The sequence below is a fragment of the Stegodyphus dumicola genome, chromosome 2, assembly GCF_044657685.1.
Source record: "Stegodyphus dumicola isolate Sdum_Otavi_A_Nest chromosome 2, ASM4465768v1".
In the NCBI taxonomy this organism is placed as follows: Eukaryota; Metazoa; Arthropoda; class Arachnida; order Araneae; family Eresidae; genus Stegodyphus; species Stegodyphus dumicola.
The window spans coordinates 90,439,881-90,690,879 of NC_140769.1; the positions used below are offsets into that span (position 1 = coordinate 90,439,881).

Consider the following 250,999-nt stretch of genomic DNA (forward strand, 5'->3'; position numbering starts at 1 on the left):
CTTGAAAGCTCTTTCCCCCATAAAAGCAATTTGTGTTTCCTGTCTGTTGATTTGAGAACTGCCTTCGGGGACCTTGAGAATACGATGCCCCTTTAGATTTTTCCGCTATTCTTCGGTTTTGGAACTTGACCGCCAACTCGAAGAGTTCCTGCAATGTGCTTGGATTTCGGATTTCCAAGTAATCTTGGACAGCAGGTAGCAATCTTGGTAAAATTATTTCAATTATCTCTGTGTCGGGTTTCTTTCCATACAGCATGTTTGTCAGATTAACTTTTCGCAGAATAAAGTCCGTCAAATCTTCCATATTACGTTGATAAAAACTATACAATTCGACTTCTAGCTTTGCTCGGTCTTTCACCATGGGGAAGGCCTTTAATAATGATATTTTAAAATTTTCAAAGGTATATGTTTGGCCTCCGAATTCTCCTAATAAAAATTTCCCTATACTCTTCCACCATAGTGAGGCCTGTCCTCTTAGTGCAGACGTGGCAATGGCAACTTTTTGTCTTTCAGGCACAGAATATAACTGGAAGTGATTTTCGAGGCCACCGAATTTTTTCCGTCGAAATTGACGTTTGGCTTGATAGATGCTCTCATCGTTTGGACCAGGTACTCAAACCCTTCTAACTGGATCGCCATTTCTTGCTGTTGGAGTTGTACAGGAGCTTCTCTCCAGTTTTCGGCCATCTGAGTTCGTAAGATGTTCGGGCGCCAATGTAGTGTTGTGATGACCCTAACTTGTCAGCAACTGTGGTAGTGACTGCTATGAACTGTAAAGTTACACAAACACGTAAGAAGGGTTTTAAAGCCCTTTTTATTCCACTTTAGAAATAACAGCTGCGTTCACTTGACGCTCACAAACTACGCTGACCTGGCGGTTTAACAAAAACAGAAATGTGAAACTAAGAATTAATGACAGGATGAGTAAATAACTAGATCACTACCTACGAGGCTCTGAAATCGTAACTAACTTAGCCGCGTTCTAAAATACAGCTGAGATTCAACGAGCTTACTTATTAAGCAGTTGAAAAATTCAGCGAACTGCCGAGATAGGCACACAGGCCGAAACGCGCGGTTCTTAAATTTCTACCTAGCAACCTTCACGTTCACGATTCAAGAAGCACACATACAATCTCGTTTCCCTTCTATTTAAACTCAACTTACTTCTGCTAAAATTTGAATATACTGCGCGTTCTACTACAATTTACATACTCTGGCATTGGCAATCCTAGGAGAAAGTAAAGGTTTGACAGGAAAGATAGCTTAAACTTAAAATAAATGTCAGTTAAAATAAATATAAACCCTACAAGTGAATTGTACCAGTTATTAAAACGGGAAACAACGTCGCAGTCTTCTCTCATATTTATATTTCATACAGCTTCAGTATTTTCAAAGATTTTAGAATTTATACAAATAAAAAAAGATTTTTTTTATTAAATTTATTGCGGGAATTATATCAGAATGTTGCAAATTATTGCGTGTCTTTTAAATAAAATAGTATATGCTCCAATTTACGTTAAATCTATTAATATAAGGGCTTAATAAATTTCAAGACTTCCCCCCCCCTTTTGATGATATTTTTGATGCTGGATTATATTCCGGATAGCTACTAGAAAAATACTAACTTCTTCTTTTGTGAATGATTCAACGTAAAATAAATCATACACATGATTTTGATCTTTTGGGGGGTGTTATATTGACATAATATTATTTACATTTTTAACTTAAAAGGATAATCATTTAAAGAACAATATCCGATTACAGCCGATTCCAAAATCTACCGAAAATCGAGTTCAAGTTCTACAAAAAAGTGCTAGTTCTACGGTTTTCGTCTGGTTTCTCTCTGTTGCCAATACTCTCGAATAAAAAACTATTTCCCTCTTTTTTCTTTTTTTTTTCTTTCTTTTACCGGAGTAGTTGCTAACAAATTTAAATTCATATTATCGAACATTTTAATTTATCATTTTTACAAATTACCTTGTTGCTACGTAACGACACAATCCCTTAGGTACTATTAAGTAGACAATTTTCATTATTTTCTAAAAATTTTAAACTTTACATTAATAAAATAAATAATAAATATTTTTATTGCAGATCAACATCATACACAGCTTTCATATCACTGTTTCTTAAATTCTTAAATCACGTCATATTCTATAGTCTTACTAGAATTCTATACATTCTCTATCTACAAATAAAAAAAAATCTAATTTCTCGCAATGAAAGAAAATAAACAATACAAATTTGGAACACTAAGCAATGCTTCACACACACACATATTATCAATGAACTTATATTATCAAGTGCAATTGCGATAGCAAATACTACGTATTAAAATAGAAAAAGTATAATTTATTTATAGAGTCAAATTTTGCTACTATTGAGTAGATCGTCGGATTATCGATATTTTTCGGAAAGCATTAACAACATATCAAAACCAAACAATTAAAAATACAATAAAAAAAAGATGTCTAAAGTATAACTTGCAATTAAAACAACAATGCAAATTTAAAATACACAAACGACACATTAAACATTGCATATAAAATACGTTACATTACAGCTCGGCATCACACATTATCTCGTTTTCCCTTGTACACAACGGTCCGTATTCGCTCGAAAAACACAAAGAATTGCACAAACTCGGTGTCCAAGTACACATCCATCTATTTTCACCTTAAAAATATCAGAGAATTGCACAACCTTGGCATTGCGCAATACATTGGCTTTGCCCATGCACACATCGATCTATTTTCACCTTAAAAATATCAGAGAATTGCACAACCTTGGCATTGCGCAATACATTGGCTTTGCCCATGCACACATCGATCTATTTTCACTTAAAACAACATCTGAGAATTGCACAAACTAGGAACCGCGCACAACCTTGGCATTGCGCACTACATTGGCTTTCCCATGTACACATCGATCTATTTTCACTTAAAAAAACATCCGAGAATTGTACAAACTAGGCACCGCGCACAACCTCGGCATTGCGCACTACATTGGCTTTGCCCACGTACACATCGATTTATTTTCACTTAAAAAACATCCGAGAATTGCACAAACTAGGCACCGCGCACAACCTCGGCATTGCGCACTACATTGGCTTTGCCCATGTACATATCGATCTATTTTCACTTAAAAAACATCCGAGAATTGCACAAACTATGCACCGCGCACAACCTCGGCATTGCGCACTACATTGTCTTTGCCCATGTATATAGCGATCTCTTTTCACTTAAAAATCAGACACTGAATAAACTCTGCATTGATCATATACTAAAAAATCTGCTTTCACTTAAAAGAAATCGGAGAATTGCAGAAACTCGCACATAAGCAACTCCACTGATTCGCGTTGTAAAAAAAAAATGTTTCTAAAAAAATTGAGCGTACTACAGGCGAACCAAGATCCTAGCCTAATTGATTTCTCAGCCCTACATTTCTTGCATCTCCAAATACTACCATTCGATGACTTTTTCGAACTAACTAACCATCATGGTATCTTACATTTTTCACTACAAACGTTATTCTTCAATAATCGACAATCCATCAAAAATCCTCTAAAAAGTTCATACTCTCTTGTTAATTCATACATAAAATATCTGTTTCCAAAATTTTACGCTTGTTTGAAAACTCCCACCTTAAATTTTCCTTTATAATTTCCTGATACTTAATTACAACATCACTAACAGAAGTTTTAGAGCAAGCAATAGCTAAACGCAAAGCTATGCGTCTTCATCTTCATTCCCTGAAAGCCCTAATGCTAAGTAGTCAGAATCATACTTCCCCACACATTTTCTTCGTTTCGGTCTCCTTGAATTTGAGTCTGAATGTTGTTTTCTGCAGTGAACGTCTTCTCTTCCCAAATCACTTATCCATAATCCAGATGTTATAAATAGACTACAAAACAATAAAAAATAAACACTACGAATAACATAAATCATAACGAATCGCTTAGAAATTAATGCTTACATAAACTGAATTGAATGGTCATAGAGAAAAGGAGTTTTTGATTCGTTGAGCTGCATCTGAGGTATTGCAAGGAAGCGTAAGTTGCAGATTAGAGCAACAGTTCACCCGACAGATGTAGCGTATGAAAAAGACAGTTTTTTATATACTTCATTCGCCCGTTCAAAATGATACCTGTTTTCGTTCTTCATTTTTTGTCGTTCGAAACGAGTCGCTTATTTGCGTATTGCATTATTTCTTTTTGTCGTGTTGCTACCGCGCATGTTGCTACAGCGACTTGATGAGAGTTTTTAAAGCCAACACTTTTGCTAATTTTGGAAATATATTATGGAATGGTTCATAGGCATTCAAAGTCTTTCAGCAACTCTGGTTTGCAATAGTGTTTTGCACTAACTTTGGATAATCTTGCCCAGAATTCTCATTAATGGGCAGCTCTGAACAAATCAGAACTGGGTGTCCTTTCGAACACGTGTGAAAGGACACCAGAACCATCTACACTGCTGAGCCAATTTAAGACATCTTAAACTACATTCTTTTTCACGTATACGTGCTGCTTTTTCCGAAAGTGGAAGTGACGGAGCATTCTTCATTTTTAACTGTTACGCAACTTTTAATAAAAATGCGCTTTAATTCCTTTTTTTTCGAATTGACTTACTGCATTAGAGAATTTAGATTCCCTCAGCTACTAAAATTATCTCTCGAAGTTTTTATCCCAAAACCTTGCTTAGCTAATAGTGACATTCCCCCGTTCTCCACTTCTCTTTTTAAAAATTCTGTTAATATTTGACAAACGAGATTCTGCTGTTGAGTCACAAGCAATCTCGTCATTCAATAGAGAACTTTTCTATGTCTTTAAAATACACTTTTTTGTAAAAAAATCGAAGCAACAAGAAGGATTTTCGCGATCGTGACGAAATTTGGTATGCAAAAACATCTTGATCGAACATGCAAATGATCAAAGTTTCAAGGCAAATCAACAGGAATTGCGATCATAGCGCGCATTTCTAGTGCGCAACCCACAAAGTATAAAACCAGTAACAGAGGCGAAAAATTGATCTTTTTTCGTTACTGTCATTGTAATTCTGTAAAGAAGCAACTAAAGATGCCATTACGACGGTTTCGAAGACCTTACAGACAAATAAACGACTTCGAACGTGATCGCATTGTAAGTTTGCGTGAAGTAAGCTTCCCCCTGCTGCGTACAGACACTGCTATGCAAAGATATTGGCAGCAATGGTTGCTACAAGGAAATTGCCGACGAAATGAAGGCTCTGGAAGGCCAAGGAGTACAAATACGAGGCAAGATAGGATGATTGTTCGCCAGGCCATGTCTATACCTCCCGTGCTACCGTCCACCATCTCACGGTGCTTTTTCTGAGGCGGGGTTACCCTCACAGAGGTCTTTAAGCGGTTTGCCTTTGACCCCACAACATCGGCGGAGTCGTGTGGAGTGGTGTCGTAGCCAATCATCATGGCTTTCACTTTCAAATGCTTCAATCAAATTCAAATCAATTTTCAATCAAATTCAAATTCAATTTCAAATCAATTCACTTTCACTTTCAAATGCTAAAGTGCGAGTGGGAAGACATTTCCACAAAAGTCCCGATTCGTCGGCATTGTAAATTTGTTCAAAAGATAGCTCTTCTTTTAAAACAAATCGTATAGTGTTCAGCGATGAATCGTATAGTGTTCAGCGATGAATCGTATAGTGTTCAGCGATGAATCCCACTTCACTCTTGAAGGAGATGACCACCATGTTCATGTCTGGAGAGGACGGGGCCAGCAGTGCCAATCTGCCTTTGCTTTACAAAGGCATACAGCTCTAACCCCTGATGTGATGGTGTGGGGCACTATTTCTTATGACAGCAGGTCTCTTTAATCAGCCTCCGTACATCTTCAACAGCTCAACGATATGTTGATACTATCCAGCAGCTGGTTGCATTACCCTTCATGGCACGTCATCCTGGCGCCATTTTCCAACAAGATAATGCCAGGTCACATACCGCTCGCATATCTCTGGACTGTTTCCGTGCGGTTGATACTCTTCCTTAGCCAGCAAGGTTACCAGACCTTTCACCAATCGAGCATGTCTCGGACATGGTAGGCCGCCAGATTTGGGTACCACAAAATATCGCAGATCTGGAGCGACAATTGATGAATGCCTGGCAGAATGTGTCGCAGGATGACATTATGAGCCTCTACCACTCCTTGCCTCGACGAATTAAAGCATGCATTGCCGCCAGGGGCCGTTCGACCAACTACTAATTTGAACACTCAATGGATGATTGCGAGCCGTGAACTATGACCTTGAATTTTTAATCATTTTATTCACACCTCGGGTTTTCAGGCTGAGTCCTTCGCTTTAAAGTAGGCAGCTCTCTGGGCATGCAACACCAATTTTCCATCCATCAGCTTCTACACGAACAGCATGAGCGTCCTACAGGCACTGAACAAGAACGGCACACAAGCCTTCCACATCTTTTCATTAAAAGAAATGCTTATTACCCTGTCTTCTTCCAGGCAAGTGTCTCTATGCTGAGTACGTAGTCATCAAGATACCCAAGGTAACGAAAGGGACGACTCTTTAGCTAAAGAAGCCACAAGTCACCCTTTTATCGACTGAGAGATACCACTTTTAAATTAGTAATCATTAGTCACTGCCAAACACAAGATCTGCGCTTTCATGTCCATCTGGCAAGCTCGTTGTTACGACTCAGTCACCGGTCCGCACACGTACTCCATCTTTCCCGTGGCTTCCACCAAAAGGCTCAAAACAGATTTCTATCTACAACAAGTTTTCACAAATCACGGAAGATTTAACGCGTACTTCATCAGGTTCTGACATCAAAACGTAAAATGCGCCTGCTGTGCTTCAGCTTCTTCAGCAGACGTTTCACATTACATCCACGACTGTCCACTCACTTCTCCCATCAGAGTATTCCCCCTCAGCTCCAGGGATCACATAGCCTCAAAGACCTTCTTCAGGATTACTACGGATAGCGGGGCGTCAGAACTATCATAGAATATGTCTATTCTAAGAATAACCTAATCATAGCAGATAACCAGATCTAGGCACCTGACGAAATGTAAAGGCAGCAAGCCTCTGCTCATGTATATATGTAAATATCTCTAAACTAACTAACCCTTTTTGCTAATTTTATACTAACATTCCCAAAAAATTGTAAGTTGGAGCACCCAACAAAAATAATAACTAATATTAAATCTGTTTATCAATAATAAGGTTGAAAAGATAAACAAACAAAAAAAAAGGTTGCTGGTGCAACGATCAGAATAACATGACTGACCTGTAGTGCCCATTGAGAGGTGAAGCAAACGGAATAATAATAAAAAAAATGAATAAATAATCATTTTATTATCTGTGTATGACCTATACACATATTCAATTTCTTCAAAAACAACCACTTTCTTCATGGTGCTTCGAATTTTTTTCAAAACAGTGTATGTTCTGCAAGGCTGGATTCCATCACAGGATAACGTCTAGCAGTATAAACTTCTGGGTTTAATCCCATGGACTCGAGAGCTCTAAGATAAGCCTCAATTTTATCAAAAAGTTGAAATAATGATAATATACATTTACGGTTAGCCCGTGCATTTGAAAGTATTAACTTTAGCTATTCTTTAACTTATACTAGTAAATCTTTTTTCCGAAGCGTTTCTCTAACGCCAAAACTACTGTTTAAACATTTTGCTGATAACTTTCAATAAATTCTTTTTGCACCTGACTGCATACTTTATACGAGATACTGAAACTTGTATAACTATCATGAAAATTCCCTCTTCGTGTATCTTCTTAATCTGAGAACAGAAGCTAAACCAATTAATTAATGAAATATCCATCTAATTTTTTAATTCGATCTTAGGAAGTTTATAATTTTTAACCTTTATCACTCCCACCCCTCAAAAATGCTACCTGAATCATTTTCATTCTGAACGATGCCTGCTTATTTTTCACTTTACACGCATAATATAGTAATAGTTGTTATAAAATTCTTCATCGCCGTTCATTTTGGCAGCTAACTCTTCATCTCCGAAGTTATAATTTAATAATTCATCTACTATTTTTTGATGAATTTCTAATACCTATTCAGTTTTTCCAAATTTTGTCTGCTTCCGTTTCATGAATTTGTTATTTTAAAACCTTCACAGTCTCGTAAAAGAAGATCTTACAGTAATTTTTATTAAATTTGGCAGTTGGCGCAACTCTGCTTCTGGCTTATAGCAATTGGACTTGAACCGAAATGAGTATCTCTGCTCTGACAGCTACAGAATAAGCATATTTTCTAGTGTAGCAGAAGAAATGTAGTGAACAATTTTCACTTTTGCTCTCCACAATCTTAGGAAAAATATATCTTCAAAATAAGCTCTTCAGAAAATTACTTTTAGTATTTGAATCAACTTTTTCATCCCAAGTTATCTTAATCTCCCATGTTCCTTGAAGTAATAACGTAGAGAACTGGAACTTTAGAATAACTGGACAAATTACACCTTTGGCACTTTAATTTATCTCTAGAGCAAAAATTAAGATCAATTATATAAATAAATACAGTACACTCCCGATTATCCACGGAATTGGGTGGCGCGGCCGCCGTGGATAAGAAAAATCGCGGATAATCCGAAAAAAGCTAAAAACCGGTATAGCAAAAGAGAAAACAGTCATTCCAACTTTGAAAAATCGTTTTATATACAATAAAACGTAAAATAAACAGCAGGAAATGTTTAACTAACGCTTAATATTTAAGTATATCACTCAAAACTAGAGTTGCCGTGGGCGTGTCTACATCTTCATTCTCTTCTTCACAACTCAAAGGGGTTTTGTTGTTGTTGGCTTCAACATTAGGCATGAAATTTCTCCATGATTTTATGAGGGTTGACGGTTTCACTGAGTCCCATGCAGCTGCAATATCGTAGATGCTGTCCAAGATTGTGCAGTGTTTCCAAAACTCTTTCAGATCATAACCTTCTTAAGTTTTGGTCATTAGCAGCTTGGTTCGGTATATTCTCTTCATTGTTGCAATGACTCCTTGGTCCATGGATTGGATTAGCGCAGTAACGTTTGGGTGGAGAAACTTTTCAAAAATTTGTCCATCAGAAGACTTTAGCACGCTTGCTGCTGGGTGAGAAGGTGCGTTGTCGATCAATAGCACAGCTTTCTCGATTTAAGATGTTTACGCACTTGAAGAACAAAGATTTTTTTGAACCATTCTTGAAAATTGTTTCGGTTCTCCATCCTTTTTTTTTTGGTTAAAGTAATCAACGGGCAAATTTTCTATCCTTGTGGCCTTGGAAGATCTCGGTTTTTTTTACATTCCAATGACAACAAGTCTGAGTTTATGTCCACCGGTAGCGTTATTGCAAGATATGATAGTGATCCTTTCCTTGCTGCTTTTATGACCCCCCGCTTCACTTTCACTTTCAAATGCTAAAGTGCGAGTGGGAAGACATTTCCACAAAAGTCCCGATTCGTCGGCATTGTAAATTTGTTCAAAAGATAGCTCTTCTTTTAAAACAAATTCTTCAAATTCATGGTGGAAATCGTCGGCTGCTTGTTGGTCACCGCTAAGTTTCTCCCCATGAAGTCCAATTTCTCGAATTCCATGTCGCTGCTTAAAACGAGTCAACCAGCCAGAAGACGCATCAAAATTTCTTTTCAGGCTTAACAACTCAAAAAAGATTTTTGCTATTGCAGGACCATTTACAGGAGTACCCTCTTTTCGAACTTGAGCTGACCACTCTGTCAATGCCGTGTCTAGCTCATCAAAGGTAGAACATTTCATAGTTTTTGCGTTTTCATTGCGGAAGCACTGTCCGACATTGATGCAAAGTTCACCAGTTTGTCTTTTTGCTTTAGAATGTCACGCACTGTTGTTTCCGCGATTCCGTAATCCAATTCCATCTGCTGCCTTGTAGCGCTGCTTGCTACTTTGGAAATTAATTCTAGTTTTTGCGCAATCGTCAACACAACCTTCTTTCGTTTTCCTGACATTTTAAATCGGTAACGAAAAACACAAAACCAAAAAGCACAAGCACTGAACACAATAAAAGATAAGAAATTAACTCTGACCGGCTCGCAAACACTATTAGGCTTAAACTAACAATGGCGAGTGGGAGGAAGTGGACGTGTCAGTAAGATTAAGACGAGAGAGGGCAGTTGAGCGGGCAGTGCAAGGGTGAGTAAGGAATCAATTACTCATCAGAGGGGAAGGTTCCCAGAAGGCCTGGGATATTTTTGCCATAAATAAGCACGATGTTAGCAAATTTAACGTTTCGCTCAGTTTTGTGAACATTTTTATTTTCTTTGCTTTACGCTTGTAACAAAAAAAAAAAAAATCTTTGTGCGGCAGGTGCGGATAATCGGGAGTCTACTGTAAATAAATCAGATAAATCCATTAATTTCTATCAGCCATAAAATTAAAAATTAAAAATTAACAATTTAGTAACAAGAGAAGTTAACAAACACATTATCGGAAAGATTTGATAGAAGCACACAATGTTAAGCTGGACGATCCAGGTTGGTCACAGACTACAGTCAGTTCCCAGAACACAAATCAGTAAAATGGGAGCAGTGTTGAAGTCAGTCCCGCGTACTGGTCTACAAGGTTGCGGTAATAGCCATTCCTCACCAAATGGCAAAGTAGTTCCAATGAGAATATTCCTTATTGCCGCACTAGCAATATATTGCCACTACACACTCACGAAAGTGACGTTTCGTTGAGGAAACCAAACAGGTCGTCCAGAGTACACATTGGACGACCTGTTTGTCTGTTGTCCGCAAAGCTGTTAGTTTGTTGTCACTCTGAGGAGAAGCTGGAAACCTCATCGGTTTGTTGGCACTCTGAGAGAATTAGAACTATCCAGGGAGAAAATCTGATTTTAACCTGTCGATTTGATGAAACTTTGAATCTATAGATTTTGACAGTTTTTCCGCTGCCTTTTATATCCAAATCGAAAGTTCTTTCTCATCTGAATAAATCTAACTTCCATTGTACAGAGTTTGAAATTTTCACGTACCATCATGTCGAAGAGACACATGAGAGCTCACACTCAAAAATAGATAGATAAAAAACACTCTCTGCCCAAGACAGGAAGTTGGGATATGTTACAAATACAAAATAAAATTTTAAATCATGTTCTAGTTGCTTGGGTGATATGCCAACCTGTGTCGGATCGAAAAGTTGACTCGGTAAGCGCAGACTCCCTCCGTTCGGCAGTTGTAGCTTTGAAGAAGTAGCGGAATCCTAGTAGAAATATGGGCAAAGTTGCAAACAATAGGTCCGTGTTATCGGCCTCTAAAGCTGCTGTGGAATTTCTCGATAAGTCCTTTCGCCTGTGAATGATCAGGCGAAGCTCTAATACACTTGATGCCTAGTAACTGTGAAAAGTCACAAAAGATAGTACTCTCGAACATGGTTTGTTGTGATGCAGACTGGACAACCAAATAAAGCTATCCAGTAGTTATAGACTGCTTGCGCTACTTTCTATGCATTTCTACCTGGTAATGGGACTGCTTCTGACTATTGAGTGTTTCTATCCTTCATTGTCAAAAGTAATAATTTGAGATGATAATAGAGGTTTGATAAGGTCTAGGGATTCATAATTGGTTCTATATTATTTGTCTGAAAATTTTCCTACTGGGAATTATTCTAGACAGGTACTCTGACATGGGATGCAGTTTCTAGCCCGATTTGTGCAATCTTTACGTATGAAGGGCCAAATAAATCGAGATCGGATTGATTCTCAGTTGTTGATGCTACATTTCTTTACCTTATCATTAATTTAGTACTAAATCCGACATTGTGATCCATCATTGCCTTTGTACAATCAGTATTTTATTTCATTTGATGAGAATAACTTATCCAAAATATTAAATATTTCACCTGATATGTTTACTAGTTGGTTCTAGTCTGCAAAGGAGGAACTCATCTTGATAGGTTTGAAGATATTCTCTGAATTTGTCGATGCCAATTTCGTGGTAGCTTTATTAAAATTATATAAATATGCGAATCTTTTAAACCAAATTATTTTCTAGCCTTAGGATGAGGGGAAAATACATATTATCAATATTTCCATCACTTGAAGTGCAAAAATCATCCCTGGGTCTACCCATGGTTAACTCAGATTTTGACGTACATAGCTCCTGAATACCTTTTGTTCTCTCAGCTACCTCTTTGTTGCCTCCTCGGACTTGATCCCTTATTTTAATCCGAGATTTAGCTGAGTATTTGCAAACAATCAAAAAATGTATCTATACGTCTAATACTGATATTCCAAGCTTTCATTCGTTATCTCCTTGTTTAACATTATGCAAACAGGACTAAATTCTTTTATTAGTTACGTAATAATAGAATGTTTTCCTATAAAAACTATATCATGAAGAACCATAGAATACCCACTTTGTGATTAAAAATGTTTTTCTAGTTCTTGATTATGTGAAATTGCAACATTTTTCTGCGTAATAATAAAATGTTTGGCAGTATGACGAAAAAATTTAAATATAATACTTTTGTGATAAATATTTATTATCATTATGCCCCCAAAAGTGCCCGATCTGACCTGAAAATTAAAATAAAAGATTTAGCTCTTCTTTATTCGCCCTATTTATGAACAGCGTTTTGTTGTGGTTAAATTATAAAGACAAAGTGTTTTACAGTAGTTAAAAAGTTGCAGTTTAAAACCTGCAAACATTTTAACCATTATTAATTTAAACGTGCTATTACAGTGTAAAATATATTAAATATATATTAAAAGATACATCTTGCACCTGACCTATCCAGTAGAAATAGCCAACTTATTCAAATAAAAAAATATAAATCAGATTGAAGATCATTTTATAAAATATTTGACTTGGAATTCTCATGCAACAAGTAACAGATACAGATAGAATTGGGCGGACACCAGAACTAAGCTAGGCAGTTCAGCCCTAATTTTAAAGAAGAACATCCCGAGAAACGGAATCGAGTGTCTCCCACTCCTCTTTCACTATCACAAAACCTCTCGACAGTACTTTCTTCTCTCAGACGTTTTAAGTGTACGCCCCATGGTGAACAGGGAGCATGCATTTAAAAACATTTTTTTTTCGGAATTCGAACCTGGGCCCAACGACACAGTAGCCAACATTTTTAGCTACAGTACAGATCGAGGCGGTCGCAACCATAGAGCTGTAATGTACTAGAGAGAGAAACGGCAACTCTGAGGGGGAACAAGAATGTGAACCACGTGACATATGGAACATTTCCCCGATCATATTTCCCGCGAATTTTCTTTACCATAACAGTTCTATGGAGAATTTGTGAGAAGCAAGTGTTTTGTGTGTACGCGCATTGTTTTGGACTTCAAAAATGGTACTTTCGTGCTCCGCATATGGATGTTATTCCAGATACGAGTAACATTTCACAGGTGAGCTTTTTCTAATGTTTTAAAACCTATTTTTTTATAAAATGTAGAGGTTTTTTTTATCCACTCTACTTGCCGTTTTCTTATTATAATAGATTTTCTAATTTTATATAATATATGCATACTTGAAATAACATTTAAATAAAAGTATCTTAATATATATGTATGTTTTTAATAACTGTGTTCTGAAAAAAAATGTTAAACTTTTAATAATATGATGTAATTTTAATTAGTATTCTGCTTTGGTGACATTTTTTATACGCCAACAGACTTTGCTTTAAATGCATTTGTTTATATATTCTTTGTATGCGTTTACTTATGCGGACATGTACGAAGTAGTAATGTATGTATTTAATACTTGGTAATGTCGATGTAATACACTGTGTAAGAACTGCATAAAATTATGATTATTTTTTTTTTGTACAGAATGTACATACTCCTTTTCTAGGCTTCACTTGTAGCTTTATTGCTTCTGATTTTTTGGAGTCTATGTAATGTATTAATTATTTATTATTATTACTTAATTATTTTTATGCATTTACTGTGTTATAAAGAAAGTTATATGTAATTATGATTAGATGTCATTAGATGTTATTTATTTGAAAAGTGCAAGTTTGTTTAGTTATATTCAGTATAATATATGCATTGTGATTGAAATAAAATTCTTTAAACTTATAGTTAACTTGCAGTTAATTACAAAAAAAAGTTTTTCTTGTATAACATTTATATTTTACGATACTAAATTCGTCAAGAACCCTTCTGCATTTGAATCTATCACTGAAATTTTTGTATTTGTAATTTCAGATTATTACAGATTATTATTAATTTAGTTTGTTCTCTCCGGTTTTTTTATTTTATTTTTAATTTTGTAGATGCCGACGGACATTATATTACAAAATATTATTCTACATCATGAAAATTATCCTGTTAAATTTTAAAATAAAATGTCCAATTTTAGGGAAATTATTAATTTTGGTTGGTGTTAATCGATTGAACCTCTTCTGCAAATTCAACGGCAGCTTCTGCGAAACGACATCTTTCTAAGTTCGCCTTTCGAACTGAGAGAAAAACAAGGGAAAAAAATCGCCAGCCGTGGCTATAATACGCCAAAGTCTGGGTTCAGTTCCATTCCATGCCCAAACTCCTGCAGCTCATTCCTGTGCCGCTTTTTCACCCCGTTTTGAATGGCGATGCTCGGTCTAGTATATAACAGGTCTATGGTCGCCACAGTCATCTGTTATGCTAGACGTAGCGAAAGCATTCTACCGCGTCTGGTATGAGGGGCTAATCTAGAAGCTGATTAACTTAAAGTTCAGTAGGGAACTTATACAAATCATTCACTCTTTCCTTTCAAACAGGACCTTCTATGTACAGATAGGTAAAGATAGCTCCAGAAATAAGCACGTGAAGGCCGGCGCCCCACAAGGATCTATTCTTGGTTCCGTATTATATTTATTTTATGTAGCAGACTTGCCTGCGGATCACTTAGATCATAATTGCTTCATGGGGTGCTATGCTGACGACACAGCTTTCGCTGTCAAGTCTGCATCACCAAATTTTGCTATAACCAAGCTGCAAAGACTCATGCCAAAACTCGAGCTTTGGTGCTCTAAGTGGAGGATCGCAATAAATGCAGACAAATCATATCTTATTTTCTTCAAGAAAATGAAAATGAACACTCCTCTGACTACTCAACTCAAACTCTTTGATACTGTAGTGCCAATTGTAAAAAGTGCCACTTACCTAGGACTCAAATACAGCTCCAATTTTCAGTGGAAGGAGCACATCAATCACATCAGAGGCAAGACAGTGGGAGTTATTCAAAGTCTCACTCCACTTCTTTCTTCGACATCGAAACTTGACTTAAAACGCAAAAGGCACATTTACATCTCTGTTATTCAGCCCATCTTTGCCTACGCATCTCCCGCCTGGGCCTCAGTTCATAAGAAAGAATTAAATAAACTGCAAGTGACACAGAATAAGCTTTTACGAATGATCACCAACGCTCATTACTATATTTCAATTCAAACGCTGCATAGAGATTTAAAATTAGATACGGTTGAAGAGTTTCTGCATAAATTTTTTCAAGAAGGCTCAGGACTGTAGTCACATGAATGATTTAAATGTAGCCAATTATGTTATTCTCAAGGAGGATTCAATGTGCAGACCACTTGCGGCTCACCTGGCTCGGGACTTAAATTTTCCTACTTAATGCGCTGCACTGATTGTACATAGGTTTTGTATTCTGCATTACATATGTATATTATCTTAATTTGTACATAGAATTTTATTGTATTTTAATGTACCAAATGTATCGTAATTTGTATATAACTTGCATCTTTTGTTCCTAGTTTTCCTCCTTGTATTGCATATAACATGTTTTGTATCACTTGTCTGATGTGTTTCTGTTATTTTTGCAACAACACAAACATACAGCACAGTATCCTCACAGCTCCTGAATCTGTGCTTCGCGTTGCTCTTCCTTCTCGAAGACGTTGCGACACATGGTTGCCCCTGTTACCACCTTAGACCTTCATCAAATTGTCAAGAAACTGTAATGTCAAGTGCCCACTGGGCATTATTAGTCATAAGCCGGACAAATGGCGCTTCGCGCGATATTTCGGTAATATCTGTGCAGACCCAGACCAGACAGACAGCCATCTGTCGCACAATGGCCTTTTGTACTATTTAAGACTTGAGGAAGGGGACCGTGTTATGAGATCCAAATCACTTGTTTTGATATATTTCGTATTATAAACAGCACAAATATATCACCACTCTTTAGCAAACGACTCTTTATCTACTAGACGAGATGAAAAACTGAATCCGGCAAATTCCCGTTCAGAAAGTAATTTATAGTTTTACCATTTTGATATTACTCTTTGTTTCTTATTCTTTAATTCCATCAATTTTGATTTACAGTGAAATACGTTTAACGCGAAAACGCTTAAGACGAAATATCGGTTAACACGAAATAATACAACGGTTCCGACAAAACTACTATGTATTTTCATGCATTTTGTTTCTCTTAACAGGAAACAAAAATCGCTTAACACGAAAAATTTCCTTTCTGGGAATGAACAAAATACGGAAAACACTGGCCTCGCAGGTGAGATCTAAGAGGGGTGTGGAATAAAAGAGAGGTTTTTTCACATGTTTCGTAGAAAGGAGGCTAACTTGGTTTTGAAATACCCTTGGAATAGCCTATAACAGGAGCCAGTTTTGTTTATCTAGCTATTTTCACTTTCCATCCCTACAAATGCCACACAAGCTTTTCATCTCTCATCAGTTGGCTTTGGAATTCGGTGACGAGTACATCGCAGTGTGAGTAAAAATCTGTGAGTTTAGTTCGTATGTTGTACTCTGCATGTCTCTGTCTCTTCATATGTTGAACTCTGCATGGAATTCAGTGACTCCAAAGACGACTGAAAATTGTTCTCGTCATGCACGATTCTCAAAAGTATCAGATTCTTTGGCGCCAAAAGAAATAGAGAAGAAGAATGTTGAAACTGAGGCGACACTTAATGAAAAGTGTTTGAAAAGGTTTGCAGTATTGGACTGTCCTACTGTATTATTCGAAGAATTCGTTGTAGTACATGATGATAATGTGTTGTACAACCCCAATTATGGCAGACAAAGACATTTTGAAGTTTGTTCAAAACTCAGAAAATGTCATTAATGCAGATTCCGACGACGAAAATGAAATGAGTAATGCAGCTCCTTTTCCCACGTCATCCAAAATGAGGAACATCATGAAAAGTATACGCAGTTATTTACAAGTACGTTCCAATAGTGAAATGAATAACAAAGTGAACGATATTGATCAATTTGTTAACAATTTGATGCTAAAAATGACAATGTAAAGAAAAATTTCAGATTATTTTCCAAAAACTCAATAAAATTTTTGTTTTGAATTTCATTAGGTTCTTGTGAATGTCTTTTTCACTGATTTTTAATAAATACATGCATATGTAAATAAAATGCACTCTAATAAACTTAATTTTGTTGAATATATGGCTTTTTTTTTTCAATATCCTTTAACACGGAGAAAAAATATATATATATATATATATATATATTTCAGTCCCCTCTTTCGCGTTAAACGATTTTAACTGTATTTTATTTTCTTGGAACAGTAGCGGATATTCTGGACTTCTTTCCTGTAAAAAGCTCTGCAGAGCCCTAACCTCTGCTTTTATGTATATCTATGAATACATTACGAACAAAATGGTCTTTATAAAATTAATTATTTCCAAATTTAAAAATGCAAATTCTAAATGAATCATAACAATTGCATACACACTCCTTTAAATTACTATAACACGCATATGTATTTAAATGTTATTAAATACAAAATCAGAAAGTCAAAAGAAATGCAAGCAGACAACTGAAAATGAAATTTTTCTTTATTACATAATGTATTTTTAAAAAATATGCGAAAACATCATTGTTATTTCTTTTTTAAATACTTGCCAGTATATTTACTGAAAGTAAAGCTATGAAAAACACCTACGAGCAGTAAAAAAGTGGTCCCTATGGTATTGAATGGTGAAATATCATATTATTTTACTCCTTCTGTAATTGTCTAATTTTTACTGATATGCATTATATCTATTAATAATTGAGGTGTGAAAAATAGTTAGAAAGTGACTGTTCATTGAACAGTTAGAAATAGTAGGTGATAATGTGAATGTTCTAAGCTCAGGTTTCATGTGACTAAAAAACTGATATTAAATTTATTGCTATGCTGAAACTATTTTATGCTGCTTTTTGCAAGCATTTTATCGCTGATGCTGTACTCCCTCACCAGATCCCTTGAAGCCAGTAAGTCCTTACATATTATCTTAGCCTATCCAACCAATTTACAGTGACAATGAAATGTTAAAGATATGTTGTTAAATACAATAACAGTTAGAAGTCAACCTAATGTATTTTAATCCTACATTGTGAATAGACCTGGAATATTCTCTAATTTGTTCCACATTCGCTAAATGATTAGCTTCTGCAAACCACAGCAAGATACAAAACATTCTGCTGCTATTATATTAATCACAGCAGAAGTGTCGTAACACTTGATAGCAGATATTAGAAAATCTCAAATTGGAGGAGAAACATGCCAATTTAAAATTATACAGAAAATGAACTTCAGTTAGCAAGCATAGTTTTAATTTTATTCAAAACCTACGCCAAATTCAGATTGCTTTTTTGCCTAATTTTAAATTTACAGCTGACTTGTGTTCTTATCGTGTGGTCGAATTCTGTAAGGTCATATTATTTGTCGAGCACCATACGAAATATTAACAACTGAAAACATTCGCAGCTAAAACAGTCTTATAATATTAAGTGCCTAGAAGAATTATATAATTGTGCTTTCGAGAATTGCAATGTAGTGCATAAAAGAATAACAAAATAATAAATTTCAGTCATATTTTTAGTCCCTTGAGACATAAGTTCAGTCTTTGAATGTTCATATTATATACCGTCCAATGTATTATCAATAACTGAAAGAGTATGAAACCAATAAACAGCTATATGACGCACAAGGTATGGTAACAATCACATTTTAAATATGTTATGAATAGATTTTCAAAGATTTTGTCTTTTTGTCAATACGCATGCTTTTATTTAATCCAATACTAAGTATCTTCTCGGTATGACTTATTACGAACTATTTCCGAGATTGCTTTATAACTTATCAACATTTTATGTTTTAGCCGAGAAATAATCTTTTTCATCAGAAATGAAGCCGGTATATCAACAACTGCTTAAGTCTAAATTCTACCAACGTTTAATTTGGTTTACATTTTCTTCTTTACAGCTGAATAAATCATCACCTCATTACGACTTTATCACAAATTAGCATTTCATTATGACTCTATTACTAATACTAAGTTTTTACATCCAAACATTTTGACTGAAGTAATATTTTATTCATTTGCAAATCTGTATAAATCAGAATATACTAATTATTTCTGCTTCATGTCTAGTAGATGCGATGGCGCACGCTAGTATTCCAATGCGTTTTTAAATTGACATAGTTGGACTAATCACATCTGTCTTCTTTTTATTCTAAAGACTAAAATGGAGGAAGACTTGATGGAGATGCCTTCATCTTCGTATCGCTTAAGTTCATTTGAATTTCGTTTATTTGGCACACTATTTTAAAACAGTATATTCTTTGATGCATAGGCTGGCTAATGAAACATACAGATAATTTTACATTTTCATCATAAAACCAGATAGATCTGAAGTAAAATACTGCCTTTTTCAATATAATTAAAATATGTTTTATTTTATAAATTGTACTTGAAAACAAACCAGTGACCAGTGAGCTCATTTATAACAGTTTAATCAATTCGAGTGCTTTTATCCCAAAATATTGATGTTTGAAAGAATCTGATAACGATTGGTGAATATCAAGCTATGACAATATCTACAAGATAAAAACTAATTTGTCGTGCATGTAGTAATAGATTTCCTGGCTTCTGCCATGTGACCAATCTATGCAGGGCTCAATATTTGAAACCTGTATATCTTGGCAAGTAGCAACCAAAATAAACTTCCAATGAGGCATAAACACAAACCAGCCCACTCAGCTGAAGGAGGCCATCCAACTGTAAAATTCCTGCACTTCATATATTCTTCAGGTAAATTGAGGTCCAGGATGGTACTCGTGTAAAAACCATCAGGCTTTATTCGCTTGAAATGCATGAATGCGAGGGTGAATATTCCAAACACAGCTGAAAAGGGAAATAGAAATTAATTTCAAACGATTTAAGTCATAAGAAAACAACATTTCATTATTATTATTTTAGTGAAAAGTTTTCTACAAGAAGCATACTATTGGTCAAAGGGAAATAGCAAAACATTGTTATTTCACTCCGGATTCTATTTCCAGCGAAAGAACTTGGCTGCCTAGCGTTTACGTGACTTTTCTTGAACCTATACACAAGTTAGTTCCCAGTAAAGCCCTTTGAGAAGTTACAGGTGAAAAGGTTCCAGACGAAACACCGCATGATGGAAACATCATGAGGGAAAAGAAAGCAAGGAGAAAGCAACGTGGTTCTAAAAAATCGCAGTTTCAAATAAAGCGCTACAAGAACTTTTTCATGTACTATACATCTTAATGATTTAAAAGTACTGATTTGATTATCTTTAAGGAATAATACAGTCTTTGAATTTCGGCGAAACTTAACATTTAATACTTGTATCTATTATGCTCGCCATATGAAAGGAATTGTGCAATTTCAAATCTAAGCCTTAGAATTTGAATATTGTCTGTGATTGCGGGAAGTGCTACTTTTGATGATGGAAATATTTTTTTTGTTAAAATAAATGGCATGAATTTGGATAAAACTGATAAGAAAAAATATGATAAGTTAGTAACTGCTACATATTATTAAATGGATGAAATGGATTACAGACAATATTATATGTTATTTAATTTTTAGAAGATTTTAAATTTATGTTAAAAAGTGTTCTCATATGAAAACCTTGAGATCGAAACCGTCGCAGAGAAAATGAAGGGGGTGCAAACACTTCGCAGTTTTAAAATATCGTCGTACACCGTATCATGGTAAAAAAAAAAAAAAAAAAAAAAAAAAAAAAAAAAAAAAAAAACACCACCTCTTATAAATGAATTTTCGTATAATAATTTGTGAGCATAAGGAATGTGTTGTTTATAAGGAATGTGATGACACTAATAACTAACACATTTTTACTGAAAAGCAAGAAACAAACTTAAACATTCAAAATCTGGAAATCAGAAAAATTAATGCTATATATATCAGTTAAAATTTTTTTAAACTTAATTGATGACTATTATATGCTATTATTTAATTAACTCCGTCCGTAAAGATATAGTAGTTTACATAAAAACATATAGTATAAAAAATGATTAGGAATTGAATAATACAGTAAGACCCCGCTTAACGCGGGGGATACGTTCCATCAATGTAGAGCGAAATGCAAAACAGTGCTAAACGAGGCTATCTTAACATGTAAATAATGGGGTTAGAGGAAGATGATAGAAATTTGGTTAGGTATTAAATTTAATAATTTTTTTTGATAAAAATAAAACCAAACATTTATTTCTTACAAAAATAAAAACAATATAAACGAATATACTTATAAAAACAAATAAAATTCGCAGTCAGATCATTCAGTGTATTCTGTGTTTCCAATTTTCTGCCTTTTTGTCAAGAAGGCATTACGATAGATTGGCTTAATGGCATATTGCGTTCAACTTCGTCGTCAATCCATATAGACAGTCGTTTTTCCATTTCCTCTATAATGTTATTTCTAGAAGGGGTAATTCTAGTTAAAGATCTTGACGTAGTTGCAGTTGCCGATGACAGTATTTTTCTTTATTCTTAAGAATTCTCCTTATTGTTGAAGTTGCCAAATTCAACGCAGCACTAATTTGAGATTGACGTTCACCAGAATCTAATCTTCTAATCACTTGCATTTTAGTTTCCAGTGAAATGCTTTTTCTGGTTGCTTTCTTTTCTTGTTTTTTATTATCACCCATGATAAAAACTAAAGATCATAATATTTGTCACTTTATTAATCGTTATAGTATAAATTCTTGTTTTTTATTATCACCCCTGATAAAAACTAAAGATCATAATATTTGTCACTGTATTAATCGTTATAGTATTATATAAATTTTTACTTATAATAATGTTAACAAATGTTTCAAATGATAAAAATGCGTCCGTACAGCACCGCACCAAACAAGAAACACAACTACACTGTTTCGGATATGTTATTTGGAAACCTAGCGCTGCGCACAATTTCGGGGCAATCCCCGGGTTGAAATAAAAGAGTGCTAAACCGAAACAACGCCAAACGAAACAGCGTTAAGCGGGGTCTTACTGGACATAAATTTAAAATTCTATTTATGCACGTAGTATTAATTTTTACTAAATTTCCAGGTTTTGAATGCTTAAATGCGTTTCTTGTTTTATCATTATATATTTATTAGTTATTATAAAAATATGAAATATAAAAATTAAAAATATTCCTTATTTCTTCTTGTGCCCCCAAGTCATTACACAAAAATTCATTAAAAATTTTTATTCCCAGAAAGCGTATGTCTGCGCTGTTATCACTATACGATGATTTGTAGGTGCTTTAATTTTTAAAACGATATATTCTGCGATAGTGTTTTAAATTTTAAAAGTTTTTGAACTTCTTTTTTTATTTATCACCATGTTTTATACCACAATGTTTTCGCCTTGCTATGTTTTTTCCTAATATGTTTTATACGACAGCATTTTGTCCTTGCGTTGCTTTCTGTTCGGCGTTTTTGCCCGCTGTGTTTTTGTTGCGAGGCTTTCGGCAGACACTTCTTAAGGCAGATCAGATAACAAGCAATATATACCGGTTATCATTAATTAAGGAAAAATCACAAAAATGACGATTAGTCAAAGAGTTACATGTAGAATTGAATGAAACTGACCCACAATATACAATTTTAATAATTACTTTTAAGTACAATATCTAAAACAGACTTCATTATTACACCATCACAGAAATACACATATGCAAATACGAAAAGCATTTTTCGAATTTCAAGCCAACCTGTTCAACGGGATTGGAATTCACGTCGAACTAGTAATCTTCAGAGATTTTACTGCTCGACCGTTTGTGAGTGCTACCGATTAAAAAAACAATGTACCTGTCTTATTTTTTGTTCTACATCTACAATTTCAGTTAATGATTAAAGATATTTTTATTTCCCATATATTTGAAGATTTGTGTATATCGTTAATGGCAAGAAACCCTAGAGTCTCCAACTGAAACTGGAACGAGTTTTCCACTTTCTGCGCTCTGGAATATGCCATTATTTATTAATGCTATTTTACAACCAATCTATATGCTGGAAAACCTGACGTGTTTTTTCTTCACACAAATAATTGTATCAAACTACCTAAAAAAATAACTTTCGGAGAAAATTTAATCATTTATGGAAACCCTGCATATTTGTCATAAAACATGAATTTTATATTCTCAGTATTAGGTTCCTTTACCTCAAAAGTTTCACCTGTCTACAAATAGTGCAAAGGAAGCACCGAAACAGAAATGAATTCGTTTACTAAGGGTGACCCTTTCACTAGGAAATACGCTCTTCAGTATTCTTCTTGCAACTTCTGATCTTTGCTCTTTTTAGTTTTATTTTTGAATGGATTCAGCTACTGAAATACGATGTCCCGATTTTTTTTAATAAAACTTTGAATTGTTCCAGAAAGCTTCTTTTCTGATAGTTACCCAAAGTGCTGGCGCAATTGAAGAAGACCTGACAGAGGAATTTAATTTAATTTTCTTAAAAATGAATTCTCTGTCTCTCTCATTTAGCTTCGAGGATTTCTCAGAAGGATTCTTATATTTTTTTCAAATGCAGTCTTTTTTAACTTATTTACAATATACTGAACAGTTATACAAATTTATATCTGCCATATCATGTATAGATTTTCCATTTTTTTGAACAGTTTTATAAGGAGATTTCTGATGTCAGTTGGTGCTCCGCTTGTTTCGATGCCCATTTTTATAAAAATGGTAAAGCAACTGGTAAAACAAGTATAAGTTGATAGTAAGTTAAACCAGTTGTTGTTATGGTTAAAAAGTTACATACCAAAAAAAAAAATTTTTTTTTAACTATATGAATATTTTTCTTGTATAATTTTAGACACTTCTGGTGTTTTAAGGAACATTGTTATATTAATTTATAACATTAACGAAAAATCTGTCTAGTTTTAAGCGTTTGATTTTTAATATGGTTTTGACATTGTACATTACAAGCAAATTTAAGTTAATTAACGCGAAAGAAATTGACTTAAAAGTTTCATGCATAGTGTATGGTTGCTTTTTTCTGGAATATATGCCAGTTTTTGAAGGGATCCAACACAAGTTAAAAGGCTGTTGATCAATATTTCGGATTTCTAGACAGAAAAATTATGCTGTAAAAAGTTTTAATGACACTTTTGACTCAGGATTACATCTCTCAGGATCGTTTGAATTAATGCACAGTAATGTTGTTCATAGTTTTGAGCTGCATCTATCACCAGCTGCGTAAATCGTGTTTTCCAAGAAACTGCGTGTTCGAGTTGAGAAAGAAAATTACGGAATCTAAATAAGAAACGATTCTTCAAAAAAGATAAATATTGAAAGTTTACTAATTTATAAACAGCACTAAACATAACACAGACACAAAATCATTGTTATACTTGTAATTTTACAAAAAAAGGGAGGGGGATTGATAATGTTTAATATCATATATTGTAATTTCTTGACGAACGTACAGCACTTCACGAGGTCTTTACGTTTCTCCCGCATTTCTATATGAAATCCTTTTGCTCTTTGAACACATTACAACATCCAAATAAAAATAATGCAGAGAAAAGCACTATCTTCTTTAGTTTTGCTTCCGTTCATAGAAATGTTTTGTGAATTTAGACATTTCATTTTATTACAACTATCAAATTCAAAATAAATTATTTAATTAAATGCCAAATATTTAACCATCTTAGGTTATTTATTAAAGCATTTTCTCAAGGGAAGAAGACCGTATTACATTACACATGAGGGAAAACTGTCAAAATTTTATGCAGCCAGTTCATTTAATCGCTGAAAACAGAATCTAACGTAAATTGCAAGCGTTTGGCAGCTTTAACTTTTCGGCCACCGCTGTACGCAAACACTTTTAAAATTTTGCTTTTGTTTTATCCGATCTGACTAGGTTTCTTTAGAAAAGTTCGTTTCCTTGTTTTTTTAATAGGCTTCATACTTTTCATGAATTCCGATTATCTAATTGTGTTTGTCAAACATGTTCTTAATACACATAAAGCATATTACTCACTGATTGCATACAGGCTCTTACCTGCTAAAATGTACATGACACCAGTGACCATGATGGTGCTTATCTGCTTTTTAAATAGCCCGAGAATGCCAAGTGGACCAGAGAATGCGAGGAGAATCAGGCATACAATAGCACACGACATTGCTAAATTACGCATTCCTATAAAGAAACGAAAGCAAAGCCATTCATTAAACAGATGTAAAAAAATATCGTGAAGTTTTGAAGAACAAAGTTTTCAGAACACATTTTACCCAAGAATTATCGGAACGCACTAAAGTATACTCATGGAAAATGAAATCTCAGCACTAAAAAGGAGTTGTGTTAGATAAACAAAATGCGTTTTTGCGTAAAATGTCTACATCTGAAAGATGACGCCTATTCGTATTTTGCTCTAGACGAATAAACGTGGTACCGGTAATGTCATTATGAAAATGCAATCACGTTTGCTTTAAATACGGATTGCAAACCTCGTATGCTTTATTTATCTTCCAGATTAGGCATGGTGAGCAAGATTTGAACCAAGAATGCCTTTAAGGAAGTGAAGAAAGTAGTATTTGCAGCTTACTGTGTTTGAATAAGGCCGTATAATAGGGCTACGAGAGGGTGGGTTTTTCTTTTCGTGACACTGCAGGAAGATTAGACAAAGATCTATTAACTGTGCAAGCATGTTGGAAGCAATAGTCATGAAAAGTGCTAGTGTGTCACTGAGATATTTTCCGGCATCGGAGGTAAACCAAATATAATTGTGCCATTTCCAGAAAACATTTTGAACTTACAAGGCCGCATTTATTGTTTAAAAACTAATATACAAACAAGGCAGATTATTTTTACAAAGCAGGTGCATTTTTTTACAGGCGATACTAAAGCCATACCATGACAAGAGAATGATGCAAGGATATTATGTTTAATCACACATTAATAATAAATATTGTGTATTAGGTTATATTCCAAATGTGTTGTTAGAATCCTTACAGTGATAGCTGACGTGTTGTCACTCTACATTTGTATACGTAAATTCATTGAGAGCTGTTTCTTTTCTCCCAGTACTGCGAAATTTCCTCAATTGGCTGTAATACCACTTTGTTGCGCAGTTATTTTGTGAATTCATTGTTCATGCGATCTAGACATTACTTGCTGGTTTTTTGAAGTGCCAGGTGCTGGTGTATGGGAAATGGAAATAGAAGTGATCTACATCTTCTTATCAGCTGCAGTCATAAAATGGAGACTTTTTGAGTCGGAAATGATACAGGTAAATGCAAAGTTTTACCTTTGCTAAAACACGATATGTCTTTCCTCTCACTTCTGCCTTTATCCATCTCTTCTAACATTCCTGCAGTAAATTATTTAAGGTATCTGTTTATTGTGCAATCTTGGTTTGCTTGCTGGTTATTCAAGTAGATCTGTGCTGTTTACAACGTCTTTAGCAAGCAAGTCAGCTGCCTTATTTTCAGAGTTCCCTTGATGAGCAGAGACCCGTCTTATGATAGGTCTTTGTGAGGCAGGTAGTACTACAAGATATCCGTTATTTAGAATATCAGTCGGCGTCTGCTATTTTGCGACACTATTGCTTCTAAGCGACAAGCAGAATCACTGGAAATTGTCGATTTTTGTCGCTGTGAGATTGGGACGTAACTTATTGCCCCACGTTTTCGCGAGTAGCTCTGCCTGAAATACAAAGCCGTTTTGTTCTAGCATCCTTTTTGCAGGCATAAGTGAACGTTTCGTTGTCAATGCGAGAGAAGACCCATCCTGTTCCAAACTCCATTTTCGAACTTCCGTGAATAACTGTATTTCATTTGTAATCAGTAGACTTTCCTCAATGTACACAATATCTATCAAAGCGAAATCTGCCGGCTCATATGACTTTTGTACTATTTGTATTTCGCAGTCCAGCTGATGATAGGTGCGCTCTCAGAGTACAAATGTTCGGCTCACTATGATGACTCTGGCAATCGTTGCCTCTCTTTCCACTGCCAGGATTCCGGTTAGTTGGTGCAGGGCTTGAGTTGACAACGTTCTATATGCTCTACATATGGGTAGAAGCTGCAATCTTTGCACAAAAAGGAGTGTACGACTGATGTGAGATGTGAGTTCTCCATACCAAAGAGCCTCTCCATACCCCATTACTTTTTCTATGGTGTTGTTGTTTCTATGAATGTTTCATGCTGCTATTCAAGGTCGTGATTTTTTATTTAAGTCTGCTTAAACCTATGAGCCAGGATAACATGTTGTCAGTTGTGATTCAGAGGTAAAGTAACTCTGAAACGCATTTGGCCGAGATCCCTTGAAACTGACATTTGAATGTTTTCGAAGTTGATCTAATCAGGGCAGCTTTTGCTTCTCTGGGCTGAGATTTGCAGTTTGTGTTTTCTGATCCATTGTGAAAATATATAGAGGCAGTGTTAAGCTCTTATTTCTTTTTCTTCCTGCTACTAAGATTATATAGTCATCAGCCTACGCAATAGAACGTGCATATGCAAGATCTTGAAAATAATGGAAAGCAGTATTGACTACTATATTCTAGGTATACGAAGGTTGGTATTCATATATGAGGGTCGGTTCCAGGCAAGAGCCCTGAGGACACCCCATGTTTATATCATTTGTGAAGATTCCATAATCTGATAATATTCCTGTATAAGTATTGAATTCTTCTATGTTGTAGGTAAGATCGCAGGAAGGTGATTATTGCAGGAACAGACCCTCCTTTTTAGAATGACAATTACATCAGTCCATCAGAGGGATATGAAGGCTCTCTTGGTGTCTATTGCAGTTGCCAAGGTATGTAGATATCATCCCTTGTTTTGCCATATTGTTGTCGTGAGATCTCCAACTGCATGTACTATTGAGCTACCCGTTCGAAAACCATACTGTTTGTCACTAGTAACTTTGTTTTGTTCATGAAATAATGGATTATGATCAGTCTGATTCTTTCCAGAATTATGTTTATTGATAATAGCAGATATATAGGTCTGTATGATAAGGAATCTAAAAGTTTTCTAGACTTCAGGAAGAACGTAAGTTCCACGAATATCCTTGTTCTGGGAAAGTACTGTAGTCTCCCAAAAGTTGAAAGGAGACTCATGAGAAGTTCCAGTGTTTTTTGTGGATGACAAGTAAGACTATGTTATCGATCCCATCCCGTCCTGGAGCTTTCTTCGTCGCAAGATTGCGAATTATGGCATCTATTTCTGTCTTCGTCGGTGAAACTTCCTCTCTTATATTTACATTTCGAAATTTCGTATTGTGAATAATTCTCGCCTTTTCCTGTCAGCGGTTATTAATGGCTGTCTCTAACAATCATCCTAGTTATCCATCATAAGGAACTGCATTAATGAAATTTCGGATCCCCGTCAATACTTGATGAGGTAGAGGTGTTGGCTATAGTTGTAGAGATTAGTCATGGAAAACCTCATCGTAGGCAATTTTTTTAACTGGATCAAATGCATATTTTACTTGGTTATAAGAGACTAACTATTAATAGATAAGCAATTTTAGACTATTTCACCTTTCTCTTGCATGTGGCTTTCCCTTTATTGTGCAAGAATGTGTTATGCTGCTTCTGATTTTGATCAGTGGTTGCTTGGACTTTACTTGACAATGCCTTTAGCCTGCTTCTTCCCACGATGAATTCTGAAGTTCGCCAGGAAGTGATATTTCTCACTTTCTTCGCGTGGCCTTTCAACAGGCATGTATTACACTATTAACTAGTCTATCGTATAAAATACCCTGTTTCTCTCTTTCTTGGCAGATATTTAAGTCTATTACGATATCCCATGCATAAATTTTGAGAACGTCTGTTAGACTCGAATGCCCGCCAAAGTGTTGCTTTAAATCGCCTATTTATTACATATCAGTAGGAGGCTTTAGCTTGAATTTTATGATCATCGAAGGACGGAAGATCATTGGTTGACAAATTCTATGTGTACTTGGCCCTACCCCCCCGGGGGTTGACTCAGGAGACGTCCTGGGAAGTACTGGTTAGGATCTGTACCTAGGCAGTCTCAACCACGGGGGTACAAAAACACTCTTCACAGGACTAGAACCCGAGTATTGTACTCAGGTAGGTTCGGGCTTGGCAGGGACCGTACTGGTACTGTCGTGTCCGTTCCCTCGGCTGTTGTGGAGCAGATATGTAGATTTAAGTGGGTCTCTTCAATGGGGTTTGGCCCCCGTAGTCCCAGTAACGGGGACTGACAGAGTAAGGCAAGGCACCGATCACGAATTAACTGATGCTGAGGGAGTGGTGCCTCGAGGCAAAGGTGACTGAGTGTATCTTTTTTCGTCTTTGTACTTTGATTTCGACCTCGCCGAGGGTATGTATAAAGCCGGGCTGGGACTGTGAAGTCTGCGCCGCCACTGATGAGTCCCTTCGAGAGCCCGTTTCATCTAACTTTGTATGGCAATTTTCTTTTCCAGGTCGAAGGTTCGGTCTCTGGCGTACTTGTACTTGGCCATAAACGAGGTGCCAACGTTACGCTAGGCCACCCTCTTGCTTTGATAGTTTCAAAGTTTGGAGCTTAATACTGGATGTTCAGAACGATGTAGTGTTTTTGAGCTATAAATTCCATTACTACATTGCCCATGAATTCTCAGTGTCAGCTTCCCAGAGAACTAGCACCACTGAAGTCCTCCGAAATAATCTTACGTTCCGCTCCTTCTGCACCGTAAAGATTTAGCTCTTCCAAAAGAGAAGTGATACTAGTGCTCAGTGGGAAGTAGACAAGAGTGATATGTATGAGGCTGTAACAAGTGATGGTAAAACTTATGGTTGCTATGTGGTCCGTGGTTTTAATTAGTATAGGTGAAAGAGCGCCGCTTCAGATAATTCGCGCGAGTAGAATTTTAGATAAAAAAGTCTTCCAGTGTGAAGAAATTGTTTTATTCATGATATAAGGTTCTTGGTAAAGTCCAATATCTGTTGTTTCTTGAATCATAGTCTGAACTGTATTAATCATTACTCTGTGACATTTCTGAAAATTGCATTTATGTTGAGCTCTGTAATATTTTTATGTGCCATCATTTTTGTTTAATTCTGTTTTGTGGATTTGCTGAGGATATTTAATTGCTTTCTGAAGAGTGGGTAAGCGCTATATGTAGCTCAGTGATCAGTTTTCGGAAAGGTACTATCTCAAGAAGTTGAGGGTCTAACCGCATACGTGCCAACACTCAAAGGAGAGACCACCGTATTCGCCGCGTGTCTGTTGCGCATCGCACTGCATCTGCAGCAGACATTCTAACTTTTGATGGCATAAGAATGAACCAGCGAACTGTAACAAATAAATTACGTTACGGACAGCTCCGAGCTAGATACTACGTAACGGTCGTAACATTAATTCAAAAATTTGGCATCTGTGGTATGAAGATAGAGCTTATTGAAGGCCGGAATGGAGAACTTTGTGCTCAGAGATGAGAGCCACTTATGTCTCTTGGTGCCAGTGATGGCCGTATGTTGGTTAGAAGGAGGCCAGGTGAGAACTTGGATTCAAGCTATCTGCGGAGTGGACATATTGGACTTACACCAGGAGTTCTGCCCAGAAGGCAGTTTCCTGTGTAAGAGCACTCGTTATCCCACACACATTGACAGCAAATTTGTAGGTTAGATTGTTGATTGCACCGGTTGTATTGACATTCTTGAGCAATATTCTAGGGGGCATTTTCTAATAGAATAACGCTCGTCCCTTTACCTCTGCTATCCTCCAACGAAATCTACACACTATCGACCTCCCCTCCATGTTGCCTAGTGAGGTAACCGCTAATTCTCCCATCGAGCAGTACAGGACATGATTGGACGACAAATCCAACGTCACCCACAAGCAGCATGGTTCATTTCTGATTTGACTTACCAAGTGCAACAAACAAGGCACTCCACCCTTCAAAATGACATATGGCACCTCTGACACAATATATGAGCTTTTGCATGCTTGCATTCAACATGGTGGCGACTACAGTGGTTATTAATGCATTACCATTTCATATTTGAAATGGTTTTTCTTGCTCATACTTTTAAACTATGACATTGAAACATTAATCAAATAAATATATTACCAAGAGAAATGCCTCTACATTTTGTTCCTTTAAACTGGATTCTTCTTCATATTGGGGTTTCATTTTTCTTCAGTGCACAACTAGTGGGATGAAGCTGTGAATTCAAATTATATACGACTTCGTTTCATGTTTCCAAATGAAATAAGAATCTTAAAAAGTACCGGTTTCATTTTTTTATTGTTTAGCTTATCATGAAATTTAGAAAGAGACGATTTAGAAAGTCATACGAACAAACCTAGGAACTTTAAAGTGCGGGTTACATTGCTATTGTTGGCAACTAATTAATTTAATTATTCGGAGCACACATAAAGAGAAAATTCCAGTAAAAAATTAATCTGTTTTTTCTTAGGATACTTAGGACAATATACGGTTTAGTTGAGATATTGGCCAAATGGAAACAGTTCACATTGTGTATTTTGCATTTTCAGTGTCTATAAATATTAACATTTAGAGGTAGGTAATTATCTGTAATCGTATATTGATACATATTTAAAAATGCTCTTTGAGGTTTCATTTGTGCAGTTTTCACTGTGATGTTAAAGTATCTATTATGCAGTTTCTAACAGATTGCAGCTGTTCATTGTTGAAAGAAAACTTGACAGGTGCCTAAGTTCAGATGGAGACCATTTGAACCTGGCTCTGATAATTCTCAGCTTTTGTGTGAAATTACCTTTAATGCAATTTCTAAAGTTCGAGGTAATAAAAAAAATAATTCTGATTATCCTGATTTCCATAGAAATTCCATAGATTCTCAAATGTTGCATTATTGGACTAAAATTGTACAGCACTAAAAAATGATTTTTTTTAGCGTTATTAAATGTAATGAGGAGTGAAAGATAGTAATTCTACAAACATAATTTAATGTTCGAATGTCTGATTGATTCATAAATCAACTCATAACGCATATTCTCTTTAAAAAATTCCATAGAATATTAACATTTATCATTTCTCCAATTGGTTCTTCTTCTTTTATTTTATTTTATTTATTTATTTACTTTTTTTGTGTGTGTGGGGAGGGAAAATTTCAAAATTATATTCAACACTTCTCCAACCTCATTCCAAGCAATATGGCTGAATGTTCTTCATTTTCAATTTCTTACGTTATTTCTTATACAAATTTCACAAACTTTGAATTACAGCAGCGCCATTTAACTCGTCCTCAAATGGTTAATTTTTATTACTTTCATTCCGCCTATAAGTTGATTTTTTGAAAGCATGTTTAATAGATTATTTGAAGATCATCAATATTTCCCCTTCTTCAATAAAATTTTACTTCATGAAGTTCTGTCATATTATAACTTATACGAGGGTTGGAACTCGTATAAGCTGAAAAAACACAGCTGAAAAAACGCTACGCAACAAAGCCAAAGAATATCGCGTATACCACACGTAAACTACATACCTACCTTACCTCTCAGCAAAAAGACTCGTCCTGCCTACGTCACGCGCATGTGGAGTGACGCGAAGAACGAATCCTTGTATTAGATCGCGGTCTAAAGTAAGTGTTGTCAGGATGTTTTCAAAACAAGAACAACGATGTTGGATAAAAATTGAATGTGCCAGAGGTCGTACAGCACGACAGTGTCATCAAGGGCTTCAAGAGGCTTGCGGGGAATCTGCATTGCCTTACAGAACCGTAGCAAGATGGGTGAAAGCATTCAATGAAGGACGCCAAAACGTAGCAGACATGCTGCGGCCAGGTCGTCGGAGTGTCAGCGATGCAGACGTGCGAGCAGTTGCCTCACTAATGGACAGTGATCGCCGCCAAACGATTCGTCAGCTGGCCGGACAAACAGGATTAGCGCATACGACTGTGCTGCACATTCTGAAGGAACGCCTGCCCATGAGAAAATTTGCTTCACGATGGGTTCCACATCAATTGACGGAAATGCAGAAATGGCTACGATACGATGCTGCCCGAACCCACCTGAAGCGCTATGAGCGTGAAGGAGATGCGTTTTTAGGCCGTATCATTACGCTGGATGAGACTTGGGCCCGATCGTACCAGCCAGAACTGAAACGCCAATCAAACGAATGGCGTCATCACGGGTCACCACGACGTTCGAAATTTCGTCAGAACCCCAGCAATGTGAAAGTTATGGTGATTTTCGTGTACGACTGTGATGGTGTCATCCTAACGCATACCGTTCCCACACAGCAGACCGTCACTGCGCAGTAATACTGATCATTTTTGGAGCACAATCTCCGACCAGCTTCGAGAAAAAACGGCGACACGTTCTGCAGAACGCTCCTCTCATTTTGCATGACAATGCTCGGCCGCATGCAGCGCAAGCTGTGACTGATTTGTTCAAGCGATGGGGCTGGGAAGTGCTTTACCATCCACCATACTCCCCAGATCTAAGCCCTTGCGACTATGTCTTAATTCCTAAGATGAAGGAACCACTTCGTGGCACTCGCTTCCAAACTGTTCCTGAGATTCTTGCGGCAGTAGACCGGTCCATTCAAACTATCAACAAAACAGGCGCTGCTACAGGTATTCTGCGACTTCCATATCGTTGGAAACGGGTTGTACACAATGCTGGCGACTATATTGAAGGACTGTAAAACATGGTGACATGAATCACTTTTGTATTCCTTGTAAATAAATAGTTGCCACTATTAAAGTTCCAACCCTCGTATTTATAACTCAGTTTATCAAGCGGAAGCTATGGCTACTTTTTACAATGGATTAAGAAGACTCTTAAAGGGAAATGTGATATGCATATTTATTCTGACAGTCTGACAGTTGTTCAAGCTCTCTCACCACCTGATTAAGACAACCCTTTAATGGTAGATATTAGAGAATTATATAAAGACTTGAGAGAAGATCAAAATATTGTGTTTAATTGGGTGAAGGCACACGTTGGACATTTTGGAAATGAGAGGGCGGACGCACTAGTCAAGGAGACAATTACCGATGTTAATGCTTGTGATAGTGATGTACAGGGATCAACAAGGAAAGGTATGAATATTATGAAAAATTATATTTATGATAAATGGAGAGAGGAGTGGGAAAGCTCTGATTGAAATAAAGGTTATATGAAATTTGTTAAACTTAAAAAAGGTTTATGTTATTCAGACATTGACGTTAACCAAATCATTATAGGTCATGGCCGTTTTTCCTTTCTATTTTAAAAGGTTTAAATTATAAGAGTCTGATATCTGTAAAGAACCGGGCACTGCGGAGTATTATGTGGAAACATGTAAATATTTTACTGATATCAGGAACGAGTTTAAGAAAAATGATGTTTATAATATATATGATATTTTAAATGATTTCAAGAGACTGAAAAAATTTGCCAGGAAAATGATGGAGAAGATTAATCATGATAAGCTTGTAGTATGGATTTTAATTTGAATTTTGTTGTTTTGTTATGTTCCTTATGTCTTTTTGTTGAAGGTATTGTTTCTAGCTTACTCTGGGGCCCACCAGCGGCCGAGCGGTAACGTTGCTGAACACTGGTAGTTCGGTCCGAGGTTCGAATCCCGCGAATGGGCTGGCTGCATAAGCGTTTTGATGGTTTCTCCCATGTGTAACGGGTATACGAGCCAGTTTCCCTTAGAAAGTCCTCCACGAAGGCATCCCTCGTCTTAGGGAGATAGCCCTTGAGGCTTTGCCATAATCACACACACACATACACACTAGTTTGCTCTGGCGCAGCCCGCTAAAAGGCCATATGGCGACGTAATAGGGTGTTAGGAGGGTCGGGCTGCCTCCTTCATATCATATCATGGCGTTCAGCCATAAAGTTTGTTCAGATCTTTTGGAATATAGTCTATTTTTTATAGATGCTTCTAAGCAAAGACGGTCGTAAAAAGTGCACCTTTTTTGTTGAATTCAACGCTTTAACCAGTGTTTGATAAACTTTATCCGAACGGATTCACATATTTGTCTGTAATGCTTTGAATAATTGCTTGAGCAATAGACTTTATAAAGGCCATTACTTTTGGTAAGGGGTAAAATGGAATTATGTTTCCCAGTACGAGTTCAGAAGTCGCAATCAATTTTAAGATGTGTAGATGTGTGATGATGCTTTTCAATACGAGTCCAGTCGCTGTCAAACGTCTATCAAAAGTTTAGAGTTGCTACGAAGGCCAAATTTTACAAAACTGTTATAAAAGCTGATATAAAATGGTGAAAAAATTAACTCTTTCAAACAGATCTTCTGTCTTCCATGCTTTCCATGTAGCTTTGATAAATCATAGACAAATCGTTGTGACCTTTCACCTCTGCAGACAGATTTTCGTTTTCAAGTTACAGAAAGTTTAGTTATGATCTCCAGAAACATTTCCACAAAATAAAATAACTAACCTGCGCTTATTCAATTTTAAATCTTTTGCGATTTTTTCTTTGAATTTTACTAATGTAAAATTTGGCAAACAATACTATAAAAAGACGGTGTACTCTCGATCGCACTTCGAGTTCGATTCGAGCACGTAACGCAAATCACAAGAGCGCTCATTTGTCGCAGTCCGTAACAATCGAACATCGAAACAATCGAACTCTCGATCGAACATCGAAACTTACGCATGGCATTTTTACTGGGAGATTTTAATTCGGCCTTAGTGCCTAATTAACGGATGCCATGTGTTATTTTAAAATTACGAAAAACTCTACCAGAAACAAGCAGCTGTCTTTTGGTAAATTCCTTTCTTGAAAATCTTCTTAGGTTTTACTTGAAGCATAGATTTTATCTTAGGCATTATTAGACCATTTATACAATACACTACCCACTTGGATTAGCTTAGATACTTTAGTGTTTTCCGAATACGTTTAGAAGTAGCAGTCTCAGATAAAAGAATTATGCAATTTTCTTTCTGCTTTTCATGAAGACTAGAAGATCCGCAAAGTTCCTGCATTACAACACTTTTTTTTATTTTTACCTAATCTAATATTTATAATCTGTTAATAATATTGAGCTTCTCATGAAATTAACGATGTACAAAACGAAATTTAAAACAAAGAACTAACTGAAAATGGCAAACAATACACGAACCAGCAACCAAGTACTTACAAATATTGACAAATAAAATGCCAGTATCACCAATGTGCGTCAGAAATGTCTAAGAAAGGACATTTTCTGGCCATTCTAACGTTTTGATAAATGTATTAATTTTATTATATTTTTTAAAAAAGGTAACAGAGGTGTTTTCCAATCAATCATAAATAAGTTTTCATAACCTATAATCACATATCAGAAGCATGTGATGGGTTTCGTTCTAATTTTCTTTCTTAACAAAAATGTTCTCTTCACACCGCGAAAAATGAGTGGAAACTTAAAGAAATTATTGCTGTTGTTTACAACAGATCGTATGTCTACGTTTCAGGTATAATTTCCTTAAGTGAAAAATACAATATTTGAGCTATTGAAAGAAATCTTGTAAAACGGTTTGAGTCCAGAAAAGTGAAATCCTTGTTACTACTTCCGCCAAAAGAAGTAACAGCATTTCTAGATTTAACAGAAAATTAGTTCGTTAACTAATTGACACATGAGACGCGTCTCTACACATGAGACATCCCTCTTTTAGACATGAGGTTGTGTAAGAGAGGGATGCCTTTTTGAAGGCCTATTTAAGAGCTCACATTCAAACTGTATAATTGGCACATATTCACGTTGCACGTAACGCAAATCAGAAAAGCGCTCATTTGTCGTAGTCCGTTTGTCAGGCTTTTGAACCAAGGTTGCAGAACTGGTGTTTATTTCTTTCAGCCACTCAGCCTCTTGTGGGATTAGATTCAGGAGCAATTAACAAGGCTAAGTTATTTTTACATAACTTGTATGGCTAATTTATGTTAATAACCAGTTATTTTAATGTTCTGAATCTGTAATGTCATGTCTCTCTTTCCATTTTCCTGCCAGGATGCAAATTAGCTCGTGTGTATTTAAGTGAGGGTTTTAGGTTGTTTAGATAGAGCGTGTTCTGCCTGCTGATGACCACGTTATTAGTTTATTATTCTAAGATAAGTGTTCTTATTTTCTGCGTTGCTTTATTCTTACCGATAGTGCTTTCACGCCTGTGTAAGCTTAAGAGCCAACTTCCGCGTTTAAGTTACTTTAGCCTTTGGTTAATAGATATTTAGGCTTAGTTTTAATTTTAAAATTCTACTCTGAATTCTCGCAAAATTACTGGCTGATTTGTAAGCATCATGGTACATTCTATTCAACTTACTTAGTTTTAAATAAAAGTGTCTTTTACATTCTTCTTAAGTTTCTGTTTCATCTTAGACATAGCGATAAGTAGCTTACAGTCTTATTGAGGATTTGTCAAAGACTTCATTTAGTACAAGGTATATTCTTTACAAAGTGAGAATTTCTATGAAACCAATTTAAATTGAAATATAGAAATGCACTTTAGGATATATAAAGAAGTGGAAATAATGTTTCGGAAGCATTGAGAAGATCATGTGCGTTCTATTAAAGAAGACATCTGAATGGCAGCCTGACTAAAGAATTCATCGCACCCACCAAATCAGAAGAAAGTCCTGCATTTAAGTCAGTAGACGCTCATAAAATCTAAAGCAATAAAGCAATGGAGTAAATAGAACATTCCTGTATCGGATAGGTGGGTAAAAACAGTTTTCTGAAATGAGCGTAAGATGCCTAAGTTTTCAAGAATTTTTATTCCTTTATTTTCTAGAAAGTTTAGTACCTGTTAAAAATATATTCTGTTATAAACATTATAAAGTCAAAGAAGAAAACCGAGTAAAGTGTTTAAGAAGATAATAAGTATGCTTGTATTGAGAACAAAATTGGCTCGTAGTAGTAGTAGTGTGGTAAATTTTATGATATTTTTTGTACTAAATGCTTGGAATTTACTGTATAACATAATTTCACCACAAAAAATTCATAGTACAGTCCTGAGGAAACATTGCCCACCTTCAAAATGTTCTTGAATTTAATTGATAAACTGAGACATGCTACTTCTATTTTTGTCTCTCAAAAATACAGTCACATTGGTTTTGGGAAATACAAAATTACTATTTATTTTAAATTTCTTAAATTTGTTTTTCCTGTTTGAGAACATCCACTCTGAACAGATATGTTTTGGACTTCCTTGCGAGGATACGCATCCGATTATTCACGCTTATTCAACTTATATAAAATACTATCTTAGAAACAAAAGGTGATAATAAGGAAAGACATTCCAGATGTGTATTTTTTTTATAGATTAAAGTTGTAAGGATCCTAGGTTTTACTAACGTTTATTTTATTTTAAATCTTTACTATCACTTCTTATTTTCTACTTCCGGCCAGAATTAAAAGCTTTACTTATTCATGCAAATTTGTCTTGCGAACGCCAAGTACTTAAGTTGTGGCTTTTTGCCAAGCAAGAGAGAGGAAGGAGCTATTAGAAGCAGGCCGCTTGCCATAGTAGTTTTACTCGGTTGCTGGATGCCTTCAAGGCTAGATGTTTAATCCTCTTGATAATTTTAAACGTATCGTAGTGTTAGCAGTTCTCTGTACTACATACGGCTTTTTGTTAATATACGGCCAATCTTGGAGTTAGGCACTTGTTTGATTAATCCAATAATAGTTTAGTTAGAGTTTAGTTAATATTTTTATATTCTTACGTTTAGACCACAAGTGGTTGGTCTCTGTATTCCGAAGTCCGGAAATCATTGTAAAGAGAGAAAAATAAAGGGTTTCGTATACTCTTCCTGTGTGTATTGTCTACTTCCCAAATTTATTGAACATAGCTTTAGTAAGCTCCCTGTTCCGAGTCAGGACATTTAATGTTCCCAAAGCAAGTAAGGAGGAACACAGAACCTGATAGTGGCGCCCGACGAAGAAGAATAACCATGACCGAGTTTCAAGAAGAACCTGTGCTGCCTGCAGAAGCGGCTCAGAATCCAGAAATGCCAGCTGCCGCCCTGGAAGGATTTGGTTACATCGTCCAGACCATGCGCGCATCGATGAAACCAGAAGCAACATTTAATAGAAACTCACCGGTAACCAGTTTTTTGGAAAAATTGGATGACCACTTCATGCTGTATCCAGTGCATGAGTTCCAGAAAGTCACCTTAGCTACCAGCGCTTTGAGGGGCCAAGCGCTTAATTGGTTCAAATGTATAGGCAGAAGCCTCTTGGGTCAAGCGGGAAGTCCCACCTATACTTACGAAAATTTTAAGACCGCCTTAGTAAAAGCCTTCCCTGTCGTAAGAGATCGTGCAAGATTAGAAGCGGAACTTTTCAGCATATATCAGCAACGAATCGAAAATCTTTCCACCTTTATTTTAAGAAAAATTCACGTCTTTAAACTCTTGTATGGAAACCGTCCGGATCCTGAGATAATTCAAGTGATTTTGCTGAGGTTACTTCCCCAAGTACAAGACTTTATTGAATTAAGGAATCCGACTACACTGGAAAAGTTATTTGAGCTAGCAATCCAGTTTGAAAGTAGAAGAACGGCGGACATTGAAAGAAGAACCCAGTATGAGCAACGAAGCCAATTTGGTGCGCCAAGACCACAGCAAAGTCAAGAACACGGCTACGGAAGTAAAGCGAATCAGTGGGCAAGGAAACCCGAATATCCAAAAACAACCGGAGAACGTCGACAGTTCAATAGTAAACCAGAAAAAAAGTCTGAAGGCCAGTGGAAAAAGAAGGAAGGCATGGAAAGGAAGAAACAAGATTTAAACTAAAACGGATTTCTGCTGACGGGAGGGTGCGGAAATCCGAAGGCCAAGCAAACCCCTCTTCCTTTAAGTTAAATACAGTGATGGTGAAAAATTTGACTCTTCCAAAGATTGAAGTGTTGGGAATAACATCCCAGCCACCGCACTCCTGGATACAGGCGCGCAGTGTTCCTGTGTGGCACAAGATTTTTTTAGGAAGTATTTCCGTAAATACCGCATATATAATTCGGATAATACGACAGTGTTAGCTGCTCAGGGAGAAAGATGCAAGTGCATAGGTAAATTACCGTTATACATTCGTATCAAGGACGAGCAAGTAAAGATTATGTTTTTTATCATAAAGAATTTGCAAGCACATGTCATCTTAGGGATAGATTTTCTTTCAGAGGCAGAAGCAACGCTGGATTTTAACGAAGCGTCCCTTAAGCTGACGATGAAACCAGTTCGAGAAGAAAAAACAGAACCAACAGCCTAAAGAAGAGCAACAAAAAATTCGACAAGTGGTAAGTGAATTTACTTCGTTATTTAGTGATATTCCCGGATTTACTCAAATTACTAACCATAGTATCGACACCGGAGATTCACTGCCAGTTCGCCACAAACCATACCGATATGATAAGAATAAAGAAACAATTATAGAGTGGCACATTCGAGATATGTTACGTAAAAAGATCATAACGCCCATCTCAAGTAGTTATGCTAGCCCGGTTGTGTTATGTAAAAAAAATAATGACTATTCGGTAACACATCCAAAAAGGTGGCGTTTTGCAATTGACTATCGTAAATTAAACTCCATGACTAAATATCGGGTATATCCGTTACCTATTATCGAAGAAATTCTAAGGAACATAACTTCTACCAAATACATGACTACTTTAGACTTAACGATGGTTATTTTCAAATAGGGGTTAGACCAGAAGATGTGCCTAAGACTGCTTTTATAACCAAGTCTGGCACTTATGCATTCCTGAGTATGCCGTTTGGCCTTTCAGGGGCACCGGCAACATTTCAGCGATGCATGGACATTGTGTTAAGACCTATTCTTGGAAAGTCCACATTTATCTATTTAGACGATATCATTATTACTAGTGATAATCTGGACCAACATGTACAGGATTTAAGACAGGTGTTTTCATTATTAAATGAGGCCGGTCTAAAAGTTAATGTCGAAAAGTGCAAACTTGCAGCCCCTGAATTAAAATACTTAGGTTACAAAATATCTCAGAAAGGAATCGAGACAGACGAATCAAAAATAATCGCTGTGCAAAAGTATCCGCCGCCAAATACGGCGAAGATGCTCTCTTATTTTCTAGGACTTTGTTCATATTATAGGTCCTTTATAAAAGATTTTGCAGTCCTTGCTGAACCATTGTTAAAATTAAAAAGGAAAAAGGCAAGATTCTCGTGGACGGCCGAAGCCAATAGTGCTTTCGAAAAATTAAAGCAAGCATTAACGCAAGCCCCTGTTTTGAAATTTCCTGAAAATGATGAGAATTTAGAAATTTCAGCGGATGCTTCGGATTATGCGGTAGGAGCGGTACTTTCGCAAAATCAGCAGCCCGCGGCATTTTTTAGTCGAACTTTAAATCAAATACAAAGAAATTATTCCGCGACTGAGAGAGAGGCACCTGCAGTTCTGTTAGCAGTGCAAAAGTTCCGAGTCTATTTTGGAAGGGCGCCAATAACAGTGTATTCTGATCATGCGGCGGTAACTAGATTGTACTCAGGGAAAAACTTATCCTCAAGGTTAATAAGATGGGCACTCAAGTTACAAGAGTATAATCTGGTAATCAAGCACACCCCCGGAAAGGAAAATATCGTAGCAGATGCCCTATCCAGAATAAAAATAGATGAAGAAGGTAATACTGTAAAGGTGGCAATGCTCACCGCATGTACAATACATTCCCGAGAAACTGTAATAACCGAACTGGGTAAGGATCCTGAATTTAAAAACATTTATGAGTATTTAAAGGATCCTGAAAATTTTAGCCACCAAGATATTGTGGCGATAAGAAATAGGGCGGCCCATTACGAACTAATAGATGGTCTATTATTTTATACAAAAACTACGAATTCCAACAACAAATTTCGACCTGTTATCCCAGCTTGTCTTAGATTAAATATCCTGCAGGAGCTCCACGACAGCCCTTTAGCTTCTCATGCTGGTATTCGAAAAACTATCCAACGCGTACGCGAGGCAGTCTATTTTCCTCAACTGCAAATGTTAACAAGGGCGTATGTCCAGTCCTGCCCAACATGTCAGGCAGTTAATTATATTAATTTCCGCCCGGCCGGGTTTCTAAATAGTATTAAATCCGAATTTCCAAATGAAATAATTGGCATCGATTTTTTGGGCCCTTTCCCAAAAAGTCAGTTAAATAAAAGTCGGTATCTCCTTGTTATGGTTGATCATTTTAATAAGTGGACCGAAATTGTTCCCTTAAAACGAGCCTCCGCGAAATTAGTTACTGATTCTATTTTAAATAAATATATTTTAAAATACGGGGCGCCCCTAAAAGTTGTATCGGATAATGGTCCTCAATTTAAGTAATATATTTGAAGACATGTGCCAAAAACTGGGCATACGTTATTTAAAAATGGTCCCGTATCGGCCGCAATCAAATATAGCGGAACGGGTCAATAGAAATATAGTGGAAATTATCCGTAGTTATGTTAAAAATTTTCATAAAAGCTGGGATAACTATGTCAATGAATTAGCTTTCGCCCTTAGGACCGCAAAACATGATACAACGGGCAAAACTCCTGCTGAGTTATTTTTAGGCAGAAAGATTATAACGCCGTTAGATAAATTATTTTATGTTCAACAAAGAGCCCCGGAATTTAAAATGGACGATATACCTGGCGTGAAATTGAATATAGACTTGATATTCTCCGTGCGACGAAGGGAGCACACGTGGAAGTTCATTGACAAGGGTCATGAAACGTTTTGAGTCTATCTAACCATTTATGTTATTAATTTAATCTATCTTTATTATTTTATGAGTTATTAAACATCAAAATGGTACCGAGACTTTATAAACACCCTGTATTTTGCAAAGCTGTGGAACTTAATATATGGCACCTAAATAGAGGCGGGACCATAAAGAAGAAATTGCCGACTTATGCTTTCCGACTGTAAATCCAACCCATATCACATAAAATATTTAAAAATGTTTCTTAATTGCAAAACTATTATAGCTATATCACATAACGAACTATTTATTTCAATCACTGAAATAAATTCAAAAAAGAGAAAAAAATATTAAAATTACAAATTTTCAAATAAACAGTATCTTGGATTAAATGGTTATAAATTTAAGATAAAATTAACAAGGAGCATCAAGAATGATAAATTCTAAAACTAAAATGCTGTACTGATAAGTGTATACTCTGTCTTGCATAAGCAGAATTCCTGTCTCTTATTTTGTTGATTACAACTCTAACGATCAAAGTTAAGAGATTTCTTTGCTATCACAGTAGAATGTAAATTTAAAAAGAGATAGCAAACCGAGGATTAAAGATGGCAGCATTGATTCTTTTGTTTTCATTGATTTAAGATCGTATGAACACATGGGTAATGCTTATAGCTTAAGATACCGAAATTGGGGAGCGAAAGTAAAACCATTAACACACACGTTTATTAAATATATCATTAAAAATTAATTTAAACAGCATGTGATTAATGATACAAGCAGCAAAATTAATTCCGAGAGACACTGTAGACTGCATTTTATTTTAATTTTTATTTGTAGTAAGGCCTTTACCTCTTTACAGAAATATTAGAACGCTATATTTCTGTACACTTTTGCAACCTCCAAAAACGTTAAGTAATTACCATTAATGTCTCTACTAAAAATGCCCCTTAGAAACCTATAAAAAATTTTTTGCGGGGAATTGGCCTACGGGTACCCATACAGTTCTGCGGGTACCCGTAGGCCAAATCCCCATAAAAACCCACAGACAGAAACCCGTACAACTGTACGGGTACCCGTAGGCCAAACCCCCGTAAAAACCCACAGACAGAAACCCGTACAGTTGTACGGGTGCCCGTAGGCCAAATTCCCGTAAAAACCCATAGAAAGAAACCCGTACAGCTGTACGGGTACCCGTAGGCCAAATCCCTGTAAAAACCCATAAAAGAACCCGTACAGCTGGTACGGGTACCTGTAGGCCAAATACCCATAAAAACCCATATAAAGAAACCTGCACAGCTGTACAGGTAACCGTAGGCCAAATACCCGTAGAAAATCTGTAAACAGAAACCCGTACGACTGTACGTATACAAGTAGGCCAAATCTCTGTAGAAAATTGTAGAACTGTAGGCACTATAAACAAAATTCCAGTAAAAACCCGTAGCCAGAAATCAGAACTTTATGCATATCCATTCGCCAAATCTCCATTAAAAATGAATATTCAGTAGGTATGCCTCGTAAAAAACAGTAGACAAAAGCAAGTACACATATACAGGCACCCATTCGCCAAATCCTGTAAAAACCACTATACAGAAATCCACAGACAATTAAAGGTACCTCTTGGAAAAATCGCCGCACAAAACAATACACAAAAACCTATAAACAAAACCAGTAAAATTATACCATAGTAGAGTATCCATACATAGAATCGTACATAGAACGGGTATCCATATATAGAATCTCTATAAAAAACAATACACAAATAAAACTGTAGATCAAATTTCCATAAAAACATAAACCAGCAGAAGTACATAATTAGCATTGAAGAAATGTACAGAACTAAATGGCGGAGAAAGCATGTAGAGTAATTTTAAATAAAATTTTTAAAGTATCAAAAGCCTACAAGCCCCTGTCCTTCTCAATGCACGTCAATATCTATAAACATATTACAAAACATTTACATAAATTCTCTTTACAAAAATTTAAACTCCCTTTATATAATTTTGAAAATAAAATGAATAGAAAGATAATAATCAAAGTCATGATTCACAACCATCGAATGATATACAATGGTGTGCAAAAATTAAGGATAAAGTCGAAAAATTAGCATATCAGCTGAACGAAGAGGCAGAGCGGACAGAAAGACCAATCAGGAGATTCAGTAAGGTGATGTATGGTAGGACATGCGCAGATGTGCAGGTAGACGTAATGGGGGAGTGTCTGAGTAGTATAAAGCATGTTGTCGGTGTAAGATTAGTATTTCTGGCAAAGAGATTGCACGCCGTATAGCAGTTAAAATCACACCGAGTTGCTGCCTCAGCGAGAAATGGCGAATAATCAATCTGTTAGACGACATCTGGATGCTTTTACCCGAGGTCGAATCATTGGGAAGTTGGAGGAAGGCCGCAGTGTGACAAGTGTGGCTGCAGAGTTCGGAATTGCTCACAGCATCGTTTCACGACTTTGGAGACAATTTCAAACTACAGGAACAGCTATCCGGGGGTTTAGTAGTACTCGTCCACGAGGAACCACACCCGCAGATGACCGGTATATTGCCTTACAGGCCAGAAGAAACAGGCGGCAGACAGCGGGAGAAATCGCTAGACACACGACACAGGCGACTGGACGACCGATATCGCGTTTTACCGTGGCCAGAAGACTGCACGGTGGTGGTCTGTTTGCACGACGCCCTGTACGGTGTGTACCTCTAACGCCTGCCCATCGGAGAAGGCGTTCTTTGTGATGCCGGGAACACCGAAATTGGAGAGACAATGAATGGGGACGAGTACTCTTTACAGATGAGAGCAGATTCAGTGTGAGTAGCGATTCTCATCGCATACTCATCTGGAGAGAGCGGGGAAGCCGCAATCATCCCTCGAACATCATTGAAAGGGACAGGTATAGAGGTGGCGGTGTTCTCGTTTGGGGAGGCATCATGCTTGGTAGTCGTACAGACCTTCACATCTTCGACGCAGATTCAGTCAACGGGACCCGTTATTGTAACGAGATTCTTCTTCCATATGTGCGTCTTTTTAGAGGCGCTATGGGTCCGCAGTTTTTGTTCATGGACGACAATGCACCATGTCATCGCACAGTAGCTGCCGAACAGCTCTTAGAGAGTGAGGATATTGAACGTATGGATTGGCCGGCACGATCTCCGGATCTCAATCCCATCGAGTATGTATGGGAATTTCTAGGCAGACGCTTGGCAGCTCGTACCTTACCACCAGTAACGATTTCGGAGCTTCGATTGGCGCTGCAAGACGAATGGGCAGCAATGCCTCAACAACTCATTGACACCCTCATTCTCCGCATGGGCAGACGCTGTGAAACCTGTCTAGCAGTCAGGGGAGATCATATCCCCTATTAAAGACCGGATGTTTCCTGCTGGACACCCATCACAGGGATGTTTCGGCCTTCAGTCGCATTGCGCTCCATGCTACTTTTTAAGTAAAGCTTCTTTTTATCCCTCTGATTTCTCTTTTAGTAAGTGTTGCTTACATTACTCATGTCCTTACGTATTGGAGATCTTACGGTATTAAATGTGTTGATTTGGAAAGCTTTTGTACAAAGTTATATTGAAAAAAACCGTCTCGTCCTTAATTTTTGCACACCAGTGTATGTACATATATATATGTAAGAAAAATAAAGAATATGCAAAATATTAAATTAGCAGCGTAAAATTAATTTTCCTTCTCTATTCTAAAAATAGTAATCTCTCTGCAATGCATCATTTCGAGATTAATTCATGTCATATGACTTAATTCATGTCATACATAACTTGATGCTGTAAAAGGAACTAAAACTCAAACAGTCAATAGTAATTTTACAGCAGTATTAGTTATAAAATAAAAATGCATCGAGAACCAAAATTAACTCGGTCTGAATTAAGATTTCACCCTTAACATAACGCATTTGCTTTCTACGCTTTGGCCTAGCTGGACTATTCTGTCAGCTCCTTGTTTCTTACTAGAAATTTATCAAAAATGTAAATTTTTGGAATAGGCAAAAATAATGTGCCAACTTGTTTGTGGCTGCAACATATTTGCTGAAAGAAAAGTTGAATTAAATCTACCTCGACTGCCAAATTTCTTATTCATTGTGGATTGGAGTTTCAACATCTCCAAGCCATCAAAATTCTTGCGGTTCATTACGGATTCAGCTGCTTGTATTCGACTACAGAATCTATTACATACATATACATCTCATTTGATGGTTGCGAATCATTATTTTGACTGTATATATATTATTGATTTGATTATAAATATATATTTATAGTCACTGCATATATTTGTATTTCAGTTCTTTAATTGGGAAATTAAACAATGGTATTTAATCACATCAGCTTGTTTAACAATTTGATACCTAATGAGAAATGTATTGCCAAGGGATGGTACTTTCTAGCATCTGCTTAAATTTTAAGTTACCTACAATGCACTAAACCAAATTTAAAAACAAAACTAGAAGAAATCCTAATTTTCAGGAAGAGAAACACTATTAACAAGCGAGCAAAAGAATAAGGGACTTGCACATTAAAAGCTTAATATAGAGTTTAAATTTAGCATACTTGCTATCCCTTAAAGCTCGCTTACCACTGACAGCAACACCCTGCAGCTTATTATGACACATAGATGTTTTGCGTGGAAGAATGAATCCTAGAATATAATGTAGTGAAGAAATAATAATATACAAACACTATGTCGACCCTTATTACAATACTTTGAATGTTACCTGTATCTCTCAGAAGATAAATGGGCTAATCTTTGGAATATGGTAACAGATAGTTTGGCGATAAAGGTTACTAGCTAGGACTTTAGCAGTGTATATGGATAAAGTCAAGAGTGTGCGCAATGCCATTTTTGTGCAATTCTGGGATGTTTTTTTAAGTGAAAATAGGTAGACGTGTACATGGATGATACCGTGTATGTGCAATTCTTAAAAACGCGGCAAGCAGTGGGCGATTCTGCACTTTCTCCCAATTTCGCACCTAATCTTCGTCATTATTAAGCACTATTGTTCCATAATAGTTCTAGCATAAGCGTAATTCGGCTAGCAGATTGTTGGAAAAAAATGTTGAATAATAATAAAAAAAAAAGATGCCTTTTCTTCGTGAATGCGTCCAAAAACAAACTAGCAGGTTGCTGTAGCAGGCTTGGTCGCCAAAGTTTCGCCAAGTTACCATAATCCAAAGATTAATCGATAAATGAAACACGAAGATAAAATATAATAAACTTAAAAATACCCAAAATACAATAAATTATATTGTAACAAAACAAAGTTTAAAAAATTTACAAGTCTCAACAAATACCAATTCTCAACGCACAGTTTGGGAATTAAGGAAATATCTCATAGCGTATAATATTTTATTCCGTATCTCACTTTTAGTGCTATATAATCTTCCACAGATTTTATATAAATAAAATCTATAACATAATGAGTATTTATACTATATGTAGTTCTTGATGTAAAAAAGATTAACTTTCGTACTGTAAAAATTCCATCTATGGGAATAAGTATGAATATACTCATATACACATAATGATAAGTATCTATTTATTAAGTAACTAATTTAATGAAACTAAATTCCTATAGAAAAATGGGGAAAGTGTAGAATCGTTCACTGCTTGGCGTGTTTTTAAGAATTGCACATACTCGGCATCCATGTACACATCAACCTATTTTCACTTAAAAAAAACATCTCGAACATACTCATATACACATAATTATAAGTAAAGTATTATTTATTAAGTGAGTAAGTATTATTTATTAAATAACGAATTTAATGAAACTATATTCCTATAGAAAAATGAGGAAAGTGTAGAATCGCCCACTGCTTGGTGCGTTTTTAAGAATTGCACATACTCGGTATCCATGTACACACCGACCTATTTTCACTTAAAAAGTCAAAAGAAAATTGACAAAAATCCAATTCTTTTTACTCTTGTAAAAAGTGCCAAACAAACGCCAAATAAATAAATAGGAGATTTTGCACTTTACACGAAAAAATATATAAAAATATCATTTACCTATATATATATTAATAATTTATTATTACAAAAGGCTTTTCATATACCATCTCAAAGGAACATAAATTTAATTAAAGCGAAGCATTATTGAAATAAATTTGAGTCAGTGTTTTAGGTATAAGTTATTTAGATTTCTATTGTAGAAAGAATACTTTAGAAAGTGTATAGAAATATTATTTTGAACCATAAATATTCTAAATAGTAAAATTTAAAGTACTGAAAAGGTAGCTATTGTTTTTGCCAGTAAATTATATAATATATAACGTTGCGCGCCTCCAACTTGCACGCAACCAAGAGGTGACTGTGAAAACTTGTATAAAAGATAGAGCCTTGTGAAGGGTTTAAGTCCCTTTTTATTCAACGTAATAAATTACAATTGCGTTCTCTTGACGCTTACAGACGGTGCCAACTCGGCAGTCAGATAAAAATAATAACCTGAAAAGAAACTAAAGACAAGATTCTAACTACGGGGTTCTCTAAAATAACTAACTCACCGCGTTTTACAATACCGCTGCTAATTCAGCAGACTTGAAGCTCACTGGAACGATTAACACTACTTCCCGCCAAGCACATAGGCCGCAACGCGGGGTTCTTCAATTCTCGCTAACTACCTCCGCGCTCGCTAAGTAAGAATATCCCATACCGAACTTGTTTCCTTCTATTTAAATCAGAATACTTCCGCTGATAATTTGAATGCTTGCGCGTTCTACTCAAATTTACATATTCTGGCATTGGCAGTTCCAGGGGAAAGTAAGGCTTGACAGGAAAGATAGTTTAAACTTAAAATAAATGTTAGTTAAAATAAATATAAACCCTACATTTGCCGCTGCCAGAATTTGGAAAACTTGGAAGCAGGTCCTACAAACGACCTGTTGTAAGTTTCTCTAATTCTGAAGTAACTGGCGAGAACCTCGTTTACACAAAAAAAAAAAATATCTTATGTAACCATTTGTATACTAAAATTCTGTTGATCGTTACAAAGCTTTCTTCTTACAGCAACTTTTCCTGGACTTCATCAATCAATCTTGGTCTTTCCTTCCAGCATCTGGAAGGAATAAGTATCAGTATCTTTCTACATACATTATAATTTACACTTTCTTGACACAATAAATTTTTGTTTTTAAACGATTCGTTTTTCTTAGTTATTGCTTACTTCACATTCATTCAATTTTTCAAGCATTAATTTAACTTTACCCTGGCTCTCCACCGTGTGTGGTGTCAAACGGGAATATTCGTGTTTTAGTCTTACAACACTTCCCCTATCCACCATGATTTGTTAGAATTCAACAACCAAATAGACACACCTTACTCGACATTCTACAACTCAATGAGCTACTTTAATATTCTTAAAAATTCAAATGTAGGTGGAGAACCCTACAAAACACATTCATTCTAACTTCCCCCTCATTCATCTTTAAACATGCAGGCTTTCGCTCTAAAGCATGACTTTACAGTTTAATACTTAAATTTTGACTTCATTGCTTTTAAGCATTCACTTTTAGCATCTACAATTTTATGCTTCTAGACTAAATTCTACTTTTACATAACCTTCAAGTATTTACATACATTTACAAAATTTTAATACATATGCTTTTTACAATTTACCATAAAATGAATAAGAGAAAATAAATTTTTACTTTACTCATTCTTCGCCAAGCTGGCGGCACTGAAAGTAAAATTCTTATTAATACAAGAATACGAAGTTATTTTTATCTTCGGCCAAATTCTGGCTTTAACATAACAGAATTAGTCTTTCGACCAACAGAAAATGCTTGTTTTTAGCTTTTACACTTAAAGAAAATAATACTTTTGCCTTAGCTAAATAAAGTAAAACAAAACTAAGTCTCAACCGAGACATATTGACTTTCGTCAAAACATAGAACTTCGTACTTATGCATAACATTTCGGAACAAAAGAGAGAAAAAAAATTTATAGAAGATTTTAACTTATCTTTGAGTTTTCGATGCTTGAAACTCCGTCATCCGTTTTTGGCAAAATTGATCCCAAGTTAGAGGTTTCATGGATGTCAATCTTCTCCTTATTGATCTCCGAGTGTCGTCCACGTTGCTTTTTCTTTTGCGTCCTCTACATGCTGGCCTCTTGGCGGAGTAATCGTCTGGTTGTTGTCCTTTCCGTTTCTCCCTGGGACGGCTGGTCTTGACGTCCTCCGGTCTGGAGTCCTTCTTGAATTTCTTCTGTTCGTCGTATTTTTGTGCCTCCTGTTGGCGTTTCAGTTTCCGGAACGGCGGCCTTGCTGGCACCTGACTCTGTGGCCGTGTGCGCGTTTTCCTTGATGTGTAATTTCTCCTGCTTTCCTTTGTAGGTGGTGTTTTTCTCTTTACCACGGTTTCTTTACCCGGTGCATCTGTATTTTTGTTTTTCTTAAACGCCGGAGTTTGAAAATTATTTTTTCTTTTTGATACCGACGTCCGGGTTGTAGAAGTGCTAGGTCTCTCTTCAGTTCTCTGTTTCTTGGGTGGTGGAATAGTTGTTGTAGACTCTGGACCTTCTATTTCGTTTAGACTTGAGTCCTGCAAGAAACTTTTAAGGATTTCAAAATCATTTTGATTATAATATTTTTTCACCTGGTCGGGACTTGCTTTACAGATTTCCCCTCTCTCGTTCTTAAGATATAAGACTACTCCTTTGATTTCCTGAATTACATAGGGGCCTTCAAACTTTGGAGCTAGCTTTGCCATAAAATTGTCTGGGGCACTTGATAAAGAAATTTTCCGCTTCAATACTTTATCCCCAACTTTAAAATCTGCTTCCCGGCGTTTTCTATCGTAATATAGTTTCTGCCTATTTCTTGCCGTATCCGAGGTTTTAAGTGCCTGATCAATTAACTTTTGCATATCTTTTTGTTTAAACTCCTGCTCTCTTTGTTGCACAAAGAATAATTTATCTAAAGGCGTAATTAACTTTCTGCCTAAGAATAATTCTGCTGGAGTTTTTCCCGTAGTATCATGATGTGCCGTTCTTAAAGCATAAGCTAATTCATTTATGTAGCCATCCCAGCGCTTGTGATGTGTGCTCACGTAACTGCGAATTATTTTTACTATGTTTTTATTAACTCTTTCTGCTATGTTTGCCTGTGGTCTATACGGAACCATTTTGATATGGCGTATGCCAAGTCCATTGCATATGTTTTCAAAATGTTTTTATTAACTCTTTCTGCTATGTTAGCCTATGGTCTATACGGAACCATTTTGATATGGCGTATGCCAAGTCCATTGCATATGTTTTCAAATATTTGACTAATGAATTGTTTTCCGTTATCGCTAATGACTTTTATCGTTGCACCGTATTTTAAAATGTATCTGTGTAAGAATGCATCTTCGACTGCTTTGGCTGACGCGCGTTTAAGTGGAACAATTTCTATCCATTTTGAAAAATGATCTACTATTACTAAAAGAAAACGATTTTTATTTAACTCGCTCTGGGGGAAGGGACCAAGAAGATCTATGCCTAAAATTTCATTCGGAAATGTAGCGCGAATGCTATTTAAGTACCCGGCCGGGCTGTAATTAATATCATTTATTAACTGACATTGATTGCAGGACCTGACATACGCCTTTACTATTTTGTATAATTGCGGGAAATATACCGCCTCGCGTACCCTTTTTAAAGTCTTTCTGACCCCTAGGTGGCCCGCTGTTTTTTTTTCGTGCAACTCCTTCAAAATGCTTAATCGAAGCGAGGCTGGGATGACTGGCTTATACTCAAGATTTTCGTTTGTTGTTTTCGTATAGAATAATAAATGATCTATTATTTCATAGTTTTTTGCTCTATTTCTTATCGCATCGATATCTGTATGCTCAAAGCTTTCGGGGTCTTTCAAATAAGCATAGATATTTCCAAATTCAGGATCAGCTTTCAGTTCAGTAATAACCGTATCTCTAGAATCTAAAATTTTTGAAGTCAACACAGCGCATTTAAGTTCATTTCCTTCATCGTCCAGTTTTATACGAGAAAGTGCGTCAGCTACATTGTTTTCCTTACCCGGTTTATATTTTATTGTGATATTATATTCTTGGAGTTTTAAAGCCCATCTTATTAACCTGGGAGTTAGGTTTTTTCCCGAGTAAAGTCTACCAACAGCCGCATGATCCGAAAAGACTGTTACTGACGATTTGCCGAAATAAACTCGAAATTTGTGTACAGCCATTAATACGGCTAATGTTTCTCTTTCTGTAGCTGTATAATTCCTTTGTGTCTGATTCAATGTTTTACTAAAAAATGCCAGCGGATGGTTATTTTGCATAAGAACACCCACCGCATAGTCTGACGCATCTGCTGCAATTTCCAGGTTTTCGTCCCCCTCAGGGAATTTTAAAACAGGGGCATTAATAAGCGCTTCTTTTAATCTTTCAAAAGCTGTGTTAGCTTCCGCTGTCCACGTAAACTTACTCTTTTTTCTTTTGATTACTAAGAGTGGTTCAACAATATTAGCGAAATATTTTATGAAAGATCGATAGTAAGAACATAACCCAAGGAAAGATGAAAGTTTCTTGGCGGTGTTGGGCGGTGGGAAATTCTTAATAGCTTTTATTTTTGAATCTTGCGTTTCTATACCCTTTTTCGAAATTTTATAACCGAGATATTTAAGTTCTTTAGTTGCGAACTTGCATTTTGAGGCGTTAATTGTAAGACCGGCCTCTTTTAATAATTTAAAAACTTGTTCGAGGTCATTAATGTGTTGTTCCAACGTACTACTCGTTATAATTATATCATCTAGATAAATTAAAGTTGATTTTCCTAGGACAGGCTTTAGAATAATGTCCATAGCTCTCTGGAATGTTGATGGGGCCCCACACAACCCAAAGGGCATGCGTAAAAATGCATAAGTGCCCGATTTTGTTATAAACGCGGTTTTATGTATATCTTCGGGTCTCATAGCTATTTGATAGTAGCCAGACGTTAAGTCCAAAGTAGACATATATCTTGTCGATTTGATCTGTCTAATGATCTCGTCTATAACCGGCAAAGGGTAAACTGGAAATTTGGTAATACTATTTAGTTTTCTGTAATCAATAGCAAACCTCCAAGCCCTTTTATCCGAAGGAGGAAACTCGTTCTTTTTCCTACATAGTACGACTGGACTCGCGTACTCACTATTTATGAGCGTTATTATTTTATTCTTTAACATCTCCTGAATATGTTCTTCGATGATTAGGTCTTTTTGTTTATCATAACGATACGGTTTAGTCCTACAAGGTTTTTCGGCATTTAATTGAATCTTGTGAGTCACGATTTGGCAGTTTCCTGGTTTTTCTGAAAACAAATGAGAAAAATTACTCACCACTTGCTGTATTGCTTTACTTTCATGGTCATTCAGATGGCTAAGGTCCACTTCAGGTGTCTCCACAGGTTCCACCACCCTCTGGTCCATCTCCAACACCACGGAACTATCTTGAAAATTTAATTTGGCCCTCGCGGCCCTTAGAAAGTCCATACCTAAAATAAGAGAGTGTTGCAGGTCTTTCACCACAAAAATTAATACTTTGAGATTTTCCTCATTTACCTGTAAGTTTAATGATAATTTCCCGATGCAGTGACATGTTTTTCCTCGCGCCGCTATAATTTCCGTATTTTTGGTTTTAAATAGTCGTATCCTATAAAAATTCCTTTTGAAGAACTTTTCACTCATAAAATTTCCTTCTGCTCCTGTATCGATGAGGGCTTCTACTGGTACATCGCCAACCAGGACTTGTATAATTGGTAGCTGTGAGTTTTTTACGATGACCGTGTTTAAATGTCTATTTGAGGGTTTTTTTTAAAACTTCCGGGGTCTGGACCCTCCCTTTCACAGGCCCCTCTACTCGTTTAAAGCTTTCTTTTCAATCTGTGTCTTCTGGGTACGCGGATGTTTATTTTCAAATTTTCTTTTTGGGCCTTGACCTTCGAGTTTCGATGCGTTAGCTTGATAGTTCTTTCCCCCATACGAGCGATTTCCATTTCTGGTTTCCTTCTTCCTTCGGGTACTTTGAGAATATGTTTCCCCTCTCGCTTTTTCCGCTATTCTGCGATTTTGCAACTTCACCGCCAATTCGAAAAGTTCCTGCAATGTGCTTGGGTTTCTAATTTCAAAGTAGTCTTGGAAAGCGGGTAACAATCTTGGTAATATTATTTCAATAATCTCCGCATCGGGTTTCTTTCCATACAGCATATCCGTTAGCTTGATTTTTCGTAGAATAAAGTCCGTCAATTCTTCTGTATCCCGTTGATAAAAACTATATAGCTCGGCTTCCAGCCGTGCGCGATCTTTCACTATGGGGAAGGCCTTTACTAACGATTTTTTGAAATTTTCAAATATATATGTCGGGCTTCCAAATTCCCCTAATAAAAATTTACCTATATTTTTCCACCATAGCGCGGCCTGTCCTCTTAGTGCTGATGTGGCGATGGCAACTTTTTGTCTTTCAGGCGCAGGGTAGAGCTGAAAGTGGTTTTCTAGACCTTCGAGAAATACCGCCACCGAATTTTTTCCGTCGAAATGGACGTTTGGCTTGATTGATGCTTTCAAAGTCTGGACCAGGTATCCAAATCCTTCTAACTGCGTTGTCATTTCTTGGTGTTGTCCAGCGGCTTCCATCCAGTTTTCGGCCATTTCAGTTTGATAAGTGTTCGGGCGCCAATATAATGTTGCGCGCCTCCAACTTGCACGCAACCAAGAGGTGACTGTGAAAACTGTATAAAACACAGAGTCTTGTGAAGGGTTTAAGTCCCTTTTTATTCAACGTAATAAATTACAATTGCGTTCTCTTGACGCTTACAGACGGTGCCAACTCGGCAGTCAAATAAAAATAATAACCTGAAAAGAAACTAAAGACAAGATTCTAACTACGAGGTTCTCTAAAATAACTAACTCACCGCGTTTTACAATACCGCTGCTAATTCAGCAGACTTGAAGCTCACTGGAACGATTAACACTACTTCCCGCCAAGCACATAGGCCGCAACGCGGGGTTCTTCAATTCTCGCTAACTACCTCCGCGCTCGCTAAGTAAGAATATCCCATACCGAACTTGTTTCCTTCTATTTAAATCAGAATACTTCCGCTGATAATTTGAATGCTTGCGCGTTCTACTCAAATTTACATATTCTGGCATTGGCAGTTCCAGGGGAAAGTAAGGCTTGACAGGAAAGATAGTTTAAACTTAAAATAAATGTTAGTTAAAATAAATATAAACCCTACAAATATAAAAATACCTCATGCTGAGCATTTTCTGTATTTACAATGCCAAATGAAATTTGTATAGGGCAGTATTTAGCAATATAAATAAATCTTCCGTACAGCCTTATACAAATGCAGTAAAAATTACTGTCTTTGCAATTATGCGGATATAGCACATATAGTTACATTTGTTTACAAAACGTTTTACGTTAATATCTATACAAACAAATAAATTTAGTGCAGGAAATTGTAACTACAATTTCCGAAGTATAACTAATGAAAGAAAATAATGTTTAAATATTACTCTAACTATATTTGAAAGCAATGCTAAAACAGTGCCCTTACAAGACTCATGATCCGAAAAGCTTTGGTTTTAATTGTCTTGTAAAAACTTCCAATTACTTCTGCAAAATTTATACTCGCAAAAAAAATTACTACACATAAATCAATTGATTATACAGTAAAACTTTCCTAAAACCAAGGCCAACTTATACTCAAGGCCTGCCAGTGTGAAAATATTCTTTTGTGTTTTCGGTTGCCTGCGTGATATTCCTACTGACCGCAAGATGGCGCTACAATTCTGCTACACTTTGCGATGTTTACAAAAATCGGAAAAGTACCAAAAATGAATTCTGTCTTGTTATATGCAAGTTTAAAAACGATTAATCCATAGTACTAAAAAATTGTTGCTTTCTTATTAGTAAAAATATTTTAATTAGAAGGAAAGCATGGAATTTTAAGCTATCTCACCTTTTTTTTTTTTTTTTTTTCACACATAAACACCAGCTATTTGATCTCGATTTTAATTCCTACTTAGACATGCGCTATTCTGAATTGTACGCATTACAACTATTTATTCTAATTTAAAGGTAATTCAAAGTATACACCTTATTTTTTAATTATTTATATAGTAAGAAGTTAACAGATAGCTTCAGATCATGTACTATTTCAGTGAAAATTTTTCAAAATATTTCAATCTGCTGTACTGGGCCAAAAAATAATTTAGTATCCCCTATCAAAGATGTAGTTAATATATTAATACACCGTGATCTAAAATTTGTATATTTGTTTCCACGGCATTGGAGTAAAAATATTACTTAAAGAGATTAAAGTAAAAATATTACTTAAAGAGATTAAATTTTACATACTGAAGAATTTTTTTTAATTATTAAATAACTGTTTTTAGGAAATCTTAAACAATAAAAGTTTAAATAATGCAGATTTTGATCTCTGTGCAGTATTTGCATTGCAGATATTCAAAGACATTCTAGAATTATTAAGCCAAAAAAAAAAAAAAAAAAAAAAAGTCTTACTATGGCATAGATTTTGAATGAAACTCAAACCCAAAGTTGCTTTTTTGACTAATTTTAATATTACACAGGTGTGTTTTCTTCACTTTCATTTGCATTCTAAATTTCATTGATGTTAACATTAAGAAACTAGTAAAAGAATAAAGTGCATTGCAGCAATTTACATTTTCAGTGTTAGAGAAACTTCAATTTTTCAAATGAAAGTAATGAAATTTTTTATCAAGCTATTGATCAAATCAATCTGTTTGTTATAAATAAAAGAGACACAGACATCATAAAATATATTTTAAGAGCACACAAAAAACTAATAACTCTCATAATCACAATATATACTTAAGAAAACGTTCAGTTCTGTATAGCAAGGATAAAATTTGAATACTTGCAATGGCTGAATATGAATAATATATCCATGCCCACAATGCTAAGTAGAATGAGGTATATACGCAATTTTAGATATATATGCATTTAAAGTTAGGGAAAAAAAAAAAAACTTATTAAATGCATCACTTAAATATACAGCATGTATACACTTTTACACACATACAACATTTATCAGAATGACATGTGTACAACATTTTATGGCTGGCAGCGTGAGATACTGATATAGTTCATTATCAAGAATAATGTATACATGAAATAAAATTACTGAATTTCACAAAACAATATTATCACTATTAAGCACACATACACATGAGTGCCATCTTGATACATTACCTACATGACATAAATCTATGTGTAGCATTCCTATTCCAGATTAATCAGAAGAAAGTTCCACACAAAGTTTTGAAAGTAACAGCATTAGATGCACAAAGATTTCAGAAGTAAATAAGCAGAATGAAGAATTTCAGAACTGAGTTAATATACACAATTTTAAACCTATATGCATATAAAGTTACGCAAAAAAAACCAAGCTTGATAAGTATAGCCCTTAAATATACAGCAGCTAGACATAAAATACACTTTTTGTTAATAACGAGCTACGTTACAAATAATGAGCGTATAGCAAAATTGTAGCAGAATGCGAGTGCCACCTAGTGATGAATTTCGCGAAAGCCACTGAAAACTAGGAACCGGAATTTCGTTCAGTCTGGCAGGCCTTAAATATAAGTTGGCCTTGCTAAAACAATCAACTCCACAATTCCAGATAATGCCAGTTTCCTGTAGCCTAACAAAACTATAGTGATTTTAAGTACTGCTATTTAATCATGTTTCTGACAAATGTGTCACTGTCATTTAAGAAAATAACCACTATATGAAGTTTCACTTAATGTAATTCACAAATCTATTTCTATTTCAAAAGCAATTTATGAAAAACACATTTGAAATTTTCTTCATCAAACTAATAAATTAAAGTATGCATAAAAATTATTATATGTGTTAACAAAATAGCACAAAATATTTAATGTAAAAATGTGGTTCTAGTCTCTATACTTGTAAAGAAAAATAGACCAAAAAGAAAAAAAAATGTAAGCTACTATGATCATCTAAATTTTCACATAATTTTAGTAGTGAAAAAAAGATTCCTTAAGCTTGTATGTTTTGTCTACTCCATTCAATAAGTAATAAACACATTAAATATTTTAATATTTACTTCATTAATAAAACTTACCTTTTTTGCTCGCGAAATATAATTAGTACATTTTTTAAGACATAAAAAAACATCCTTTTTGCTCGGCCACATGACATTAGTCGAAAAATTGAAAATTGAATCATGCAAGATCATTTTTAAGTAAGGTATGTTCAAATTTATTAGTACATAATATTCAAATGATAAAGCATCTACATGAACAAGCTTTAAAAAGTATTTCTAAACTGTAATAAAAAAAAACAAAATTTCCAAAATGCAGTTTCAGTAGAATGCAAAAACTATATTTCTGCATCTGATCTAAACACACTGAACCAAATTATCAAGTCTGAAATTATCACTTTTCAGTCTTTAAGCACATTGTTTTTCAGGATAAAAGTAAAGATGGAAAATCAGTTTCACGCAAAGAAACTCCATTTCACAACTAGTCAGCTATCAGCAAAGTTCTCTCAAACGTTAGACACGATTACACGTGCATGGCTTTAGAGGGAGTATTTGCTTTCATATTCATAGTCAGTGCTGGTATTTTATTAATTATTACTAATTTCTAAACAGTAAAACATAGTAAAATTTGTAATACAGTAAATCATAGTAAATTATATATTGCATTACTACATCCACGAAGAAAATAACACCACCATCGCACAACAATAACTAGCAGGCGCCATATTGCTTGTTTTGGGAAACTTCTGAGAGTAGGGGAGAGAGGGGGAATTTTTTTCCTCCCGTCAGCGTTGACACGAAGAAAAGTTTTGCGACTGTGAATAAACTTGGTCGCGTTAAAGAGATGTTGGTTGATACCGGTGTTTATTTGTAATATCAGAAATGTAAATACTTATGTGTGTGTATTCAGAGAACCAACTCGTAGCAAAAACCACCTCCCTAAGACGACCGCCTCTGAAAGAGACCAGTATTTCTGAAAACTTAAGTATATTTTTGTATTGAACATTCCCTCTGTAAGGCGACCATTCACAAAGAAAATTGTGTAAGTGTGGCTGGTCGCTTTAGAGAGATTCATTTCGTACATGCAATCTCCCTAAGACGACCACTTCTAAAAGATAAACGTATTTTTGAGAAGCTGAGTATATATTGGTATTGAGCATCACCTCTCTAAGGCGACCACTAGCAAAGATAAATTTTTACTTGCGGCTGGTCGCCTTAGAAATACCTCGTTGTGTGTGGTGTATATGATTACTGTTATAGTTTCGAAAATTTTTTTTAAATCAAATAAATAAGCCTATTTAGTAAAAACCCTCTCTAAAACGACCACCTGCGTTTCCAGGTTACTCTGATGGTCTTAAAGAGATCATATTTTCATTCTGTTAATTTTATTGTTTACAAGAAGTCTATTAACGTCAGATAGAAAAATAGCATAAACCCATATAAACCAACAGAAGATTTATTATTATATTGATACCAGTAAGAAAACCAGTAAAAGTCAATATAAACCAATAGAAATTAGTAGAAAGTTCTGACATTGGTGTTGGTTGTATGGGTGTCAATTGATACCAGTAAGAAAAACCCACAGAGATCAATAGAAACGAGTAAATGTCAGTAAAGACCATAAAAAATTTGTAGGTACCAGTAGAAAGTTTTACTGGTTTCTATGGGTTATTTTAAAACCAGTAAGAAAAACCCACAGAGACCAATAGAAACCAGTAAAAGTCAATAGAAACCCATAAAAAGTTTTACCGGTTTCTATGGGGCATTTTTAGCAGGGGTGCGTGTCCAAAAATTTTAACATTTTCTGAAAAGCATATGAAATTAAGAAATTATCATATCAAAATACGGTTTAGACATGAAGATTCAATATAGAAGCGGATTTTTTTGCATTAGAAAAAAATCTTAATTTAAATTTTTACCACTAGATGGCGCTATTAGTGTCTTACTATCTTATAGTATAAGAAAAGGAATAAGGAAATGTGTGGCGTGGACGCAAAGTTATTGAACTAATTTCATGCTTACAGGATGTCAAGTATTGCCATACTTTCGAGTCCTACGTCTTCTTCGCCTAGCTATGAGGAGCTCAATCAAAAGGAGCAATTTTCGCTACAATAATTATTAGATCTGCCCCCAAACCTAAAATCTTTTACGTTATGAAATTCAGTGCTAGATACAAATTTTCCCAGCATCCTTAAACATTTCAGAAGTGCAAATAGGAGATAACAGCGCAATTTGAAAAGTACGCAAATGAAATAATACATAATTCAGTATTGGCCCACCAGCGGCCGAGCGGTAAAGACGCTGAACACTGGTAGTTCGGTCCGAGGTTCGAATCCTGCGAATGGGCTGGCTGCATGGGCGTTTTCGTGGTTTTCCCCATGCGTAACGTGTATACGAGCCAGTTTCCCTTAGAAAGTCCTCCACGAAGGCAACCCTCCCTTTAGGCAGATAGCTTTCGTGTGCTTTGCCGTAATTGAATAATCCATAATTTAGTATCATATTAATAACTTAATAAATAAAGTGGAAAATAAGTGTAATAACAGCTAATGTTGCAATGAAAGAATTTATGCATTAGGCAAACATGCGTAAGAAATGAAGAACACACGCCACTCATCATTAAAATTCAGTTCCCAAATTGCAGTATGCTTTCCAGATATAGAACAAAAAATATAAAAATATCGCTAAGCAATAGTAAAAATCACAATGTAGGCTTTTATATCTAACGATAATAACCAGTTAAATTTAAGTTTATTTTCTTTCCTATATAAGCCTTCATTCCCCTAATTTTCAATGCCAGAATATTTAAATTTGGTAGCGCGTGTAAAGTAAGGCAAATTCTACTTTGAGGAGAAAAGGTTTAAATACTGAACTATAGAAGGGAAAGTTACAGAGTTTGGGCAAGCGCTGTATCGCTGTAGCTTGAGCTTTGTTTCTGCAGTTATTGCTGGTTAACGTGGAGTAACAGCTACCACTAGATTTTCGATGCAGGTTTAGATAACAGGATTATCTGAGCCCTGTAGAGTAATTCTACTACTTGTTAATAGCTTCGAATTTTAATTTAGTTCTTGTTATTTGAGTTAACCGCCCGAGTGAGGCGTAGTGCGTTAGAGTCAAGTCGACACATTGTGAATTTTAAAATTTTAATAAAGTGTACTTTTGACCCTTCTCCTGTGTGGTTTCTACACATACTTCAGCTGTGACATTAGAAGATAAACAAATAGATCTTATAACAATATAAATGTAATTTATCAGACCCTATTTTATCCTGGAGATATAATATGTGAGGACGATAGTCGTTTACTGTTGCTGTATATTAAATGTTTTTCCTGCTTCTTTCCAAGTATCTATATGTTTCGGTTTCTAGAACATTTTCTGCTGCGAATATTGTTATAGTGCAAGCAGCATGGACTCCTTGGCATCTAGAACGCATTTCGTAAATAAAAGGTATTGATCACTTGATTCCAAGATGGTGAGCTGTTGTTAATAATGATGGCTATTACATAACTAATTAAGATATTAAATATTTTCTAATAACTAATTAAGATATAAATACAAAACTGCGAGTTATTCCATAACACAGGAAAATGAAAACTTCGAATCGCATAATAATCCACTTACTATCCAACCAGGCATCCTTGGATATTATTTTCTCATTCGAAAGATAAGAAATGCAGTCATGTATATCGTAACCATCTTCTTTCATCTTGAGCCTTGCAGAATCTGCAATGAATAAATCAATTAAAACAGAATATTAGATAAAGTAATAAAAGATATAAATATAAAATAACTACACACTTTTTCTAAAATCATTTAGTTTATTTCTAAAAGCTTATTATAATCTCATTGGTTTACATTCATATTGCTATGTCCAAAAGTGTACAAAAGCGCCACAATTTTACCTTAAGCATGATATGACTTAAAAAGGTCTACAGTAACTTATTAAGTGCTGAATCCTTATTCTTTTCTGGCAATGAAATCATAAAAAGATAAATACCTTGGGCCATTAAATTTTTTATTTGCAATCTAGCACATACTATAAAGAAAAAATAAGACTTAAAATTACCTTTCCAAAATCTATCTCCTGGTGATTACCTAAAATGTAGGACACAGATAAAGTCTAACAGAATACTTAAATACAACTTCATAAAACTGTATATATATGTATGGTACGTATCGTATGTATATATACGTATAAATATTGACCTCCAAAAGGTAAGGATAAGCATGTTTTTGAGCCTAATTTGAAATTGAAGCAACGTAGAAACAAGAAATTCAGAGACATGTTCACTAAACAGTTCTTTGATGAATGCGGCATAGAATATGTTTCTAAAGTTCAACACAATGCAATAAATAAATTACAACAAAAAAACTGCACTCTTGCCAGAGACATTCTATCTGGGAAAAACAGTACATCACAGTTTTTTGAGGAAAACTGTGATGGTAACATTACAAAAATAGGTTCTAATAAAAAATGTGTCCAATCCTAGCTGCAATACATTGTAGGCAGTGATGTTCCTCGCTGTCAATTAAGTTGTCTGTCAGTGAAACAGGAAGCAAAGATCAAACATGGAGTAATCCTTGTTCATCTAACGACCTTGGAGGATAACTTAAAGCAGCAACCTGTCTTCTAAGGTAGTCCCAAAGATGCTCCATCTGATTTAGGTCTGGGGATTGAGCTGACCCCATCAGAAGAAATCCAGGACCAATAGCAGCGGCATATGGGCGGACATACTGATCAAGGATCTCGTCTTGATATGACACACCAGTCAAAGTTCCTTCGTGGAACAGGTCTGTGTCTCTCGGTGGTCACCGAGAGAGATCCCAGCTCAAACCATTATTCCATCACCTCTGTAACTTTTCTTGCCCAACATAAATGGGCACCTATATGTCCTTGGGTCAAGAGAACACAAACAATTCGTCGTTGTCTTGCATACAGACCAACCGTCTGCGCACTATATTAGATGACATTCTTGCCATTAAATGGTCTGTCATGAGCTGATGCACAGTAACGTTATTCTTCCTTTGGGCCAAAAGAGCTAATAACGGCGGTCTCCCCAGGTGTTGTAAATTTTGGTCTGCCTGGGGCATGTCTCCTTGACCTAGGATCCTTGGATTTAAACTCATTCCACGGTTGGTGGAGCACACTACGAGATACATTGAGACGTCTAGCAGCATCAGCTTGTGACATCCCCATTTCCATCCATCCGATCGCCCGTCACCTCAACGAATCGGCCAAATGACTTCTCCTGGATATTGTCTGTTAATAATAATCGAAGATCAACACTCGTGGGGAAAAACTTACAATTTTCCCATTTTTTTCCTTCATCTCCTAATTAAGTATTTATTTCTATAAAATAAAAGGAGTAGTTATTGGTTTTGCATTTTATATTTTCTTAAACTTCGTCATGCATGTAAACTGTAAATTTAAATGTTATTGAAATTTTTGTAATGGTGAGCTTTGAAAAACATGGTGTTCCTAAAGTTTTGCAGGTGAGTGTATTTAATAAGACGAAGATACTTTGCAATTACGGGCGATTTTGATACTTCTTTATTCTAGTTGCCAAGCACATTTTTGAACCATCACAGATAAAGTGACACAGAGCTCCTATTCTTGAAAATGTTTTACAATTTTGCAATGTTGCGGCAAGAAGAGACGTAGAAACAGCAATCTAGTAGAGAAAGGAGGAGACAAAGGGTATGACGTGTCCAAGATGAAATATGCATTCACAGCATTTACTTCCAGTTCTCATTTAATCGCACTGGTTAATAAAAATTGAAATCATTCTTAGCTGAAGCTTTTGTGCATGGACCTGCGTGTTACGCAAGAATTATTCGACATAAAATTTGAAATGATGTAGTTTAGAGAGATTTATAATAAACAGTTACTATTTTTAAGAGAGAAAGGAGAAATAGCCAAATTAAAATAGAGTGTTAAGGAACCATTGAAAATTAAAGCTGAAATTCTGATAATAAAAATATTTCCAAATAAAACGTAGGATATGAATAAGATCTAAGATATTGTTTAAATACAACTTCACAAAATTGTATATGTGAATGTGAGTGTTTTGAATTTGAGTGTCTATAATTCTGACTCATATTTTAGGGTAGGAAATTTTATGTATATTACTATTTTTGCATGTAAATTTGCTCTAATAAACAGCAATTGTTATTAACTTTATAACTGGTTGCATGAAAATATTAATTATGTATATTTTAGCTATTTTGAAGATATAAATATGCGAATATTTTGCATTTAATTTGTCATTACTTCGTTAGTAGTATTCGGTAGTTTTGCTCTGAGGATTATGGTTATCTTTGTACCATCTCACTTGCAGCAACGAGAAGTCGTTTTATAAAACCTCTACTCTAATTCTGGAAAACTTTGCAACTGGCACTATGCGTCAAGGTTCGATACTTAAGGAAATAAAACCTGTACCATCTTTCCGAGAACTTTACGTATATATAAGAAAAAAATTAATTAAAAGGAAAACTATGAATAATTATTCGAAATAAATGCGACAGAAAGAAATGCAGCTCAAGTAGAAATAGTTGAAAGGGATGTTGGGAGTTTTTGATCGCTTACTTTACCTGGAAGTACAGTAGAATTTCGACCTATAAGTCTTCGCAACGATCATTGTATCCCGAATTAAGTTATATATAAGTAATGCGCGTTATTTCTGCATCCGACATTTCCCAAACTATCATTTTACTGCACTAGTGGTTTACAAATACCGTTTCCGGTGTAATGTTTCCAACATGGGCCGTTTAAAAAAATGAAGCGAAGTAGTTACTCATTTATTATTCACCTGTTTTCTACCTGGACTCTAAATATAGCAATAGTGTAATGCAGAAATGTTTCACACATGGCTGTTGGTTCCGTATCTGCATTATTAATGCCACTTTCGAATATTTTTATTGAAAAATCTGATAATATTTATTTCTTTCAGTATTCATTAGTTTATTCCTATCAGTTTTCAGGAACTTAAAGATTAGTTTTCAGAGTGGTCCGCGAAGAAAATGGAGGAAGAAAGTATAAGTGGCATTGTACATAAAAACATTTTAAATTGCAGTAAGATGTTTTCATTCAGACAAAATTTATCCAAGAAGCAGAAAACAGTATACAATTTTTTCTGTTAAAAAGCAGTTTTTTAATCTAGTGTACTATATATATATATATCCGGTTGTAATTAAACTATGAAAGCAGTACTGTTAGTGCAGGTAGTAATCGCCACCCAAATCTAGGATTTTCTTCCAACCTTTTGATAGTTTTTCATAGCCTTCTGGCCAAAAACATGGTGGCCGTGAGTTTAAAAACAGATCAACCTCATTTCAGACTCTTGCGCAGAATGGCAGATAGCACCAGCAAGCTGTAGCTGCAGGTGTAAAAAATGATAGAAATCCAAAGCAGCGATGTCGGGCTATATGGTGTCACAAAAGATCATATTCGAGTTCGTACAGAGTCCTATCGGTAATGCAGACATATGTGGTCTTGCATTATCTTGATGGAACAGTACCCTTTTCGCTCCGGAACTCAGTTCGACATTTTTCCTTGGTAGCAGTGTCAACATGAACTAGCATCTCGCTTTTAGTCTTACTGTGGAGGTACAAAGTACAGCTAATCTGTGGTTGGTTAAATTTTGGGTTTCAGTTCAATTTACATCACCAGAGTTAGATTTTTCTGGAAATGACGCAGTGCAAGGAGAGGTTACTATTTTTAGAATTGAGAAGGGAAATTTACGTTGCTAATTTAAGTTTTCTTATTATGAATTATATATATATATATATATATATATATATCGCATTTTAACGAGTTTCTCGCTTTTTTTTTTATTTTAACGAGTTCATTTAACGAGTTCATTTTAACGAGTTCTTTACCTTTTTCTGGATACTCTTTACGGATAATACCACGGAAATTACACCAGATACAAAGCCCAGTCCTTTTGTTAGTAAAATTGCGCTTTGTGCCGCTGCCGAACTAGCTCACAGGGAGGCAGATCAACCCCATTTTCGGCCTGTGTTGTTAAAGTAAATCCACTTACAAGAGATGATCCGGTCCAGAATTTTGTCCTTGCGTTGCTATTCGAGCAGATTAGTGCAGACCCGAACACTTCTATCCTTATCTGCTTGAGCCAGCTCATACGGCAACCAACAACTAATGGTCACGGCACTAACGCCTAACACTTTAGCAGGCTCTCGAGTGTTTGCATACTGATCTTTTTACACAAGCTCTCGCCGGCCGGCCAGAGCGTTCAGCTTCTTGAAGTCATAGTCTTTGTTTTTGAAATTTCGGTACAAAACCATCACAGTGATATTTGATACAACATTAGTACATAAAGCTATACACATGATTTGGTGACATATACTGCAGCTGACGTTTTGCAATAGAACTGGAAGTAAATGATGGTTCTAATTTGGTAGCGTGATAGTTCCACTATCACGCTACCAAATTAGAATGGAACTATCACGCTACCAAACTGTTCCATTCATGCGTAAAATTTGTAAAGGAATATCGTTAAGGTGTTTACCTCAACGATATTTTTGAAAAAAAAAACGTCTATATTTTTGTAAGGTAACCTTAACGATATTTTTTACAAATTTCACATAGTGTTCTAAAGCAAGTCTCTTCCTTTCAAATGCTAAAAATCATTTGACAAAATATGATTAAATACGCCAACGCGAACTGTTTGCGCAGATATTTGCTGTGGCGAGAAACTCGTTAAAATGCGATATATATATATATATAATTCATAATAAGAAAACTTAAATTAGCAACGTAAATTTCCCTTCTCAATTCTAAAAATAGTAACCTCTCCTTGCACTGCGTCATTTCCAGAAAAATCTAACTCTGATGATGTAAATTGAACTGAAACCCAAAATTTAACCAACCACAGATTAGCTGTACTTTGTGCACCTACCTTGTATAAATAGCTAATAACTGCGTATCTTTCGCCTGCGTGCTAACAACTTGTCGATCAGCCTCTGCTAACTATTCGCCATGAATTAAAATGTAATTGCGTATTTAAAATTACGGGGCACGTTTAGCACCCCCTAATCTTCTACAGTTATGTATTAAGAAATAGGTCATTCAAGAATACAGGATGTTTAACTATTAAGCTGGTCGTGCTTCTAAAAATTCATCCGATCATCCATTACCCAATAATGTCCACCCATCTACGCAGCAATTTTTCCGGCCATGACTAAAAGTGAATTGTTGTCATCTTCCGCCAAAAGTACAATTATTGCGTATATATATATATTAGTATATCTGTACATTACTTGCTTAAAATATGTTACATAACCCAGCCTAATCGCTTTCTCTAGTTCGACATTTTTCTCTGCATCCCACTGAAAAACGGTAGATCAAAGTTCTACAATATCTTCCTCATCTCAAAGAAACAAACAAATTTTCGAGTTAAACAACTGTTTGAAATAATTGTTTTTTATTTCATATATTTGTTCATGTGTTTAATTATTTTATAAAATTAACTTTAATATTTTGTTAATATTCATATTTATATTTCTTTTATGCTGAATGGCAACAAGTAATTCATATTTATATTTAAATTTCTTTATACTGAATGGCAACTAGTTCTGATTCATGATTTGCTTGGTTTTGGTTTTCAAAACGTTGCTATTCTAGTAGCGTCGCATTTCGGGGAAATAAAAAGCAATAAACTTAGCTATTTGTTTATAATTCAGGATGTTCCTAATCATAAATTAATTTTAAACATTAGCAGCCAAGGCCACATCGTGGTGACCCTGATTAATTTTCGAAATGTCAATAAATGACTCTTCTGAAACTGCTACGAAAGATACGATGCTATCACCAGAACTTCATAAGGTAAGTGTAAAAATACTTCCTTTTTGGACTGATAAACTGGAAATATGGTTTTTTCAAGTTGAAGCTCAGTTCAGAATTAGTAATATCGTTTCAGAAGAAACGAAATTTAATTATTTAGTTTCATAGCTTGAACTTGTTCGTCGAAAATATTTGGGACATTGTAACGAACGATAGTGCCACAAAATATTCGGATGCTAAAATTAGGTTATTACATTTATTCAAAGAAAGTGAAAATGTACGGATTAAACGTTTGATTACTGGTATCGAACTCGGAGACATGAAACCAAGCCAACTTTTGCAGAAGTTGAGATCAGTTGCTACTACAGATATGTCTGAAAATCTAATCAGAACTTTATGGCTGGAGAAGCTACCTGACTCAATAAAAAATATATTATTAGTTAGTGATTAAGATGTAACCAAGTTAGCGTCTATGGCAGATAAAATTAGTGATATGAATTGCAAACCAGAAGTATTTAGTGCTAATGCTCCTTCCGTTCCCGCAAATGATTTGTTGCAAAGAATTACCTCTCTTGAACAAAACATTGATCAAATAACCATTCGCTCAAGATGCAGGGACTCGGATTTACGTAATTCACGTTCACGATCTCGAAGTCGATCTTGTAAACGAGGGACAAATGTAAAATCGAATGGACTGAAGAAGCTGAAAAACAGTTTGAAAAGTGCAAGAATGACCTGGTGAACACGGCACTGTTGTCTTTTCCCAATTCTGAACTACCTCTGGCGTTGTTTACAGATGCTTCAGATACGGCGATTGGCTCAGTGTTACAACGATACGAAAACTCCTCGTGGAAGCCAATAGCATTTTTTTCTAAAAAATTAAATGATCCTCAGCAAAAATATAGCACATATGATAGAGAACTATTAAGCATATGTCTTTCAGTTAGACACTTTAAGCATTATCTAGAAGGAAGAGTATTTACAATATATACAGATCACAAGCCCTTAATATTCGCCTCGTCAAAATCTTGACAAAGCAGCACCTAGACAGGCTCGCCAACTTCAATACATCTCCCAGTTTTCGACTGATATCAAATATCTTTGGAACCTCCTTATGAAGGACCATTTCCTGTTATTGATCGCAAGAACAAATATTTTACTATAAGTATAAAAGGAAAACATGTTAATGTATAACTGGATCGTTTGAAACTAGCATATAGCTTAGCTGAGGAAAATTCCCAGTTGACACAACCTGACAACAGTAGCTTGCAGCGACCGGATTCAAATTCAGATGTGAATCAAAAACATTCTCGCACAGGCAGAACTATAACGTTTACCTGTTAGATTCCAGGACTGACTCTAAATTATTCTGATAGTGGTTAACACTGCAATGCTAGTTACTACCTATTTCTCCATCTTCGTAACGTGACTTAGTTACTGGTGGGGGAATAGTGTAGTGGCCTAGTTATTGCATGAGAAATAATTATTTTTTATTTCATATATTTGTTCATGTGTTTAAATATTTTATAAAATTAACTTTAATATTTTGTTAATATTCATATTTAAATTTCTTTTATGCTGAATAGCAACAAGTAGTTCATATTTATATTTAAATTTCTTTATGCTGAATGGCAACTAGTTCTGATTCATGATTTGCTTGGTTTTGGTTTTCAAAACGTTGCTATTCTAGTAGCCTCGCATTTCGATAGCTAGAAAATATAAAGCAATAAACTTAGCTATTTGTTTATAATTCATGCTGTTCCTAATCATAAATTAATTTTAAACATTAGTAGCCAAGGCCACAGTTTCTTCAATATTTCATATAATGTGTTTGGGTATTCACGACTATACAGAACTTATCGAACTGTTAGATATTATCTGTATTTTATGAGTCATCGCTTTTCATAGCTTTGATTATTTATGGTGTTTCACTATGGTTGAAAATTTGATATCGTTTTTAACCATCTTGCTGATAAGTTATCAAATTTCAGATTTTTACACGCACTCTATAGATTACAATGCAATGTCCTGAAGTGATTTTTTAAAATTCGATTTAGATTTTTTTTTAATGTTTAAACAAGCAAACACATTTAATGTTTATCGAAAAAATTAAAAATATCACAGTTTTACTGTTTTCAGAATCGAACAGAAAGAACAGAAAGTTTCTTTAGTTGAAATTTGTATGAAAATTGTAGAATTTATTTTGAGAATTTCTCAAAATCATTCGATTTTTTCAACTATTTGATGTTTATAATTTTTAAACTTTAACATCTAAAAATGTATAGGATACAAAATTTTGAAATTTTAACAGCTTATAAAGCAAAACCTTCGTCCTTTTCAAAATAAAAATTATAAAAAATATTGATTGGGCGATTTTTTGCATTTGTATTAAAATTTGCTGCGGTCTCAAGCAGAAAGAAGGAAAAAACTGTTCTCACCATCGCATGGCTTGTAGAAATATTATTTTCAAGGTTATGATGTCATTATGTTATATGTATCTTATCACTTTTGCATTTACTATTTTAAAAAGAACACAGCTTAAAGACTGATTTAAGTATAAAAGTATTTGCAAGGCGCTTTATCCTGTGGTTTTTAATTTTTTCTGTTTCATAAGGTCATATTTATTTTTTTCCAACATTTCAATTTAAAAGCTGATTTTCGTAATTTTAATTTTATTGTAGTGCATAATATTGTATTATGTTATGGGACTTTAAAATTCTAACATAGAAAAATGAAACATTATAAAGGCTTGAAATTTTTAAACAGTAAGAAACAAACTCTTCATTCTCTTTTAAAACAAGAATAACGAAAAATGCTGATTAGACGTCTTGTTAGAATTTTTTAAAACACAATCATTGTGAATGACCCCTCAATGTGGTGCAGCAATATGTTTTCAAAATTCGATTTAGATTTTGTAAAATTTAATACTGAAAAGATTTTTCGCATATCATCTTCTTTTAAAGTATAAACTAAAACTATCAGAATTTCATTGTTTGGCACCATAGGATCGAATGGAAAAATTTTTTTAGATGAAATTAATATGGAATTCTTAATATAATTTCTGAGGTTTTGATGAATTTTGGGAAATTTTTGAATTTATAGATCATTCGGACGTAAAAGAATTGTTGGAAGTAAAAGAATGATTTTTCATTGCTGAAAAACGATTTTTCAGTTGGATAGATTATTTGACAATATATCTTTAAGGCTAAAGAGTGAAAACAAAACAATGCAAAATAATGCCCCAATAACGAAATCTGTTAATCGAATTATATTGTCAAAAGTACAAGCCATTATCTTCATAAATTTATCAAGGCGGGCACCCCGCATTTTTATTATTTGTGATATAAAACTGCAGATGACTTTTGTAAGAAGAATTTTTTAATCTCTGGTTTCCATTTCCGAGTCATTAGATCACTTAAAATATTTTCGATGTCATGGAACTGAAGAAATCCGCAGCGTCCTTCTCAAGATTTGAACTTCGGAACTTCTGAACATACTTCCACGAAGGTATGTGAAAAAAAGGGAAATATACCTTATACCATGAGCCTGTATGATAAACTATTTATCTTCTTTTAGTTCATCAATTATTTTACGTGTTTAAAACAAAAGCTTATTTTATGAAAAATTTTTTTTTACCTTTGTTCAGAAGACAATAAAGCGCGGCATATCTACTTAAGTTCTACAATTAATCTAAATGCCGCATCAAAATTTCTACATGTGTGGTTCAGCGGTATATCTTTTTAAAATGAACATTAAATATAGTTTAAAAAGGAATTTATTAGAATGCCGCATCAAAATTTCTACATGTGTGGTTCAGCGGTATATCTTTTTAAAATGAACATTAAATATAGTTTAAAAAGGAATTTATTAGAATACCAAAACAAATTAATGTAATCTAGGATCTATTTAATAACTCATCTGCATAAAAAAAATCGAAAGCAAAGTCCAAAGTTCACACTGTTGCATTTTGCATTCTCTAAATCAATGCGCTTCTACTGATTTCCGTGTTGCCATTCAGAGGCAGACAAAAGGGTCTATTCAAAAGAGAACAACAACCTTACTTTTTAAGGTGCGTTAGCCCAGAAGGGCTATTAATCTCGAAACGGCATTTTGCGTTGAATCGCTTAAATACGATGCATCACTTTTCAGATGGTTGCCACCAAATATTATCGTCCTGTATTATAGTTAAAGGAACTGAATAATGAAGAATATGTATGAATCTATGTATGTTTCTCTCACTGTGAAAAAACAGCAGTACCTAGAATCACCAAATTTTGAAAATCATAGTCCCGAACATGGGCACTGGAAGCCTGAATTTGGAATTTTTTTTACTGATTTTTTCATACTTTGCAAAACTTTAGCAAAGGTTTGATTTAAAAAAAACTCGACAATTTAAAGATATGCTGTTTTTAAATATTTTTACCCCAAAGTGGCAGAAAACAACTCTCGAAGCTTGTACATGCCTGCAAATGGGGAAAAAAAACGCCCATTTTTGGAGTAATATAAAATCTGAAAGCTTCCAGCTTTATTTTAATTTTAATTGATTTTACTGCAAATAATGTTTTCCTGTTCCTTTAGCCTCTTAATATGCAAGTATAAATTTGTAAAACTCTGGAATAGGTCTTTTAAAAACAGTTACGATTTGTTAAAATCAAATGCATTAACACTTTATACAGATGAAAGTTAATTAACATAAGTTCGCAACTCGAAGTAATTTCTTATGCAAAAAATTTTATTATCTCAAAAGAATAACTGCTTTTAAAATATTGAGTATTGAAATAAGTATTTGTACTTGAAGTAAAAATTAGAAACTTTTATGGATTGGAGGATAAAATCAAAGATCCCAATGAAATCTTATTTTCCTCTCAAATTTCTAGACTTCAAAAGAAATATTAAAATATATTCTAAGATTATGGAATAAAGGGATTTTTCAAAACAATTTATTACTTTCCTCCCAGAGCTTCGAAGTTAGTGTTTAAAAATATATTCCTTCTTTTTTCGCTCGACAGACTTTATCAAGAGATTATAACAGATAAATTATTTAAATTTAATCACGGTAGTCTTAAATCTGGGCCATTGAGAAAAGATATATATCGAATGTCGAAATTAATCTCAGATTTGAAGGAGAAAATTTGATAAAATCTGTATTATTCTGCGCCCAGGGAAGAGACAGAATATAAAAATTTGTAGAAAAAATGCTAAATTCTGAAAAACGCATGTATGGGATTTAGAAAACAGCGACAAAGTAATTTTATATTTGTTATTTTTTACTCGTCAGGATGCCAGATGTTAAATTTTGTTTACATATAAACTAAAATAATAAAATTAGTTTACGTATGAATTTGAAAATATATAATTATGTTAGCATTATTTTCATCAAACATAATAATTTAAATTTTTCAAATGTTGCATTAAAATAGGTTAAAAATTACGATAGATGAATAAAAATTACTAAAAATATGAATTAATTGTATTCAGCATAATCTTTTTTAAGGTACTTAAGTCTAAATGCTAAAAAAAAGTGAATTTGGTTGTTAGAAGGAGTTAACACACATTCTGAAGAAATGTATGAAGTGACACCTGAGAAGTGACATCAGTTTCTGTTGTAGTGCAAATGGCGTTAAAGCATCTTTCTACCATTCGAAAGAACGTTACATTTTGAGCAGAGACACGAATGCCTGTATTTCTGATCAGTTAACGTTCCTTTGATCAAAAGCGGTTCCATGTCATACACACAACCACCTTATTTTGACAGATTTCTTCTCCCCCTGACTCCACTAGCGTCACTTATCAAGAAGGCTCAATAAAGAACTAAATTTTTGTGTATTGTAAAATTTCCACCACAACGAAAAATAGGTAAATTGATACCAAGTCTGAAAAAGACAGATATCTAAATATGCTAATACCTGTAAATATCTTTGCTAAAGAACAAATCATTTTTGATTTTCAGTTCCGCTCACAGCCGGAAGATCAACTGAACAGGCATTTCATTCGTTAATGACATATTACAGGAACAAAGATTTGATAAATATGTTGTGGTTGTTTCGTTTGATGTCATAGGGACCTTCGATACCCTTAGGTAGCTCTCCCTGATGCAGTTGATCTCCCTGATGCTAAAACAATTGAAAGTTTCTGGCAATGTTTATAAGGTTTTATTAGATTATGTTTATGACATAAAAATTCTTTATAAATTAGACGTTGTTGTTGATGTCAATATCAATGATATAGTCTATTTAAATACTGCCATGAGCGAGGTTGACAGCCCAGGAAATCTGCAAAATGATATCATCGTAAAGGTTCGGTCTTTTAAATAAAGCCTAATTTTTTAACAAATCAGCAAGGATGGACGGATAGTAAAAAATGTGTTCAGTTGACGGCTCTAAGTCTGACCTAAGTGATCGCCTGAGGAAAACATTCAAGTTCTCCATGCACGGTTTAAAGTGATGTACGGTTTCGCACAAGAAAGAGTCAACTTGGCAATGGAGAAGATGAACATTCGATACAACAGGAGAGCTACAAGACGTCTATTCAACGTACGTGACAAGATGTGGTTGTGGAATCCGATTCCACGGAAAGGACTCTCTTAAACTACAGTCACCATAAGTAGTCCTTACGCAGTTCTAAACAGGCTAAACCACGTCGTAGTTCGGATCCGTAAGTTGTCAAATTCTAAGCCTAAAATCGTTCATTACGACAATCTAGCTTCTTAGTACGTGCATAGTGTATATAATGTAAATAGTATACTAAGACCATAAGCCTATGTGTATATAAACTTGTAAAGGCATGCATTAATTTATTGATTTAGTATTTGATTTGTTGTATGTCATTTATTGAATTCAGTATTTTAGTATTGCATTTATTCTCTGTAGTTGTAAGTATGGCCTTCTGTCCAGGGATTGTACTGAACGGGACTAGCAGTCCTTGGGAAGGGTACATATGTAGATAATTTTAATCAAATTATCTTCAAAATTGCAGTATCTTTCGCATGATATAACATGAAGTGCCTAAAGAGGACGAAGCTCTGCCTAAAAATAAGATTACAGAGGGAAGTCTATTTAACACTAAGGTAAATGGCTATCTCACTAAGTTAGCGAGATATCGCTAAGCTGGTTTTGGTTTTAGCGACTCATTTTTGTCGCCAAATTCAGCTTCAAATCGCGAAGAGTCGCCAAACTTGGCGATTATTTGTCGATATTTTTTGACCGGCCTTTTAAAGATACTCTAATTGAATAACTGTACTTGATCCCTATATGTAACTTTAACCATATATACCTTGCAGTAATTTCGACCGGAGACAGCATCATGTTAGCATAAATTTAGGTATTTTGCATAATGAAACTCGAAAGGCATACGAAACGAACGTGCGCCAAGATATATATTGGCGAGAGAAGGTAAAGTTAGCGTGCAATGCAGTATATTCGATTTTCACCCTAGCTACTTGTACTTGGGCCAAAGGTCTAAATCAAGTTAGTACTTTCTCTTTTCAGGTACGGTGTCAAAGTATGTTCCTTATTGCCTAAATAGGTAAGCCTGATGATATTTCTTTTCAATACTTCAATGTTTTAATGTCTGTGAAGATTATTACTTTTTTGTTATGCTTAAATTAAGCAAAATTATCCTATTTCATTAAATAAAGATTTGGTAGTTAATTTTTTGACTTATGATTCTTTAATGAAAACTGTGCTTGAGGAAACTTACTCATTACGCCTTCAGTGCTACTGCACAAACCAACAAAAGATTATGAGACTGAATAGGGTAATTGCTTTGTGAAAATGCTTCTAAAAAATCGAAATTCTAAAATTGAAATTTTGTAATGTTGTAAGATTCCAGGGGCATAAAGTGTTAAAACTCTTTGTTGAAAATACTAGTTGTTACAAAGTTTCTAAGAATAATTGTAACAAATTATAATGTCTATTCTAAAAGAATCAATTTGTATAGAAAAGTTAACAGATAAAAATTATTCAGTGTGTAAATTTAAAATAGAACAACTTGTAATAAAAGAAGGTTTAGATGATGTTGTATTCGAAGAAAAACCGGAAACTGTTACTGATATTTGGTTAAAGAATGATCGTAAAGCTAAAGCTTTAATATGCCTATACATTTCGGATTCGCAAATTATCCATGTTTTGCATAGTAAATCTGCAAAAGAAGTTTGGCAGAAGTTAAAATGTGTCCATGAACGTGTAAATTTAACAAACAAGTTATTTTTTCTTAGAAAACTATATTCCATTAGATATAATGAAAGTTCTAAAATTCAGGAACATATCAAAGAAGTACTAGAATTGGCTGAAAGGCTGCGTAGTATAGGTGAAGAAATTAAAGAAAATAACTTAATAGCAATACTATTATGTTCTTTACCAAATTCATACAACTCCTTAATGTTGTGTAGCGAATTTAATTTAATTGATTCATAAAAATCAAAATTTTAATTTGTAATTATTCAAAATTTGAGCTACACAAGTTTGGTTATATTCTTTTTTGGCCTATTAATTCTAGTGTAATCTATTTTGGCTTTCCGAGTTTACGCGAACTGCGTCGTCAATCTTGTACACGCAAACAATGGATAGGTGATTTTTTTCACGTAATAAACTCAGTTTTTCATGTCAAAAATTAATTTGATTTCTTAGTATTTAATATCATTAGTTGCAGAAAAATTAGCTCTTTAATTTGGCATAACTTTCGTTTTTCTAACTTTAATTGCATTTCAGTTATGAGCTTTAATTGGTAAATTTTTCTTCGTTTGCTTGTGATTTAGTTAAAGGGGGATGAAATACCCTCTTTCCGGTTGAAAAGTCACTTTTTGCGAGTTTCAGCGTTCTTTCGTTGGGACCCCTTGCAGGGTTGTTGAAATTCCTAATTTTCCCCTGTCACAGGTGGTGTTTATTTGGCAAGGGTTTGGCGACATAGAATTTCCGTTGAGGTTTCAAAGTAGTGGATTTGGCGTGTTTGATAACATGAGGGTATGCTGTTGTTGCAACTATTTTAACTTTCGGCGAAGAGTGGGTTGTGCCAACTTGGCAGTCCGGCGTCCTACCTTTTAACGGGTTGTTTTGGGGGACGAGCACACTTTTGACACGTCTTCTGCTTTCTTTTGAATTCCTTTCGGTGCTGCGCGCATCGGCAGCAGATGACTTTTTTGCACTTTTGACTTACCATCGGACTCTGTACTCGCTGGCAGATGAATTTTTTTCGGAAGATGCATTTTTCCACCTTTGGATCTACGGGCTTCTTCCCTTTGAGTTTTGAACGAGGGACTTAGTTTTATGCATCATGTCCTCGACTAAATTATAATCTCATCAGTTTTTTTTTTGTTTTTGAATATTTAAGTTATTCAAAAGATAATTAAAATAGAAAAATGCAACGAAAGGTGATGCCTGGTAATGGTGCCGTTAAGAAGAAAATTTCAATTTCTCCTCCACGAATAGAGTCTTCATCTGTCTCGATGTTTCTTCCACGCCTTTAAGAATTATTGTCCGCTATGCAAGAAATTCCTTCACTGCTAGCTCCGGGGTCGCTACAACATAATGCATCACTTGGCTTGAGTCTACTCCTCGTTGCGTCTACGACCTGTGAGGATGGATTCGTCGATTCCTTTAACCTATTTCTTGATGTAACTTCAGATTTCTTCACCTTGCTGAACAACTACTAACTTCAATATTGGATTGTAAATCAACTATCATAAGAACTTGGAACCTCCATAGTGCATCCTAAATCAACTAGAAACTTCTCGGCTCCATTGAAAATTCATCTACATATGAACTCTTCTCCTTTTCCACCACGCTTGGCAGCCGTCCTCCTTGGCATCAATGATAATTTTTTTAAATATGAGGGTTTTCTCCTCCTCCTATTCCCTTGCCTCCAGTGATTTCTCAGATAAGTCTTTTTTGATTTCTTTTATTTGTTAGTCTGATGTTAAAAAAAATTCTGCAGTTAATAGTGATTGAAATAACTTAATTAGTTGAATTAAAATATTGTAGTTGAGTAAATTAACCTAATTCTAATGAAATCATTTTGTTTGTCCATAAAGTAAGTTATTAGATTGGCTAAGGAAATATATCCTTATTTAAATTATTTAAACAGTGAATGTAACTTAGTTAGATTGGTTAAGGAAACTTATTCTTCATTAAATTATTTAATTGAACTTGTGAATTTCTTTCATGGTGAGGAATGATTGGTATAAAGGTGTCATTATTTGAGCTTCTTCGCTCCTCTTAGGGACTAAATTGCTTGTAGGATGTAATAGCCTGATTTTTAATTAACATTTTACCCGGTTAAATCATTCTTTTTGAAAATAGAAAGTTACTATGTGCAATAACCTGAATTACATTGGTATTGATTATTCTGTGTGAAATGTTTTTTTTTTTTTGGAAATTGTAACTTGTTAATTATTCTTTTTTTTTTCCTCCCCGGGGAGGGTATTGTTAATTTATCCAAAGTTTTATCTGATTATGTTTACTGAATGTAATAGAAATAATAGTTTGATATTATTGAGTCTAAGATCAGATGTAAATAATATTAAAATAAGAAATTATTCTCAAAATTATAAAAGTAATGCATGCCAAATAGCAAATACGCAAAGTGTAGAAAACATAACAAAACTTAAAGAAAATAAGTATCTTAAAAGTATTGAAACTGAAAATACACAGATTCAGTTTAATCAAGTTCTAAAAGTGGAAAATAAACATGAAAACACGCAAACGCAAGAATGGGTTATCGACTCAGGAGCCTCAACTCATATGACTAGTGATAAGAATTTCTTCTCTCAGTTAAATGACTCTAATAAACAAATAGTAACTGTAGCCAATGGTGCTAAATTAAATTCTTATGGTATTGGTGAAGGTTATTTTAAAGTTCAAAACTTAAAGGGTCAGGTTACACAAATAAAATTGGAAAATGTATTGTATGTACCAGGTTTAGATAGTAATTTACTTTCTGTTCAATCTGTTACCAATAAAGGTTGCATTGTTACATTTGATAGTAATAAGTGTTACATAAAGCGTAACAATATACTCGTAGCCGACGGCAACGCTCAGAAAGGTTTATATAAATTGATCGTAAACCCAATTGATGAGAAAGCATACTTAGCTAATAATGTTTCATGTTCAAATACGAACTGTATACTAAAATGGTATCAAAGATTAGGCCACAGAAATATAGATGCCATAAAAACACTTGAGAAAAATGATTTGGCAGACGGCATTAAACTTGGCAAATACACTCATAGTGTGGAATGTTCTACTTGTGTAAAAGCGAAACTAACTGAAACACCTTATCCCAAAACTAGTTTTAGATCTAAAAATCCACTGGATTTAGTGCACACAGATGTGTGTGGGCCAATTGAAGTCAACAGCTTAGGAGGGAAAAGATATTTCGTAACTTTCATTGATGACTATTCGCGTTATACTCAAATTTATTTTATTACTTCCAAAGATGAAGTATTCGACAAACTTGAACAGTATGTTGCATCGACAACAAATAAATTTAGAAAGAAAATAAAGGTTCTCAGATCCGACAATGGTACAGAATACTGTAACGAAACTACTGAAAATTATTTAAAGAAACTTGTTATTTTTCATCAAACTTCGGTTCCTTATTGTCCGGTACAGAACGGCGTCGCAGAAAGGAAAAATAGCTCTTTAATAGAAATGACAAAAGCTATGCTAATAAACTCTGAATTACCGAAAGGATTCTGGGGTGAAGCAGCAGCTACTGCTGCATATCTTCAAAATAGGTTACCAACTAAAGCCACAGATAGAACACCATATGAATTGTGGAATGGTAGAAAACCAAACTTAAGTCACTTACGAGTATTTGGCTGTAAAGCATTTTATTATGTGAACAAACAAAAACGGCGTAAATTCGACAACAAAGCTGAAGAAGGAATATTCGTAGGATATGATTTACGAAGTAAGGGATACAGGATTTATGTAGGTGGAAGGAAAATAATAGTAAGTAGAACTGTTAAATTTTCAGAAAACGCGTCTTTATCTGACAAACATGCAGAAAATAATGCTGAAGATTTAGAATTAATTCACTTGCAACTCGCAAGAAGATGAAGAAAATAATGAAGAAACATCTCTTGGCGATGATTTTTCAGAAGATTCAGAAAGTTCTGAAGAGTTAATTAAATGTGAAGAAAATGTAGAAAGAAGGGTTTCTAGCAGATCAACCAAATTGGTCCACCGGAAAGATTCTCTTATAAAGCAGAAGACGAAGAATCAATCTTACTTAAAATTAAAGATCCAGAAAGCTTTGAAGAAATTCTAAACTTACCAAAACGTGAACAAGAAGCTTGGATCAAGGCTATGCAAGAAGAAATACATTCTCTAAAAGAAAATGAAACCTATAAACTTACAGAATTACCACCAGGAAAACATGCAGTAGGCAGCAAATGGGTGTTTAAGACAAAATATGATGAAACTGGTAAAAATATAAAATACAAAGCACGCTTAGTAGCCAAAGGATTTACTCAAAAATACGGCAGTGATTATGATGAAACCTTTTCACCAGTAGTGAAACACACTACGATAAGAGTTTTCTTAGCATGGGCAGCGTATAATAATGCCAAGGTACATCAACTAGATGTTAAAACAGCCTTTTTGTATGGCAACTTAAATGAAGAAATATATATGGAACAACCAGAAGAATTCGTGGTTCCGGAAGAAAGACATAAAGTTTGTAAACTACAGAAGTCGATTTATGGTCTCAAACAAGCAGCTAGGTGCTGGAATGCAGAAATCGAAAATACATTGAAGAATCTTGGGTTCAGTCAAAGCAAAGCAGATCCGTGTCTTTTCACAAAAGTGGTTCGTGATAAAAGAATTAATTTAATAGTGTATGTTGATGACATCCTAATAAGTTCTACAGAAGAAGGACTAATTCTTCAAACAATTAATGATTTAAAGAAACGTTACCAAATAACGCATCTTGGTGAAGCTAAATATTTCTTAGGCATGGAAATAAATCGCAAGGAAGATGGAAGTTATCTCTTATCACAGAAAAATAAAATAAATCAACTTGTCAAGCAATTTCAACTTGAAGAAGCGAAACCCGCTAGCACACCAATGGAAACAAACTATTATAACCTAAACAAGGAAGAAAATCTCCTAACTTCAAATGATAAATTTCGCCAAGCTATTGGAAGTCTTTTGTATATATCGTCTATCACAAGACCAGATATCACAGCTTCAACTCACATACTCAGCAGAAGGTGTAATAATCCACGTCAAAAGGACTGGAATGCTGTTAAAAGAATCATTAGATACCTAAACACGACAAAGAATCTATCCTTACAAATTTCGTCGAGTGAAGAACCTAATATTACAGTTTATTCAGATGCTGATTAGAGACAATATATTGAAGATAGAAAATCTACATCAGGAATTGTTATTTTATTAGGAAAAAACTGTATTTCCTGGTTTTCAAGAAAACAAACTTGTGTTTATCCTCAGCAGAAGCTGAATATGTTGCACTATCGCTAACTATTATGGCTATTAAAATTAACAGAAGATTTCAATCTACCCCAAACTCTACCTATAAAGGTATTTGAGGATAATCAGTCTACTATAAGACTTGTAGAATCTGAAAAATTCAGTTCGCGCACAAAACATATTGATACAAAAGTTCATCATATACGCGACTTGAATAACAAAGGAATAGTAAAACTTGCTTATCTTTCAACAGAGCAAATGGTTGCTGATATTATGACTAAACCAATTCCTAAAGCTAAATTTCAGTTTTGCAGGAAGGAATTGCAATTGATATGAGTTTCATTAGCAAAACAGGGGCAATGTTAGCATAAATTTAGGTATTTTGCATAATGAAACTCGAAAGGCATACGAAACGAACGTGCGCCAAGATATATATTAGCGAGAGAAGGTAAAGTTAGCGTGCAATGCAGTATATTCGATTTTCACCCTAGCTACTTGTACTTGGGCCAAAGGTCTAAATCAAGTTAGTACTTTCTCTTTTCAGGTACGGTGTCAAAGTATGTTCCTGTTTCTCTTTTTTTATTGCCTAAATAGGTAAGCCTGATGATATTTAGGACTGATGATGATTCTATGTAAGTTATTCTTTTCACTACTTCAGTGTTTTAATGTCTGTGAAGATTATCACTTTTTTGTTATGCTTAAGTTAAGCAAAATTATCGTATTTCATTAAATAAAGATTTGTTAGTTAATATTTTGACTCATGATTCTTTAATGAAAACTGTGCTTTAGGAAACTTACTCATTAGGGCTTCAGTGCTACTGCACAAACCAACACATCAGTTCTCAGTTTTTAGTTCAGAGTTAGATCTCCGTGCGAGCTTCACTCTTTACATGCGCTTTGCGTTGCGTTCTGTTTTAACGTTCTCAGTAGTTTGAAGTGGGCACTACTGCTTGTTCTCTGTCGTACGGACATGAGCTGTACTAGTGATTTTGTGGAAATCTCTAGAACTGTAAAGTGTTTTTGTGAAAATAAATTTTGTCAAGCTATTATCGGTTCTGTGCGCATTCAATGCATTATGAGCCCTTACGCAGGCAACAACAGTTTCAGGGAAAGAATGTGGTCTGCACCTTAGTTAAGGTTATAAATGTAAAATCTACTTTTATTTAAGTTTTAGTATTTACCAACATTTTCTATACTTTTTGCTTTTCAATCTATAAAAAACGTTAGAAAATAATGTGAATCTAAATAAGTGCATGTATTTTTCGAGTTTTGGAAAGGGAGACAACGATCTTTTGGCAGTTGTAGAATGTTGAATGGGACAAAAATTCTTAAGAACCACTGCACGATACCATCAAGGCCAATGGCCCTTAAACAGGAATTTGCTAACAGAGGTATCACATTTCACGAAACTTTATTTACTATCGTTGCAACCAGCTTTGCTACATAAGTCGGAATTACTATTATAATAATATTTATAATAATGGGTGTACTTCAATAAGTAAAAAAAAATTCAGTGAGAAAACATCATTTAAATTCAAAAAGGAGCCGAATGGATATGAAGCACAACTATCACAGACTTTCTCAAGAAGTGCATTCATATTGAACCCGTCTTTACTGAAGATTTCATGTTGTTCCATCATAGTTATACAAACAGGCGATCTTTTTCTTCCAGCTCTAACCAACACTGGTGCTTGTATAAGCATTATTAAGAATAATGTGTTTACAACATTGAAATACAAGTCTTTAATTTTGACAACACACTTGAGGTAACAGGGAATACAAACAACAGTATATTAATAAGTAAGAAAATGTTACGGACTACTTAAACTTTCATAACGATATTGATCTTTATGTTCGTGAAAACATAAAGATCGTTCGTGATACAATAATCTAGTCCAGCGGTTCTCAACCTTTACACTAACGCGTATCAAAGCGTAAGCAAAAATTAACGCGTAAGCAAAAATTGAAAAACTTTAGTACCACCACTACATTTTACAAGGATTATTTTCAATTTCTAAATAGAAATATTTTTAAAAATATACATTCTGCCATTTGCACAACCTATTGGCTATTTATATTAAATATGCACACATAAAAAGAAATCTTAGACTAAAAATTGGTTACCATTTTAACTATCAAAATTTAATTGATAATATTTTAATTCTAAAATTTATTGCGAAATTTGGGCAGACAGATCAATTTCTTTATATCTGGTCTTATTTCACCTAGGTTTAACCGCAAATAAGGATCCATTTTTAATTTTGTTCTGCATTTATTTTTCAAATATATCTTGTTCGCACAAATAGGTTGCACCAAAAGGAAATAAAAATGCAATAATTTCATTTGAAATGTCTTTAAATTCTTATTTTCTTTCAGCCAAAAGTTAACAAGTGTGCTAATCTTTAAATCTCCAGTCAGAGTCCGATCACATGAAATTTCTATCAATTATTCTTTTTCTTTACGAGATAAAAATTTCAGATACATTTGAACAAAATAGATTTCTAATTTTCTTTTTCACACAACTTTCTTTTTCGTAATACTCGGAAAATACATATTCAAATTATTTATCAAAGGAAAATTATGACATTTAATGTTGGCTATTTCTTTTATTTCAAATTATTTTTCGTTAGAAAACTTTCTAAAAGTGGTAAAAAGCTTAAAATATTATTATCCTGTTATCTCTTGTGTCCAGTTAGTTTTCCACAGGGACATAATGTCCCGTTGACAATAAACCTGTTAGATCTAAACATTACAGAACCCCACATCCTTGAGTTAAGAATTTTTTCCTTCCCAATGGCAAATACTAGCCATTATAAGTGTTGACCACTACTAAGGCCAGAAACGATGGTCACTTTATTATGGGAGCACCTAACAGGTGGGTCACCGTTGCCTCCTATGAAGGGACAGATAATTTACATCCATGCCTCTTCCAGGATTTGTACTCCAGTCCTTCGGTACGGCAGTGAAGGTCACTAAACATTTTCAGGTCTGGAAGAACTTTTACACATGGAAATAATTTAAGTTAGCCATTCAACATATGCATCGTCCTTAATTCTTGTCAAGGATAAAATTAATACATATAGGTTACTGTGTGATTACAAAAAAACTTACTCTAAAAACTCAACTACTATCCTTCCTTTTACCTTTAATTTCGGATTTATTAGATTTTTTAGGTGTCACGTTAGTTTCGTTATTTGATGCTTTTTCAGGATATATGTAGATGGAACTCGATCCTCCTGACAGACACGAAACAGCTTTTTGGACTGAATCCTTTTATTCCATAAGAACACAACAGAGATTGAAAAATGCTGTTTCTTCCTTTCAAAGATCACTAGATGATGTTTTAGCTAGATTAAAGGGATTTATTATTAATACACATTCGGATAGTTTTATTATTGTTTCGATGAAAATTTGCATGAATTAGGTCAATTGTTTACAAGTCTAGGCCAATATAATTTAAAGATTAAGGATGCTAAATGTTATACAGTTTAGTAACTCTCCTGGCTATCATAAATTGCAACCAAACTTTAGGCAGACTGACAACGAATAATCATTAGGTCTAAAATAACAACTGAGACTTAAAGAGGGTGTAAAACACATTTTTATTAAAACTAGGAATGCCTGGGGCATACTACTCAGCCAGCACTTACGGCGAGCAAAATGTAAAATTTCAGTTAAAGTAAGCTAGTAGCGGAAGGGTACACAAATCAATTTAACACGAAGTTGACTCAAAAACCTAACCGGCGTAGATATTTAAATATCCGAAGTTCTAATATAAGGCCGAAGACAACAAATCTTATCTGAGCTGGCAGCAACTTAATAACGGGGCTTAGAGAGGCAGAACATGCACTGTGTTAACAATCTAAAAACATCGCTTTAAATACACGCGAACTAATTTGCATTCTGGCGTGGAAATGGAACTGAGAAGTGATAGTAAAGGTCTAAATCAAACTAGCTGTTAATTAAGTTAAAATCATAAAAATCCTACAATGTTACATAATTAAAAAATTAATTATCTCAGATTTCAAGGGTTGAATGGAAAGTATTACTCATTACACGAAATGTGTATTCTATAAAAGATTTTCCGTTTCTCAAATCTGAGAAGAATGTTCTCTCCTTTCTTGGATTATGCACTTTCTCCAGGAAAATCTCCAGGAAATTTATTAAAAATTTGTATATATTGCCCTTCTTTTGATTAACGTAAGAAAAATTTAATAAAATTTGATTGGGATAAGCAGACTCATTAGGTGTTTAATTTGTATCGTTGCGCGCTTCCAACTTGCACGCAACAATAGTGGTGACTGCTAAGAACTGGAAGTAGACCAAAGTCTTGAGAAGGGTTTAAATCCCTTTTTATTCAACTTTAGAAATTACAAATGCGTGCTCTTGACGCTCACAAACTACGTCGACCCGGCGGTAAAATAAAAATAAGAAACTGAAAAGAGATAATAACAAGTGACTAACTACGAGGCTCTTTAAACGTAACTAACCTCAACGCGTTCTAAGATACCGCTGATAATTAAGCAAACTTCTGAATATTACGTTGAAAGATTAACAAACTGCCGAGGCAAGCACACAGGCCGAAACGCGTGGTTCTTCAATTCCTAACTAGCCACCTCCACACTCGTGAAGCAAGAAAGCACACTTTCGAACTCGTTTCCTTTCTATTTAACTCAGATACTTCCGCTGACAATTTGAATCCTTGCGCGTTCTACTAAAATTTACATACACTGGCATTGGCAATTCCAGGGGAAAGTAAGGCTTAACAGGAAAGATAGTTAAAACTTAAAATAAATGTTAGTTAAAATAAATATAAACCCTACATTTGCCGCTGCCAGAATTTGATAAACTTGGAAGCAGGTCCTAGAAACGACTTGTTGAAAAGTTTCCACAATTCTGAACTAAATTTTAAGAGCCTCGTTTACATAAAAAAAATCTGTTATCTCACAAAAGGTAGAATAAATTTCTGTATATACTTATTTAATTCTCTCTTCTTACAGCAACTTTTCAAGGATTTCAGCAATCAATCTGTTCTCTTCCTTCCAGCATCTGGAAGGAATAAGTATCAGTATCTTTCTAAATACATTATAATTTACACTTTCTTGACACTGAATAAGTTTTTGTTTTTGAACGATTTATTTTCCTTAGTTACTGCTTAATTCACATTCATTCAAGTATTCAAACATGAATTTAACTTTACCCTGGCTCTCCACCATGTGTGGTGTCAAACGGGAATATTCGTGTTTTAGTATTGCAACACTTCCCCTAACCACAATGATTTGTTAGAATTCAACGACCAAATAGACACACCTTACTCGACATTCTACAACTCGATGAGCTACTTTAACATTCTTAAAATTCAAGTGTAGGTGGAGAACAAAACACATTCATTCTAAATTCCCCCTCATTCATCTTTAGACATGCAGGCTTTCGCTCTAAAGCATGATTTTATCTACAGTTTAACACTTAAATTTGAATTCATTTCTTTCGATTATTTACTTTTAGCATCTAAAATTTTATGCTTCTAGACTAAATTCTACTTTTACATAACTTTCAAGTATTATGTATATTTACAAATTTCTAATACATATGATTTTTACACTTTGCCATAAAATGAATAAGATAAAAATAAAATTTTTACTTCACGCTTTCATCGCCAAGCTGGCGGCACTGAAACTAAATTTCTCATTAATACAAGAATACGAAGTTATTTTACTTTCGACCAAATTTTGGCTTTAACATAACAGAATTAGTCTTTCGACCAACAGAAACTGCTTGTTCTTATATTTTATACTTAAAGAAAATAATACTTTTGCCTTAGCTAAATAAAGTAAAACAAAATTAAGTCTCAACCGAGACACATTGACTTCCGTCAAAACATAGAACTTCGTATTTACGCATAACATTTCGGAACAAAAGAAAAATTTTATAGAAGATTTTAACTTATTTTTGAGTTTTCGATGATTGGAACTCCGCCATCCTCTTCTGGCAGAACTGCTCCCACGTTATAGGTTTCATCGACGTCAGTCTTCTCCTTAGTGTCCTCCGAGTGTCGACCACGTTGCTTTTTCTTTTTTGTCCTCTGCATGCTGGCCTCTTGGAGTGGTAGTCGTCGGGTTGCTGTCTTTTCCGTTTTTCCCCTGGACGGCTGATCTTGGCGTCCTCCGGTCTGGAGTCATGCTTGAATTTCTTCTGTTGGTGGTGGTCTTTTCGTTCCTTCTGCTGTCTTTTCGGTCTTGGGAACGGCGGCCTTGTTTGCACCTGACTCTCTGGCCCTGGAAGCGTTCTCCTCGATGTAGAATTTCTACTGCGATACGTTGTACGTGGAGTTTTCCTCTTTACCAAGGTTTCTTTACGCGGCCGCTTTGCTTTCTTGTATTTCTTAAATGCTGGAGTCTGAAAGTTTTCGTTTCTTCTTTTCGGTACCGTCGCATGGGTTGTAGATGGGCTAGGTTTCTCTTCAGTTCTCTGCTTCTTGGGTGGTGGAACGGGTGACGTTACTTCTGGACCGTCTACTTCTTTTACGCTTGAGTCCTGCAAGAAACTTTTAAGGATTTCAAAATCATTTTGATTATAATATTTTTTCACCTGGTCGGAACTTGCTTTACAGATTTCCCCTCTCTCGTTCTTAAGGTACTATACGACTCCCTTGATTTCCTGAATAACATAGGGGCCTTCAAATTTTGGAGCTAACTTTGCAGTAAAATTGTCTGGGGCACTTGATAAAGAAAATTTCTGCTTCAACACTTTATCCCCAACTTTAAAATCTGCTTCACGGCGTTTTCTATCATAATATAACTTTTGTCTATTTCTTGCCGTATCCGAGCTTTTAAACGCCTGGTCAATAAGTGTTTGCACGTCTTTCTGTTTAAACTCTTGCTCTCTTTGTTGCACAAAGAATAATAATTTATCTAATGGATTAATTAACTTTCGTCCTAAAAATAATTCTGCTGGGGTTTTTCCCGTAGTATCGTGATTTGCCAATCTTAAAGCATAAGCTAACTCATTTATGTAGCCATCCCAGCGCTTGTGATGTGTGCTAACATAACTTCGAATTATTTTTACAATGTTTTTATTAACTCTTTCTGCTATGTTTGCCTGTGGTCTATACGGAACCATTTTGATATGGCGTATGCCAAGTCCAGTGCATATGTTTTGAAATATTTGACTAATGAATTGTTTACCGTTATCGCGAATGACTTTTATCGGTGCACCGTATTTTAAAATGTATCTGTGTAAGAATGCATCTGCGACTGTTTTGGCTGACGCGCGTTTAAGTGGAACAATTTCTGTCCATTTTGAAAAATGATCTACAATTACTAAAAGAAAACGATTTTTATTTAACTCACTCTGGGGAAAAGGACCAAGAAGATCTATGCCTAAAATTTCATACGGAAATGTAGCGCGAATGCTATTTAAGTACCCGGCCGGGCTGTAATTAATATCATTTATTAACTGACATTGATTGCAGGACCTGACATACGCAGTTACTATTTTGTATAATTGCGGGAAATATACCGCCTCGCGTACCCTTTTTAAAGTCTTTCTGACCCCTAAATGACCCGCTGTTTTCGCGTCGTGTAATTCCTTCAAAATGCTTAATCGAGGCGAGGCTGGGATGACTGGTTTGTACTCAAGATTTTCGTTTGTTGTTTTCGTATAAAATAATAAATTATCTATTATTTCATAGTTTTCTGCTCTATTTCTTATCGCATCGATATCTGTATGCTCAAAGCTTTCGGGGTCTTTCAAATAAGCATAGATATTTCCAAATTCAGGATCAGCTTTCAGTTCAGTAATAACCGTATCTCTAGAATCTAAAATTTTTGAAGTCAACACAGCGCATTTAAGTTCATTTCCTTCATCGTTCAGTTTTATACGAGAAAGTGCGTCATCTACATTGTTCTCCTTACCCGGTTTATATTTGATTATTAGATTATATTCTTGGAGTTTTAAAGCTCATCTTATTAACCTGGGCGTTAGGGTTTTCCCCGAGTAAAGTCTACCAACAGCCGCATGATCCGAAAAGACTGTTACTGGCGCTTTGCCGAAATAAACTCGAAATTTGTGTACAGCCATTAATACGGCTAATGTTTCTCTCTCTGTAGCTGTATAATTCCTTTGTGTATGATTCAACGTTTTACTAAAAATGCCAAAGTATAGCCATTTTGCATAAAAACCGCACCCACAGCATAGTTCGACGCATCTGCTGCAATTTCCAGGTTTTCGTCCCCCTCCGGGAATTTCAAAACAGGGGCATTGATGAGCGCTTCTTTTAATCTTTCAAATGCGGTATTTGCGTCCGCTGCCCACGTGAATTTACTTTTCTTTCCTTTAATTACTAACAAGGGTTCAACAATATTAGCAAAATCTTTTATGAATGACCGATAATAAGAACATAACCCAAGGAAAGAAGAAAGTTTCTTGGCTGTGTTGGGAGGTGGGAAATTCTTGATTGCTTTTATTTTTGAATCTTGAGTTTCTATACCCTTTTTCGAAATTTTATAACCCAGATATTTAAGTTCTTTAGTTGCGAACTTGCATTTTGAGGCGTTAATTGTAAGACCGGCCTCTTTTAATAATTTAAAAACTTCTTCTAGATCTTTAATATGTTGTTGCAACGTACTACTCGTTATAATTATATCATCTAGATAGATTAAAGTCGAGTTTCCTAGCACAGGCTTTAGAACAATGTCTGTAGCTCTCTGGAATGTTGATGGGGCCCCACACAACCCAAAGGGCATGCGTAAAAATGCATAAGTGCCCGATTTTGTTATAAACGCGGTTTTATGTATGTTTTCGGGTCTCATAGCTATTTGATAGTAGCCAGACGTTAAGTCCAAAGTAGTCATGTATCTTGTAGATTTAATCTTTCTAATAATTTCCTCTATAACCGGCAAAGGGTAAACTGGGAATTTAGTAATACTATTCAGTTTTCTGTAATCGATAGCAAACCTCCAAGCCCTTTTATCCGAAGGAGGAAACTCGTTCTTTTTCCTACATAAAAAAATTTACGACTGGACTCACTATTTGTAGGCGCTATTATTTTGTTCTTTAACATTTCCTGAATATGTTCTTCTATGATTGGCTCTTTCTGTTTATCATAGCGATAAGGTTTAGTCCTACAGGTTTTGTCGGCAGTTAACTGTATCTCATGCGTAACTATTTGACAGCTACGAGGGCGTTCTGAAAACAAGTTTGAAAAAGTACTCACCACTTGCTGGATGGCTTGATTTTCGTGGTCATTCAAATGGCTAAGGTCGACTTGCGGTTGTTCCACTGGTTCCACCACCCTCCGTCCATCTCCAGCACAATAGAACTGTCCTGAAAATTGAGTTTGGCCTTCGCGGCCTTTAAAAACTCCATACCTAAAGTAAGTGGATTTTGCAAATTTTTTACTACAAAAATTAATACTGTAAGGCTTTCGTTTTGAAGTTGTATTTTTAAAGATAGTTTTCCGATACATTGACAAGTTTGTCCTTGCGCTGCTATGATTTCTGTGTTTTTATTTTTAAATAATCGAAATCTATTAAAGTTCTTCTTAAAAAAAATATCACTCATAAAATTACCTTCTGCTCCTGTATCGATGAGGGCTTCTACTGGTACATCGCCAACCAGGACTTGTATAATTGGTAACTGTGAGTTCCTTACGATGACCGTATTTAAGTGTCATTTTGAGGGTTTTTTCAAAACTTCCGGGGTCTGCACCCTCGCTTTCACAGGCCCTTCTACTCGTTTAAAGCTTTCCTTTCAACTTCTGCCTTCTGGGTACGCGGACGGTTGTTTTCGAATTTCCTTTTTGGGCCTTGACCTTCGAGCTTCGATGAGTTAGCTTGATAGCTCTTTCCCCATAAGACCGGTTTGCATTTCTGGTCTGCTCATTTGAAGATTGCCTTCGGATACTTTGAGAATACGATGCCCTTCTAGCTTTTTCCGCTATTCCGCGATTTTGAAACTTGACCGCCAATTCGAAGAGCTCCTGCAATGTGCTTGGGTTTCTAATTTAGAAGTAGTCTTGAACAGCAGGTAACAATCTTGGTAAGATTATTTCAATAATCTCCGCGTCGGGTTTCTTCCCGTACAGCATATCCGTCAGCTTAATTTTTCGCAGAATAAAAAGTCCGTCAACTCTTCTATATTCCGTTGATAAAACCTATACAGTTCGGCTTCTAGCCTTGCTCGATCTTTCACTATGGGGAAGGCCTTTAATAACGATTTTTTGAAATTTTCAAATGTATATGCCTGGCCTCCGAATTCCCCTAATAAAAATTTGCCTATATTCTTCCACCATAGCGCGGCCTGCCCTCTTAGTGCAGATGTGGTGATGGCAACTTTTTGTCTTTCAGGCACAGGGTAGAGCTGGAAGTGTTTGTCGAGGCTTTCTAGAAATATCGCCACCGAATTTTTTCCGTCGAAATTGATGTTTGGCTTAATTGATGCTCTCATCGTCTGGGCCAGGTATCCAAATCCTTCCAATTGGCTTGCCATTTCTTGTTGTTGTCCAGCAACTTTCTTCCAATTTTCGGCCATTTCAGTTCGACAAGTGTTCAGGCGCCAATGTATCGTTGCGCGCTTCCAACCTGCACGCAACAATAGTGGTGACTGCTAAGAACTGGAAGTAGACCAAAGTCTTGAGAAGGGTTTAATTCCCTTTTTATTCAACTTTAGAAATTACAAATGCGTGCTCTTGACGCTCACAAACTACGCCGTCCCGGCGGTAAAATAAAAATAAGAAACAGAAAAGAGATAATAACAAGTGACTAACTACGAGGCTCTTTAAACGTAACTAACCTCAACGCGTTCTAAGATACCGCTGATAATTAAGCAAACTTCTGAATATTACGTTGAAAGATTAACAAACTGCCGAGGCAAGCACACAGGCCGAAACGCGTGGTTCTTCAATTCCTAACTAGCCACCTCCACGCTCGTGAAGCAAGAAAGCACACTTTCGAACTCGTTTCCTTTCTATTTAACTCAGATACTTCCGCTGACAATTTGAATCCTTGGGCGTTCTACTAAAATTTACATACACTGGCATTGGCAATTCCAGGGGAAAGTAAGGCTTAACAGGAAAGATAGTTTAAACTTAAAATAAATGTTAGTTAAAATAAATATAAACCCTACATTTGCCGCTGCTAGAATTTGATAAACTTGAAAGCAGGTCCTAGAAACGACTTGTTGAAAAGTTTCCACAATTCTGAACTAAATTTTAAGAGCCTCGTTTACATAAAAAAAATCTGTTATCTCACAAAAGGTAGAATAAATTTCTGTATATACTTATTTAACTCTCTCTTCTTACAGCAACTTTTCCTGAACTTCAGCAATCAATCTGTTCTCTTCCTTCCAGCATCTGGAAGGAATAAGTATCAGTATCTTTTTAAATACATTATAATTTACACTTTCTTGACACTGAATAAGTTTTTGTTTTTGAACGATTTATTTTCCTTAGTTTCTGCTTAATTCACATTCATTCAAGTATTCAAACATGAATTTAACTTTACCCTGGCTCTCCACCATGTGTGGTGTCAAACGGGAATATTCGTGTTTTAGTATTGCAACACTTCCCCTAACCACAATGATTTGTTAGAATTCAACGACCAAATAGACACACCTTACTCGACATTCTACAACTCGATGAGCTACTTTAACATTCTTAAAATTCAAGTGTAGGTGGAGAACAAAACACATTCATTCTAAATTCCCCCTCATTCATCTTTAGACATGCAGGCTTTCGCTCTAAAGCATGATTTTATCTACAGTTTAACACTTAAATTTGAATTCATTTCTTTCGATTATTTACTTTTAGCATCTAAAATTTTATGCTTCTAGACTAAATTCTACTTTTACATAACTTTCAAGTATTATGTATATTTACAAATTTCTAATACATATGATTTTTACACTTTGCCATAAAATGAATAAGATAAAAATAAAATTTTTACTTCACGCTTTCATCGCCAAGCTGGCGGCACTGAAACTAAATTTCTCATTAATACAAGAATACGAAGTTATTTTACTTTCGACCAAATTTTGGCTTTAACATAACAGAATTAGTCTTTCGACCAACAGAAACTGCTTGTTCTTATATTTTATACTTAAAGAAAATAATACTTTTGCCTTAGCTAAATAAAGTAAAACAAAATTAAGTCTCAACCGAGACACATTGACTTCCGTCAAAACATAGAACTTCGTATTTACGCATAACATTTCGGAACAAAAGAAAAATTTTATAGAAGATTTTAACTTATTTTTGAGTTTTCGATGATTGGAACTCCGCCATCCTCTTCTGGCAGAACTGCTCCCACGTTATAGGTTTCATCGACGTCAGTCTTCTCCTTAGTGTCCTCCGAGTGTCGACCACGTTGCTTTTTCTTTTTTGTCCTCTGCATGCTGGCCTCTTGGAGTGGTAGTCGTCGGGTTGCTGTCTTTTCCGTTTTTCCCCTGGACGGCTGATCTTGGCGTCCTCCGGTCTGGAGTCATGCTTGAATTTCTTCTGTTGGTGGTGGTCTTTTCGTTCCTTCTGCTGTCTTTTCGGTCTTGGGAACGGCGGCCTTGTTTGCACCTGACTCTCTGGCCCTGGAAGCGTTCTCCTCGATGTAGAATTTCTACTGCGATACGTTGTACGTGGAGTTTTCCTCTTTACCAAGGTTTCTTTACGCGGCCGCTTTGCTTTCTTGTATTTCTTAAATGCTGGAGTCTGAAAGTTTTCGTTTCTTCTTTTCGGTACCGTCGCATGGGTTGTAGATGGGCTAGGTTTCTCTTCAGTTCTCTGCTTCTTGGGTGGTGGAACGGGTGACGTTACTTCTGGACCGTCTACTTCTTTTACGCTTGAGTCCTGCAAGAAACTTTTAAGGATTTCAAAATCATTTTGATTATAATATTTTTTCACCTGGTCGGAACTTGCTTTACAGATTTCCCCTCTCTCGTTCTTAAGGTACTATACGACTCCCTTGATTTCCTGAATAACATAGGGGCCTTCAAATTTTGGAGCTAACTTTGCAGTAAAATTGTCTGGGGCACTTGATAAAGAAAATTTCTGCTTCAACACTTTATCCCCAACTTTAAAATCTGCTTCACGGCGTTTTCTATCATAATATAACTTTTGTCTATTTCTTGCCGTATCCGAGCTTTTAAACGCCTGGTCAATAAGTGTTTGCACGTCTTTCTGTTTAAACTCTTGCTCTCTTTGTTGCACAAAGAATAATAATTTATCTAATGGATTAATTAACTTTCGTCCTAAAAATAATTCTGCTGGGGTTTTTCCCGTAGTATCGTGATTTGCCAATCTTAAAGCATAAGCTAACTCATTTATGTAGCCATCCCAGCGCTTGTGATGTGTGCTAACATAACTTCGAATTATTTTTACAATGTTTTTATTAACTCTTTCTGCTATGTTTGCCTGTGGTCTATACGGAACCATTTTGATATGGCGTATGCCAAGTCCAGTGCATATGTTTTGAAATATTTGACTAATGAATTGTTTACCGTTATCGCGAATGACTTTTATCGGTGCACCGTATTTTAAAATGTATCTGTGTAAGAATGCATCTGCGACTGTTTTGGCTGACGCGCGTTTAAGTGGAACAATTTCTGTCCATTTTGAAAAATGATCTACAATTACTAAAAGAAAACGATTTTTATTTAACTCACTCTGGGGAAAAGGACCAAGAAGATCTATGCCTAAAATTTCATACGGAAATGTAGCGCGAATGCTATTTAAGTACCCGGCCGGGCTGTAATTAATATCATTTATTAACTGACATTGATTGCAGGACCTGACATACGCAGTTACTATTTTGTATAATTGCGGGAAATATACCGCCTCGCGTACCCTTTTTAAAGTCTTTCTGACCCCTAAATGACCCGCTGTTTTCGCGTCGTGTAATTCCTTCAAAATGCTTAATCGAGGCGAGGCTGGGATGACTGGTTTGTACTCAAGATTTTCGTTTGTTGTTTTCGTATAAAATAATAAATTATCTATTATTTCATAGTTTTCTGCTCTATTTCTTATCGCATCGATATCTGTATGCTCAAAGCTTTCGGGGTCTTTCAAATAAGCATAGATATTTCCAAATTCAGGATCAGCTTTCAGTTCAGTAATAACCGTATCTCTAGAATCTAAAATTTTTGAAGTCAACACAGCGCATTTAAGTTCATTTCCTTCATCGTTCAGTTTTATACGAGAAAGTGCGTCATCTACATTGTTCTCCTTACCCGGTTTATATTTGATTATTAGATTATATTCTTGGAGTTTTAAAGCTCATCTTATTAACCTGGGCGTTAGGGTTTTCCCCGAGTAAAGTCTACCAACAGCCGCATGATCCGAAAAGACTGTTACTGGCGCTTTGCCGAAATAAACTCGAAATTTGTGTACAGCCATTAATACGGCTAATGTTTCTCTCTCTGTAGCTGTATAATTCCTTTGTGTATGATTCAACGTTTTACTAAAAATGCCAAAGTATAGCCATTTTGCATAAAAACCGCACCCACAGCATAGTTCGACGCATCTGCTGCAATTTCCAGGTTTTCGTCCCCCTCCGGGAATTTCAAAACAGGGGCATTGATGAGCGCTTCTTTTAATCTTTCAAATGCGGTATTTGCGTCCGCTGCCCACGTGAATTTACTTTTCTTTCCTTTAATTACTAACAAGGGTTCAACAATATTAGCAAAATCTTTTATGAATGACCGATAATAAGAACATAACCCAAGGAAAGAAGAAAGTTTCTTGGCTGTGTTGGGAGGTGGGAAATTCTTGATTGCTTTTATTTTTGAATCTTGAGTTTCTATACCCTTTTTCGAAATTTTATAACCCAGATATTTAAGTTCTTTAGTTGCGAACTTGCATTTTGAGGCGTTAATTGTAAGACCGGCCTCTTTTAATAATTTAAAAACTTCTTCTAGATCTTTAATATGTTGTTGCAACGTACTACTCGTTATAATTATATCATCTAGATAGATTAAAGTCGAGTTTCCTAGCACAGGCTTTAGAACAATGTCTGTAGCTCTCTGGAATGTTGATGGGGCCCCACACAACCCAAAGGGCATGCGTAAAAATGCATAAGTGCCCGATTTTGTTATAAACGCGGTTTTATGTATGTTTTCGGGTCTCATAGCTATTTGATAGTAGCCAGACGTTAAGTCCAAAGTAGTCATGTATCTTGTAGATTTAATCTTTCTAATAATTTCCTCTATAACCGGCAAAGGGTAAACTGGGAATTTAGTAATACTATTCAGTTTTCTGTAATCGATAGCAAACCTCCAAGCCCTTTTATCCGAAGGAGGAAACTCGTTCTTTTTCCTACATAAAAAAATTTACGACTGGACTCACTATTTGTAGGCGCTATTATTTTGTTCTTTAACATTTCCTGAATATGTTCTTCTATGATTGGCTCTTTCTGTTTATCATAGCGATAAGGTTTAGTCCTACAGGTTTTGTCGGCAGTTAACTGTATCTCATGCGTAACTATTTGACAGCTACGAGGGCGTTCTGAAAACAAGTTTGAAAAAGTACTCACCACTTGCTGGATGGCTTGATTTTCGTGGTCATTCAAATGGCTAAGGTCGACTTGCGGTTGTTCCACTGGTTCCACCACCCTCCGTCCATCTCCAGCACAATAGAACTGTCCTGAAAATTGAGTTTGGCCTTCGCGGCCTTTAAAAACTCCATACCTAAAGTAAGTGGATTTTGCAAATTTTTTACTACAAAAATTAATACTGTAAGGCTTTCGTTTTGAAGTTGTATTTTTAAAGATAGTTTTCCGATACATTGACAAGTTTGTCCTTGCGCTGCTATGATTTCTGTGTTTTTATTTTTAAATAATCGAAATCTATTAAAGTTCTTCTTAAAAAAAATATCACTCATAAAATTACCTTCTGCTCCTGTATCGATGAGGGCTTCTACTGGTACATCGCCAACCAGGACTTGTATAATTGGTAACTGTGAGTTCCTTACGATGACCGTATTTAAGTGTCATTTTGAGGGTTTTTTCAAAACTTCCGGGGTCTGCACCCTCGCTTTCACAGGCCCTTCTACTCGTTTAAAGCTTTCCTTTCAACTTCTGCCTTCTGGGTACGCGGACGGTTGTTTTCGAATTTCCTTTTTGGGCCTTGACCTTCGAGCTTCGATGAGTTAGCTTGATAGCTCTTTCCCCATAAGACCGGTTTGCATTTCTGGTCTGCTCATTTGAAGATTGCCTTCGGATACTTTGAGAATACGATGCCCTTCTAGCTTTTTCCGCTATTCCGCGATTTTGAAACTTGACCGCCAATTCGAAGAGCTCCTGCAATGTGCTTGGGTTTCTAATTTAGAAGTAGTCTTGAACAGCAGGTAACAATCTTGGTAAGATTATTTCAATAATCTCCGCGTCGGGTTTCTTCCCGTACAGCATATCCGTCAGCTTAATTTTTCGCAGAATAAAAAGTCCGTCAACTCTTCTATATTCCGTTGATAAAACCTATACAGTTCGGCTTCTAGCCTTGCTCGATCTTTCACTATGGGGAAGGCCTTTAATAACGATTTTTTGAAATTTTCAAATGTATATGCCTGGCCTCCGAATTCCCCTAATAAAAATTTGCCTATATTCTTCCACCATAGCGCGGCCTGCCCTCTTAGTGCAGATGTGGTGATGGCAACTTTTTGTCTTTCAGGCACAGGGTAGAGCTGGAAGTGTTTGTCGAGGCTTTCTAGAAATATCGCCACCGAATTTTTTCCGTCGAAATTGATGTTTGGCTTAATTGATGCTCTCATCGTCTGGGCCAGGTATCCAAATCCTTCCAATTGGCTTGCCATTTCTTGTTGTTGTCCAGCAACTTTCTTCCAATTTTCGGCCATTTCAGTTCGACAAGTGTTCAGGCGCCAATGTATCGTTGCGCGCTTCCAACCTGCACGCAACAATAGTGGTGACTGCTAAGAACTGGAAGTAGACCAAAGTCTTGAGAAGGGTTTAATTCCCTTTTTATTCAACTTTAGAAATTACAAATGCGTGCTCTTGACGCTCACAAACTACGCCGTCCCGGCGGTAAAATAAAAATAAGAAACAGAAAAGAGATAATAACAAGTGACTAACTACGAGGCTCTTTAAACGTAACTAACCTCAACGCGTTCTAAGATACCGCTGATAATTAAGCAAACTTCTGAATATTACGTTGAAAGATTAACAAACTGCCGAGGCAAGCACACAGGCCGAAACGCGTGGTTCTTCAATTCCTAACTAGCCACCTCCACGCTCGTGAAGCAAGAAAGCACACTTTCGAACTCGTTTCCTTTCTATTTAACTCAGATACTTCCGCTGACAATTTGAATCCTTGGGCGTTCTACTAAAATTTACATACACTGGCATTGGCAATTCCAGGGGAAAGTAAGGCTTAACAGGAAAGATAGTTTAAACTTAAAATAAATGTTAGTTAAAATAAATATAAACCCTACATTTGCCGCTGCTAGAATTTGATAAACTTGAAAGCAGGTCCTAGAAACGACTTGTTGAAAAGTTTCCACAATTCTGAACTAAATTTTAAGAGCCTCGTTTACATAAAAAAAATCTGTTATCTCACAAAAGGTAGAATAAATTTCTGTATATACTTATTTAACTCTCTCTTCTTACAGCAACTTTTCCTGAACTTCAGCAATCAATCTGTTCTCTTCCTTCCAGCATCTGGAAGGAATAAGTATCAGTATCTTTTTAAATACATTATAATTTACACTTTCTTGACACTGAATAAGTTTTTGTTTTTGAACGATTTATTTTCCTTAGTTTCTGCTTAATTCACATTCATTCAAGTATTCAAACATGAATTTAACTTTACCCTGGCTCTCCACCATGTGTGGTGTCAAACGGGAATATTCGTGTTTTAGTATTGCAACACTTCCCCTAACCACAATGATTTGTTAGAATTCAACGACCAAATAGACACACCTTACTCGACATTCTACAACTCGATGAGCTACTTTAACATTCTTAAAATTCAAGTGTAGGTGGAGAACAAAACACATTCATTCTAAATTCCCCCTCATTCATCTTTAGACATGCAGGCTTTCGCTCTAAAGCATGATTTTATCTACAGTTTAACACTTAAATTTGAATTCATTTCTTTCGATTATTTACTTTTAGCATCTAAAATTTTATGCTTCTAGACTAAATTCTACTTTTGCACACTTTCGAACTCGTTTCCTTTCTATTTAACTCAGATACTTCCGCTGACAATTTGAATCCTTGCGCGTTCTATTAAAATTTACATACTCTGGCATTGGCAATTCCAGGGGAAAGTAAGGCTTGACAGGAAAGATAGTTTAAACTTAAAATAAATGTTAGTTAAAATAAATATAAACCCTACAAATTAACTAAAAAGATACCTCTGTACTTTATCTCTTTTATTTATATTTACAAATGTCAAGAAAACTTCTATAATAAAAAAATAAATTTGAAAAATATGAGAATGTTTTTTGCTACTAATATGGAAATTATAGTATATAGAAAAAAGTTGCCCTGCAGTTAAGGTTAAAACTTTGTAGAAATAAATGTATTAAATTCTGAAGTGCATATTTAATTTTAAAATAAAGAAACACTTTTCAGTGAGATGTCAGATACCAAAATATATAAATATATAAATAAAAAGTCTGAAAGCTTTCAGATTTTATATTACCCCCTAAGGAGCGCTTTTTTAACGTTTTCTCTGTTACCTTTATTTATTAAATATCACGCTTTTCTCACTTAAATCACATAAAAGTCAATTCAACAGCAATATCACAAAATATTTAAAATCAGCATATACTTAGAATTTCCGGCAGACAGCCTCGCGAGCGGGAGATAAAAATATTTTATTCCGTACAGTGTTGTACGGGACAACGTACATATACATTCATGCAGATTCTTCATTATTTAATATCTTTAAATATAATGCAGGGCAATAATATTTCGTGGCAACAATTTAAAATGTGATATGCCGTTTATGGTGAAACGACGCAAAATACGAGACTAATATCCCTTCTGGGCTAACGCTCCTTTGGGTTAATAATACAAATGTCGTCATTACTTGAACACTATTTTAAATTTAGCACTACAAATACATCAAATGTGTTTAGATATGTTTGGAAGTTTGTCGTCGTAAGATTAGACGGAGTATATATATATATCACTAAAGATATATATATATATATATCAGTAAAGATATAAATTAAGAAATTTAGAACCGATTTTTCACAAAGACCAAAAATTGAAATTCATAAGTAATAAATTTCAAATAACCAATAATAAATTCATGAGTGATATTAATATTAAGCTTTCATACGATTAATTAAACTCTTGTATCAACCTAAATGAATACCCTGATTCTAATAAAATCATATGGTATTTAGGAAAGGAGAGTTAGAGGAAACAACTTTTCACTTTACAGTCTAATTTAGTTCACATTTGTATCTGCGACAACGTGTCAAACATAAAAATAACATTAACCTAAAAATGTCACTTTTAGGTATTAATACAAGATTGCATCTGCTTTACATTTCCCCCTTTTACAGCTAGAGTAAGCAACATATACCTACAGCCAAGATAAATAGGTTGATTATACTTCTTTGAATAAAGAAACAATTTTTATACCATTCTCATCACGCATTAGGATATCAAAAATTTTGGTCACGATTTGGGAATGAAATAAAGATTTGGAAGCTAATGTTTGTGAGTATATTTCTAGTTTATAGATTACCAAGTTTTATTTACTTAGGAGATGATAATGCAATTGTGGTTTAAAGTCAGAAATCTCCACATCTTTCTCTTAAATAATTGGATACTAGGATATAAAATTTGTTTTTCAACTGCTGTTTTAAATGCTGTTTAAACATGTTTTAAAAGCTGTTTGTTTGCATTTTACCGTAAACTAGTGTTTACGTAAATCACAACCCTCTTCCTAAGGCAGCATCTTGAATGCGATTACTATTTATAACTATTGTGATGTAGCCGTTCCTCAATAGACACTAATGCCGGCTAGCTTTAAAAGATTTATTAACAGAGCACACAGGAACGGTTACAAACAAAAGAAATATACATAAAAAATGAAACATATACCAAATGGAACATCAAACATTGAGAATAACATAACATAGTAAGCTATCATCATGGCGGCTGGAGGTCGACTGACGTTTTTTCATATCGCCACGAGATGGCGTTTAAATAAAATAGTTCGGTTACAGTTCATGACATGAATAAAATAGTTCAATTACACTTAAATAGGTCTGTTACATCCTCCCCCTCTGACTTCGTAGACGTCTCGGCAAGAAGTCAGGAACTGACCTTTGTCTACTTTGCGCAGCGGGCGGAGAATCAGATGAATGGGCTCCAGTTTGACAAGCAGGAAATTTAGCGTCACCAGCACCTTGTGCAACAGGTGCAGATTCGGGTGGTATTACACGTTTCGGGCGTCCTCTTTTCTTTAAGGGAACCACTGGAGTTACACGAGCTGTGTTTTGAAACTTATTTCGATCTTGATATGGATTCAAGGCTGAAACATGATACTTGCCGAGAATTTTGTCTGGTTCATGAGGATCGGCAATATCATAAGTGGTTGGAGATCTTGTAGTCACTATCACATAAGGACCATCTCTCTTGGGCATGAATTTAGCAGTTTTCTTCAGTGGACCTTTGCTGATTGGATGGAGGGTGACCCAAACTTTATCTCCAGGAACGAATTTCGGTGTTTCTCTTCGTTTTCTGTCAGCATAACGTTTCTGTTTATCTTGATGCATTTCGACTCTTTCTCGTACCTGTTGTACATTTCTTGCAAAACGTTTCAAATATGGAGTAATTTCGGGAACAAAATTATCGTTCTCAATTACGGCTTTTATATCATGCTTTACATCATCTAAGGTTCGTAACTCTCGTCCAAATTGAAGAAAAGCAGCAGAATGCCCAGTTGAATCACATTTGGCTGTATTCAAAGCAAACCTTATTAATGGCAGTTTATCCTTCCATGACTGATGGTCGTTACCAACAAGTATTGCTAAACGTGGTTTCAGATCTCTATTCTTCCTTTCAACTGGGTTAGATTGTGGGTGATAGACAGAAGTAAGACTTTGATCAATGTTCAAGATATAGCATAGTTGTTGCATAACAGCACTAGTAAACTGGGTACCATTATCACTTATTATTTTCCTGGGTAACCCAAATCGAAGGGCAACTTTCTCCAAAAGAATAGTGGCACATTCTCTGGCCGTGGCTTCCTTTAAAGCAAATAGTTCTGTCCACTTCGTAGCACAGTCCTGCACAATAAAAATCCATTTTTCACCAGACGGTGTTTCAGGAAGGGGACCGAAAATATCAGTTGACAAGGTTTCAAAACGTTGAGCATAGACTGGAATTTGAAGTAAGCCAGATGGCTTTTGATTAGTGGTTTCTCCCCCTACTTTGAAGACAGTGTGATATTTGTTAAGCAATGCATCAGTTGCAAGCCGTTGGGCTGTAGTTAATTGCTGTCCTTCATTTTCTCGTAGTCGGCAGTTGTTTACAACAACTGGGGTTTCTTCCAGTACTTGGGATTGATGAGGTTTCACGAAGCTATATTTTCTTCGAGGTTCATCAGAAAAGTTCCACTTATTTTCAGCAAGATTTAAAACAATTTTAGCTTTTTGAAGAAAGTCAGTTTCTAACAGAGTCGAGTTATTTTTGGCATCAGGCAACACAAGGAGCGGAGTTTTGAACTCTCTGCCTTCGAGAAGAATGATTTGTTCGGTGCGAAGTACCTCTTTTTCAGATACCAAACCATCAGCGAAAGACACCTCTAGTGTTGTCTTTTCAAATACTGCATCTTGTTTCTGCAGAATATGATAGAGGGATTCACTTGCAATTGAGTGACTAGCACCAGTGTCGGCGAAAGCTGTACCGGAAACACCACCAATACTAATTGGAAATACAGCAGTCAGAGTGGAAGATAAACAGGATCGGATTTGGATAGTGCCAAAATTTGATGAATTTGAAGTCTTTGGGGGGTTACAGTCTGGACATTTAGACTTGATAAAACCAGTTTTTCCGCACCCATAGCATGTTAAAGGAGGTCGCTTTTCCTCTGTTTGTTGCTGAACACGATTTGAAAAGGTTTTATGAGTTCACTGTATGTCACTTGTTCGATTTTCTACTTTGTGTTTGGATGGATTAGTCGGTTTGTAAGAATAGTTCCGCCTGCCAGGAAGTTCAGTTTTATAGTTCGTATTTTTAACACGTACAGCTTCATAATCATCCAATTTCTGTACTAATTCAGATGAACTCTTTATTTTCCCCCAAGTATCAATAAAATGCTCCTTAACGTCACTACTGACTCTTCTTTTAAGCTGATCCGTCAGGACCAAGTCTTTGAGTGATTCAAAGTCTGTAACATCGAGACTATGGAGCCACTCTTCGAGATAATTGTTTAATTCGTAAGTAAAATCTTTCCATAAAGACCCAGGGTGTTTTTGGTGTGTAGTAAGTTTAATTCGAAATGATTCAGCATTTAATTTGAATCTTTGTAGCAGAATCTTCTTGATGTAAGAATAATCTTCTAATTTGTCTTTTGGTTCTCTTAAAATAATTTGCGAAATGTCTATAGGCAGAAGAGGTAGGAGATGAGTGATGTAATCTATTTGTTTTATATTAACTTTCTCACATTGTCTTTCAAAAATTTGCAGGTAGGTTGCAATGTCAGAAGTTCCTGTAAATTTAGGGATTAGGTGTTGAATATTTGTTTCAATAGCTGCATTTGAAGCAAAGGCGGCATAGTTAGGGTTTGAGCTAGCAGCTGCCAGGTTTAATTTTAAACGTTCCAATTCTAATAAAAGTTCTTGTTCTTTTCTTTGACGTGTCTCCAGATCGTTGCTTTCACGTTGTTTTTGTTGTCTAGTTTCGATTAAAGTTTCCAGAAGATTCCTGGTAAAAGCCTCATCATAAGTGTCAGAATTGACAATAAGATCTTTAAGATCTATTACTCGCATAGTGTCGTTTACAGTGAAACCCAGTTCTGCAGCGAGAGTTTTTAAATCCTCTTTTCGCGCTTTGGCAAGGTAAGCCATAATTATGTGAGAGGTCAGGGGGGAGGGAAAAGATGAAGTTGAATTTGTTGTTATTTCGATTTTATTCACAATACAGTATTTTAGAATTAATAATTCCTTTAAGTAAAATGTATATACCTCTATTAAACAGCATGTATGAATGTAAACAATGTTACTCATACATTTATATACCACTATTAAACAGTATTTATAAATGTAAACAATAATACTCACAAAGTTTATTATTTCGGAGTCGTAAAAATATCATAAAATGCCCTCATAAATTCAACTTATATCAAGAAAATAACATATAATAAATTGCTCAAAAATTGTTTACTACTTAGCAACATACATAAATGTCTTACCATAAGCTTTTATATTTAAGCTGAATTCTTCGAAATCTTAATCTTAAAAAAATATTAAGCTGATTAAGCAACACACACTTAGTAACTCTTTTACTTTATTTAAATGGTCATTCGATGTTATTCATAATTATTTTCTTTCGCTTCAAGAAATATTTTCAAGACATGCATTCATTAAAGGAAAACAATCGTATTTTCTTAAAGTATTATACTATAATCATTTTCTCAAAATGTTCGTCGAAAGATAAATCAACAAGTACAATATTTTATTTTATGTAGAATAAAACATTTAATAAGGAACAACAGCACTCAAAGGAAATAAAAATAATAAAAGATTTGACGTAAACACATCATAAATCATCGCTAGTCTAAACATTTCCGCGGGGGGAAAACATCTGCTGCTGTAAATCAGAAGCGAAATTCTAATAAATTCCAATGAACAACGTCCATAAATATATTCAAACTTTAACATCAAAACATGTATTCAGTGAAACAATATTATTCACAAATTAATTTACTATGCACATTAACATTTTAAAATAACAAATTACAATTCAAGAAATAACGTTTGGTTAACAGAAAGCCGTTTGCTTTCGTTTAATACTCTTATGTAGTATCAATAAATCAGATTTCAGTAAAGAATTTACATTTGCTTTAAGAAGCAGCTTATAATAAATAATCAGTTTAAAAGAACTTTAAACTCAGATTAAACGATAATGTAAACGAAACTTATCTTTTCCGTTGAAATTGTCCAGTTGACGATTCGATGTGCTAGCAGCACGGTATGACAATTTTAATTCTTGAATTGGTTTCCAGAATATTTGACCAGTAGTCCACACCTGAAAAGAAACTGAGCCGATCTCCAGCAACTAAAAGTTAAATTCGGGAGTAAGAGCTTGTTAAAGCCAAACAGAAATTCTAAACATTTTGTTGCGTCATTTTGGATTCAAATTTAGTTGGGCGCCAATGTGATGTAGCCGTTCCTCAATAGACACTAATGCCGGCTAGCTTTAAAAGGATTTATTAACAGAGCACACAGGAACGGTTACAAACAAAAGAAATATACATAAAAAATGAAACATATACCAAATGGAACATCAAACATTGAGAATAACATAACACAGTAAGCTATCATCATGGCGGCTGGAGGTCGACTGACGTTTTTTCATATCGTCACGAGATGGCGTTTAAATAAAATAGTTCGGTTACAGTTCATGACATGAATAAAATAGTTCAATTACACTTAAATAGGTCTGTTACACTATATAAATAAATATGGGTAATGAACTTTTCTGTTTTAAGACAATTACTTCTCAGAAGACCAAAATCATCGGGAGCAGTAACTTTCATTTTAATATTTTTATGGTCTTTCATTGCAATATTTTGCATTAGTGTGTATTTCAATGGTGGTCAATTACTGCAACGTCGATGGTCATTTTTTTGTTGTGTCCTACGGTCGCGACTAGCATTATATGTTACGTTTAGAAATATTATGAATGCTCCAAATAGTGAACACTAGAAAAATCAAGTTATACACGGTAATAATTTTAAATAATATGTGAATAAAGGTAGTACTAAAATTGTCTGATGTATAAACATGCTCACAAATTGAGAAATTTGTTCAATAATAATTCATTTTGTTAACTTAGCCGTGGACCATAGAAAAGCCTTTACGAACAGCATGCGGCTAATGGGTCATCAGTTAGTCGTTGATAACGTATTAGTTTATATATTTATTTATCATTAATTTTATATTTATATTTAATTATAATTACATGTTTAATTAAAGTCTGTTTTCTATAAATTTTAATTTGAAGGTATCGTATTTTTTTACTTAAATTAATTTATTATTTTGGAATATTTGTTTTAATAACATTTGAAATTGTAAAAATAGCTTAAAAAAGACCAGAAACATAAGCTTCAAAAGTACAGCATTTCTTCAGGGCAGTTTAAAAATTGTCAGAAAACACATTTTCCAGATCCTAGGACTGATTCTAGAGTGTTCTAGTAGTGCTTTCCCTATTGGTAACGATCAAACAACTTGTAAACAAAGAACCCGCTGAAGGAATCAAACTAGATAATTGTAAACATGATACCAAATGCATTCAGTGCATAAAATGTAAACTAATTCATTTTCCGTATCCCAAAGAATCGAAACTCAGAGCATATAAACCGCTTGAATTCGTTCGCACTGATGTTTTAGGGACCAGTACGAACACCGTCTGTCAGTCTTTACCTATACTTCGTAACTTTTATTGATGATTACAGTAGATTTACAATGATTTACTTGATGAAAAAGGAAAATGAAATAATTTCTAAACTAAAACAATTTATTGCTCTTACAAACAATAAATTCGGTAGAAGAGTAGAAACGCTAAGAAGTGATAACGGGGGGGGGGAATGCACAAGTAATAAGGAACTTGAAGAATATCTCATAAAACACGATATAAATAACCAGCTAATTGTACTGCACTGTCCAGCACAAAATGGAGTCATTGAACGCAAAAATAGATCTTTAATACACATGACAAGATATCTTTTGGCTGACTCAGGTTAACTTCAGAGATACTAGGTAGAAACAGTGCTGACTGCAAATTATCTACAAAATCGTATGCCTACAAAACCAAATGTGAAAACACCATACGAATTATGGAATAACAAGAAACCGAATCTCTCTCAGCTGAGGTCTTTCGGGGTCAAGGCTTTTGCTTACATCCATAAATCTAAAAAGGGTAAACTGGAGGATAATGATACAGAAGGAATGCTCGTCGGCTATAACAGCAGAAGTAAAGGCTGCAGAATTTTAATGCCTGGAGACAAAATCAAAATAAGTCGATCTATACGATTTACTGAAGACACTGGAACTAAAGAGCCTGTAAGCGTCTCTTTAAAGCAAGATAAAGAAAATCTTGAGGAAGAAAGCTCAAAACAAGAAGAAATAAAAATTGAAGAGCCCAAAAAAGAAGAAATATCAGAACCCGAAGAAGAGCTTTTAGAACTCAGAAGATCAGACAGAATCACAAAAGGTAAACCTCCTTTTAGCTACGGATTTTTATGCAGAATATCCAGTCTCTTCCGAACCCAAAACCTGGAAAGAAATTCAAACTTTGGAAGAAACTGGCTGACAGCTGTTCGAGAAGAAGTTAATTCAATAGAAGAAAACTACACTTTGGATTTAGTTGATTTACCAAAAGGAAGAAAAGCAATAGGATGTAAATGGTATTTCAAAAACCAAAATTCCAAGCTCAATGCAGAAGAAAAAATTGAAAGATTCAAAGCCAGATTAGTCGCAAAAGGATCTAGCCAGAAGTTTGAATCTGACTATGATGAAAGCTTTGCTCCTGTAGTAAAATACACAACGCTACGAGCTTTCCTATGTGCAGCTTCGTATAGAAACATGTCCGTCAGACATATCGATGTCAAAACAGCTTTCCTTATGGAGAACTAGTAGAAATTTACATGACTCAACCCGAAGGATACTCGAAAGTTGGAAATGAAAATAAAGTTTGCAAGCTGATGAAATCAGTATAGGGACTAAAACAAGCCGCTAGAGCTTGGAATCTGAAAATTGGAAAAATACTTCTAAACCTATCATTTAAACAAAGTAAAGCAGACCTATGCTTATTTTTCAGAAACATCAGTGGAAAATTCGCATATATAATATTATATGTGAATGATATACTTATAGGAAGTGAAAGAGAAGGAGATGTAATAGAAACAATCATCCAACAACTTAAAAGCTAAACTGGAAATCAATGACCTAGGAGAAGTCACCTACTACCTTGGCATAAACATCGGAAGATCTAAAGATGGAACATTTGCCATAAACCAAAAGAACAAAATAAAAGAAATAGTCAAAAATTCGGATTTCAAGATCAAAAACCAACATATACCCCAATGTAAACAAACTACTGCAAACTAGAAACTGAAGATGATCTTCTAGAAGATAATACAGAATATAGATAAGCAGTAGAGGCATTATTATACATTGCAACAACCAACAGACTAAATACAGTATTCGCTGTCAATCTACTGAGCAGAAGAAACATAAATCATCGGAAAAGAGATTGGAATGCTGTCAAGAAAGTCATTCGATATTTAAATACAACTAAAGACTTGAAGCTGGTCTTTAACAAAGTTCAAAAACCCATACTAACTTCATATTTAGATGCAGATTGAGGAAATGACAGAACAGTTAAAAAATACATTAGCAGATACTTATTGAAACTAGGAAATAACTGCATTTCATGGAGCTGCAAAAGGCAAAACTGTGTTACATTATCTTCAACTGAAGCAGAGTATATTGCAGCATTATCAGCTGTAATGTAATACAGCTCAAGAATCTATAATATAATACAGCTTCTTTAGCTGTATTATATTACAGCTGATATGTATTACTGCTGAGCTGTATTAAAACTCTACGTGGAAAACCTAAGGCGTAATGCAATTCATTTTTTCAGATCTAATTTAAGAACATTTCGGTTTACATTTTAATTAAAAACAGAGAATAAACCGTAGCCAATAGGAATTTAATTCTATTTAGTTTAATTCTATTCTATTTTTTATAGCAATTTGAATGGCTTTTATTTTATAAAATATGTGAATTTGAGTTAGTATTAGCAAATATTTACGAAGACGTACTAAGCTTTCTTTTGATCTCTTTTAAACCTGAAACCAAGCGAAACGTATTACGGATTTCAAGTTGAAAATTCACACTAAATCTCTTAGAGCAGCATTTTTTCTTCAGAATTATTAAAATAATTTAGCATCGATCATGAAAAAATGCAGTTTAATGATAACCATTGATTTTATTATTGAATTTATTTGTGCTGCTAAAGTATTAAGTTATTTTATTTTATTAATGCAATTCAGATATTCCTATTATTTTTATTAATATACAAGATTTTTTTCTAACATTGTGAAATACTACTATCAGAATGAAAGAAAATTTCTCATGTAACAGGACATTAATTAACTGATTGTATTAAATATAAATAAATATTGAGTGTTACTTAGGCATTTGATTATTATTTTTTATTAGTAACAGCATTGTTATCTGATGAGATTTTACCTCATGTTAATATTTCAGCACTCTCACTTTTTCTTTAATGTCGAATTTATGTATAAAAAAAATTAAATAATCTGTTGATGAAATGCAAATAGGTAACAAGCCAATGACTGTAAGTTACAATAAACAAATGAGAAAGAAGCTAATTAGCAGGGTTAGAAGCTGTTTTATCAGAAATGCATAATTTAAGAGAAACGAAGAGGTACTTAAAATCTGCTGCTTTTATGCAAGGACTGCCGAGAAAAATATTTCGTCTTTAAAACCACATCGGAATGAAATTTTAATCATGAAAAGAGGAAGAGCTTTTAATTTTATATGAAAGCATACAAGAAAGAGAGTTAAGTTCTAGTTCCAAGCACTGTGATATATATCTGTTTGCTTTCAGAGACTTACAGCAAGAACTTTCTTTACTTGGTACTTTATAACAGAAGAAAGCAATTGGTAAATAATTTATTTGACGAAAATAGCAGCGATAAAAAGGAACATAAATATTGAAACACCTATCTCTAGGAAGGAATCTTCCTAATTCGAAATTCTTCGACGCAATTGCCCTTAAAGAGCGAGTTAGGGCCGACGTCGCCGGTATTTATGCACTTAAAACGTGACTTACGTGATCCGAAAACATAACAGACCCCCCATAACTGTCACAAGCTATCGATCAGACCACAAAAAATCTGAGGGCTCCGCCCTTGCACAGGAAGAAGCGGAGCCCTTTCGTTGCCATTCCACTTTTATTTCTCGTAACGGCTTACCTTTGGTTTGCCGCCTGAAATTATTTGCGCTTCAAACGCCCAAGTCGTGAAATATTAATTGCCATATCTAGGTCCCAAGACGCACCCACTGAGAATAAAGGTCAAGGCTTCGCTCTTGGCCTACTTGAGTAACAAGGGAAACGAATATATTTGCTGAAAATGGGTATTTTTCTGAAAAGCTTTATATCCTCCCCCCTTTCTCTTTAGGTGAAATTTTGCTTTAAATATATTTATTGCGGCGAGAGCGCTGAACTATTTATGTAGCAAAGAACAAAAATAAAATAAATTTATTTTTTATATTCTGTATAGTTTTGGGCCATTACTTTTTATTTTTAACTAAGCTTAATTTGCTATTTTTTTGTCCCGAAGCAGGGTAAGCAAACAGGCACACATTACACATTCGAATTTGAAAAGAATTATCTGGACGATAATTAAATAATATGATTATTAATGTTTTGCATGCACATGCAATAAAATTTAAATTATGTGGATTCTAGATATCCAAAATTCCAAATATCCAGGTTATTTATTGCTTCATTTAAAGCAAAATTACGCTTACTGCTAATTGCAGGAATGTGAAATGCATGAATTGCATGAATGTAAGTATTGCCCTGGAACTGCCTCTTGTTTAATATGATTTTTCTACTTCTTCTACGCAAGCCCCCTAATACCTATAACTTCCAAGTCCAATAAATTTAAATTACTCTTATCGATTGCAAATGGTGAATTTATAGTCATATTTTACATTTCTTTTATTCTGGCTTCTAGAAACTTTTCCTATTAACGTCAAGCTTAATTTAATTTCTACTTTTCTTTTCCTTGTAAAGACTATTCTTGTAGCATCTGATCCAATAAATATTGCAACAAGATCTGGGTCCTTATGCATGTCACTTATAATAATATTAGAAGTTTCAAGTTCTCGAATCCATGGTCCATAGCTAATTCGATGGACGTCACCCCAGATAATTTCTTTCTCTAATGCTTCAAGCTAGACGTATAACTAGATGACTGTAAAAGGTGGCTCATGTTATAGATTTAGAATTTAAAATCTTAGCCAAGGTCTTTAATGATCTTCTTTACGATTACTTAAATTCTGGTAGGGAAAATGGGGGGTATCTTAAGTTAATTAAACTGTTATTATAATTTCCGTCCTTACTATAATTTTTTCTTTCAGTATTCCTCACCAGAATACGAATTAGTTGTGAGTATTTACGCTGAGGCTTTTGGATTGAAAGAGTGCTTCTGGCACCGAGAGCGCATTACGTGGTTAGTTCCTGCCAGCTCTAGCTGTTTTACTCAACTGGTTTTGCCATTCCGTGGCCGCAGATACTTTAATTCTGAAGCTTTGGGGGAATTATTGAGTCAGCTTCTAGTTTAATATTTAACTACTATTCAAGGTTTCTTTGTCTGTTCTTTGAAAAATGTTTCTTTGACTACTGTTCTTTGACGACTGTTTCTTTGACTACTGTTTCTTTGACTACTGTTTCTTTGACGACTGTTTCTTTGACTACTGTTTCTTTGACGACTGTTTCTTTGACTACTGTTTCTTTGACTACTGTTCTTCTCTTTGTTTCTTTAACTAATGTCCAGTATTTAATTTAAATTTGACTGCATCACTGTGAATTGTGGTTATTGTAGCACCAGAGCGTATCCTTTTCTTCCTAAGTTCTGTTTCAAACAAAAAACATTTTTATAACCTTCATAAGGCTTTGTCATTTATCTCAGACGTAGTGGTAATTCGTTTATAGGACTAAAACAGCATTACTAGTTCAAGTGTAGTCCTATAAACGTAAAACTTAAAACACTAAATTTTATTTCTGTGTAGATCTATTAATAAAGCAAATCGATTTAATAAAGCAAATATAGAGAAGAAGGTTTAAAATAAGACTTCTTATTGTAATCATTAATTTAATACAAATGCACAGCTTATGCTTTATAGAAATATTTACCGCTGTTTGCGAGATCTAAACTAACATAAAATACTAAAGTACCAATTAAAGTAAGTAACTCACAAACTAGTACTCATGTAACTCATAGTATAGTATATATCTTTGACTCAAAATTTTAAATACGTGAAAAACAGTGCTAGTTAAAGACTAAAGCCGACTTATGTAATTCTAAGAACTGGGTGAGAAACAGCACAAAGGGTCAAAGGCTTGCGACCCAAAACTCAGTTCCTAACCTCACAAACTCTGCTGTTATATACACGACAATTAATTTGTATCCCGATGTGAGCTGACGAAGGTTGAAGTCACAGTAAATATAAAAATAACAATAAAATGGGGCTAATTAATATAAAAAATTTGACAACTTTCATTGTTTGCAATCTTGAATGTTCAGAATTTGCTTTTCTTGTGTCATTACTGCTTAAACCCGTCAAATTGTTTAATTAACTGTTTTAAACAAAATTGCTCAAATACGTCAGTGATACCAATGTACTTGAAAGAAGTGCTTTTCTTTGTGAATTCATAATGAATGAATATCATTATGAGACAAAAATATTTTCCATACTCTTCTGTGCATATGAAATGATGCCCTTTTCTGATATTTATATATCAAAGTTTACATCACACTGTTTAAATTCATCAAATATGCCAAGTTTCTTTAAAGAAGTTAAGATTAGATTCGCTTTACCAGTGAAAAAAATTATTTAATTATGAAGGATGAAATTGATTTTCCAACTTGTTTTCACAACATAAAACGAGACAAATACCTAAAGCAGTTGTAGAAAAATATATTGAATTACACTCTGAAAATTTTAGAATAAAGTGTAATATTTTGAAATGTTTACCAATAAAATTTAGAAATTTTACAAATACAAAAGTCTTTAAAAATATAAAATCCGATCTTTGTACGCGAGTTTAATGCTTAAAACAATTTTTAGCTAAAATGTTTGTCTACTAATTTCAAAATAGGATTGTTAGGATTAGCCTACTAGTTTAGGAAATAATCCTCAAGTAATTCAAGATAAGAAACATTAAATTATGTATTTAAAATGAACTGTTAAAAATATTAAAAATAACATTGGCAAATGGAAAGGAAAAACAATTTGTTTAGTAATATTTCATCGTAAATTGACGACTTGTACGTTTATATAATAAAGAAAAGACTTAATTATTTAGGATACACCTATTTATTTCACTGCATCAGTTATGAAATATATATACAACAAATATTGCTCACAAGAGACAATAAATCACATACAATAAATTATTTTTTCAGCACGCCAAAACCTTCAATGAAAACACTAAATAAGTCCGAAAAGGTTTCTCCAAGTCATAAGCAGGGATGGCCAACCTGTGGCACGGCGGACTTAACAGTAAACGTTTTGAAAACTGTTTAACTTAATGAACTGTTTTAACAGCTTATTGAAAAATTAAAAGATTTGAAAAAGTAATAATACCGTCCGTATGAATTCCGTCGATAGATACACACATAAAAACATTAAAATAAATATAATACTAATTCAGAAGTCAAACAACAAAAATCAGCGTTAATTTACAAAATTTTCACAGGACTAGTTTCGATGGTTTTACCGAACCATCATCTTCAGCTGCAAAACCGCAAATGAACAAGATAGGAAATAATGATTAGATAAGATAAGAAAGCATGGACAAGAATAAGCAAGTGGCGCCATCTGTTGGCGAAACCAGAACTAAAACATAATTTCTCTAAAAGCCGAAGGCAAATTTGGATTGGAATTAGGATCGTTAACTAGAACAGAAAGATTTTTATGAATGTGAAATGCCTCTAGAAAATCCAGTTCTCCAATGGAAGATGTTTTTTGAATAATTTTGGCAGCAGAAAAATTGAAAGTGTGATTTTCGGACCAACAATGTTGAGCAACAGAAGACTTCTGTGTTTCCTTTTTTCTAACATATGCCTCATGTTCTTTGACGCGAAATTTTAAGGCTCTCTTAGTTTGGCCAATGTAAATTAAACCGCACTGGCAAGGAATCCTATAAATACCCCAGGAATTCATATCCGGAATGGGGTCCTTGAGTATAGAAGTTGGAATTTTATTGAATGAATGACAACAGAATTTTTATATTCTCCTAAAATAAGAGTGTGGCTTTTAGTGTGTTGAGATGAGAATTTTTTAACTGCTTGATTAATAATGTTGGGTGAAAAGCCCCTGTCAATAGCTATTGCTTTTAAATAATTTAGTTCTTCATCAAGGGCTAGTTTGGAGGAGCAAACTTGAAGAGCACGGAAAACATAGGAATAAAATGAAGCTAACTTTTGTTTAGTCGGATGACATGATTTAAAGTGTGGTGGAAGGCAAACCGATGAAGGTTTACGGTAAACTGTAGTACTGAAGTTGGATGTGTTACGTGTGACCAGAATGTCGAGAAACGGAAGAGAATTGCAAGTCTCAAGTTCAAAAGTGAACTGAATAGCAGGATCAATAGAATTCATTGTTGAAAGAACTTTATTTAAATCATCTTTATTACCTTCAAACAGGGTAAAAGTATCGTCTACGTAGCGGAACCATGCCGGGAAGTTTAAAGTTTCAAACAATTTTGATTCATAATAATGCATGTAGATATCAGCCAGGATGGGACTGAGGGGGCTTCCCATGGCTAATCCCTCAGTTTGCTTGTAATATTTATTTTGGAAAACAAAATGTGTTTGTTTCAAACAGAGTTGAGTGAGAGAAATTAGCTCATCAATTTCGATGCAAGAGAAATGAAATTCGCGAAGTCTGGTTTCTAGACATCTTAATGCACCCTCCACTGGAACATTGGTGAATAATGATTTTACATCAAAAGAAACCATGAGTAAATTTCTAGGAGAAATGTCTTTAACCTTTTTTTACAAACTCTGTTGAATTTTTTATGGTATAAATGTTATTGTCTAATAGAGTTGAAAATCTAGAAACTAAATATTTTCCTAAATAGAATATTTTCCTAAATATTTTCCTACTAGAAACTAATAATAATATACTAAGGGATGCGAGGCAGTACCTAAATTTGATACAATAGGGCGGAAAGGAATACCACTTTTATGAATTTTGGGAAGAGCATATAATCTGGCACAATTCGCAACAGATGGGATAAGCGAATGTTTTAAGTTGCTTGAAATGATTTGCGAAGATTTGATCGCAGTTTTTATTTTGGATAAGTCCGAAGGTGAAGGATCTTTAGGGATCGGATTATATGGTCCTTCGTTTAAGAGTTTAGTGACACCATCGATGTAAGTGTTCTTATCCATGACGACTATCTGGCCACCTTTGTCGGCCTTTGAAATGACAATATCCGGGTTAGAATGAATCTCGCGCATTGTAGCTCTTTCTCTCGCAGTTAGATTTGGTTTCAAAGGTTTATTATTGAATTTCACATTATGAGCGATAAGATGCCTAATCATTTCTTTCTGTGAATCTGAAACTTTACTGAACTTGAAAGCCTTTTCGATAGGAGCCAAAATCTTTGGAATCGAGGGTTTACAGGTTTGTGAGAAGTTAAAATTATATTTTAGAATTCTCTCTTGTTCTTCTGAAAGACTAACATTAGAAATATTAACTATTGGCTTGATGTTTACAATGGGAAGATTTTTTGAACTACTTGAACTGGAAGACTGTAAAAGAAGTTTTTCGAATTTAACTGCAAGGGTGTTTTTATGACGGTTAACTGCATTCTCCGTTCTAGACCAAGACTTTTGTTCAAGGGCAGTGAATTTTGGATATGTTTTAGCGAGTTCCAGATGAAGCTTATAGAGTTCATGTTCAATTTTGGACAATTGTTGACGTGTATCCCTTATCACGGACCGAAGTAAGGCAAGTTTGCAATTTAACAGAATTCTTGAAACGCGACTCGAAGGTTTTTGATTAGATTTGATTTGAATAAAATTGGGGATCAATTTTTTACATTTACATTTAAGTAAAAAGTCAAGGTGATTCAGGAATTTTTGCCGTTTCAGGCGTAATTTAGTGAAACGATTAACGGATGAAGGCATGATAAACAATGCAGAAAATCAAACTAAATTAACTGAGCAATAATAAAGTACACACAAAATAGCAGAAAAATCCCTCACTGAAATGAATAGAAAACAAAATGTTTGTAAGCAAAATGCATGAAATCAGACAAGCAAAGCACAATATCCAAATGTACAAAACATAAACATAACTTGAAAATTGCAAAAATGTACTCACCGAAACTCCTACAATCACAAAATGGCGGCCACACCACGTGCAAAAAAGAAAGCAAAATGTAAGCCTGTTTGGGGCTTCTATAATTAAGACACAATAACACGCCGAATAAATACTAATTCAGAAGTCAAACAACAAAAATCAGCGTTAATTTACAAAATTTTCACAGGACTAGTTTCGATGGTTTTACCGAACCATCAGCTTCAGCTGCAAAACCGCAAATGAACAAGATAGGAAATAATGTTTAGATAAGATAAGAAAGCCTGGACAAGAATAAGCAAGTGGCGCCATCTGTTGGCGAAACAAATAACATAACACGATATTCTGAAGATAACTCTTCCGAATGAGAAACCTTATAAAACACTTTTCGAATGAGAAATCCTCTGCACAACTTTTCTTTTATGCAATGCTTTAGATGTCGTTTCTCCCTCCTGCGTCGCCTAAATGCGCTGAAATACTAATCGTTTGCATATCCCAAATTCTTCTTCCTTTCATGTGATTTTGACGTTAGGGAGATCATTCCTTCCTGTTGATGCAATTTTAATGGCCAGAAGTGTAGATGACTTGGTAAAAAAATATATAACCTAACTGACTGAACCTTTAAAAATGTTTATTAACACTAAAACCCTAGTTTGTACATTTGTTTTATTTATTATATTATTTTTTAAATGTTTGCTGCTCAGACTTACATAAAAAATATGATATTTGCATGAAAAATCCCATAATCAACATCACATTTTTATATATTTTTTAGTATGTTGGAAAAGTTGAAAGTGGTACGTGTATCTTTCTTTTTTCAAATAGCGGCACTCTTCCCAAAAAGGTTGGTCACACCTGGTCTAAGATATTTAAAGAAGAAGAAAATTTTACATAATCGAATCTGTTTACCATGTGAAATAACTTTAGGATTTATTAATGGATTAATGTTTGTAATGTTGGATATGGAAGTTCGTAAATTCAAAAATTAAGTGATTTTAATGAAACTTAATTTAGTAGTTTAACCCCTTCCCATGTTTTAACGAGTCTGACTCGTGATGAAGACTTTGTCCCAAACATAAACATCAGAAGCCAGGCTCGTGAACAGAAAGCCGGGCCAAACATGGACATTACGAACAGGGCTCGTGGACATCGTAATTTTACGGTCGTAATCGAACGTTAGTTCCTATCAGTACACCGCAAGAGTTAGTCAAGATTCTTTATTATATAATTTATATAATATTTATTAAAATATAATATACTTATAATATCTGCGAAAGGCATAAGAATAAAAGTTAACGTCCACTAAAGAATAAAGTTTACTTACTTGAAATGTTGTTTATTTATGAAACTGTTATTTATTAAAAATGTAATATATTTATAGTATCAACGAAAGGCAGAAGGATTAAAGTTTTCTCCCACTCCAGCAGTATCGCGCAAAACTGACTATAACACAGGCATTTACGTTTCGGCTCGTATTGTGACTGTTCTCAGGCATCAGTTTGGCTTGTTTACCACGCGTTGACCCATAACACTTGGGCCCAAGTTTCGTCGAGGTAAATGGCACGGGAAGAGGTTAGTAAAGTTGTTTATAATAAAATATACGTGATATTCAAGCAATTCTGCAAAAAAGTTGAATCTAACCTGAAAAGCCAGTAGAGACATTAGGTATTTTTAGGAAGCATGACAGATGAAAAATGAGCAACGTCTTGGCCGGGAATCGAACCACGAACCTCTGGAATACGCGCCCAGCATACATACCACTACACCGCGAACGCACGCTAAGAAGGCGGGAGAAATAAATACCCCTTTAAAGAGCGAATGGGGTTTCAGGGGACCCAATCGCCAAATCCTGGATATGAAGAATCTTCATCCACCACTCTTTTATTTCAAGCCCACTGTAGAGGCATTAGGTATTTTTTTGGAAGCAGAAGAAGTGAAAAATGAGCAACGCCTTCGCCGGGAATCGAACCACAGATCTCTGGAATACGCACCCAGCGTGCACGAAAACATGCTAAGAAGGTGGGAGAAATACCTTATAAGCTATATGCTGACAGCAAAATTTCTTTAAAAGTTTGTAAGGTATGTTTCCCGCCTTCCTAGCGTGCCTTCGTGGTGTAGCAGTTCTGCACGCTGGACCGGTATTCCAGAGGTCCGTGGTTCGATTCTCGGCGAAGGCGGTTGCTAATTTTTCATCTCTCCGGCCTCCAAAAATACCTAATATCTCTACAGTGGCGCCCGAACTAAAAGGTTTGTGGATGATGACTCTCCACACCCAGGATTTGGCGATTGGGTCCCCTAAAATCCTCAGTCGCTCTTTAAAAGGGGGAGTATATAAGGTATTTTTCCCGCCTTCCTAGCGTGCCTTCGTGGTGTAGTGGTTCTGCACGCTGGGTCGGTATTCCAGAGGTCCGTGGTTCGATTCCCGGTGAAGGCGGTTGCTAATTTTGGCGATTATTGAAGAAATTTACCTCGAAGCTTCTTCGCTCAAATCCAGGTTTCCAATCAGTAGTCGGTAGGGGAACAAGTTTCCACTAGTGCTTTAGCTTTCCTTGATACTGACTGCAGCAATTAAACCAACCCGTCGGTGCCAGCAAGGTGCCTCTTTACGAGAGGAGGAAAAACAATCTGCGAAGTTTAATTTCTAACATGGCACTGCTTCAGATAATGCGAACTGTGTGCGGCATTTACATTTTGGGATCACAAGAAAATCTCTGAGTTCTTTTATAGAATAGTGTTATCCTAAAGATTGAATTCTAGAGGCGGGCTGTTAAATAAAAGTACCCCTCTATGGGTCCACCTTGGCGCGATAGAGGGGCGGCAACTTTTCCCACACATTTTGGAGAGGCTAACGGGCCTATTATTAAGCTACGGGTAGCTTCCCAACATGGGAAGCTTGAGCAGAACTTCGTGGTACAGCTAAAAATCGCATTCACCAAGCAGTACTTGATAATGGGTACTCTGTCCTAAACTGGCGATTGTCACAGATAGCCCGTAGGCGTTGAGTTTTATAACCGGTGATAGGACTACTGAAGCCTTGGGACCAGATAATTCCAAGGCTATGTTAAATGAAAGTATTTATTACTTATCGAAGGAAATGCAACTCTTGATGATACAAGATTTCATTCCATGTGAAGTTGCCAAAATAACTGCTGCTATCTGATTTCACTGAATGATCAGTTATAAAGCTAAAATTAAAAATCATGTGGTAGTAAGGAGGACGAAAATGCAAAGTTTCAAATTTTGAAATAAATAAAGGTAAATATTTTATTTCAAATGTGGAGAAGAGCTTACATATACTTAATATTCTATATACATATTATGCCGTTATCTTTTGATAAATTTCACATTTTATTTATTTACGTTTAAACAAATACATCAGGTTCCTTCTTTCTTTCTGTTGCCAACTAGCTACTTTTTATCACGCAACTATGTTAGACTGAATGCTTATGTCACGAAATGCATATATTAAAGGAATTTTCTTTTAAAGTAATCCTTCTGTTGCGAACATAGCCCTTTTTTGATGATTAGAACTTGGTTCACTGACCTCGTTCCTTTTTTAATTTGATCGTTTGCGTCTGATGTAGAGTACTACCAGACATTCAAGTACTTTGAAATCTGGATTTTTGCTGCAAATGGAAAGCAAGGTATGATATACAGAGCGTTGAGTTTACTTTTCTTAAAAATAGCAAGTGTACTTATTTATGAGAGATACCCTGCTTTTGACATATATTGGCAATAGTGATAATTTAATTCAATTCATTTGTATTCGCGTTTCACCATGTTTCTAGCAACAATATGAAGCATTGCCTTATCTGTTGTTATATTTCGGATGACAGAAATCATTTTCATTTTCAGCCTTTCCAAGATGTGTGCATGAATAAGGTTAATCTCAGGTAAACCCACAAAATGTGGCCTAGTGAGGACTATAGATCTCGGTAGTCAAGGTCTTTAGATTTTATTATTACCAAAGCCGTCCTACAGTTTCTTCACGGTGGAATCTGTTGGATGACATTTTGCTCCATTTTGTTGTACTCGGAATTTATGTTAATTTTCTAGCATTTAGGAGTGAACTGCCAAATGCTAATTTTTGTTAGGTCTCAGCGTCTGTGAATATTTCAAAGATCAGGAGCTCTATAATTCGCCATCTTGACACGGTAAACTGACTGAATAATTTTGGTGTGACAAAAAGGAAACTAGATAAAGAGATACAGGTTTTCTGAGTTATATGTTCGTTAAATTTAGCCAAACATATCGCTGACTTATATGTGAAAAAAAAATACCTAATCTCAGAAGCACATGCCACCACGAATAAAGCTTTTACAAAACAACGGTCAAAGACGGAAAACAAAATATAATATTCAGAGCCCTCACATTCAAGAAGTTTTTGAAATTAAAGTTGTGATTTTATCTTACCTAATCTGACTATACATTAGGTTCAATAAATTAAAAATTTTCCCCTTAAAATTAAAAAAATAGTCATTTGATTTCAAATGTAGTTCTGACCTTACCGAGGGTCATATTAAAAAGATATTAATGATATCAAGCAACTAGGAGAACAGCCATGTGCGGGATCGGTAGCACTGGCTCAGCCCCATTCGTATGGCACGTGAATTTAATGAGTGCTGCCTGAAAAAAAAATTTCTATTTCAGAATTCTTCAGTAAGTATGCAATATGTGATATATGTTTTTTTATCACCGAATGGGAATAAGTTGAACAACATTTATGGGGATATGGAGTAAAATGTATTTCATGAAAACTGCAAGCGAAGCGCACGTCTCTATCAAGGATTTAAAGTTACATTTGAAATCAATCATACGGAGAGTGTTAAAGCTCAAACGACATTTTTAGCCAGTATACACATCAAATACACTTGTCATCCTACTGGAGGCGAACCACTGTAAATATCGCACTGTTGCGCAATGGTCATTCCTCGTTACTTGACGTTAAGGCTCTAATTCTCTCCTGTAACATCCAGTAAGATTAAGGCTGCGTTTGAGAATGGATGGATATTCCATATCCTCGCGGGAAAAATTTTTAACTACATCATCACCTTTACGTTTGAAAAACCAAATAAATACAAAGTGACGAAATAAATGTTGTTTCGCATGCGAGATACTGCAAAAAATCCCAACATTTTGAAAATCAGATATTGAAAAGTATTCAGATCTGTTACAAAAAATAGAAATTTTCTTCCATTTATTTAGTTTATATCTTAAGATTTATGAATGCTAAAATTGAAAAAATTAGTCATATTGATTAGCACCAAAGTATTGCAAAGAATAATACATTTTATAAAATAATAATGCAAAGTAACTTGCATATTATTCATCAAAGGTCACATTATTATTCGAAGTAACTTTTTAATCAATAAAATTGTAGTTCTAATTTTAGCAAAGTCAACTGAGTAAATTTATTTTCGAAAAATGGTTAATGATATGACTTCAATTAATTTTACATTATGTTTGAAAAGATGAAATTGTGTATAGGGAATTTTTTAATAATCATGCTATAAATATGATTTTATGTATTCATTAACGAGGATGATTTTAGTTTGTGAGTGAATTCCCCAAATTCTATTCAACAAAATCCATTACGTATTTTAAAGAATCTATACATATGGCTCTTAGTAACTTAGCTTATATTTTCAACAATTTAAAAATAAAAAATCAATAATGATGTCATTCACAAGCTAAAGAAAGCTAAATTACTAAATTACTTTCTTTAGAAACTAACCATGAATCCAGTTTAGTCAGCAAAGTGATAAAAATTTCGAATGAGTTTTTTACTAAGTCATTCTTGTGAAACTTAGAATATAAAATGTATTATACTAAAAATAACGTATGTTAAAGAAATAATGGATTTGAGGTTTCAAGCTAAAAATAAATTAAGATATTTATTCGTTTTATTCAATGAAAAAATTCTCGAAATCATCTTACTCACTGAAAGATTACAGGCTACTTAAAATCCGGACATTAAATTCGATTATAATTGTTTTCATTTTTCCTTGAAATATGATTCTTACCATAATTATATAAGCATTATTAGCAAAACTGTGTTATAAAAAGTTTTATATAATCTTCACCAACTGAACTGAGTAGAACTGCAACTTTAATTGCAGATTCGTTTTTGGCAATACTCCACCAATCTTCGGTCACATTCCCATTTAGGATTTAAACCTACTACATTTTTCAAGAATTCCAAAATGATTTATACTCAGAGTTCATGTTTTATACAATCTGCTAAAAGTTCGATAGCGCAAGAACCATGCTGTATTTCCATAGTAACTAAAATTTTGAAACACAGTCATAAGGTAGAATATGTTTCATTAAGAATAATAAAATTCCTATTCTTATTACAGAATACCTATTAATAATGCAGTTAAATTTGTTAATTATACTGTTTTGAGGCAACGCCATCTGTAATATTAATTAAGAGAACGTTTAGATCAGGCGTTGGAAACCGTTTTTGGCTGGAGTCAAAATCGGCCAAAATATGTGTAGTAAGAAAACATTTCGGATTAGAGTATTTTCATTTTAGAGCAGTCTTTCTTAGTTCAGCTTTTCAGAATAACAAGATAAATTTTAATGAGAAAATAATTACAGTACGCTTAAAACTTTAAACATAAAAATTATAATTATTATAAAATCAGTCATAACTGAATGAACTTGATTTTTCGCTTCGATAACAGTAGCTTCCCTGATGCTGAATTTGTGACATCAGTTTAGTTAGGTCTGGCTTATAGTTAGTCGTCTTAAGACGAATTCAAGCATCTGAATTTTTTGAGGTTAGGCTGCTCTTGTTTCTACTTCGTATGTGAAATATTTGGTTGTACGGACAACATGGAGAAGCCACTTTTTGAATTACGGATTATGGATCGGCGCTGCCAAATTTATCGATTTTTCCTTGAAATTATATTACAATTTTTAAATTTTAAAAATAAAAATCCATGCTCGTTACTGCAGCCTTTTGTCTTGAAACAAAAATGTTGTTATTATATAGATTCGATTTATTTTTTTTAATGTATCCTTCGAGTGCTCATTTCATATTTATGTTTTATTTTCGGAACTCAAGTGGACTATTTGAAATTATGAAATGTATCACTCGGGAACCCACGGGTCACAGGTTGCGAGGCCTCCTTTGCAGGTCATATATTTACATTATACACTAAAGAAAGTACAAAACCTAATGCAGCCATTCATCGGAGAGACAGACAGCACTATTTTGCAGGCATTCTGACTCCGATTGGGATTGGCTTAAAATACACTAGCAAGAATTCATCATACTTGAGTGACACTCATTTACCGGTATTATTAATAGTTATTAAAAACAGAATCATACATTTTTTGAAATATCAGTAACGGTAAAAGGAATAATAAATTCTCATTTGGATCATATCAGTTAAAGGTTTAAAATTATTCGTGGAATGACTATGTAAATCAGTACATTCGACAAAAAATTGTAATTTTAGGGAATTAAAAGCCATTACGCCACATTCAGAAACTAAGCTACTTTCAGACTAGCTGAACTGATATTTGTAAAAAATATATTTGTTTTGATTTTTATAAAGAGAAATATTTCGAAACCATACATTCACACAGATGTATGCCTTTGTCTTGCGTGATATCTCACATATTGAAACTACTTTCAGACTTCGGCATAGCTATTACGTCTAGCCTCACCCATTTAGAATTCAAATTCAGTAGATTCACTTAATAACTTCAAAAGCTTGTACTATAATAGTATAATTATGTCAATGACAAAGCAAATTTTATTCCTTTTTCATTTAGAAAGTACTTTTTACGAGCAGCTGATAAAGTTTCAAACTGCAGATCTACTGTATTAAACCAAACTTTAGTAGTTTTCCATTAGTTATTACCTTAGAAAAAGACAATGTGAAAAATATAGGGTCAATCGGAACACAGTGTTAGAAAGCAATTTGTTTTCCCAAGATTCATGTACTACATTGAACACACTGAGATGTTTCTACAATCGAAAACTTTAAAGATTAATATAATCTTGATAAAACATATATTTTCTTTCCCAATTCCAATGAGTTAACATTTTTTCATAAGTAAACGATGTTATACACTAAGCTACATTTTTGTCATATCATGCTTTATGAGTCTCGTTTGCAAGTAAATGCTACAGAAGCTGCTTGAAATAATTTTTCCTTATACTCAGTTGCTATCAACAAAAGTTAAAGCTAAAAGAAACTTAAGAAGACCCAAAATGGAAATTTTAATCTTGAGAGTGAGCTTAAAGAAAATCGATCAAAGGAAAGTACAGCACATGGCATTTTCACTGATAATGCTATGTCTCACTTTCAAAACATTTTTAAAAACAGACAGCAATAAATTACTCTAAAATTTTCAGTGGAAAGGAGGCATAATGAATACAGTTACTTAATGTTGTCGTTCAAACTGTAGTCTTTTCCTTTCCGCTTTCACTTAAAATGTTCAATTCCTTTCATATAGGTACAGTAAAAGGAAATCAAGTTATCGTACATTTTAATTTATAATTTATCGTGGTGTCCACCGATAACATCGCGGCAAAAACATCGCGGACGAAAACGTCGCGGAGAAAACAACGCAAGGCGAAAACGTCGTGCTACAAAACATCGTGGGAGAAAACATCGCAAAGAGAAAACATCGCAGTTCTAAAACATCGTGGTACAAAACATCGAATTCGAAAATAAAGCGGTTCAAAAACTTCGCAGTTTAAAAACATCGTCGTCGAAAATATCGTGGTAAAAAATAAAGTATCTACAAATCATCGCATGACAATAACATCGCAGACATGCTTTTTTTTTTTAGGTTTTTAATAATTGTAAATGGATATTCCCATAATGATCTGTGAGCGCAAGATATAAAGAAGGATAATTTTTACTTTCACATTTTTTTATTAACTAATAAATTTTTGCTGAAAAAGTAAGAAGGAAGCTTAAGCATAGAAAATTAAGTGCAACTCATAGATTATACTTTTCTTGAAAAATTACCAGTAAAAACTTTATAAAATATGATTTATTAATGGCCTTTGTTAGTTAACTATGTCGCTTTAAAATTCTATTAAGTACTATAAGTTGCATTAATTTTCTATGCTTAAATCTCCTTCTTATTTTCTCAGCAAAAATTTATTAATTAATAAAAAATATGAAAGTGAAAGTTATCCTTTTTTCCAACTTGCGTTCACAAATCATCGTGGGAATATCCATTTATAGTTATTAAAGCCTGAAAAAAACATGTCTACGATGTTATCGTCATGCGATGATTTGTAGATACTTTATTTTTTACCACGATATTTCCGACGATGTTTCTAAACTGCGAAGTTTTTGAACCGCTTTATTTTCGACGACGATGTTTTGTATCACGATGTTTTAGAACTGCGATGTTTTCTCTTTGCGATGTTTTCTCCCACGATGTTTTGTAGCACGACGTTTTCGCCTTGCGTTGTTTTCTCCGCGACGTTTTCGTCCGCGATGTTTTTGCTGCGATGTTTTCGGCTGTAACCTTTATCGTATATTATGTTTAATGTTGTGTTTACCTTTTTCATCTTAGAATTAATCATTTCCTTTGGTTCTTTGTTGAAGAACTTGCACTAAGTCTAAATAAGTAATCGTCCGTAATCCAATAAAAAATTACTCCATCTTACATTCATTCCTGTCTCTTGTGAGTAAAATAATTTCGGTTTACGAATGGCCTTCGGCAACGAAATAAATTCGTTAACAAAAATTAAATTCCATTGCAAGTAAGGTATTGAATGCATTCTTGAAATTTTATTTTAAACATTGCATAATTTAATATTCTTGAATTGCAAAAATTTTGTTTTCTTATATATTTTGCTATTATAAATTCGTAATGAAATATTCCAAATATCACCTGTTTAATGAGATGTATATTTGCAGCAAAAAAGTAAAGCATAGATCGCATACTCTTTGAGACTGTCAGCGTTTGTAGGGTCACGGAAATTTTCTCATACAAATATGTAATTTTTATTCTGGTACAAAAACAAAAACAAAAAAAACTTTTGCAACTAAAATTTTTAAATGTAACTATTACTGATATATGCATCGAATAATGATATTGTAAAACGGTACGAGTTAAAATAATAAAATAAGTTCTAATACATAGCAGCTTTCAGTGAGAAAAATTCACCAAATGTTCCAGCATCAATGGAAAACGAAGAATCCAGGATTTTTAATAGACGTTGGTATTTGCTGACATACTTCAGGAATTCACAGTTAGTGGTAATATTTTTTCTGTACGTTGGCCATTAGACAAGGAAAAACATTTAACCCAATATCGATCGAAAATATCGAGTAGAAAAATTTGCCCTTCAAACCTCAGTAAAAATGAAAAAAAAAAAAAAAAAAAAAAAAAAAAGATCTGGAATTGTTATTATATTTCTTAATGAATGTAATATTGTTAAAGCAAATTTTGTCTTTTACGCAAATATTTATTAACTGCAGGTACAAGTTAAAGCAAGGCTGACACCTGTACATTCCCGTAAGTATAGGTATTTCAAGGCCTTGTTAACTGCGAAGCTTCTGCCCCAAATTTGAGGAAAAAAATTCCGAAGGCGGTTCTAAGATCCCCGTCCCTCTTTCCCTACCATTATTCTCTCGAAAGGACATTCACCTTGGCGTGTATTTAGACTAACTACCGAACAGGTACTATAGGCTAACAAACCTTCCAATCTTCTCCAGGATTCGAAACCGGGTCCATCATCCATCATCAGGTACTATACTAACTGATCGGCATTTGCTGATTAAGTGTTCGTTGGGAAATGTGGTCGAATTCATTAGTCTTTGAGCTATTTCATAGCCGAGAGCTTTATATATCCTGTCTGGACAAAGCATAAATGACAAACAATACGACTTCATTCCTGGCAGATCGGTGGATCACGCGCTGCAGCACCTACGAAAATTAATAGCAAATAACAGAAGAAATAACCAACATAGTCTCATTATCTCTGTGGACATACAGGGCGCTTTTAACTCGTTGTGGTGGCCCGATGTACTGAAGAGATTACAGGACATGGGTTGCCCTGAGATTCTCTTTGACCTTATTTACAGCTACCTAATTGATCGCAACTTACAAGCCACTACGGACGCAGGAGTGCACTCACGTTCCATCAATAGAGGCTGTCCTCAAGGATCCTGTCTGGGTCCACTGCTCTGGAATCTTGTAGCGGACACAGCGCTGACTCTCTTTAACACAGATCCTCACACGGAAATACTGGCTTATGCCGATGACTTTTTTGCTGGTAACCAAAGGGCACAGCCGCAACGCATATGAGACTAGGGCGCAACAAGCAATGGACAAGATGGCCAAATGGCCGAATGGCCATAAGTTAATTATTGCCAACTCAAAAACCCAAGGTATGCTTATTTGCCCAGGTAAGCGCCATCGAAGAACCCTGTGCATCAACCTTCATGGGAAAAATATTAAAATAGTCAGAAACTTGAGGTACCTTGGAGTTATAATTGACGACACATTCACTTGGATGCCACATTTAAAGGAGGTCAAGGTACGACTTCACAGGATATTTCATTCCATGCTCATAACAGCAGCACCAACATGGGGAGTTTCTTCGAGGATGCTTAAGACGTGGTATTCTGTAGTTGCTGAACGTATTGCACTGTATGGGGCCTCCATGTGGGGCATAACGATAACTACTAAAATGGAGAATCTGCTACGCTCAGCACAAAGACCATTCCTCCTAAGCATTATCCGAGGATATAAAACCTCGCCCACAAATGCTCTAAACGTGATTTCAGGACTACCGCCTCTGCATCTCTTAGCTCAGCGCGAGAGTGCAATAGTGCGAGTGCTCCGACTCAAAAAGACAATATGGGACAGGATTTATGTTTATACTGACTATGAGCAAAGCATTCCTGAGCCACCTTGCCACCCGGCCGAATTCAACATCTCGATTAACTGCAGGTCACCAACGTGGTTCAACGCCACTGCAATCTACACCGATGGTTCCAAAGGAGAATGTGGCACCGGTAGCGGATACTGTGTTCTACTTGGGAACCAAATATTAAAGACCTGGGAAAGAAAGCTTAAGCACCACAACTCAGTTTTTCCGGCTGAACTGATTGCATTAAAAGCTGCACTTGTCTACGCACTGGAAAATAACTATTCCAGTATATATTCAGACTCAGCCCCTAGCCTCCAGGCAATCCAAGGCACATGTAGTAAAAATCCACTCGTCAGGGCCATACAAAAACTTTTACTAAGAACACCTAAATGCTATAGGCTTGAACTCCAGTGGATACCTGCCCACACTGGAATACTAGGTAATGAAATTGCAGATGCAATAGCCAAAAGAGCAGCAACTGACCCCCACGTTCGCACACTTTGACGTGCATCCTCCAGGTTCGTTCTTAAAAGCTGAGCTCGAGAGAGAATTATTTAAACGTTGGCAACATCTGTGGGAGAGAGAGACCACCGGCAGAAGAGTTTACAGATTTTTTCCAAAAGTCTGCCGGCTTCTAAAATCTTGCTCGTCTCACTTCACTCAGTATCTAACAGGACATGGTCCCTTCATGACTTACCTGCATCGCTTCAGACGACGCGAAAACGAGCATTGCTCATGCGGGATGGTAGCAGATCCGGACCACTATCTGTTCGCTTGCAGAGAGACCACCAAATATCATCTTAGGCAACCAGTAGCAAACCACATCCATGCATGGGCCGAAGCTACTTCAAAAAATCGCAATGCATTGAAACGCATATGCGATTTCATAAACATTGCACGCAAAATCTCAGACAGGCTGGAGTAATTCTCAGCTACCATCCTCGTCACCAGCACAGCCCCTGTATGCTCTGTACCTGTAGTGAACTAATTTTATCTTAAGTTAGCTTATTCGGCTTTTCTTATTCCTGTATATATTTATCTCCTTGAACTGTAACCCTTGAATTATGTATTTTGCCTTATTTTATGTATTGTTTCCACTGTTTTGCCTTTTTTTAATTTTATGTATTATTTCACTTTCTAGTATTTTACTTCTTATTACTCTTAGTATTTGTAACCACCTATCCGTTGTAGCGTTGCGCGCCTCCAACTTGCACGCAACCAAGAGGTGACTGTTGAAACTGGATAAATGACAGAGTCTTGTTAAGGGTTTAAGTCCCTTTTTATTCAACGTAATAAATTACAAGTGCGTGCTCTTGACGCTCACAAACTACGCCAACTCGGCGGTAAAATAAAAAATAATAACCTGAAAAAGAAACTAATGACAAGACTCTAACTACGAGGCTCTCTAAAAGTAACTAACCTCACTGCGTTTTACAATACCGCTGCTAATTCAGCAAATTTGAAGATCACTTGAACGATTAACAATTCTTCCAGACAAGCACACAGGCCGAAACGCGAGGTTCTTCAATTTCTGGCTAACTACCTCCGTGCTCGTGAAGTAAGAACAGCACACCTCGAACTCGTTTCCTTTCTATTTAACTCAGAATACTTCCGCTGATAATTTGAATCCTTGCGCGTTCTACTAAAATTTTCATACTCTGGCATTGGCAATTCCAGGGGAAAGTAAGGCTTGACAGGAAAGACAGTTTAAACTTAAAATAAATGTTAGTTAAAATAAATATAAACCCTCCATTTGCCGCTGCCAGAATTTGGAAAACTTGGAAGCAGGTCCTACAAACGACCTGTTGTAAGTTTCTATAATTCTGAACTAACTCTCGAGAACCTCGTTTACACAAAAAAAAAAAAAAAAAAAAAAAAAAAAAAAAAAAATCTTATGTAACAAATTGTATACTAAATTTCTGTGGATACTTATAACTCTCTCTTCTTACAGCAACTTTTGCTGGACTTCATCGATCAATCTTGATCTTTTCCTTTCAGCATCTGGAAGGAATAAGTATCAGTATCTTTCTAAATACATTATAATTTACACTTTCTTGACACAATAAACTTTTGTTTTTAAACGATTCGTTTTCCTTAGTTATTGCTGAATTCACATTCATTCAATTTTTCAAGCAATAATTTAACTTTACCCTGGCTCTCCACCATGTGTGGTGTCAAACGGGAATATTCGTGTTTTAGTCTTACAACACTTCCCCTATCCACCATGATTTGTTAGAATTCAACAACCAAATAGACACACCTTACTCGACATTCTACAACTCAATGAGCTACTTTAATATTCTTAGAAATTCAAGTGTAGGTGGAGAACCCTACAAAACACATTCATTCTAACTTCCCCCTCATTCATCTTTAAACATGCAGGCTTTCGCTCTAAAGCATGACTTTATCTACAGTTTAATACTTAAATTTTGAATTCATTGCTTTTGAGCATTTTACTTTTAGCATCTAAAATTTTATGCTTCTAGACTAAAGTCTACTTTTACATAACATTCAAGTATTTACGTACATTTACAAAATTTTAATACATATAATTTTTACAATTTACCATAAAATGAATAAGAGAAAATAAATTTTTACTTTACTCATTGTTCGCCAAGCTGGCGGCACTGAAACTAAAATTCTTTTTAATACAAGAATACGAAGTTATTTTTGTCTTCGGCCACATTTTTGGCTTTAACATAACAGAATTAGTCTTTCGACCAACAGAAAAATGCTTGTTTTTAGCTTTTATACTTAAAGAAAATAATACTTGTGCCTTAGCTAAATAAGTAAAACAAAACTAAGTCTCAACCGAGACATATTGACTTTCGTCAAAACATAGAACTTCGTACTTATGCATAACATTTCGGAACAAAAGAGAAAAAAAAATTTATAGAAGATTTTAACTTATCTTTGAGTTTTCGATGATTGAAACACCGTCATTCTTTTCTGGCAATATTGTTCCCAAGTTATAGGTTTCATGGACGTCAATCTTCTCCTTACTGACCTCCGAGTGTCGTCCACATTAGTTTTTCTGTTGCGTCCTCTGCATGCTGGCCTCTTGGCGGAGTAATCGTCGGGTTGTTGTCGTTTCCGTTTTTCCATGGGATGGCTGGTCTTGACGTCCTCCGGTCTGGAGTGTTTCTTGAATTTCTTCTGTTGTTCCTGGTATTTTTGTTCCTCCTGCTGCCGTTTCAGTTTCCGGAACGGCGGCCTTGCTGGCACCTGACTCTCTGGCCCTGGGAGCGTTCTCCTTGATGTATAATTTCTCCTGCGATACGTTGTAGGTGGTGTTTTTCTCTTTACCACGGTTTCTTTACGCGGTGCATCTTCCTTCTTGTTTTTCTTAAATGCTGGAGTTTGAAAGTTTTTCTTTTTTCTTTTTGTTACTGTCGTCCGGGTTGTAGAAGGGCTAGGTCTCTCTTCAGTTCTCTGCTTCTTGGGTGGTGGAACAGTTGTTGTTATTTCTGGACCTTCTACTTCGTTTAGACTTGAGTCCTGCAAGAAACTTTTAAGGATTTCAAAATCATTTGGATTATAGTATTTTTTCACTTGGTCGGGACTTGCTTTACAGATCTCCCCTCTCTCGTTCTTAAGATATAATACGACTCCTTTGAATTCCTGAATTACATAGGGGCCTTCAAATTTTGGAGCTAACTTTGCTGTAAAATTGTCTGGGGCACTTGATAAAGAAAATTTCCGCTTCAATACTTTATACCCAACTTTAAAATCTGCTTCACGGCGTTTTCTATCATAATATGCTTTTTGCTTATTTCTTGCCGTATCCGAGCTTTTAAGCGCCTGATCAATCAGTTTTTGCACATCTTTCTGTTTAAACTCTTGCTCACTTTGTTGCACAAAGAATAATTTATCTAAAGGCGTAATTAACTTTCGGCCTAAAAATAATTCTGCTAGGGTTTTTCCCGTAGTATCGTGATTTGCCGTTCTTAAAGCATAAGCTAATTCATTTATGTAGCCATCCCAGCGCTTGTGATGTGTGCTCACGTAACTGCGAATTATTTTTACTATGTTTTTATTCACTCTTTCTGCTACGTTTGCCTGTGGTCTATACGGAACCATTTTGATATGGCGTATGCCAAGTCCAGTGCATATGTTTTCAAATATTTGACTAATGAATTGTTTTCCGTTATCGCTAATGACTTTTATCGGTGCACCGTATTTTAAAATGTATCTGTGTAAGAATGCATCTGCGACTGTTTTGGCTGACGCGCGTTTAAGTGGAACAATTTCTGTCCATTTTGAAAAATGATCTACTATTACGAAAAGAAAACGATTTTTATTTAACTCGCTCTGGGGGAAGGGATCAAGAAGATCTATGCCTAAAATTTCATTCGGAAATGTAGCGCGAATGCTATTTAAGTACCCGGCCGGGCTGTAATTAATATCATTTATTAACTGACATTGATTGCAGGACCTGACATACGCCGTTACTATTTTGTATAATTGTGGGAAATATACCGCCTCGCGTACCCTTTTTAAAGTCTTTCTGACTCCTAAATGACCCGCTGTTTTCGCGTCGTGTAATTCCTTCAAAATGCTTAATCGAAGCGAGGCTGGGATGACTGGTTTGTACTCAAGATTTTCGTTTGTTGTTTTCGTATAAAATAATAAATTATCTATTATTTCATAGTTTTCTGCTCTATTTCTTATCGCATCGATATCTGTGTGCTCAAAGCTTTCGGGGTCTTTCAAATATGCATAGATATTTCCAAATTCATGATTAGCTTTCAGTTCAGTGATAATCGTATCTCTAGAATCTAAAATTTTTGAAGTCAACACAGCGCATTTAAGTTCATTTCCTTCATCGTGCAGTTTTATACGAGAAAGTGCGTCAGCTACATTGTTTTCCTTACCCGGTTTATATTTTATTCTGATATTATATTCTTGGAGTTTTAAAGCCCATCTTATGAACCTGGGCGTTAGGGTTTTCCCCGAGTAAAGTCTACCAACAGCCGCATGATCCGAAAAGACTGTTACTGGCGCTTTGCCGAAATAAACTCGAAATTTGTGTACAGCCATTAATACGACTAATGTTTCTCTTTCTGTAGCTGTATAATTCCTTTGTGTCTGATTCAACGTTTTACTAAAAAATGCCAGAGGATGGCTATTTTGCATAAGAACCGCACCCACCGCATAGTCTGACGCATCTGCTGCAATTTCCAGGTTTTCGTCCCCCTCCGGGAATTTTAAAACAGGGGCATTGATGAGCGCTTCTTTTAATCTTTCAAATGCTGTATTTGCTTCCGCTGTCCACGTAAATTTACCTCTCTTTTTTTTTGATTACTAAGAGTGGTTCAACAATATTAGCGAAATCTTTTATGAAAGACCGATAGTAAGAACATAACCCAAGGAAAGAAGAAAGTTTCTTGGCGGTGTTGGGCGGTGGGAAATTCTTGATGGCTTTTATTTTTGAATCTTGCGTTTCTATACCCTTTTGCGAAATTTTATAACCGAGATATTTAAGTTCTTTAGTTGCGAACTTGCATTTTGAGGCGTTAATTGTAAGACCGGCATCTTTTAATAATTTAAAAACTTGTCCTAGATCATTAATGTGTTGTTCCAACGTACTACTCGTTATAATTATATCATCTAGATAAATTAAAGTTGATTTTTCTAGGACAGGCTTTAGAACAATGTCCATAGCTCTCTGGAATGTTGATGGGGCCCCACACAACCCAAAGGGCATGCGTAAAAATGCATAAGTGCCCGATATTGTTATAAACGCGGTTTTATGTACGTCTTCGGGTCTCATAGCTATTTGATAGTAGCCAGACGTTAAGTCCAAAGTAGACATGTATCTTGTCGATGTGATCTGTCTAATAATTTCCTCTATAACCGGCAAAGGGTAAACTGGGAATTTAGTAATACTATTTAGTTTTCTGTAATCGATAGCAAACCTCCAAGCCCTTTTATCCGAAGGAGGAAACTCGTTCTTTTTCCTACATAATACGACTGGACTCGCGTACTCACTATTTATGGGCGTTATTATTTTATTCTTTAACATCTCCTGAATATGTTCTTCGATGATTACGTCTGTTTGTTTGTCATAGCGGTAAGGTTTAGTCCTACAAGGTTTTTCGGCAGTTAATTGTATCTTATGCGTAACTATTTGACAATTTCCCGGCTTTTCTGAAAACAAGTTAGAAAAATTACTCACCACTTGCTGTATGGCTTGCCTTTCATGGTCATTTAGATGGCTAAGGTCCACTTGCGGTTTCTCCACAGGTTCCACCACCCTCTGGTCCATCTCCAGCACCACGGAACTGTCTTGAAAATTCAGCATGGCCCTCGCGGCCCTTAAAAAGTCCATACCTAAAATAATAGGATTTTGCAGATTCTTCACTACAAAAATTAATACTTTGAGGCTTTCCTCTTTTACGTGTATGTTTAATGATAATTTCCCGATGCAGTGACATGTTTTTCCTTGCGCCGCTATAATTTCCGTATTTTTGTTTTAAATAATCGTACCCTATATAAATTCTTTTTGAAGAAATTTTCGCTCATAAAATTTCCTTCTGCTCCTGTATCGATGAGGGCTTCTACTGGTACATCGCCAACCAGGACTTGTATAATTGGTAGATGTGAGTTTTTTACGATGACCGTATTTAAATGTCTTTTTGAGGGTTTTTTTAAAACTTCCGGGGTGTGGACCCTCCCTTTCACAGGCCCCTCTACTCGTTTAAAGCTTTCCTTTCAATTTGTGCCTTCTGGGTACGAGGATGTTTATTTTCAAATTTTCTTTTTGGGCCTTGACCTTCGAGTTTCGATGAGTTAGCTTGATAGCTCTTTCCCCCATAAGAGCGATTTCCATTTCTGGTTGCCTCATTTGAAGATTTCCTTCGGGTACTTTGAGAATATGTTGTCCCTCTAGCTTTTTCCGCTATTCTGCGATTTTGAAACTTCACCGTCAATTCGAAGAGCTCCTGCAATGTGCTTGGGTTTCTAATTTCGAAGTAGTCTTGCACAGCGGGTAACAATCTTGGTAAGATTATTTCAATAATCTCCGCATCGGGTTTCTTCCCATACAGCATATCCGTCAGCTTAATTTTTCGTAGAATAAAGTCCGTCAATTCTTCTATATCCCGTTGATAGAAACTATATAGTTCGGCTTCCAGCCTTGCTCGATCTGTCACTATGGGGAAGGCCTTTACTAACGATTTTTTGAAATTTTCAAATGTATATGTCTGGCTTCCAAATTCCCCTAATAAAAATTTGCCTATATTTTTCCACCATAGCGCGGCCTGTCCTCTTAGTGCGGATGTGGCAATGGCAACTTTTTGTCTTTCAGGCACAGGGTAGAGCTGAAAGTGATATTCTAGGCCTTCTAGAAATATCGCCACCGAATTGTTTCCGTCGAAATTGACGTTTGGCTTGATTGACGCTCTCAAAGTCTGGACCAGGTATCCACATCCTTCCAATTGGCTTGTCATTTCTTGGTGTTGTCCAGCGGCTTCCATCCGATTTTCAGCCATTTCAGTTCGCTAAGTGCTCGGGCGCCAATGTAGCGTTGCGCGCCTCCAACTTGCACGCAACCAAGAGGTGACTGTTGAAACTGGATAAATGACAGAGTCTTGTTAAGGGTTTAAGTCCCTTTTTATTCAACGTAATAAATTACAAGTGCGTGCTCTTGACGCTCACAAACTACGCCAACTCGGTGGTAAAATAAAAATAATAACCTGAAAAGAAACTAATGACAAGACTCTAACGACGAGGCTCTGTAAAAGTAACTAACCTCACCGCGTTTTACAATACCGCTGCTAATTCAGCAAACTTGAAGATCACTTGAACGATTAACAATTCTTCCAGGCAAGCACACAGGCCGAAACGCGGAGTTCTTCAATTTCTGGCTAACTACCTCCGTGCTCGTGAAGTAAGAACAGCACACCTCGAACTCGTTTCCTTTCTATTTAACTCAGAATACTTCCGCTGATAATTTGAATCCTTGCGCGTTCTAGTAAAATTTACATACTCTGGCATTGGCAATTGCAGGGGAAAGTAAGGCTTGACAGGAAAGATAGTTTAAACTTAAAATAAATATTAGTTAAAATAAATATAAACCCTACACCGTAACTCTGTAAATGTGTAACTGAAATTGTTCTTCTCACCAGCAATGCACCCTTCTTCCACACGTCTTCGTCCAGCATTTGTTTGCAGTGCCCCAGCAGTCGTCTTGAGCACAATATGTATTTTTAAGTGTGTTATTTTGTTCAAGTTATTTCCGTCAGCGGGGCTACCTGGCCGATATGCTAACTACCCAGTGGACCGGTTGCCTCGCTGTCGGTGGGAAGAAAGAAAGATCCAGAGCACTTTCATTTCGCTGTTATGGCATGATATTCTGAACAGATTGAAGGACATAGAATATTCAAAAGCACTCCATAATTTTATTTAAAGCTAGCTACCTGAGTAACAGATATGCTCAGACAACAATGAACAAATGCGTTTAAATTTCAAATTTTAACAAAGGCTATCCTTCAGGAATCAAGACTTGGACCATTCCTGTGGAATTAGAGGCTGACTGTGCTCTCGGACGTTTCTACGACAACGACGACACAGAAATTCTTGCTGATGAGGACGACTTCTTGATAGTAGCCAAAGGCTGCAGTGGAAGAAAATGCGAGATACATGCCGAGTTTGCCAACTGGACACAAGAACACAAACTGGTTATTTCAGCTTTCAAAACGCAAGACTTACTGATAAATCACAGAAAGATATATGATCACATTCCAGGTATTAAAATGAGAGAGTGAACATAAGAGTCGACAGGCTACCTGGCACCAGCATATTACATCAAGCAAAGACTACACAAACTGTTAAATTCTTGTTCATAATAAGAGCATACAAATGTAGGGGTATTCTTGCAGAGGCTGAGAATTTGGTATTCTACAATTGCCTAAAAGGTGGGACTGTATGGGGCTTTAATATGCAATTCTCATGCAAATAGAATGTGATAAAGCATCATATATCGAAGCAACGACCATTTTCACTAAGTATCTGCTGAGAATAGCGCACCTTTCTCACTTTAGTGCTCTGAATGTGCTGGCTGTAATACCTCGCTTCTTTCACGTAGTACAAAGACAATATATAATTTTGGTAGTGAAATGGCCCACCTCCTGCCGGAGTTTAATGCTCAGGCGCTTCTCGCCCAGTACTTGCGAAAACACCCAGGCATATTTTGCGTTAAAATTTACGCCTTCAAGTAATAAATTTAGCATAATAGTTTAATTTACTGTTTTGTATCTTTAGAAAATATTTCGACAGTAAAAGTGATACTAAATAAAAGTAAAGAAATATTTATAAAAATCGCATATTAAAAACATTACAAGACATTTTTTTTCAAAACAGTTATCACAGTCTTTTTAGAAACGGGATTTGCATGTCAAAAAGTTAGATTTTCCATAGTTGGAAGTACTTTTGTTGCCAGCTTTTATTTGTCTAAATAAGTGGTATCTTCCTTTCTTATATGCAGCCGCTTTTCCTCTTGGGCGATATTCTCATGTTTCAATATTCGTTTTTACAAGTTTTTCACTCAAATTTTTCAGAAACATTCTTTTTCGATAAGGACAAATTTTCCCCATGGTTTATTTATTTTGTAATAATGTGCAAACGAATAATATAATATATATATAATAAAGTATTTCTAAATACAACAGCAAGTCAAACATATTACTTTTTGCTGTATATCTAGCTGCTATTTTATCTAGCATACTTACAGCTCTCTTATTTTTATTATAAAAATGACATCTGGTTTTCTTTCAATACTAGTTTTTTTTTTTAATCTCTATGCAATTGACTTGTAAAACAACACATTGTAAAAATGTGTAAAATTGTGAATTAAATTGTAAAACAACACATTTAATTCTTTTTGGAATATGAGACACGAGTGTTGCGTTGCTTATAAAGAAAATCTTGAGCAATATGTATTTGTAGAACAGTACTAGTTTATCTTTTGTTTTCAAAATTTCTGTAGGTATATACTTCTGTAGGTATATACAGAATTGAGAGGGCTTCCGGCCTAAGGTGATACCTAATGGAAAAAGCCCACCCAGAGGAAATTATTTATTGAGAAATTTTTACATACAGTCTTTAAAATGGATATTTCACAATCATGTTTACATGACAGTAAATATTAATTATAGTCCTCTTCGCATTTACATGCTACGTTGAGTTAATTTTGATGTACACAATAGATATACATACAATATTTCAAGAGTCCAGTAAAATTTCTATAATTCAAAATTCAAAATTCATTCAATAGTTGAACGAAGTTCAATAGATCAAAAGTTCTTGAGATATAAAGTTCTAAGTTCTTTTGATCGAAGGTTCAGTAATTCCGTACATAAAGTTCGGTGTTTCAGGTGATCGTAACTTCAGAGGGTTTCGGTTAATTGATGTAGAACAAATCAGTTCTAGTTTCAATTCAGATCTTAGTCCGAATATTATAGTCGTTTTTATAAATGATAGGGGAATTTAGTTAATTTTGATACATACAAAATAAATAGTAAAAGGTATATATTAGATTCTCAAAAATAAATTAATTGATGAAAATAACTGTTGAAATTATTTGTTATAATTGATACAGTGATATATAATTGTTTTTGAAAGTTTATTATTAGAAGCAGAATGTTTTAATATATGTTGGTCCATTCTTTCCAGTATTGATTTGAAAGTTTATTTAAATGATACTCTTTTGCATATTCACATTCAAAAGCATAATGGTCGGGACTTCCTATTTTACCACAATTATAAATGTCATTATCTTTGAATTTGAATCTATTTAAATATGTTAGAAGTGAACCATGTCCAGTTAAAAATGATATAATTTTAAAGGATGATGATATGAATTTAGTTGAAACATTTGGTCAAAATTTGCATGTCAAAAATTAAAATCAAACTTTCCGGTTAACAAATAATATCGGGACCGGATCTTTTGACCGTTATGATATGAGAGAATATCCACTACTGTGAATATACAGCGTCGTTCTGTTTTAGGCATAGGGGATTTTATGAAACTATGTGTAAAAAGGAAGTGTCCATTACTGGAAGTTTTACTGTATATTACAGATGTTTTTATTTAACTAAGTAAACGCTATTTTGTTCTTCGGAAAGAAAAAAAAAAAAAAAACGAGTAAAACATTAGGGTGTTTTTTTGTTTTTTTCCCTGCAATAAAACTAAAATCTCGAATGATTTACTATTTTAGTATGTGATAGTTTTAAACAAAGAAGGAGAACTCACGAAGCTACTAGAAATTTTAACTAACAGCTTTTCAGATACAGATGTCGAAAAATGCGTATGACTCTGAAAAGACCTGGGGAGATTTTTACCGTTAAAATAAAAGTTTCTAGAGGATAACTCCTCTGGTCTTTATGATACAAAATCAGAAGAAAGGTGCAAATGACCATTTGTTCGATCACAAAGAGTGCACAGACGACTCCACTTACGTTTATACAAGTCAACACTTCTGGCCTAACTTAAAGAAGTAATGTGGAACTTAAAATAATTCAACTAACCTAACGGCTCACAGGCTAATTTAAACGTGCAGGAAGACTGGTTTGTAACCGGCGGAACAAGCCTAATGAAGCACTCGACGCAGAATCGAATAATCAAATCGCTATAAAGTCAAAGATTTTTAAGCAGTCATAAGACGCTCTAAAACCAGCTTCCAAAACCTTAGCTTAAATAGTACTCCTTTCTCTCTTAATTTGAATAAACGCGTTGTATCTAATTAACATTCTGGCAGGAAAGCGTGGGTGAAAAGAAGACTGAAAGAAAAGTAGATTTAACTGAAAATTAGCTATTAGTAAAAATAAATAAATAAATCCTTACGACTTATTTATTTAGTTTAACGGCAAAGCATTCGAGAATTAACTTCTTTAGGATGAAAATCTTTTTGATGAGCTTTCAAGAGCAATGCGTCTTTTATTCACGGAAACGGGCAAAACCATGAAACTCCTGTGTACACAATACCTTTTCGGGCGTCTGAAGTTCAAACAATTGGAAAATATCTTTCTTTAAAAAAAATTATTTTCAATTTCTTTTTAAAAACGATCAATGAAAAAAATCAATTTGAACGTTATAATCGTCTTAGTTTTTCTTATTCTGAATTGGGAAAATAAGGTTATTATTGATTTCCTAACCTGAGCTACACGTCTCAGTATTTTAGTAGCAAAGTATCAACTTCTTAATATGATAAAGAAATGCTACATAAAAGAATCAAAGGAAAGACCTAGTAACATAATGACATTTAGATTGAATATTTAGAACAAAATCTGGTTTTAAGTAAACGTGATGATATTTCACCAGCATAAATTGCCAGCTGCTGTGATATCTCATAGGAAGTAATGACATTTTCGGTTGGACCCTGGAAATAAAACCACTGAATCCTTAATGGAATTTTTATCGTAAAGTGAAAACGCCGGAACCAGAAATTCAAATCTCATTTGCTGAGTTCTCTGTATCACTATCCCTCAAAAGAAAACGTTTTTTTTCTCTCTTAAAATGAACGACTTCATTTGGAATGAGAAAAGTTTCTATTATTCAGATCGGTGTTAGCTAAATTCTTTCTACCTAAAATTCATTTTTTGACAAGAAAGGAAATGGTATTTTATGTGCTTTGATGTCTTTGGAAGTTCTTCAAAGTAAAAATTCAATCATTTAGAAAAAAAATCGGTTGGTTTTTTCGATGGGGGGCGCGGAGGATTAAACAAAAAATATTATTTGATTCAAAAAGCATTCTATTATGTTATTAGTACTACGCTAGAAACAACGTGTTTTTTCATGTTTTCCTTCCCTAGAGTTTTCAATTTACGATTTAGAAACTTTTTATTTACTCGTATGAATCTCATCCCGCAGAAGAAGAACCATTTTCGCCAATTTATCAGATTGCTATTCTTTACATATGCATTTCAAGCTTGTTTATTTAATCCTCAATTGCTAATCTATTGCTAGACAAAACTATTATCTTCCTCTCTGATTCATCTGAAGTTTCGGGCGACAGCGCATCGTGAGTTGAATATCTGAGAAAATATGGTCTGGTCGGTTATCAGCCTAGTGTGTAACACTGAAAATAAATAATACACTAGCGAAGAAAATTAAAACCAAAAACACATTTCTTATTACAATTTAAAATGATTATTGCTGATATTTAAAAAATTGTCGTATTACATAATTTTGGGAAGAGTAAATATAATATAATCATAAGATAGTTTTTTAAGTAGGCATGAAAATGATTTGTTTCAGATTCTGTGAATATCATCTACACAGAATCGGGTTTCTAACAAGCAAAATTACAAGATTGACCAATATCAGTTAAAACTGAATTCGCGCAGTTGTTTAGACAAGACAAGTATCAAGAGGACTGAGAGAGAGAAACATCATTAGGTTTGAATTTGACTGATCTCAAACAGAGACACTCGATGGCTATGTGTGTCTCTAATTGTAGTATCCACGTTGTGGAACAAATTCCAGACTATGGGTACTATTATTATGAGACCCGGCCAAGGCCGTCCAAGAGCAATATACCTGCGGATGATAGACACTTGTAATTAAATGTACAGCGCCATAGAGGAATAACGATTACAAACTTCTCTCTCTCTGCTACACCTGAAACATAATTTTCTAGACAAACTTTATACAGACGCCTAACAGAATAGACACTTTAGACCAGCGGGATAATGGTATGTGTCCAGTTCAACAGATTGCAAAAGATAAACCATCTTTTGTTGAGCCATTCTAGGACACATAGTACTATATGGGACAGCATATAATTTTCAGTAATCACTCAAGATTTAGTATATAAGGTGATTCTTAAGCAGTATTCATCTGAGTCATTTAGTATATAGGGTGATTCTTAAACAGTATTCATCTGAAGAGATCCTAAGCTCCTCTATCTCACTCTGACATAAAGGAAATCGATCACTTTGGTTGGAAAAAGAATGTTGTGTTAGGGAGGCATAATATTGGACAGCCACATAGCACTGCATGGCTTTAATGTGTGCACTGTGATCGCACAGCGTTATATGAATATGGATCTTGAACAGTGTTACCAGAAGTTTTTCAACTAAAGTAGCAAGGGAATAATGGCAAAGTCGTAAAAAGTAGCACATGACGTCAGAGATCACGTGAGTTTCGTGGCACCACGATAGTTTCGTATGTTCACATGACCTCTGACATCTTCACAAATTCCGTCTCCATTTGTCCCGTAAGTTACGGACTGTAATATATATCTTAGTTTTGACGAAAATTTTAAAACTATATTGCTAATTATCCATTGTTTAAACATTTAGTTTTTTCATTAATTAATTATAATTTAATTTAGGTTTTTATTTTAAAATTAATTTCTTTACATCCATTGTTAAGCCTTTCCTCCTCTCGCTTGGATCGTTAGAGAGTGTACTAGTTTATTTGAGTTAGCATTTCATTTTCCTAATTCATTATTTTTTGCTTTATTTTAACTATTAATGCTTTTCAGTAAATTTTCCTTTCTGCTGTTTAACTTAACCGATTATGATTACCAATAATATCCTCGTCCTTTCATTATTAAATTTGTGTTGTTACTTAGCAACCTGATTTTGCTTTTATTTTTAAGTCAAGTTTAGTTTTGAACAATATTATCATCAGGAGAATGCATTTTACTTCTTTCTCTGTTCAGCTACAAATCGCTTCGTCATCATCTTAGAAATGGAGGAAAAACTGACTTAAAAACAATATTTCTAAAGGAATAAAATCATTAATTAAGGTATTAAGGTGCATGCATAACTCTGTTTTATACATTTTTGCAATATTTTTCCTTTCGTTATTACTGCGTTACGAAATTCTACTATGTATAAATGCAATATACTACACTCATGTCCATAAATTAAGGATAATTCGGAGTCACGCGGAAATCGAACTCTAAAATAAATATATCACCTGTAAAATCATTACACACATCTTCAAGAATCATATGCAAATTTCAGGAAGTAACGAGATGACACCGATGATACGTCACAATGACGAGAGTGTAAGAGAGTGATATATAAGGAATACAGGCAAAGAAGTAAAATTGTTCGCAGGCGCTTTATAAGCATTTCAGTGCAATAACCGAATAGTTATGACACAAAGGACGCATTTGGATGATTTTTTACATGGTAGAATTATCGGCCGTCTGGAATGTGGGCGTACCCAACTGGAAGTATCAGACGAACTTGGAATTGCCCAGAGTGTCATCTCCAGGCTTTGACAACGATTCCAAGATGATGGTAATGTGAGTAGATGTTACAGCGCAGGTCGCCCCAGAGTTACAATACCGAATGAGGACCGGTATTTGGCAGTTACTGCCAAAAGAAACAGGCGGAGCACAGCCTCAGACCAGTCTCGTCAGCTCTCTTCAGCCACTGGTACGACAATTTCAAGGCAGACCGTGTACAGACGCTTAGGACAGATTGTGTGACGACCTGCATTTATCCATGGCGGCCCGTAGAGCAAGCACAAAACATCCGATGGTTCAGTTTTCTAATGCTATTTATTATTCGTTATATTTACATATTTACAACTGTCCTATTGTTAGGCGGACTACCTTCACAGAAATCATGTTGCCTAATCAAACGACATTTCGTTTCTACTTACATGCATTGCGCTACTGCCAAGCAGCGCCCTCTACTTCTCTCTTTACAACACTCCCCACCTGTGAACTCTTTAAGTTCACAGAAACCGAATACAAAATAAACCAGTATTTCTAAATCAAACACAACATTTGAATACTCTATAAACTACATCAAATTACAAATAACAATTAAGTAATGTTTAAACACGTTAAATCAACTTATAAAGTAATTACTAAATAAGAAACATTATACTAAATCAAAATTCGCAAGAATTATATAAACTAAACTACATTTAGCAACAATCAATAAAGATATTCAGAAGATGACATATGTGCAAACAACAAATTAGATTATTACACTGTAACTCTTTACTACTAATTATGCACTTCAAGGTTGTACAGCAATTGTACTGGTCTCTTTAGATTACCTGTTTGAGTTTTAATGAGACACGAGCGAACCTGACCATCTCTGCCAGGATAAGTTTCTATTATCTTACCTAGTGTCCACAAATTCCTAGGTAAACGGTCGTCATGTACAAGGACTACATCATTAACATTAAACTGACCAGACACTTTAGTAGGTGGACATAAATTCACAGATCTTAAAGAAAGCAAGTAATCCTTCCTCCACCTATTCCAAAAGTGGTTTAACAAGGTTTGTTGATGTTTATACCTTTTGCTCAAGGAATGTCTAGACCCAATCAAGTCTTCTCTGCACACTCTTGTAACTGGAAGAGAAAGTAAACGTTTACCAATTAAGAAATGAGCAGGAGTTAGCGGTGAGGGTTCTGAAGGGTCATTGTACACATACGTTATGGGTCTTGAATTAATTATGGCTTCGATTTCTACGAAGACTGTTTCTAGCTCATTCAAACAGAGACTAGAACGTCCAACTATTTTCCTTAAACAAGTTTTGATCGTTCTAAAATGCCTTTCCCAGAACCCTCCCCACCATGCTCCTTTTTCCACAATAAACTTCCATGTTATACCGTGGGAAGAAAACAAATTTTGTACAGATGGATGTTGAATACACTTCCAAATTTTTCGCAACTCGAGATCAGCACATTTGAATGTCTTGGCATTGTTCGAATATATCGTTGAGCACAATCCACGACGAGAAATAAACCTGCGAAACGCAAGCATGAAATTCTCCATGCTCATAGAAGGGACAAGTTCTAGATGTAAAGCTCGAGTTGTAGCACATGTAAACAAAAGCAGATAATGTTTATTCTTGCTGTCCTTTGTAAAAAAGGGACCAGCATAATCCAGCCCTGTTACAGAAAATGGAGATGATTGAAGAACACGATCAGGTGGTAAAGGAGCGGTTTCCTGTGTACCGGCACGCACCTTGTATCGTTTACACAAAAAGCACTTCCTTAACGTGGACTTGACGAATTGGCGTCCTTTTATGATCCAAAACTTTTCTCTAATATCAGCTAAGGTAGCTTCGACTCCAGCATGAAACAATTTGTTATGAGACTCAAAAATTACTAGCTCACTGTATCTATCTTTATAAGGTTACAGCCATGGGTGTTTTTCTTCGAAAGCAAAGTCTGAGAATTGAAGTCTGCCCTTTAAACGCAGAAGACCATGGGTATCCAATTCTGGGTTAAGTGAATAAATCGACGATGTCTTTTCTAAGCATTTTCCACTTGATAGATCTAGAATCTCTTTCGCAAAGTATTTTCGCTGTGTAACTTTTACCCAATAGAACTCAGCTCGTGAAATCTCAACAGAGCTTAATGGACCTTTGACTTTCACTGAATTTCGTTTTATATTGTTGGTAAACCGCATAACATAAGCCGTAATTCGATACACCTTCAGCAGCCTGCTAAATCGCGTTAACTGTAGTAATGCCGAAGATTCTACGTCTTGAACAGAAACATGAAGAGATGTTTGCACCCTTGCTTCGTTCTGAACGCTCTCCTCGTCGATGTTGGTCTGCTGATTTACTGGCCAAACACTTTCAGGTTGAGAAAGCCAGCTAGGTCCCTGTAACCAAAGGGAACTTCTCACAAGATTAAAGGCATTTTCTCCTCGAGATAAAGGGTCAGCAGGGTTTTCACTCCCACTGCAGTGAAACCAGCATTCAGGATCCGTGAGTGACTGAATATCAGAAACTCTCTTTGATACAAAGGGTTTCCAATTTCTTGCACATCCCTTTATCCAGTAGATAGTTATTTGGCTATCACTCCAAAGAAACTTTTGATGACACAGTTCAGGAAACAGCTTTGTCAAATACATAGACAATTTGGCGGCTACTAAAGCAGCCATCAACTCCAAACGAGGTAAAGTCATAGTCTTGAGTGGAGCTACGCGACCCTTTGCGGTAATGAAACTGGTGCAAATAATGCTTTCTGAATCAAGGTATCTAAAGTATGCTACTGCGCCGTACGCTTTAGGGCTAGCGTCAGCAAATACATGAAGACTAACATTAGATTTTTCACTACTACCAAAATATTTTCTCGGAAGAGAAAAATCCTCCAACACCTGTAATTCAGCTTGCCAGCGACTCCAGTCCTTAATTATTTCTAATGGAAGGGTATCATCCCAGTCCACACCTAATGTCCAAATTTTTTGTAACAGAATTTTCATTTTCATCACAAAGGGTTGAAACACACCAATTGGATCGTAAACTTTGGCCACCCTTTGGAGAATAGTCCTTTTTGTGACCTCAGCACTGTCATGGGATAAATTTCCTAAAAATTCGCAATTCAACTTGATCTTATCTGCTTCAGAGTTCCAGATCATGCCCAAAAATTTTGACTCTTTAGCTGGTTCTATGTTATAACCTTTTCCAATCCACCAGGAATTAAGTTCCTCGGAATTTGACCTTAATTTTCTCAAATTCATCTCAGCGTCTTTAAAAATCTTAACCGCGTCTGAGGATAATCGACATGCATCTTCAATAGTGTCTGCACCGTAGTATAAATCGTCTACATATAACGAGGAATCTAACATATCATAACTTTCTGGATTTGTGCTTTTATATTTTTTAATGTGGAATTTTATCGTCATCGCTAAAATTGCTGGACTACAGCAAAGTCCGAATGGAAGACGTTTAAACCTTAAAACTTTATATTTTTCCTCACTATTCCCGAACCAAAGAAATTTTAAATATTCCCTATCCTTTTCTAAGATTCCTATCATTAAAAAGGCCTTAGCTAAATCTCCGCTGAAAGCAATTTCATATTTCCGAAATTTCAAAATTATGTCCAAAACCACGGGGATCAAACTAGGTCCAATGTCTAAAAAATCATTTAAGGACTTTACACCTTTAGTTCTAGAAGAGCTCGCGTCGTAAACAATCCTACAACTTGTGGTTTCCTTAGGTTTTATTATTTCCCTGTGCGGCATAAAATACGATGCCTCCGTTATTTCCTGTGAACACTTCTCAACTATACCCTCCTTCATTTGCTCTTCAATTACGGATTTATACTGCTGATAAATCTCAGGATTTCTAATAAGTCTATTTTTAAGACTTTCAAATCGTCTTAATGCTACTCCGAAATTATTTTCTAATTGCCCTGCTTCCGATTTCCATAATAAACTGACATAGTACCTATTACCTTCTACCCGTATTTCCTTTTCAAAGCTGTGAACCATTTCTCTCACCTCGTTAGAAATCGCTGAATCATCAGTAAGGCCCATCAAATCTAAAGTCCATAACGATCTCAATGAATCAGTTACGCAAGAAGAAAGGTTTACTATTGCCGTGTTTTGAGATACTATTTCGCTCTCTTTATCTTGAAGGCCAACTGGGACCCATCCAAACATAGTAGAAATCGCATAAATTTCCTTTCCTAATTGAATCTTTTCCCCCCTTACCATCTTCCAGTAATAATCCACACCTATTAGAATTCCAACGCTTCTTTTACATAAACAAGCGATTCGCAATCCGCACTCATACATCATTTTTAATGTTTGTTTTGACGGCGTGGTCATATGCGCAGCCGTTATGGCGTCAGTGACGAGACCGCTGATTTTTATTTTGTTCTTTTGCTTCGCATCCGAAACACAGAATTCGACAACCTTATATGTTTTAGGTACTGCGTATTTCATGCCGAAAGAATAAATAGACAATGTTTCTTCTCCAACAAATTTTAAGTTTAATTTCTTAACTACACTAACATGAACAAAACTTCGTGTAGCACCACAATCGAAAATTAAATTAGTTAACTCTGACTTTCCGTCATAATGAGCTAACACTGAACAGGTTTGCAATAAAGCGTTTTTATTCAATGATTTATCACAAGGAACAACAGAAAGCGTGTGTTCTTTCGGAGAGTTTTGTGTTTCATCTACTGAATTGTCTCGCGAGCTTTCGCACAATTCGTTTATGTTTTGATTTGAAGTTCGCGCTTTGTTACGATTTGAACTACTCGTACATAGTGACTCATAATGCGACTTAAACCCGCATTTTAAGCAGTTAGTTTTATTTCTGCACGATTTCCAAATGTGATATTTTCGAAAACAAATAAAGCATCTATTTTCAGTACGTAACTTACACAATTTTTCTTTAATGCTTTTATCACAAGAAAATGAATTATGGGACTTTTCGCAGAAGATGCATGCACGATTATCAACAGCATTGAAACTGGCAGCCGTAGGTACATTTCTGTGAATTTTATTATAATCAGACTTAGCATGTTCGAAACGTGGAGGCAAGGTATTTCTTTTATCTCGCGTCAATAAACTCGACGCTTCACGACATTCAATTTCCCGCTTTATGAAGTCCAACAAGTCTGAAACATTAATTTCTTCATTTCGGTTTTTCCTTCGATTAAATTCCAGAACGAACTCTTCTGGAATAGCTTTTAACAAAACAGGTATTAATAACTGACCAAATGAACCTTTCGTAACTCCTTGAGCTTCCAAATTCCGAACTGCAATTTCGATTTCATCATATAACCTACGTAAAGCTTTAATATTATTTGAATTCCTTACTGGTTCTAAATTTAACAGTTTGTTCATGAATTGACTAATTATTATTTCTTTTTTCCCGAATCTATCCTTTAAAGATTTTATACTCTCATCGTAATTTTTTGCATTTAATTCTAATGAAGATACTACATTACTCGCGGCACCTGTAACTAATGTTTTCAAGTATGCGAATTTTTCTATCTTACTAAGACTTTCGTTTTTGTCTATAGTGCTTTCGTAACTGTTCCAAAACTCCGTAAATTTTCCAGGATCACCTGAATATTTCTCTAAAACTAGTTTTGGAAGTTTTACCGTAGTTTGTACATTTTGCAGTCTAACCAAGTTTTGTTCAGGATCTTTAATACTTATTTTATCCTCTTCCAACATTCGATTAATTCGTTTAATAGCTCGAGAACATTTTTCCTGATATTCCTCAGAACTAACTACATCCGCTTCTAGAGAATCTATCTCAATTACGGAATGAATTGCCTCGTCTAATTCTTTCAAATTACTTTTCTTTTCTATTAATAGTTCAAGCACTTCGCATAATTCATCTGTATCTTTCTTTGCTAAGCTATCCTCGACTTTCTTTAATAGTTTAGATACTACCGTTCTCAATGCGGTTCTCTTTCGTTTTAATCTATCTAGTTCTGCCATTATTTCGCGTTAATACACAAATGTACCCAAGACTGCAAATTATCAAAATTCAAATCAAACATGTTCAAAATTTAATAATAATCACGCTCTTACCTAGGGCATGGTCTGGACACATACTTCCTCGTGAAGTTCACTTTAACAAATCCAAACATTTCCGTAAGATGCACCATTGTGACGACCTGCATTTATCCATGGCGGCCCGTAGAGCAAGCACAAAACATCCGATGGTTCAGTTTTCTAATGCTATTTATTATTCGTTATATTTACATATTTACAACTGTCCTATTGTTAGGCGGACTACCTTCACAGAAATCATGTTGCCTAATCAAACGACATTTCGTTTCTACTTACATGCATTGCGCTACTGCCAAGCAGCGCCCTCTACTTCTCTCTTTACAACAGATTGGTCTATATGCTCGTAGACCTGTCGGATGCGTTCCACTTACTGCAACTCACTGTCGCCTGCGGTTAGCCTGGAGTAGAGAGCATGCATTGTGGACACCGCAACATTGGGCTTGTGTGATGTTTTCCGACGAGTCCAGGTTTAGATTGCAGTCTGATTCTCGCCGGACTTTCATATGGAAAGCTCCAGGTACCCGTTACCACCACGAAAACATCACTGAACGACACCGTTACGGTGGTGCAGGAGTGCTCGTTTCGGGTGGAATTATTCTGGGTTCCAGAACTGACCTGCATGTTCAAATTGGAAGCATGACAAGCTAAATCTATCGGGACGTCATTCTGGAACAACATGTACGTTTGTTTCGGAGCGCCATGGGCGCACAATTTGTGTTTATGGATGACAACGCCCGTCCTCACCGTGCAAACATCGTAAGCGAATGCCTTCAATCGGAGGATATCACCCGTATGGACTGGCCAGCATTCTCACCGGACTTGAATCCAGTAGAGCACGTGGGAGACATACTTGGCCGACGAGTTGCAGCCCGTCAACCTCCTTCTACATGTCTACCGGAACTTCGGAGAGCATTGCTTTTTGAGTGGTGTAATATCCCCCAAGATCAGATCGATAATTTGATACTCAGCATGCCTAGGCGTTGTACGGACTGTATTGCATCGTCTGGGAGACATACCATGTATTAATAATCATACCAACCATGTAATATTGTTTTTTTGTAAATAGGGTTTTTTTGTAATTTGCTCCAGGGAGAAAAAATCGCTAATTTTTTTAATAATATAAAACATATAGCATCATTTTTTGCTTTTTACCTTTTGTTTAATAAATAAGCTTTACAAATAAGTCAAATTTATTTTGCTTCTAACTCTTCCTTTGCCTGATTTTGCATTATCCTTAATTTATGGACACGAGTGTATTAGCTCCATAAATTCAAAGAAAAAATTTTTAAATTGCCTTTTACACAAAACGCAAGCAACTCGAGTGCCCTTTGGTTTTGGTCGATGTGACTCTTGAAAGTAACTTATCTATAGTTGCATTGCTTGACATTTAAACAAATTAATCAATTAAGTACATTGAAACATCAGCCACTGGCACTGAAAACTGTTTGTACCTGCTCTTTGATTTTAGGATTCCAGGTGCCAACTTATCTTTAAGCTTAAGTATCCTTTTATAAACTTAGGTAGCAAATACATTAATTTAACATATAAGCATTTTACGATGTATTAAAAATGTTTAAAGTAAGAAAAAGTAACACAAAGAAAAGACAGAGCAGCAAACATTTCTCAAAATCGCAAACACAAATTTTAGTCCCAAAATTTTGTCAAATGTAGCAAATTTGCGAAACAGCGCACGATTTGGCAACACTGATTTTGAATTGTTTTATTCCGTAGCGTATGTTTGAAATGCTTTAGGAAGAGCCTTTACACGATTTCAATATCTTTTCAGGATTCTCCAGGCATTAAAATTATCTTTTTCAGAAGAATGATATTAGTTGCCACAAGATATAATCAATAATTTCCTTTACAACATGAGGGCTCGCTGTGAGGAATGTAAATTTGTACGGTATGGTCTTAATCGGGTCATTCTGGAAATATAAGTGTGATATTTTGGAATTTTTAGCTTCATTTGTTTCAATTTTTGTGTTTGTAATGGTAATTTTGGAATTAATAGAATAGTATATTCCGTAGAGTAGCAGGAACAATAAACCTTTTAACAGAATATGAGAAAACGGCGTGAACTCAAGAAATAAAGAAAGCAAACCCTCTGGATATTCATTATGAAAGAAGAAATAATAGAAAGTCTTTATACCTGGCGGTGCATACTGATAGCTTGGATTGAATGCAATCTCTTTGTCTTTCTGCCCAATATTCATCGCCATCTTTAGTTACAAAAGGATACTATAGACAATGATGATATTTTGTTTAATTATTTCCCATCCGGTTCTTTTCTTTACGGCTGATAGCTTCTGTCAGCTTTAAAATAAGAGATTCAGGTTACTAAACATAATTTTTTATGAAAACATCATTCTCAGTTCAAGTGAAAAAGTGTAGATTCTAACATTTTTAGTAATTATATGTGAGGGTACTTATATTGTAAAATTTTAATCACAAATGTTTAAGATCAGAGGAATGAATGACATTAAGCCCATGATTTCATAGTTTGGAGACAAACTAAAACTAGCTAGGTATATCGGAGGAAACAGAAAAATGTATTACCAAGAAAACATTTTAAAAGAAGATTTCTTCCCGAACCCCAAACCGGAAAATACGGGAAGATTGATCGAGAAAGGCTAAATTATGAAGCATAAAAAATTTAATGTATTAATAATAATATAAATCTGAAGTACTGAAGTATTTACTATTTTCGTTAACGGTGCTGAAGTTAAGAGTATTCGTTAACCGTATTGAAGATAACAGTATAATATTCGTTAACTATCCTGAAGTAATGGATATTAATTAACAGCATAATATGCGTACATCTATTCATACACTCTTTCATGATTATATACTTTTCTCCTTCTCCTCCCTTCAAAATTTCGTAAATGTCTCGTAATATTCTCTTCTGAATTTTCAGGCTGTAAAATTAGTAAAACGAGGGATACGAGAGTAAGTAAAGTAATTTTGTTTACTTTCTGACAACACATAGAGAAGAATTCATAATAGAACGGAAGTTCTAAAGCCTGACAGTCTGCCGCTTTCCCAATGAAATGAAGACGTAACAAAGAAGAGAAACAACATAATCAGAATAACATGAAGAAACCGGCAACATAATGCCATCAATGTCTAAATTTTTGTTCTTATTGATTGGGTACTGGATTAAATCTGTTGAGTATATTCTACCAAATTTAATACTTTAAGTGGATCATACTCATGACAGAGTGAAAACATAATTTGAACAAGGTAATTTAATCTACGCAGCTTATAAAGCTTTGTTCCATTAACATTAGCTAGTTTAGTAACACAATGTTTACAATCTATAAACTAAAGTGCTCGGATTTTTAGCTAAGTTTTTTATAGATTAAATATGTATGAGTTTTTTAATTTTATTAACTTTGGAAAGATCTTGAGAAAGTAAATTCAAATTTTTCGGTATATCATATGTAGTATGCAAACAAATAAATTCATGTGTATAAGTGAATAAAATTGATATTTGAACTTAAGTGTTTAGAAAACTGTTTATTTTATTTAATATTTCTATCAAATTAAATTATTTAATAAATTTTTTACTGTAATAATTTCATTTGGAAAATTATATTTAATCAAATACTTGCACAGTAAATGAAATTTTATTAACAAGCATTATTTTTATTTCTATTGCACTTTATGTTATATATTTTATGCAAATGCTGAAAAAAGAGAAGGATGGAAGAAATAACCTTATGGGCAGAAGGAAAGAGTAGAGGTGGGTTATGAAATAAAGGTGCAAGTAAAGCTGCTTCACAATTCCACGAATATTTTATAAATACAAAATTATTCATAATTCCATTAGTATTTTATATATACAAAATTATTCATAATTCTAAGAAACAGTTAAGAAATTCATAACGAATAGCTGGGCGAATGCGAACATGTGCCAAATTTTATTCCACTAGAACACTAAATTCACTAAGTTATGCATATATATCACAAATTCTCAATGTGTTTATCTTTATTGATACGACAGATATTTATTTGTAAACCATTTCTTGCCATAAGGGTACAAGCATATGATAGTGGATCCCAGCAACAGTACTGGTGACACAATTTCGAAAATGCTGCTGATTAGTAGGGAACGGTTGCCCAGAAAACTAACTGTAACCTTCACAAACTCCCACGAGGAAACTTCACTTCTGACAGATGAGCTGTGAACAAACAGTCTTCTCACCTGAAATTTTCATGCATTTTCTAGGCAGTAATTGCAATATACGCCGTCTGCTGGAACTGTGTTCGAAACGATCTCTGCACATTCAGAATGGAGGATAATTTGCATATTCTAATATAGAACTCTCATAACGTAAGGCAATTTTATGGGCAACATAAGGCCCCAAAGCAATTTTATGTGGCCCGCGAATACATTTCTCGTAAGAAATTTTACTTTGTTATGACATTAATTATTATGATTGTGAAAATGCTTTTTAATTTTAATACTCAGGACTCCAATTTTATATTATTTTCATTATTGAAAACAATCATCAGTAACGCCCCAAAATAATCTACAATTAAAATTAATCTAAACTATGCTGTAAATCTTATTGAAAGATTTGAAGATACGGATTTGATTGGCTTTCTTTCATTGCCAAGAGATAAATGTCTTCAGTTACGACTGTTTGCAATAAAAATAAATTATGAACAGTCTTTTCTTTCTGAAATTAAAAATTTATAAGTCTAAAAAAAAGAACTAGAATGGCCGATGAGCTTCTACAATTCGCAATGACGATAATTTCTCGCAATTTTTCTCCAAGGTTACAGACTTTATTAAAATCGAAATGTAATGAGGTGTTGCAGAAAGAAATACAGATACAAATAGATGTACTTTTTCCATATGGCGTCAAAAAGTAATTTAGCAAATGAAACAAAGAAAATAGGCCGTCATTATTTGTTCTCAAGCTTTTCCCACTTGAAAAGTTTTCGTAATTTGTTAGCTCAAAGGGGCAATTTGCCAGAAAGCTATTAATTTCGTTTTGACATTTTGAGTTGGTTCACTATAGAAGTCTGAATCACTTTTCAAATTGTTGCCACCAAATATCAGGGCCCTGTGTTATATTTAAAGAAATTAAATAACGAAGTATCTGCATGACAGCATGTATGTTTCTCGCATTGTGGATAAACAACAGTACCTAGAGACATTTAAATTTTGAATAACGTAGTCCTCCACTCGAATATGAGCATCTGGAAGCCCAAATTTGGAATTTGTTTTATTATTTATTTCACATTTTGTAAAACTTTAACGAATTTTTGATTGACAAACTCAACGATTTCAAAGCGTTCCACTAACATTAAATCGCGTGCATCTTTCAAGCACGGATATTTTATGTGCGAGGTTTCTTTATATTTCTTACTGGTTAAATATCTTGTGATATTGTTGTGGAATTGAACTTCATGATTTAAGTTTGAAGAACATGATAAATAAAGGTAATACACGAAATGTTAAGAAAAAGGCCCTTTTGGGCGTAATATAAAATCTGAACGCTTTCAGTTTTTTTTTCTTCCCACTAAATTCATATTTTTTATTATTCTTTTAAGTAAGCTATTACATTATTTATTACATTAAAGTTATTTGAAATAAATGTCAGTCTGGAAATTTAATATTTAGCTAAATTTGAAGCTTAAATTTGAATTACAAAATGTAGCAATCAGAAATTTCGTGTAGTTACCAAACTTAAGATTTCAGATTAAAGTAAATATGAAGTAGAATTTTTCTTTTGCGACATTATTACGTATGATTTAATAAATGTTTACTGAATAAAGTGTAAAACTTCGTTTTGTTAAAAAAGAGCTTAAAATTTGGCTAATCAGAACATTCAGAACATTCATACGCCCAGCATGCAATTTGAGTTTGAGACCACTATTCTAAAGCACAATATAATTGCCCACGTTTGTTAAACTTTAAAATGCCTCCTTTTTGGAAAATGTGATAACAAATGCGCGCAAACTTTCTGCTGGGAAAATTTGGAGCATTGGTCTGTCTATGTGGGCTAAGAATTAACATATTTCATCCAGTAGTTTCCTTGATATGAATTTTCAGTGTTTTACCGAATTCAGGTAAAAACTAAGATAATTAACAAATGCAGCAGCTTTTGACAGAATTTAAAGTACTAATTCTAAAACAATTAGGAAAAGGTAAGGCATAATGAAAACGAATTTTAAGTGCTGGATTTATGCTTTCACGAATTAATGCTTTCTATTTTCAACTTTCGTCAACAAGTTTTTAAAGCTTTTATTCTCAAGCTTTAGTTCATAACAGTGATTTATTCCTATTGTAGCTATTTTGTGTTGTCATATTTCTTTGCGAAGAAACATAAAAAAATTGTAGTCGGATAGTGAAAAATATATAAAAACGGAAGCATTTTTAATTCAGAGCTTTAGAATCATCGTACAGTTGTCTTTGTATGACACGTGAATCTGAAGTGTGTCCTCTCCTGTAGCCAAAAATCTGTGAATAACATTTGATTACCCGAAAACTGTAAAAGTTAACTTCAAGCCTTACCAATAATATTATCAATTCATTAATACATATTTTATATTGTAGAGCTATTAGGTTACGTTGAAGCATGAATCATGAAAATTTACAATCGCCGGGACTCAAACCTCAGACCTCTCGAATACGTGCCCAGCGTACTGACCATTACTCCATGAAGGCATGCTAAGAAAGCGGGAGAAATACTTTATATACTTCTCCTTTTAAAGGACGAATGGAGATTAGTGGACCCAGTCGCCAAATCCTGATGGTGGAAAATCATTATCCACCACCCTTTTAGTTCGGGCGCTACGTAGAGTTATTAATTTATTTTGATGCTGAGGACGTTGAAACATGAGCAATGCTCTCACCGGAGCTCCAACTTGGACCTCTCGAATACACGCCAAATGTGCTGACCATCACACTACCAAGGCATGCTAGGAAGGCGGGAGACATAACTTATAATATGTTGTCGTATTCAGATAATAAAGCTACAGAAAGAAGACCTATTACTAAGAAAATTGCTTGCAGCAAAGATCGGAAGGAAGAGAAGTATTTTTACAGTACTGTAATTCATTTACCGAAACCTAAGTCGGCGTCTATTGTTTACAAGCATAATCATCTGTGTATTCATATCTGCACGGAGTCTGTTCAAATTTTTTAACCTTTACGTTACATTACGCTACCATCTATAAAGCATCAGATCTTCCCGTTGCAGGTACTACAAGTGACCGAGCGGTTAAGATAGTTGAATAGTTTGAACCACGGCGAACTAACTACTTTGCATAAATGTCTTCCGGATTTCCCCGCGTGTAACTTGAATAAAAGCCAGTTTTCCTTTAAACGTTCTCTATAAGGCTTCCCGTCCTTTAGGCAGATAGGTCTCGTGTACTTTACCATATTCGAATACTTAAGTTGTTCTTTTCCGTTATAGGACACCATGTACAAACGGATTACTCCAGAAGGTTATGTGGGTCAGCTTTCAATGCGAAAACATACTTTCATCACCAGCTCACTCAGTATATATTACTTGGGTTAGTTATTACAGTAAACAAAGAACTAAATAAAATGCTATATTTGAATTTTTTGTGTCATTGATAACACTTACTGTGAAAACAAGAACACTGTTGTAAGTGATAGGAGAAACACGTTTAATTTAACGGTGGCTGGCAGCCGACTTTGGGGTAAGCCCCTTTCAACAGAAAATTGCTTCGCGCGTATTGTCCTAAAAAATGGAAAAATCAAAATTGTCCATTGTCGTTGATAGATGTTGCCATTAAACAAAATATAAAATTAGCACGCAAATTTTCGTATAACTAGTTCTCAGTACTACTATTTTAATTTATCTATCTTCTAATTCATCTTTAACATTTAATTAATCCGTAACTATTTAATACACTGATCGATTTAAAAGCAATAAATGCAGTTCATAATAATTTCAATATTTATTTTATATTTGTAATCTAACTAAATAATATGATTTTAATTATATCTTCATGTGCGATGAAAATTTGCATCGTAACTGTAATTATTGAATTATATCGACATGATCTACATATCTGGCACAAACTGATATTTTTTAATCAATATGGGCAACGATATTCATCTGTAAAAAGTACTGCAAATTTTCTCAAATCTCAGAAATATTTTTAAATATATTTATAAGAAAAATTCGCACTGGTAAGTGAAGAGACGATATTCAATATATTGCTGTACATGTGTCATTCAGTTGGTTCTCATTTGTATCCGTAATTGAAAATCTGACCAAAGAAGGATGGATTATTTGGATTATGGCAAAGTCCTAGACAGCTCTTCTATTTAAGAGTAGGATGTCTTGGTAGATGTTTTATTTAAAATTGGCCAGTATTCACGTTTCACACCAGGAAAGCAGCGAAACCTCCCACGCAGCCACCCGTTCGCCGGGAAATGAAGCAAGGTAGAACTTCCAGTATTCAGAGATTTTGCCGTTGCGCTGCTGGTGGACGGCCGACCAAAAATACGACAGAGTATCCAAAACTTTCTACAGGAATCTTATAAATTTAAAAAGCAGAAATAAATACTGTAGTCATTGTCTGGCGCCTAGTTGATACAGTGGTTCGGGATGCTGACTAATGGGTTCGTCATCGAATCCCTGATCAAGCATGGATCTTTGTAAGCATAGTTTCCTTGCGGCAAGGGGCCACTCAAAGTACACCCTCGAAACAAAAATCCTCTCAAAAGGTTGCTGGTAGAGGCCCTCAGATTGTTGGTGGCCCTCAGACCGCGCTCCGGGATATTCTCTCTCAACATTGAAGAGGTAGCTTAACAATTAGCAAGACCTGGCGGTACCCAATGCATATATGGGAATGCACAGGTGCCCGCCTTCTTTGAGCCCGTACCTGTAGTTGAAATCCAAAACCAAAAACTTTTTTCATAACTAAAATATCTAGCAGAATCTATTACAATCGTCATCAATTAGGTAATGTTAATAAATTACAATATCCGTTATTTAATTTTGTTTATTTTTAATTTAGTGCTGAATTAACAAATTAATGCAAAAATCTGGCATCTGAAGGGGTTAAATTTCTATTGCCCATTAAATTATTAACTAACATTAACAAATTCAATGGCATTTCATACTAGAAGAATTCCAAATGCATTTTCCTCTTCAGTCCATTTTCGTATTTACATTTATACTTCAAGTAACATTTTATATCTTCCCTTCACATCTAATGAATAGTAAGCTGTTTTTTAATTTGTTAAGCACTTACAGAAATAAAATTCAGTACTCAACTCTTTATTCTTTCTTTAAAGAGTTTACTCAGATGCTTCTGAATTTTATTTATGCCTGTTTCAAATACTTTTGTTAAATTCTGTGATTTGAAACTAATTTTCTTCTATTTTCATTTATTTATTATTTGTAACACACTTCTCTTTAACCATGATAAAATGCAATAAGTTTCGCTGTTGTGTATTAAATGGAATGCTCAGTCTTTTCTTTATTTCTTTTTGCAATTAATTTTCTTTATTTCCTTTATTTCTTTTTGCAATTAATTTTTTCCTATTTTAGGAGCTCTTTAATCCTTTCGGTTTTAAAATGCCCTTTTTTTAGAAAGACATGAAAATTTTAATAACAGTTATTAATTTTTTCAGTAAAAAAACTTTTTTTTTAAGTTTGTGAGGATTACGACTGGCAAAGCTGGAGGCAATAAAATAACGTCTTGTTTAAAATTTGTGCAAGATATTCTTCTTCTTTGGTTTTTTTTATTAATATGCAAATATACTGCATCTCCGTAACTGTTTTAGCTAATTATCCAGAAATTTCACTCTACGAATTATGTGTGTAGATGTCTTAAATATTTCTTTCAGATTGTTTAAAATTTATGTGCATTTTGGTTCTTTTATTCTTCAATTATTATACGTGTAGAGTCCAGGTGGGTTAACTTTTATCTGGATACAGGAATAGCAGAAAACTCCACAGAAGAAGTGTTCAAACCCTTTATTAACTCTTTAAAATTTACAATGTGTCAACTCGATGCTAACAAAATTCGCCTGAAAGTCAGGTAATTGAAAATAGAAAATTAAAAGTTGAAATGTTTAACAAGTGCTAAACTAACTTACAGGGCTCAGCGAGATCCCGAACTTCAACCTCCTTCTAAGCTAGTGGCAGCAAAGCAATTCAAATTAAGCCACTTGAACCAGCAAAGAGCAAAAGTACCCATGGCAGAGACGGCAAGCTACAGTCTAACTCATCTTTTCTTCTACCGAAACTCGGTTTTTAACTACTTCCTTCAATATCGAAAATTTGCATGCGTTCACGCGCGCTACAACATTTAACTATTCTGGCACTGACAATTAGGGGAATAAAGGCTTATAGAAAAGTCTGAACTTAAAATTTAAAATGTTAGTTAAAATAAATATAAATCTCTACATACGTATTCCTTATATTTTGGTCTTCTTTTAAAAAGAGATGAAATTTAGGTGTGTGTGTGATTATGGCAAAGCCTCGAGGGCTATCTGCCTAAGGGGAGGGATGCCTTCGTGGAGGACTTTATAAGGAAAACTGGCTCGTATACACGTTACACATGAGGGAAAACCACGAAAACGCCCATGCAGCCAGCCCGTTCGCGACTGAAATTTAAGAAATACGTTTGAAGCTAGCTTTTATATAATTAACGACAACCATTGATTCCTGACTTGAGCAATTCGAAGCACTCTTTAGAAAAAATACTTCTAAAGATGCGAAAAGAAATGTAAACAAAATTTGAATTGGTATAAATTTGCTACTTAATTTTAGAGAGTTGTTTTATTTCAAGAAATCATATGCTAATGTAGTCCAACGTGTTTGCTATTTAAGAAATATACTATATTTAAAGAAATAGTACTTAATTTGCGTCATAAAATTTCATAGCCATTTAACACTAATAATAATTTAAAATATTAATAAAAAATCTGAAAGGTTTCAGATTTTCAGATTTTAAATTACGTCCGAAGAGGTGTTTTTTTAACGCTCTGTTTTACCTTTATTTATTAAATATCATGTTCTACGTACTCAAACTATAAAATTCAGTTCAACAGCAATATCGCAAATTAATTTTAAAATGAGTATATCTTTAGAATTTCCGATACAGAGTATCGCGCGCTGAAGATTATTATTATTATTATTATTATTTTTATTTTTATTTATTTTTTTGTTTTATTTTTTTTTATTATTATTTTATTTTATTTATTTATTTATTTTTGTACAGTGTTGTCATTGCTCGCTTTGAAATCACTTAGGTTTTTAATCAAAAATTCGTTGTATTGTTACAAAGTCTGAAATAGATAATGAAACAAATTTCAAATTCAAATTAAGGCTTCCACATGCCCATATTCTATGGAAGATTACGTTATTCAAATTCTAATGGCTTTAGGTACCGTTGTTTTATCACAATGCGAGAAACATACATACATTTATGCAGATTCTTCCTTATTTAATTTCTTAAATATAATACAGGGCGATAATATATGGTGGCAACGACTTGAAAAGTGATACAGCCTTTTAAAGTTTTCGACGCAAAATGCCACAAACGAAATTAATAGTCCTTCAGGGCGAATTGGCCCTTTGAACTAAACATATCTCGTTTAAAGATGGTTGTGTTCTTTCAGTCGCTAAGTAAAAGCTTGGCATAAATTTAATATAATTAAATATAATTAAATAATAATTAAATTGAATAAAGTTATAGTAATTAAACTCGCTAAGCTTGGCATAAATTTAATACAATATACATAATGTATTTTTTACAGCATTGTAGTCAAGCTGAATTGATAAGAAAACTGGAATTCCATAATGTGATAATAAAGCATGCGAACTATAAGATAAAGTACAGTTTTCCCTCTTTCAGAATATGATTTTTTTGCGTTTAATTTACTTCATCATCATCATAAATTACTTTAGTTCCATCATTAAATGAAATGTTTAGATCCTAAATAAACAACAGGAATTCTTAAATACGCTTAAGCAGAATAGTTGTAGAATGAGGTTTAAAGTGCTTCATTAAAATTCCATTTATTATAATTTCTCGTAGAGTTTCTATTTTCTTGTGTTCATTTAACAGCCGTTATAAAAAGGGAAATCTTACTCTTAATTGCACGTTAAACCTTGTTCTTTAGTATTTATTTTTATCTTTCTCATTAATAACAGTAGTGATAACGCTAATGAGTAAATCTGCTATTTTCGTTTCATTTAAAATATTTCCGCTCATTACGACCATTTAATGCACAAGAATATTTCTCTGTGATTTATTTTATCAGTAGTAACAATTTTAAAATAGAAATCACTGTTCGTGTCTGAAATATACCATGAGACAGAGTTTTTTTTTCTATTATTAATAAGTATGCTCAGTTTATATAAAAACGAAGTTTATCTTGATTTTTATAACTTTTCGTCACATCAGTAATACATACACTTTTGAAATTCACAATATTAAACACTTTTTTCTCTTATTTTTTAGTTTTTTAACTTTACATTAGATTTCAAGAAGATCACTTCCGACTGCACAAGCTTTGGACCCAAGCACAAGCATTAGACCTAGATATCGGTTCCTAATAAAGCTTATATTTCCATACACTGCCCCAGTTTAGAGGTAGCTTCAGCAAAAACATATAGGAAACATAAGCAGGTCCCCCCCCCGAAAAAAAAGCCTTCGATTCATTTCATCCGTGCACCATGATTTATCAGACCTAAGTATAAAAACCTAAGTATCACATTTATTAATATGTTATGCTCAGTAGCACGCTGAAAATTTATAACAATTGTGACAGTCAAAGGCTTTGAATTTATTAACCGGATTGGCTGTTATGATCATCTGATTATACCACCACAAGTGACTAAAGAATATATTCAATCATACAGTATATTAAATACTATTGTTTACGTAGCAGTGCATTTACACTATGAAAATTCAAATTTTTTAACGGGCTGCTTAACAACACGCAAGTCGACATCTTATCACTAATCTCAAATGAATGATTTCAAATCCGGTACAAATTGTATGTATAGGGTTGTAAGGATTATGTTAATTTTATTAACAGTTAAATTTTAAGTTAAAGTTCCTTTCCTGTCAAATTCTTAACTTCAACTTACTACTTCCGGCCAGAACATAGTTTTGGAATTTGCTGAATATTTAATGAGAAGGAGCGGTATTTAAACCACGAAGTTACTTACTGAGACAGAGAGAGAATCAGAGTTTCTGAAATACGCGTGTCTGCCTTTTTGGCCGCTCTCTCTCTCAAAGCTGTTATACGCTCGGCCGTACTCAGGCCCTTGCTAAGCTTCGTAGTAAAATAAGTTAAGGGGCCAACTCTCATTGAACCTTGATAGCTTTGGCTATACTTAGTTAGTTAATGTTAGTTATAGTTTAATTCTTAGTCTTTTACGTTCAAGTCCAAAGTGCGGATTTGTTCACTCCCAGGCGGAGTTTTGTTAAATCTTATAGAAATAATAAAGGGTTATTTACCCTTCTCTCTTGTTGTTTCCTGTCTTCGAACTCTAGCGATTATTCGCTTATCAGTTCCTAGGTTCCTCACTTCCAACATTAACTTAGAATTTCAAGTGAGGGACCTTACAGGGTAAGTAAAAAAAGAATCATTCGATTATACAAATGATTACAAAGACCAATTTGATTGGCACGTATTTATCTGCGATACATCAAATTAAACTCTGAATATCTTAAGTTTGCCACCCATTACGGATGCTGTCTATGAGATCTTTTTGTTCTTTGAGTTTATACTCTAAAGGATGATGTATTCCTCACCTACCCTGCAAATTCGCCAGAATCAATCCTTGCATTTTCTTTCTTTTTTTGATTTTGAGATACTTTAAAGATATAGTTTTTATGTTGCAACTGCTGTCCGATCACGGTGAACTCAATATCTGAATTAATGCATGCCGTTGCGTCAAAAACATACGATATGCTCCAACGTGTATAGATCGAAACAAACCATGCTGTGTGTCGCGTATAAAAGAACCTCACGTTTGGCATCTGTAATAGACGATAAGAAAACTGGAGAGTCAGAACTGAACTTCATGCATTACAGATAAATACGTTCCAATTAAATAATTTTTTATAATCATCTACAACAGGATTTTTATTGATTCTTTCTGAGTTACCCTGTATTATACACTATTTTTGTCAGATACAAACAAGATAGATAACTATCTTCTATTCAGGGCAATTACTTATTTTGCAGAAATTTGAATTTTCATTAATTTTTTCTAGAGTCCACTGCCTTTAATATCCGTGCCTAGCATCCCTTCGTAGCTATCCGTTCGTAGTGTGAGAAAAACGTATCAATTTAAAATAGAATCTTGGAAAATAATAGAGTAGCCAAGCGATAAAAAGTGCATATACAAACGAATTTTTTTTAAAATTTTATTTTTTAGCACTCGCTAAATTACGAACATTTACAGATGATTCTGTTAAGAAATTAATATTTCTTGTTTTTCACTATATGTTCAGTTAAACAAAATAAATATAAATAAAGTATTTTTAAAAACAATTTTAAAAAGAAAAGCATTTTAGACAAATATAACATGAAGATACGCTTTCAGAATAATGAATTCCTTTTGTGTGTGGATCAATTTATGGTACTCAGAACTTTCTTTTTTAAATTGAGCCGAAATTTGTTGGCGAATGAAATTTCTTTGAAGAGGTTATCTTAAAAATTATCTTTTCTTAGCTATTCTTTGGCAATATTTTCTGCCTCTGAAAAAATATTACCCTCATAGAGTAGCCCCCCTAAACTATTTAAGAAGGTAAAATATAGCAAAAAAAAAGCAATAATTTGTGACCAAAACTTGAAATACAACAAACTAGGAAATAATGAATTCCTTTAATTTTTAAAGTTTTTGATCTTTCAATTTTCTTATCTATATGAAATTACATATAGCTTTAAATTCTTAAAATTGTATTCAGTTAACACTTTATTGCGGAAGAAAAAGACTGAGCGAAGGAGGGAAAAAACACTTGAATTTTTTAGTAAATTCTGAAATCTGGTACACGGAATTAATTAGATTTCAGTTAGAAATAGAACAGTCTAGTAGATAGATACCTAGCACCAAGGAAATTTCAGAAGTAGGTGAACTCCGAAAAAAAAGAATTAAATTTCATTAACTTTAAAACTCAGATTACACTTTGCATTTGCTTAGGAACAGATTAAAGTAATTCAGATTATGCCATTTTTTGTAGAAATCAGCAAATTTCCGAAATTAATAATTTTATAGAAAATAAAAGTTAAAATAAAATAAAAATACAAGCTTAAATAATTTTAAAATAAACCTTAATTTTTTATAAGGAGAAGGCATAATGCATGTAATTCAAATATTTTGTCACTGAAAATGGTACAAAAGAAGCGGAGTGATTTGATTCAAAACGCTTTTTAAAGAGTTTTGACTATACTACAACGGCCCGTCTGTGATTGAATGAAAGTTTGTTTAGTTTATTACAGTAAAGCCTCGAGGGCTGTCTGCCTAAAGGGAGAGATGCCTTCGCGGATGACTTTCCAAGGAAAACTGGCTCTTGTACACGGTCGAATGAAGGAAACCACTTAGCAGTGGTAGTTCGATCTTCGTTGAGATTTCCTTGGATAATGCTTCTTTGCTGTGGAGTATAAATGCAAGCCAGTTTCCCGTAGAAGTCTTCCCACATTCCACCCCTAAGCAGAACCCCGCTTCTTTTTTTTTTTTTTTTTTACTTTAATTTAATCGTTACCTCTTTTCTCTCCCCCCACGCCCAAAATGGTTTAACAAGTTCATTCAGTTTTAGGAAAGGAATACAGATTTATTTTTCATAGCGTACATTAGAAGCAAATGTTTGCTGCAACGTTCGTTTTCCGATTTCGTTTTAAACTGTTTAACAGAAAAACTTCTTGCTTTTAACCTTCATTTTAAAATCGATTTGGCTTAGTTCATCTTCAAAGATTATTAATTTTATTATACAATTTATGTAAAACTGGATAATTAATTAATAGAACATGGTTTTTAACTACGGAAATTTTTAATTAGTCATAAAGTAGAATGATCTACTATGCCCTCCATTAAACTGAATTTTATCGCTGGAATTTGACAGTCGATTTCATTCACGGTAAGGAGAGTGTACTCAATGGTTAGCATTTAGTAAGCTTAAAGAGCTTAGCGAGTATATCCGGCATATATTAAATTCTTTAACATTTACTTTAGAAGGTGTAATAAATGTACTCGCAGTTTTACGCACTAATGAATGAGATTTGACATATTTTAAGCCCACACGGTTTGACAACCCTAAAAGCATAAACTTTCTATACATTTAATAGCCAGATGATTTCTTAAATTTTTAAATATTCTTATAGGAGAAGGAAATCAAACGTTCACCACTGGGATATCTAACTTATATTTCTTACCTTTTGATATTATTGCTATTATGTAAATTTCATGTCTTTAGGGATTAGAATCAAATTTGAAGGTTCACAAAAAGTTAACACTGCTTAAAGATAAACGTCCAAGCAAATGGTGAGCTTTAAATACCAAATCAGATATTCTTTTTTTCATGAATTTTTATCAAGATATAAAGTTAGTTCCAATTTACAGACGCAACTCTAAGTAGTGTAGATTCATCGGAGCAGAAAAAACTTTTATGAGCTTCTAGAGGCAAACGAGTAGCCTCTTACCTCTGGATATGCTATCGACTTGGAGAAGCGAAGAACTGGAATAGTTCATAAATGTTATTACTCAACGAGAGAACTTTTATCGAGTTGGAAACTCGCAACATACTTTTATCAGAAAAAAATCCTCTAGGAAATATTATTTTCTATTCCTACTTTTAAAATGTATCGATGCAACGAATTTTCAAAAAACGTTGAAGACTCGGGTCCAACATCTCAGATTAGACAACTTTCCTAAGCGGATTTTCATAATGACTTATTATCTAAGACTATATCTAATGACAGAGAATTAATGACTATTAGCTAATTGAAGTATAAAACTGCCTCAACAATTACGAATTATATTACAACGAATTAAGATTCATTTAACTTTCTTGGAATTTAACAGGAAACTGTTTCTTGAAGACCAGGTGTACAATCTAAATTTTTCCAAAACAACAAATCAGTTTGAGCCAGGAATTTTCAAATTGTAAATTTAAATTCAGACATAACCATTTACCAATCGGAGGTCTTTGTTCAAACATAACCTCATCGGAAGAAGATAATCACACACGGTTCAGTAATTTACGTCAATTTCAGTATCATATATATCCCGTTTATATTAAAATCCCTCGTTAAGATAATCTCAAAAAATTCATTTACAATTTACGCGCCATATTTACATCTATCCTTAAATGTTTCAGTTAAATAACTTGTCAGTTTCTTTCTTCTAGATTTTTTTTTGTTCATGCAAAATCGGAAAATACAGAACAGAGTAAAAACTAAAAGCAACTCATTCGAAAATTACAATAACCCATTATGTCAGCTATTTTAGGAAAAATAGCTGACATAAAGGTTACTTAAAACCTCTTTATGTAACTACATATTTATACCTATTACTAGTCCTCTTGTTGCAATTGTTCCATTTTGAGATTGCATATAAAAATGGAATCATAAGTAATTTACAATAAACGATATAACTTTATTACGGGTAGAATACATAAGTACTTGTTCTTTCAGGAAGAAATGCTTTCTAAGCTTTATAGTTATTCTGCACAAATTTAATGAAGTTAAAGAATTCGTCTCTTTAACTTCTAATAGAGGACTCAATAGCGCTGAAGTCTATAGCTCACAGAAGTAGTAGCTGGGTGGTCAAGACCGCTGAAAAACGGTTGTTCGACGCTGTTCGGATATCGGAGAACGGTTTGTTTCATGGGAATTTTTCACATCTGCAGCGTGAATATGACTTTCATGAAGACATCCCTCTCTTGTGCGTTGTTTTCTTCCATTTAATTAATCAGCCTACTATAATTTAATGCCTTTCTTAGAAACTAAGAAATGAAAGGTGAGCGGCGCGCTTGTGCATTTCGGTATAAATATTCACCTTGGGTACTTCATGTATAATAAATTACATTATCCTAATTCAACAAAGGAAATTATTGTTTTAAACTGTTGTCTTTTTAAAACAAAATACTTAATTAAATTTATATATTCTTTAAAGATGCTATAAAATATCCATTTTCTAAATAATTGTGACCAATTAATTAGTATTTAACAAAAAAACAGTCTCTTTTAACAAATCAATGTAATTTTACTTGTATTACACACATGAATGCAGTTCCCAAGAAGAGATCAAAATTCCTCTTCTACAGCATCGCCAAAGTTAAATCATTTACAAATCTTAAGATTATTTAAAACTGTGGAATTAGGAGGAATAAATTTCGTAGCTTTTGAAAACGTCATTTTTTTAACACGACTAACTATGAGTCATGTAAAGAGTTATGAATTTATATGCTTTCATATATGCACAAATACGGTGGATAATATTTTAAAATACCCAATCCGGACAGTTTCTAACATACTCTATTTACACTGGCTGCCAAAAGTTACACACGCAATGCAAGTTAGCAATTTTCGACTGCGAAGTTGAATTTGTGGGGTTGAATAATTGCTGCGTATACGCATGGCAGTATGCAATCACGATTGACTCTCTGAACATATGATAATTAGACAGTAGCTGAAAGATCTAAAAAGGTTCGTTTAAAAGCTTATACAAAGAACATATAACATTCTTCAAACATATTTTCATGTTTTCTAGTTTCTATAGCTGAACGAAGACGAATAGCTGTTAGAAGCATTAAAGTAGGAAAGTCAATAAATGATGTCGCTCTTTTTTTTTATATTGATCATTCGGTAATGCGTCGAATGTGGAAAGAATTCCAAACAAGTCAAACAGTTGTCCAGAAACCTGGGTCGGTCCACCAAGGTTACCACCCTTTCTGAAGATCAGTATTTTGCTACAGTAGCCAAACGGAATTAACGAGCGTTACCCACATCCATGGTACCCCCAGTTAGTGAACGGTTTACTAATCAGTCACTGTTATAGTTCACTGTTCACTAACCAGTCTCTGCTATAGCTTATTGTTATAGTGGATACTAAACTCTGACTGCCTTACCAAAGGGCCCGGATTCGAATCCTGGAGAAGACATGTATACTTGTATCTGTGTAAGTATAATGTGTAGTATCTGTGTAAGTATAATGTGTAGTATCTGTGTAAGTATAATGTGTAGTATCTGTGTAAGTATAATGTGTAGTATCTGTGTAAGTATAATGTGTAGTATCTGTGTAAGTATAATGTGTAGTATCTGTGTAAGTATAATGTGTAGTATCTGTGTAAGTATAATGTGTAGTATCTGTGTAAGAGTATTGTATCTGTGTAAGAGTATTGTATCTGTGTAAGAGTATTGTATCTGTGTAAGAGTATTGTATCTGTGTAAGAGTATTGTATCTGTGTAAGAGTATTGTATCTGTGTAAGAGTATTGTATCTGTGTAAGAGTATTGTATCTGTGTAAGAGTATTGTATCTGTGTAAGAGTATTGTATCTGTAAGAGTATTGTATCTGTGTAACGGTGACGGGCACTCAAAACACACAGTATCCGAAATTCTCTCGATAGGGGGGAGAAGAGGGTTTGTGGATCCTCAGACCGCCTGTTTGTGGATCCTGGGATGTTCGTTCTCGAAATTCCAAACTGGGATGAAAGCTAGGTACAGCAGCCTCCTCAATAACCTATAGCATTATAAAAGTACTGATTTAGCCTCTACCCATACCTGTTGCATCCATGGTAGCCGCATCACTTGTTTAGACAATATCTGCGAGTAATGTTCGTCGAAGGCTTCACGCGAAGGAACTATACGCTTGGATACCAAGTTTTTGTGTTGCTGTAACCGCACACTTTAGAAGGGCAAAATTAAAGTGGTGTCGCCAACATCTCAGTTCGAGTATCTCAGATCTTCGCAATATCTCAATCGGAAAGAGAATCTCACAACAAGCCCTGGAATCAAATAATAAGCACGTAAAAAGGGTCTCGGCACTTCGAATCAGACCCAGAACGTCATGAGATATCACTCATTTGAAGACGGCTGCCTTATGGTGTGGTTGGAATTTTAATAGAATACCGTATCCATCCGCACAGCTTTATAAACGGTTTTGTGATGACCACGCGGCATCAAGATGGAGTCCTAGACCCCAATGTGAAAGTCAAAACTTCAGCAGTTGGTACTGATTTTTTCTTTATAGATTATGATGACCATTTCCATCGAGCTAACATTGTTAACAAGTACCAGGAAAGTGAGAGCATTTCTCCTATCAAACGGGCGTCGTATTCCAGGATCTTAATCCCATTACAAATCTTCGGAATGCCCTCGGACGTGTTTTTGTAAACTGTCCTAATGGAGGAATTGCTATTGCTAACATCTGTGATAGCTTATCACCTCACTGAACGCAGATGCAGTCACTGTAGATTTCATGTAAAGGTCCGGAGTGGCCACATACGTTATAAATGTTTTTTTTTTTCTTTCAGCATTAAATATCAATTTTTAATGACTCAGTAGTGGCGTTATCATATAATACACGGAAATTAAACATTATTTTCATTTTCTCATATTTTCAACCAGAAATTCCGATATGATAGGAATTGCCTAGTTTACAGATATGGTCGTCCCGTCATCCCGGGCATTTTGTCATTTTGTGAAGATTAATTTTTATTAAAAATTTCCCTGGTTGTTTAAAATAAAAAATACGTCAAATATAAACGCATTAAAAATATTTTAGTGCTTTCCCGTACTACTGTGAGTCACTATTTGTAGATGACACCATAAGCAAATCATAATTTCCTTCTGCATTTAAAATATAGAACAATTAATCCATTTAATGGGTATTTCTTTACATTATAACATTTCCACGTTATATAAATTATTAGTTATACGCTCGTACTTGTGGTGTATGTTTCTCCGCTTTTATTATTGGCGTCTTCTACTTCATTGTTTTTATATATATTTATTTTAATATTAAAATGTTATTTTTATATTATATTATTTTAATATTAAAATGATTAATTCTAATTAAAGACAAAGAACCTAATCTGAAATACTAATTGAAAAGAATCATTATCGTTTCATTCAATTTTAAAGATTGTTTGTAGTGTTTATTTGTTCTGCGGCTGTAGCGTCGCAATGGCGAAAAAACATAATGTTGAACGTGGCTTTCAGACAATTCATGCCACTTTTAATACGACCCATTCACTTAAAATAAAGAAGGAAAAAATAAATCAGCTTAAATCAAGCATGTTTACCCAACAGTTTTCACTAAGCCTGTAATAAAATGCGAAAATTTATGCTTTTTTAAATATTTCTCATATGCTCGCAAAGAAAAAGCCTTTCGAGGATAGTGAATGGTTAAAAGAAGCATTTTAAGATGCTGACTGCTCCTTGAGGTTGTTCCTAATAAATGTGAGATTACGTAAGCAATGCAAGAATTGAAGTTTTCTGATAACACTGTCACCATAATACATGACATTTCAAAAGACACGCAAACTCAGTTAGAGCGTGACTTGGAAATATGTGACTAGTTCTCTTTATATTATTCTCGACGAACCTGCAGATGTATCAGGCATTACACTATTAATAGTTATGGTAAGAGTGGTATTTATTAACTTTACTGTGAAAAAAAATATTTAATAAAAATATAACGCATGAAAGGACGGACAAGATATGCTGCAGATACGGACAAGATGTGAGGTACCTGCAGCATATTTACAGCATCTGTAAAGTAGATAGATATGCTTCTGCATAAGCAGTCGGAGATAACCACTGATGGGGTGCAGTAATTTTGATTTATTTATTGCCCTCTACAAGAAAGATAAATCATCTGTAATTTTTATGTCATATCACTGTCCCATCCACTAGAAAGCTCTGTGTGGTAGAATATTACCTTTCGGATACATTATGAAAATAGTTACAAAAAATGGTAAACCTTATTCGAGCAGCTCCTTTGTAACACTGCTTTTTCCAAGCCTTACTTACTAGAAAATACTGATCATATTCTGCATACTGAAGTAAGCTGGCCCAGTAAAGGCAAAATTCTTGCAAGATTCGTATAGTTAATTGAGGAAATAAAAAATTATTTCGATACGAAAAATCAAATTTTTGCTGAGCTAACGGCATTTCGCTGGCTGGTGGATTTAGGTTTACTCACAAATATAACTGGGCAATTTAAATATTTAAATTTCGAGCTGCAAGGAAAAGACAAACATATTATTTGTCACTTCTCTTTCAACAGCTTAATATTATCGAGTCTATGGTGACCTTTTTCATGAACCCTTTTATTTGTCAAGTGAATATAATCGAAATAGCTGCAAACATTGCAGAGTTTATTCAAGCAAGAGAACGGAAAAACTGGAGCTAGTTTTGGATCTTCATTGTTCTAAAATCCAATGTACCAGATGAGAAACTCTGGAATATATTTGACAGAAACAAATTTCCATTCTTGAAAGGAATACAAAGTCGAGTGAATGATTGACTCAAGATCAATCAAGACTGATTGACTCAAGAATGATTGATTACAAGACAAACTCGAGTGAATGATTCACTCAAGTATGATTGAAACACACTTGAGTGAATGATTGTTAGCAGTATCACAAAATCAAAGTACAGTTGTAGATGAATATATTGATGACTGCCTAACAACAGGAATGCCATCATACTCCCCTAATTATGTAACAGTAGCGATTGAAATGCAGTGTCAAATATCATACTGATTTTAAGAACCATATTTTTATAAGGAATTTTTATACCAACAAAGTGTAAATCAAAATACTTGTAAACCATCAAAGTACTTGTAAACTATGTTTTTAGTAATTATTTACTTTGCATAATACAATGAATAATTTTTATATCTTAAAACCACATATTGGAAATATCGTTTTTGCTACATTATGTGCATTATAAACTTTGCCAAACTATAAAGCTACCTTGAAAAAATAATTGTGCCCGATGCCCATTGCTGATTTTAGACTTTGATAGCTACAGAAGGGTTCAGGATACGTGACCAGTATAAAAAAGCTATCTAGTCTAGAAATCAGTAACCTGATTTCCAGAAACTGGAGACGTTCACCATAAGAAACGAAATGACCATCCGTCTCTTTTGAGTCTGTTCATACGGAACTGAATCAGGAATAAAATGTTGCAATCATCAAAAAAGAGGGTGACAAAGATGAAAACGGAATCAAATTTATGCTTTGCGAAGTGATGCCCAAGAATGAAAATTTATTCTGCTTGAGAAAATCTCATCTCCATCCTGCACAAAAGAAACGGCTTTTAAAGCAAACGGCATAAAAGGAAACTGAAATTTCAAGTGACATATTATTTGTTATAATATAAGTATGCCGAAAGTTGAAGCAATTTATCAGTAATATCTATTTTGGCTTAGAGTTTTTTGAAAGTTTGCTATGCGGGACTTTTCCTATAACTCTGTATTTCATTTCTGTTCCAACGCTTTCTTGCCAAATCGATATTTTGGAATTTATTAATAGATTATTACATTAAGGTATCCGACCTCGTTCGGGTACCATTTTTTTAAAAATGCTTTTTATTTTAATTATAAACATATTAATTTAAAGATAAGCATATTAATGAGTGAAAACAATTTAAAACGTAATGCTAAGTAATTTTAATTTTGAAAAATAATGAAAAAAAGGATAATTTTTGCTTAAATTTTGCCTTTACGGCAACAACCACGGTGAACAATGTATATAAAAATATGCAGTTTTTTTAATTTGTGTTTATATTTACACTTGTTTTGTATGCAATGAAGCAAAATAATTAAGAAATATTCATATATTCTTGAGGATATGTCAAAATGTAAAGTATTTACTGTATATTTTCCTATTATTGCATCCAAAATCTAAAAACAAAAAGTAACAATTCTACTTCTAATTAATATTTCTAAAATCTTTTGCTTCAGAGCATGCATCAGATTATATGAAACATGTATAGAAAGTATCATTAAATTTTATCCATAAAATTTTGAGTTATGGCTGTTACTATTGGCAATATTTACAGAAAAAACATTTTTCATAAAACAAGTTTAAAGTTTTCATAAAACAATTTCTTAGTGAAAGAAGCATCTCTGATAATTAAAATTCCCCTGCTTTGCAACTTAACACCTTGTTTTTTTCTTCCCACACTTTGCACCCTTTCTTTCGAACAAAGCTTAATTTTTTCTTTGGGTTTTTGTAAAACTTGTGGAATGCCATCAAAAGTCATGATTTTGCACTTTATCAAGTTTTCGAATTCCCTGCTCAGTGTAAAATTCAGGGCACATACCTAACCTTGAAAATGCTTCAAGCAAACCTATAAATTCATCATTAAATAACATTAAATAACCCAACACTTACATTTGCCCCAAACATTAATATATGCAAGTTTATGAATGTTTCTTTCGGAATAATTTGCAATAAAATGCCATTAAAATTAATTGCAATAAATGCCATTAAAACGTTCCTTGATATTTTGAGTTTTGCCATGTACACACTTTTTTATAACTCTTGTTTATGTAGTCAACTCCATATATGTAGGTTTAATTAAATTCAAAATATATGTTGATATACCAGAGGTTTTTGCCTAATTTTTTTCTTTCTGATTTTTTCCTGATTTCTGCAATCACACATTCGTAGTTGCACCAATTCATTGATTATTGAGGAGGGCATTGGCTTCGAAGAAGAGCTACAATGGAACAAGCAGTTAGTACAACCTGGTGCATCTCAATTAAGTTTCAAACATGACTTCTAATTGCAATCCAATTCTTCAGTTTATCAATAAAAGAATCAGTCAGTTTACCTTTTCCTTTCAATTCAGGAGCGGAGTTTTTTACTTTTCGTAGCCCACTACCAACCCTTTTCTGTACATGTTCAATGCATTCCACTTTCTTGACCGAATCTTTACCATATATATATCTTTCACAATTAAAAACCCGTTAGAATCCCCATCCTCGTAATACTCCGTGTGCTTCAGCTTTCGTAATGTAATAGATCATTCAAACAGGGAATAAGCACCAATTGTTTCCATACCCGAAGCTGCTTCTTTATAATTTGCAGAACAATTATATTACGCTTTACATATGTCGTGCTGAAGATTGCATGCCATTCTGTTTATTTTGTTGCAAATGTTGCAAAAATGTGACATAGCTTTCAAATCAAGCACTTTGTCAACGCTAATCGACAAAGCAGCAACATATACATTCAACTTCGAATACCCTCTGCGCCAAACTAAATACGAAATTAAGGGAAAAACCTAACGCCAGATTCTTAATGTATTACAAAATATCTAAACTTAGTACGCAGGTTTATAATTTACAAAATCTTGATGATAAATAAAGTTTCTAAATAGGTATATCTATTTAAACGCTCACTTCCGGCCCAGAATATTGGAACTTCCGGTTTATTCAGTTACAGAAAAATGCTTATAACTTCAGTTCTAATTAACCTATCAACAAGCAAAAACTTGTATTTGATAGCTAAAGATGTATTCTTTAAGATAATGTAATAAAGTAAAAAATCGAAATTTTGACCGAAAATCGTCGTTTGTACGAGGTCGGATACCTTGTAGAAAATTTTACAACCGTTTAGTAACTTATTGACTCAGTTTCAACACTTTAATAGGAATTTTCAACTAAATCTCATTCATTTCCCCCAAAATCTTGTAAGATGTTTCAAACTGCGCTAAGTTTTGCAAAAGAACTTGCAGTGTTACTTATATAGTGAATTCCGGTAAAATTGTTCTTAGTCATAAACCATGGTTAATATGAAGTACAATAAAATGGCTGCTAATTTAAAAACGTTCCATTAAAAATTATTTACGGGTATTTTTAAACCATCTTGTGTTTTTTATGTTATTTTGTGAAGAGTTTCAGAAATAGAAAATCTCATAATAATAAAATATCGTCTCACTATTTCGAACATTCAAGTACAGAATAACATAGAAGCAAAAACACGCAAGTAGAGCAATAATTGAATCATTGCTCTGCAGTACTGGATACCGATTCTATCAAAAATAGCCGCAGTATTTTGATATAGTTGTCTTGCAAGAAAAGAAAATAAAAGCATTCACTATCATCTAAATTTACCTCTAAAACTTAAGAAGGTAATTCAGAGAAACTCTGGCAATTTGGTTTGGTCGGTATTTTATTATTGTTCGAGTTTTATTACTTAGAAGCTATACAGAAATTCCACCGTGGAAAATCATTATTGCTTTTTGAAGGTTTGACAAACTTTAATTTGTAATTATTCTTGGATTACGAGTCGATTTATTTTCACATGCAGTTTAAGATAAACTGGTTTTCTTACTGTTTTATTCAACACATAGAAAATAGAACGTAAATACTTTCTCTAGTACACGAAAGTGTGAACACTTTTAAAATAAAAAAAATATACACAAGTCTCCAATCCTTTATTCGAAATAAAACAGCTACTGGCATATACGAGAATAACTTACAAAAACACCTAAAAATATCTGACAATTCTGTAATAATTTTTAAAAAACATTTTTGTAAACTTCAGGAAAAGTATCTTTTTTGTGACTGAATTAATCGCTAATTGCTTACAAAAATGAAAAAAATAAATAAGGTGATAAAAAATGTAAACTTTATTGATTATTTGCTTCCAAACACGATTACTACCGTATTAGTTAACAGCTACGTATTATTTTCAGATTATGAGAATGAACTGCAATAAAAATAGCTATTTCAAAATTCTGAAAATCTATAGGTGTTCAAGCCTTTAGATTTTCATCTAAAATTTAAAGTTTTTAACCTATGCACACTCGAAATATGCATTGCAATTAACTTATTCAAAATTTCGTATTTCATAGTGAATGAACAATACTATCTTCATTTGAAGTAATGATATCTAGAAAAGAATTTGTTTAAATCTTCAATGTTATTTAAGAAAAAAAATTAAATAAGTCTAAAAGTTTTACTGTAAAGTTAAGTGAAAATTTATTAATTATTTTATTCCAGAAATTCATTTGAAAATGCCCTAAGAAAGAAATGGACCAATTACTGAAGATGTGAGTTGAAATGTGTATGCTTCAATAGAAAATTATGAGAAGCTCTAAAGATTAAAAATCGAAAACCTAATGAAAGGGCAGTAATTCAAATTTTTAATTTGTGCTCTTGTTTGACATGAAATGATTTTAATTTTTATAAATATTGAGTTGTATGAGGCCAGAAAAAAATGGTTTTAAGTTTCCTTTTTAATGTTGCTAACTAAATAATGATAATACTGCAGAAATTTAAGGGTACCTAAACGGAAAGGAAATAAGATCAGAATAACAACAAACAATAAAAGATCTAATCCTTTTTTTTCAATACAGATATGCAAAAAGCATTGGAAAACATTATGTTTAACGAGGAAAATAGGCCTACTGGAAACTTCCAGTAATGTATTGTAGTAATTTAAAATCAAGCCCCATCAGTGACTGAGTGGTTAAGATTACAGAATATTGGTAGTTCGACCAGGAATCAATTTAGTCAGAAACTGACAGAGTTTTTTATTCAAAAAGGAAGGAGAACCCTGATATTATTTTTCCTCGAAATACATAAAATTTTATGTAAAATCATCATCAACCTAAAACTGATATGTCCTGTATTTTGAATTTTAAAATGGTGGGATTCTTTTAAACAGAACCGTGTGTCTCATAAATTCGGCAGTTCCCTTTTTCAATGAATTGTCGTATCAAAACGTTATTTGCTCAAAAAAACTTCTCAAAGAAGTGGATTCTCTCTCTCTCGCCCCTTTTTTTATAAGAATTAAGTCTAAATTTTCACTAACAGGTGATTATGTTAATATGAACAGAATGAAACAAGAAATACTGTATATCATTTATTTGGTTTCATTTGTAAGCATACTGTAATATTGTTAATACTACTAAAAAAGCAGAAATCCATTACAAGCTCTCTCTTTCTCATCTTTTAAAATGATTTCAGTGCGTCTATTTTCATAGTGTTAATTGTAAAGAGCCATTTATTTTTAAAATTGAACTAAATTGCACTTTGTCCATAAATACCAACCTCTATGGAAGTCTTTAGGTGCAAACGACAGCCTGATACAGCAGTTTACTGGTTTTATATAACGTTTTAAAATATACTTAGATTTATGGAAGCTCTACTCTTTATTCATACTGTTAACTATTCCTGCTTGTAGGAAAATGAAAAATGCTTACCAGATATATCAGCGCACAACTTGTTCACTCCTCCATTAGCGGGTATCAGATATACTATTGTTTTAGCATCTTGTGTCTGATTTCCTGTGAGCACTGTTTGCTTCTTGGCGTCTGATTCATCCATTATTTCTATACGACCTAAATCTCTTGGAAGCCACTCGATGGAATGGTTGTTGAGGCGTGCTATTTCCTCGACCCCTTCCTTCTTGTAGCTGATGTGCTCCCACTCGTTCGAAAGGAGACTGAGGGTCAGGAAAAGAGTGGCCAGTCCGCTCAGGATGAGGGTAAGGAATACAAAGATGCAAGTGAAGATGACCATGCTGCGACAAGAATGTTTTGATGCATATTCAATGTCCCAAACTGACTGCACGGGGAGGGGATTATCTTTACTATGGAATACTGTTTGTTATGGAATGGATGAAATGTACTAAGTTTTAACTTAATCGAGAAAAGAGTGAAACATATAATTAAACTGACATTTGGTTTAATTTTATTGACTTAGTTTTATAACAGAACACTAGTCATTTAAGTTCAGAGAAAATACGTTGCAACACATTTACAAAGTTAGAATTCTTCTAAATTACTTAGAACCTTTCTTCGAGAGAGAAGTGCTCCTGACATTACCTTAGAAAATATATTAGATAAGCATACTTTGATTTTTGCTTAATGTATTTAATTGAAATTTTCTAAAATTTGAAACCTATTTACTTTCAACAATTTTCTGAATAAGAGATGTTTGCTTAGTTTAGAATAGTTAGTTAATTTAGCTACTTAGTTTATTTACTTAATTTACATCAGCATAGACTCAGTATGTCTAAGTAGGGATTAAAAGCTAAGGAAGTGTTTTTATGAAATTTTGTTTCTTCATTATTATCCTAAACATTAAATTATTTTAAAAATTACGTGCATAAAAATAGGGAAAATAACTTGCAGTGATTTCTGAGATTGTGTTTTTACATTTCTGGGTATTCTGAAACCGACAATACCATGAGCAGACATCCTTTGGGCAGCGGGAATTTCAGTTTATAAACCTAAAAAATATTCACAAATAGTTTTAATTTAGAAACAATGCAAAACAATTTCAATAATATAATGACATTGATTTCAAACTAATATAAATTAATTTTAAACGTTGGTTTTAAATTATTTAAACTTCAATAATTTAATAATGCTGATACAGTTTTGAAGAACATTACAAGTTCCAGAATACAAGCTAGGGAAAAAAATCAAAGCAACAATAAATATTTAAACAATTCATAAGTTTATATCTTATTTTATAAAAGACTTTCAAGTAGAATATTCTAGATAGATTGGACACATTTCTGCAATTATTTATGATTAGACTGACAATAAGATTACATTCTATTTAGCTTCGACATCTATTGATTATGTTTTTAAGAAGTAAATCAATCGATATATTTTACTTCCTCTTTGGCTATAAATATTCAAGAGACGTAAGCAAACTAAGCAAATTAATTTTAATAATAGTAAGGTATTTCCACATGAAATTATTTGATTGTCTTGGTATTGCCATATCCGTCGAAGCTTCAAACTATTTCTTGCTCTAAAAACAACTGTATGAATTTATTGCGTGTTCGAATTGAGCTATAGATTGTAACAAAAATTGATACAAATATAGTTAGAGCCATTTTGATACCCGCAAAAGAGTGCTGAATTAAACCTCTAGAATCAGTGTGAAACAGAAGATTGTGCTGTTGATTTATTTTTCCGATCGATCAATTCAGTTTGAATTTTGTATGACTTTAATAATATTAATTTATTCTGAATTATATACTATTACATTACATACTGTAGTGGATAAAAGCAACTCCCAAATATAGCATAACGGTGGTTCCAAAATATTTTAGGATTGCGACCCCATTTTAGGTGCTCGGGCCATACTGCGACTCCAAAATCTCAGGAATATGCATTTTATAATGTGATTGGACCCTATTACGCAGTTTTTCAACAGGTTTGCAACCCAATTTTTTTTCCAAATATGGTCGCGACCCCTAGTTTGAAGACGATTGTTAATATTATGTGCAACCACTGCTTTTATCTCGCGAATTTTTATTTCCTTTTTGTAGTTTTGTATTTTCCATGGATAGTTCTGTTTTACGTTGATTGCTTTGATAGTAATTTTCCCATCGTTTTACAAAAAACAAACTTGATTTTTAATGACAAGATCTAAAACCAGTAAATCGGGACTGTGAATATATTTTGAATTAAACTTTGCAAGGTCAAGGTTTATATACATTCATCCATGAGAAATAAGTTTAAGTTTCTGGAATTACTGGAATGGAGGTTAGTCAGGTAGCTCTTGTGTGCTTTGATTGAATTAGAAATCCAATCCACTCGTCAGCTCATGGATCCTCTATATTTGCAAATTAAGGTTCTAATATCCCAGATATGTTCAATAAAATTTGGTTACAGAATTTATGCTGATCAAGCCTTATTTTGAAATTGAAATTTATTTAATAAATACAAGAAAAGATCAAGAAGGTACTTAAAACAGGTACTAAAAAAGAAGTGAAGGACTTCACATCTATTTTCAATGCTCATTTGAATCATATGACTCAAAAAAGGCCCATGCATTTAATGCATATATCATGTAAACGCAGCAAAACTAATAGAATATTTATTAAATACAGCAATAATTTCTTTATTAATACAGTATAAATAAAAAGTGAATTTATTAAAGAGAATAAACCTTAAAATTACGTGCTCATTCATACTTTACAAAACATACTTTCAATTTTGCATATTATTGAGAATACATAATTTTAATATAATAATTTTAGACAGAAAGAGAAAGTGAAGATATTCTGACATATGATGAAAATATGGAAGGTAAGATTAAAATTTTTGAAAACCGTTCATTGATTTCTCTTTGTATATATATGCAGGAGACATTCAGAGAACTAAAATAAAGATATTATAAATTAAACCATTAACTTTCTTGCCCTAAAGACCTTAATGGCTATTTTTGATGACCGTGAAAATGACGTGCATTTCAGTAATCTTCTCTTTTTACCACTGCGATTTTTTTCGCGACCCCAGGACTCCATAATGTTTACGAAAATTTTGTTAGACCTCATAAACGTATTGGGCAAATCCGACACAACGCGTGAGTGAAACTGTCAATTTTTTCACTTGCACTGTAATATGCTATTGCAGTTTTAGGTCATTAACTTTAATTTCTAATTTTAATACAAAGAACAATGTGAAAATTTTAATAACAGTAACATACGAAATAACAGCGTCCCGTGCAAAGTAAGTAAAATGAACGTTTATATTATAAAAAAAATAGGTCGAAAACGTTTTATTTTTTTTTGTCTGTATTGTCTTATCTTTATCTATTTTCAGGTACATTGCGTATAAATATTTGGTAATTGTAAAATTGTTATAATAAGTTAAAGAAATATCAAAACTGCTAAAATTTTGGCGACCCCCTGCTGTAGGTCCCACGACTTACAGTTTAAGAAACTCTGGTCTATAGTATTACAGAGTCCAGTATAGTCTATAGCAGAGATAGTCAAACTTCAAGACGATGAGAGCCACATGATAGATTTTATGAACGTTTGAGAGCCGCAAGTGAAAATTTATATCTTTTCAAAAATAATGAGACAAGTTTTGAATACAACAACTTTATATGAATATATGATTAACATGAGTACATATAAATATGAACAAATACATCTTATATCTACTGTTTTGTGCTTAGAAAAATTAAGTCCCATAAATTTAGCTTTTATAACTCCTGTAATGGGCAACTGAGTGTTTTTTCTTCAGGTAGAGAAACCAAATATTTTCTTCTGATTTCCTTTATACTTCTTCGTTTATAATTATTGTTTTATTTTAGTAGAAGAAAAAGGAATCGGAAGCATATTCATTCGTCTACAATTACATAAATAATGTAATTTGAGAAAATTACAAATCATGACTTAAAAAAAGAAACTTGAATGTTTCTCTAACTCATGAGCAGTCTTTTAAAAAGGATAAATTAAATAATACACGTCAACGTGCACTGCAGAGAAACTGTTATTCGAGAAAGAATATTTATTCAAAAATAAGCTATTAACTTGTTTAGGATTTGCTTAAAAAGCAATTTTGTTTCTCCACACAATTAACATAAGGACCAACATACTGAGATCATTCGAATCTTCGGATCCTAACCTAAGAAATGGTTAAACATTTCTTCCCAAAACTTTGGAATGACTATTTTTACTGAGGCCCAGTATTGAAGAATTCATCAAAACACCTTGCAATTTCAGTGGTATTTGACTAATCAGTACCTCTCATGACGGCCCTGACTGATATAGTATTTCAGCCTGGCATCCAACGAAATCTGCCAGAATGTTTTAGTAATCAGTCACTATGCATCATAGAAAATTCTCGAAACTATCTCTCGAATCGTTCCGATAATTTTGCTCATAAATAACAAAGTTCACGTATATCATTGAAAATTCTCGAAACCACATCTTAAACCGTTACGATAATTCTGGATATGCATAACCTATTGCTAATAAATCTGGTAGTTCATGCCGGCCTATATAAACGCTTCCTCGAGCACATATTCCATCCGTCTACCAGACGAAATCTTCAACCTTAACTGTTTAATTTTGAACTGTTTTTCAAATACATGGCAAATCAAAACTAATGTTACAGAAAGAAACCATACCTATCACTATAATAATAAATTTATTTCACAGTTGCAGATATAACACGAACGCGTAATTCTTCATATATCTATGGAAATGCACAGATCTTCGATGTGGAGGCCTTTTGTAACACGACAGACGTCTGCACAATACTTTAGTTTTAAAGATCTTGCCAAATAGGTGAATAGATCCACCATATTCTAACTGCTGGGCCCATAAAGGCGGTCAAATGACTTACCGTCTCGTATTGAATTTCTACGTAAAATAACTCCAAAAAAGTTTAAAATAAATTATTAACAACCTAATGGTTACACAGTACAACTTTCTATTGGGTTATCTAATCCATGTACAGAAAATAAATCTCAAATGGAGTTTGAAATGGAGTCTGCAGGCAGAGGATACTTTAGAAAATAAAATATCGACTTTAAAAATAAACGTTCACAGGAACAAAATTTCACATTATTGCCTGAAATTTGTAGCGATCAAGTAGTGGATCATTGACAACTTTTCGTTTGGCTATGAAGCTTTCATGAAGGACGTGTCAGATGTGTATAATGATCGAAAATTAGGAAGACAAAAAATATCAACATATTAAAAGAAGTGTAATGCTGGCATCAAAGCCGGGGAATCCTTAGTACTGCAGAGCAACAGTACTAAGAGGTGAAAATTTTTAGATATGCCGGGCAGCAAAATGTCTCTAAACTAGCGCGATATTTACCGGCGACCCTAACCTAGTGCCTCTAACCTAGCCCATCAAAATTCCTCTAACATCTAGTTCGAGGTAGAAAAAAAGAAGGTCGCCAAACAAGAAATCGAAAAATACGAGAAAATAACACAAGCTGAAAAGATTTCGCCAAATTCAGTACGCCGATTTTGGCAGAAACTTTAAGAGAGATGTTTGTGATTTGTCGATCCCTCATTGCTTGATACAACGTTATTGGTATGAAAATTTGATGATTAAAGTGAAAGATCTCCAGGAACAATAATATTTAATAAAATGGGATTTAAACATTTTGACTAAAATTTAAATCGTTGTCAAACCAGTGATTCTTCGCATGACTCCAAATATTTCAGCATACACAACCATTGGTGAAATAAATTTTGATCTCTGCCTAGAATTACCAAGGAATTATTACGAAAGATTGAGTTTCATGTGGAAAAAGTGTTCATTAAGCGTATTATTGTGAATGGTTGCGAAATGTTTGAAGCAATTGCATCAAAATTGCCTGACTTGATTGAAGATAAGAAATTAATTTTGAAGAAGTTCAGAGGAAAATTGAGATAAGTCTCCTAACCAAGTAAGAGGCTGAAGGTTCACTCCACCTCTATATGGATTACAAGGCGAAACAGGTTTCTTCAGCAGTTACTCACGCCGTTCAAGAATTGAATAAATGTAGTACCCTACAACGAATAGCAAAGCTTCTAGGTGGATCACAACTGTTGTGAGCAATGGGATCACACAGGAACATAAGCAATACAGCCTGAAGCAAAATTACTTGAGTAAAAAAAATTAGGGAGTATAATTAAATAAAAATGTTAGCATTGAGATTTAGACTAATTTCGAATTAGTATATTCTGATGACCATTACCTGTTCAAAAAGTAATATAACCAGAATAAAATTACCAGAAAATTTTACATATCTTTTGCTCTGACGATAAGCCAGCAGTGGACAGTTCGAAATCTATCAAATTTTTACATACATAATATTAGAAATTCAATGAGCTATTAACAAAGAAACGTAACACTGCATGATTTCTACTTTAAGTTCCATTTGTATTAAAAAATTAAACTATATTTATTCAAAACAAGTCGCATTTCAGATAACAAAGGATTGTAAGTAGTTCGCGAGCCGCAGTTAAAGTATCAGAGAGCCGCAGTTTGGCCATGTCTGGTCTATAATATCACTATTTGTCATTGGAATACGTTTCATATAATAATAATATACTAGTAATATAATCCGAATTTTAAGACTAATATAGTATATAAATTTAAGTAAATAGTAACAATAACTATAGAAATCTATTTAAATACTCGAATATTCACACATAGTTCTCTATTGAATAAGAAATAAAAAAATTTTATTTAGATTTCCCTGGGCAGCAGATTTTCTCACTGGTTATTAATCTCCCGCCAGCAACACTTTTAGTTTTAACAGTCCTATTTCTCCGGCAACATCAAAGAAGATTGAAGTTAATCTCACTTTGTTCAAGCAATGAATCTTATTGCAGCCTCTTTTCGACGCATTTTATTTTATTTTTGATTTAAATACAGAGAAGAGAAAAGTTTTTGCTTAGCAAGAGATACTTTAAGCTAATTCACAAATTTGTGAAAAGTATTGCTGAGTTTTTTTGCACATATTGCGGCAATATCTCTGATTGTAATTCTTGCGTAGGGTCATAGTAATCTTCTCTATATCCTTTCAGTTTAATAAATGAATAGAAGAATAGATAATGAATAGAATTAATAAATGAATGTTTCTATAGAAGAAAGTACCATTCTGAGTTAGTGACGATCATATACAAAGAAAAAATTAATTCGTTTTGTATTAATAATCGTTTTCATATAACGGTATTTTAAAAAATAAGTCATGCCAGAAATGTACCAAGCTGTTATATGCAAAAACTTCTCAGGTGCAATGTATTGTTAGGCCCTTAGCTACAAAAAGAAATCTTTAGTTTGCGAGTATTTATGCAATTAGAGTATTTTGCTTAAGATGAAAATGAAACAAACTCGCAAATTAATCGCAACTTAAACAGATCAAAATACACTTTTTCATATTAAAAATTGGTAAAATGAACTAAAATCTTTTGCAGGTACACATAGTCTTCCAGAAGGCTTCAAAAGTTAAACCTTCTACAGAAAGGCATATTTTGAATAGGTTTGGTTTGGTTTACTTGATTACGACAGAGCCTCGAGAGCTATCTGCCTGGAGGAGGGATGCCATCGTTGAAGACTTTTTAAGGGTAACTGGCCCGGATACACATGGAAAAAAGCCCCGAAGGTTCCTATGCGGCTAACCCGTTCACAAGATTCGAATCTCGGACTGAATTACCAGTATTCAGCGACTTTACCACTCAGCCGTTGATGGGCCTATTTTGAGCAATAAAATCTAAAAATTAGTTTACCGAAACTTGCTAGGGCGCTAAAATTGACAATGATATACAGACACCATTTCAAATAATATGGAATATTGTTCAAGAACCAGACTATAGAAATTAGAAATTTCATTGCAAGGAAGAAATCAATGCAGCAAAAAGAAAGAAATTATTTGGATTTGCAAGACAGAGTGTGAATAATTCCTTCTGAAACACCTTCATTAAGAATCTTAACTTAACTCCCATGGTTCTGCTGGAAGAATTAAATAATCGAAATTCAAATGCGCATATGCTGTCAAAAATTTTATGTACAACAAAATAACATGGATAGGAAAATATTAAAACGTAATTCAAGGTTAACTGCTTAGCAAAATAAAAGTGCCTAACAAGAGAAAATAATAATAATGATATATTTATTTTCATAGTAAGAGAAATTTTCTTTTTATTACAGTTTGCAACTATCTCATCAATATTAACCTTTTCAAAACTACCTCAATGAATAGCAATTAAATATTTTTGTACAGCGTTGTCCGAACCAAAATCCTCTCGTTCAAAAGTCTTCTGATTATCAAAAATCAGCCAAATACTGACCACCAAATTAAAATTTTTAAAAATCTCCGTATATTTCATATATCGCTTAGTATTTATTTAAGTTTTTTATGTGATGAGGAGTTTTAGCTGCTTTTGAATTCGCCAAAATCGTTTGGATAAACTAATAAAATAATGCTTTATTTTATTTTATTTCTTCCCGCAAAACTGCTTAAAATGCTTTGTGTTTTTTTCATGTATAGTATAAAAATTAATCAATTATTTTAAAAATGATTTCTTATGAAATTCATATATTTTAACTTTAATACCCATTACCTTCAGTTGAAAAGATCAATCATTAACAAAAAGATCAAAAGATCTAGTAAGTTTTAAATTTTAGTTCAGTCATGAGTTCTACAAATGGTAGAGTACATTTATACTCATTTTCTGATTCTAATAGAATTATGCAAAGTACAAATATGTCCTATAGGGGAATTCTCTATTTCTCTCTTAAAATAAAAAAGGTACACTTGAGGCCGAGTAGTAAAAGCCACTGAACATTGGTAGTTTGGTCCACGGTTCAAGTCTCGGAGGCGGACTGACTGCATGGGCGCTTTCATGGTTTTCTCCATGTGTAATGTGGATACGAGTCAGTTTCCCTTAAAATGCCCTTCACGGGGCATCCCTCCCTTTCCATGTAGTGCCTAATGGTACTACATGGAAATAATGGTACTAATGATACTAAATAAAAAAAGTAATAAAAATTATATAAAACAGAAATAACTTCCTGGGATGCATTCAACTGTAAGGAAAGTTACTACAGTCTCCCAACTCCTTTTGTGCTATAGAATGCACATCAATACTATATCAGATACACGCATAATTAAAGTGTCCTGGACATTATGTTACTTATGGCCCAGCCGTTGGACTTCAGTCGAATCCCGTACACGATAGATTTGTTTAATGCAGTTAAAATTTGTAGAGAAATGGCAGAGTCTGTAGAGAAACCGTCTGACTCCCTCATTCTTATATACGAAGCATTGCTAGAGATTATATTCCAGAATATGGATATCATCATTAATATCATGGATTCATAATTTCATAATTAAAAATTAATTTAATACACATCGTGTACATGTCATACCGACAAATACATGCCAATGGAAAAACTGTCATTACAGTAGAATTATTATATCGGATTAAGAGACGACCAAAAATTAAATCTAGTGAAATCTCTTTCGAATTCTAAATTTTTTAAGAATTATTTTTGGAGAGCTTGAACAAAGCAAAACAAAGTAAAACAAAAACATGCATTGGACTAATCTATGGACTAAAGAAACCACAAATTTTTAAAATTTTATTTCCCCTGACACTAATTTCCTTTTAATAAAAAAAATTTAACAGTTTAGTTGAGAACTTTACTTCTAATATTCTGATTAAATTGATTGACAGCAAAATTATCAGCTTAATTACAAGCTTGCTTGGCAGAAATAAGCAACAGCAAAAAATAAATGCATATTTGACAGCATGTCTTTTAGCAAATAAACAAAAAAGTAACTTGGAATTACCTGCATTCTAGCGTAAGTCAGTCCCGTCGCTACAACGGCAAAGCACATGTTTTCTTAGCAAACGGCGCGCTAGAGAAGAGCTCTAAGCGCTGTCAGGTAGATGTATTTACCTGAAAAGCTAGCTTACCCACAATGCTCAGCGCGCCGAATGACTTTTCGGTAGCTTTCGGAAGTTTTACTCTGTTATTGTTTTAACGCACACAGTTCATTACGTCGGCTTCTCGGAGAAATGACTTTAGACGCAGATTGTTCTAAGAGTTTCTTAATTGATTAAAAAGAGAACATAAATCCCTAGCGACTGCGCCAGAACTTTTCTTTCCCCGGCAAAGGAATTTGCCTGGCTTTTATCGTAAAGTAAAAACTCGTGTTTTCTAAATGACTTTGCTTACGAGTACTTCATTCACTTTCTAAACTTTGCTTTTTCGGACCTAATTGTTTGCACTGGTGTGATTTTTAAAATCTCTTCATTCATTCATTTAGGCTGGCATTCTGTCAAGAGCCTTTTTAGGCTTCTAGTCTTTTTATTTATTTATTTATTTTTTAAGAATAGTGAATAAAGATGATAAACGCAGAAATTACTTTTTAATAATTAATAACCACCATAATGAATAGGGAGGGCCAAAATTATTACAGTATAATAATAATAATTAATAACAACATATACGGCGTTTTATTGATAATAATGCCATTGATAAATTTTATCATTTTGCCATCATTGTGATTAGAGCAAAGCGATTACCCCAACTTTAGGTTCGAGTTCAAATCTGCAGTAAATCACAGACTTTTTGCGACTGTAGCGTCTTTGGGGAATAAATACATTTAACAACGCAAAAGTCCTCTCGAAAAGTTAAATGTAATAGAAGAGAAATGTGAGATACTCTCCTTCTTCCATCTTCCATTAACATCTGAGATTCCATCACTCCCGGAATATTCTCAAAGAACTAATATAGGCCTTGGAGAAGGGCTTATGGTCAATGACAAGCAGAACTTTAACCCACTCGGGGCTCGAAAGGCTGCCAGTCACCTAGACATAGGCTTAACAAAAGCAGAGTTAGTTGTTTAAAATATACTAGCAATTTTTAAACAATTGCATTATTCACTTTCTGATGGGCTTGTTTTCAAAAGAAAATAAATACAAATATTTTCCTTGGGTTATTTCAAAACCCAAATATGGGTGCCTTACTTGCCTTACACTGTGCGCCTTAAAATGAATAATATATTTTTTCAAGTATTAGCCCAAAAATTACACTATTTTTCCCAAATGGCTGTTGTTTCCCAACTTCTGTTCAAATGTCATTCAAATTTTCTGTTTCATAAAGTTGAATCTTTACACACAGGGACACAGGAGCTCTTTTCACAAATGCGCAGCTTTAAACATCGAGACTTCTTTTTATGAATTTCAGTACAAATGTAAATGTAGCCTTTTTAAAATACTTTCTCTTCTATTATCAATTCATCACTGAAGATGATGGCCATACAATTAAAGCCGGTTAATGGTAGTAATTTCTCTCCGAGTTTGGTTCTAGAAATGGATTTTTATGTTACTGTAGCGATGACAGTATGATAATTAGTTTCGCTTATCATAATATAAGTTCCACTGGAATAAGTAATGTGTAGGAGTATGATTTTAAGGTGAAAAATTATCCAAAAAAACGGAAAATTAGTTCGGAAAATCTATATAAAAAGAGCGGTAAAAGTCCTGCTTAAATGGTTCAACTCTGTTCTAAAACAGTTATATTAATTTTTTGTAATTCTTAAATTATTAATAACTACACATTGTAATAAATAACATAACTATCTGAATAACCATTTAACTCTGACATATCTCTCGAGATTATCCCCCACAGTTGCCAACTTTTTGTACTTACCGAGCCTCAGATTTGCTAAAAAGCAAATTTGAGGTTTGCTTAAAAATAGAAAACCTCAGATTAGTCTCCAATAAGAACAACTTCCATTTGTAAAGTAAACCACATGAAGACACTTTTCAATAATATCTTTATAATCGCAGATATTTATGGGCTCTAAAGTAGCTGCGTGAGAAATATCGGGAAGGGTACGTTTCCATTTATGCAGTCTACCAAAATATTAGTTGCCATTGATTCAAAAATATTATTCATTTCGAAATCTACAGGCGGAAACACATGCAGGAAAACAGTAGCCTCATAACTTAGTGTTCTATAACCACTAATGATACGAAGAAGAATTCTTAATTGAATCACTCTCAAATTTCTTTTGTTCATCTTCCTTGCAAGAACATGTTTCCAAGCACAACAGCCATACGAAATGAAAGGAGTAATATACTGCTCAAAAATTAGTTTCTTAACTTCATAGCCTACCGCAAAAGTATTTTTGGGAAATCGATGAAAACCATTAACAATCTTTTGACATCTAGTATAAAGGAGTTCGATGTGCGTTTTCATGTTAATTTTCTGTCAATTTATAAGGTATTTCTAGCGCTTTCTTAGCAGTCCTTCGTGGTGTAGTGGTCTGCACGCTGGGTGCGTATTCCAGAGGTCCCAGGTTCGATTCCTGGCGAAGGCGTTGCTCATTTTTCATCTTGTCTGCTTTAAAAAAAAATAAATAAATAAATAAACAATCCTAATGTCTGTACAAAGTACGACACCAAGATACCAAACACTTTCTACACATTTCAAGGTCAAAACATTGACTATCAAAGGAGCAATACTTTGGTAGTCGAAATTTCTGGAAACAAATGCTCCTTCATTAACATTGCTGTATGAGGAAGTCCCCATGGATAAATGCCAGAGCCAGACCAACTGAGTATACAACCTCACAGTGAGGTCAAGGATTTCATTGCGACAGTTTTCCTTCAATAAAAATGTGTAGGAACTTCGACACAAACTGTTTACGCTGCTAGTACTGAAATCGTTGTGTTCAATAATGTCCTGCTAGCCATTAAAATTGCTACACCATGAAAGAAGCCCACAAAAAATCTGATATTTACATAAGACGCAGTTATGACATGAATGTACTATGATATATAATGATATTCATTCCATAGCATGCGCAAATTACACGCAAGAATAATGACACTTTAAAAAAATATAAAAATGCAGGTTTTTTTTCTTATAAATATTATTCATTTCGAAATCAATAGGCTGAAACACGACGAATTGCTATGATGGGGATAATTTGCAGATAAAAATGCCTGTCAAATGTAGAACGCTTAACACTCGTTTTCAAATTCCACTTTCCAAAGTACAATTTCTCATTCCCAGATTTAGATTCGAAAAATTATATAAACATAATAGTAAGAATGCAGTCATGTGTACTACGACAGAATGTAGCTTATCAGTTAGTGTTTTGTCTTAGAGAAACAGTATGGCAAAACGATACCATACCAGTTTACTATTTGTGCGTATTAAATCACATCAATACTTCTATCTAGCTATCTAAATGAACTTATGAGTAAAGTTGTATAATGACGTGCAGTTTGTAAATGAATGCCCACAAATTTCTCTCAGCTATTAAAATTAGTCTTTTCTGCATTGGCGTTAAGTAGCTTTATGATTTATGATTTATATTGTTTATTTAATTCTCATATGTAAATAAACAATGAAATAGTGAGATGAAAAAAACATTCTTGAAGCGAAGCCACTTAGAAAACGCATCCTGAAAACTAAAAACGTTAAAAAAGGAAAGAAAACATAAGAAAGGTCTTTTAGGAACACCAAAAGAAGCTTTTGAGAGGGAAGGCTATTTTCTTTATGTTATTTTCCCCTGATATTTTTCTATGGAGGTAGGAAGTTAGAGGAGGTAGAACTTTCTTACCTCCATGCATTTTTCTTTACGCTCAATAACATGTAATTAAGTACACTATAGGACGAGAAGAAAGAATCGCTGAAAGCCTGAATTAGGTCCGGGAGAAAATTCCAGCAAACAGATTATCTGGGTGGGGTTTTGTTCAAACATAAAATGAATACAAGTCAATTTTCCTTAGGAAGTCTCCCATGAAGTAATATTGCTTTCATATTACCCTCATATAATTTGTTACATTTAGTGAATCAGCAGCAACATGAAACTGATCGCTAAAGACTGCTTTTCTGTTTTCTCTGTATTCCGATATTCTTTTAAGGCTATAATGCTCAAACTCTTGATTTTGCTGGAAATGGTTAACGCTCGATGTATTCATAACTACAGTGGTTTCAAACAATTAAGGAAAAATTACAAAAAGAGTGAGAATTCGTCTAAAAATAACCATATAAAATTTTAATATGTTGTCGAATAAGAGTTGTTGAATAAGACTGCAGTATGCAAACTACAGACGCTGCAATCGGAATGCGACCTTTGCGAGGAGCATAAAATTACATGTTTGAGAGAAAGCCTGTAAATTTCGCTGTGATATTGGAATATGAAATCTGGGAGAGCCAATTCGTAGCAATAAGCCAGGCATCATTTGCCCGAAGTACTGCGTTAGAGGACTATTGGAAAGCAGGGCAAAGTCAGACAGAAGTAACCAAATGGCAAACTGAGATTTTCTGTGGTTGAATATCATTTCATGACTTGGCAACAATTTTTAACATCAGATTTGGCAATCAAGGGGTTCAGTCAAGGACGGCCAACCGCTACCAAGAGCGCCGATGACCCGATATTTGTTGTTATGCGCACGAAGGAATAGAAACGCATCTCCAACTTAACTCAACTCAAACCCTTCCTTACTGCAGCCACCAGAAGGTTGGTGTCAACGTCAATTGTGCGTAGAAAGCTTCATAAAGGAAGTCTGTACTCAAGGCGACCAGCCATTTGCGTGCCGCTCACGTCACTCATAGCAAGGAGCGTTTGAGGTGGGCACGTCAGCATATCCACCAGACGCCTGATCAGTGGAGCATGCATGAGTCCAGGTTTAGCCTCCAAAGCGATAATAGATGTTATTTGATTTGGAGAGAACATGGAACTCGTTATCATCCGTCAAACATTCCTGAAAGACATGTATACGGAGGAAGCAATGTCTATGTTTGGGATGATATCTCTTTGGGTAGAAGCACAGACCTTCTTATCTTTCCACGTGGAACTGGGAATGTTCATGACTACAGAGATGACAACCTTGATGCTTATGTGCGCCTTTATGTCGGAGCAATAGATGACGATTTCCTGCTATAGGACGACAGCGCTAGACCGCACAGGGATCGCATCGTGGATGATTATCTTCAGCCGTAAACAATTCAGCGCATGGAGTGGCCAGCTAGATTACCGGACCTGAATCCTATCGATCAAGTTTAGGATGCTTTAGAAAGCTGTATAGCTGCTCTTAGTCCTCCTCTTCAGACCCTTGCAACACTTGCAACTGCTTTGCAAGAGCAATGGCTCTGACTTCCTACGGAACTGATAGACCGTATAATTGAGAGCATCACACATCGCTTCCTTACTCAAGGTAATTTTCATGTACTAAATTGATACATCTGATTTATTCATTTTATTCATTGCTAATTTCTAGAACACCATAATTGTCTGATAATTTCTTTCCATGTAATTTTATACCTTTTTTTTACATGTGTAAATGTGTCTGTATGCTTAGGATAGACGCTTGAAAACTGCTGTTCTATAATTTTATACTGTCATATGAAATCTATTTTTGCTTTCTAATTTACCAGCGATATTTTGCATAAATCATAATGCAGCCATCATAATTATGTGCCCTAAATAATTGATTCAGATGATGTGATGCACTTAACGCGAAACGGGAAACTTTGCTCATTAAAGTACTAAATAAAGCGAGAGCGGTCATTTAAGCAACATTATTGCTCGCCAACAATGGCTACTTTAATTATGTAAACGTATACAAAAGATGGCCATTATAACGGCCGTCTTCTTAAAAGCATTCTCCGAAGAACCTATTTTAATTTAAAAGCTCGTGATACTATATCACGAGCTTTTAAATTAAATAGATAATAATCAAATTAAATAGGTAATAATATTTCGCAGAAATTGTAAAGCTGTTGTCTGAAATATATATTTAAAATTTTTGTCAAACAGTAACGTTTAATGTTTCGTAAAATAAATGCAGAATGACACTTCTATCAATCTAATATCTTAAATATGATAGAATTAAGAACAACCAGATATAAAATAAGTAAAAATATTACTTTGCCACATGCCGGCATAAAATTATAATTCACAGAAGTTCCGGCTCTTTAAAACAATACGAACAGTTTATATTTCATCAAAGTACAAGAATGAATTCAAAATATTTCAGCAACTCTTCTGGAGAGTTGCTCAAATATTTTGAAACAGAATCTTTGGTTTAAATTTGAGGTAGAAAAGTGAAATAAAAGTACGTCCAAACAAAAAGAAAAAAAATCTAAAAGGTAAAAGAATTTTTAACATTGCACCAGAGGATTTGTTAAGGATTTTCTTTTATTTATTTTTTTTTTACTCTCGCTGAGCATATTAGTTTACCGACCTGCTCTTAGACTCACTCCTATTAATACAAAATTTTCTCTCTTAGATTTATTATTAAGCGTCACTTTCTTCGCACTTAGGCCACAAAGAATATAAAAAAAAATCACAAAATATTTAACCGCAGCATATCTTTAGAATTTGTATTAGAGTGTTAGGGGTTGCAATATTTGTTTTTAATATTCACTATATTATTCCTTTCAAAACTAGCCTCTCGAGCGGCAAGCAGCCTAAAAGAGTTATCATAAAGGATGAAAACGTATATTATAAGGATTTTAATAATTTTTGTCATTTCATAAAAATATTTGATATTTTTAGCTAGACATCTCACGATTTAAATGCATTTTTATTTAAATCAATAAAATTAAAAGGTAGAAAAAAATTTTCTTAAGAACTGCTCTTATTGCTATTCAGTCACTTGGTTTGCTACTCAGTAACAGTGTAGAGACATTAGGTTAATTGTAAAAGCCGAAAAATGAGCAAACGCCTTCGCCGGGAGTCGAAACACGGACGTTTGGAATACCGGCCCAGCGTGCAGAACCACTATACCACGAAGGCACGCCAGGAAAACGGGGAAAAATAACTTATATACTCCCCTTTTTAAAGGGTGACTGGGGTTTTTAGAGGACCCAGTCGCCAAATCCTGGGTGTGGAGAATCCTCATCCAACACCATTTTAGTTCACGTGCCACTGTAGAGACATTAGGTTAATTGAAAAAGCAGGAGAGACGAAAAATGAACAAACGCCTTCGCCGGAATCAAATCATGGACCTCTGGAATACCGGCCCAGCGTGCAAAACCACTACACCACGAAGGCACGCCAGGAAAGCGGGAGAAATACCTTATAACAAAAAGATTAAATTTGGAAATTAAATATTGTTCGGGCTGTAACAGCTTTAATTAATATTAAAATCTTGTAGTTTAAATAATTTAAATAGATGAACATTAAGGTATTTGTGAATGGCAATATTTGAAACCAGACTCGAGTGCCACGTGCGACTCTCGCACGAAGAATGTAATTTATTTTTAAATGTTAGAATATGTTCTCTCTTCTTGTTTGTATGTCGCCATTTTTTTGAGTGTTAAATAAAAGTTATTGCTGTGTTCCATAATTGGAGTTGCTTCATTTCGTCAAAGAAGTATCACAGTCTTAATTATTTTGGAGGCACCAACCGAGATCGAATAATCGTGCGTATTTTTATTTCATTAGTTCATCACTGAACATAATATTAGTGATACCAGATTATTACTTCCTGTTAATATTGAATTGCTTTATTTTATTAGTTCATCTCTGAACGCAATATTAGCGATACCAGATTATTACTTTCTGTTAATATTGAATTGCTTTATTTTATTAGTTCATCACTGAACGTAATATTAGCGATACCAGGTTATTACTTCCTGTTAATATTGAATTGCTTTATTTTATTAGTTCATCACTGAACGCAATATTAGCGATACCAGGTTATTACTTCCTGTTAATATTGAATTGCTTTATTTTATTAGTTCATCACTGAACGCAATATTAGCGATACCAGGTTATTACTTCCTGTTGATATTGAATTGCCTTATTTTATTAGTTCATCACTGAACGTAATATTAGTGATACCAGATTATTACTTCCTGTTGATATTGAATTGCCTTATTTTATTAGTTCATCACTGAACATAATATTAGTGATATCAGGTTATTACTTCCTGTTAACACTGAACTGCCTTATTTTATTAGTTTATCACTTGAACGTAATCTTAGTGATACCATTTTAATGCCGTTTCTACGAGTACTAGAGCTGAAAGGAAAAGAAAAATAGTTGAAGAGAAGATCTTGGAACCGATGAAGGAAGAAAATAAACCATCCAAAGATATCTTTGAAGAAGTAGTTAAATCACCGGAATTAAACGTGGAAGATTTTTACGAAAATTTGAAAAACGATAAAGAAATTAATATTGAGAATCATTTTGAAATGCAACGTTATCATCATCTTTCGGCTTTTGATTTAATATCAAAGGCGCTACTAATAGACGAAGAAAACAAATGTCGAAAGCAAATGACAAATGAATATTATCTGAAAGGCACAGATGAACTGAGGAAAGGCTTTGCTGTGAATTATAGCCGAGGAACTGGTCCACCATGGAAGAGATCTAGGCGCCGTCAACTAAAAAAAAGACTAATTTGAACACTGGTCCATTTTCTTCCTATTTAAATGTGGTGTAAAAATACTTGTTTAAAACTTAAAATTTTCGGCCTGAAAATTTGGAAACTTGTGAGAGCAGTTATCTTTTCTCTTTAAGCAATTTAGCAAGCCGAGCTTAGAAACTTTCGAATTTTACAGAACTTTTCCCTTCGGCAAAAGTCTCTCCGTTGGGGTAGAGGTTGTAACAGCTTTAAATAATATTAAAATCTTGTAGTTTAAATAATTTAAATAGATGAACATTAAGGTATTTGTGAATGGCAATATTTGAAACCAGACTCGAGTGCCTCGTGCGACTCTCGCACGAAGAATGTAATTTATTTTTAAATGTTAGAATATGTTTTCTCTTCTTGTTTGTATGTCGCCATTTTTTTGAGTGTTAAATAAAAGTTATTACTGTGTTCCATCATTGGAGTTGCTTCATTTCGTCAAAGAAGTATCACAGGGCGTACGGGTTCGTTTGAATTGAATGCACAAGTCCGATGATAAGTGAACAAAAATTTATTGTTATCACAACAAATATGCTTAAATTTCCTGAAATATTCGTGCAGTATTACAAAATCTCACTGTAGTTATCTTTTAACTACTCAAACGTTCAAAAGAACTTAATTCAAAACAGCTAAAGAAAGCTAATCAGCGAATTCGCTACAATCAACAAAAGCAGTTTTCTAAACAAACTCTTAAAACAACAACAAACTAACCAACTAATCGAATTGAAATCGAAATCGAGTCAATGGCTAGCGGCAATTAGTAGCGAACCGCTACTTTAACCGTCTCTGTTGGTAAATTGCCCTAAGGCTTTGGTACTTAAGTTTTTAATTAAGGCGATTTACGCCGCGCCAACTAGGCGAAATTTGTCAAATTTTGTGAAATGTAGGAGGAGTGGAGGGAGATGATTGGCAGGAGCCTGTCACCTGGGTGGTCACCCACCCAAGTGCAGACTCCGAGCAAAGCAGCTTTGTGATATCTGGCGACTGTTTGGCGATCAACAGAGCGTGCTTGGCACAGGTAGCTCTTCTCCGAGAAGAGTTAATGTATTTATTAGGAGTTGCATGTTAGCCTCGGAAGAGGAAGGTAGTAGGTTGTACTATGCGGTAGGAGCGACGTACTGCTCTGAGTCACTATTATATTATGCTTTGAATCATATATTTAATAAATGTTTGTTTCGTCTTGCTAAATGGTGCCTTGTTAAACCACGAAGTCATCACAACACGCTCTCTTACGAGATAACCAGAGAGGTTAGAAGCTTAGAGCGTTGAAAACGGAAGAGGCGTAAAGGTAAGCCTAACTAACGAAAGAAGTGCGCATTTGCAAAAGGGAGTAGAAACGTGAAAATTATTTAATCGAGAGTTTGAAAGGCTTGATTCTAAAGGAAAATAGAAGAAAATGTTCAAAAACGCAAAGAAAGAGGATTTAGTAACAGTCCTATTGGAAATTGGCGAAGAAGCATCCCCAGATTTGAAGCTGGTAGAACTGAAACACAAACTCCAGAATAGCAAGGAATACATCGAAGATGCTGATTTCGGGAAAGAAATTCTGATTACTACAGTGGAGAATAGAAAAAGAAAAGAAATGGAAAGAATGCAGATGGAAGAAGAAAGAATAAGAACAGAAAGAGAACACGAAATAGAATTAGCGAAGATTCGAGCAACTCAAAATGAAGGAAGTAGAAGTCCAACACCTTTAATCCAAAACAAAGAACGAGAAACCGAAATTTCCCTGGACAAGTTGATCAAAGGAGTAGAAACACTGACTATACCCGTACCGAAGAGAGCAGAAGAATGGAATATATTTTTCGATTCTATCGAAAGAGCATTAAGCACAAGAAGGTTCCCAAAGAATACAAATCAGAAATATTATTGAAATTAATTGGAGAAAAAGCTTCAAATGTTCTTGTTTATATAAAGGAGGAAGATCTGCAAAATTACGAAAAATTGAAAACTTGTTCTGAAGGTATATCAACCTACTCCTCAAACCTGTTTAGAAAACTTCAGAAAAACTAAACGTTATTCCGGCGAAACGCATATCCAGTTCGCTTCAAGACTAACAGCTACATGGGACTATTACTGCAAGTCAAGAGAAGTAAAGGATTTCGAAACACTCAAGGAGTTAATTATTTCGGATAAATTATTCAAAGCTTTAGATGAAGAAACAGCTGCACACGTCGCAATACGCCAAGGAAATAAATGGCTGAAGCCTCAAGAATTACCTACAGAATGTGATATTTATTTCAAGGCCAAAGGAAAATCTTTCGACGAAGTTCGAAATGGAATTAAGCGATCACAGAGATTCCTGGATACAACATGTGCACAAGACAAATATATTCCGCCACCCATGAGAAAAGAATATCCAAAACACGAAAGATCTCACGCGAGAAGAAAAGAATGTTACATTTGTGGAAATTATCAACACATCGCAAGAGATTGCCCAGACAAAAGAAGAAAGAACGAAACTGCAGTAAATAAGAAGGGAAAGGATGATTCCAAAATTCAAAAAAATTCAAACAGAACATCAAAAGAAGAAGCCATCGTAGCTAAAGTAGACTCATCCCATCTACGATTCGAATTCGCAGAACGCATCGTTCAACCACTGCAAAAAGTAGATACTTTTATTAACTCTGAGAAAATCGAAGCTATCGTAGACTCTGGAACGCAGATAACGATCGTACATTCATCGCTCATTCCAAATTTAGAGGAGAGAGAAGGAGGTAAAATATTGCTAACACCTGCTTTCGGACAACCAATTGAAGTAAAAGTTTGCCGTGTACCTATTTACCATAAAGATCATGGAAGCAATATATTTAATTTTGTGGATACATTAATTGCAGTGACTGATAAGCTAAATGTGCCTTGCCTAATAATTCCAGAAATATACGAACTGTTGATTAATCCTGCGGCAGAAGAACCAAACGCAGAAAGAAATAATTACGGAAGCGAAAACGCTCGAACTTTATTCGCCAATGCACAGTCAAACGACAGCGTCGATTCCCCCCCCCCGCTAACGCTTATGGAGGAGAAAACGAAGGGGAGAAGGCGAGTGTTTATGTAAACTCTTCTCGTCTGCTGAACGCCTACGCGAAGAGCAAGTTAACTGTCCCTCGCTGAGGGAAGTATGGAAGCTAGCAATAGGAAAAAAAGGAAATTTATTTATTGATCATATTTTACATCACCAAGAAAAAATATTGGGACAGACTGTTTTTCAGTTAGTGCTTCCGCTTAGTAGAAGAGCACAAGTGTTGGAATTAGCACATAGTTCCATTTTCGGTGCACATCTTGGAATAAGAAAAACAAAGGAGCGAATACGGCCATTTTATTGGCCTGGATTAGCACAAGATTTTGAAACCTTTTGTAAAACGTGCAAAGATTGTCAGTTGAAAAGTCCAGAAAAGCGATCTGACAAGATTCATTTCACACCGGTCAGAAGGCCAGGATTACCTTTCGAAACAGTTAACATCGACGTTATTGGACCTATTGAACCTCCCTCTGCTAGGAAACATAAATATGTGTTATGTCTGGTAGATCAACATTCCCGATAACCAGAAGCCATTCCACTGAGAAGTTTGACAGCAAAAGCCACTTGCGACGCGCTTTTGGAGATTTTCATGAGAACAGGAATCCCTAATACAATAGCTAGTGACAACGGAAGTAACTTTGTTTCAAAATTAACTAAAGAATTCCAGAAAAGACTAGGTTCTCACTTTAAGTTCTCTACACCTGCTTACAGTGCTTCAAATGGATTAGTAGAAAGATGGAACAAGTCCTTCAAGCAAATGTTACATCATGTCATCAGGACTGATCCTTCGAATTGGGATAAGCACATCCCATACCTGCTCTTTGCATACAGAGAAGTACCAAACTGCACCACGGTTATCTCACCGTTTCAGCTGATGTATGGAAGACAACCAAGAGGTCCTTTAGCAGTACTGAAGTCTTCATAGTCAGGAGAAATACCTATACCACCTAATCTAAGTGAATCGGCAGTGGATTACTTACAGCTTTTAAAAATAAGGTTAGAACAAGCAGCCGAACAAGCCAATTTAATTGCAAGTGATAAACAACAAAAATATGCTGACTACTTTAATCGGAGATCAATACAAAAAAATTTCAAAATCGGAGAACAAGTTTATTTACTCATACCAGATTCAAATAAACTCTATGCACGATGGACTGGTCCAGGAGAAATCGTGAATCATTGCCCACCTCATTCCTATAAAGTAAAACTACCTGATGGAAAGATCAAACATGTTCATGCAAATAAAATTAGAAAATTCCAAGCTAGTGTCAATGCAGTTGGAGTGATATTTGAAAATGAAGAAGAATTTGGAAAAATTATAACTTTGCCAGGAAAAGATCTCTCGACCCCCCCTGGAAGATTTTAAAATAGACGCAAATCTGAATTTAGAAAATTTGAATCCGCAGCAGAGAAGAAAATTGATAGCTCTTATCAACAAACATCGAGCACTATTCACCGGAAAGCTGAAAATAGCTAAAGTTGAAGCTCATAAAATTAGATTAATACCCAATATGGAGAGGAAGAAACCTTACATTTATAGGATTCCTGAAGCATTGAAACCTAAGGTCGATGAAGAAGTAGAATTATTGAAATCGGGACTAATAGAAGAAAGTAATGCAGAAATAGCTCATCCAGTAGTTTGTGTTAGCAAAAAGATGGAGATATCAGATTGTGCTTAGATTATCGAGCTTTGAATGCAGTGACGAAGCCAGATGACTTTCCTATGCAAAACGCCATTGATTTAATGTAAGGAAGAGCCAACGTCATAACAACTTTAGATTTGCTGAAAGGATATTGGGCAATTCCCATGGAGGAACAAAGTAAAGAGTACACATCCTTCAAAACTCATCGACGTCAATATCAGTTTAAAGTGCTACCCTTTGGATTAAGGAACGCAGCAGCAACTTTTCAGAGAGTAATGAATAACGCGGTGAAAAAATTTCAACAATTTTCAAGAGCCTATATTGACGACATAGCTATATTTTCCACGGATTTCGACACTCATCTCCAAGATCTGGATAAAGTTTTCACCAAATTAGAGTCACTTGGATTTACTATCAATTCGAAGAAATGTTCGTTTGCAAAACCTCAAATTAAATATTTAAGACACATGATTGGATCAGGAAAACATCAACCAGATCCCGAGAAAATACAGGCAATCAAGAAGCTGGAAACGCCGAAAACGAAAAGAGATCTTAAAAGTCTGTTAAAATTATGTAATCATTATCGTGATTATATCCCAGGGTATGCAGAGATCGCCTACCCACTCACAGAACTCACGAAAAATAAACAACCTGAAATACTCGAATGGAAAGAAATTCATGAGTCAACATTTCAACAACTGAAGGAACGATTAGCGGTGTCAACGGAGCTGATCACCCCAACACTGCAGGATCCGTTTGTCATTCATTCTGATGCATCCCAAATCGGAATAGATGCATGTTTATCACAGCAAAGGGGAGAGAAGCAATTTCCCATCTGCTACGCGAGCAAGAAATTATCGAAACCTCAACAGAGCTGGCCGACTATAGAGCGTGAAGCTTACGCTATAGTATGGGCATTGAAGAAGTTTGAACCTTGGATATTCGGTTCATCGGTGAAGATTGTGACTGATCATAATCCTCTAGCCTTTATAGTGATAAATGCTCCGCAATCGTCCAAATTACAACGATGGGCCATAGCTTTGCAGAAATATAATCTCGAAATAGAACATTGCCCTGGAAAAAAAACTGTCAAACGCGGATGCATTATCCAGACTTCCCACCTGTGAACTTGAACATTAATTTACTGTTCATCTCCACGAACATTTTGTATAGTTAATGATTAGATAGTTTTTCTTTGCTTTTCATAATCATTTTACAATTTTGTGCAAATAAGATGTTTATGTAATTTGAAATAGAGAAATTATTGGATAACAAATATTGGAGGTAAGTGGTAAATTTAGATATTTGTCTCCCAAGGATATAAATCATGCTGCAGCATCATTAATTAAAAAGAATGTTAAGAATATAATTATATATATATATATAAGAAACTTAATAATTTTACTGTCATCATTGGAATAATACTAAGGTATATTTTAAACATGTTTATAAAAGAAAATATCAACTTGGTTTCTTTGGGTTAAGAATTGATAAATTGTTACAATAATAATAAGGTTCGGAACAAGTGAAGTTAAAAATGATTTATCTATGTTTATATATAAAAATGTGTAATGTATGTTTATATATGTAGTAAATTGAGGTGCAATTATAGGTATATTGCAAATGTCTATAGTAATAGAGATTTGAAAATTAGGATAGAATGTATAAAAGTATATATAGTTTTTTTCTTTTTCACGTTGATCGAAAACAGTTGCTAAATTTTAGTTTCCAGATTGCTGATTGATTTGTAAATAATATAAACAACAATCTTACGACGGGGGTGTGATATCTGGCGACTGTTTGGCAATCAACGAGCGTGCTTGGCGCAGGTAGCTCTTCTCCGAGAAGGGTCAATGTATTTATTAGGAGTTGCATGTTAGCCTCGGAAGAGGAAGGTAGTAGATTGTACTATGCGGTAGGAGCGACGTACTGCTCTGAGTCACTATTATATTATGCTTTGAATCATATATTTAATAAATGTTTGTTTCGTCTTGCTAAATGGTGCCTTGTTAAACCACGAAGTCATCACAAGCTTACGCGTGCAATGAGAAATATTGGATATATTAATAATTATCAAGTTTTGAAACAGGTTATCCAGATTGGAATAATTAAACTAATATCGCGATCTAAATGAAGACAAATGGCACAACTAAGTGCAACAGATTAGCTAAACAAAATATTCAAATTCATCCTTGCTGTAAAACAGAGATTGGACAGTGGCAGGCACGTGGGGTCACCCTCCCGTGAACTGTCCACAGCCAATGCATCTTGAAATAGAAGATATCACAATTCAGTGAAGTCTTGGTCTGAGAAATTAAACACTAAAGTTCTTGTACAACACTGAGGCACATGAGTTACTGAAACTATACACTATGTACATATAGGGACGGCGGTATTTGAGTGAAGTAGCAAATGGTGAAAAACATTTTACACTAGCAATAAATAATCAGAGCTTTGAAGATACAGGTACACGGATCATGTCCATAAGTCCACAATATTACAAAGTCTCTGATATAACAATAAGAAGATTACGAAAATGACAAATATAAGATCAGTGCTTTGAAGATCCAGGAACACGGATCATGTCCATAAGTCTATAAAGTTTCAAAGACACTGGTAAAATGACACAATGAAGATAAAATAAAGATAATAGTACTATGTACAATATATACACATTTCACCATTTGCTGTTATGGAAGATGCCTCTTGGGCGCTTTGCTGCAATTTCTATAGTAGGATCATAATTTATCAGATCACGGATATGTTCGTATTGAGAAAGTTCTATTTTAGCATAGAAATTGTGGCTCGTGGTGAGAATTTGATCAGCTATGGGTCTTATTTTTAGTTCTTTATGTATCTGCAGGTTACGTACGAACCATGGGGAGTCAGCAATTTGTATGAGTATTTTGTTCTGAAAGACCTGTAGTTTGTGTCTATCTAGATGTTAATCTCTTTTGGAGCACACGCTCAAATACCTTTCCCAAACTGGGAAGAAGGCTGATCGGACGGTAGGAGTGTAAGTCCTTTGGGTTTTTTTCCCGGCTTGACAAACGTAATTATCTGCGCCTGCTTCCACTGTTGCGGCAAGTAATTCAGCCTCATACAAGCATTGACTATGTTTGTAATGAGGACTATGTAGGTTCTTGGGAGAGCTTTGAGAACCGCATTGGTGATTCTATCGTAGCCGGGAGCTTTCCTGGACTTTAAGTTGCTAATTATATTACTTATTTCTGTTGGAGAAGTTGGGTTGAAGTGATTATTACAATTTCTGTCAGCTAGGTGGTTAATGAAATTATCGACTTCTTCATCTGTCTCATCATTATTAGAGGCATGATTGGTGAAAGTCTTTTCTAGATGCTGCGCAAGGGCTTCAGCCATGTCATGTTCAGAATAAGCAATTCCACTACTGGTTTGGAGAGGACCAATATTTCTGTTATTAGTATTCCTTAAGGAATTTCCAATACGCCAGACTGTATTCGGAGAGAAATCCATGGAGTCTAAGAAATCGTCCCAACAATTTGATCTGTACTCTAGGAGGAGGGTCTTGATATTCCTAATTTTTCTGTTCAGATTTCTTTTAACAGTGGGATCGCCTGTTTTTCGCCAGATTTTTGCTGTGCGGTTTTTGTCTTATTTTTTCAATGATGTGGTCGGGGAGCTTGTCTTTCTTATAATCTTTGAATTTGGTGAAATCAAGGGCTTTCTTAATTTTACTATTGATCTTAGTGATATTGTACTCAATGTCTACAATATCAGCAAGAGCCGGGTGTGCAGGTAATTGTTCCAGAGAATTATTGAATTTCTGCCAGTTTACAATTTTCTTTAAAGGCAAGGTCTTCTCATAGCCATGGTAAGTAAATTTAACAGGGAGATGGTCAGAGGTTAATTGATTAATCACCTGTAGGAAAGGGATTTGCTAGATATTTTTTGTAATAACAATGTCGAGAACATCCGAGCTGCCTGTATGATGATACCTGGTAGGTTCCGTTGGTCCAAAAATTCTAAGGTCATTCGTAAGAGCATAGCTATAAAGTTTGTTGCCATTTGTGTTATTTCTGTTGGTTGTGCATTAGCACTGAAGGCGTAATGAGTACGTTTCCTCAAGCACAGAATTAAAGAATCATAAGTCAAAAGATTAACTACGAAATATTTATTTTAATAAAATAGGATAATTCTGCTTAACTTAAGCATAACAAAAAGTAATAATCTTCACAGACATTAAAATTGAAGTATTCAAAAGAATAACTTACATAGAATCATCATCAGTCCTAAATCACCAGGCTTACCTATATGAGGCAATAAGAAAAATAAACAGGAATATACTTTGCCATAGTACCTGAAAGAGAAGAAAGTACTACTGGATTAGACCTTTGGCCAGGTACAAGTAGCTAGGGTGAAAATCAAATATACTGCATTGCACACGAGCTTTACTTTGTCTCGCCAATATATACCTTGGCGCACGTTCGTTTCGTATGCCTTTCGAGTTTCATTATGCAAAATACCTAAATTTATGCTAACATTGCCCCTGTTTTGCTAATGAAACTCATACCAATTGTAATTCATTCCTGCAAAACTGAAATTTAGCTTTAGGAATTGGTTTAGTCATAATATCAGCAATCATTTGCTCTGTTGAAAGATAAGCAAGTTTTACTATTCCTTTGTTATTCAAGTCGTGTATATAATGAACTTTTGTATCAATATGTTTAGTGCGTGAACTGAATTTTTCAGATTCTACAAGTCTTATAGTAGACCGATTATCTTCAAATACCTTTATCGGTAGAGTTTGGGGTAGATTGAAATCTTCTGTTAATTTTAATAGCCATAATAGTTCTTGCGTAGCTTGCGATAGTGCAACATATTCAGCTTCTGCTGAGGATAAAGAAACACAAGTTTGTTTTCTTGAAAACCATGAAATACAGTTCCTTCCTAATAAAATAACACTTCCTGATATAGATTTTCTATCTTCAATATCTTGTCCCCAATCAGCATCTGAATAAACTGTAATATTAGGTTCTTCACTCGACGAAATTTGTAAGGATAGGTTCTTTGTCGTGTTTAAGTATCTAATGATTCTTTTAACAGCATTCCAGTCCTTTTGACGTGGATTATTACACCTTCTGCTGAGTATGTGAGTTGAAGCTGTGATATCTGGTCTTGTGATAGACGATATATACAAAAGACTTCCAATAGCTTGGCGAAATTTATCATTTGAAGTTAGGAGATTTTCTTCCTTGTTTAGGTTATAATAGTTTGTTTCCATTGGTGTGCTAGCGGGTTTCGCTTCTTCAAGTTGAAATTGCTTGACAAGTTGATTTATTTTATTTTTCTGTGATAAGAGATAACTTCCATCTTCCTTGCGATTTATTTCCATGCCTTAGAAATATTTAGCGTCACCAAGATGCGTTATTTGGTAACATTTCTTTAAAACATTAATTGTTTGAAGAATTAGTCCTTCTTCTGTAGAACTTATTAGGATGTCATCAACATACACTATTAAATTAATTCTTTTATCACGAACCACTTTTGTGAAAAGACACGGATCTGCTTTGCTTTGACTGAACCCCAGATTCTTCAGTCTATTTTCAATTTCTGCATTCCAGCACCTAGCTGCTTATTTGAGACCATAAATCGACTTCTGTAATTTACAAACTTTATGTCTTTCTTCCGGAACCACGAATCCTTCTGGTTGTTCCATATATATTTCTTCATTTAAGTTGCCGTACAAAAAAGCTGTTTTAACATCTAGTTGATGTACCTTGGCATTATTATACGCTGCCCATGCTAAGAAAACTCTTATCGTAGTGTGTTTCACTACTGGTGAAAATGTTTCATCATAATCACTGCCGTATTTTTGAGTAAATCCTTTGGCTACTAAGCGTGCTTTGTATTTTATATTTTTACCAGTTTCATCATATTTTGTCTTAAACACCCATTTGCTGCCTACTGCATGTTTTCCTGGTGGTAATTCTGTAAGTTTATAGGTTTCGTTTTCTTTTAGAGAATGTATTTCTTCTTGCATAGCCTTGATCCAAGCTTCTTGTTCACGTTTTGGTAAGTTTAGAATTTCTTCAAAGCTTTCTGGATCTTTAATTTTAAGTAAGATTGATTCTTCGTCTTCTGCTTTATAAGAGAATCTTTCCGGTGGACCAATTTGGTTGATCTGCTAGAAACCCTTCTTTCTACATTTTCTTCACATTTAATTAACTCTTCAGAACTTTCTGAATCTTCTGAAAAATCATCGCCAAGAGATGTTTCTTCATTATTTTCTTCATCTTCTTGCGAGTTGCAAGTGAATTAATTCTAAATCTTCAGCATTATTTTCTGCATGTTTGTCAGATAAAGACGCGTTTTCTGAAAATTTAACAGTTCTACTTACTATTATTTTCCTTCCACCTACATAAATCCTGTATCCCTTACTTCGTAAATCATATCCTACGAATATTCCTTCTTCAGCTTTGTTGTCGAATTTACGCCGTTTTTGTTTGTTCACATAATAAAATGCTTTACAGCCAAATACTCGTAAGTGACTTAAGTTTGGTTTTCTACCATTCCACAATTCATATGGTGTTCTATCTGTGGCTTTAGTTGGTAACCTATTTTGAAGATATGCAGCAGTAGCTGCTGCTTCACCCCAGAATCCTTTCGGTAATTCAGAGTTTATTAGCATAGCTTTTGTCATTTCTATTAAAGAGCTATTTTTCCTTTCTGCGACGCCGTTCTGTGCCGGACAATAAGGAACCGAAGTTTGATGAAAAATAACAAGTTTCTTTAAATAATTTTCAGTAGTTTCGTTACAGTATTCTGTACCATTGTCGGATCTGAGAACCTTTATTTTCTTTCTAAATTTATTTGTTGTCGATGCAACATACTGTTCAAGTTTGTCGAATACTTCATCTTTGGAAGTAATAAAATAAATTTGAGTATAACGCGAATAGTCATCAATGAAAGTTACGAAATATCTTTTCCCTCCTAAGCTGTTGACTTCAATTGGCCCACACACATCTGTGTGCACTAAATCCAGTGGATTTTTAGATCTAAAACTAGTTTTGGGATAAGGTGTTTCAGTTAGTTTCGCTTTTACACAAGTAGAACATTCCACACTATGAGTGTATTTGCCAAGTTTAATGCCGTCTGCCAAATCATTTTTCTCAAGTGTTTTTATGGCATCTATATTTCTGTGGCCTAATCTTTGATACCATTTTAGTATACAGTTCGTATTTGAACATGAAACATTATTAGCTAAGTATGCTTTCTCATCAATTGGGTTTACGATCAATTTATATAAACCTTTCTGAGCGTTGCCGTCGGCTACGAGTATATTGTTACGCTTTATGTAACACTTATTACTATCAAATGTAACAATGCAACCTTTATTGGTAACAGATTGAACAGAAAGTAAATTACTATCTAAACCTGGTACATACAATACATTTTCCAAATTTATTTGTGTAACCTGACCCTTTAAGTTTTGAACTTTAAAATAACCTTCACCAATACCATAAGAATTTAATTTAGCACCATTGGCTACAGTTACTATTTGTTTATTAGAGTCATTTAACTGAGAGAAGAAATTCTTATCACTAGTCATATGAGTTGAGGCTCCTGAGTCGATAACCCATTCTTGCGTTTGCGTGTTTTCATGTTTATTTTCCACTTTTAGAACTTGATTAAACTGAATCTGTGTATTTTCAGTTTCAATACTTTTAAGATACTTATTTTCTTTAAGTTTTGTTATGTTTTCTACACTTTGCGTATTTGCTATTTGGCATGCATTACTTTTATAATTTTGAGAATAATTTCTTATTTTAATATTATTTACATCTGTTTTCGTTCTAGCGTTGCGTTTTAAATGAAAACAGTCATTTATCGTATGGTTATTTCTCTTACAATAAGTACAATATCGTGAAACATACTTTGATTTATTTTCGCTTTTACTTTTTAAAGCAACTGAATCGAATTTTTGAACTTTCTTAGTTTCCACACGTCTACAATACTCATCTATTAATTTGTTTTTAACATATTCTAGCGACAATTCAGCTTCCGATTTACTTTCTATTGCAGTTATTAAGGAGTTGTATGAATTTGGTAAAGAACATAGTAGTATTGCGATTAAGTTATTTTCTTTAATTTCTTCACCTATACTACGCAGCTTTTCAGCCAACTCTAGTACTCCTTTGATAAGTTCCTGCATTTTAGAACTTTCATTATATCTAACGGAATATAGTTTTCTAAGAAGAAATAACTTATTTGTTAAATTTATACGTTCATGGACACATTTTAACTTCTGCCAAACTTCTTTCGCAGATTTACTATGTAAAAACATGGATAATTTGCGAATCCGAAATGTTTAGACATATTAAAGCTTTAGCTTTACGATCATTCTTTAACCAAATATCAGTATCAGTTTCCGGTTTTTCTTCGAATACATCATCTAAACCTTCTTTTATTAGAAGTTGTTTTATTTTAAATTTCCATACTGAATAATTTTCATCTGTTAATTTTTCTATACAAATTGATTCTTTTAGAATAGACATTATTACTTGTTACAATTATTCTTTTAAACTTTGTAACTAGTATTTTCAACAAAGAGTTTTAACACTTTATGCCCCTGGAATCTTACAACATTACAAAATTTCAATTTCTCAGTCTCATAATCAATTGTTGGTTGTGCATTAGCACTGAAGGCGTAATGAGTACGTTTCCTCAAGCACAGAATTAAAGAATCATAAGTCAAAAGATTAACTACGAAATATTTATTTTAATAAAATAGGATAATTCTGCTTAACTTAAGCATAACAAAAAGTAATAATCTTCACAGACATTAAAATTGAAGTATTCAAAAGAATAACTTACATAGAATCATCATCAGTCCTAAATCACCAGGCTTACCTATATGAGGCAATAAGAAAAATAAACAGGAATATACTTTGCCATAGTACCTGAAAGAGAAGAAAGTACTACTGGATTAGACCTTTGGCCAGGTACAAGTAGCTAGGGTGAAAATCAAATATACTGCGTTGCACACGAGCTTTACTTTCTCTCGCCAATATATACCTTGGCGCACGTTCGTTTCGTATGCCTTTCGAGTTTCATTATGCAAAATACCTAAATTTATGCTAACAATTTCTTTGAGAATTCCAGCTATGATGTTTAGAATTCAGGTGCCCTGCTATAATGCCAGGGTGAGTGATATTCTAAAAATTTGCAAGTCATTGTTGGTGAGAATGTTTCTGGGGGGATTATAAGCCGAAATGATGACAATCGGCTCATTTGTGCGCGAATGCACAACGATCGCAGTGGTTTCAATGCTGCTGCTATTGGGAATATTAAACTCGTTGGCTTGCAGATGCCTTTTAATTAATATCATAATACCGCCGCCCCTGTCCGTCCTGAATGCGTTGTAACCATTGATCTTGAACTTATCATTAGGTCTGAGCCAAGTTTAATTCACTAGAAACACATCAATATTATGATGATTAAGGAAGTTTGCAACTTCAACGTTCTTGTGGCGAATACCGTTGGCGTTAAAAAATGCGAGGTTTAAACTGCTGGGGGCAGTGAGGTGAGTTCTTGAATTACTTTTAATGTGGTTAAAATTCATAATTGATGCTTGATAAAAGTTCAAAGCCGTCTTGGATTTTTTCCAATATTGATCTAGATTTAAAAACCCGCTCGAAGAGATTTTTTCCTTGCAGGAATAATTTCTTCAGCCAAATTATGAAATCGGAAACGGAGCCTAAGTTCTCACTTTCGACAGCTGCGTCCTGATTGGTGGATGAAGCATTCTGCTCATTAACATTTTCACTGCTATTTTGAGTTATGTTTCTTCTTGGTAGAGGTGGGAAATTTTCTAAGTTGATATCAGGGGGATTATTTTTGAAATTTTTCTCGCTTCCTTTTGGAATTCTTTTTCTGCAATTTTTCTTTTGAAGTTATCCGGATGCATTTCGCAACCACGGTACGAACTAATGTGGGGACCTCCACAGAGGCAACATTTGTCGGGTAAGTTTCTGTCTTTTGTGAATGTAGTAGTAATATGGTTTTGCCCGCATTTTAAACACCTGGGCTTGTGCTTACAGTGAGCACGACTGTGGCCATACCTCTGACAGTGGTGACACTGTTTGTGCTCTGGAGTGGGTCTGAAGGGAGTAATTTTAACAGCCAAATCTAGAATATGCGTTATGTTGTATATTTTCTTGCCTTCTATGCTGCGTTTGACTTCAACCATGAAAGTGGGTAGTTTGACAATTTCATTGTCTATTTTCTTGGTAACTTGTCTTACTGTTTTAATCGGGATGTTATTGTCTATTAGTTCTTCCATAATGTCCTCGGGTTTGGTGTGAACAGATAATTTTTTGATTACAACTCTTATCGGTTTATCCTGAGGGAGAGGGAAGGTATGGTAAGGAATTTCCTTTTCGTCTAGGTATCTCGTGACTTCACGATACTCAGTGTCCGATTTTACTTTAATGTGGATATCACCACCTTTCTGTACACATTCCATGGATATGGTAAATTGCTTAATATTATCTCTGAGGGCTTTCCAGTCCGTTACATCTGAAATGATAATCGGCGGAATTCAGTTAGCCTTTTTGTTGGGCGTAATAAATCACCTTCATTATTAGTACTGCCTTCTTGTGAGTTTAGCGAACTAACATTTGTAGTGTCCATTTTATCATCTATTTTTAGTGAAGCGTATTTATTTTTGGTTGACGTCATTGAAGCGTTACTGCTTTCACTAAGTGTGCGTTTGTGGTATTTTTTGGGTGTAATCCATTTTTCATTATAATTATTTATTTTGCTTATTTCCTGAATAACATTTGAAACTGGTTTGGGTTGCTTTGTAGTTTGATTAGATGTCGAATCATTGCTAGTATTAACTAACGGGATGCTACCGCAGATATTTTGCACTGAATCTCCTGCAGCTTGTTTAATCGCTACACACTTCTCAAGCTCTGCATAGGTTTTTTTGGAGCCATTGCTCCATTTCTGGGGTGATTTTCCGTAAGCCATTTCTAAGCGTGTTAAACGCTAAGTTAAACTCAGACATAATCTGCCTACAATCCTCAATCGTGCCATGTTTAAAAATATTCTCAACAATATCGCGCTTATTAAGGACTGCTAAATCATTTATCTCATCCATATTTACCAAGTCAAGCTATCCTATCGATGTACAAGACAATGTCCATAATGAAAGCGTAGAAGTCAAAAATATATTCACGAACTTGTCCAGATGAGCTACTCCAAGTACACCTCTCGAAAGAGACCAACGAAAAACACTTACTATTTATAAATAAATTTCCTTCACTTCCGAAATTTTAGAATCACACTCGCAGAGCAAAATAATAATACGAACTCAAACAACTTTCGTATCGAACTACTACGTAATCGAATTAAGAGGTTTTCCTCCTTTTTATGATTTTAAATCGCGCGCGAGAAATTTCTGGAATTTTCTTGAAATCAAAAAGAGATATTTATTTTATTAAATTTTAAATGCACGTGCTCTTGTATTTTTAATTTTTCGGCTTAGCTTTCCTTTAATATTCGTCACGCGCTGCATTGCGCGGGGAATAAAACAATTTAATTTATAATTCAACTAACATTAGCTATTTAAATACCAAATCAGTAATAATATCATACGCTTTACTGGCTGGAAACATGTTGGTGCTTGGAGATAATGACTATTGAAACAATGGCAACACATTGCTTTCAAATAGCCGAATTTATGGATTAAAATTGAAAGATAAATATCTCACATTTTACTGAATGGCAACAGTTTGGAGCATTGGAGATAAGGTTTTATTTGAAACAGTGTTACTCTTATATATGTAACTGTATCTATTATTATTTTTAATCATAACTGCAATATAGAATAGAGATGAGCAATGTAGAATAAACAATGTTTGTGTACATCTTGTAATCATCACTGAGCACATACCCAACATATATAAAATACAACACATGGCGCAGCCCATCGTTGATTAAAAAAGAAAAACTTTTTTGAAGAACCATGCAGCGTGGGTAACGATATTTTAAATGGAAAGTTGTTTACAGTGAAATCGAGACTTATATCGCTGGTAAGTGCGTTGTTTATTTTTATTGAAAGTGACTAAAAATACATATATATAAGCTATTTAAAGTCCTAAATTAAATATGGATGGATTAAAGCCACCAAGTAATCTAATTTTCGAAGGTAATTTAAGAGAAAATTGGAAGAAATGGAAACAAAAATTCCAAATTTATATGTTAGCGTCTGGTGGTATTACTAAATCACCTGAAATTAAAGTAGCTATTTTATTGCACATTATTGGTGAAGAAGCACTTGAAAAGTTTAATACTTTTAATTTAAGTGAAGAAGATAAGAAGAATGTTGATAAAGTAATTGAAGCTTTCGAAAATTTTTGCATACCGAAAGCAAACGAAAGTGTTGATAGACATATATTTTTCTGTCGAACACAACATGTACGTGAATCGTTTGATGATTTTTTAACCGATTTAAAGAAATTAAGTAGCAACTGTGGATTTTCAGAATTAAAAGATAGTTTAATAAGGGATAGAATAGTAAGTGGAATTCTAAATAAAAATCTCAAAGATAGATTATTAAGGGAAGATCAGTTAACATTGGAGAAATGTGTTAAAATGTGTAAAGCTTCTGAATTAGCAGAACTTCAGCTGAAAACTTTAAATGAAGAAAATAAAATAGAAGCGATCAAACGTAATAAATTTCCACTTTCAGAGGAAAAAAGTCAGCCTTGTAAGAAAGACTATCACGTAAAACAAAAGCAACAAAGTACTAAATCTTCTTCAAACTATCAAGGAAATAAGTACAATAATCCAAAACCATGTAGAAAATGTGGAGCTTTTCATAAGTTATATAACTGTTCTGCTTAAATAAGATTTGCTTGTACTGTAAAAAGAAAAATCACCAAATGTCTAATAGTTCAATCGGTATGTTTATAAGTTGAAGAGTCACATACTCTAATACCTACATTCAAGAAACAATAACATCAAAAATTTCTTTAAAATCTAGATTGAGATGAAATCTTCAAACTGTAATAAATCAAAATTTTATTGAGAAGTTGGTAGGTTGATATAAGTATGGCAAAGCATACGAGTGCTATCTGCTTAAAAGAAGTGATGCCTTCTTGGTAGACTTTCTAATCGATACTGGCTTGTATCCACGTTACATATGAGGAAAAACACGAAAGCTCCCTTAGTAGAACAGCTTAGGAATCCTTAGTGGCGCGTGTTTGCCGTCAGGCTACTTCGTAAATTAAGCCAACTACACTCGGCCGTATAGTACGTGCCTGTTGATAATCGCCAGCTAATTTAATTATAGGCCAACTACGTTAGATAATTGTGTCTAGCTTTGGCTCAGATTAGATTAGTTTAATCTGATTAGATTAGTTTAATCGGTATTAGATTAGTTTCTTATTTTCTTATCTTGATTTGAAAGCCCGAGAAGGGACCATTTGTTATCATTTATTTGAGTGAATAAAAGGGTATTTTAACCCTTCTCTGGACTTTGTCGTTATACACATGAACTCAGCGATAAGTTGTTACACAGTTCAAAAGGTTCCTCTACGTTCAGAATAGACAAAGTAGTTAGGAACATTATAAACAAATACAGAATTTAGGTCAAAGCAATCATTAAATATGGAAATAAAATTCTTCTTCTTGCCTTACCAAACAAAACGTTGAAAATACTAGACTGAAATCAGAACACAAACCACAGCCTCATTACTGCAGACATCAGAACTGCTACTCTTGTTTCCATGCAACTATATACCCTGAAATTTATGGTAATTTCAGAAAGTAAGAGACGGTTTGAAGAATATTTATTAAAATGTAGCATCGAATAAATTTGATTCGAATTAGTCAGTGTAACGGCCTGAAAACAAGATTATACCTCTGAGGACCATCGAAAGATGATTGAATGATGTAGATGCATTCTACCTGTGATTAATACTAATTAATTCTTCTATTAATAAGACTTTTAAATTCCTGGGTATTATAAATCAAGTAAATGTAGACTTTCCCTCCCAGAAAGCCATATAAAGAAAGGCATTACAGATATGGTCAAAGCAACTATATTAAGTGTGTTAGCGTAAATCTATCCGCACTGAACCTGAAGGGAAATCGATATACTGATGGCTGACAGATCATAAACATTGTTGGAAATGGAGTTTATTTCAAATTATTTTCTTAATATTCCCGTGTGGAACAAATATTCGTCCACCGGATTCAAGCTGTTTCAACAAAAACGGCTGTAGCTGATGTGCCAGCAACAATGAAAATGATTATATTGTTTTTCGATGAATTTCACTCACACTTTAACAAACATTTATTGCACAGGAATACATGAACGAAAGTGTCAAGTTAATGCACAAACGCAAGAAATAAGAAAAGAAACATAAACTGTTCACTTGCACCATCGGTAAGAAATATTTCTTTACAGCAATATTTACAATAACTCAGTAGCGTAGCGAGGGGGGTCAAGGGGGTGTATGATGCCCCGGGCGCCGCTAGCAGAAGGGCGCCAAATGGTCTCCAAACAAGATTTTCCAGAAAATTTCAGTTTTTATTTCGATCGATTTCTGGAAAATATATTTAAAACTAATAATTATTGTAATATAATTAATTACTTTTCTTGATTTGTCTGATAAAATGTGTAACAAAATGTTTGCAGTATAATACCAAATATCTGCCAAATATCTCTGCAAACAAAACATTTTTTCTGACCACTTTATTTCTCCAAAACAGAGATATATTTTTATTTTTTTTAACGAAATGCACGTATAACCCACGTTTTTTTTTATATTTTAAAACGATAACACGACCTTGACCGGAATTTCACAAACGTATCCAGTTTCCAAAAACCGATTCCTTAGTCTGGAAATGACATTTTGGGAAACTCGCAACACTTCCGCTACAATGAATTGCGTTTTACTATCCTGGAAACGACTGATGGTATTCCTGGTTACCTATTCAACTAAGTCATCTTGCTGAAAGATCGTATATTCACTGCTACAAAGCATTCAACACGTGCCAGTTGTTTTTAGTCTCCTACTAAAAAGGAATGCTGCAGGTCGCTCCTTACTCCCTATCTAAAACGCATAGTTTCCGACGTCACAGACTAAATTTGCATATTCCCAACTTTGTAAACGTTATAATTTTCCTTTATAATCTCTTCTATTTCCTTTTGTTAAAAAGGTTGTCGATTACATGGTTATTTAATACCGAACTCGCAATGTCCCCTAATTCTTTTGAGCAGTGAATGTCTGCAAGATGTTATTTAGCAGTATAAAAGAAACTGAACCTAAAACTCCATTACAGATCTATGGAGAAAATCTTTTTCCAAACCTAAGAGACGAATTTCAAATATTCCTTACTATTTCATTATCAAATTCTAGCTATGAACGTTCTTTCAGCAAATTAAAATAAATTTTGACATAGTATTTACAATCAACGATAAAACAAGATTCCCTAAGCCATCTAGCATTTTTAAATGTGGAAAGAGAAAAATTTTAAATGACGGACTTTGATGAGGAAATTGATAAATTTGCTTCATCCAAGACAAGAAAAATGTATACATAGTAATTAATTATATTAATGTATACTATATTGTTAATTATAAATATATCTACTTATCTATAATATATATTAAACTTTTAATTGTTAAAAAATGTACTTTTTTAAAAACATTATATAAATAAGTAAAATAAATAATACCTTTTTAACTAATTCTAGATCATCGTATGTCTGATTTTTCCGCCGATCCAATGCTAGTGTAGTTAGGTAAGTGACTGTTCTTAACACATTTTAGAGTATTTTATGGCAGATTCAGCATTTTATTATTATTTGCATTATTTTCTTATTACTACGAATATATTCTATACATTATATTACTGTGTTTTTATGGGGGGCGCCAAAAAGATATTTTGCCCAGCGCGCCAGTTATGCTTGCTACGCCACTGCAATAACTGCTCAGAGTTGCGTCTACTAATTGTATTAATACATGCGTGGCAGTGTATTTAGACGGCTTCGTTTGCGTTCCATCGCGAGAGGAATTCGTAACGGTTCTGTCAAGTTCAGTTCGGGGTCTATGATTGCTATATTTTCGTTTAGATACCAACCCGGGGATTAGGTACTCTAAATCTTGTTTGAATGACCTTAATTGATTTAGTCAGGAGTCAGTCCCATGAAACAATATCCCAATAAGAAGCAGTCGAGTTTCCATAAACCATACGATCGATGTGGCTAACGAACTGTTCCAAGAGTGTCCTAAAATTTATATTCAAGTAACTGCGCATATTGGTAAGTGACTCTTCTGGCGGTTGCATATGAGATGAGAAGTGCGGCTGCAGTGCACTATATTACAACAATCGCTGGCAAAATCTTAAGTGCAGAGACTAAACTTTCGTTTTCAAAGATTTGATGCAAAGCTAAAAATGGAGAGGATGTAATTATTCTTCGTTTAACACTCTTCAAGCCACAGGTTGACTCACACCTATACACAAGCAGTAGCTCTTGTACTTGTATCGGCACTGTTTTTCCACAAAATTCAAGACAAATTGATCAGCATCTGTATATCGCACCGTTTTTTGCCAGCTAAAGTCGAAAGAACCAGTTTCACAAAACTGACAGTGTGACCTCTCAAATATTTTGCAGTCCCGTGTTCGTCTACTGGAAAGGAATTTCCGACACATTCGTACTGCTGTTACTATTTGAAATAACTTCATGTCAGTTTTTTTTTGGGGGGGGGGTCCTCTGTTTTCCTTTTGTGTTGTCTCTCCAGCATATTACAGTTTTGCGGCCATAATACTTTGATGCTGATTGTATTTTTTTATTTGAATTGTTTTCTTTTTATAACTTACTTAATATTACTCAGGCCTAGGGCCTGGTTTGCCGGGAAATTTTATTGTCTAACATTGAAATATGCTACAATTTATTCATCAACATACTGCGTAAGGAAACGTAGCAAAGACGAGATTAAAAATTAATTATTATTATTACCTGGTTAACAGCTAATATACACCCTATTTTACTATTGCTTTTTAATATTTTAACATTGATGTGAACTTTGATCACCTTCTGGCGTGTCCAGGTCTGGGTGCAAGATTTCAGCATAGTAACGTTGTAGGGTTTATATTTATTTTAAATAACATTTATTTTAAGTTTAAACTAACTTTCCTGTCAAGCCTTTACTTTCCCCTAGATTGCCAATGCCAGAGTATGTAAATTTTAGTAGAACGCGCAAAGTATTCAAATTTTCAGCGGAAGTATTTTTGAGTTAAATAGAAGAGAAACGAGTTTGTAGGTGTGCTTTCTTGATTCACGAGCGTGAAGGTTGCTAGGTAGAAATTTAAGAACCGCGCGTTTCGGCCTGTGAGCCTACTTCGGCAGTCAGTTGAATCTTTCAACTTCTTATTAAGAAAGTTTGCTGAAATTTCAGCTGTATCTTAGAACGCGGTTAAGTTAGTCACGTTTAGAGAGCCTCGTATGTAGTGACTTGTTATTTATTCATTTTTAGTTGTACTTTCTTATTTTTATTTAACCGCCGGGTCGGCGTAGTTTGTGAGCGTCAAGTGAACGCATCTGTAACTTCTAAAGTGGAATAAAAAGGGAGTTAAACCCTTCTTAAGAGTTTGTGTACTTTCCAGTTCATAGCAGTCACTATTATTGTTGCGGGCAAGTTGGGGCCACGCAACACCACATTGGCGCCCGAACACGTTTCGAACTGAAATGGCCGAAAACTGGATGGAAGCTCCTGGACAAGTCCAACAACAAGAAATGGCGAGCCAATTGGAAGGATTTGGATACCTGGTAGAGACGATGAGAGCATCAATCAAGCCAAATGTCAATTTCGACGGAAAAAATTCGGTGGCGGTATTCTTAGAAGGTCTCGAAAATCATTTCCAGCTGTACCCTGTGCCTGAAACACAGAAAGTTGCCATTGCCACGTCTGCACTAAGAGGACAGGCCTCACTATGGTGGAAGAATGTAGGTAAATTTTTATTAGGGGAATTCGGAGGCCAAACATATACCTTTGAAAATTTCGAAAAATCATTATTAAAGGCCTTCCCCATAGTGAAAGACCGAACAAAGCTAGAAGCCGAACTGTATAGTTTTTATCAACGTAATACAGAAGAGTTGACGGACTTTATTCTTCCAAAAATTAACCTGACGTATATGCTGTATGGGAAGAAACCCGACGCGGAGATTATTGAAATAATCTTACCAAGATTGCTACCTGCTGTTCAGGATTACTTCGAAATTCGGAACCCAAGCACCTGGCAGGAACTCTTCGAGTTGGCGGTCAAGTTCCAAAATCGCAGAATAGCGGGAAAAGCTAGAGGGACATCGTATTCTCAAGGTCTCCGAAGGCAATCCTCAAATGAACAGACCAGAAACACAAATTGCTCTTATGGGGGAAGAGCTATCAAGCTAACTCATCGAAGCTCGAAGGTCAAGGCCCAAAAAGGAAATTTGAAAACAACCGTCCGCGTACCCAGAAGGCAGAAGTAAAATGGAAAGCTTTAAACGAGTAGAGGGGCCTGTAAAAGCGAGGGTCCAGACCCCGGAAGTTTCGAAAAAACCCTCAAGAAGATACCTAAATACGGTCGTCGTAAAGAACTAACAATTACCGATTATACAAGTCCTGGCTCGCGATGTACCAGTAGAAGCCCTCATCGATACAGGGGCAGAAGGTAATTTTATGAGTGATTCTTTTTTTAAGAATAATTTTAATAGGTTACGATTATTTAAAAATAAAAACACAGAAATCATAGCAGCGCAAGGACAAACTTGTCAATGTATTGGCAAATTATCATTACAAATGCATGTTAAAAACGAAAGCCTTAAAGTATTAATTTTTGTTGTAAAAAATTTGCCACTTATTTTAGGTATGGAGTTTTTAAAAGTCGCGAAGGCCAAACTGAATTTTCAGGAAAATTCTATTATGCTGGAAATGGATCGGAGGGTGGTGGAGCCAGTGGAACAACCGCAAGTCGACCTTAGCCATTTGAATGACCATGAAAGCCAAGCCATCCAGCAAGTGGTGATTACTTTATCGAACTTGTTTTCAGAACGGCCTGGTAACTGTCAAATTGTTACGCATGATGTACAGTTAACTGCCGACAAACCCTGTAGGACTAAACCTTACCGGTATAATAAAAACAAAACAAAAAGAGCAAATTATCGAAGAACACATTCAGGAAACGTTAAAGAACCAGATAATAACGCCCATAAATAGTGAGTACGCGAGTCCAGTCGTACTATGTAGGAAAAAGAATGAGTTTCCTCCTTCGGATAAAAGGGCTTGGAGGATTGCTATCGATTACAGAAAGCTTAATAGTGTTACTAAGTTCCAAGTTTACCCTTTGCCGGTTATAGAGGAAATTATTAGAAAGATTAAGTCTACGAGATACATGACTACGTTGGACTTAACGTCTGGGCTACTATCAAATAGCTATGAGACCCGAAGACATACATAAAACCGCGTTTATCACAAAATCGGGCACTTATGCATTTTTACGCATGCCCTTTGGGTTGTGTGGGGCCCCGTCAACATTCCAGAGAGCTATGGACATTGTTCTAAAGCCTCTCCTAGGAAAATCGACTTTAATCTATCTAGATGATATAATTATAACGAGTAGTACGTTGGAACAACATATTAAAGACTTAGAAGAGGTTTTTAAATTATTAAAAGATGCCGGTCTTACAATTAACGCATCAAAATGCAAGTTCGCAACTAAAGAACTTAAATATCTGGATTATAAAATTTCGCAAAAGGGTATTGAAACTCAGGATTCAAAAATAAAAGCCATCAAGAATTTCCCACCTCCCAACACCGCCAATAAACTTTCTTCTTTCCTCGGGTTCGTTCTTATTATCGATCGTTCATAAAAGATTTTGCGAATATTGTTGAACCCTTGTTAGTAATTAAAAGACAGAAAAGTAAATTTACGTGGACAGCAGAAGCAAATACTGCATTTGAGAGGTTAAAAGAAGCACTCATCAATGCCCTGTTTTCAAATTCCCGGAAGGGGAGGAAAACCAGAAAATTGCAGCAGATGCGTCGGACAATGCTGTAGGTTCTGTTCTCATGCAAAATGGCCATCCTTTGGAATTTTTTAGTAAAACTTTGCACCCTGAACTTGCTGAAGTCCAGGAAAGGTTCCTGTAAGAAGAGATGGTAAAATGATGTATTTACAGAAATTTATTCTAATTTTTGAGAAAACAGATTGTTTTATGTAAACGAGGCTCTTGAATTTTAGTTCAGAATGTGGAAACTTTTCAACAGGTCGTTTCTGGGACCTGCTTCCAAATTTACCAAATTCTGGCAGCGGCAAATGTAGGGTTTATATTTATTTTAACTAAAATTTATTTTAAGTTTAAGCTATCTTTCCTGTCAAGCCTTTACTTTCCCCTGGAATTGCCAATGCCAGAGTATGTAAATTTTAGTAGAACGCGCAAAGTATTCAAATTTTCAGCGGAAGTATTTTTGAGTTAAATAGAAGAGAAACGAGTTTGTAGGTGTGCTTTCTTGATTCATGAGCGTGAAGGTTGCTAGGTAGAAATTTAAGAACCGCGCGTTTCGGCCTGTGAGCCTACTTCGGCAGTTAGTTGAATCTTTCAACTTCTTATTAAGAAAGTTTGCTGAAATCTCAGCTGTATCTTAGAACGCGGTTAAGTTAGTCACGTTTAGAGAGCCTCGTAGGTAGTGACTTGTTATTTACTCATTTTTAGTTGTACTTATTTTTATTTAACCGCCGGGTCGGCGTAGTTTGTGAGCGTCAAGTGAACGCATCTGTAACTTCTAAAGTGGAATAAAAAGGGAGTTAAACCCTTCTTAAGAGTTTGTGTACTTTCCAGTTCATAGCAGTCACTATTATTGTTGCGGGCAAGTTGGGGCCACGCAACACCACAACGTTTATAATGACTTTATTTTAATCTTGGAACTAAACTCCTTAATAAATATTTATATTTTAATACTTATTTTAACATAATCATCATTACATGTAAGGATAAAGTAAACAGTACTTCGTAAGCACATTCTACTGAAGCAGCAAAGTTAACATTCCTGGTTAAAAATTTACAGTCCGGACCGAGGAAAAGGTCCGCCTTGGTAGCGACGAGTACATCATACGGATCGTCTCACAATCTGTGTAGTCGGAAGCCGTACGTTTTCTAAGGTCGTGAGTTTAACCCTGATGTCCATCTCCGACTCACATTATTATCAGTCTCAAACAACCTTTCAGTTGATTCTCACCGGAGTCTTAAATTCAGTATTTCACTGCGCCCAACCCTTCATAGATAGGAACACAGCACACGGATCGTCGCACAATCACCATAACTTGACTGATAACACTAAGCCTGGAATCTGAATAATCCTGCACTTTCTTACTTACGTCATTCATTAAAGAACAGTCTCGAAAAAATTTTCTACTGATTATCATACTTGGAGTCATACATTCGGTATTGTTTCTTGTTATATAGATCGTCACAAGATCACCGTAGAGATCGTCGCGTTTTGGTAACAGGGGATATATATGTTACGGTGAAACACCGAAATCTGGAGAATGTCGACTTTCACCGGTGAATATCAACATTCACATAGTCTCTTGGTGTATGTCTGAAATATTTTCCAAATACTCTTATTTCTGACTTACACCGGTCAATGTCGACATTCACCATGTACTAATGGTGAATGTTGAACATATAACAATATTATATTTTCTTCTCCGTAATTCAGTCGCGAATAAACGCACTTGAGACTTGAAATAAGAACATGAGAACCTAAAACACACAATACATTCAAAATGAGAAAGGAAAATAATAGAAGTTAAAAACTTACTTAATTATACAGTACGTTCTAAATGAGAGAATAAAATAACAGTAATAAAAAACTTACTAAATTATGTGATTCAAATCTTATTTATTGCAACAACTTAAACTATTATGGCACTTTATGACCTCTCTTTTCAACTTTCACCAGAGCATATCTGTAATTGTCGACATACACCGGTGAGGATCCGAATATACAAGAATGTAGTGCAATATTCGATCTTTCACCGACGTATTTGGTGAATGTTGACATTCTCCGGTGAAAGTCGACATTCTCCAATTTCGGACTTTCACGGTAACATATACACTCCCGTCCTTCCCTTTCATCCTCCTTTAAATCATTCAATTCAGCTTATCCTCTTTCACAAGGCCAATACGTCTTCCGTAAATTTTCTGTTATCTCGCACATACTTGGGAATCATCAGCGCATTACTCTGTTTTAGTTCTTTCATTCCAACATACCTTTCTACTATTTATAATCCGCAAACTCACTTTTTCTTTTTTCTTTATTTTCGCTAAATTCTTCAAACAAACAAACAAACAAACAAACAAAAAAAAGGGGGGGAACAGCCTTCTTTCTTGTTTAAATTCTAACTTAATTATTAATTAAAAGCCAACTCTAGATGCAACCACGCCTAACTTCAACTTCATTGGTCAATCTCAGTCATTCCATAACTTTTTCTGAACCAATTCTAGCCACATAGCAATTAAAATTAAACGTTGCGCAGTTTTTTTGTACTTGGCCCCAAGAAAAGACGAGTACAATAATTTTCAAGCTTGCACCCGACACGATATCGCTCAAGAAAATAATAGGTCTAGTATACAATATGCCTACGTTTTGTTTCCATTATCCAATTCCATTATGTTCCAAGAATAATTTAAACAAGAAAATTTCGTGATGCTCCAAGACAAGCCTTATTTTTCTTCAAAGATAATGAATGCATCTGTTGATCTCCTTCAACGAAATAATTTTAACTTTCTCTTTTAAGCTTTCTTAAAATTCACGCCTAAAGAAGACTTAATTCAAAGAACACATTCTTTCCTCTAAAAAACGTCTGCAGCTGGCAACTGTTGCTCATTAAGGCAACAGAAGATGTAGTCTCTCTCTCGGCAATAGACACAGAGGGCGAAGGATCACTCTGTCTACACACAATCTATTCATTTTTCCACCCGTGTCTGCAACTTAGCCGCTTATAGCTCAATTTCTCGACTTTTTTGTGAAGGAATCGCACAACTTTTAGAATTAATATGAAGCCAGAGTCTCACCATAACAGAACAACCATTGCGCATATGGAGTTTCATGAAATTAGCCATTTCCAGAATTCGTTAGTTTAGCTTTTGAAAACCCTTATCCACAACAAGTAATTTGGCACATTTTTACGCCGTAACATACAAGTAATCATCTTACTTAGAAATAAAAATTTTGCAAATAAGTTCTATAATAGAAAAAAGTGCGTATCAGGGTAGTTCCTAGCGGGTTGCAGCGCGTTAAAGTACTTGGGCAGCCAAAAATCAGGGCGGAATCTCGTGATACCCCGCCTAAATATTTTAAATTCATTAAATTCATTGCAAGTACTAGTAATATGTAAGTACATTTTGTACAGTTTGTCATATGTAAGTACTTAGTGAGTATGAAATCAAAATTTTATTACTCATTGAACATTCATTTTTTTTTATTTATTTATTTTTTTTTTAATTTGGGGCGGCAATCTTAGAAAAGTACGCGAATAGAAAATGGCCTAGGAACGGCCCTGGTGTGTATTTAATCTCTCGCCTTTAGAGATGTAATTCGTCTGATTACTATTACTTTAATTCCATGAAGACATTTATAGTTCTAAACAGAAATACAAACTTTAATCCAGTTTATAGCTTCCCATGAGTATGTACGTTTTTAAAATGTGAAATTCCTGTTCTGGTGTGCCAAATATCATGCAAATTTTACCTAAAAAATAAAATAATCTGTTAAGCAAACAAAACTATTATACTAATACCAGTGTGTTATTCAATGACTAATTCTAATCATCTTGACAATTTCTGACTTGAAAAACTTTCCCTGTGTCTTAATGATTGGGAATTGATATAATAGAAACCCTAAAAAACAAAAAGTTAAATTTCACTCTCAGAATTTCAGATTACAGTCTAATACCATAAAGGATTTACTATTTCGAAAAATTTTAAAAAAATGTTTCAGAGCATCAAAAATATAAAAATATAACTTAAAACTAAATAACTAAAAAAATTGCTATATAATGTTTCTATGTTCTTTATAGTTTAACGCTTACAACATTTTTAAGCTAAACAGTTAAAAATAGTTTATTAATCTCAGAATTAATCACACAGAAATCCAGACATAGAATATAAAGTCATGTATTTAATTTGAGCTGTTAACAACATTTCCAAACAGAGGACAGAAAACTTGTTATAATAATATGTTTTCATGAATCTTCGCCAATTAAAAACTTAAGCACTTATTTAGCAAAAAGAAAAAAAATATTTATGACACGTTTTTGCATTTATTTAGCTGGATCGGTTTACACTTTAAACTTGAAAAGTTAAATATTTCCCTCAACTGACAATAACATTTAGTTTGCGGAGGCATCAATTCCGCTTAGTAGAAACACCAAAACACCTTGGGCCCAGTGGCTAGCGCCTCGCCTAGTAGCACCACAGGTCCGGGGTTCAATCCCTGGGCTGGTCAAGGTTAACTCAGCAAAGTCGTACTCTCACCTATATAGTGCTCAAGGCTCTTTCCAATGACAGGCGCAATCTTGCGCTCCTTGCCACGATGAATTTCGTGGTATTGTGCTGATGTTACTGTCAAACAAGTGAGATAAGTCAGGTAAACACCTTAGGAGATGCTTCTTTGAAGTGTTTTATAATAAAAAAATATTAATAAAAGTCAAGTAAAGGCCTGAACAACAAAATTATTCTAATTATAAACAAAATAATTCTAATGCCTCTAACTAACAGAACATATGTATGTTTCAAATTACGTAAACTATCATAATATATCTAATTCAAAGCTGCTGGTAATATCATAAAAAATAATTCAATTTTTAGGGAAAAAAACTAGAAATGTGTTTGGGATTGTTAACAATTTATGCCTTTTAAATATTTTTAAATCAAAGTTCTCTTTAATATTTGAACGAAACGAAGTTGTTTAACCGCTAAATGCCTGATTTATCCCTTTTTTTTAGCACTAACGTGCAACTTTAGTCAAAACAAAGAATAAAACATACAGTGTGAGTAGAAAGTATTCGTACAGTAAGTGTTATGATCTAAAAATGCCTCGTTGGCAAAAACTATAAACATAAAATTTCCACAATGAGTAATTAAATATGTGTAATGAAATATATTTTAAGATTTCCATGTTAAATTTACATGAAAATATATGCATGCATAAATAATAATTTACAAAATAAAAACAATGTATCATCTTGTAGTGTAAAAAGTATTCCTACATTATACATGATGTTGAATTGTTCATAAATATACTTTTAAATTAATACTTCGTAGGCTATCCTTTAGCGTGAATAACGGCTTCGAGACTCCTTGGCACTGATTCAATCAAATCTGCTTTTACTGAGTTAGATATAGACTCCCATTCTTGTGTAAGAGCAGTTTTTAAGTCATTTTTATTAGAAATGTGCCTGAATGTAATATTCGTATCAAAAGTTTCCCATAAATTCTCAATGGGATAGAGGTCGGGTGACTAAGGAGTAAATTTCATAAACTTTGGAGTGTTATATAATATCCAGAGCCATATATTTAGGGCTGTATGCTTGGGGGTCATTATCATGTATGAAAACACATTCACTACCCAAACCATTTTTTGTCGGCCTAGACCGATAATCATTTTTCAAAATATCAATGAATAACAGATAGTTTATAATGCTATTAATGATAACTAAATTACCGATCCTGGAAGCATTCATACAACCCCAAACGAACACGCCACCATCTCCAACTTCCACCCTGTTGGTAATAAATTCCTTGGATGCATTTCTGTGTTTCGGCTTCTCCGCACCATTCGCTTTCCATCGAATCCAAAAGTATTGAATTTAACTTTCATCTGAATAAATAATGTTCTTCCAGAACTCTGGACTTTCATTCATGTATTTTTTGGCGAAAGATAATCGTAATTTTTGATTGTTTCACTCACAAAGAATTTTCGTCTTGCAACTCGGTAATGAAAACCTAGTTTTCTGTAACGCATTTCGAATTGTACTTACGGATACTGCTCTTCCCATGCTTCTCAATTCAGATGTAAGTTTAGGAGCATTTACTTTCAGATCTTTCTCCAACGAAAGTGTCAGAAATCGTCTGTCAACGGATGCAAGTAGATATAGTCGTCCTGAACGAGCACTATTTTACACTGTTCTGGAGGTAACAAAGTTTTTAATAATCGACTAAACAGTTGAATGTTGTCTGCCGACTAAAACTGAAATTTCATTGTAGTATTTACTGCCTTTAAGAAGCTTTAATTCATTCTCTTTCAGAAATTCTTGTTTATTTACCTTTACCATCCATATTAAAATTTTACGTTTCTTATGACATTTTAAGTTATATCCGATGTTTTTATACAAAAATTAATGACGTTAGTTGTCAACGAAAAACTGACTAAACCTATTAGAAAATGCTACCAAAATTTTGCATTTGATTGAATGTAAGTATTTATTTTACACGCCAATAAATCCCAAATTTTCAGTTTCCCGTATATTTAAAATCTAATTTCATGTTTTTTCCATACTGTTTTTTGCACTCGTATTTGGTAAACATTTTTTATTAGTTATTGACTTTTGAAAACGTTTCAATAGAATTACCACGCCAAAACAATAGTTTCCTTCTCGAAACCACTCTTGTACGAATAATTTCTACACTCACTGCCAACACACAAAAACAAATGATCCTAATGTCTATTTGCCTTCATTTTCTAAGAACTGCCATGGTAACGCAAAACATAATTTTCATGCGCTGCTTTGCGGCTATGCAGGTGCTATTCTCAAAGCCTGCAAATAAGTGTGAGTGTGCAGAGCAGCACAATTATATAAATTTAAAACAATCACAGCCAACTTTTCGTATGGGGAAGATATTATCTTGGTTTCTCCCTACATTAGATAATGTTCGTATACTTCTCTATATCCCTTTTATTTTTCCTAATCAGTACCCAAGATCAATGCTTCCACTAATGCATTTTAATGCATAGTTTACATTAGTCCTAATGTAAACTATGCATATTTAGCCAATGTGGAGACCATTAGTTTAGCTTGTCTTTTCAATCAATTTCAGCGAATGAGATTAGAATTCAATTACGGTGATTAGATAAAGTGTTTTGATCGATTTTCCTTCCGATATCAATTTTAGTCATAGAATAATCTACTAATGTTGAAAAATATTTGATAGTCCAGTTGGAAATCACCAGGCATATAATAAACTTGGAATATCGCTTGAAGAAGCTTATTTATCACTCTCCTAAATTTTGTTGAAGATGGTTACTGGTAAGCGTTTTTAGTTTTTAAATGTATAATATTTGTTTACAGTATTCGTAAACAAATTTAGTCATATTTCAACGGCAATTACTGTAGACTTTTATTCCGTTCAGGATCTTTTTACCTTGTTTGTAACTTGCAAATCACTACAATTAAACCATCATTAATAATGGTTGAAACTGACAGTAGTGACCTCAAAAAGCAAACTGAAGAAACGCGAGTGTTTAGAAAACAATTAAAAGCACTAAATGAATTTTCAAGAATATCAAATAGAACTACAGCTATGAAGAACTTTAATAGAAACAATGAATTTCATATTATTTTCAGAGCAGGATTATTTTTAGGTGTGCCTATAGCCACGGCTGGCAAGGATATTGGATGCAAAGCATTGCTCTGGTGCTACAGTCTCACCATTTTGAAAACGTTAATGTTCATTCTCAGTTGTCTGCATGTACACCAAATTATGCCTTCCTTTTCTGCTGGAGTGATTGTGTATGGTGTAAGCGTATGTAGTTATGTAGCACTTCTTATGTTATTTAAAAGAAGGCGAGAATTAAGCAAAGCAGTTAAAAGCATTTATCAGCTTTCCTCGTCTTTGGATCCACGATCTTCTGTTGGCAACATGTATGCTCGAATCCAGGTGGCTATACTATTAATTTCGGTTCTGTTCATACAGATTATATTAATTTATATTTTTAATAAGTACATGAAACATTTTCGTCTTAACATCTACATTCCTTTCTCCACGCATAAAGAAATGCATGAAATGCACTTGCAGTTAATTATATTTTCTATCATTTCCACGTTGAATCTTAGCGCATCAACTTGCGGATACGTTGTAACAATTTGCTTGAACTTATACGAAGCAATCGGCAATTTAATTAGAATATACGACGAGAAACTAAGAATAAGTATGCGTAGTACATCCAATATTAAAGAAAATATTGTAGAACATATGACCGTTTTCAGAGGCATTTCTAATGCAATAAATGAAGTAGACGATGCAATTAGTTCCTGCTTAATTTTCGTGTATGGTATCATCATTTTTGGCTTCTACAATCTTGTGAGCTCTTTCGTAACGAATCATGGAGAACAATCAGCATTTTTTACAGGCTACACGATAGGTAATTTTATTATGACTCTTAGCACATCATTTTTGCTTTCCTACAGGGGATCAGCTATCATCAAAGCTAATGAAAAAATAAAGCAAACAGTGATGACGTATTCCGAGAAACTTGTTAAATATTCTCCTGATATCTGTACTATGCAATCGTTTACTCTTTTCTACGAGAATGTTATGAATTCCAAGCATAAAATGACAGTTGGAGGAATGTTTGTGATTGATAATGAATTGATGTTCACCGTCGCCGGAGCAATGGTGACTTATGGTGTTTTGCTTTTCCAGATGGACAAGCCTTGATTTGAAGACCGTTACTTTACGTATGTTTCTTTACAGTATAATCCTAGATTATTTATATAAAATGCGATTCACATAAAAACTTTAAATGATCTTAAGATGAAAGGGATCAAGATATTCACGGAGATTGGTGTTTGCTGCATAAATATATTTTTGAATTGATAATAAAAATCTGATGCGTACACCACATAATTTCCTTGTACGGAATATTAAATTATACGCATTTTTCTTGCATTTAATTTAAACTTATTGGATTGAATTAAATCTACTTCGTCGATAGCGCATAAACCACAATAGAATAAATGCTCTCTTTTAAAATTGACTATATTTGCCTACCATAGCGACACTCTGGCGCTAGGTTCACTTAACAGCGTTACATTTCATACATTTTATAATTCAGAATGCACAAAATTTATATCATCTTGTAGAGTACCTCACTTTGGAATTCTAAGTTAACGTTGGAAGTGAGGAATCTAATAACTGATAAGCAAATAATCGCTTGCGTTCGGTGACAAGAAACAACAAGATAGAAGGGTAATTAACCCTTTATTATTCTAATAAGATTTAACAAACTCCGCCTGGAAGTGTATAAGCAAAGCCCGCACTTGGACTTGAACTAAAAAGACTAAGAATTAAACTAAAACTAAGATTAACTAAAAGAAGTATAGCCGAAGCTATCAAGGTTCAATTTGAGTTGGCCCCTCAGCTTATTTTACTACGAAGCTTAGCAAGGGCTTGAGTACGGACGAGCGAAATAACAGCTTTGAGAGAGAGAGTGGCCAAAAAGGCAGACGCGCGTAAATCAGAAACTCTGATTCTCTCTGACTCAGTAAGTAACTTCGTGGTTTAAATACCGCTTCTTCTCATTAAATATTCAGCAAATTCCAAAACTGCGTTCTGGCCGGAAGTAGTAAGTTGAAGTAAGAATTTGACAGGAAAGGAACTTTAACTTAAAATTTAACTGTTAATAAAATTAACATAATCCTTACATAGCTTCCGACCAGACTACTCGAAAGATAAGGTCTCAAAACTACCTTGTTTAAGACTTTAAAGTCTGAAAACTTACGTTAACTACACTATTCTTACTTTTAAATTAACTAAATGACTTTAAAGTTTCGTTTTTAGGGCCAACTTTACAACAATTCTAAAAGCTAAACTAAAGCTAGGAAAAATAAAATTTACAATTGATCCTTTCTGGACATATATCTTGACATACATCTTCATGAATGGTCACTTTATTCTGCTATAATTATGTCAGGTCTTGATCCTTCCATATCTGGAAGGAAATGTCATTAGTAATACATTTTACAAAGCTTTTCTTTAAATCCTAACTTTACGCTTTTATTTCATCCTTTCGCCCTCATGCACTTTCATTCATACTACAATTTTATTTCACCCACGCTCTCCAGCAAATGTATTGAAATGTACTGGTCTTCTATGTTGTGTTACCGCGAACAAAACTACCGCTACACAACACCTAACTTTGTTAAATTTGACACACCAGACCTTTCAAAACTCCCTACACGAAAACTCTTTCCTAATGTAGTAAGCGAAAGCTTATATTTGACTTTTAAACGTGTTAACTGGAGAGCCTAACATTCAACACATATATATAAACATTCAATTCTTCCACCATTCCAATACACAGAGATAAAAATTTATTTTCTATGTCATTTTAACTTTACGATATTTCAACACAAAGATTAAACATTTCTACATGAACATGAACTTTTAAATATTTACACATCACTTTTGAATTCATTTTACATCAACAGTCATAGTTGCTTAATTACAATTTACCAATATTTACACGAAATCTTAACTTTACGTTAACAGATTTTAGTATTCCAATAGTCTTCCGACTAAACTTATTCACAATTTACTTCTCGCAACTTGCGTGTTCTTAACAAAAAGCATTTAACTCTAGTAGCTTATCGCCAAATTACTAAAATAAAAATCTAGGATTACGAACATTTACAATCAAACTTTCGCTATCTGCGATTTAACTTTTCTAAACATTCTTAGCAACTTATAACAATATGATATAATTTGAACTTCAAAGAAAAATAAGCCAAGAAATTTTCACTTATCTTTTTCTGTTTTCCTGCATCCTGATGTTACAGAACTGTTCAAATGTAGGGAACCTGATGACCTCCAATCTTCTTCTCGAGCTTCGATGTTCCGCTCCGTTCAATTCCACTCTTTTCCTTTTTTTCCCCTTGTCTAGGAATGTGGGACCCTACAAGCGCACAAATGTCCTTCAGGGTCTTTGAATCTTCTCTTGGCCTTTCTAACTTGTTGGTCCGGCACGGTTGTGTCTACAGGTCTTTTCTGGCTTTTCGGTCTCCATGCTGGTCCTCCTTGGGCCTCCCTTGTAGTTGTTGATGCTTGAAACTGTGCTTTACGTCTCGTTTTCATTCGTCGTTGAATTTTCTCCTTTCCTGGACCCTTGTTAGCAGGCCTCCCTCTTGTGGTCGATGTACTTGAGTTTTTGCAGTTTTTTCCTCGGTTCTGTCTCGTTGATCTGTCGGTGCTAACTTACTCCTTTTTTGTGCGCTTGTAGCATTACTGGAATGGGTTTTCCTGGTCGAAGTTTGCTGGCTCTGCTTTCTTTTTTGTTTTGAGGGACTCCAGCTGTGCTCTTGAGCTGGCGGGCTTCTCTTCTTACTTCCAGAATCCTGTAATAAATCCTGCAATATTTTAAAGTCAGTGCGGCTGTAATAAGGTTTTAACTGATCAATATTTGCAACCATTTGTTGGCCATTTTCGGCCTTTAAATAAAACGTGACTTCTCTTATTCTTCCCACCACGTACGGCCCTTCAAACCTGGGCTCAAACATCGCAACTCTGTTTTCTGGTGCCGATGATAACGAATATTTCATCTTAAGAACTTTCTGTCTCACTTTATATTTAAATTCCCTTCTATTTCTATCGTAATAAACTTTTTGTTTTTGTCTTGCTATATCAGAGCTTTTAATTGCTTCGTCGATAATTTTTTGAATGTCTTTTGACTTGAATTCTTCTTGTCTCTGTTGTACAGTCGGTCACAAAAGAATTTGAACACCGGTACCCATTCAGAAAATTTACTTTTCCGTTGAGAAACAAACTGGTGGCTCGTGTCAATCTTGGTTCGATCAGAACACCAAAGGATGGCTGATGTCCATCCTGGCTAGGTGTCGAGAGAGTGAAAGAGAGAAAACCACGAGCTATCTGGGTCAGCAGAGAAAAAAAAACGCAAACGGTCGCTGCGGCCCGACTTGGTTGGCGAAAAGCGAAAAAGCAAAAGGGTCTCAAGAGTCTATCTCAGTTGGATGGGGAAAACAAAAGTATGGTTCATGTCAAATTCGGCTAGGTGTCGGAAAAATACAATACGACCTATTTGAGTGAGCTGGGAAACAAAATGGCTGCTCAAGGGATCGAGGTTTGCGTGCAGAGGAAAAAAATAAAACCCACAAACGGTCGCTACACCCCCGGTCTTGGTTCGCGCAGAGAGAAAAAGAACAGAATTGTCTCACTCATCCATCTTAGTTGGATGAGAAAAAACAAAAGGATGGTTCACGTCAAATTTGACTAGCTGTCGGAAAAAATACAACACGACCTATCTAAGTGAGCTGGGAAACAAAATGACTACTCAAGTGATCCAGGTTTGCGCTCAGAGAAAAAACGCAAACGGTCGCTACGTCCAGTTTCGGTCAAATTCGGCTAGGTGCAGGAAAAAAAATGCAACACAACCTATCTGAGTGAGCTGGGAAACAAAATAGTTGCTCAAGTGATCGAGGTTTGCGCTCAGAGGAAAAATAAAAAAACACAAACGGTCGGTATGCCCCCCCCCGTCTCGGTTCGCGAAGAGAGAAAGAACACAATGGTTTCATTCATCCCTCTTAGTTCGATGGGAAAATAAAAGGGTGGCTCACGTCAAATTTGTCTAGGCGTAGGAAAAAAAATACAACATGACCTATCTGGGTGAGATGGGAAACAAAAATGACTGATCAAACGGTCGATGCGTCCCATCTTGGCTCGCGTAGAGAGAAAGAACACACAGTCTCCTCAGAAAGTCTTCATTGGATGGGGAAACAAAATAGCTGCTCCCACCACCAGGGTTTGAGATAAAAAAAATAAAAAGGTGGTTCTCAAACTATCGAGGTTTAAGTGAGACTAGAAAAAAAAATAGTTTAGCTTATTCGTCAACATGTACCGTTCGTGACATCTTACATTTCTTTGATAAATTGCTTCGAAATATGAAGCAAATAATATATCCAGCTCAGAAATGGCAAAAACATTCCCAAAGAATTCCTTTTCTTGAGAAAGTATATCCTGTGTCCAGATGAGGTAGAGGTAGAGAGAGAAAGCATGCTGCATCTTCAAGAGCCAGCACTGTTCTGAACAGAAACGTGGTATATTTTTATAGAAAAGTGAGGAGTTGAAAGTGAAAGTGAAAAAACGAAATCGGATCGGCTGGGAAAAAATTTTCAGAGCTCAGAAAAAAATTTTGGGTGGCTAAGTTATTAAAAAAAAATCTGAAAGGATTCAGATTTCAGATTACGTCCAAAGGGGCATTGTCCCCGAAGGACTTTGATTGTGATTAATGATATGATAATTGTTTTTCAATACAAAAGATTCTTACAAAATTTTTTTTTATTACAAATGTCTTTACAACTTTTTTTTATTTTATTTTTTATGTCTACTACAATGGTTTCTTATTGTAGCTGCCTGACTCCCGTTGTATTGACAATGTTTACTATTCTATTCTTCCATATAACGGGGAATGGTAACTATATGTACTAATGTATACATCCGTTCTCATGCTTTGATTGGAAAAGATTCCATCGATCGTGGTATATCCTCTGGTAGTAAAGTGTTTGGGATTCGTCCGCAATTCGAGATTCATGGCTTGAAGTTCTTGGGCAAATTGCCTTCCTTCCGAAGAATCTAAATCAATATTAAAATCTCCCGCTAAAACCGTTTTACACTCTTCATCGTATTCCAAAGTCCGAAAAATGCCATCGAGTATATCATCAGTACTGAGGTTTGGTCTTGCGTACAGAACAGCAAATCTAACTTTGTCTTGCAGGTAGGTCACCGCCATTTGTACAATGTTATAATTTGTTTTCATGGATTTCGGGTTTTTATCCATCAGTTTGTTTTTCATATAAATCATAACTCCAGAAGGCCTTTCTTGGTTGTTGTTGAGAACTGTCTAATTTTTCTATCAAGGTAAAGTCCGGTATTTGAAAGTCATCGGAAGGTAAGGTCCAAGTTTCCGCCAAGAGAATTAAATCGCTTTGCATGAAGGCCGGGTCGGCCGTCATATCTTCATAGTGAGCTGGAAGCGATTGGATGTTATGATACATGAATTGGATTCCTCTATAATCATTTTCGTGCAGGAAACTGAATCTTGGAACCACTGCATTTTCTCTCAATCGAGTCAGTTCTTTAACGACCGGATCGTTTTCCGATGGTGGCTTGGGCGGTAAGAATTGTTTCATAATGTATAATCCTTCCGCTTTCGTCGCTCTTGAAAAGGCTGCATATTGCATTGCTCTCCTGACCGATTTTTCACATAAATGCACAGCACATTCTTTGTAGGTAGCCCCTTGAGATTTATGAATGGTGATCGATTCCGCTATTTGTATAGGAAACTGATATCTGCACACGGACATTTCGTTATTCTTGTTCGATATGTGTATTAATTTTCGTACCCTTTCTATTGGTGTATAGAGAAGATCGATTTGGTTTTTGGCAGCATAAGACATATGTGTTTTACGAGTCAACTTCCCTGTATCTTCGTCTTCAAATTCTAACCAAATTCTTTTAACAGATAGGGTTTCAGAATTCTTAAGCTTAGCATATTCAATTTTTCTCAGAGTACCCATCGCTCCATTCACCAGTCCGTCGGATGTATTCAAGTTGTACACGAGCATATATTTTGCTGACAATTTTAGTTGAAGTTGGGAGGCTAAATTTGCAGTATCGCTTCGTTTCATGGTATTAACTTTACGCAAAAGGTATTTCTTTGTCGATTCAGATACAGCTCCCGATACTCTATCAATCGCTTTGACCATGGCACTTTCCGTCTCCAATTTTAAAAGTTTTTGTGAGTTAAATTCGTCCACTTCCCTATTCGAATGGAACAGATTAATAGCCGATTGTGGAACTTCTTCCGGATCACTCACGACACGACGTCGCATCAAATTAATATCCTCTTCGGTCATTGTTCCGTTCGCCATGTTGTTCAAGCACCGAGCAAATGACAAATCATCTTTCTGTCTCATAATTTCGTCGAGTTCGTAAATTCGGAATAGATCCCAAAGAACAGTTCGGCTGAGTTGACTCATGTCTGAACGTTTAGGAGTTTGATAGACTGCCGCATCACCCACTGGCGTTAACTGCCTGAAATCTCCAAAGACCAAAATGCTTAGTCCTCCGAATGGTTTATGAACTTGCATGATTTGTTCCAATCGTTGATCCATCATTTGAAAGGCTTTATAACCCACCATAGATATTTCATCCGTGATGATGAGTTTTAAATCCTTATATCGGGCCCTGTATTCGTTCACCGTACTACCGGATAAATTGGGTATCGTTGAGAGAAGTTTCTTCGGTAAACCGAAAGCGGCGTGTAAAGTAAGTCCCGAAATGTTGTAAACCGCTTTTCCCGTTGGCGCAAGTTTTAAGATTTTGAGAGACGAGGGGTCTGAACCTCTTTTGCCATCGTAAATTCGTCCCAAATTTTCTGTTATCATATTGATTAAATAGGATTTACCACAGCCTGCAGGACCCGTTATAAAAATGTGAAATGGATCTGTTTCGAACAGTGTTAAATACATTATGTGCTTCAAAATATCATGTTGTCGAATGTTTGCTTTTCGAAGGAGTTGATTAAATTGATCATCCGACATTCTACTTTGAATGCGGAACACGTCAAACTCTTTACCGACATACTCTTCCAGGTCTAGACCGATATTTGCTTTAAAATCGTCTTCTTCAAATTCCAAATCCGCTTCTGGATCCTGCAATTCCTTACCGATCTCATTGAGAGCATCGTCATCTTCCTTTTCAATCGAAATGGTTTCAAAGTCGTGGTCAATAAGCGTAAATATTTGTCTGTTCTCCCGGATCATAGAAAGTTTCGTGTTGTAAACCGTTTTGAAATCCTGATCCAAAATTTCCTTACGTTCATCTCTCCAATTTGTATACAGCATGATTTGTTCTCGGTAGTAATTCAGTTCGTCAACCGATTGTTTGTAACCGACCGCTCTCAGAATTTTTCTGCTCTTTCTTTCGTAAACATATGAAGAATGATCCAACAACACCATATCTTCCTGACCTGTCTTTAGGCAATTGAATCTCGTAGCAAAGTCCGCCAGACATATATTTTCCAAAATAGCCGGTCGTTTCACATATTTATCTAAAATAGACAATTCAAATACTTCTTGGCTATCTTTTGGTAAGTCTTTTAACACTTCATTACTTTTCAAAATTCTAGCTCTTTCCCCGGGAGGAAACGTAGGAACGAATATATCGTCTTCTGAAAGTCTACTCATGAGTAATTCTAACAGGCTCCAAGCAGCTTCTTCAGCGCTGACTTCCGAAGCATTTATGAACTTATTTGCCACCTGCTTCAAGCTTTCCTGCAGAGTATGATTACCTTTTCGAAGTTCTTCGATACATTGTCTTAACAGTTTCGACATGCCTCTTTGCGATTTGTTGATGTAATCAACCATGTAGGCCACACAAGCATATCCGTTCAAAATGAATTGAATACCCATGTTGGACTGCATTAAATTGATAATCTTTGGACTATAGTTATTTATCATGATTTCTTTCACATCGCGTTTAAGACATACAGTAGCCCGATTAATGCCGGATCGAATGATGTTGATATATTGGTCGAATGATAAATTGATCGATTGTAAAAAGTCATCAAAAGACATGTCGTTGTTTTTGTAGTCAATATTCGATAAGTGATCTTTCAATTCTTTGAATTTCTCTTTCTCCTTACTACGTTTATTGTTGTCTTCTTCGCTGAATGGTTCCAGTATTCTCGTTTTGTCCATGGGAAAGAAGGGCATGTTAAATCGACAAATCTCTTTCCTATCTTTTCTAACTTTTTTACATGTGAAAGAATGCTTGTGAGTCTGATAATCGATGAAACGGTTTTCTGTACTGCACGTCATCATTTCATCTATAAATGCAATACACTCTTCTAAAGTATCTTGGGAACATTTAGGAGTATTTTCTAACCAAAGAAGCATATGGGCATGTGGACTACCTCTATGCTGAAATTCGATCCGGTAGTAGGAATGAGCGATTTTGTATTTACCGAATGGACCATGCACAGACTTCCAGGTTTTCATCAACTCACGATGCTTATGGTCGAAAAATAAAGAGCAAGTCACAGGATCATTTCGAATGAGTCGGCATTTTTCCAGATATTCCATGTTTTTAAATTCTTCTTGAGTCAACTCGCGATGATCGATATTGTATGACAAAAACTTTATCAATTCATACCAATGGGTTTCAGCAGCAGAAACCGTTACAAATAAAGTAGGTAACCCAAATTGCCTGATGGCTGCAAATAGTCTCGTTTTCTCCTTCTCCCAATGAGCCGGAGTATTCTTTATGTTCTTCATGAACTTGTCAGCATCATTATGATCGATAAATCTCTCGACAAATTCCTAATTCAACACATTTTCAGCCGTCAGTGATCCTTCTAATAACTTCTTTTTACGAACAGCTATACACAAGGCATTTCTCAAATTAATCCGCTGATATTTACAGTAAGCATAAAGAAGATGATCGGGTCGACCTGCTCTTCTATCCGATCTTCTTATTTCAGAATTAGCTATTTGCATATATGTTGGCAAGGTCTCAAAATGTCTAGCTTTACCACAATATATAGTCGGAAAGGCAAATTCCTCACCAAACGTATCGTTGAGTAACGATATGGGAACTTGATTTTCTCCTGGTGCCAAGCATAAGCCATGATCTTGCTGGATGAGGGTATGCCCGGCCCCAGGATTTAAATCAAGGTACCTATCGTTCTCTCCCCCCGCTTCTTCTTCTTCGCAAATTCTGTTATAAGCTTATCGACATCAAATGTCTTTTGTTTAAAGTTTTCATACCAATCCATTGAAAGTGTAATGTTACAATGTTTGTAAAGCTCTTGTTGTAATAGGTAATGTGCCGCTTTAAATACACTATCTGGATTAATGATCTCATACATGTAATCATATTTAAATGTTAAATGTTTCTTCAATTTTACGTGAACGGCGTAACCGTCATCTAAATTTCTTGGCAGCTTATTAACCGTGGCTTCTAAATCGATAGGCACATTCACGACGTTTCCGACAATACCTAACTCTCGGTCTCTACCGAGCTGGTTAATTTGCATGAATGGTAATCGACATGAAACTAATCGTTCTTATAAAGGAGTCAGATCTTTTAAGCAATCAGGAATTTCGGGAAACTTGTAAGGTCCCTCACTTGAAATTCTAAGTTAATGTTGGAAGTGAGGAACCTAGGAACTGATAAGCGAATAATCGCTAGAGTTCGAAGACAGGAAACAACAAGAGAAAAGGGTAAATAACCCTTTATTATTTCTAAGATTTAACAAGACTCCGCCTGGAAGTGAACAAATAACGTCCGCACTTTGGACTTGAACTTAACAGACTAAAAATTAAACTAAAACTAAGATTTAACTAACTAAGTATAGCCAAAGCTATCAAGGTACAATGAGAGTTGGCCCCTTAACCTATTTTACTACGAAGCTTAGTAAGGGCCTAAGTGTGGCCGAGCGTATAACAGCTTTGAGAGAGAGAGCGGCCAAAAAGCCAGACGCGCGTAGTTCAGAAACTCTGTTTCTCTCTCTGTCTCGGTAAGTAACTTCGTGGTTTAAATACCGCTCCTTCTCATTAAATATTCAGCAAATTCCAAAACTACGTTCTGGCCGGAATTAGTAAGTTGAAGTTAAGAATTTGACAGGAAAGGAACTTTAACTTAAAATTTAACTGTTAATAAAATTAACATAATCCTTACAAACTTAAAGCCGTTACATACAGCCAATTTAGGAATACCGAGGGATAAAATTGTTTGATAACAGGTCGCACAAAATTCACCCGTATCGCCTTTATCGATATAGAAAACCGATTTTATAAAATCTTCTTCGGCTCCTTTGGAAAGAAGGAAGGTTTTTGTTAGAGATTATTATGTCGTGGAGCAAAAACAATTTTACTTTACACCTGACTGCCACTGGCTCCGACATAGCAATGTGAATACTCTACATCTAAAATTTTAAGACACCATTCCAGAATTTTAAATGTTTATTTAATAGAATTCTATTCATATATTTAAAGTTATACAATATAAATACAATAAAAAAAATTTGAACTTATCTGCACCGGCGTGAATAAGCCTGGCATAATATTCTGAACTCGACGCAACGAAAAATACTGCAAATTCAAACGCAAGGTTTCATCCTTTCCAACGCAGCTAATTTTCTAAATATATTTTACTAATATCCGCAGCGGGACAGCGGATTCATTTCATTCACCCAAAATTCAAATGTTTTAACGCAATAGTATCGCAAAGGAAACATCGACTCAAAATCAAAACATTAAAATCTATAGAATATCATCCGCTGTTGCCATTCCAGCACTGCCAAGTTTTTCTTCCTGCAGCTGTTGCCAGACTTATCCTCGCTGTATGATGAGAGGTACAACATCCTCCCACCCTGATTTTCTCAAAATCAGACATTGCACAAAATTTTCTAACATTACGAATAAAACAAAACAGTACTATGTATTAGTTTAGAAAACACATGAAAGAAACTCGGTTAACATACATTATATATGACAGATCATACTAAAATGAGATCAATAAAGAATAAACTTCTAATTAAAGTCATTGCTAAAGAAAAGAGGATATAAGTCCAAAACGTCTATATTGTACATTATTTCTATGAGCATGTCCTTGGTTTTATGAGTCTACCGTATCTAGATCTGTTTTCAGTTGCCAGAGTTAGCACAGGATCACTGGTAGTTGAAACTTCTAGTGGATACAGTTTTTTGATTGGTCTTACCAAATATCCACTGCTTGTTTTTACTTGTACCACTCTGGTAGCCCCACCTCTGCTACTGAATACTTTTACAATTTTGCCCATTGGCCACATTACACGTTTTTTATTGTCTAGTTCTATGAGGACTACATCCTCCATCTTTAGGTTTTGACATGAAGCGCTTGGGTTCTGCATTAGTTGAGCCAGATATTCCTTGCGGAAGCGACTTCTCAGTTATTGTCTCAACGTATTGCAGTAATTTACACGCACATTCAGTTTCTGGGAATCGATGTAATCCAGATCTGGTACCCCCACTTGTTTTATGTCTTGCAAAAACAGGGAAGGTGTCAGAGGTACGAGCTCTTCCGAATCATCATAGATGTATGTTAAAGGACGGTTGTTTAATGTGGATTCATCATCACACAGGACAGTCAGTAACTCCTGAAAATTCACCGACGATCTCCCCAGAATTCGCACGAGAAGAGTCTTGGTGGAACGAACTAAGCGCTCCCACCATCCCCCCACCACGCAGCCGTAGGGGGGTGAATTTCCATTTTATTGGAAAACACTCGTTTTCTGTGATTTTTCTCCAGTCCAGGCATCTCAGAGCATTGTCTGCTCCGGTAAAATTGGTTCCGTTATCTGAATACATTGTCGCAGGACGGCCTCGTCTGGCAATGAACCGTCTCAGAGCCTGTAGAAACGTTTCGGTACTCAGAGAGGTGACAGGCTCCATGTGAATTGCCCGGTATACAGCGCAGGTGAACAAGACGATCCAAGCTTTACTCTTTGGTCTCAGAAGTAAAGGTCCACAAAGATCGACTCCAGTTGTTTCAAAGACTGCCGAATCTCTTATTCTGTCAAGGGGCAACTGGATCGGAGGGGTAGATAAAGCCTTAGCGGTAAATCTCCTATATACTACACATCGACTTACGCAAGATCTTATATTACGTTTCGACGAAATGATCCAGTATCGCTCTCTTAACTTAGCTAATATCTGCACTCCCGCATGACAGTTCTTTTCATGATACTCTCTTATGAGGCATTCAGTTAAATAATGCTTGGACGGAAGCAACAGAGGATAAAGGAAGCAGAATTCATCATCACGTTCAATGATTTTAGTTTTAACTCTGAGGACTCCGTCGTTGTCTCTCACTACCAACAATCCATGGACGGAATCTCCTTTCTCTTGAAAGTGCTTCCTTTGCTCTAAACTCCACAAAAATGTTTCGGCGTTAGTTTTTTCTTCTACTGTTAAGGTATCCGAAGAATACGAGGGCTTCTTTAGGAGTTTATTAGTAAAGCGTAGAACCCAGCAGAATAGTCGAACTATTTTAGAAAAACTCAAACGTTTGTACCACTCAGAATCTTATAATTTTATACTCAAATTGACAATTACTCCCTTCTTAATTTCTGCTGCAACAGAATTTTCGTCTAGAGTAAACTCAAAGTCTGGCCATTCTTTCGGAGAATACATGAAGAAATATATAATTCCAAAAACTTATAAATCCTAAAAAATTTATAAAAATACATAAGTGAATAATAGGATGCTATCAGAATTTAAATGATATTGTAGATTAGTTCGCAGCAACAATTAATCATTTATTTGTTTGCATTAAATTTCATGTAAATTTAATTAACTTTAAATTTGTTTTTTACGAATAGAGAATGTTTGTTAAATTCAAATTTCATTCCTTGTAGCAATAGCACAAGAGAATTAGTTAAATTTAATTTAACTTTACTATTTATTCATTTCACTTTTATGTGAATGTACATACATATGCTCAGACTTTTGGATGTTTACGGCTCTAAACTTTTATTAACAATTAACATGAGACAGTATTAATGCCCTAAACATTTTTGTAACAAAAAATTACTATAATAATTGCTTTTAAATTGTCCTCTCCAGCAGAAGCGCAGGAATTAATTAAATATTTCCATTTTCTTTACATAATGTGTGTGTATATAAAGTGAAAAAGCTTATTTTTATAACTTCTTCTATAAAAAGATATATGAATTAAATTTTTTTAAATTAAAAATAATATTTTATGGATTATGCATAAAATATAACTGCTCATACTGCACTTTAAAACAAACGAGATTTCTAATAAATTATCCAGCTATGACCCTGAAGTCAGCGGTCAGCGGTATACAAGCACAGCAAATTTTGTGTAAATATTGTGAACCTTTCTTTACAGTCGCTCTGCATTTTTAAAGTACCAACTAACTTTTTAATTCGTTTAACTTTTTTATTTTATTTATTTATTTGTTTATTTTTTCACTAACAGTACATTTTAATAATATAATATTAGTTACATTTTAATAATATAATATTAGTCACTAACAGTACATTTTAATAATAGTTTTAATAATATATATATTATTTCATTAATATTTAAGGCTTCTAGAAACGCAAAGAAATTTTTAAAATTTACTTTAGCTTCTGTGCAATTAGTGATGTTCATAACATGCTTTATAACCTTACTTATCTAAAAATTGCTAGCTTACTTTACTTTCGCAGTTCATAAGCAGAAATAAAAATTTCCAATAACAAGGAATTTAGTAAACAAAACTTTTCTGCATTTTACGTCAGGATCCATATCAAATCCAAAACAAACAATACTCGCTTAAGCAAGAAAAATTCAGATGTTCAGCGTCGTAACTAGCGAACTGCTTGTTTGGCGCCAAAATATTGCAGTGACACCTAGCGACGGAAAATGAAAATAATCTACGGATACGCGGCAGTGGAAATGCTTGTACGGATGCCGTAGGCGTGTCTTCAATTGACGCAACGCGTTCGTGCGCAGTAGTGGAAACGGGCCTTTAGCCGCCGGTAACTTAACGGATAACATTCTTAAAATATTATGGATGAATAGACTCCCATCTAACATGCAAGCCATTTTAGCGGCCAGTAGCGAGCCACTTAAAAATGTATCCGAAATCGCTGATAAAATTCACGAGCTGGCCATTCCAGCTCAAATACACGCAGTGCAGGCTCCTGGTCCAGGTATTGTGGCGTTACAGGCTCAAATTGATGATTTGTCAGAACAGGTTGCTCAGTTAGCCATCCAAGCTGAACCTTTTCAGCGAAACCGCTCCACATCACGTGCCCAAAATGCACGTCGTAGCCCACTGAGGAAACGTTATGAAAGCCCTCCTCCGGGTATTTGTTTCTACTACCACAAATCTGGAAACAAGGTAAAAAAATTCCGCTAACCGTGTCGTTATAACGACCAGGGAAACGAGAAGGGCTGTTGCTCGAAGTTGTGAACGACAGCCGCCGGAATTTTGCACGCCTTTTCGTCATCGATAAGAATTCGGGCTTAAGGTTTCTTGTAGACACTGAGGCTGATGTTTCTGTCGTTCCACCAAATTTTCACGAAAAAAAGCACCTTACCAAGATACAACTTTATGCAGCAAATGGAACTCCTATTCAAACTTTTGGTGAACGCCTGATATCTGTTGATTTAGGATTGGGCCGCAACTTCCAATGGCCATTCATTATTGCTACTGTTTCAAATCCTATTATTGGCGTTGACTTTTTGCAAAAATTTTCTTTGCTTGTCTATATTAAGAATCGTCGTTTGATAGATTCCACAACCAACTTAACTTATCCGGGAGTAATTCGCAATAGTCAAGATTTGAGCATTAAACTGATTTCGGGTAACACTCCATGGCTTCAACTTCTGAGAGAATTCCCAAGCACGATGTGCTACATTATATTGAAACTACCGGACCTCCAATTTCCTCTAAACGAAGACGCTTACTTCCGGACAAGCTTAAAGCCCCCAAAGAGGAATTTCAATACATGATGGAACAGAGAATTTGCCGTCCTTCAAAAGTTCATGGGCCAGTCCGCTCCATCTAGTTCGGAAAACGGAATGGTAACTGGTGCCCGTGTGGCGATTATCGCCGGTTAAATGCAGCTACAATTCCTGATCGTTACCCAGTCCTACACATTCAAGACTGTATGCAAGTTTTAGAGGAAAAAGCTATTTTTACAACCCTTGATCTTGAGAGGGCGTATCACCAAGGGCCCATTAACCCAGCTTATCAGGACTTGTGTTCCTCTTTACTTGCTTTGGAAATATGAACTGTCCTGACTCGGAACAGGGAGCTTACTCAAGCTATGTTCAATAATTTGTGAAGTAGACAATACACACAGGAAGGGTATACAAAATCCTTTATTTTTCTATCTTTACAGCGATTTCCGGAACTTCGGAATACAGAGACCAACCACTTGTGGTCTAAACGTAAGAATATAAAAATATTAACTAAAACTCTAACTAAACTAACTTTGGATTAATATACAAGTGCCTAACTTTAAGATTGGCCGTTATTTAACAAAAATCCGTATGCAGTACAGAGAGCTGCTAAAACTACGATACGTTTGAGATTATCAAGAGGACTAAACCTCTGGCCTTGAAGGCAACCAGCAACCGAGTAAAAACTACTATGGCAAGCGGCCTGCTTCTAATAACTCCTTCCTCTCTCTTGCTTGGCAAAAAGCCACAACTTAAGTACTTGGCGTTAGCAAGACAAATTTGCATAAATAAGTTAAAGCTTTTAATTCTGGCCGGAAGTAGAAAATAAGAAGTGATAGTAAAGATTTAAAATAAAATAAACGTTAGTAAAACTTAGGATCCTTACATACTTCCCGCCAGAGTTAATTAGTTTGAAACTGAGGTCTAAAACGACCTTGTTGAAAACTTTTAGCTCTAGAATCTAACGCGAGGCCCATCTTTTACAAACATTTCTCTCTAGAAACTAGAAATTAAAAAGTCGTTTTTACATTATCAACTCCATGGACAAGTCATTTTCATCTGTACTGCATCTATAAACAGGAGTTTCTTAGTTGAAATCTGGTTCCTTCCAGAGATCTGGAAGGAAAACTAGTTTAATGAAATGTTACACAATCAAATGCCAAGTAACATGAATATTTATATTTCTCTTTTAACATTCTTATTTCATTCATGACGTTATTTAATTATCTCCCCGTGCTCTCTGACATGTGTTGTAAAGAAAAACACCAAACACGAGCGTGTCTATGTACAAGTGTTCAACATTACCGCCTGCAATCAAAACACTAACGTGTTAAAATTCAACATAACAAGACCTTAGAACACACCTTATATTCATCTCTAAACCCTGAGGTACTATTCTGAAAAGTGGCTAACTCTGAAGTGTAGCGTCAGAGAGCCTAACTACATTCAGTCAACCTTTAAATCTGAACTAATAGAAAATTTCAAACAAGCAATTTTCTCTTGCAGTTTTAATGCTTTTTATTGATGTAAATAAGTAAAAAATACTAAAATATTTAAAAACGAATTTTTGAAAGTTTTGTTTAGAATTCTAAATTGTGCTGCTTTTTCAAAATTATAGATGACTATTATAGCACAATTTTTTATAAAGAAATTTTTTTTCAATTATATTTCATAATACATCGTAGTGATAAACACTTTTGACTCCTTAATTTTTATACATTTAATTCTAATATTAAAATTGTATTTAACCGTAATAATTAATTTTGCTTATATTTTATAGTGATTATTCTTTTTAATTTATTTTTAGTTCTGCATAAGATTTTTTTTTATTTACTGTTAATTTAATTTATTAGCCCAAAGGGGCGGTAGCCTAGAAAGGCTGTTAGTTTTGAAGCGGCATTTTGCGCTGTTTTACTATAAATGTCCGTGTCTCCTTTTATATTGTTGTTACCAAATATTATCGCCCTGTATTATATGTAAAGAAATTAAATAATGAAGAATCTGCATGAATACATGTATGTTTCTCGCACTGTGGGGAAAGGAAAATAAGTATCTAGAACCATCAAATTTTGAATAATGTAATCCTCCACCCGAAGATAGGCATCTGGATGGCCGAATTTCGAATTTGTTTTAATCTATTTCATATTTTGTAAAACTTTAACGAATTTTTGATTAACAAATTTTTGATTAACGAGTTCAGAGCAAGCGCTATACAGAAAATAACAGTTTTATCTCCAGTGCGGAAATTCTAAAGATATGCTGTTTTCAAATGTATGTGGTTTACGGGCGAAGAACATGATATTCAATAAATATAGGTAACACACAAAACTTTAAAAAAAGAGTGCTTCTAGATTTTATTTTATCTTTTTTTTTTCCTTCATTACGCACCGAAAATTTTATGCTCCGAATTTTATGAATTATTAAAATAACTAATTCACTTTAATGAAAATGTTCATTAAATTAAAAAAAAATTATCAGATCTTGTTTAATTTTACCTTATTTATTTCAAAGCATCGCGTACTATCAATCTTATTTAACTTTACTTTATTTTTACGCAAAATTAAAATCATAAATTTTGTGCTTAGATTTTTTACCGTTTTACCAAAGTAAAGATGTTTGTACAAAAATTACGCGTGGAAAAAAAAAAAAAAAAAAAAATGCGCGAATTGCGGTAAAAAGTGCTTTAATGATGTATGTTAAATCCTATTTGGAAAAAACTGTGGCTTTCATAATATCATCACTATACAACGTATCACATTTAATAATTAAAGAGTTATGTGATACAAACGCCATAGGTTTTAGTGTTAAAGTAGACCAGATCGTCCCTACTCTTTATTGCCGACATGTCGGTGACGCGCGCCCTGTCCACTGGGTTAGTCTATTTCTTATAAGGTCCATGATTTTAGCTTATATACGTAGGTTTTTTTTTTTCAACCTCCGATCGCACACTATGTTGGCCAGGTATGCGGCAGGTGGTTGGTGTGCGTAGTAGGCGACTGCGCATCTCCCCCTCCACACGCTCTGTCACTGGCGTATTCAACACGCCATTTTCTGTTGAGTTGCAGTCACGTAAACATGGCTGTCGCTATTGATTCTCGCGCCAAGTGTGAATTTCGAGCTGTTATTCGTTTCCTGCAGGCAGAAGTGCAGCGGAAATTCATCGAAGAATGAGTGTATGGAAACAGCTTTATATGAGTGATTGCGTTGTTCGTGAATGGTGTCGAAAGTTTAAAGATGTCCGAACTGATGTGCATGATGAAGGGGGTCAAGGACGCAAGTCTGTCGCTACGGACGACATTGTTCAACGAGTTGACCAAGCGGTTAAGCAAAATCGAAGGTTCACCATAAGTGAATTATCGATGAAATTTCCGGAAGTTTCAAGGTCTTCCTTGTACTCTATCGTTACTGAACAGTTGCGCTACAGAAAAGTTTGCGCTCGGTGGGTCCCACAGATGTTGACTGACGACCACAAAACTCACCGAATGGTTGCAGCGTTTGAGTTTCTTGACCGTTACAATTCTGAACGAGAAGAGTTTTTGAAATCCATTGTGACAGGCGATGAGACATGGGTTCAATATGACACGACCGAAACGAAACGACAATCACAACTATGGATGCACACAAATTCTCCAAAGAGACCCACAAAATTCAAACGAACCTTTAACAACCGTAAGGTTATGGCAACTGTTTTGTGGGACTAAAAAGGTATGTTGCTTATGGAGTTTATGCAGCCTGGAACAACAATTAATGCAGATTCATATTGTGAAACTTTGCGACGCTTACGGAGAGCTATTCAAAACAAATGAAGAGGCATGCTGACTTCTGGAATTGTTCTGATCCACAACAATGCCCGTCCTCACAGCGCTCGTGTAACCCAACGGCTCCTTCAGTAATGTCAATGGGACATTTTCGAACATCCACCATATAGTCCCGACCTAGCGCTGAGTGACTTTCATCTATTCCCTGAACTGAAGCAGTAGCTTGGCTGGAAGCGCTTCCAAAATGACGTGGAGCTGAAAGAAACCGTCACAACTTACTTCCAATCATTAGCGGGAACATTTTATGAATAGGGTATTTCAAACCTTGTTCACAGATATGACAAATGCCTCAATCGTCAAGGTGATTATGTAGAGAAATAACCTGTATTGTACATTACGTTTGGTAATAAAATCTTTTTTGTATATTCACCCGTCTTTTCTTTATAGCCCATCGGAGGTTGAAAAAAAATAGCCCTCGTACATTAGATGAATTAATTCTAAAAACTAAATTTTTTGGTCCTATTTCAGTGTGGTATCCTCTAAAAAATTCACCAGAGTTTGTTCTTCAGCTTCTAGTACATTTTTTACAAAAAACATTATCTTTTAAAGTGGCGTTCCGATGCTGCTAAAAATATATTTCATGTGCTTACAAATATATGTTAGCCAAAAAGATATATTTATAAATAGAGAAATACAAATTTAACATGCTCTTTAATGCAGTGGAATATTTAAAAGACTATCAAATTTAATTTATAATTAACGTTTTTAGTTTTTACCTGTTTCAAAAGAAAAAAATAACAAAACTTTTAATGCTATATCTGATTTGCTATAGCAGTTTGATATAGTCAGACATTCATTTTCATTAAAGGTAAATGTGTATGCAGAAGTAGGAAATAATTGTCAGGACAAATTTTGCTATTTCATGGACATGAAATTATAATTTTTGTCGTTGATTTTATCTTCGAACAAGTACTGTAGTTGCAGTTATCTTATTTTTCTTATAATTTTTTAACTAAATTCAGCTGGTTGCTGACTTTTTTAGCACGCAGATTTCTTGCTATAATGTTAATCAGAAATAAGTATTTTTTAGCAAAACATTCTTTCCCTAAACGAGCGTTCATCGCTACTTCTGCCGCCATTAATTTTTGGTGACTACACCTGATTGCTCCTTTTTTACCACGTGACCCCAAAGCATCCGCAGACATACGGATAAGAATTTGAACATTGTTGAACTCCATCCGTACGTCATCCGTCACCGCACATCGACCGGATTGCAGATGTAAATCAAAGTGAATTCGCTCGCTGATTGGAGAAACGTATACGCATCGCAATGCATACGCAGCAGTGGAAACGGGCCCTAAGTTCTGACATTTTAGACAGCAATTGAGAAGGTCTCATATCACCCAACGGTAAATCGCGCAACAGCGGCTTTATTTTAACTGTTTCGGATTCATCATAAACAGAAATTAATTTTTTTTTTTAAATTTGTATTTGTCCGTCGCCGGTGGATTCAAAATTATTTCACGAGCTGATTGCTGTACCTCTGATTCTAATGCGGCGATCGCTGTATAAAATTGAGTTTCGTCGGCAGTAATGTGATTCAATTTAAACTGCGCATCCAACTGAATAGACCATAATGATGGGTCTCGGCGACAAAAAGGCGGTAGCTTAACTGCCACTTGCGCCAATTGTGAAGCAGCATCGTTGTCAACCATTTTAGATCAATGAAATATGCACAATAAATAATATGTATAGAATATGCACAATAATACAACTCACACGACAGGGGGGGGGTTCCCGTCCTGGCAAAAGGCCTT

General features: G+C 34.8%; 1 protein-coding gene across 3 annotated transcripts; it reads right to left on the reverse strand.

Annotated features, from left to right (window-relative positions):
- Positions 1 to 17,771: 17,771 nt before the first annotated feature.
- Positions 17,772 to 188,734, reverse strand: LOC118205984 (uncharacterized). 3 transcript variants are annotated; one of them, XM_085810874.1, is made up of 5 exons: positions 188,589 to 188,734; positions 178,736 to 179,766; positions 62,497 to 62,598; positions 25,265 to 25,402; positions 17,772 to 20,123 (listed from the first exon to the last, which is right to left on the reverse strand). In XM_085810874.1, exons 2-5 carry the CDS (start codon positions 179,052 to 179,054, stop codon positions 19,885 to 19,887), a joined length of 798 nt encoding a protein of 265 aa, XP_085667000.1. In that variant the 5' UTR covers positions 179,055 to 179,766; positions 188,589 to 188,734; the 3' UTR covers positions 17,772 to 19,884. The 3 variants fall into 3 exon arrangements, with proteins under 3 accessions (XP_085667000.1, XP_085667001.1, XP_085667002.1); XM_085810875.1 differs by lacking the exon at positions 62,497 to 62,598; XM_085810876.1 differs by lacking the exon at positions 25,265 to 25,402.
- Between the last annotated feature and the right edge of the window lie 62,265 nt (positions 188,735 to 250,999).

Excerpts from the sequence above, each read along its gene's own strand:
- LOC118205984 (XM_085810874.1), bottom strand. The coding sequence starts at position 179,054 with ATGGTCATCTTCACTTGCATCTTTGTATTCCTTACCCTCATCCTGAGC. Across the intron at positions 62,599-178,735 it reads GTTGTGCGCTGATATATCTG|ATTCTGCAAGGCTCAAGATG; the intron begins GTAAGCATTTTT and ends TATTCATTGCAG. Across the intron at positions 20,124-25,264 it reads TGTCATGTACATTTTAGCAG|CTGTGTTTGGAATATTCACC; the intron begins GTAAGAGCCTGT and ends TTCCCTTTTCAG.